At 48.4% G+C, this 272842-nt stretch overlaps 9 protein-coding genes and 4 pseudogenes across 16 annotated transcripts; 7 read left to right on the forward strand and 6 right to left on the reverse strand.

Annotated features, from left to right (window-relative positions):
* Positions 1-6606: 6606 nt before the first annotated feature.
* TFAP4 (transcription factor AP-4) lies at positions 6607-18481 on the reverse strand. 2 transcript variants are annotated; one of them, XM_054589516.1, is made up of 7 exons: positions 18250-18481; positions 10899-11064; positions 10683-10781; positions 10094-10264; positions 9225-9365; positions 8481-8636; positions 6607-7617 (listed from the first exon to the last, which is right to left on the reverse strand). In XM_054589516.1, exons 1-7 carry the CDS (start codon positions 18336-18338, stop codon positions 7423-7425), a joined length of 1017 nt encoding a protein of 338 aa, XP_054445491.1. In that variant the 5' UTR covers positions 18339-18481; the 3' UTR covers positions 6607-7422. The 2 variants fall into 2 exon arrangements, with proteins under 2 accessions (XP_054445491.1, XP_054445492.1); XM_054589517.1 differs by lacking the exon at positions 18250-18481 and adding an exon at positions 13182-13242.
* Positions 18482-56865: 38384 nt separating this feature from the next.
* Positions 56866-61302, forward strand: GLIS2 (GLIS family zinc finger 2). The gene is made up of 6 exons (XM_054589521.1): positions 56866-57188; positions 58272-58444; positions 58952-59128; positions 59209-59342; positions 59427-59545; positions 60503-61302. The coding sequence occupies exons 1-6, from the start codon at positions 57017-57019 to the stop codon at positions 61300-61302; spliced, it is 1575 nt and encodes a 524-aa protein (XP_054445496.1). The 5' UTR covers positions 56866-57016.
* Positions 61303-63980: 2678 nt separating this feature from the next.
* Positions 63981-71527, reverse strand: PAM16 (presequence translocase associated motor 16). Its single transcript, XM_054589522.1, has 5 exons — positions 71438-71527; positions 65963-66047; positions 65067-65203; positions 64589-64654; positions 63981-64158 (listed from the first exon to the last, which is right to left on the reverse strand). Exons 1-5 carry the CDS (start codon positions 71438-71440, stop codon positions 64072-64074), a joined length of 378 nt encoding a protein of 125 aa, XP_054445497.1. The 5' UTR covers positions 71441-71527; the 3' UTR covers positions 63981-64071.
* A 2012-nt stretch (positions 71528-73539) lies between these two features.
* Positions 73540-131752, reverse strand: CORO7 (coronin 7). Of its 2 annotated transcripts, XM_054589518.1 has the most exons (28): positions 131589-131752; positions 129191-129287; positions 128255-128329; positions 124166-124236; positions 123478-123661; positions 121816-121892; positions 110039-110089; positions 104066-104152; positions 103494-103576; positions 82212-82266; positions 81643-81700; positions 81333-81478; positions 81162-81254; positions 80878-81009; positions 80288-80414; positions 79735-79910; positions 79124-79232; positions 78928-79014; positions 78706-78848; positions 78528-78632; positions 78357-78442; positions 77491-77632; positions 77302-77391; positions 76024-76140; positions 75654-75789; positions 75160-75251; positions 74534-74620; positions 73540-74416 (listed from the first exon to the last, which is right to left on the reverse strand). In XM_054589518.1, exons 1-28 carry the CDS (start codon positions 131646-131648, stop codon positions 74411-74413), a joined length of 2772 nt encoding a protein of 923 aa, XP_054445493.1. In that variant the 5' UTR covers positions 131649-131752; the 3' UTR covers positions 73540-74410. The 2 variants fall into 2 exon arrangements, with proteins under 2 accessions (XP_054445493.1, XP_054445494.1); XM_054589519.1 differs by lacking the exon at positions 75160-75251.
* Positions 87297-98235, forward strand: VASN (vasorin). Its single transcript, XM_054589520.1, has 2 exons — positions 87297-87415; positions 95549-98235. The coding sequence occupies exon 2, from the start codon at positions 95559-95561 to the stop codon at positions 97566-97568; it is 2010 nt and encodes a 669-aa protein (XP_054445495.1). The 5' UTR covers positions 87297-87415; positions 95549-95558; the 3' UTR covers positions 97569-98235.
* Positions 131753-135080: 3328 nt separating the features above from the next.
* LOC129083290 (39S ribosomal protein L32, mitochondrial-like) lies at positions 135081-138177 on the forward strand (annotated as a pseudogene).
* A 5386-nt stretch (positions 138178-143563) lies between these two features.
* On the forward strand, positions 143564-173555 carry DNAJA3 (DnaJ heat shock protein family (Hsp40) member A3). Of its 2 annotated transcripts, XM_054589523.1 has the most exons (12): positions 143564-143796; positions 150613-150746; positions 154507-154590; positions 155305-155505; positions 156499-156651; positions 158326-158473; positions 159521-159585; positions 161186-161314; positions 161771-161886; positions 162654-162751; positions 170081-170196; positions 170818-173555. In XM_054589523.1, the coding sequence occupies exons 1-11, from the start codon at positions 143586-143588 to the stop codon at positions 170182-170184; spliced, it is 1443 nt and encodes a 480-aa protein (XP_054445498.1). In that variant the 5' UTR covers positions 143564-143585; the 3' UTR covers positions 170185-170196; positions 170818-173555. The 2 variants fall into 2 exon arrangements, with proteins under 2 accessions (XP_054445498.1, XP_054445499.1); XM_054589524.1 differs by lacking the exon at positions 170081-170196 and having other exon boundaries at positions 170818-173553.
* LOC129083652 (Golgi SNAP receptor complex member 2-like) lies at positions 165007-165731 on the reverse strand (annotated as a pseudogene).
* A 4457-nt stretch (positions 173556-178012) lies between the features above and the next one.
* On the reverse strand, positions 178013-190019 carry NMRAL1 (NmrA like redox sensor 1). Of its 2 annotated transcripts, XM_054589527.1 has the most exons (6): positions 189823-190019; positions 189525-189601; positions 185084-185322; positions 182913-183162; positions 179264-179454; positions 178013-178323 (listed from the first exon to the last, which is right to left on the reverse strand). In XM_054589527.1, the coding sequence occupies exons 2-6, from the start codon at positions 189562-189564 to the stop codon at positions 178141-178143; spliced, it is 903 nt and encodes a 300-aa protein (XP_054445502.1). In that variant the 5' UTR covers positions 189565-189601; positions 189823-190019; the 3' UTR covers positions 178013-178140. The 2 variants fall into 2 exon arrangements, with proteins under 2 accessions (XP_054445502.1, XP_054445500.1); XM_054589525.1 differs by lacking the exon at positions 189525-189601.
* Positions 190020-201612: 11593 nt separating this feature from the next.
* Positions 201613-239526, forward strand: HMOX2 (heme oxygenase 2). Its single transcript, XM_054589528.1, has 6 exons — positions 201613-201739; positions 233936-234062; positions 236389-236506; positions 236911-237402; positions 238383-238509; positions 238600-239526. The coding sequence occupies exons 2-6, from the start codon at positions 233977-233979 to the stop codon at positions 238725-238727; spliced, it is 951 nt and encodes a 316-aa protein (XP_054445503.1). The 5' UTR covers positions 201613-201739; positions 233936-233976; the 3' UTR covers positions 238728-239526.
* LOC129083657 (peptidyl-prolyl cis-trans isomerase A-like) lies at positions 226515-231931 on the forward strand (annotated as a pseudogene).
* A 35-nt stretch (positions 239527-239561) lies between the features above and the next one.
* Positions 239562-272167, reverse strand: CDIP1 (cell death inducing p53 target 1). 4 transcript variants are annotated; one of them, XM_054589532.1, is made up of 7 exons: positions 272058-272167; positions 243600-243681; positions 242922-243023; positions 242628-242783; positions 241510-241783; positions 241256-241386; positions 239570-240423 (listed from the first exon to the last, which is right to left on the reverse strand). In XM_054589532.1, exons 3-6 carry the CDS (start codon positions 243004-243006, stop codon positions 241275-241277), a joined length of 627 nt encoding a protein of 208 aa, XP_054445507.1. In that variant the 5' UTR covers positions 243007-243023; positions 243600-243681; positions 272058-272167; the 3' UTR covers positions 239570-240423; positions 241256-241274. The 4 variants fall into 4 exon arrangements, with proteins under 4 accessions (XP_054445504.1, XP_054445506.1, XP_054445507.1 ...); XM_054589530.1 differs by having other exon boundaries at positions 239570-240474; XM_054589529.1 differs by having other exon boundaries at positions 239562-241386.
* On the forward strand, positions 247232-248358 carry LOC129083656 (integrin beta-1-binding protein 1-like; annotated as a pseudogene).
* Positions 272168-272842: the final 675 nt, after the last annotated feature.

Genomic DNA, 272842 nt, shown 5'->3' on the forward strand with positions numbered 1-272842 from the left:
AGCCTTCTCAAATCACTTTCCTGTTTCCTCTCTATTTTGATTCTGAAGCTGCCCACCTAGACAGGCTGCACAAAAAGGGGGTTCCCGTGACTTGGGCCCCCTAAGTTAAGAAACTCTGAAGCTATATTTCTTAGCTCCTTTTCAACACCAGGGGTGTAAAGGGGACAGCGGGTTTGGAAGCTCATTCCTTTCTACAGCTGTGAGATTTAAGGCTGGTCCTGCTCTGCAGCCCCTAGTCCTACCCCATTCTAGGTCAGCATGCTCTTGTCAATCAACAGAAGAAACTTGCAACTCAGCAGGGCAGGAGAAGAGAGGGAACTAAGGCAGGGGATGGTGCTAATTCCACCCCAGTCCAGGACCTGTAGGGCACAGGAGGGCAACTCAACAGAACTCAAGAGAGTGAAAAAGACAATTGCCACAGGGATTGTAGCATACAGGAATGCAGAAGAGCAGCTGGATAAAGAAGGGACAGTGGGATGGACTTGGGTGGGACAGGGTGGAGCCAGCGCCAACAAAAATATGAGGCTAAGGATTGTGTGGCCAGCCAGCTCCAGGAAGCAGCTGGAGGATTTGCTTGTGTTTTACATTCTGGTCTGGGCCAGTTAACCAACCACTAAAGGACGGCAAGGTCATAGGAAGGCCTCTCATTTCCTATGAAGGACTTAAATGGCCCTTCAAACATCTCAGAGCTGGAGTGACTACACTGCTGCCCCACGTCGTAACACAAGAAACATTTATTTATATTTTTAAAAAACTCTCATTTTAATTCATTTATTTATTTAAATTCTCAACTGAGGACACATTCATTGATTTTTAGAGAGGGGGAAGGGCAGGGAGAAAAAGAGAAAAAAACATGAATCAGCTGCCTCTCAAATATGCCCCAACCAGGGATCGAACCCACAACCTAGGCATGTGCCCTGACCGGGAATCGAACCTGTGACCTATTGGTATACAGAGCAACACTCCAACCAACTGAGCCACACCAGCCAAGGTGGGAGTTTATTTATTATAACCCACTCTTATGTCACAAAAGCATAAAGGTAGCTTTCAAATACTCATAAAATGCAGCAAGAAAGCAAGAATTGGAAGTAACAGTAGAAGAAAACTATGCAAAAGCAAGCACACAAAGTGGAGTCATTCACAAGACTGATACAAGAGCAAAGAGCACTACATACATAAGTCCCTTACATGTGTGTAACTTGACCACTTGCCAATTCACAGTGTCCTTAAAATAAGAACAAGCCAACTGCTGGGGAGGAGTGAAATGATTTCTGCTACTGAGACTCAGGAATTTCTTCTGAGGATCTTCTTAAAGAGGACACAGTAAAACAAAACCATTCTTGAGAACATGAGAGAAGAAAGCCCTGGCCAGTATGGGTCAATTGGTTGGGTGTTGTCCTCTAAAGGGAAAGGTTGCTGATTTGATTCCCAATCAGGGCACATACCTGGGTTTTAGGTTGGGCCCCCAGACAGAGTGCATACGGGAAGCAACCAGTCGATGTTTCTCTCTCACATCAATATTTCTCTCTCCTTCCCTTCCCCTGTCTCTAAAAATAAATAAATTATTTAAAAATAAATATTTTAAAAAACATGGGAGAAGACGGACATTTCTCATGAGTTTTATCTATAACAGAGACCCCTGAAATAGGGCAGGGAGGCCAGCAAGTATCAAGAATGCCCAGCCCCCTCCCAAAGAATCCACCACCAAAGATAATCAATGGCACATGCTTAGGATGTATCTTATCCTCCACTGCTACATTACCACCTTACTTATCGATGGCAGAGGGGAAATTGCCACAATTGATTTAGGGGATAGTATCCACTGAACTACACTCGCAGTAGCTATAAGTTAGAAACAACCTAATGTCTATCACTAGGTGAATGGCTAAACAAATTGTGGAATATTCACATAGTGGAATAAACTTAGCAATAAAAATAAACAAACTACTGATAGACCAAAAAAAACATAAATGACCTTGACTCACATGGCTCAGTGGATTAAGCACCAGCTTGCGAACCAAAAGGTCGCCTATTTGATTCACAGCAAGGGCACATGCCTGGGTTGCAGGCCAGGTCCCCATTTGGGGGTGTGCAAGAGGCAACCTATCAATGTTTCTCTCCTTCTCTTTGTCCCTCTCTTCCCCTCTCTCTAAAAATGAACATTTTTTTTTAAAGCATAAATGAATCTCAGAGACATTATGTTGAACAAAATAAGCCACACAAAAAGAGTATACAGAGTTGACCCTTGAACAACATAGGTTTGAACTGTGCAGGTCCACTTACATGAGGATTTTTTTCAATGAATATACCATAGGCCGTCCATATCCCTGGGATTCGCATCTTTGGATTCAACGAACTGCGGATCAGAAAAACAGTACTCAATCTGGGGTTAGGAGTCAATAGATGCAGCAGGCCAACTGTATGCACTATCCTACACCATTTTATATAAGAGTCTTCGGTATCCTCAGATTTTGATATCCACAGAAGGGGGTGGGGGTGTTCTGCAATCAATTCCCAATAGACACTAAGGGATGACTATAGTTAGGTTTTGGGGAAGAAGTTGTACACAGTTTCTGACTGTGCGGCGGATCAGTGCCACTAACTCCCCCTTTTTGTTAAAGGGTCAACTACATACTGTATGATTTGTATAAACATCTAAAATAGAGACCTCGCTGGTGTGGCTCAGTAAACTGAGGACCGGCCTGACAACTAAAAGGTCACTAGTTCGATTCCCAGTCAGGGCACATGCCTGGGTTGCAGGCCAGGTCCCCAGCTGGGGGCACGGAAGAGGGAACTGATCAATGTTTCTCTCATACATCCAAGTTTCTCTCCCTCTCTGTCTCCCTCCCTTCCCCACTCTCTAAAAATAAGTAAATAAAATCTTTTTTTTAAAAATCTAAAATAGACAAAACTAATGTATGATGATAGAAATTAAAACCACTGTACACCTACCAGAATGACTATTTTAAAAAGACTGTATTAATTTGACAATATCAAGTGTTGGTGATGATGCAGAGCAGCTGGAATTCTCATTCACTGCTGGTGCAATGTATAGTACAGAACTATGTACACAAATACATAAATGAGAGCATGTGAAACTGGTAAAAACTTGAATAAGCCTTGTGGACTGCATCAATAACAATTACCTGGTTTCCACGTTGTTACCTCGGGTATACAAGATATTAACACCGGGGAAAGCTGGGTCAAGGGTGCACACGACCTCTCAGAACATTTCTATAATTATTTAATTTTTTTTAAGTTTTAAAAGAAAGACCACTTCAGGGTTCGGTGGGGTGCTGGATACATGGTTGTGTAGTGTTTGTGAAAATTCGCGGAACTAAACACAAGTTACTCCCTCTTCTGAGTGTACATTATACAGTAAATACTTCTGGAAACGGTTCTCAAAACACGTTTTGTTAATTGTCGGGTTAATAGTGTCTCTCCTAGATCCACATCCTTCCACAAAAAATAAAGTCTGAGCTTCTTAGTATAACTTGGAAGTCCTCTATGATCCATTCATGTTAGACAGGACAAGGGTCTTAAGGTTTGGGCAGTTCTAAATGTTATTTCTTGCTAACTGTTAAAGTACAACACAGTATTTTTGTAGCGGTAGTTGTAAAGTGGATGAGGTGACAGGAAATCAAGGAATGAAAATAGCCAACTATAAAGAAGAAATCAATATGTAACTGACCAAATAGTTATACAAGCAAGGGCTGCACTTCCCTTGGAGGAGGCAGAGCTTTGACTATGAACCCGTCCCCTTTACTTGCCCCAAGTAAATAAAACTACCTTGCTCTCGTTTTTTTGTTTTTTGTGTTTGTTTTTTTTTTACTAGAGGACCCCAAGCAGCCAACCCCATGAGTGTGGTAACATTTCCACACCTCCAGTTCTTCCTCCTCCCAGGCTACCTTCTGCATATTACATCGCATTGTGCATTTTCTAACCACCAGGTCTGGCTCACAAGTGCTACGAAGGCTAGACTGCACCACCCCACGCGTAGCCGTTGACCCGGACCAAGCTCCTAGGCCCCGGACCCATCTCCAAGACTCGGCAAAAGTATTTTTTGTGTGTAGTTCCTTTCATTCCTTATTTTAGCTGAAACGACAATGTTTCTGATACTATGGGCTGAAAGTATTAATATTAATAGCACGAAAAGTATTCGTGTTATTAAAATTGTCACCTTTTATACCTCGGCCTCCAGAACGCCGTTAGTCACGTGTGCCACACGCCGGACTTCCGCCCAACAACGCGGGCTCCAAGGGAGGCCACACAGAGCGTCCTCCAGGTGCGCTGGCAGCTGCGGAAGGAAGTCGGCGAGCGCCTCCGCGCGGAAGACACGCGGAAGCGTCACGTTTGCTGCATTCGATCGCGGGGCGTGCGTGGGCACGCGCTGCCAGGGGCGGGAGCTGTAGCGGAGCCTGACGAGTGCGCGCCAGACTGCCTGGGGTGCCACCGAGCATGCGCGCCGAGGGCGGAGCGGGGCGAGTCCGGGAATAGGCGAGGCCAGGGGGCGGTGCCCCTGACTTCCGCTGCTTGTTGGTGCGACTGCCTGCAGCTCCAGGGTGCGCCACCACTGGTCGGAGGAGGGGGGAATTTCCTTGGCCCCACCCCAAGCCCTGCCTCTGGCCTATAGGAACTGAACAGTCCGCGGGCCACCGGAAGAAGGTGGAGCCTCCACCCTGGCTGGACCAGGAGTAGTGGTACGGAAGCAGTCTCTGTTGACCCTCTAGAGAACCAAGTGCTTTGGAGTCCGTGGGGTGCACCTTCCACCTGGCCAAAAGAGGTTGCTGGACTGGACTTGGGAAGGGGCGTCCCCACCCATATCCTAGCTCAGCCCCTCCCCTCAGACACGTGTTCAACACGTAAATTAGCTAGATATACCCAAAAAGAGAGAAAATGAGTTACAATGATAACAGAAGCCAGATTCAAAAAGCCAAATATTGTGTGATTCCATTTATAACATTTTGGAAATGGCAAACCTGTAGGAATAGATCAATGGTTACCAGGAGCTAGGTGGACCACAAAGGGACGTGGTGGGGACACCCGGGATGAGAGAACTAATTTATGTCATTGTGGTAGTGGTTATACAACTGTACATATTTGTCGAAATTCACACAACCAAAAACTAAAAAGTATGAATTTACCTAATGTAAATTGGTTTTAATTTTTACAAATACTAAAAAAAAGCAGATTGGTGGTTGCTGGGGCTATGAGGAAAAGGAAAATGGGGAGGCTGATGAATGAGTAAGTGGCTCAGTTTGGAGTGATGAAAATGTTTTAGAACTGGAGAGAGATGATGGTTGCGCAACACTGTGAATGGACAAAGTGCCACTGAATCATTCCCTGTAAAATGGTTGATTTTGTTGTGAATTTCACCTTTAAAAGTATATTAAGCTTCTTTTAAAAATGCAGGCTCCTGTCTGCCTTTCTACTCAACAAGTTCATATCTGGAGGTATTTGTGGGCTGAGGAGTTGGTAATTCCACTCTAGCCTCAGTCCCTATGCACCTGCTTAAAAGGATCCCTCCCCCATAAGAAGCATTGCCCTTGTGCAATTATTGTCCCCAATTTATGTTGCTTTTTTTTCATTCCCAACTTTTTTTTTCAATCCTCACTCTAGGATATGTTTATTGATTTTACAGAGAGGGTAGAGAGAGAAACATCACTGTGAAGGAGAAACAGGTCAGTTGCCTCCCATTCATATCCCAAAAAGGGATCAAACCCACAACCTAGTTATATGCCCTGACTTGGAAAGAAACCTGCAACCTTTTGGTGTACGGGGACAATGCTCCAACCAACTGAGCCACACAGCCAGGGCTATTCTCAAGTTTCAAAAAAGGAAACTTAGGCTCAAATGTAAGTGGCTTTCCCAACTGACCACTGCAAAGCAGCTCCAGGAAGTGCATTCCTTTTTTTTTTTTTTTTAATTTTTAAAATGTACTGATTTTAGAGAGAAACATTAGTTTTTTGTTCCACTTACATGTACATTCACTGGTTGCTTCTTGTATGTGCCCTGACCTGAAATTGAACCCACACCCTTGACGTGTCAGGATGACACTCACCAATTGAGCTACCCAGCCACGACCAGGATCTGAGTTAAACACCACACCATGCTCCATTCTCTTCTACCCTCCTCTTCTATTGATGACGAATCTGAGGTTCAGGGAGGTTACACAAGCTAAAAAATTGGTAAAACCTAGAGGTCACCCAGGAGCCCTGAACATCCTGTGTCCTTTCTCCAAGGGATAGAAACCTGTGACTTAGTTGTTTATTCTTGCCATGCCCGGGCCCCCCCAAGGAGTTAGGAGCCACTCCTCCCACCCACCAACACCATCTCCCATCTTTGCAGAATACCCAGTTAATCCCAGGGGATGGGAGGACGGCGATTTCTCATTGCAACACTACATACAAATTAGGGGAGTCATCATGAGCTGACCCACATCCAGTCCCCTCTGATGGGCCCAAATAGCATCCCATACTCTGTAGTCCAAGAAGCCTTCCCCAGCAAGACAGGATAGCATGCACCCAAGAGACACAATCTAAAAAACAAAGTACAAACTTTATTTTGTTTCTTTATAAAGGCATGGTGGCCTCTTGGTTCCCCGCCCCCCACTTTCTTTAACAAAATATAATAGCTCTCCTTGAACACAAAGACCTCAAAATTGTAAAAAAAAAAAACCAAAAAACAAAAAACAAAAAAAATCCAAAAACAAACAAACAAAAACCAAGGAAAAAAAAACCAAACAAACAAAACAAAAAAAGAAAGACAAAAGACATTTTTGAGGGTTGAAGACAGGAAATCTGGAAGGAGAGGTGAGGGCCAGCTGGTGGTGAAGAGTGGCAAATCCTAGTGCTGAGGTGGGGCAGGGAAGGAAGGGCAGGGCAAAAGGGCAGCAGCAAACCCCAAAGAAGAAGCAACTTCCACCCGGGACCCCCAGAGAGTCCTGACCCAGCCAGCCCCCCAACCCATGTAAGTGCTTAGAGAAAGAAGAAAACCAAAAAGTGAAGGGAAGGGGGAATTAAAAACTGACAGTCGTAGGGCTAGCTCTAGGGAAGGCAGAAATCCATTGGGGTTTTGTTTGATTTTCCCTGTTCTTAAAAACATGTTTAAATGAAAAAAAAAAATGCGTTTTGGCAGAGAGAGGCCAGGCACCTCAAGTGTCAGCTCCCCCAGCCTCCCTGTGAGGCCCAGCCCCAGGTGTCCAGGTGCTCCCACACACTCCCACCACCCCAGCCCCCAGGACCTCAGGTTGGGTGGCCTTTGCTCAAAGGTCGATTTACAGTATTGAAAAAGAGGTCATAAAAGAGACCCAAATGACGTTGTAATTTTGTAAAAATTCCTCACTCGCTGGCCTGATGTACTCCCTGTTGCTGCCCCGGCCCCCTCAAGCCCCCAGAAGGGAGAGGAGGGCTGGGGGGGTGGTCAGGGAAGCCCCCCAGTCCCTGCCAACTCCTCCCGGCTCTGGTCCATGGCGTCGCTGTCCGAGGCCTCTGAATCAGAGGCAGTGTCAGAGGCCTGGGCCTCTGGGCAGCTTCGGACTGGCTTCACAATTACGGCTCGACGCTGCTCCTCCTCCTGTTCCTGCCTTTCTTGGGTTCCCTCGATGTGCTGGATTGCCTAGGAGGACAGGCTATGATGAGAATGGCTGGAGGCATGCGGACAGCCACCATCTATACACACCCCAGAAAGGTCCCGAAGCAAGCCTGGCAAAGCAGCAGGGGGCCTGCCAGAGTCAGGAGTAGTAAAATCCTCTCCTTAGCTGAAAAACCCCTTGGAGATGACAGGGCAGGGTTGCTTGGACATCACCAGCATTTAGTTTGTTTATATCCTTTAAAGTTGGTCTGTTTATTAATAGAAGGTCTTTGTTATTAATTTTATTATTCAATTTGCTGGAATTATGTGCAACTACATTTAGGTCCAGGGGTTGATGGGCTTCTTTTGGTTTATGTTTACTTCTTTCTTTGTGGTATCATCAGCGCTCCCCAGGGGTCTCTGCCCCATGATGGGTACAGCAGTGACTTCCGCCTGACCTACAGAGCTCTCACCTTGTTGCTTCCTCCTCTGTAGGAGGCTTAACTGTTACCCTCCCAGTCACTGCCACCTCCATCCCCATCTCAGGTCCTAGAAGATAGAGGCGAGAGGAAGTTCTGGACCAACCAAGAGCTGGATATAGGAACTCTGAAGCTGGGGGCTACGGAAGCAAAGGACCCTCTCAACAAACCTCATGTGGAGGGAAGCAACAAGGTTTTCTAGGCCATCCTCTCCCCCATTTCTGCCCCTCACCTTCCCAACATAGCCCCTGACCCCAAACCCATGCAAACAGAGACTCAGGATGGAGACAGAGACACCCAGCTTCCAGACCTCCCCCCACACTCAAGCCCTATCTCATTTCCCTTCAGTCTCTGCTTTCTGATCTCCCCCAAAGGGTCTGTTCCCAGAGGACAGCCCCCATGTGTTGCCCCTTCCATGAGCCCAGGTACCTGCACAATGGTGTCCAGATTTTGCCGGGACGTAGAAACTGAGTTGATGACTGAGGAGGGGCCCATGGTGACAACGTTGATGTGGTGGGAGGGAGTGGGTGGCGGTGCTGGCACAATCACCGTAGGATGGTGGGTGGGGGCCGGAGGGGGCAGAAGCTATGAAACAAAGGCCCTCAGTCTTTCTCCAAAGGTTCAGGGAGTTTCCCCTTCCCTTCCGGCAGTTACAGAGGGTATAGCATCCTATCTCCAAAACCTCCAAAACCATCTCCCCCTGCCCAGTGCCTCGAGGCAGCCTCTGCCAACCACTCATGCGAGACCAGGCAGTTTGGGACCTCCTACCCTCTTAAGCAACAAAGGAAACAGAGCCTAGAAAGGGGCTTCCAACCATCCAAGAACCTATGGCCCCTTCGTTGTTCAGTGCCAGGCAAGCACCCCAACATGTAATGCAGTGGTAGCCAGGAGTTTAGATTCTGGATTTAGACAGCCAGGGTTCAAATTCCTGCCCCAATCCCTGAGGATCTTGGATGAGTTATTTAGCATTTCTGGGCCTCACCTTCCTGATCAGTAAAACAGCCTCAAAGGGCTGCTACAAAGATTCATGTAATAATGTATGTAAGATAACCCGGAAACCAGGAATGTCTTTATAGGCCCTGGGTCTGCCCTGCAGAGCCCTGAGGCACCAATGCTGAGTCTGAGAGCTCCAGCCTCTGCCCACACAGCCCCTCCCGGGTGCCTCCCACCCACCTGGGTCCGAAGGTGCTGCTGTTCCCGCTCCAGCTTCTCCTGGTGCAGCAGTCGCACCTGCTCCTGCTGCTGCTGCAGCTGCACCTGCTGTGCGATCACTTTGAGCTTTTCCGGGTACATGTGGGCCTCCAGAGAACGAACCTGAGGACAGAGAGGCAGGTTCAGGGGGCAGGGCCTGAACGATACCCTGACTTCTCCTTTAGTGCGGGGCCCTCAGAGCTGCTAAGGTCAGCTTCCCCATACTCTACGCTTTGCAAGGCAGATCATTTACTCCTGCTGCAAACCCTAGCAGGAGCCTGCCACCCTCAAGAAAAGACCTGGGATAGAGACCAAAGTCCTACCATAGCCCGCCAAGCCCTCTCTGACTCATCTTCTCCCCTGCCATGACCTCCCTCATGCCATACTCCCTCATTTCTCCAATCCTTCCTTCCAGCCTCAGGGCCTTTGCTCAAGCTGTTTCCTCTTTCTTAGAGTACCCTTCTCTCTCTGCCTGGTTAACTGTGAGACTTGACCCCCTGGCCCAGTTTCCAACCTCAGCTCAAATCACTTTGACAGAGAAGCGATGGGGCGGCTCCTCCAGAATCAGCCCAAACCCCCCTCCCAATGCCCATGCTTCCTACAGGACCTTTATCACAGCTGCATTTTGACGGTTTAAAATCCTCTGACTAATCCTTCTACCCAACACAGATGGTGACCCCTGAGGACAAAAGGTACCTGTCTGATTTGCTTCCCACTGGACCCCCCTTTCCTAGACCTGGCACAAAGCAGATGCTCCTGTAAATAAGTGCTCAAGAGAAGCAGGGACAGGAGAAAAGGGAGAGAGAGGGACTGGAATTCCCCCACCCCAACCATCTGCTTGCCTGCCTCACCTGCTCCTCCAGCATCATGCGCACTGAGCGCTCCTTGTCCAGCTGCTGCCGTAGCTCAATCATCTCCCGCCGCAGGTCTTCTGCCTTCTCATCCTCCCAGATGTCTGGGGAGCCAATGCCCTCATCCTTGTCCTCTGCCCGCCGCCGCTTGGGGGACGAGCCACTCAGCTCCTGGGGACCCCAAGGGGTTGGTGAGTGTGCCTTGACACCCTCGTACCACCACCACCAATGGGAAGGTTGGAGGGCTCCATCGCAGCCCCCAAAGCTGTCAACCCGGGTGCTCTGGCACTGGGAATCCCATTCTGCAAATCCAACAGTGGCCACAGGCCAGAAACGGAGGGAGAAAGGACCTGCTTGCCAAAAATCATCTAGTTCTTTCCAGAGTCGCTCAACTGCACTTTATGGATGGGTTAACTGAGGCCCAGGCAGGAAGGCAAGTGCCTGAAGTAGGTGTGTCAGTGGGGAAGGTGAGACTTGCAGCCTCATCAGAGTCCCAGGCCAGAGTTTGAGCCCAGACATGCCCATGCCAGGAGGAGCAAGCCAGGAGGAGGACAGGTATTGAGGTGACGGGAGCCTCTGCAGGTGCTACCTGGATGAAGCGCTTGAGCTGTGTGTTCTGCTGCAGGAGCCTGGTCTTCTCCTGCTCCAAGGAGAAGATGTACTCCGCCGTCTGCTGGAGAATGGCTGCCTGAGGGTGGGAAGGACAAGTCAGGGGCCCCAGCTGGCAGCATCTACTGAAGCTGACTTCCTTCTCCCTGCTTGAGCCCACCACCTAGTCCAGGAAGCCCTCCCAGCCCTCACCCACCTTGCTGAGCTTCTCTCCATCTGTGTGGGGGATGAGGGTCTTGAGGGACTGGAAACCCGCATTGATGCTCTGCATGCGCCTCCGCTCATTGCTGTTGGCAATCTCCCTCCGAATCCGACGCTCCTGGTCCCGCTGAGTTTCAGGGGTCAGTGGAATGTTGGCAAGACTGCCAGGGAGGAGAGGACACACTCAGGCTAGGTGTCCTCCATGCCCTGTCCCCAGTGGGCCCCTATCTTTATAGTTTGTCTCCAGAAGACCCTGGTGTAACTTTCCTTTCTCCCCCTGCAAACGATGCCAGATCTGTTTGATGCCTACACCCCAGCAGATCAGGAGGAGGATGGAGCAGCATGCTTCGCAATGCATAGGTATCAAAGTCACCATGCACTCCCCAGGTCCCAGCCCCAGTGTCTGGCAAGCACGTCTGAGTGGGGCCCAAAACCTGCATGCCCTAGCAAGAATCCCTGAGATTCTGATGCAGGTGGGCCCAGGTGACAATAGGAGACACCTGCTCCCAGGACTCCTCTGAGCTCCATGCTATGCACCTGAAGGACTATCACTTTCAGAGTTAGGGTTGAAGCCTAAAGAAGACATCCCTACTCCTTTTGCATCCCCACAGCCACGTCTCCAGCGATAAGCACCCCTAGCCTGGCCCCAGCCACCCTGTGCTAAGACTTCAAAGACAAGACAGATACCACTCGCTTCAGGGAGCAGATACCAAGCCAACCACCCCTAGGGACAGTTCTCACTGGTGCCCACCTACTCCAAGAGGCACACCACCCTGTGCCAGAGAAACAAGGCTCCCAGAATGCAGTGGGCAATGTTATTGCATATTATGTGATTGCTTCTTGCAGGAACAGCAGCCTGTGGGGTGAGAGAGAAGGCAGCCAGTGGAAGGGGGTGAAGTTGCGGGCTGAGAGGTGTTGGCCAGAGGCAGAGATGGTGATAGAGCCTGTGGACCCAAAGCCACTGCTCCCAAGGGGTGGGCCTCTATGTGGCCTCAAGAAGGCATGCCCCCCTTCCTGGTCCTCTCCTGTAACACCCCCTCCCCCGCCCCTGACCTGATGGCTTCCAGATGCGGGGCTTCCAGATGCGGGGCTCCCAGAAGAGGCCACTAGCCCCACCCAAAGCCACAGCCCTGGCTTCATCCTGAGCCCCCCCAACCCGCCCCAGGGTGACTGGTCCAGGCCTGAGCTCACCCTCTTGGGTCTGAGGTAATGGGGAAAGGACTCTGGGCAGTCCTGTTTCCATAGATGGAGGAGCCTGAGCTCAAAAAAGAGCCTGGTCCTACTCCCCTGCTATACCAGACCCCCATGTCCAGCCCAAGACAGAAAGGAATCTGCATAAAAACCACGAAGGGGACACATCTGCAATAGCTAGAGACAGCCAAGGCCTTTTCTGGTCCCCCAGCCCACCCAATCCGTCCCACCTTGGCTCCCTACAGGACACTGCACTTGTCCTTGCCCCTTCCTGCACCTCAGCCTCCTCTCCCAACAGAAGGTAGTCAGCTGGGGAAGGGCCAGGAGTGGGAGCCACATCGGCTGCTGCGGGGGGTCCAGAGACAAGATCTCTCCTCCACCAGTCCCCCCAGGTCCTCCCTGGACCCCCTCTCACAGGGTACAGATCCCTTGCAGGGCCTCGGAATGTCAGCGCTGTAAAGGGAGTTCATGACCCCTGCCTGGCAGATGGGGCTTCAGGCTCATAAAAGGGAGGAACACAGTTTGAAGGTCAGACAGCCAGGTATTTGACTCCACCACTTCTCCCAGTTTCCCTGCCCCTACAGGGGGAGTGATTGGGGTGGTTGAAGATGCAGGTCAGAGATCTGACACAAAGAAGCGTGCCTGCCCTTTAGGGGAGAATAGAGTCCAGCCTCCTGGGCCTGGCAGTCACCCAGAAGCTCTGCCCTCCAGCAGAGCCCTCCAGAAGCTCTGAGGTGGATGGATTAAAATCAGGAGTCTTTGGGGCCATAAAAGATGGGGAGATGCCATAGGAAGCCAAGCCACCAGTGATACTGCCTGGCAGCACCCCTCTCCTTGTCAAGACAGATATAGAGAGAACCCGACTCACCTAGTCCCTGGGTCCCTCCTGGTGATGCCCAAAGGCCAGAGCAGACCATAGTAGTAATGGATCAAAAAAGGAGCCTCACGCCCACCCTTGGGCCACCCTGAGTGCTAGTCCTTACAAAAGGCCAACCTGGAGGGTCTAGCAATAGGGTAATACTATTTTTGTTTGGGGGGGGGGGGTTGAAGTCTTTAAAGTTCTTACTATAATGTGCTAAGGACTCACTTTGCTGAGATTTTCTCATTGAACGGTCAGTCTTCCTGAGTTATGTGGCCTTATGATTCCTGTGTGGGATGAGGACACAAAGGCTTAGAAAGGGAATAGCTCAGCAAGTGGTAGAGCTGGGAGCTGAACCTGGATCCCAGGGCCCTACTCTTACCCCTGAGAGGTCTCGCCACAGAGCAGAATGGGTTCTGCGCTGTCCCAGAGCAGCACATCCCAACAGACAGGTGAGAGTTACCCATGTAGAAAGGACCAAGCACAGCTACGCCCTGCCATCATGTTAACCCCTACTGTCATTCACAGAACTCTTTTACATGTTTCTCTGTCTGACTCTCACAAAAACCCTGCAAGGTGGCTGCATCATCATACTGCAAGGAGGAATCCAGGGTCCTGTAAAGGGAAGTGACAAGCCCAAGGTCAGGCAGCCAGACCAGGGAGCAGCAGGCACCTGCAGGCACCAAAGCTCACGCTCTCCTTCCCCATCAGCTGATGGCACCCTCTACTAAGGGTTCACACATACAGCCCAGTGTTTATCAGAGCCCTATATGTGGCTGCAAGAGGCAGTGCCCCAAATCCCTGACACTTGCCCCTCAAGCCAGCTCACTGCCCACGAAACCTCAGCTATGGGAAGCAAACCCTCTGCATCTCTCTTATCCCCAGGATGCCCAAGAATGGAGGAGACCAAAGAAGACCCCAGGACCCCAGGTCTAAAAGCCTCAGACGAAGTTCCCAGAGGACAGGGGTGGGGAGTGGTATTCAAGGGGCTGTGTTGTCTCCTGCTCATCTGAAGCTGCCAGCCTGACTCTTCTAAATGTTCCATTCTGTCCTCTTCAACATCAAATTCGTAAGCCCCTCAGGCTCTTGGCTCAGGAACCAGCTGCTGGTTAACCTGGTGCAGACCTAAATCCCAGAAAAGAGTTCTGCCCAAAGCTACAGTTCCCTCTTACTCACCTAAACAGCCCTAGAAGTACCAGCTGACAGTTTCTTTAATAGATGCAACTAAGCAGGAGCACAGACTGCTGGATTCATGGGTAATCAGGGATTCTGATCGGTGAAACGCTGTCTAACCAGGGGATCTAACTGGTGAAGTGCTGGCCAACCAGGGACTCCTATGAAGGATGGCGAATTGGAAATTCCAGCCTATAGTGCAAATGCCTTAAAATATTTTTGCATTTCTCTCTCGAGTTTTGTAGAGGTAAACATGATTTACAGTCAAAGCTCTACAACCGCCCCCACCACCACCACCTTCCACATCAACTTCAGGCCCCTCAGGTGAGCAACAAAGGTAGCCTGGGTCCACTGACACCAAGTATATCTTGCTCCTCTCCCTACCGACTGTCCTCCAACAGTCTCTTTGAGCTGGCCAGGGACTGCCTTGCCTTGGGTAGAAGGAAGGGCTCTTGACAAGGAACAATTTGAGTACTAGCCTCAGGTGCCAAGACCAGAGCACCTCCACTACCAGAGTACCTCCAGACAGCCCCCTGGGAACAACACCAGCATCCCAACCAGAGGCTCAGGGCAGGGAGCATGCTCTTCAGGTCTAGATCCTGACCAGTAACTGTCCCTTGCGCCCAGCCCAGCCCAAAGGCAATGGATATCCCCCAACCTCCTTAGACACCCCTGCCCAGCTCTAGCCTCAAATTAGCCACTGACAACTGTCATTTCACACTGTCCCAAAGTCACTCATACACCTGCTGCTCAACAGCTAGAGTCTGAGAGGCACACAGCATTTCTCCTATATTCCAAAGTACAAAAGAACGATGACCTTGACCAAGGATGCCCAAGGTGCTCATCCTTCTCTCTGCAGCAGGTACTAAAGCATTCTGGGGCCCTCGCCCATCCCCGCTGCTTCTATCCATAGATCCCATTCCAAACATCCTGCCACCCCCGCCCTCAGTCCCAGAATGCACCACCTCCCCACAGCTTCTCCAGCACCTCAGAGGGAGCCCTACAGTCCATGGGTTCAAGTGCAAACTCCAGCCCTGCCACTTACTAACTGTGGAACCCCAAGCTTAGCCACTTCATCTCTCAAAGCCTCAGTCTCCCCATCTGTAAAATGGGGGAATACAGCCTCACTTCACAGGGCCATGGTGAAATTTAAAAAAGGAGGGGAGCCCTAGCCAGTGTAGCTCAGTTGGTTAGAGTGTCATCCCTGTAACCAAAGGATTGTGGGTTCAATTTCCAGTCAGGGCACATACTTAGGTTGCAGATCTGATCCCTGGTTTGGGGTGCATATGGGAGGCAACCAATCAACGTTTCTCTCTTTCCCTTCCTCTCTCTCTCTAAAAGCAATGAAAAATGTCCTCGGGTGAAGTTTAAAAAACAGAAAAGAGAAGGAGAAAAGAGAAGAGTGAGGTTGAGGACAATAGGATACCCAGGGTTATTCTCCCAGGATTAGTACCCAGGACTGCAGGGTAACCCATGAATCTCCCTTAAAGGGCTGACAAGACCCTTTAGCACCACCAGACTGTGAACTCTTAGGGCAGGGGCCTGTTCTGGTTCATTGTGATATCCTCAAATCTGGCACAAAGTAGGTGCCTTGTAAATACAAGATCAGGGACCCAACACACATTTAAAAGCCCCTAATTGTTTTCTAAGTCCTGAGAGCAGCTTGTCTCTTTTCCCCCTGAGGGCAGTCCCTAAACTCCTGATTCTAAGAGTTTGAGAGCCATTTTAACAGCTACCAGGCACTTTCCATATGTGTAGCCATACTTCACATGCTCTGTTTTACAGAGGCTAAGAGCAGTTAGGTGACAGGTCCAAAACCACAAGCTTGTGAGGACCCTGCTATGCAGTGCTGGGGTGGGGCTCTGAAGAGGCAGGGACTCCTACTATTCTGAAGTATGGAACAAAGTCCATCAGCCTGAAAAGTCCATCTGTCCAGAAGGTCCTATCCCGCCCACAACCTCCATCTTCTAAAGGTCTCTGACCTCACCCCACGACCCCTTCTAAAAATGAACAAACCCAGAGGCCCCAACTTCACACCCAGTGCACAAACTGACATTGTCTCCCAGCAAGGCAGGCTGAGTATGTACCCATGCCCAGCCCTGTAGGGGGATCCTGCCACTTTGAGCACTTCACCCCTGGGGGACAGATGGACTCCTCTAAAGGGGGGGCTAGGGACAGGGACAGAGTGGAGCCAGGATCCACCGCACCAAGCCTGCCCAGGATTAGGGCCTGCAATGTCCTCTCTGGCATGTGAAGCAGCTCAACACCTCCTCCCCATTGCCCAGCCCTCCTCTGAGCAACCCGCAGCGCTTCTCATTTCGTTTCTCAGGGGCTAAGAATAAGGGGCTAAGAGTTCGGCCCTGGGATCATAGCCCCACCACTTGCTGTAAATGTTCCTTTGCCAAGCCTGTGTCCTCATCCCACATAGGAATCATAAAGCCACTTAACACATGAAGACTGACAATTCAGAGAAAAATCTAGCAAAACAAATCCCTAGAACATAGTAAGAGCGCCAGAATCTTTGTTTTCCTTTAACGTTTTACAGCTAGACCTCCCAGGTGGCCTTTCAGAAGGGCCCGTACTCAGGGCGGCCCTGCTAGTTTAAAAACCCACCAACTGGTTCAACCTCCCTGTACTTCCGAGTATTTTAGGTGAGCGCTAAGTGGGGTGGGGGGTGGGCAATACACGAGCAGCGACTTTCCCCCAACCTGGTTTCTGCATTCCCTGGTGTCCACTAGACTGGGCCACACCACCTGGGGGCTCCACCTCCTTCAATACCCGAGCTTTGCCTTCCCCGGCGCGAGAGCACGTGGCCTCAAACCTGGGGAGCCATTTCACTCTTAAGAGCAGTGCCTCAGGAAAGGGACTGCTAGGACCAAACTTGGGCACCCGGATATCCCCCACGAAGCACTGCCGTGCCGCCGGTGGTGTTTACTATGTACATGCCCAGGCCCTTCTAGCGAGCGGAGTTACAGGCACCGATATTTTAACAAGTGTTCAGGGTGATTCTGGTGGAAGTACAGAGCGAACTCAACACCCTTTGGTGAAGGGTGGATCTGGGGCAACCCAAGTCAAACTTGTAAAGTGGTTCCTGGGGAGAACGGCAGACCTCGGACCACCCATCCACCTACCCAGTTGGGAGACCTGACGCTTTCGGTTTATGACTGGGGGAGGGCCGTGGCATGCGAAAGTTTGCGGTAGAGGCCCAAGAGCAGTGCCTGGTGAGACTCGGGGCGGCTTCTGGTGTCCACTGCCCCAAACGCTCCCCTACCTGGCCTGCCTTGCCTATCCCGCCCGCGGGGGCCAAGCTTTGTGCGGGGAAAGCGTGGCCCGGGCGCGCCTACAGCTCCCACAATGCCGCACCGGAGGGACGGGTAAAACTACAGCTCCCGCGAGGCGGCGCGCCGAGGTCCGCCTACTCCAAGAGGGCTGCAGAGTCACGTCCAGGCCTCGCTAGTAAACAGCGCCCGGGCGCGGGCGGCGAGGAAGCAAGCTAGCGGTCGCAACGTGCCCGTCCGCGGCGCTCCGGACCTGCCGCGCTGGCCCCTAGGGTCCCGCCCACTCCTACACCCCCACGCGAGCACGCCCCCAACCCCGCTGCAGCCCCGCGTCGTGCAAACACGCACACTACCCGGCTCCCCGCCCCCCCCCACGCCCGGAGCTGCGGCGTGGCTGCATTGTAGCCGCCCGCCCGCGGCCCCCCGCTTCCCCCATGGCCCCCCAGACCCCTTCGGGGGATCACCCATAGGCAGCGAGGAGGGAGGGAGAGGAAGGAAGCCAATGCGGGAGGGGGAAGAAGGACGCGCGGGGGAAGCCACCAGCACCAAGCATGGCCGGGACTGCTGCAGAACCACGTGGGTCTGTTTGCAATTACAAACGTCGCGACTCGCCCGCCTGCAGCGGACAAAAGTGACCGGGGCCGCTCAGGGCTCCCACGTTCCGAGGGAGGAGGGTCCCCGGACGGCGCGAGACCAGAGTGCGGGGCTGCAGCCGCCCAGGCATCTAAGAAAGGCGAACGGGGTCGGCGGCGCGGGCCATGCGTGCGCACACGCGCGCCCGCCCGGGCTGGCTGGCCTGGGGCTGCAATTGTAGGAAGGGGATGGGGGGGAGAAGGAGTACACACCTACAAAGCCCTCCTATCACTTCTTTCTCTGTTTTCCTGAAATGTTGCAAAGAGGGCACCTTCTGAGTGGGCACCATGAAATACTCCATAGCGATCGGCCCCCCTTCTCTGCACGAGCCGGGTCCCGCGGTCCGCCGGAGAATGCAAGATGGAAATCCGAATCAAAGGGCAGCGCCGGACGGAGGTGCAGAATCGGCCAGTCCCAGATGCTGGCGGCGGCGGCGGCGGCGGCGGCGAGGGGAGGGAGGGGCGGGAGGGAGGTCTCTCCGGCCTGCCTCCCCGGGCGCGTGTATATGTGTATGTGTGTGTGTGTGTGTGTGTGTGCGCGCGCGCGCGCGTGTGTGTGTGTGTGTGTGTGTGTGTGTTTGCAGCTGATCAGATGTCTGTTTCAAGGCGGGAAACAGCTGGTGAAAACTCAGCACTCCCCCGGCCTCCTTCCGCGGAGTAAGGAATTGCATGTAAACAAAGGACTATTTGCAGCGCCCCCGGGGCGGCGCGAAGCCAGGGCGAGAGGGGCTCGGACCCCCGGGGGCAGAGGGAAGGCTGGGGTCTGTGGGTCTCCCCTGGGCGCTGGGAGCTAGGGGCGGCGGGCTGACTTGGAGGGTGCTGCGTGAATGGAGCGAGCTGCGGCCGAGCTACATGCGCCACTATGGGTGATGAGGTCCATCAGCTGACAGGTTGGCAAGCGTTGAAAAACAAAAAAAAACAACAGCAACAAAAAAAGGCCAGGCACTGCGAGTGAGCCCAGCCGGTGCGGCCAGGGTCCGGCGGGACTGCCCAGTGCAGGGTCTGCGCGCTTTACGGCCCTCGTGGGCCGGGGACGCGCGTCTGGGCCCGGCGAAGGCGGCCTGGAGGCCTGGGGTGCTGCTCGGGGCTCTTCCTTTTTCACGATTGTAATTGCACAGACTGGAGCCACTCTGGCGCGCTCCCTCCGAGCTCAGGGCCCCCTGGAAACTTGCGTCACAGCCACCGCTTCCCATATGCAACTTGGGGCCGACTTAGGAGGCCGGCCAGCCTACCGCCTCCCACCCTCCTCCCCTGCCCGGCCGCCCGGCCCCGGCTCCACAGCCTGGGAATCCCGGAGCCGAGGAGAGGAATGCAAAGGGGGCGCGCCGTTCGCCTCGGATCCTTGGGCAGCTCTAGGAAGCTGGGGCCCTGGCCGGGAGGGAAAGGTGGAGCGAGGCCAGGACGGCAGTGGCCCGGAGGCAGGCTGCCAGCCCGGCTGGGAGGTCTGGTGGCTACTGCCGGGTCCCGTCCTAACCTTCGACACACACGCTTTCCCTCTCCGCGGGACTGCAGGAAGACAGGATTCTTGGCCTGGGTGGACGGAAGGCTGCAGCTACTCATTCATGGCGAAGCCAATGCGAGACTTGCACCTCCGACACCTCCGCCAGGGTGCGCTTTCTACGAGGGGTGATGGCTGGAGCGCGGAAGAGAAGGACACTGGCTAACTACGAACGTCCATCCTCCGCCGCCACCCTCACCAGATCCTTATGTACCTTCCCCAGGCTCTCCTCTGGCTGCTGGAGGGTTGACCCCTGGCTTGGGAAGACCATGCCTGCCTTGGAATGTCCTGCCTCCTGCCTACCACTGTTCCCAATCCCATCTGCCTTTTAAGGTTCTGCCCAAATCGCACCTCCTAAATGAAATATTCCTACTAATAACAAGGATTACTGTTATTATTAGGAAATATCATTATTATTATTATTATTATTAGTGCGAGCACCTTGTAGATGTTGAGCAGTTTTGCATGCATGTTTTCCAATCCCCAAAGCAACCCATTGGACAGTTTCTCGAAGCACAGAGCTGAAGCCACTTAACCCAGAGTCCCTGGAAGGCTTCACTGTAGGAACAGGGAATATGTTCGGGAAACGATGACATTTGGGGAAAACAGGATACAGAGCCCCATAACTATACACTGAACAACATGTACTGTGCCTGGATGAATGAATGAACGAATGAATAACCGCCAGAAGTTTATTTATCCCCATGCTCTTTCTTCTATGGAACTTCCTTGACCCAGCCTCGTCCCTATGAGCCCTACCACTAAGACTGGCCTCTCCATTTCTACAAAGGCGCCTTCTCACAGAGAGCCCTCAGCTGTCTTAGATGTACAAACCCAAAATCCTCTGAGCTGGATCAGCAGCTTCTGCCCTAAGGTCTGACATACCATCACCCCCCCCCCCCCCCCCCGGTCCTATACTCCAACTCTCTATCACTATGGCAGTAGCATAATAAATCCCCCAAATCCAGGCTGTCCCCCATTCCCAGGAGGTTCTATACATCTCTTAATCTGACCCTGTCTCCCTCCCCTTCCCAACTTTAAACTCAAGTTCACTGTGCCTTCTGGAGCCCTCAGAAGGTGTTCAGTAAAATCCCTTAGATGCTTAACACCTGAGTCTACCAGTCACCTTCTTGCTCTAAATTAGGAATCAGCAAATTTCTGTACAGGACATGTAAAAGTTATCTGTATTGGTTTCTTATTGCTACTGTAACAAATTACTATAAATTTAGTATCTTAAAACAACACAAATTTATTCTCTGGAGGTCCGACGTCCAAATGGGTTATATATATTTGGCTAAAATTAAGGTGTCAGAAGGGCTGTGTTCCTTCTGAAAGTTCTGTGGAGGGCTATTTCCTTGCTTTTCCCAGCCTCTGGAAGTGGCCCAGATTTCTTGGCTTGTAGTCTTTTTTTTCCCCCATCTTCAAAGTGTGTTGTTCCAACTTTTGCTTGTCATCACATCCTCCCTGACCCTCCTGACTCCCTTTTATGATGACCTTGGACCGACCCAGATAATCCAGAATAATTTCCCATTCTCAAAATCCTTAACTTAGTCACATGTTCAAAGTCTCTTTTGTAAGGTAACATCCAAGGATTCTGGGGTTTAGAATATAAATATTTGTGGGGGGGCATTAATCTGTCTACCATACCACTCTTAGTTTGTGAGCCATACAAAACAAGGCAGAGGTTACATACGATATGCCACAGTAATTCCATTCCTAGGTATGTATGCAAAGAATGAAACGGAGACTCAAACATATCATTGTACAGTTGTGTTCACAGCAGCATTATTCACAATAGTCAAAAGGTGCAAAGTACCCACTATTCATCAACTGATGACTAGATAAACAAAATGTGGCCTATCCATACAGTGGAATATTATTTAGGCTTAAAAAGGAATGAAGATCTGATACATACGACAACATGGATGAACCTTGAAAACAATGCTAAGTGAAATAAGCCAGATATAAAAGATCACATATTGTATGATTGCACGCATGTGAAATATCTAAAATAGGCAAATTCATTGATAGAGAAAGTAGATTAGAGCTTACCAAGGGTTGGATGGGTGAATGGGAAGTTATTGCTTAATGACTATAGTTTCTGTTTGGGGAGATGGAAAAATTTTGGAAATAGTGGTAATGATTGCACAACATTGTGAATGTAATTAATGCCTCTGACTTGTACACTTTAAAATGGTTAGAATGGCAAATTTAATGTTATATGTATTTTACCACAATAAAAAAAATTAAACCAAAAAAAGGTCAACAGAAAAAGGCCAGTACGCTGGCTTTGGCCTATGGACAGTAGTTTGCCCTACGCTATTAATCCCACCAACATTCCTCCCCTTATCCTCTCACTTCCTTCCTTATCTGGCTTAGAATTCACAGCCCATCAATATAATCATCTTGCATACACTCTTCCTTTCAAGTCTAACCCCACCCGCCCTGCCTCTACCCACCCCCTCAAGCTGAACAGGGCTGAAAAATGAAATCCCACAATCTTGCTGACTGATCTTATTTTTAAATGCCAGACCAAGATCCTGGAGTGGATCCTTTGATGGCTGGCAATCACTTCATATTGCCCAGTCCACTCTCTCTCCACCTTCTCCTCTCCGCAAGACCTCCATCACCTCTTCCAGGTCTTCACACTCAACTCATGACCTCAAGTCCTGTTTCTCTGAGAAAATGGGAGCAATTAGAAGAGAAATCCCACACACTCCATCACCATCTCTGCCTCCTTCCCTGTCCCTGTAATGTGTCTGGATGAATGTCCGTGCAGAGAACCCTCCGGTGTGTTATTCAAAAATGTCTCTCCAGCAGCTGTGCCTCTATTGGATGGTTCCACCACCTTGAACAAGCTGTCCTTATTCCCATTTTATAAAACAAACAAAAAAACCCATGACCCGACATCCTCTTTCAACAACCACTCTTTTCCGGTCTCCCTTACCATGAAAGCCCCTGAAGTGATAATGTTCACTCTTCCCTTCTTTCTTGCTCACTCCACCCAGTCCCCATGACTTCATAAAATTGCTTTTGCTAAAGTCAGTGGTGACCTCCAAAGATCTGTTTTCCATCACCATATCTTTTTATCCTACATGTATCTAGAATACTATTCTGTAGCCATGTAATACATTTCCACAAATTTATCAGCTTAAAACAGCACCTGTTTATCATCCCACAGTTCAGGAGGTCAGAAGGCCAGGCATGACATGGCTGGGTTCTCTGCTCAGGGTCTCACCAGATGAAAGGCGGTATTGGCTGTGGGTTCAATTTCATTTGGGGCTCTGATCCTCTTCCAAGCTCACTGGATGTCGGCACAATTTAGTTCCTTTTAGCTGTAGGGCTGTGGTCACGTTGGCTTGCTAGCTACTGGCTGGGATGCACTCTCAGGTCCTTGTGCTGTGGCCTCCTCCATCTGATCAAGGGAGCGTCGCACACATGGATTCCTCTCTTGATTCAAATCTCTCTAATTTCCTCTTCCAGAAGCAGCTGGAGAAGCCTTTCTACTTTTAAAGGGGTCATGTGATTAGGTCAGGCTAATAGATAATGTTATCCTGAAATTATCAAAATAATGTCTTTATCTCAAGGTCAACTGCACGTGGAGCATAACCTAATCATGAGAGTGATACCCTATTCATAGGTTCTGCCCACTCTCAATGGGAGGGGAATATATGAAGGCAAAAGTCATTGGGGGCCTTAGGAGAATTCTGCTACTACAGATGAGGGAAACGTGAAAGAGGCGCAGAGAAAGTTAAGAGACTTCCCTAAGGACATACAGAGAATTGGAGATGGAACCTAAACAGGAATCTAGGGCCCCAAACCTAATTTGAGGTTTTTCCTATAAGCAAATATGCCAGGAATTGGGGCATGGGGGTTGAGTGGTAGCCTTTTGGGCCCCAGCATGCTCTGATCCATGTGGGGAACCCCAGCCCGTTCAGGAGACAGGGGATGGTGGTGGATACAAGCTCTTCGGTCAGGAATGGAGGCCCCATAGAAGCAAAAATCCCTTCCTGGGAGGGGATCCTGAATACTCCCAGGAAGGCAGAATGGGGATCAGACATGCAGGGGTTTGGAGCAAACCCCAATATCCTCCAATGCCCTGGTCCCTTTTCCTACCCTAGACAGAGATCTCTGCACCAACAAGGCTGGGGTTCCCCAGCCACTAGGGGGTGCATAGTACACATGATGCTTGCTTTCAAGGCGAGCAGAGTGAACGCATTTGGAGAATCCAAGGCAGGGACTGGGGTAGAGTGGCTGACCTCCGGCCTCTTGCACCCACAAGGCCTTGCAAATCTTGGGGCCAGTGGGCTTGTCTAGGAGCCCCAAAAGGCCCTGACCTCTGAGGCCACCTTCCTTTGTCCAGCCCAATCTGGCTCACTTTGCTCATAAGCAAGCCCTTGAAAAGGGGGTTGGAGTCCATCTGTGGCATGTCCCTTGTCCCCCTCCTCTGGTTCTGCTCCGTTTCCAGGCTCGCGGCTACAGCTCACCAGAGTGGGCTACTACTGCACCATGTGCAGCGCTCCCCTCCATGTTCAGCACTCAGCTCCTCTCCTTACACTCCAAGGTCAAGTTTTTACCTCTCTCTGTGAGGGACTTTCCCCCAGGGAAATATCTGCTTTTCACCATGTCAACAAGGAGGAACTAGGTATTCCCTGCTTCAATTAGGTGCATTCCCTTTATAAAAACTCAACATATGACCACCCTGGCTAGCTGTTTCAGTTTTAAATCAAAATGGCTGACCACTTCCTCAGTTGATCTCTGTAAGCACACAGCTTGGCTGTGACTATCCCATCCAGCAGACCAGGGAGGAGCCTGAGGCTGCTGGGCATAGCTGGAAAGCTGGGATCTGATACCCAGTCTGGTTCCTTCCCACGGGATAGTGCAGGGGGAAGGGGAGGACAGAGCTTAGGGCCTCTGGTCAACCTAAAAGGAGAGCGAATCAGCCTAGGGATCAACGGGGAGTGGCAGGAAGGATGAAGGATCTGCAAAGGTGCCACAAGAAACCAGCAGGGAGCATTTGGAGTTCAGGAGAAAGGACAGAGGGACAGAGGAAGAGGGCAGCTAGGGGTGCTGTTGAGCTCAGAAAGGGTGTCCGGTATTTCTCTAGGCAACTGGAGCTTCTCAGAAGAATGGAGAGAGGTGAGGGAGAGAAGGCAGGATGTCCAGTCCCACCTGAGGATGGAAAAGGAAGGGACAAGGGCTGGGACTGGCCAGGCCAGGGGAGGGACTGAGGTTTGCTCTGATGAGAAGGCACACCTGGGTGGCCGTGAGGGGTGAGGCAGCCAGGAAACAGAGTAGCTCTCCCTAGGGAGGGGTACCCAAAGCTCCAGCATGTACAGGGGGGAAGGCACATGTGTATGTGGGCACAAGTGCCACTAAGTGCCAGCTGCTGCTCTGGTGGCTTTACCCAAATCCCCTGTTTTGTCCTCACTGCAGCACCTGAGTCCATTATCATACCCCAAGGGACTAGCCCAAGATCCTTAGTCAGTGCCAGTGCCTGGTTCCCTGCAGGCTCCTCACAATCTCCTATGGCCTCAGGACTCACCTGGGACTAGTGGCCCAGCCCTGATCAAATAAAGCCAGGTGCAAGAGGAGGTCATGAGGAGCCCAGCTGGGTGCACTGAGGAAAACGGAGGGAAAAAATATCGTCTATGTGAAAGGACAAGGTCAAGTACACAGTGACAGAGAATCCACGTTCTGCAGTTGACGGTTAGTGCCCAGACAAGCCCTAAAGAAGGAACAACTCCTAAGGGTCAGGGAGGCTTTGCCTTCAACTTTGGGCAGACAGGCAAGAGACAAGGACAAGCCCAGGAGGCAAGCCTGGCTAGAGCAAAGGGACTGGTTTCAGGATGGCTTTCTCCTCCCTCAGCTCCTGTGGACCTTGAGCCCCTGCTGCTATTTCCAGTAGTGAGCCACTGCCAGCACATGGTGGGGGGGGGGGGGGGGGGGGGGCGGGGGTTAACATCTGTCTGGTGCAATGGCCTCAGCAGCAGCAGCAGCAGCACAAGGTGGTGCCAGTAACTCAGAAGTTGAAATGTGAGAAGGAAGAGAGGGGCAGGGCTGGAAAAGGCTGAGCAACAGCAGCAGAGAGGGTTTCCCTGGCAAAAGCTGGAGGCTCCGCTCTGGTGGCCAGAAGTCATCCTCTCATCCTTGACACACATCCCTTCTGAATGATTGCCCCTCCAGCCTCAGGCTGCGTGCTGTGGGCTGTGGCACACACTCAGAGTGGTCCACGAGGGAGGCAGCAGGCCTGTGCTACAGATCTGGGCAAGCGGTAAGAGGATCAGGCCAAGGCACCAGGAGAGAATGCATCAGGCCCTGCCCAGCTTTGGCAGGAGCACTAGATGGGGAGACGGGCAGAGGGCAGAGTGGGGAGGAGGACAGGGAGGTCCCTTGGGTTCCCTACTTCAGAGGCTTGGCCTTGACCTTCCCTCCTTGGGCAGAACTGAGTCATGGAAGCCCCTCACTGCTCCAGGGGCAGGAAGATACACAAAGCTACTGCCCTGTCCCTGGGCCAGCTGCCAGCCTGCTTTTGCAGTGAGGGCTGCCCAGAGACAGGTGGCTTCCCAAGCGTGTGTGAGGCACCTCATCTCCCTTCTTTTAGTTCCGCAACCACCTAATCAGTGTATCAATAGGTAGTATTATTATCACCCCCCACTACAGATGAGCACATATAGGCTCAAAAAGGTTCAGAAACTTGCCTAAAGCCACACAGCCACAGTGGCAGAGCTGACCTGAACGAGGGCTTGCCTGACAGCAGGACTTGTACACCTATCCACCATGCCATGAGGAAAGGAAGGCAGAAACAAAGTTCACCAGCAGGTAAACACGGGTCTGTGTGCCAAATCCAAGGCAAGAGATGGAAGGCAGCCTTAGGACCTCCAGGGAAGCAAGGTGGTACAGGATGAAAATGTATTCAGAGGCAGCAGGTAAATGCCTCGTCCCAGATCTGCAGGTGAATCTGCAGCAGTAGGGACCTCCCGTAACCCCCTGAGTGCTTCCCTGGGGTCACAGGACCACCACTGATAAAGTGACTGGCACTCACTATGACAGAACATGGAGCACATCTGGGGCCTGAGGCCTGCATGGTCCTTGTTGGAAGAGTCAGCAACACTCATTGTGGGACAGCGCTCAGCAAGACTCTGCTAAAAATGAACAGAAACACCTCAGTAGGCATCACAGAGTCTGGTGGCCAGGAGACAGAGAACCCCAGTGCTTCCAACTGGACCTGGACTCACCTCTGTGTGCCTCAGTTTCCTCATCTGCATGAGGGGGAACATGCCAGCACTAACACAAGGCTGCTGTGAGGATTAAACAAAGCATTTGTCCAAAAGCACTCATATTAAAGGACTCATGGCCATGAACAATGGTGCAGTGATTGTGGGGCAGGGGAAGGGAGTAAAAGGGGGATAAATGGTTATGGAAGAAAATATAATCAAAATTAATTAATTTTAAAAAGCACTTATGTTGAGTCCTGGCCAGGTGGTTCAGTTGGTTGGAACATTGTTCCAGACACCAAAAGGTTGCAGGTTCAATCCCTGGACGCAGCACATACCTAGGTTGCAGGTTCCATTTCAATTTGGGATGTGTACGGGAGGCAACGGATCCAGATCGATGTTTCTCTCTCACATGAATATGTCTTTCTCTTTCTTCCCCCTGCTCCCTCTTTCCCCCTTCCTCTTTCTGTAAAATCAATAAACATATCCTGGGGTAAGGATTTTAATACATAATCTTAAATAACTTTTAAAACGTACTTATACTGAAAACCTTCATCTTCACACATACACAAAAAAACTGTACACACATAGCAGCATTATTCACATTACTCAAAAAAAGGTAGAAACAACACAAACATCCATTGATAGATTGAATGGATACACAAATTCTGATGTAATCACACAATGGAATATTACTTAACCATTAAAAGGAATGAAGTACTGACAAATATTACAACATGAATGGACCTTGAAGATATGATGCTCAGTGAAAGAAGCCAGACACAAAAGGTCACATATCCAGAACAGGCAAATCCACAGAGACAGAAAGCAGATTGGTGATAGCCAGGGGCTGGGGGAAACGGAGGAATGAGGAGTGAGTGTTAATGGGTTCAGGGTTTCTTTTCTGTTTTGTTTTTGTTCTAAATATTTTTAAAAGCAATTTTAAGTTTACAGCAATATTGAGCAGGAGCTATAGAGATTTCCCATCCCCTTGACCCCACGCAAACACAGCCTTCCCCGTTATCAACGCCCGCCCCTATGTGAGTGGTGTTCTGTTACAAGTGAAGAACCTACTAGGATTTCTTTTTGGAGTGATGAAAATGTTCTGGAATTAGATGGTAGTGATGGATGCACAACTCCAATACTAAAATCCACTGAACATGTACTTTATTTAGAAGGGTGAATTTTATGGTATGAGAATTATATCTCAATTTTCATTTTTATTTTTTAATCCCCACCCAAGGACATGCTTATTGCTAGAAAGAGGAGAGAGGGAGAAGGATATACACATCAAGGTGTGCAAGTAATGTAGAAACATCGATCGGTTGCCTCCTCTACGTGCCCCACCCAGGGATCAAACCTGTATGTGCCCTGACTGGGAATTGAGTCCCCCACCTTTTGGTGTATAGGACAACACTCCAATTAACTGACCCATGTAGCCACAGCTATATCTCAATTTTTAAAAAGCACATAGTAAGAGCTCAGAAAATGTAGCTCTCATTACTACATCCTTCAACTTTAAAGAGTCTGTCATAAAATGGAAGGCATCATATGAACACATTTTAAATTGCTCGACACCCAGACAAGAGCCAAGCAGCATGGTCCTGGCATCCTGGGATGACTGTCAGAGTCATGCTCAGTGCACACAGATGTGAACGAGTGGCCGACATGCAGGAACCGCTTCCTGCCACATTGACTGAGGGAGTGTCCCAATTAATCTGCACAGAGGTACTAAACCCACGGCCATGGAGGTGAGAATAACCACAGGTGCACATGGTGGCATTTGGGCTGAGAGTCAGAGGACTTGGGTGGTTGGGTGGGGATGAGCTGGCACCCACAGGCCTGTTGGCACCTCAGAGGACTGGCACCAAGCAAGGTTGCCAGGAGGGGAGGACGCTGAGCCCAGGGGATGGGAGAGCCGTCCTAGCACTCCGTGGCCCAAAGCAGAGTCTGATAGGTGTTTTACCTCAATTGATAAATAGCTGGAAAAAGCTTGCAGGAGGCCTGACCTCTGCCCTCCCAGAAGCCCCGAGTTTTTCTGAGGTGTCCAAGAGGATCAGACTATTTTGGGCACCAGTTTTTTCTTCTGAGAAGCCCCAGGCCTGGGTTCCTTTCTGACCCACCCCCAAGCTCCCAGAGGAGAGAATATATGATGAGATCAGCAAGCCTGGTTCAGGGCTATCCCCCAATGTCAAAAGGCCAGACACACTTATAATGTGGCATGGAACGGAGAGAGGCAGCCAATCCTCAGAGCCTGGGCTCTTTCTCCAGCCCTAAGGGAACAGGGAGGCCACTCCCAGATGCAGGCCTGAGCCTACAGACCTGCAAGTGAGGCCCACACACTTCTCCCTCAACCTCTCCCCTCTCCCTCCTGCCTCCACCCTCTGTCCTGTGTAATTCCTAACCCTCTGGGGAGAAGCCAAACAATAGAGAACTCCTTGGAAAAGAGAAAGGCACCTGCTGTATGCATGTTCACACATGTGCACACATGCACACACATGCCAGCACTGTCACAGATCACATCACATAATACCTAGATACAGGGAAGAAAAAGGGACCTAGACATGTTAGCATCTTGTCTCCTCTGGGTCAAGCAGTTACCAAGGGATTTGCATGCACTAATTTAATCCTTAAAAGACTCCTAGCCCTGACTGGTGTAGCTCAGCAGGTCAGGCATCGGGTATCATCCCATAGACCTCAGACCAAAATGTCCCCAGGTCCAATTCTCAGCTGGGGCACATGCCTGGGTTGCAGGCCAGATCCCTGGTTGGGGCCGTGCGAAAGGGCAATTGATCGATGTTTCTCTCTCACATTGATGTTTCTCTCCCTTTCTAAAAATAAATTTTAAAAATCTTTAAAAAAAAATATTCTATGAGATTTCATAGATGAAGAAAATGAGCTTCTGAGACTTAAGGAACTTAGCCAATGGGACATCCAGAAGTAAGAGTCATGAAGCCAAGCACAGTGCCTGGCAAGGGCCCCAGAAGCCGGTCCTGTGGAGGCAGCTGAGCACAGTGGGGTTGCATGCTGTTTTTGCCCACCCCCTGGCATTGGCTCCCTTGGGGGACCACTTACTCCCACTTTTTTACATGTGGCTCTAGGGGTGCTTGTCCTGGGCTGGGGCAAATTCCTGACTAGTCCAATCAGCGATGGGGATGAACTGGGACCCAACGAGAGGCAACCCCGGGATCCTGCTGGGGCCCTGGGAGAGCCAATCTGGGCAACACAGGGGGTGTTGGGCCAAGAGATGCAAGCCAGTGTCCCAGCACCATTGCCGAGCACTTTAGCAGCCAGGCTCTCAGCCTTTGCAGTTATATGAGTTGTTAAGTAACGGGTTTTTGAACACAGGTCTCACTGCAGAGCTCACTCTGTTTCACATAGAGGATCTGGTAGCTTACGGGTTGGGACACAGCTGGGGATGGGGCCTCACCTCTCTCACAGAATCCTGGGTGGGGGGCCCTCTTGGCCTCCTCTTAAAGCAGCTCCATCACTCAGTTTAACCTTCAAAGTTGGCATCTGCTTGCAAGAATTTGTGTCCTCTGGGAATCCAGCCTCCAGATGTCAGATCCAAGGCAGCAGTGGTGGCTGCACATGGCTCTCCCCAGGGTGAATCAGCCACATTCCAAAGGTGCAAACACAGACACCACGCCCTCGGCAGCCTGGGGCTACAGACTTCCTTCCCAGGCCCGCCCAGCCCCCACTCCAGGTCCCCTCCCCTCTCCCCTCTTCCCAGCCAGACCTGGCTTTGGGCTTCCTTTCCAGAGACATTCTCCTGGAACTAAAATGAGAGAAAAAGAAAGCCATTGGGACCAGGAGACACCCTGACCCATTCTGCTCACTCCCTCCCCTGCAACAAGCACAGACCTCAGGCCAGGCCTCCCCCAGTTATCAGTATATACTGGGTAGGACAAAAGTGGGTTTACAGTTGTTCATATAGAACATAATAGAATAATTAATAAATAACACCAGAAGAAACTGTTTCATGAACTCACTACTCTAAACCTACTTTTGCCCCACCCTGTATGGGTTCATTCACTCAACAGATATTTGTTGAACACCCACTGTGGGGCAAACCAGATATAGACAAACCCCTGACCTCATGGAACTCAGCCCAGTAAGAGTCAAACAAAATCATATCCACGAACAGAAAATAATTCCAAGTGTGTGAAGTGCTGAAGAGGAAAGAAAGAAGGAAGAAGGGGCTGAGACTGACGGTAAGTGACAAAGGGAGAGTTATGGGGGGGCACTCTTAGGGGTAACGCATATGCTGGGGCCTAAATGATTAATCAAAGGCTCCTCTACCGCGAGTCACTTCTCTGCAATTATTTCATGAGAACTTTAGTAATGAAACTGCAAAAAATCTCCCCCAATCACTCAGCAAGTTCTTGAGTCCACTTCCTGATGCCTTCTATCAGCATTAATGCAGGGAAGTCTGGCTAATATTTTTTTTAATAAGAGCTTTATTGAGATATAATTCACATACCATACATTTTACCATTTTAAAGTATACAATTCAATGTTTTCAGGATATTCACCATGTTGTGCAACCATCACCACAATCAATTTTAGAACATTGTCCTTGCTCCCAAAAGAAAACCTGCAGCCAGTAACAGTTATTCTCCAATCCCTGTGCCCCCAGCCCCTGGCAGCCAGTATTCTACTTTCCATCTCTATTGATTTGCTTATTCTGGACATTTCATATAAATGGAACCATACAGTATGTGGCCTTTTCTGTCTGGCTTCTTCACTCAGCATGTTTTCAAGGTTTATCCATGTTGGAGCCTGCATCAGAACTTCATTCCTGCCTGGCCAGGTAGTTCAGGTGGTTAGCGTGTCATCTCAATATTCCATGGTGGTCAATTCCCGGTCAGAGAATTGCTGAATACATAAATAAACCAATGAATACATAAATAAATGGAACAACAAATCAATGTTCCTCTCTCTTCCTAAAATCAATTTTAAAAAAGAAAAAAGAAAAGAACTTCAGTCCTTTTCATGGCTGAATAAACATTCCATTGCATGGCTAGACCAAATTTTATATATCTATTCATCCACTGATAAACATTTGGGTTGTTTCCTCCTTTTGGCTATTATAAATAATGCTGCTATGAACATCCATGTATATGTACAAGTTTTTGCCTGGACACATATTTTCAAATCTCTTAGGTATATATCTAGGAGTGGACATGCTGTGTCAAATGGTGACTCTATGTTGAGGAACTCCTAGACTATATATATATTTTTGAAGATTTTATTTATTTTTTAGAGAGACGGGAGGAAGAGAGGGAAAGAAACATCAATGTGTAGCTGCATCTCGCGCACCCCCTACTGGAGACCTGGCTTGCAACCCATGCGTGTGCCCTGACTGGGAATGGAACTAGCAACCCTTTGGTTCGCAGGCTGGCGCTCAATCCACTGTGTCACACCAGCCAGGGCATGCCAGACTATTTCAAAACGGCTGCACCATTTGACATTGCCACCAGGAGTGTGTGAGGGTTCCAATTCCTGCCTATCCTCCCAATACTTATTACTCTCTTCTTTTGTTATAGTCATCCTGCTGGGTGTAAAGCAGTATTTCAATGTGGTTTTGATTTGTATTTCCCTAGTAAAGCCTGTCCTCAGCCTGGCCTTGAATGGTGGTGCCCATTCCTTCTAAGCCAGCACTGCCAATGCCCCTGTCCCGAGGATTCCAAAGCCTTCAAACCCTATACCAGATCCTGCTGTGATCCACTTCTTCCTTCACCAGGGTCAAAACCACATCCAGTCCAATTTAACCAACGCCCACCATCTGAAGTCTCCTACTACAAGAAACAGTAGGGAGGCTAGATTGGGGGTCCTGCTCTGTGCCCCAAGGACAGATAGTGAGGAAGAGCCTTGGGCAAGTACCTGCAGGACTTCCTATGCATCTCTTCCTGTGTCCTCATCAAAGTAAGCTCCTTGAGAGCAGAGCTTCCTCTGTTCATTCACCGCTATATCCTTAGGTAGTAGGCAAACTATAAATATTTGTTGAATAAAAGAACAGAAGATAAAGAGAACCCAGAGCAGGGGGGTCCAGGGATGGGGTGTTAGTGGTTAGAAGCTTAGACTTTGGAGTGAAATGATTTGCACTAGAATGATTTCCACCTCTGCTACTTCATAGCTGTGTGGTTTTGGGTGAATCACTTAGCTTCCCTAAGCCTCCCTCTCATCACCTACAAAATGGACCTGACAGCAACAATCTACCTGATAGGGTAGTTCTGAGGATCAAATAACATAATACAAATCAGGCAATGTTGTGTGCCACGGACCCTTAGAGATGAAGTTACATAATGTCAATCTTCACAAGTACCTTGTGAGACAGGCTATCATTACCAGCTTCAACATTATAGAGGAGGAAACAGGAACTCTGAAGACTTCAAGGAATCTGTTGGGTCATTAGGCTGGTTAGGGCAAAAACCAGGATCTGAACCAAGACCCTTAATTCCAGGTAGGGGCTCTGTGACCCAATGCTATGTAGCCCCAAACACAGATGGAGGAGAGCTGGGCAGTCTCTGAGCAGACAACAAACTAGTCCAAAGTGCTCAGCATACACCCCTGCGCTCAGTGTCTAGGTCTGAGCAGGATGTTGGTAAATTTCAGAGATCAAACTAGGGACTGGAGGCCTAAGGGTGAGGGGGGTGTTCAAAGAGATCCTGGGGCTACAAGCCTGGGGCACGAGAACAGACACCAATGGGGGTGGAGGCTCAGGTGTCAGATGGTAAGTTGGTACTCTAATAGTTTTATCAGGGAAAGCAAGAGGCCAGAAGTTTCCAATAGGGAAGACTGGCTACTAAAAAGGGCTTCCTTAAAGATGGCAGGCACTCTTTTCTCTCTCAGGGTGTACAGCTTCAGGAAGAAGCCAGCCTGCTGGACCACCTTAAGTGACAGGTGTGGCTAGATTCCCCTCAAATCAGAGAGCCCATTTGGAAGAGCTCCAGTAGACTGGCCTAAGAGAAACCTCAAGCCAGTGCCTAAAAAAGTGGGCCTGGTGCCCCCTGTATTTGGGTATAAATATTGGGAACTCTCTTGAGATGGAGATTCCCCTCATTTTTGCTCTTCCATTGAGGAAATCTGTCAAGCAAAAGAGGTCCAAAGATGGAACCTTAGGCAACACCTGTTTCAGGGGCCATAGGCAGACCCTGGGGGGCTTTAGAACTTAAGCAGAACCTGGCATGAAGTGCTATGTGAGAGGAGAGCTCAGGACAGAGCAAGGAGCTCAGAAGTGAGTTGGTAATTTAGGGCAGGCTGATCCTTGCCAAAACTTGGCAGGAGAGATGGAGACAGGACTATTGCTTGAGACTCCATCATTTATTTTAAACAGGGGAGAAGCTGAGCTGATGACAGTGCTCCAACGGAGAATGTGTTTAAATTGTTGTGGAAAACCACTGGGCACACCAGTCTCTTATCTGCCAGAAGGCTTGGAAGGGGTTCCTCGCAGCTGCCTGGCTGGGAAACCTGGGACTCTGTGGTTTTTCAGGCCTAGTCAGAGGACCACATGCATCACAAGTCTCTGGAGTTAGTTAAGAATACAGATCCCTTGGCCTTTCCCCAGACTTACTGGTCAGCACATTGAGTCTGAGAATGCATTGGGGCTTTACGACTCAAAATATCTCCAGGGAGACAAGTTCAGAGGGAGGGAGGGACCAGACCAACAGGAAACAATATGCAGAATGACTGTTCACAAGCCTTGGCCCATAGGGGTCATTTTTTTTTAAGACTTTATTTATTTATATTATTATTTTTGAATAAAGATTTTATTTATTTATTTTCAGAGAGCAGACGGAAGAGAGGGAGAGAAACATCAAAGTATGGTTGCCTCTTGTGCACCCCCAGCTGGGGATCTGGTCCACAACCTAGGCATGTGCCCCGACTGGGAATCGAACCAACGACCCCCCAGTTCGCAGGCTGGCACTCAATTCCCTGAGCCACACCAGCCACGGCTATTTATTTACTTTTAGAGAAAGGGGAAGAGAGGGAGAAACAGAGAGAAAGAAATATCAATCAGTTGCCTCTTGGCCCACAACCCAGGCATGTGCCCCGACCTGAAATCTAACCAGCAGCCCCTACCTTTGTGGAACAATGCCCAACCAACTAAGCTTTGATCACGGCCCACAGGGGTCCTTTGAGGGGACCAGCTCCCATCTCCTTCTGGCATTCTATTCACAAGAGTCTCATGACTCACATGTGTCACCTCAAACCTCTCTCCCTCCATCCTGGCACCTCCACACTCATGGCCACCCAGTCAGCGGCCATAGCTTCAGCTGCACCCTTAGTTCAAGGCCAGGACATGAACTAAGGACTTGATTCTGGGTGCCCAAGGGGAATCATTCACCCCTTGGGCCCAGGGCCCAAGACTAAAGCCCGAGACTTCAAGAAGAGGAAGCCCCTGGCTGAAGGGACTGGTAGGTGGTCCTGAAAGTGCCTCTGGCCCCTCTTACACCAGTCTCATCCTGAGGAGGGACTGACTGATTCAGCTGAGATGCCAATGCCGGGGGATGAAGCCCAGGGACTGCATGGCTGAAAAGACTAGAAAGTGTCTATTCCCCTCTAACTGCAAAGGGGAGCCTTTGGTCATCATCCCCTCCCCATCCCTATGCCCCTTAGAGTGTGTATGTTTCTGCGGGGTGGGGCAGGTGGGGTTTCCAAGGCACCCAAATTAGCAAACATGTGGCCACACAAAAAGTAAATCCCTTCTGCTGGGGTGAATATGCTCCCTGAGGAGCAGGGCTTGGGCTCTGGACTCCAAAGGTTTGCACTTGAATCCTATCTTTCCTACTTCATAGCTGTGGGCTCTCAGGTGAACCACGTAACTTCTCTGAGCCTCTCCTGTCTACCCAATGGCCCAACACTAAGTTCCCCTGTGGTCCTATATCTTTACGACCTCAGATTGACTGGTGTCCTGAGGCTCAAAAAGAGGGCTAGTTCCTACTCCTAACCCTCTCAGGTTATCGTATCACATGTCGTATCACAGCCCAAAGACCAAGACTGGAAGCTGTGCCAGGCTGGAAAAAGAGGTGTCTGTGAGAAACCTACAGGCCTTCAGTGCCTTAGGACCAGATCACAGGCAGATCTTCACACGAGCATAAAAAGATCTCCCCGCTTCCACAACAGAGAAGTGATGGGCACAGCCAGCAGAGCTCTCATCAGCAACTCTGAGGTCCTTCCCACCACATCTGGTTGGTGGTCAAAGAACCTGCTTGCCAGGGCAGATTTGGGTCGGTTTTGTGGGTGTACTTTAATCTCTCCAGGTTCACAAGGATGTTTGGATGATTCTTGCTTGTCCTGCGGTTGCTGCTGGTGAGGTACACAGAGCCGGCCTGGCTGACGTCTTTGTTACTGTTCCAGAGCACTCAGCCATACCAGGCTTTCCCCGTAACCCACTACCAGAAGCAGCCTCTTCCCAGCTCCAGTTCCCAAAGCCATTTGTACCTGCTCCTGAGCCTGGAGGGGTGACAAGTGTTTCCCAGACAACAAAAGCCTGTCCCAGGAGAACAGAGAGAAGACTTCCGTCCAGGAAAACTGCTACACCCTTGTTCTGTACACTAATTTTAGGGTTTCAGGGCCCCAATTGCTGGGTGTGCTTTACAGTAAACTGTTTTTTAGGAAGACTGTCAGCAAAAGGGGCCCTGATAGGCCATCCTTCCCTTCAAGTCACTTGCCTCCCCTTCTCTCTAGTACTTTGGGAGGAAACTAAGGAGGAAAGTGGAGAGCCTATCTTGGTCAAGGTCACCCCACCCTGGGCCTCTTGGGCATGTTTCAGGGAGTGACGTCAGTCTCCTTAGGCTGCAATGCTGTGTGACCTTGGTCAAGTTATTTAACCTCCCTGAGCCCGATTTCCTCTCAGCTAACAGTAGCTCCCAGGTCCAGGTTGTCCTGATGATTAAAAGAAATAATATGCATAAAGCACCTAGCACTTGATCTGGCTCAGTACGTGAGCCACTGTCATTATTCCATCTTTTTCATTCTCCCCTCTCCACTCCAGCCACAGGGGCCTCAGTGCCCCGCCGCTCCTCGAATACCCCAGGCGCCAGGTTGTTCCCTGGCTTCCTCCAGGTCTTGACTCAAAAGTCACCTTCCAGAAAGCCTTCCCGGCTTTTGTCCTCAGCCTGACACTCATTTGACATACTGGACATTCCACTGATACACCTTGCAGGTCTCTCTCGCTCTGGCCCATAAGCCCTCTAATGGGAAGGGCTTCTGCTACAATCCCTACCCTGTGCCCGCGCCCATCCGATTGAGTGAAGGATTCCTATCGTCTCCTGGACTGCGGGCGCGCTTAGGAGCCTGACTCTGGGTCCAAACGCCCACCCTGGCCCGCAGCAAGAGGGGCACAGGTGCTGCAGGTACCGAGTTTCGGGGGGCGGCACCGGGGACAAAGGACTGCCCTACCTGTGCTGGGGGCTCAGGCACCTCCCCACGGGCGGCTCCGGGGCGCACCCCCCGAGGTCACGTCCGGGGCGTGCCAGCCGGAAGGAGGCCCCGCGCGGGGCGGGAGCAGCGGGACGTACGCTACCAGGCCACACCCCTTAGGCCGCGGGCCAACGGCGGAGGCGGGGCCAGCCTGTCCCACCTCCCACTTCCGCTCGCCGGGTCGGCTCATTCATATTCATATGAGGGTGAGGGGCGGGACCCAGGACCCCCGCGGCGCCCCGCCCCCGGACCACTGGTCCCGCCCCAGGGGAGGCTCTGGCTCCAGTGGGGCGCCCCCGGCTTCCGCCTCGGGGAGGGAGTTTCCACTTGGTCACGACTCAGAAATGTGTCGCTCCCTATCCTCCGCCCCCTCGTCTGTTGTCTTGGGCGGAGGGGAGTGTGGGGGGGTCTCTTCCATGGGAAGGCAGGAGGGGCGGCTTCTCCTTCCTGGGGCAGGTCCGTGGGGATCCGGGGCTGACCACTCCCTTCTTCCCTCCCTCCAAGATAGCGCCTGTAATGATCCTCATTTTTAAAACATAATAGTTTAATTTATTGAGCGCATATTCTGTGCCAGTCACCGTGTCCTTTATGTGAACTTTTAACCATCCCAACAGTCCAACTGAAGTAAATATAAGTAATATTGTCATCCAGAAGCTCAGGAAAGTTGTAGACATACCCATCATTTACACAGCAGGCCTTGGGCTTTTCCAGAGGTGCTTGCCCCCCACCATCTTTCCCGAAATGGGCTTACCTGGGCACTCCTGGCCGGCTAGGTGTGGCCGAGGGTTGGGTCTGAATGCCCCACTGGAGGAAGGGCATACATACTGGGGGAAACCAAAGCATGAAGGTAGGACAGGCTGTACTACTGGATGGACCCAGTGCAAAAGGAAAACAGCAGGGCCCTGTGTTCAAAAATAATAATTTCAAGATGGTGATGGGAGAAATTGAGCCCCAAAGCATGAGCCCTTCTAGGTGCCAGGCTTGTGGGACTGCATGGGTGATATCATGAAGCTGACCCTGATGAAAGCACTCAAGAGATTCTTCTAAGGGAAGGGAAACCACAACCCTATCTCCAGTGTCACCACCCCACCCCTCAGCGCAGGAGCCTCACCTACATGCTGACACCCAAGGCTGGCCTCCAGAACTCCAAAAGTGAAATACTTCAGGACCTCTAGGACCAGTTTTCCTGAGGGTCCGATGAGTCCCACTGGGAGTGTGTGTCCCAAACCTGAAAGACCCAGCTGGCCCTCGAGGCTGTGCATCCTGGGCATTCTCACCCCTGGGCCCTTCAGGCAGGTGGGCACAATCTTAAGAGCCAGGCCAGACCCAGAAGGGGCCTCAGTTCTGACTTGAAGCCTCCTTTCTCACTGGTGAAGGGTGTGAGGAGCAGCCAGGGCTGCTTCCCAGAATAAACACCCCACCCATAGTCTGCCCCAGCCCTGCAGGCACAGTAAGCCAGCAGGGAGGGCAAGCCAGCGCCAAGTGGAGAGACGCTCACCAGGCCGCCAGCTCAAGGTTAGTAAGTCATCCTGATCTCACTCCCTCCATCACTCCATCCTTGTGACTGGCCCTACTCACAGTGGGTTGCAGGCTTTCTTAATAACAATAGCTATCATTTTTTGCACTGTTCTTTTTCCCCACCAGGCCTTGGTGGAAGTCCTTGGAGTACCCTCTTGGTGGAAGTCTTGGAGTAGCCTCACACAGCCCCATAACAGGCACAAGGATCACCATTTCACAGACAGAAAACGGGAAACTAAGGTTCGGAGAGATCTGATCCCTGGGCTAAATTTAAGGGCCAGAGTTCAGAGTTTGCCACTATTCATCTACCTTGGTTCCTGTCATCTCTCCTATGTCTACAATGTAGATTTGAAGGCTCACTTCTTCATATTCACTCTCAGCTCCTTGGATAGAGTAAAGGCTCTGTGGTTATACTGCTGAGTTTCCTGCTGGAGCTAGCATTGTGCATTAAAGAATTATGTGTGTGAATGAGTGAGCTACTTCCCCTCTGGATACTGACAGGCAGCAGGTCCCCACTAGACTGATACATCTTCTTAAAGATATGGATGGGGTTGCCTAACTCTGGGGACACAGCAGACTCTCAGTAAATGTTGTTCAATGAACACAAAAGAACAGCTTAATAAACATCTGTTCAATCAATGAATGGGAACCTAGAAGATGTTTGATAAATATTTATTGATGAAAGATTAGGGGACACCCCTGGCTGGTGTGGCTCAGTGGACTGAGCCCCAGCCTGCCAACTAAAGGGTTGTCAGTTCAATTCCCAGTCAGGGCACATGCCTGGGTTGCAGGCCAGGTCCCCTGTAGGGGGCGCACAAGAGACAACCACATACTGCTGTTTCTCTCCTTCTCTTTCTCCCTCCCTTCCTCCTGTCTAAAAATAAATTTAAAACATATTTTTAAAAAAAGATTAGGGGACAAGATTCAGTCCCCCAAATATATCTATCAGCCATGTTCTTAGCTCAAGCTGCTGTAAAAGAATACCATAGACTATGGGGCTTAACCAATATATATTTACTTCTCACAGTTCCAGAGGAAATCGAAGATAAAATTCCTGGCAGATTCACTTCCTGGTGAGGGCTCTCTTCCTTGCTTGCAGATGGCCACCTTGCTGTGCTCTCACATGGGAGAGAGAAAAATCCTTTCTTGCTTCCTCTTATAAGGGCACTGACCCCACCTTCATGCCCTCATTTAATCCTAATTACCTCCTAAAGGCTCCACAGGCAAATATAGCGACATTGGGGATTAGAGCTTCAACCTATGAATTTGGAGAGGACACAAACATTCAATTCATAACAGTAGTATTTATGAAGCATATACTGTATTCCAGATCCTGGGCAGAACTCTGCAGGGGGAATAACAAAGTACATAATGCCCTTGTATCATACTCTTTGGAGAATTTAGGATCTAATAGGGAAGACAGTCCATAATACATGGGAGGGAGCAGGTAGCAAAGAATGGGTGCTCAGGATTCTGGAGAGAGGAAATTCAGCATGATGGTGGGGAGGGAGACATTTCTCCTCACCCACCTTTCATTAAGAAGGAGGAAGCTAGGCTTGGACTGACTGCTATAGTAGGTGTTGCCTCCTGGAAAAGCCAACCTCTCTAAAATCCTCTCAGAGCCTGGTCCTCTTAGAGGTCCCACAACCCCACCCTGCCAGTTATCTGATGCCCCAACACACAGCAGATTATAACACAGGTTTTGGAATCAGATCGACTGAGATTGCAACCTGGACCATGCCTCGCCTCACCTTGTACCAGCTTCTAAGAACTTGACCAAATTACTTAACCTCTTGTGCTTCAGTTTCCTCCTCTGTAAAATAGCAATAATAATAGGACCCACTCTCAGGGTTGTGAATATAATGAAAGTAAAGCATCTGGTGCAGAGAAAGAACTGGTCTGGCTGAGAATTGGGGGTTTGTGGTTGGGTCAACTCCACCAAGATTACTGCATTCTTCACTCTTATTGGATTTGCAGGCGCCAATTTAGGGGCTTATTTGCCACTAAGGGGACACTAGCTGGGATCAGGCTTGACACCTGGTAGCGATTGCTAATATGTATTGGGAATGTACCTCATTTACTTTTCACAATAACCTCAGGAAGAAGATGCTGTTATTCACCATCCCAATGTGGGAATGTCAAGTCAGATTCCTTACAGCAAGCAACCTGCTAGTTCATGAAAACAAGTGTATGTAGAAAACTATTAGAAAGGCCCTCAGCAGCGAAGGTCCCTTATGGTCAAGTCCCCTTTATAGGTCATAGATCATTGGATTTCCCTGGTCACCAGATGCAGTTCCTGCTGGACTGTAAGCCCCAGGAGAGCAAGGGCAACTGAAGTTGTCCCTCTTTGTTGCACCGTGGCACAGTGCCTGGCATCCTGCAAACACTCGGCAAGCATTTTTAACGGATGTAAAACTAGCCCCTTGGGTACCTTTTTCATACACCTGGATTTCCCCAGGGCTGGAGCCTAGCCTCGTAGAAATTGGACTTTGTGACACCGCAGGCTTCAGGGCCATGCTTCAGCTGAATCGCCACGATCCCGGACGCCGGGAGGGGGCGCTCTGCGTCTCTCAGCTTCTGCCCCACCCCACGCATCCGCTGGTCAGTGGACTGGGAGAGTTGGCCCTGAACAGCCCCCTCCTGGAAGGTGCTAGGTCGAGAAGCTGGCCTTCCCGCGAGGCCCATCTGCCGGCTAATGTTTAACCCGACCTCACTCCACATAATCCACAGGAGGGAAACCCAGGTGGGGGTGGGGTCACTTCCAAATCACCACGTTCCGGGCCTACTGGCTTTTCACGTATCACCCAACAGTTCATGAGCACCTACTCTGTGCCCCTTCACACAAAGTGTCCATTCATGCAACAGGCCACAATCACCTACTATGTGTCCCTTTTCTTAAAATGGAATGAACACATGTTGTGTCCGTCCATTCACGCAACAGTCATGAACACCTACTATGAATCCATTTGCCCAAAATATAATGAGCATCTACTGTATGTCCATGTAACACCTATTATGTGCCAAGCATTATGCCAGGCGCTGGGGATGCTGTGAGCTCGGGCTAGGGCACTCCATCAAATACAGGAATAAAGGTGGAATTACGCCCGGAGGCAGATGCTCACCTATAGTGGATGCTTTTTGTCTGCTGGAGTTTTCAAGGCCAACTGCGTAGCGACAGGGTTGGCTAACAGCAGCAGGGCTCCTTTTAAACCAACGTTTGCCACCACGCAGCAGAGCAGCAAGAAGATAACTGGGCGGGGGCTCCAGATTGGCCCAAACAAAACACATTCAAGAACGCCAGTCGGGTTTCAGCATCGGGAGGTAAAAACAACTTAGCGGGTGCAGGTTCGGGGCTTACTCACTTCTATCCACTCATTCCACTTCGTAAACCGCACTGCGCTGGGTGCTAAAGGGCCGGGAACAATCAAGGGCCCCGCGCACTCCAGCTGCGGACGCAGGCTGCCCCAACTGCTGGGACGAAGACGGGGCCCGAGGGGAAGGCGGGACTTTGAAGGAAACTGAGGCCGAGGGAACGGTGGTGGGGGAGGGGTGCAAGCCGGGCGTCGGACGTCGGACGGGTGGAAGGCACTAAGCCCGGCCTCGAACCCCGGCGTGCGCCGCCCCGACCCCGGAGCTGGGGCCTCTGCCCGCGGGTGCTGCCCGCGCGTTCCTGGAACTGGGCTGGGCGGAGAAATCAGGGCCAGCGGAGAGGCATTCTTGCCGCCCGGGGTTGCGGGGGGCCTAGCCAAGGTGACCCTGCAGGAGGGAGGCGATGGGCCCCGCCTCCTTCTTCATCTTACCGGTTTTCGGGGCTTTTCCTCTGGGCCGCACGCCCTCCCTCGGTCCACAGCGAGCCCACCCCCTCCCCGGGCTTCCCCGAGGGTGGAACGTCTCCCCCGCCCGCCCCCCGCCACCCCGGGCCACCTCCAGGCCGTGTCCTAGCGCTGCCCTCGGGCTGGGGGCGGGGCCGCAGGGGGGGACCTAAGGATGGGGCCGAGGAGGGCGCCCGCGGCCCTGCAGCTGCCCCGGGCCCCCTCCCTGCCTGCCTCCTTCCCTCCCTCCCTCCGGGTGCCGGCTCCCCACAGCCTCGCTGCCCTCCGTCCTCCCCTCCCCTGGCCCGGCGCCCGCGCGCGGCCGCCCCCCGCCCCCCCGACGCTCACGCCCCGCCTGGCAGCTGGCGCCCCGGGCCTGGGGCCGCCGCGGCGAGAGGGGTTTGCTGGGAGGGCTGGAGGGAAGCAGCGGGGGAGGGAGGAGGGAGGGCGGCTGCCCCCCGCGCCCCTCCTCCTCCCCCTCCTCCTCAGCCCGCCGGTCCCTCCTCTCGCCGCCTCCCTCCGCCCTCTCCCTCCCTCTGTAAGACATCCCGGCCCGGCCCGGCCGCCGCGGCCACCTTCCCCGCCGGAGCTGCAGATGTGGCGGAGCGGCCGGGTGCCGGGCGGCCGTGCCAGGGGAGCCCGCGCCCTGTGAGCCTCACGCCCCGGCCCCCGCCCGCCCCGGCCCCTCCCCCGCTCACTCCCCGCAGCCCCCCGACCGCCGGAGCCCGCAGTCGGGAGCCCACCCGCCCCCGCCGCCGAGGTAGGAAGCCCCCGGGCGTCGCGTCGTGGGGACGGGGACTGGGCAGGGGGGTCGGCCTGTCGTGCGGGAGCTGCGGGGCTCGAGGGTCGCCTATCCCTACCGCGTCCGCGCCTCGCCCCGGGCCATTGTGAGCCCTCGCCGGGCCCCCTGCGCGCTCGCTCCCTCGCTCGCTGGCTTGCGCGCTCCCTCCCTCGCCGGCTCCCCGGCCCCTTCCCTCCGTCTCTGTGTCTTTCTCCTCCCTCCTGCCCTCCCTCCGTCCCGAGGCCGGGCCCTGCCGCGGCCGGACCCGGGGCGGGAGCAAACTTCGGCGGGGAAGTTGGGCTGCTGCAGTGGGGGCGCGCTGCGGGGTGAGAGGGGGTCCCCGGAGCCTGGGCAAGAAGTTGTCTGGGGCTGCCGGGCAGCTTCCCCCTCTCACGGCTGAGCCCGGGCTGTTTCTAAAACGAGGTTTGAAAGGTGTCTTCTCCCTTGTCCCCGAAAGTCTTCCCCCTCCCCCGCCCCGGCTGTCCCTGGTTAGAAAGGCCGGGGAGGGAGGCGTCCTGAAGCTCAGGACGGGGGTGCTGTCGCGTTTGGATTGGAAGCCAGAGTCCTGTCCAGCACTTGTTCCTCCTCTGCTGTGTGCAAGCAGAGGGCCTGGCAGAGTGGGGAGGGCAAGGGTACCCAACGCGCCTGAGGAAAGGTCTGGAGGGGGCGAGGCAGGTGCATCTGGAGGGAGGGAAATGCCTATGCCTTGCTTCCCCTCTGTCCCTCTGGGATGGGGCTGGAATCCAGGCTGGCACCTGGAGACCTTGGCACACTGCCCTACCCAGCCGGGTACTCGGGCCACAGCAGGGCAGCATGCTGCCTGTCGCCTGTCCAGGAGAGCCTGCCTAGCCTAGCTGCCCGAGACAGCTACGGTTGCAGGGAGCTACCCGGCCCTGCCCTGGGGCCTGGGAAGTGGGAAGGGATCCTGGGAGGAGCCCTGGGCCCCCAGCCATCTCAGCCCAGTATCTTGGCTCTGAAGGGAATGCTTGACACTGAAGGGGCAGCCAGGCCAGCCCCGGACCTGGCCGAGGCTTGGGCTTCCGTGGTTCTTGGTCTGGGCCAGGGATAGGACCAGAGCTGTGGTCAAGGGAGACAGCCATCCTGAGGGCCCTACATGCCTGGCCCTGGCATCCTGGAGGGAAGGTGGGGCTTAGCAGGGAGCTCAGGAAGAAGACACACTACTCCCCGGGGTCTCCTCCAGGGCTTTCCTCAGCCCCCAGGCTCAGGGAAGGGGAAACTACTCTTTCAGTCTGCCCACTCGCCTGGCTCTCCCCCAGAGTCACACCGTCACACCGGTGCCACAGTGCCACAGCTGTTCCAGCCCAGCCCATGCATCCTTCCCCATGACCTCGAAGTCTTTCCCCTCACTGCTCCTTCTCCCCCCTGGGCCACAGCTGGGCCTCCCAGCTGGCCCTGGCCAGTACTGGGGGAGGGGCTGCACCTGGGGGCTCCTTCCAGGACACCCCTTTCTAAGCTTCAGCCCAGCCAATTTCACAGCCCACAACCAACTCCACTTGGCCCTCCCTGTAGTCCACTAGGCAGGAGGCAGTGCAGAGGTTTGGGGCACCATTTATAGGGGTTGGAGACCCTTTGGAAACAGCTCTTTTCGTCAGCCACTTCCCCTCCCCCTCCTTTCCGGAGCTGCCATTAGTGCTGACCCTCTGACCCCCCCAAGCCTACCCACCATTCCCTGTCTGTGACCTTTGACCTTTGGTGTTAAATCCCTCCAGCTGGGGATCTTCGGCCCCTGAGTGACCCTGATGCAGGCCCCCTGGGGGGGGCCTCTCCCTGCTCCTGGCTTTCTACATAGGAACACCTGCCAGTCCCGCCCTCACGGATGGGGAGGGGGTGCGCCAGAAAGCCAAACAGTGAGTCACCCCACTTGTAGGCAGCACTACTTTTGGGTTCAGTGGTTTGGGGGATATGCTGGAGTTGGGCCACAACCCAGAGAGTGAGTGGGAAAAGCCCCCACCTAGGAGTCTGACATCCTGGAATTGAGTCCCCGGTGGCTACCAACTCCCAGGGGTCCTTGGGCCAGGCTCCTCCCCTTTCTGGGTCTCAGTTTCTTCATCCGTCAAACCAAGGGGTCAGACAAGGTGAGATTCCTGAGCTCCAGAGTCCACGAGTAGACTTGGGGTGGGGGTGTTGGGAGGGGGTAAGGCCAACAAAAGCCAACTCTCAATTGTCCATGGGTGGAGCCAGTATGAATAACTGGATGCCACAGACATCCAAAAACCTCATTTTAAACAATCGTGTTAACCACGTCCCCCCCCAAAGCTTTTGTTGTTTCTGAAAGCCCAGCTGCAAGTGGGTAGCCGAGCCATGTCTCCTCTGCGTGAGCTCCCCTGGCTGCCCCACTGGGAGCGCCCATGGAGGGTGAGAGGGCGAACTGATCCCAAGGAGATAAGGTTCTCCAGGGCCCCTCCTGGGGCCTGTAGGGAGGCCTCGACCCCTCTCAGCCCCACCTTGGGGCCCCCAGTTTTCTCTCCCCTCCTTCCGTGGCCTGGCCTTGGCCCTGGCCCTCGGCGGTGGGAGTGTCTTCTGCCACCTAATCCTCCCAGGGTCTGAGCTGGGGTGTAGAGGGAAGAATGTGTTTCCCTGATATTTTCCCATGTGGGTTTCCATCTACCCCAACTGGCCCAGAATCCTAATTTCCCACTTGGGTGGGGACGAGTGCTAGGCAGTTTGGGGCACTCCTAGGATGAGGGAGGGTGCTGAAAGCTGTGTCTAGGTGACCAGGTATGGGGAGTGGGGCTTACCGTTGAGCTCTTTGGGAGGTGTTTGAGGTAGGCCCCTGAAGCTGGCGGTGGGGTGGGGCGGGGAAGACGATTTCTCCCGCCTCTCCCCTCCAGTGGGGGTTGCCTTCCAGGATCCTGCATCCCAGGGGAGACAAGCTGAAGAGGCTCCTTACCCAAGTGGGAAATTCAGAATGTAGTAGAAAGGCCTGAGCTAGTGGAATGGGAGGGTGGGGTGTGGGGGCTGCCTTTTCTGAGGATATGAGAAGCCATTCTCTGTTAAGGGTTATTATTATCATTGTGTATTTCACACAGACGGCTAAGACCAGAAGGGTGAACCCTGGAAGGTGCTCGGTGATCCTTTCTTCACCCAGACAAGTGCCTTTCTCAGAGGTGGGGAGCATCACTAGCCGGTCAGGGGCTCACTGGGGCCAGCCAGAAAGATGTGGATTCTCGCCTACCACCCTGCTCCCTGAGTTGCTCCCCGCTCCAGGGCCTATGAAAGGGTCCTCAGAGAGACGCTGAGACCCAGACATGTATCTGAGGGTTCACCTTTCTGAAAACACCAGGACACCCAGTCTTGCCCCAGCCTGCTACCAGTCCTGAGTGTGGGGGACCACAGCTCCTTCAAGGCCCTTGGGACACATCTACCCCGGGGTTTCATAGGGGGATGCCTCAGCCTCGTCCTGGAGAATTGTAATTCAGGTATGACCATACAGGGACTCCCACTGTCAGTCAGGACCTCTAGTGCTTTGCTGAACAGCCAGGGTTGGAGCAACTGCTTTGATGCTGGGACATAGAAGGACTTGCTGGGGGAGTGGGGGAGGGTCTCATGCAGGGGCACAGGCTGGAGTAGACCCAGGTTTCTCTCCTGGCTCCCAAGTAGCCCCTGTAAGCCTCTGCTGTCTCTAACAAATAAAAATGCCATCCTAGGTCATCACAGAGAGGGTTGGGGTGAAGTGGGTCGGGGACTAGAGGAGCATGGGAGGAAACGCCTGGTAACACCTCCTGGGACAAAAAATCAACGATAACTTCCAATGGCCTCATGAACTCTGTAGGCATTGACATCTGTCACTTGAAATTATTACCTTAACCTCGTGAGAGAGATCCATTGATCCCTATTAGATGAGGAAGTTGAAGCTCAGGACGGAAAAGAGCCAGTGGGCATTTGGGGGTCTGCTATGGCCCGGGTGGTGGGGTTTGATGGCCCATTTCCCAGCCTGGGATGAGAAGGGACCCTGCTCTTGAGGGGAGCCTGAGCTGGCCCCAGCAGCTGTGCACACCAGGCCCCAAATATCCATCCTTTCCCTGGCCCTTCTGTCCCTTATAGCTCTGGGACCCTTCCAGGGAACCTCTGGGAGCCCAGAAGTCTGACTGTCCTGCCTGGGATATCTCTCCAAGCTCCTTCAGGCTGGGCAGCGTAGAGGCCCTAGATCTGGACATCTTGAAGGGGAGAGCTCTGGCCTTCTGTGCCCCCTCCCAGATGGGATGGATGGTTCTGGTTAACTAGTGGCCAGGCTGGGAGGAGTATGGGGGAACACAAAGATGGGAAATTATTCTCATGGGGGAGCTTCCTGTCTTTTCCAGATGCCCCTGGTGGGGGGTAGGAAGGGGCTGAGAATCTTCCAGGCCATGACTGTGGTTGGCCAGGGTCTCTTCAGGCCTTTTGTCTGCACTGCTTAAGAAGCCAGGCAGTACCTGCCACAGGGAGGGGGCCTGACTTTCAAGTATGACTTTTACATATGTACTCCAGCCTTGGCAGAAGGGAACTGAAACTCAGCCCCTGGCCCCCTCCTCCAGAAATGGCCAAGGGAGGGTGGGGAGACTTCGGAGGCCCCCGGGGATTGCTGAGCTACCTGAATCAGCCCTGGGCACCTCCAGGACAACAATCCTACCAGCTGACAGAGGGTCTCTACCATTGGCTCACTGGCCAGTGCTCCACTGGGACCCTAGGAGTGAGGAAGCTGCCTGTGAGCTCTAGTGACGGGGAAGCTGAGGCTCAGAGATTTGAGGGGTTTGCCCCAGGGTCACTTAGGGTAAGGGAGGGAGGGGTACTGGAGCCTAGAGCTATCAGGCCCTGGCCCTGGAAATGTCAATTCAGTCTGGGAGTCCCCCCAGCTCCACTCCTCCCCACAAACCCCCCATCCCATAATCCACTGTATGGGCTTCGAATGGGGGACAACTGTGTCTGGATAAAGCCTCCTTCCCTTACCCACATGTCCACCTAGGTCTGGCTGGGGTCTTCTGGACCACTTCCTCCTGCATCCAAAGCCCCCCAACCCCCTTTCCAGCTTACTGGTCCCAGCTGTGATGTCCTACCCCAAGGCTGTGGGGCCCTCCATTGTTCTCCCTGCCAGCCCCACCCTCCTTCTGTCCAAGCCCCCAGCACCACCTCTGGACACTAGTGGTTACCATGCATGGTCATATGAACCCAAGGGCCTGAAGCATGCAGGCCTGGCATGGTGTTTCCTTTTGGGTTTGGAGGCTACCCCTGGCTTCTGGACTTGCTTTGCTGCCTAGAATGGACAAGCAGGGGAGGGTGGGATGGCTGGTAAGAAGGGCATGGGGTAGAGCCCAGAGTTTATGAGGGAGCCCCTGCCGAGCCTGGTCTTGTCCTGCTGTTCTTGGTGTAGGCTCTGTGCCACTGCTGGGCAGGAGTGGCAGGAGATGAAGCCAGGGGAACTGGGCCCTTCTGGTCATCCCAACTAACCAGGGCAATTCTGGCTGCCCCACCCTTGGTCCCTTGCCCTGGAGAGGTAGGAGGAAGCATCTGTGTCAGGACCCAGGCCCTGCCTTTAACCTTAACCTTGGGCAAGCCACTTACTTCTTTGGGCTGTAAGCCCTTCTGTACCTGCCCACCCCACCTGGCTGGTAGCACCACAGAGAGATTCGTTCACTCAGCAAACATTCACTGAGGTCCCAGTGTCAGGGAAAAGCAAAAGGCAGTGGTGCTGTTAGGGGCGTAGTCATGCTTGAGCTCCAGTCCCATTTTAGGCCAGCCCCCTCCTTTCATGGGTGGGGAAACTGATGCCCAGAGCCTGGCCCACATCACATTGGGGCAGGCCTGGTTTCTGGCTCTGAGCCCCAGCACTTTGCATCACTGCCCAGTTCATGCTGGTGGGAGGAGTGAGCTGTGTGGGGGCTGTGGGAGAGGGGGGCAGTTGTCTGCTCTGTGAGGCCCTCTCCTTTTCAGTACACCCTGAAGGCTCAGAACTGCCCGGGACCCCAGAGACATCCCTGCCTGCCCTGGGTCTCTCTTCTTGGAAAGAGGCTCAGAATGTCAGAGACAGGAAGCGAATACCTGGGGCTGAAGGTCGGGGGCAATGAATATGACACTATGTAGGGCTGGACACTCAGGGCATGCTCAAGTGCTGGTGACATTGTGGTGGTAGTGATATATTAGAGGGGACCCGGACCCAGGATGAGTGTGGCTGGTAGCATAGAGCCGTTGCAGGGCTAGGGATGCTGCCCTTGGCAGTGTGGGGACAGAGCCAGGTCCTCTGCTCAGCTCTTAGGCACCTGAAGAACTGCTCAGGTACAGCTGCAAGAGGTGAATCAGGAAGATTTGCTGGAGGGGGAGTAGGAGGGAAGTGGCAGCTGGAGGAGATTATGGGGGCATGGAAGGTTGTAAAGCAGGAGATAACACCTACCAGGTAAGCCCCAGGCTTATGGGAGCCAGGAAATCTTGAGAAAGGAGGTGCTGCAGAGCAAAGTCTGGGCTGGAAAGGATGGTGGCACTTTCTGTGCAGAGCTCTCCATGCTTCCCCAGTGCCCTGAGGTCTTGGTTCAGCCTCCCCCTTGGGCCTCCTCTGCTGAATGACAGGCAGGTTAGCTGTGGATTAATTGGAGCCACACCCCCAAGCCTCTGCAAGCCGTTGGGCCTAGAAAGAGTGTGGGATTTGGACCTGGAAGTGCATCCCAACTGTGCTACTTAAAGTAGCTGTCACCTTGGCTCTGCTCTGAGCTGCACTGTCCTCATCTGGAAGATGGGGAGAATCACACCTCATTGTCAGGGTGGTGAGGATGAATGGAGATGGTGAGCAGGAGTCATGCGCAGCCTGCAGAACTTGTTAGGACCCAATGCTCCCTCTTGCTTCACCTGACGTCCATATGGCCAACTCCGATCTGCCCCCCACACTTGGCAGGAGCACCTCACCCCTAAATGCCGTTTCTCTGTTGCCAGTGGTTTCCCCACTGAAGCCTGGATGCCCTTCATTCTCACTCATCTGTGAGCCCCCCCAAGAACTGAGTGGAGGGCCTGGCGTTGGAATACATAACTGAGTAAGGGGATAAATGAGGTGGGAGAGAAAGGCCAGTCCAGAGCCTGCCTTGCCCTCCAGCCTTCCCGCTGGGACTTGGCAAATGCCGTTCATTGGGCCTGGTGCCTGTGCTGTGGTGATATGAGGGGTGGGCCACAGGCCTCATCCTCCCCACAATAGGCTAAGATGCCTGGGTCCTGGGTTCCCGACTTTGATGCTACTTACCTGCCATGTCCTGTGAGTCCCACATATGTACACAGGTGTAACACATATGCATGTGCCTGTATGTCTGGGGGCACTGTGAGTGCCCATCCCTGTCCTGTGGGACACAGGCCAATACCTCTGCTGGCCCCAGAGAGCTCTGGAGGAGTGCCCAGCCCTGCTGCCCACCGAGAGTGGCAGTGCTGCCTGGCAGGTCCTGGGCTGCCTGTCTAGGCCTTGCTGGGTGTGTGTCCTGTCTGGCTCCCCACTGCGGGCCCCTCCCAGGGATTTGGGCAGCCCGGGCCCAGCCCTTCCCTCCCAGCTCGCTGGCTGGTGGGTGGGTAGGTGGGCGGGCTGCCTGGCGTGGGGGCTGCTTGGCGGGCTCCCCTCTGGCTGAGGCCCAGGTGCAGGCAGTGCTCACAGCACCTCCCCCCCAAGCTGGGCAGACAGGAAAATACCAGACATAGTTGTGCAAAGGTGGCTGCAGGCGGCCAGGCAGCAAAGGGTGGGGGCTGCACTAGGCGCCTAGAGCCACCAGGCCTAGGGGAGACCTCTGTGCCAGGCTGGGCCCTACAGCTGGATGGGCACACACATCTATGTGAGTGTGCATCTGCAGGCTAGGGCCCATGTGTGAGCTGCTGCCCCGAGCCTGGTGTCACCCTGCTGGTGTTGGGGAAGGAAGTACGTCTTGGGGGCCAGGGCTGGTGAGGGGTATGGGGGAAGCCAGCAACATGTCTTCCACCTTCAGTGCTGTCTGAACTATCTGGGTGACTTTGGCAAGGCAAATTACTGTGGGGCACCCCCAGCCTGGGGCCAGGAACAAGAATCCTCAGTTGCTGGCGCCTCCTGTGTGCCAGGCTCCTGGACAGGCAAGTCTTGCAGGATGTCCCGAATCCCTACTGTGTCTGGTGATCCAGCATCTTATTGTGGTCTTACTGTGGACTGCTATGGTCTAGGAAACGAAGTCTCAGGGCGGGCAACAGGGACCTATCTGAGGCCCCACAGCCAGGGTCTGGGGGGAAGGGGCGGGGCAGGGGGGGAGTGGCCACCAGGTAGCCTGGCTCTGGGTAGCACTCTCTAAACATGCCTGCGCAGTTGCTGCCCAGCTGGGAACTTTCTGAAGCCCCCAGAGCCCAAGAGCTAAGCCCTGGCTGGGTCACCTGGGGGTATTTGCACTTCCACCAGGGTAAGGTCTGCCTTCCCAGAGGATCTGGGAAGGCCCAGGGTGCTGGCCGACCACCCATCTGTGATGGGGGAGGGGCCAATCTTCAGAGCAAGAGGTTCCCAGGGAAGGCAAACCCCATACTCTTCCAGGAAGTGCTGCCTGCCCTGGCTCCTCTCCTGGGACCTGCTGGGCAGAGGCCTCAGGATAAGCCCCGCCCTTTCATCCTGGGAGGAGGTTTGCTCCTTCCAGGACTGTTCAGAGCCTCTCCAGGGCCTCCTGGCATTCTTTCCTTGATGCAGTCAGACTCTGGAAGGTGACTGTGGTCAGCAGCTTTGGTCATTCCACAGGACAGCAGAGGCCTGAGGCTCTTGAGGGGCACACACTTGTTTAGTTACCCTAAACTGAAGCCCACGAACTCCCAGATGTGTGTGAAACTAGTGTCTGTGGGTACAGTGGGAAGGACCAGTCTCCCATTTAGTTTCCTTCACTTTCTAGACTGGCCAAATACTGTAGAACTCAGCAATGGTGACATCTTAATCAAGAAGTTTGATTAAGTACCTACTATGCACCCAGTACTGTTCTAGGTGCTGAATATTGCATATCAACGGGAAACACTAAGTAACCATTGGATGTGCATGATTACATTGATTTCTCCCCAAAACCCAATGGGAGTAACTTATTACTATTATCATCATCCCATTTTTGAGATGAGGACCCTGAGGTGACTTGCCTTAAGTCACATGGGCAGGAAGTGGCAGAACCACTTTGGAGACCCAGGTATTTTACCCCATACTTAGAGCCCGAAGTATGCTCTGCTGCCTGATCAGGAAGGAGGGCCAGGAGAGGATAAGGCCTGCCCCTGCCCCTCTAGCCCCTGCTGCTTGGCTGCCCTGGAGGGTGGAGCTCTTAGGCAGAGCAGGGCGGAGTTGCAGTGGTTCCCAGGAATGCAGGACTGTGGGCCCTACCTTTGGCAGCATAACTGCCTGCAGTTTTCCAAGCTTCCCTGTGGCTACCCGCCTAGTGGGCCTCTCGACTGCCCACCCACTGCCTGTGCCCCTTTTAGGCTCTGCACCTAGTTCCAGCAAACCCCTGGGCAGGGAGGGGAGCCCTTTTGCCTGTCCCTTCCCATATCCACTGGCACAGGAGGGACTAATGGTGGACACAGCTTCTGGACTCACCCCACCTTGAAACCCAGCTCTGCCACAGACAAGCTGTGTGACCCTGGACAGTTCATTTAATCTCCCCAAGCCTTAGTTTTTACATCTGTAAAATAGGGATGAAAGAGCACTTGCCTTAACAGGTGCTAGACTGTTCCCCAATTACCAACAACTGGCTGTTGGTACTGTTATTCTGTAATATTCACCCATGGCTTCCAATCCTGGGCTTGCTAACCCTTTGTGCAACCTGAGGCAGAGGTCTCCCTCTCTGGGCCAGTTTCCCTGTATGTAAGATCAGCCTGTTGACAGTCATCAAACAATGGGGCACCCATGAAATGCAGGAGAGGACAGGGACTTGCTTCCCCTTTACAGTCTATATCAAAGCCACATGGACTTTTGAGAGTTGCATCTTGGGCCCTTGTCCCTAAGTCCTAAGCTGAATGAGCTATGGCTGATCAAAGGGTAGTTTCAGGTTTACTCAGAGTGGATGTGCGGAGCCCCTCTCTACCTACACAGGGCTACTCCAGACTTAGGGTTAGCTCACTGCCCTCCTCCAGGCAGGGAGGGAGAGGCTTTATCCAGAGCAGATTCTGGCCTGCTCCTATTAGCCTGGTGATCTCTAGCTTCAGTTTCCCTACCTGTACAACAGGGGGAATGACTTTCTACTCACAGTCGGGTTTTGCAGGGTTCAGAAAACTCATGGACAGTGTAAAACGGTAGGTGTTTAATGGATGTCAACCACCTTCTCCCCTTTCTATATGCTTGCCACAAAGCCCTGGCAGAGAATGTGCCTTTTTGGGGCTTCAGTTTCTCCCTGTGTAGGCCCGCATGGTACTCCCCTGCCTACAGTGGGCTGGGAGGGCGGGAGATGCGGGGAGGAGGAGCGGCCAGGTAGGGCGGGCCACAGCAGGGTGGGGGGGGTGGGGGAGGCTTGGTGGGCCCTGCAGCTGGGGGCCGCTGCTCGCCCACAGGCAGCACACAATAGCAGCCATTATCTAGGCCCAGCCCACAGGGAGGATGCAGGGGGCGGGGGCAGCCTGAGGGCAAGCATGGCCCACCCCCCAGGGTGACCCCCACCCGGCCCCGCCACCTCACGACCTCGGTGGTCCCTGCAGGGCTCTCGCTCCTTCCATTCTAATTAGTTCCTTTCGCATCTGGAGCACGACCACCTTGGCGTTGCCTCCCCACCCATCCGGAGCCCCACAACGATCACCTCGGAAGAGCCAGCTAGCGGGAAACTGAGCCAGGGATTCTGCGGCCTGGTTCCCAGGGGAAGGGACTCCACGTTCCCCCTGGGGGTACTAGGGTACAGGAGATTCTGTGGCCCCTGCCTATTGCGGGCATTACCACTGGTTAAGAAAATTGCCTGCACACTCAGAGCACAACAGCCGACCTTCCCAGCGTCTCCGTCTTCCCTACCTTTCTCGTTGTCCTGAGCCATAAATTGGGCACTGGCCTCCGATGGTTATCGTAGAGCCAGAGCCAGGGTTCAAGACCCTGCTGTCCCCTCAGCCTCTGGAGAGCATAACTCTGGCTCTCACCCAGCTCTCTTCACCCAGCCCAGGAACAAAGAGCAGAGCCAGAGCCCAGAATGGCCGCTGGCTGGGGGAAGGGGGGTGGGGCGGGGGTGAAAGAAGACACTGAGGTTGGCTAAGGAGTGGGGTCACAATTGGGAGGGAAATCAGGGTGAGGCCAGCCTGGGGGTGGGGATGCTGGGAGCTGTTGACTTTGGGGGTAGCTCCTTCCTCCTTCCCCAGGAATTGGGTGGCTGGGCCTCTAGGCTGGGCTCTGGTTTCCATCAGAATGAACCCCTGGGCAAAATCCAAGGGCAGGAAGTGAGGGGCAGTCCTTCGGGGGTGGGGTGCTGGAGTGTCCTCTCTCATCATGGGCCCTGAGCTCAGCCCCACCCTGGGAGACAGGTTTCTCTTGGAGCCCTCCCTGATTCTGAATTGAAGCAGTATCTCCTTCGGGTCTCCAGAACAAGGTGACCCAGGGTCCCCCTCTGGCCTGGGGGCAGGGCAGTGGGGCAGCTTCCAAGAGTGTGTTGCCTGGTCAACAACACCAATGACAATCAGTGACACTTTGAATTCTCCATTTCAAACTCTGCTGCCTTCATGGTCCCCTTCTCTGGACAGTTGGGTGAGGGGTGGGGGTGTGGAAGCTGTGGGGAGGCCTGTGGCCCTAGGCCAGCCAAGGACCAGGCCACCAGCCCTTCCTGGCTCCTGAATTCTTAATCAGCATAAATATTTACTTCCTTCCTCTCCTTCCAGGCTCCTAGCACAGAGGAGCTTCAGGGAGGTTGGAAGGGGCCAGTGTCTAAAAATAAACAGGTGGAGGGACAGGCAGACACACAGACAGACAGACATAACTGGGGGTGGGTCAGGCAGAGGGCAGCTCCTCCCCCAAGCCAGAAGGAGAGTGAAGGGGGCCCACATGTATCCATCACTGTTTTTCACTCACCTGCCTGCCTGGATCTGGAGCTCCTGGACGGGGTAGCAGTCTGGTCCCAGCCCCCCTTGCATCACTGGGAGCTCCTAGCCCATGCATGGTCTGGGAGGCAAATCCAAACAAATCTGCAGGCTCCCACCTGATGGAGTTTAACAGGGACAAGTCAAATAACAAAACCTGGGTCCCATGGCCAAATGCAGCCAACTATGCTCTGATAATGCGCTTCTCCTCCCTAGGCTCAGAGACTGACAATTAGCCATGTGCTGGTGGAGTCTTGGGATGTTTCCCCAGAAGCCAAGGGTCCTGAGAGAGGGAAGGGATTGCCTTATTTCCTGTGTGCTTGGAGGGTTCTTGGCAGAAGTGGAACTTGTCTGGGGAGACAGATGAGCCATGGCTTGGAACTGGGTGAAGACTGTTTAAAAGTAGCTGAGGGGCTTGACCTGGAAAAAACCTGAGTGGGGACATGGGGGCTGTCTTCCCCTGTTCTGCTCTGTGGAGAGAGCTCCAGGCTGCTCTGTATGCATCTGGGCAACACCGGCCCACAAGGAAACACACAAGTGAAATACACAGTTTTTTACTTCCTAGTGGTTGGTGTGTATTAAGTTGTGAAAACATGGATTTGGTGAAGGATGGGCAGTATCGCAGTGTTGGCGTGTTTAGCAGATAGATTTTTCAGGGTGTAATAATCTACTTAACAAATGCGAGGACACACATTGACTTTTTCTCCACATATGAAAACACTACTGCTGTAAAAAAAAAAAACAACAAACAACTGACTTTGGAATGAATTGTTGATCTTGCTCTTGGGTTATTTTTATGTGAAGAAAATTATACCATTGATACATTCTAAGAAAATGGTGAAAATTCTAGCATGAAAACTCAAAGTATTATCACCAGTAAAAAATGATATATTCATATATTTTACTAACCCCTATACAGCTGGTCCACTTCCCTCCAACCTTGCCTGCCATCCCTGGCTGGCCTGGCTGGGCCACAGCCCCCAGCTGCCCCCTGGTGGCAGCCCAGAGCCCTCTGGCTCCTCCTTCCTGTGGGCACCTCCCCTCCTGATCTCACTCGGGAGGCAAGGCCACCTGTCTGCACACCCATCCTTTGGGGTCAGGCTTTGCTCTGCTTTGCCCAGCAGACTCTCAGCCTTATTCCCTCAGAGGAGACCTCAGATCCCTATGGGGCTCAGCACAAGGAGTGCTCAGCAGTCAGTAGCTGAGGACCACTCATGGCCACCTTGGAGAACACACTGCTTCTCTGGCCTGGTTTTGGGTCTTGTAGCTCAAACCAGGCATGTATCCCAGGCATGACTTGCTGCTCAGTCAGAAATGACCTTTGGAACTTGGCTGGTTATTTCCAGGGAGATCTGGCCTTAAATCTGTTAGCTCTACCACTTCCTAGCTCTGTGACCTGAGGCAGAATCTGTAAAACTCATTTCATGGACTGTTTAAGCTTTGTCTTCCAGAAAAGACTTGTGGGAAGTGGACGTGGAAGCTCTTGAGTAGGTGGTTGGCTCTCTTCATGATACCTGCTGATCACGCCACTCAGAGGGTCTCCTTGCCTAGGGAGATGGCCTTCATACTGCTACACACCCACTGCCTCCCACTCCTGTGGGCTTTAATAAGTGCAGCCCGAGGAGGGCCTGCAGTCACAGTGTCACAACACAGCTCTCCTGTCCTCCCCTAGGTTCTTGCCTGAATACCAGCTTGGGAGCTCCCCACTACCTGCTGCCACCTCCAACCCCAGCCCATCACTATGCACTCCTTGGACGAGCCGCTTGACCTGAAGCTGAGCATCACCAAGCTCCGGGCGGCGAGAGAAAAGCGGGAGAGGACGCTGAATGTGGTCCAGCACCGAGCTCTGCACAGGGAGCTTGGTCTGGTGGACAGTAGCCCCACCCCATGCTCTCCAGGCTCCCCACCCTCAGGTACTGCACCAGGGCAGGGCAACAGTCTCTGCCCTGGGCAGATGGAGCTGTGGCGGTAGAATGTCCAAGGTGTGTCCGCCTGGACATAACCATAGCCCCTCACAGCTTCCAACTTAGCGTGCTCCCCATACTCTGGCCATTCATCCTCCCAGCAGTTTATCTTTGGAAGTTACATTGTCCCCAGTAGGAGGGAAATGGCCTGCCTGGTTTATAAAGCTGGAACGGCAGAGCCAGGATACAAATGGGACCTCTGGGAGGATTTGAAATGGCTGATAAGGGGGGAGTGGGATTTACATGTAATAACTAAAGGCCCTGAGAACCAACTCTTGGGCTTTGAGGCAGTGTGGGTAGCTAGCCAGGTCAGTAGAGATTGGGGACCTAGCCCAGCAAGTGTTTTTCAGGATGCTTAGGGCTCGGGCCCTCTGCTCTGCCTCTGATGCCCCTGAAAATCAGATCTGCCACTTCTGAGCTAGAAGGCTCTAGAAGTAGTCCAGACCAAATGTCTTGGTTTCTTTTCTTTTTAAAGATTTTATTTATTTATTTTTAGAGAGGGGAAGAGAAGGAGAAAGAGAAAAACATCAGTGTGTGGTTGCATTTCACACAACCCCTGGTGGGGACCTGGCTGGGGACCATGTGCCCTGACTGGGAATTGAACCGGCAACCCTTTGGTTTGCAGGCCAGCACACTGTCCACTGAGCCATACCAGCCAGGGCCCAAACCTCTTTTCTTACAGAAGGGGTCTGGGGAAAGTTAAAAAGGCATCTACCTGCCAATGTGATGGGAAACTAGGAGCTCTGGCTTCCAGTTCCTAGTCAGTTACTCGCCCTATGTACCAGATCATTCCATCTGTAAAATGGGTACTTCCCACTTCTCATGTCAATTGATATCTGAGCTCTCATGATAGCAAAGTTCACATTTATCACTTGTACAGGCTGTTGGCTCAGTTACCTGAGGTCCCAGGGTGGTCAGGGAGTATGGCATCAATGGGATCTCTTTCCAGGGTCATGGCTTAGGATTCAGAGGTAGGAAGGTGTGGCCCACCAGGACTCCTGGCTCTGCCCCTGAATTATGCCTCTCTTTTAGGCTTCCTGCTGAACCCCAAGTTTCCTGAGAAGGTAGAGGGACGCTTTTCAGCAGCCCCTCTGGTAGACCTTAGCCTGTCGCCATCATCAGGGCTAGACTCCCCCAATGGCAGCAGCTCACTGTCCCCTGAGCGCCAGAGCAATGGTGACCTGTCTACAGTCCACACGACCCCGGTAAGGATGGGATATGGGTTTTGGAGAGAAGGTGTATTAGTTTTCTGAAGCTACTGTAACAAAGGATCACAAATTGGGTGGCTTAAAACAATAGAAATGTATTATTTTCTCACCATTCCGGAAGCTGAAGACCCTAGAGAAGAATCCTTCCTTGCCTCTTACAGCTTCTGGTGACTCCAGGCAATCCTTGCATTGTAACTGTATCACGCCAAGCTCTGCCTGTTGTCACATGGCTTCCTTCCCTCTACGAGTGTCCCTGTGTCCAAATGTCCTTCCCCTTATGAAGATTGGTCACAGGCTTTAGGACTCCCCTATCAAGACCCCCCTCCTAACTTGATCATATCTGCAAAGACCTTATTTTCAAGTAAGGTCATGTGCACAGGTGCTGGGTGTTAGGACCGAGACATATCATTGTGGGGGACACAACTCAACCTGATACAGAAGTAAACAGAAAGGGTGGGGGTCTGCTGGACCCACAGGGTTCTGCCCCTCACCCTCTCCTACCAGGATTTCCGGCCACTGCGCTATCTGGACAATGTCCCCAGCTCCTTCCAGTTTTTCCTGCCTCTGGGTTCTGGGGGAGCCCTGCACCTGCCTGCTTCCTCCTTCCTCACCACCCCCAAGGACAAGTGCCTCTCACCAGAGCTACCCCTGCCAAAACAACTGGTTTGCCGCTGGGCCAAGGTGAGTGAGGGCCAGGAAGAGTGGGGCAAGGCAGGGGCAGGTAGCCCCACGTGGGCTTAGAACCCTTCCTGGTCCTGCAGTGTAACCAGCTCTTCGAGCTCCTGCAAGATTTGGTGGATCATGTCAATGACTACCACGTCAAGCCGGAGAAGGATGCGGGGTACTGTTGCCACTGGGAGGGCTGCGCCCGTCACGGCCGAGGTTTCAATGCCAGGTGAGGGAGGGTGAGAGCCAGCAGGAGGGAGGGGGCATGGGTGACCATCGAGCTGAGCTGTGCCCCATGCCCTCCCTGGAGCAGGTACAAGATGCTCATCCATATCCGCACGCATACCAACGAGAAGCCGCACCGCTGCCCAACCTGTAGCAAGAGCTTCTCCCGCCTGGAGAACCTGAAGATCCACAACAGGTCACACACAGGTAACAGGTGGGGCTGCGGGGTGGTAGCTGGACAGGCTGGCCATCCCCAGGCATCCAAGAGAGAAGGGACGTGTCCCATTGTTCACTGGTCCCTTTTCAGGTGCCACTTGCTGAGGGAATCCTCTTCTGTGGGTCAGACCTATAACATCCGGGAACAGACAGGTCTTCCCGCCACACTTGGCATTGTTATGTTTGTAAGACTGACTAATGCCATCTGTGACTGAAGCCAGTGTCTGCTTTACTCCTCACCATAACCATACCCCACCACACAGTAAGGCCAGCACTAGCCAACAGAACCACATACCTCATTTTAAATTTCCCAATTGCTCCATTAAAGTACAAAGTGAAATGAACTGTAATCATGTTTTCTTGAACCCAGTATGTCCAAAGTGTTGTCATTTCAAAATTAAAAAGATATCAATGAGACACTGAAGTTCTTCATTTCATATGAAGTCTGCAGAATCTGGTGTGTAATTTACACTCCCAGCACAACTCCGTTTGGATTGGCCACACTTCAAAGGCCTGTAGTTTTACATGGCTCTGATCGGGTTAGCACAGGAGCAGACATTTAGTAAATCTGGAGCCATTTTGCCAAATAAGGGCTGCTCAAAGGGCAGTCTGCATTCATGCAGTGCTCACTGTGGGCTTCCCCTAGTAGGGGCTTTAAAGTCTGTAATTATAAAGTGGTTGCTGTCATCTGCAATTTGAAGCATAGCACTAAGGTCAAGGGCACACTGTCATGACACAGGGGTTCTGGAGGTAACCAGGCTGGCTTCTCAGTGACTGTGTTCCACTGCCCCCACCTAGGATCAGATCTTATGCCGGGTGCTAAGGACACCTCCCCCTAAGTGGGACAGTCTGTTCTCACAGAGATCTTGGTCTGGGGGCTGCCAAGTAGATGGCAGGGAGGGGCAGGACACTGGGTTGAGAGACCCCTGACACCACCCCTGCCCACAGGTGAGAAGCCCTATGTCTGTCCGTATGAGGGCTGCAACAAGCGCTACTCCAACTCAAGTGACCGCTTCAAGCACACTCGAACCCACTACGTGGACAAGCCCTACTACTGCAAGATGCCCGGCTGCCACAAGCGCTACACGGACCCCAGCTCACTACGCAAGCACATCAAGGCCCATGGCCACTTCGTGTCCCATGAGCAGCAGGAACTCCTACAACTGCGCCCACCCCCCAAACCACCACTGCCTGCCCCCGATGGCAGCCCCTATGTCAGTGGGGCCCAGATCATCATCCCCAACCCAGCTGCCCTTTTTGGAGGCCCCAGCCTGCCTGGTTTGCCCCTGCCCCTGGCCCCTGGCCCCCTTGACCTCAGTGCCCTGGCCTGTGGCAATGGTGGGGGCAGTGGGAGTGGGGTGGGCATGGGCCCTGGGCTGCCAGGCCCTGTCCTGCCCCTCAATCTGGCCAAGAACCCACTGTTGCCCTCACCCTTTGGTGCTAGTGGACTGGGCCTGCCTGTAGTCTCCCTCCTGGCTGGATCCATGGGTGGCAAGGCTGATGGGGAGAAGGGATGTGGGGCAGTGCCAGCCAGGGCCTTGGCCCTGGAGGGCCGCAAGACCCCCCTGGAGAGGACTGAGAGTAGTCGTTCCCGGCCCAGCCCTGAAGGACTCTCCCTGCTGCCAGGTACCGTGCTGGACCTGTCCACAGGCGTCAATTCGGTGGCCAGCAGCCCAGAGGCACTGGCCCCTGGTTGGGTGGTCATCCCTCCGGGCTCTGTGCTGCTCAAACCAGCCGTGGTGAACTGAACCCAACCGAGGGACGGCTACCCAAAGCTCCTGGCCCTGCCCCGACGAACAGAAACTCTTCTGCGAAATAGCAATAATGTCCTCCTGCTCCCAAGGCCTGGTTGGCTGTATACCCCTGGCAGCTCCAACCCCAGACAAGCTGGGCAGCAAGGATGGTGCTAGGTCATTGCTGGTGTCCCAGGCTCCCAGGGGAGGAACTGCCTGCAGGACAAAGACACCTGAGCTCTTGCTGAGGCCTTGCTCACCTCTGGCCCTCAGTCTCCCTGCTCTGTCCTCTACCCTGGTGTCTTCCTCACCTAGTGGCCAACCTGGGCAGGTCCCCCCTCCCTCCCTGCCTTGTTTACTTGCTAGCCACGTCCCAGCAGTGGGGACAGGTGGGGTGGCATCTGCCCTCTGCTGGTCCAGTGCTCCTGCACCCATGTGTGTGTGTGTGGTGAGCTGTGACAAGGAGCCCCAGAATTAAGGCCCCACCTCTCCTGCCTCGACTCTCCAGACCCCTTTCCCTCTGGCCCACCTGCCAGAGGGAGAGCAAGACAGATGAAGGCCCCTGCAAAGCCACAGGAAGAACCACCTTATCCTTATGACAAGGTGCCTCCTACTCAGAGGGAGGCCTGCTCTGCCCACTGCCCCATAGCACCTACCTACCCATCTGAAACAGCCAGCACTGCCTGAGGGTCAGCCCCTTCTCTAGGTTGGATGATACTCTCCAAGGTGAGGGGACAGCTTACCACTCAGCTGCCCCTTAACCACTGGCCGCCTCTTGGCTCCTTTTGGGGAGCCCTGAAGTGTGGGAAGGGGAGGTGCTAGGACCTCGGGCCCACCTGGCTCAGGGAACAGGTGGGGTGGGCTTGGCCTGGGCCAGTGTCCCCCACTACCCTGCACTTGGGGCTACAGGAAGCCAGCAGCCTGGTAGGAGGCAGAAGGCTGGCTGGGGATGGCCCCAGGTTGGGATGCAGCTCTCATTCTGAGGCTGCCAAAACACAGGTAAGGGAGGGCTACAGGCCAGTGCTTGCCAGAGGCTATGAGCAGAGGCTCTGGGCTTGGGGGATGGTGAAGCAGTCAAGGATGGCCATGGGAGGCCTACCCCCTCCACCTGGGTAGGGGAAGTTGGTGGAAGGAGCCTAGACTTGTGACATTATGTTCCCTCTGGCTTTTTCCAGCTGAGCCCCTGTCCTAGAGAGGCTTTTGTTTTTACTCCCAGGGTCCAGAATAAGCCAAGGATGCTGATGCTCCGTATGCCTACTGCCCAACCCTGGGGAGTGGTCTTTTCCCCCCAGGTCCTGGGGATGCGACATGTGCTTCCCCCCACCCTGAGCCCTTGCTGTGCCCTGAGAGGTGGCCTGGTGCCATGTGGGAGGCACTGGCCTAGCCATCAGGAGCTTTGGCTCCTAGGCCTGCCCTGTCCTTGGCCTCAGTGAGCAAGCCTTCCCTTTCCCTGGCAGTAGAACAAGTGAGCTGCAGGACCATGGTAGGGTCCTTAGCAGCCCTGCAATTCCAGATTCCCCCGGCTGTTCCTCTGAGCAGCTCTGCTGACCCCTGCCCTTTCCTGGACTGCCCTTCTATCCCAGAGGGGTCACCCTGACCTAGCCTGCCCTAACAGGGCCCCGTAGTGCTTGCTCTGCCTCTCGAAGGGGTTGTGAGCAAAGCAGGAAGGAGCTGGTCTCCTTTCTTCGGGACCCACCCAGGACCCAGGCCTTTTAAGTCCCCTGTTGGGGGGTAAGGGGTTTGAGATTCAAGCTCAAGGAGCAGAGGAACAGGGCACTGGAAGGTGACATTAGCTCAGCATGTGACTCAGTGATAGACCAGGCTCAAGAGGGCTGGTGTATGTGTTGTTGGTTTCTTGTTGCACATTCCAGGATATCAGTATTTTAACAGGTTCTAAGTGCCTTTCTATCATAGCATATGTTTTTCCTCCTCTTGGCTCCACTGCTGTTAGCATAGAGTTAAAAAAAAAAAAAAGAGATAAGCTAATGACTATAACAATATATTCCTCCATGTGAGAGGAAGTTTATAAAGAAACAATAAAAGTGAGTTGCAAAGATGGTTTCTGCCTTGGACATGCCAGAAGCTGGCCACCCAACAAGAAACCACTTCTGACTGCCCTGTGTTTCGCTCTGGGGTCACCCACCCCAAACTGTAGCACTCAGAGACACTCTTGGGGCTTCTTCCCAGCCCTGTAGGTGCCACCACCTCTCAACCTGCCACTGGGAGTGGGAAGAGAAGGGAATGGTGGGAGGGGGCAGGTAGTAAAGGAACAGGAGTGAAGCTCATAGACAGGTCCTTGTCCTGCCATTGCCTATTGTGACTTGGGTGAGTGGTTTACCTCTTGGGAAGACCTAGCTTCCTGGCCTTGGTGCAATGAGAAGCTTCTCTTCCCCAGCCATCTAAGGAGCATTTTACCTAAATTACTGAGATGTTAAGAGTCAAACCCAGCTGTAAGAGGCAGTCTGTGACAGAGTAAGAGGTCCCAGGGCTGTGTCCCCCAGCTGGAAGGGAAGGGGTTGACCAGAGGATGGTGATGTTATAGGAGAGGCTATGTCCAGGCAGAAGGGGCCATGGGTGGGCAGGGCCAGGAGGGCTGGCGCGCTTCTCGCCAAACTTACCCACCTTGACCCCCCTACCCTACCCCTCATCAGACCACGGCTGGCAGGAAGAGCAGTGTGCCTTCTGGGATCTGGATGTGCACACTTGAGAAATGTGGAAAAGACATTTATTACCGAACTATAAATTAGAGGTGGCGGGCAGAGTGGGGTGGGAAGAGCCAAGTGGTCACGTTTGGGGCCTCTGATCTTTCTCTCTGTCCTCCTGGGCCTGGATTCGGAGTTCTTCCTCAAGGCGCTCCTTCGCTCGGACCACCTGGGGAAGGAGTTACAAACAGCTAGGTAGAGCGGCCTGCAAAAGATGGTCCAATTCCAACTGGGAGTCCTGGATGGCAGTGGGCAGGTCTAATGCCCGGGGTGAGAAGGCTGCTCTGGGAGCTTCCCCTTGAGGCAAATAGAGCCCAGGGCACATGTGGACTTTCATCTGGGATCTGAGCTGCTTCTAGCAACCCACCAGCCGTGGTCCTTTTTCCTCAAAGCCATGGCTGTTGGGAGGTTTGCTTTTTAAGATGATACAGGGCCTAGGCTGACAGAGCCTGACAGCTGAGAAAGCCAGGAGGAGTGACAGTTTTAAGGGTCCTCCCTGAGGTTGGGGCACGAGGAAAAGGCCCACACACCTTTCTACCTACCAAGTTCCAGTGCCAGGAACATAGCTTGCTGTCCTCCCTGCAGCAAAAACCACTCACCTTTGACTGCAGGTAGAAGGAGCCGCCCACAGATTTATCGTTCACCTTGAATAGGTGTTCGTAGTTCTGCAGAGGAGGGGAGATGGTGAGAGGTGTGCAGTCTCTGAGTTACAGAGGCAGGGGAAGCTAGGAGATGACAAAGAAGGAAAACAAAAGGGCTCGACCCCTCCACCCTGTGTGCCTGAAACTCTACACAGGAAGCTGCTGCAACTTCTAAGGGGCAGAGAGGGGGACAGATACCCACGGAGGGAGGGGTTTGGCTGCTATCACCAACCGCCCTATGCCTCTGCTACTGCCTGCCTTGGGCCTACAAACTAACAAGGGACACTGGCTCCCAAAAGTTGGAGTCCCAGCTGGCTGCAGCCAAATCCTCTACCCCTGTCCTCCTTCCTGCCAGACCTCCTTTACTCTTCCCTATACTGCTGACCCGCCCCCTACTTCTGGTCTGCTTGTCTCAGAGCCAGCCCAGTAGCCTCACCTTCTGGATTTCCTTGGGGTTCAGCTTGGAGACATTGAGGATCTGCTGTGCCTCCTGGAGACTGAGGCCAGAGAGGTTAGAGGCAGCTGCAGACTGGTGTCCAGCACGTCCCCGGGCATCAGCTGCGGCCCGGCTGGCTGTGTGAATGTGCAGGTTAGTGCTCGGCCCTCGGCAGCCCTGAGCTCCCCTGGCCTTCCATGTGGGTAGCTCACCCCTGCCAGGTGGCATGCCAAAAGAGACACGCGGAGGCAACAAATGGCCAGAGGGTATTTCTCCAGGAATGGTTTTTCTGGAGGGGGAGTCTGGGGGGCATAGTGAAGGACAGATTTGCTACACTAGTGGGCAGGGTCTGGTCACCAAACCTGGAGCCCAGTCCCTAGCCTAGACCACAATATTACCCTGTCCCTCTTATCTCCACTGCCCCCTCATCAACAGAGAAAGCTGGGGATCTTCAGGCTACTAAGGGAAGCAGAGTGAAGTTGTGGGCCAGGGAAGACAGCAATAGCTCTGTCAAGACTTGCTGCCCACCAGTTACCTGGGCCACAAAAGCAGGCTGCCTTGGGTGATCATTTCCCTTTCAATGGCCCTAGATTCAGAAGCCAGTACACTTTTTCTTACAGAGCCAGAGAATAAGTATTTTAGGTTTTGCAGGCCAATTAGTCTGTGCTATAACTACTGGACTCTGCCTTAAAAGCAGCCAGCTCCTGCCTAGGACTCTCTTCTACGTGAATGTCCCAGGGTCCAGTACTGCTCCCACACCACGGGAAGTGCCCCAGGCCACCCAAGCCACCAGAACCTCAGCTCACAGAGAGTTACTACATTCACAACTGGCCCAGCATGAGGGGCCCACAGCAATGGGAGCTTCCTCCCCAGGGGGAAACAGGGGCCAAGCTTACCTGCAAACTCCTGGCGCAGGGCCCGGGCAAAGGCCCTGCCCACCACCTGTACCCCCATCACAATGATCTGGGCCAGGTACTTGGCCTGTGGGCAAAGCAGGCACCTGGTTAGCAGGCTGAAGCCCCTAGAGACGGTACCCTGGAAATGGCTGCAGAGTGGTAAGGCCTCTGGAGAGCTGAGGTAATAAAGCACAGAGTAGCAGCCACAGGCCACCTATTCTAATGAAAAGCTGTTTTGGGTGGCTTCAGGTGCTCATGAGATAACAGGTAAGTGCATAAACCTGACTGAGTCCGCAGAAACAGACAGGAGTCAAGGCTAATGGCTGCAGGACACTGGCTTCAGGAGTAATACTGTGGCCTGGAGCCAGAACCAGGGGCCAGTCCCAGATTCACCACTCAGTTTGCCATCAGGGCCAACAAGGGCGCTTTCTGTGCTGCTGAGATGGGCTGGTCCAACCTTCTTTTTACTGGTGAGGAAACTCAGAGACACTCTAATTCTCCCAACACTAAAGTGTGCTCCATTCAACACGACAAAATAGCAAAACACTTTGTACTGTCCAAGAATGAAACGCCCACAAGGCAGGCATTTAGACAAACACATCGAGGACCAAATGGTGAGGAAGAGCAGGACTGGTCACCTGTTCCGCCACTGGCTCATTCATTCATGCACTTGCTGAGAGGCAGCACTCAGACTACAAAGATACACTGGCCCCTGCCCTTAAGCTCCCGCACCCACCAGGCCTCACAGGGAAATCATCCACGCACAGCAGCACCACACAGCAGCTTCCTACTCCAAGACTACATGGTTCCATGCACCAGAGTCAAGCAGGAAGTCTCATTAAGTGTGTGACCAGAGGCATGGAGAGGCGATGGACAGAAATCCAGGAATGAGATGGATGCACTGGAAGACAATAGCATTTTTACTGGGATGGGTTTTGAAGGGCTGGTAGAATTATGACAGGAACACTAGGCAGAGGGGCCAGAGGGAGTCAAAACTGGGAGAAAGCATAAGAAATGTCTGAGTAGCAGCCAGGACCTGCTTAGGGAACTTTCAGTTAGAGACCAGGAAGGAGGTTGAGGTGGGCAATGTGCAGATCTTACTGTGAAGAGATCACATATAGCCAGCACATGTGAAAATGACCATGTGTATGAGATGGTACAAACTTGGGTACAAAAAGGACGAATGGAGCACATCCAAGTGGTTTCCCTTGTTCTTTGTACTTTTCTATCATTAGATTTCCTATCAGTCAACAAGTATCAACTGAACCAGGATGCTAGCAAGTATGCCAAAAAAACATTTACTGTGCTATTTAATCCCAACAACTCAAGACACTGAGGCACAAAAAAAAATACAAAAAAAAAAAAGGCACTGAGGTACAGAGCTGTTCAGCGACCAGCCCAAGGACACACAACTAGTACTCAGGGGAAGGTGGGTAGGAATCCCCAAGCCAATGCTATAAGCCATGGCATCCCTAGGCTGCCCACTTCACACAGGGGCCTAGGTCTGCAGGGAGGGCAACAAAATAACCTGACAAGGAGCAAGAACCCAACCTAGAGGCCAAACAGGGTCTTTTCAGATTCCAGTGGAATCCACACTACAGAACTGGCTTTGTTTGCCCTCCAACAAACCCGGCCTTCTCTAATGGTTGGGGCAGGACATGATTCTGGGCCATTGTCAGGAATTACTGTAATAAATGGAACAGGGTTTGGACTTCACAAGTGGGTAGGAATTTCCTAAGTCCAGTATTTCACACCAGAAACCAAAGCTCAAAGAAGAGAAGCAGGGCTGTCTTGCAGGCGTAAGGACAAATAATGGACACACTGCTGATTGGGAAGCGTCACCTGACTCTCAGCCTCACCTAAAGCCACTCTCAAATGGGACAGGAGCCTTTGAGATAAACTGCTGGTCCTGTGTGAGTGACAGAGACTGACAGGCCACTAGGTGACTTCAGAGGGTTCTGTTGGCCTGGAATGCCCTCAAACTTCAGAACTCACCTTCCTCTGCCGCCACACAACTGAGTGCAAACCCATTGTACCACTTTGTACTCATCGGTTTACCTCTTTGTCCAGCATGGTAACTGTTGCTAAATAATAAATGTTAAGAACAAAGCTGTGACTGGACAACACCCTCAACCATCCCCTGTAGGCTTAAAACCAAAGTGGCATGGTGGGCCCATGGTTCCCGTTGCCAGAGCTCCGTGGCTACGGGGAAGGCTGGGCTGGCCTGCAAAATTTTAGAGGCCACCCGCTGGCCAAGGGAGCTGCCCATTGAGGTTACCAAGGTTCCTGTGAGAGTCATCTCCCAGGGGAGGCAGTATGGTGTAGTGGTTATATACGCAAGCTTTGGGATCACCTGTATGCAAATCCCAGCTGTGTGCCCTGGACAAGTTCTCAACCTCCCTGAGCTGTGGGTTCCTCCCTCACCAACAATGGGGCTGCCATAAGGATTAAATGAGGTAATATTTGCAAAGTGCCTGGCACAGAGCCTGGTGACCCAGTATGTGCTCAATAAATGTTGGTTTTCATTTATTACTATTCTTTGTTCCACAAGACTTGACAGTGGCTAGTCACTATAGAATAACAAAGCTTCTCCTAATAAAGCAGCTCATTTGATAGATCCTCTGATTACTGAAGGGAGGAGGCTGCAAAAAGCTGGGCCACATTCCCAGGGATCTCAGAAGCAGTGTAAAAGAGAATGCTGCTTTAGAACTGGGCTGACATAATCTGGAATCCCAGCTTTGCTTCTTGTTAGCTGTGTAGTCTTGGGCAAATTACTTAACCTCTTTGAATTTCAGTTTTCTTATTTGCAAAGTGGGGAGGACAATATCCTGCTCACAGGAGAGCTATAAGGCCCTCAGAAGGCAATGCACTTAAGACCAAGAGGACAGACAGAGAGTGGCAGGTCCAGAGCAGCTCAACAGCAGCCTCTGCTTCCTGACCAGATCCTATTTGATGTTGAATGGCCTCGAGGTCAGCGGTGCGGCCAAGCCTGTCATCCATCTATTCAGTACCCAGATACCTGCTGAGCATCAGTTGTGAGTCAACTATGCTCAGAGCTGAGGATCCATGGGGCGCAGAGCTCTGCCAGCTGTACCCGGCACAGATGATGAACACAGCCACTGGCTAAGGCCTCTCCTAGAAAGCTCTAAAACATCTCATCGTCCACAGAGTGACACTTGGGCCAGAAGACCCTGGGCTGGAGCAACTGGCTGACACAGTATCCAACTTCAGCCCAAGGTGACAGTCAAGGAGCAGAGGTCAGAGCCACAGGACTCCGAGCCAGGGACCCACTGTGGACAGCACACATGCTTTCTCATATGGGGAGTACTGTGGCCTAAAGTAAGATCACAGCCCCACAGCTAGTTGAAAGGAGGACAGTAGCATGGAGGTTGGGGAGCACTCAGGAATGTGGTTTATCCTACCTCAATTGCATCAAGAAAGGAGCCTGGCTTTCAGACAAACCAATGCGCAATGCTTCCTTCAAGGCACAGTTCCAAGCCCTCTGGCTGGTGGGCATAGACAGCCACTGGGATTCAACCCCTTCTCTCAGGGGCTCACGGAGATACGAAGGGGACTCTGTTCATGCAGGAGCCCTGCAAACAGCTGCTGGTATCAAAACTAGGCAGGAGAGAGGTCAGGACAACTGTCATAGCTGCCATGGTATGTGCAGGCCCAACCTGTGGTTCATGTAGCAGGTGCCTAATATCTATTTGAATGAATATGACACTTAACCAAATTGCCATCAGCTCTGCATTGGCCAAACTGAAGTCTCATAATACCTAAGCACCCAGACAAGATTTCCAAATGCTTCCCACTCCCTCTGCTGAAGGAGAGTTCTGGCCATTCCCCCAAAATACACACAATTCTCCACCACCACAGCCTGCAAATTCAGTCCACTCTCCAGCTCTGTCCAGCTACAAATGGCTTATCTGGTTTCTTCTTCCCCCACCTCTCTCCACCATCTGTTTACACCTAGATCAGCTGCCCTACTTCTTTTTCTTTTCTAAGCTTTTATTTACTTTTAGAGAGCAGGGAAGGGAAGGAGAAAGGGAGAGAAACACAGAAACATCAATGTGTGAGAGAAACATCGATCCCTTGCCTCTTGCACACCTCCAACTAGGAACTTGGCCCACAATCCAGGCATGTGCCCTGACTGGGAATCAAACCAGCAACCTTTTGCTTCGCCACACCAGCCAGGGCTTCCCTACCTCTTTACCTGAAATCTCTGCAGCTCTGAATTCACACACCATACAGGTCACTTTTCAAAAGCATGCAATTCAGCGCTTTTTAGTGTATTCACAGAGCTGTTCAACTATCACCACTACTTTCAGAACATTTTCATCACCCACATCCCAAAAAAACTCCATACCCCTTAACCCTGAATATCCTCCCTTCTACTTTGATACTGTCAAAACCCAACATCCCCCAAGACTTAGTCATGTCACCCCATTCCCCAGTGAAATCTTCCTAGACTCCTCATATTTCTACCTTCTCATAGCACTTTATTTTCCTATCAATGTATTGTCATCTTGTCTTATTTACGGACTGACCTGTCTTCTCCTATAGAGTACAAACTCCTCCACAGCCACATCTTAACTCAACCTTCAGGGCAGTTCAGAGTTACTTGTGGGAGTGGGTGTGAAGGATCCACTCAATGAGGGCTTATTATAAGACCTCAACAAATGGCAGTGACTACTACAAGGCAGAAATAGCGTGGTGGGAAACGTGGAGTCAAGGCGCAGAAGGAGCTGGACTCAACACGTCGCTGACACTTGCGACTTTGGAAGAGTCTAACTCAGAGCTTCAGGTTCCTTCTCTGTGAAATGGGGACAGCGAGAACACTGACTTCATAAGAATTAAGTAAATATCTTCATAAAGCCGAAGCTCTTTTGTTATCCTTATCACTGTCGGTTAAGAAGTGGCTGCTCAAACCCCGAAGCAATCACTTGGGGAATTTATATATACAGAACCTCCAGGCGTAGAGCTAAGGACACTGCATTTTTAGTGACCTGATGCAGCCAGCGTGGCCCAGGTCTGTGGACTGGCTCTAGGTGTCAACGGTACCGCAGAAACCCTCAGTTCTCAGTGTCGCACAGCCTGTCAGCCAGTTCTGACATTTTACTGGTAAAGTCTCTGAGCCCGTTACTCCAGCTTTAAAATGGGGACAATAATAGGGCGACACCATCAACCAGCCCCGGGACAGAGCTGGGGCTCGTGTGCCGGGCTAGGCTTCACCTCAGGCAGCTCGCACATGGGCTGCTGCACGTGGCAATCGCATCTGCTGGGCATTTTCCTTCCAGCCGGCTCTCCCCGACTCCGAGGCCGCCAGGGCCCGCCTAGGTACGTCCTCGGCCCCTCTTCCCGCCGGGAACCTAAGTGGAACGCGACGCCCACAGCCCGGCTGGAACTAGACGCCCCCGCCCAGGGCCCGAAATGGCCTCCCCTTTCCCAGGCAGCCCCAGACTCAGGCCTCACCATGGCGGCCGCTCTGCCTCGGGAGCACGGGCTTTGGCTTCCAGGCCCCCAGCCCGAGCTCAAGGGCGGCCGGAGGGTCAAAGGTCAAGGGAAGCTGCCGAAGCGCGTGCGCGACGCCGCGCTGGGCATGCGCAAGGCCTCGACCCACGGGAGGCGGAGTGTCGATGGTTACGTAAAAACGTAGGCGGAGTTGGAGGCGAGTCCTGTCTCAGGCTCTGGCTCTGAAGACAAGCAGGGGCGGGTGATGGGCGGTTCCAGGAACCACGCTGGCCCTTGTGCTTAACCTGCTGCGCTTCGTGCCGCTGAAGAAATCTGTCAGATGAGGGGCAATTTCTTCTCTTGATTTTGCCAAAATGTGTAGAACTAAAACATATGCAGTAAGCATACAACACACCACGAACATAAGCAGTGTGGTAACAAATTCTCACAAATATTTAAAAAAACTTCAAAATAGGCTTCATTCCAGGTTCCTACTTTCTAGGAAGGAGGACTCATTCGCTTCTCCAAGTCTTTGCTCAAACGTCACCCTCTCAATGAGGCCCACCCTGACTCCTCCCAACTTAAAAAAAAAAAGTTTTAAATATTTTATTATATCTTTTCTATTACCACTTAGTCCCCTTATAACCTCCTCCCCCTACTTCCCAACATTTTTAATACTGGATATATTGGGATATAATCCACACACCATACAATTCATTCTTTTTAAGTGTACAATTCAGTGCTTTTGCTAGGGAAGCTCAAGAGTTAAAGATTTTAGCTTCAGTTATAGTCAATAGGCTTAAGTGATTAATGCATGTGGAAAGTTATTATCCCAGGAACTGGAATGCATGAACCTACGTGATTCCAGGAGGTCCAGGAGGTCGACAAACAATTCAACCCTTGTGCCCCAGTATCTGAGACATTGTTTTCCAAGGAGGGAACTTCCCTGATGAAGATTAAAAACTGTTGATGAGCAGATAAAGAAATGCTAGAAAACCACCTCTGGACTGTAACTCTTACTTCACGAACCTTTTCCCAAACCCCTTACCAACCTTTTCCTTCTCCCCATAAAAAGGTTGGCTTGGGATGAGATGTTATGACAGTTTTTAGGGTACATAACCAGCCCTCTTGTCAGACTGCCGATACCTGAATAAAGCACCCTTAAAGATTCAATCATTGTCTCTACTTATTGGTTCTGGTAGTGACAGATAGCATGAATGCTGACTTTTCCAGTTTCATTTTTTAGTATATTCACAGAGTTGCTACCAGAATATTTCATGACTTCTCCCCCACCAAAGCTCACTACCCATTAGTAGTCACTGCCCATTTTCCTGTCATGACCTCGTGACCAAGAATCCATTCTGTCTCTATGGATTTGTCTGTTTCGGAAGTCTCAGGTAAATGGGATAATAATATATGTGGCCTTTTGTATCTGGCTTAAACCTCCATTCTTTAAAAATGTATTGATTTTAGAAACAGAGGGAAAAAAACATCGGTATGTTGTTTCACTTATTTATGCATTCATTGGTTGATTCTTGTATGTGCCCTGACCAGGTATAGAACCTACAATCTTGGCATATTGGGATGACGCTTTAATCAAGTGAGATACCCAGCCCGGGCTAAACCTCCATTCTTAATCCCCGTTTTTTCCAAGGCTGTTATCATCTTCTACCATATGTCACTCACTTATTTTTAAATTTATTGTTTATAATCTCTTCCCTCACACTAGAATATGGATTCCTGGTGGATACATTTTATCTCTTTTCTCCATCCTTGGAGGTCAGCACCTGAACAGTGGCTGACACATGAAAGGCAACTGCCAAATGTTTGTTGAATGAATGTAAGTCAGGCTGCTTTGTGCTATGTTAAGGACCACTGCCCTTCTTTCCTTTCCTCCAGCTCTCCAAATTCTTTCTTCCCTCTGCACCCAGGCCATCCCTCCCTTTGTCTGAAACGTTCTCAGGGCTCTCTCTGTGGCTTCTCGGCTTTCAGGTCTTAGCTCTCAGCTTAAATGTCACCCTCTCAGACCCTGAACACCCTGTTTCCCCCTGCATCCCAGTCACTCCCGTGCATGTAATTTATTTTCTTCACAGCCTTATTTACTTACTTGCAAAGTCTGGCTCCCCTGCATAATAAGACTATAATAAGTATCTTGAGAGGTTCATGTCACCCCCATCTGTTTAACAGTATCTACTGTATATAGCACTGCTAAACACCCCTGTATTGAATGAATGAATGAACTCTGAAGAGGATGTAGCTGAAATGGCCTCAGGAGCAAAGTGGAGCCCACGATCAGGGGGAACTCTCACCTATACTCCTGTCCCCTTCCCCTCCCAGCCAGCCCAGAGACCACAGCAGCACAAGAGGTGGCCAGCTTAGAAAAGTTTAATTGCTGAAAATATCCCAGGCATATGCAGGCCAGCCCCTGTGGGGTTCACACCCCCTTAACCGGGCCACCAGCCTATGATGCCCCCTTCTCCTGGCTTCAAGTCTGGGGAACAGGGTGACTGGTCCCAGAACCCTGATGCTGATGTTGCTCCAAATGGCCTGGCAGGGGACCAGCCCCCAAGGCCTTTGGCCAGAATTGGGACAGCAGGCAAGACGAGGTGGCATGTAATAACTGAAGGTGCTGGGTGAAGGCAGCTTAGGTCGGAGTAGGGAGACAGGGAGTCCAGGGCCTGCCCAGGGACATGCTACTGGCCCCCCAACCTCATCCCACCCCCATGCTTCTGGCTCCACATGCTAGCAGGCAGCTGAGGAAAGCGGGCAGTACCAGAGAAAGCAGAGGTGTAGATAATCCACGGGCGTTTTAGCAGGGCCCAAAGGGCATGGAAGTGCCCAAGGCCCAAGAAAAGCCAGGGCCTCTGGGATGTGTTTTGCCAGAGCCAAGACGTGCCTTCCAGTTTGAGGGTAAGATAGGAGGTGTGCAGGGGCACTAGGTGGTTCTAGGAGGTGGCAACGGCAGGTGAGGCCAGAGGTGGCTTAGTGGGCAGACTAGTCCTGGGAAGATAAACCAAGAAGTGGGAGGGAGTTGAGAGGTAATTGGGAAGGGAGGTGGTACATGCTGCAGGGGTGAATAGGAAAGAGATGGGATGCTAGGCCCATTCATTCACTCACCCACTCAGCCTCGTCCACACCTTCGAAGGAGTCCTGGGGGAGCGGGTCCTCCCGATTCCCTAGCTTTGCCACCATAGCACTGAGCAGCTGGGAGAGTAGACAGGAGAAGAGGTGGGAAGGGAATAGGACCTTTGACCCCAAAAATGTCATACCCCACTTTGAACCCTGCTGAGGTTGTAAAAGAGCCATTTTCATGAAAGCCCCAACAAAGTTGATGGTTTTCATTAAAAAACAAAATAAAACAGCTCTGTAGAGATGGGGGAGCCAGAGACGGACAGATTGTGACATGCAGCACTGGAGTCACAAGGCAGCTGTCCCTGAACATTGCCCCAGAGGCTCAAGTGTGCACCAGGGTCCCAAATGCACTTGGGTCCAAAACCTCTAGTTCTGGTTAGGTTGGGACAGGCCAAGGCAGGGACTCTCTCTGCCATTCCATGGCTTCCTGAGTCCCATGTCTCATGGGTGGCAGCAGTCAACTTCAGAGCTCTGAAAGGCCTCCCCAGCAAGCTCTTCGACTGAGACGGGTATGACACCGGCTCCTATCCCAGTCTGGGTTGGGCTAGAGAACTGAAGAACAACTGAGGGGCCCTGTGCCCTTCCCATGGCCAGCCCTGTCCCATGCCTACCTCTTCCTTCTTTTGCTGGTCTGACTTTTCCTCCAGGTAGAGTGCTGAGGATGGGGCCCTCCGGGCAGGGGCTTCACGGGGGGCCTGGCTCACTGGGGCAGGGCAAGGATGAATACCAGGCATAAGAGTCCCTTTGTGGGGAGCTCTCCACCCAATCCTTTGGAACCAGCCACCTAGGGGATTCTGTGGCAGAGACTCCCAGAAGTAGCATTAATAGCTCTCAACCCTCTGTTCACCAGGCTTGCCCCGAACACCAGGCTGCATGTGTGCGTGAGTGAGTGAGTGTGTGAGTACATGTGTATTTAGGTGGGGACTTGAGATGGTAACACAGACCCTGAACCCTATTCTCCCGTGCCTTAGAGACTGAGCCTGCAGGTACAGCCACCCCATCCTTAGGAGCCCAGAAGTGTCTGCATACCAGCAGGGACAGAGGATCTGTCTTCTGCCCCTTTCTCTAACCCCCATCCACTTCCTGCTTTCTACCCTCTTCCTACCTGGGGTCATGCCAGGGGGCTGCAGGCTGAGAAGACGGGGCTGTCCGTTAGCACCTCCCAGCCAGGCTTTGGCATTGAGCACTGGCTCCCAGCTCACTGCTGTGTCTGGGAACACATCATCCTGGAAGAACTCTTTCTGCAGGGAGGGAGAAAGGGGCCGCCCTCAGGCAATGACCAGAAGCCCAGGGCATACTCGCATGCATTGGGAGGGGGAAATGGCAAGACCTGAAGCCCAGTCTGGAGTTTCCATGAGTTCATAATCTCAGCAAAGTAAGAGAACAGGTGATCCCCCAAACAGTGAGAGGGCAGTCTTGAAACAGGGCCGGTGGGGCCTCAAAGTCCCGGAGAGGGGCTGGGCCCCCATCCTCACCCTGACTCGGGGCAACCGGAAGGCAACAGGCTCCAGGGAGGTCTGGCGAAGCCGCAGGCATCGGGCAAACTCCACTTCACACACGTCACACTCTGTCTTGGGCAGGAGGATGAAGCCCTGAGGGAGTAAGGGAGTCATGCAGGGGCTGGAGCCCAGAGCTCACAGCTGGGCACCTGGGCCCCAAGGGTGCCCGCATGCCAGCACCCCTCACTTAGGACCCCAAGGACCAAAGTTCACCCTGGACAGTAGTGTATTGGCTCATGTTTAACAACTGGCTCTCTGGAGGAAAAACATCTTGATTTGCAGTATTTGCCTATTTCTACGGTTTGAAAACTACTGCCATGGCTGATTTCACTGACTTGTTGCATAGAGATGTGGGAAGGAACATGCAGTAGCATGTCATCGTATATTGGGTTGGCCAAAAATTTCGTTTGGTTTTTTATGTAAGATGGCTCCAGCAGCCCTTCGCTGTCTTTAACTTCATTTGAAACAATTTTGTTAGATTGTTTTGTGACAGCTGTTATATCAGTGTGCATTAAAAAATAACATCAAAATTGGCTAATTTTTCTGTAGTCATGTTACTATTGAAGATGGAAGAAAATGTGCAACATTTTTGGCATATTATGCTTTATTATTTCTAGAAAGGTAAAAATGCAACTGAAATGTGAAAAAAAGACTTATGCAGTGTATAGAGAAGTTGCTGTGACTGATAGAACGTGTCAAAAGTGGTTTGTGAAGTTTCTTGGTACTACTGACATTTTGGTCAAAACATTCTGTGCTGTGGGGCTGCCTCATGTATTGGAAGATGTTTAGCAGCACCCCTGGCCTCTACCCACTAGAAGCCAATAGTAGGAGATAGGTGACGTACTCAAAATATCCAAACGAATAAAACTATTGGTGAAAAAGAAAAATGTGTCTTTCATTTTACAGTAAAAATTAAACAGACTTTTTGGCCAACCCAATAGTATTTTCAATTGGACAGATCCAACACATGTAATAATCTCAATGGAACAAAAGAAAATAAGGTAAAATAATTAGAAAATGATGAACTGAGTATCTATGGCCTTCACTTTAAAAACAATTTATTTGCAGGTTTATATACCTTAACCTTATACAGTTTAACTTTTAGTAATGGTTGAGTTTAACAACCAGCTCCTGGGAACTGCTGAACACACCCCACACACCCCTATACTTCCGCATATGGCCACGAGAGGGCAGGGGAGCCATGTAGTGCCACCTAGGGAAGGAGGATGAAGGGGACAGGATTTGACCTCTCACCTTGTGGGGGTCAGGTGAAGTGAAGCTGTTGCACTCCAGGAAGAAAGGAGCCTCAGGGAGCAGCTCGTATAGGAACACGCGGGTGTCGCCCTGGCAGGGTGGGTAAGTGGGAGAGACAGCCAGCTAAAGCTGCCTTCACCTAACCTTGTCTCACCTGCCCACCTCTCCCACTTGCGCATCCCAGCCTACCTTGCCCGTGAGTAGCACCAGTCTAGTGTCCGGGTCATAGCTGGGCAACAGGGTGGAAGGAGCCACGTCCAGCCCCAGCACTGCCAAGGGGCCAACATCCAGAGCTTTGGCTGAGTACAGGAGCAACTGGCGTTCACTTTGGCTGTGGAGGGGACATGGGATGTGCAAAAACAGGTCCATAGTGCTGGAGGGGCATGAGGCAGGGCAAGGACTCCAGCAAGGATCTTGATCTTGTTGAGTTGGGGGCTTGAAGGCCTCAGGGCCAAAGGAGAGGCCTCTGCCCATCTTCTTTCATGATTCAGCCCTCAGAACTACTAGCCTGGCCTAATGCAACAGTGTTCTAAACTGCCACCCAGCCTCAACTTCTCCGCGCTAACTACTGCCCTGCTCTGATATCCTCCAACCTTCGTCAGCCCAGTCCCGGCCCTGGCACCTGTCCTGTGGCCACTGTGGCCTACTAAGTCTGGACTTTTCTCCTCAGGGTCTGCTTTCTGCCCTCTGTTCCAGCCAGACTGGTTAGCTTCCTGGCCTTTTCACTCACAACTGATACCCTCTGGTTACTAGCCCCTGTGTGACCCAGTTCAGATGAAATCTCCCCTTAGGAGGCCATCTCTGATTCTTTCTCCAAAGGGACAAATCCTTGGCCCTCTCCAGTAGGCTTGCTTCCGTGTTTCGTGCACTACTCCTGGTCCCCTCCAGGCAAGGGTTCCTTGCAGCAGGCCTTGCTTTCATCCCTCTGGGCCCTCAGGTGACTCCCTCCCTCCCATCCATCCATCCATCCATCCCTGAGAGTTGTGTATGTGTATCTGCAGAAGGGGGACACAAGTGGCTCCTGAAGTGTGGGATGGCGGTTCCCGAATTCTCACCTGTCAAAGCCAGATACCAGCAGACAGTGACCATCACACACCCAGACAATGCGGGCTCCCCGGGTCCCCTCTGGCCCTGGGCCTTCCTGTTGGAATAAGCACTCGAAGTCCAGCCAGGCCTCCCACTGGGCTGGAGGACTGTCCCCAGTCCATTGTGCCCACCTTGCTTACCTGCAGGGGCTCAGGGCTACTCCGGGGCTCATAGACCCGCAAGCGTCCATCCTTGCAGACAGTGGCCAGCTGCTGCCCATTGGGACTCCAGGCCAAGCCAAATATCTGGGGGCAGGTGGGGAGGTGAGAAGTGGACTCTTGCCCTGTGGCTGGGCACTTGCCCCTAAAGCTGTCCTACCTGGTCCCGGTGGCCCAGCAGCCTCAACCGTTCGACTCTAGCCTGGAGGTCCCAGATTCGAATGGTAAGGTCATAGGAAGAGGAGGCCAGCAGGTCAGCTGCCAGGGGGTGGAAGCGCAGAGAGTAGATCTTTTCTGTGTGGCCTGGGGACAACGCATGGGGTGAAGCTGTAAGCTCCTCAGAAGCCACTACCTGCCCCTCCCTTACCAGGGCCCACCTGACCTGTGAGTACGGCCTCTGGTGTGGTGAGCACCTCCTCCAGGCCATCTGGGGGCACCCGCCACAGACGAATTCTGGCGTCCTCCCCAGCTGCAGAGAGCAAAGACTCATCACTTCTGGGCACAAGACACCTGGGCTCCCCCTGCTCCCATTCACAACTCAGGGGCCTTCCCTCAAGTCTAGTGCCCAGCTCTCTTACCCACAGCAAGGCGGTGGGGGTCAAAGGGGTCCCAGGCCAGATCTGTCACAGCTGTCCCATTCTGAAGCGTGGGCAGCGCTGTGTCAGGCAGGCGGCCGGGCTTCTGCAGCTGTGGGAGGTTCCCCCACCCCAAGTAACATCCATTAGTAACAGGCAGAGCTGCAAGGCAAGCAGCATGCTTGCCCTGCCACTCACCCCCGTAGCTGATGCCCCCTGCTGGATGGCCCAAGCTTTCTGCCTCAGCCAACTCGTGTTCTGGGCCTTAAATGCCAACTGTGAGGCCCCAGAAAATGAAGAGGTATAAATATGGAGTGGTGAAAGGAGCTCTGGCTTGAGGCTCAGGTGGCCTGGGTTCAAACTGCCAACTCCACCACTTATACAGCTGTGTGATCCTACAGGTCACTATACCTCTCTGTGCCTCAATGCTCTCATCTGTAATATGGGGATAAGAGTGGCACCCCTACATAGGGAAGCTGGGAGGATTAAATGAGATGATGGGTGGAGGCCTAGCACATGGTTTGTGCTCAAAGAATGTGGGCTGGTGTGGGTACCCAATGCCTTTAGTGTCCTGCAGGAGCTTGGGGGAAGCTGTAGTAGGATGAGGCCCTTACCTCAAGCACAGCCACCTGCCCACCGCTGCTGAGCAGGGGTACGGCCACACGCAGATGGTTGGCACAGAAGCCGTCGCTCTCACCAGGCGTGGTGAGGTTGAGCCCCTTGAGGTTGGTGATATGGCTGTCTCGGTGTAGGACAGTGCCCTGAGCATGGCGGAATTTGGAACTGGGGCCTGGCAGGCAGCAGGGACACAGCCTTGTGAGGATGCCCTGCCTAACCATCCTGTGTTGCCCTGCAGGAGGATCCTAGGCCAGGCCTGTGTCCTGGCTGCCTGCTCCCCTCACTGCAGGGCCATGCAGGGAGCAAGCCCAGGCCCAGACCTCTGCTGGCCCAGCCAACACAGCTTGCCCAGGATGATGCCTGGGAATGAAACTTGAGGTATCTCAATGGAAGCTGAGGGCTCCAGGGAACTTCCAGGCTGCCCTCTTCCAGATGAGACTGACTTTATGCCACAGAATATGTGGCTCCACCAGGAGGGGAGACAGGGCTGGGGTACAGAGGATGGGCTGGGTATGAAAGAGTTAGCTCACCCACTAACTACCCACTTACCCAGAAGGCTCTGTAGTGACCTCTGGCTGGGGCTGGTGCCGATGCCACTGGTGCTAGAGAGCGAGGGCCCCAGGCTAGATGGTGTGGAGGGTGAGATCAAAGAGCTGGGAGGGGAGGAGAAGCCCTCCTGGGGGAAAAGCACCTGGGGTCAGCCACAGGCCCCTGGGTGTGTTGGCCAGAGAGAGGATGCTGGGATCCTAACTTTGGGCCCCTTCTGGGTTGTGGGAAACTGAGCTGGGCATCACACCCCTCTCTGGGATGTGGAGAAGGAGCATAATCGCAGATGCTGATAGGGGCTGGGGTAATATGGGGGCGAAATGACTGTCAGACCACGGGGACAGCAGATGGCAACGGCTGGCTCCCAGCATTTGTGGGTAGGTGAGCCAAAGGTGGTTAAGATCTGCCAGTATTTCAAGAAAAGCCAGAAATCTAGATTTTATGTGACAGTCTCACTTTCTACTAAATGTTTGTTCAACTTAGAGAACTCTGTGAGGTTCCTTCTGTCTTTTATGCCTGACAGCTAGAAAAGATTCAAAAGACCATCAGGGCTCCCACTGTGGTGCTGAGAAGCAGGCAGCCCTGCCACTCACACTGAGGTCCTTGTCACGTGTGGGCAGCTCCGCAGACTGGGCTGCATCAGGGGAGGGCTCTGCAGGGGGCACCAGGCTGGAAGTGAAGCTGGGGTGGGGCTGCTGAGCTGGGTTGAGGCTGACCCTCTGCACCTGCGGGGAGAGGCAGCAGTTAAGGTGTGGGAAGGTATGCGGGACACAGCGTAGCTGAGTTAGTGTATGGCTGGACTGTGGGGCCATGCACGGGGCTGCTGTTAGGAGGGTCTGGTAGAGACCAAGGGCAGCCAGCCAGGCCTTGGCCCTACCTGCCGGTTGCTCCCAGCCCACCAGGTGTGGGGTTCAGAGGCAGGCACACAGCCTGCAGCATCAGGGAACAGGTCCTCGTAGAACTCTACAGCCTGGTGACAGACAGGTATGTGGCCAGTGAGGCACAAATCCCCCAGGCCTTCCCAGCCCCTCACCCAGACCCCCTTCACCTTGCGGGGCACATGGTAGCTAATGGGCATGATGGCTGTGTCACTCAGCTGAAGGACTCGGAGCACCTCACAGCCCATGACAGCCAGCACCCTCCGGGGCACAAGGGTGGCGCCCCGAAGCACACTCTCCAGGAGGCACTGGGTCACTGTTGGGGACAGCAGGGGAGAAGAGTCGGGGTAGTTGGGGGATGGGAGGGGAGGAGGGGAAACAGGAGAAAAGGGAGGAAGAACAGGGAAGGAGAACCCCCCCCAAAACAAAAACCAAAAAAATAAAACCCAGAAAGAGTAGGGGAGGGAAGGAAGAGCTTACCTGGGCTCAGTGCCAGCTGCTGGGGGGCTACCTCGTAGCAGTGCAGCTGACTCTCACCCTGAAATGAGCCCAGCCTGAGCACCTTCTCTGGCTGAACCCTGCTGTCCCAGGTCCAACACCAGCTCTCCCATTTCCTTTCCAAGGACCTGAGCTACTGAAGCATGGCAGACATCAATGAGCTGAGCCCTTGGTAGACCTTACCTTACCGGTTCGTCATTAGAGCATATGGAGTAAGCACCAGGAGCATATATTTAATATTCACAGTGTGCCTACTGTGTGCTAACACTGCTCTATTTTCAGCCTGTGCTCACGAAGCTGACATTTATGGACGGAGACTCGGAGGCCCGGATGCTAGCAGGAGGCCACTCAGTCTGGCACCGGTGGAGCCTGGGCAGCACTGTTCTAGTTTCTGCTTTCTGCAGGCTGTAGCATCCTGCACTCCCCACTCTCCCAGTTGTCTGCTTAGGTCAAAGGTCAGGGACAGGCCTGGCAAGTGAAGGCATCAGCCCCAGGGGGCCTGATGTGGGTGAATGTGGGTAGGTGGTGGTTGGTTCCAGCTTCTCCCTCACCTTTCCTGCCAGAACCAGGAGCCCGGAGTCTGGGTCCAGCAGGGGCATCAGAGACCTGGGGGAGAGAGAGCTGGTCAGTGGGTGGAGCCAGCCACCAGTGGGTAAAGGGCAGTAAGAGGTCTGTGAGCCTTGTGACCCCAGATAAGAGATCAGGCCAAGCATCACAGTGGCTAGGAGTGATGTGGCCCCTCCAGCTGCATCCAGCTGGTCCCCCAGGATCTTCTTTCTTTTCCCAGATCCCCCATTTTCCTACCTTCTTCATTCAGGACCGGTGCTGGCCCTGGGCACAGGGAATCTATCCCTTCTTTTTGCACCTCAGCCCCAATCTCACCCCAGGAAGACCCCCACATACAGTCTGTCCCTGGTCCCACCTTAGCCATCTTAGATATCAACCAGCCTTATTGGGGTAGGTGAGAAGGTGCTAGATGAGGGGATCCCCTCAATCCCCATCCAGTGCAGTCAGGTGGGTGCTACAGATCTGCACTAAGGTTTCGGGGCCATCTTAATCACCCCAAGCTCCTGGGGCCTGGATGATATCTTGGAGACTCAGACCCCACCCCCAGCACTGACCTTGGGTCCCCTACACCCAGCCTGAGCCATGGGCTCCAGAGTAGGGCCTCCTTTGCTGCCAAACTTCCCTGCCTCCTCATTTTCCATCTCTGCCCCCCTTCCCAAAGCAGGCGTGGGGAGAGGCGGCAGCCAGGAACACGGAGGGCAGGCTGGAGGCCCCCAGCACCCCTGCTGCTCTGTGCCCACCTGTTCTTGGCCAAGTGCCTGTTGCTGCCGAGGGAGTTATGATGCCCTCCCCAGGCCCTGTAGAGGTTCCTTTGCAACCTCTAACCTTGTGAGCACTGTCTTCTAGCTCATAGTCTCAGGGGGAAGGGGCCCAGGAGAACTCTGGCAGGTGCCTTCATCCATTTGCTTCTTTTAAAGATTTTTATTTATTTTTAGAGAGAGGGGAAGGGAGGGAGAAAGAGAGAGGAAGAGAAACATCAATGTACAAGAGAAACACTGATTGGCTGCCTCTTGCACACTCCCAATTGGGGACCCAGCTCGCAATCGAGGCGTGTGCTCTGACCAGCAATCAAACCTAAGACCCCTTGGTCTGCAGGACAACGTTCAACTCACTGGGCCACACCAGTCAGAACCATCCATTTGTTTCTTGCTTCTGGTCTTGTCCCTAGGGACCCACAGGCCTGGGTCACTACCTCGACACTTGTTCCCACACAGAACCCTGTCCTCACTGTGGTCCAAGTGGTCAGAGGTCATCCAGCTGTGGCAGCTGCCTCTATCCCTCACCCAGGCAACAAAAGGCCCAGCTCTCTCCTCCCCTGCCTGTCTACCCCTCCCAGCCAGCTTCCCAAAGTTTGCCTGCTACCTACTTCCCCCTATCCCGCTGGGAGACACAGAGCGAGCTGAGAAGCCGGATGGGGCCCTGGGCTGGTCATCTCTGAGTAACACAGCCTCTACTTACTTCAGGCCAGGCAGGGTAAGCTGGGCTCAGAACTGCCTTGCTTGACCTGGTCTGACTACTGCCTGCCTTGGGGGAGGGAGAAGGCAGGAGAGACAAAGTGATTGTGTGGCCTCGGGTGCCCCCCCACTGCAACACTGATGCTGGCTCCAGAGGGGCTGGACACAGATCCCTTCAGCAACTGTAATAGGGCTTTCACTAAATTCCATCATTCATTCCTTAGGCAAGCTGGTCTGTGCCTGGCCCTTGACTCAGACTACAGGTATGACTGGAGGTGGATGCAAAAGACCCTACCTCTGACCTCAAGGAGCTCCCAACCTGGAGAGGTAGACACAATTAAACATGTGAAGGAAAAGTTCTCTGAGGACACAGGACATAGGGCAGAGGGTATGGTCCCACGTGCAGGGGAGAGAATTCCAGGCAGAAAGGGCAGCATGAGCAGAGGGCCTGTGGTAGGTTGGTGTGTGGCCTGGGCAATGAGGGTAAGGGGCTGAGGCTTGGGACAGGGAGGATAGAGGCAAGACCAGATTGGGCCTGGTACATCAGGAGGAGTATCCTGCTTCCATTGGACAAGAAATGAAAAGGTGATGGCACATCTTAAGTGAAGAGGGATAAGAGCAGATATGCACTGAGCAGAGATCACCATGTAGAGATGGGTGCAAGGAGTGTAAAGAAAAGGTGATAGGTTCAGGGCAGAGTCTGAGGGCAAGTGGGCTTGGGGCTCCTGCTGCCTTGGTGAGAACTGGTGGGACTGTGTGTTCCACCACAGAATCAGTGGCTCACCTGTGCTTTAAACTACCCTCCTTAAGAGGTTTGACCTGGCCTCTCTGCACCCCCATCCCATCAGTCCTAGCTGGCTGGCCTACTGACTCAGGTGCTGGGGATACAGGGGCAGGAAGTCACAGAGGGCAGGGCTGGCTCCTCTGACAGGTCAAGCCTGTCTTCTTCGCCTCAGGCAGAGCTATCTGGGTAGTTCAGTCAGGCAGGAGCACCTGCCTGCCAAAGCAGTGGCACAGGAAATGGGGTCATGGCACCAGCCCCATGGGCTGGCCAACAACTAGCACAGGCCTGACCCCAGGCCTTATAAAGAGAGCCAAGCTGGGTCTGGGTCTGGAATGTAGAACATGGCCCCAGCTTGGCAGATGGCCAGAGGTGGTGAGAGCTGGTATAGGCACCTCTCCGGCTGCCATGGCACAAGGGGAGGGTTAACATCTGGGCCTGCTGCTGATAAGGGCTCTGACCCGGATTCAGTCTAGGGCCCAGATGTGACCCCCAGCCCTGGGCCCAGGTTCCAGGAGATGCAGAATGATGGTGGTGCAGAGTGGATCACATAGGGGAGGGGTCAGCCTCTGATAATTCCATCAGCTCTCCCAATATTCCTGCAATTAGCACAGAAGTACTGGAATATGCCAGCTAGGAAAAGGGAATCCTCAATAGTCCTTCTCTGGTTCTCCCCACGAACCCACCAATCTAGACATCCAGGCAATCAGGCCAGGTCTCTTGGATCTGCCTCTGTCACCCAAGCTGGACAGTAGATATTCCCTTGGACCAAGCTGTGCTTCACACTCCTTAGCTCCCTCCCTCAAAGAGGCTCCAGGTAACCAGGGAGGCTCTAAAGGGAGGTGGTGTTAAAACCATATGAGGAAAGGATGGACAAACTGGGGAGTGGTCCGGAAGATTCCCTTGAACCTCTGAATGGATGAAAGTATGACCTGAGTCCGAGGTGCAAGATCAGGGCAGGGGATGGACCATTTAGGCAGGTGGGGGTCTCTCCATCACGGAGAACTGGCCGCAGAAGTGAGAGGCTTTGGAGCCTGTCAGGAAGACCTATTCTTTAGTGGAAATCAGGCTGGTCTTCAGAGCACCTCCTCCCTCCTACAGCATCTGTGGACACTCCTGAGGGCATTAGGACCCAAAGGCAGAGGCATAGAGACAGTCTGACCAGAGCCACATGGTGCTGACTGCAAACTCAAATGCTTCAGGAAACCAAGTGAGTGAAGCTGCCTCCTGTGAGACGACTGAAGTGGTGGGGAGTGGGGTGACCTGTGAACTCGAGGCTTGGTCAGAGGGGCACTTGGCTCCAGCTGAGAGTTCCTGTTCAAGGCAGGCTGGGAAGTCCCATTTTAATGTGAAACCACCAGATTTTTAATGTTTGCAATGGCATCAAAGTTTTAAAAAGTCCCATACAAGCCAAATGAAACACACCTAAGGGCCAGCTCTGGACCAGGAGCAGAGATTTGCAAGTTATGCTACACATCCACAAATACCAAGGTAAGCAAGGGGTGCAGGTGTGGGGTCCAGACCTCTATCCTGGAAAGGGGCCCTGTCGGGAAGAGGCCATGAGAAGGCTTGGAGCTGAGAGGGCTGAGAAGGTAAGTCTGGAGGTGAGTATTGCACTGAACCCTGCTTAGCTCATTAGCAACTGGACACGGAGGCTGTCCTGCCTTCTGGAGGTTATCAAGTCCTCCAAAGAATACCCCCCGCCCCACTGGTGTGGCCTAGCCTCATGGGACACACCCTTGGGCCCACTGAGACTCAAGCTGGCCCAGGCAAAGGCCCTGGCTGCAGGCCAGGCTAGAAGAGGAGGCGGGCGTCCCGGGCCCTCTGGAACTCAGGAGCTGAGCTGGGTCCCAAAGCTCTGAGGCATGCCTTTGACCACAAACATGGAGGGGGAGGAGGGCAGAGCCTTTTCCTGGAATCCTTAAAGCAGGGGATTTTTGTGGACTAGTCCAGCCCCTGGCACTCGTCCCTCTGGCCCTTTCAAGGGCCACTGTCAGCTGCACCCAGGCCCCACCCACTGACAGTGAGGCCCAACTTCACACCTCATCCCAGTCCCTGACCTCCCCGCCCCACCTCCTCAACACTCAGGCTTTGGAGCTGTCTGTAACTGTGAGGCCTTCATCAACATGGGAAAGGTGGTCCAGGGATGCTCACAGGCCTGAAAGCTGTCATGGCTAAAAGGACTCCAGAATTCAGATTTGGCGTTAAGAGTTTGTATCTAGGAGGCCCTCAGAAGGGCTTGGTAGAGCCTGTCCAGGAGTTTTTGAAATTGGGATTAGTTACCAACAATAGCACATTGAGAGAGTTCACCTTAAAAAAAAAAAATCCGGATTTTCAGTTTCTCTTGAAAAATCCAAAGCTCTGACAGGCTGAGGCAGATCATGGGGGCTGAGTCCTTACACGAGCCCCCACTCCCCTCCTCCCCTGCTTTTCCAGGTTTGCACAAGCTCTGGGGTCTGCTCCGTAAATTTACGTCACCTGTCTCGTGTGTCACAAGCATCCGGGTGAGAGTCCGTCTCACTCAAATTCGCTTGATTTCTCCATGAAAATCAGGGACCTGCCCAGGTTCATAAGGCAAACAAGTGGTAGGTCCACCTGAAGCGTCGGGACTCCTGATTCCGGACGGCGGGGAACAAGGTCTCTCCTGCCCCCCAGGTCGGGGAGGACCAGGACGCCCAGCCAAAAGACCAAACAGTAAAGAGGTGAGGCGAGTGTCCCTTGGCCTCGTTCTGCCCCGACCAATGGGGAGCGACCCCGCCCCGCCGGCGGCCGCAGCCCCTCCCCGCTGCCTTAAAGGAACGACCCGCCTCCCGTAGGCAGACTGCAGCCCGAGCCAGCGGTGGGGATTCGAGGACTCGGCTGCTTCAGGAACCAGCGACCCTCTGGTCTGGCCGGCGGGGAAAGACTGACGCTGCGGCCCGCCCCGCCCAGCTCCCGCAGCCGCCACTGTCCGGTGAGTGTCTGCTAAGCTGGGGGGCTGCGGACGGGAATGGGGGCGCCAAGGCGAAGAGCTATGCACATGCGCCAATCACGCGCGCTGAGCCCCCCGCCGCGCGCACTGGCACTCAGAGCAGGCATGCGCCCTCAGCCCCGCACCATCACCTGGGCCGACCCGGGCGCGGGCAGCCCTGTGGCGGGGTGCGCGAGCTGGTGTGTGTACATGGCTCACGGCAGGCAGGCCGGCCGGCGGGGCAGCAAGCAGACAAAATAAACACCCCCTCCCTCGCTTCCTCCTCCCACGGCCGGGCCCTCCGGCATGACCAGTTTTATGAATTAAACCCCTTTGAGGGAATGGCCACGCCATAATCTTGGGTTGCTTTTACCTCCTCAAGTGGGAATAGTCTGGTTCTGGGCCTGGATGCTCCCATGCCCCTATGCCTTGGGATCCTGAGGGCCTTTGTCACTCAGGACAGAACTGGAGTAGGGGATGCATAGGCATGCAGCCTTGGGGAGGTGTAATCAGATGGCTGGAAGGTACTAAGGCACCATTCCACGCCCCCATCCCTAACCACCCCCCACTCCTGTGCCTGTCTACTCAGGTTGACACTTTAGACCTTGGCTGACTGGGGCCCAGGTGTTTGTGTGCTTCATCTCTGTCTCTGCCAGGTGAAGGGGCTTTGCTTGGGCTATGAACCCAATGGCCTTGAGCCAGCCTAGTCCTTTGTGTCCCAGGGCTGGCAGGGCTGGCAGCGCTGGGGCCTGAGGGCTGCCTAGGTCCCTCTGTGGTCACTAGCAGATGAGCAGATTGGTGCCAACCATTCCTTAATCATTACTACCCCAGCTTCACCAACCGCTTCACCCCTTGGGGTCTAGGGATGGAGTCTGCAAGGTCGGAAGGACGAAGAGAAGAGACAACTGTCCCAGTGTCCCCCTGCTTACCTTTTTCACCAAGGGCAGATGAGGCTTTGGAGAGAGACACCAAGGCCCAGTGCTCGCCTCCCCAGGCCAAGAGTTCTGTGGCTGGGGTACTGGACTGAATCTCAAAGGTCCTTTCCCAGGCACAAAGGGGTGGCTGGGTGGGTACCCTCCAAGTAGGGTCCATTCAGGCTGGTCCCATAGGCAGTGAAAGTCCAGCTAGTGCCCAGCTGTTGGCAAGGCCCGACAGCACTAAGGCAAGTGGGTGGCGGGAGGATGGGAGAGCAGTCCCCTGAGTTTGCTGTCTTCTCCCAGGGGAATCAGGCCCCAGAGCTTCTGTAAACAGAGTGTCAGAGGCAGGAAGAGGGCTCTGGTAATGAGCAGCCCAGCTGGATTCTCTCCAGACCATTATTTGGCCTCTCCTGGGCCCAGGGAGGGACAATGATGCTCATGCCAGGCTGGGGGCCTGGCATAGCCTGTCCCCACCTCCTTGGCTTCATGCAGCTGCACACTGAAACAACTACCCTGGAACCTGTGGGTCCACAGAGTCGGATGGGACCAGTAGGGGCTGGTGTTCCAGGGTATTTGCTGGGATGGCACTACTCTCTTAGACTCTGGAAATGGGGGAGGGGGCTCAACACAAGAAGACCCTTAGACATTGTCCAGACCTCTGCTTTCACCAGGAAGGCCCTTCTGGCAGGCAGCCCCGGGACCAGGGAGATGCCCTGGGCAGAAAATGGGTCTAGTTTCTGGCTCCCATTCCCCCACTACAGCCCTGGGGGAGCGGTGACAAGTCCTAGGTAAAGAGAGTTGAGTCCTATGAAGGCTTATATGTGGACCTCACCCCTGGGGTAGGGAAAGGCCCTGGGGACAGGAAAGTGGGATCCAGCTGGGCCCAGAAGGCAGCTCCCACCTAGTGGGCTAGCTAGCCAGTCCCCTCTGATGACCAGAGAGAAGGTTGGGTGAGCCTCTGCTCACAGAAGCATCCCTGGCCATTGGCAAGCCCTGAGTTCATGGAAAGGGTAGCAATGCCACCTAAATGGGTTAGGCCTCTTCCAGAGCCCCCCTCAACCCTCCTTAGAGTCTCCTCCCTGGGCTGGGGAGCCCAAGGCTCTGTGTGCACTGCCAAGAAACCCAGCTCCCCTCACTGCTGTGGAATTTGTGAGAGTTCTTGGAGAAGGGGGAGGGTATGTATGAGAACACAGCCCACTGGGCGTGTTTCTGGCGTGGGCGTGTGTCTGTGTGCGCGTGACTGGAGCAGGGCTATGTTTGGGGGCGGGTAGGGGTGCTGCGGGAGTCTGTATGCACTACGGGCGGGCGGGCGGGCGGGCGCAGGCTCAGCCTTCTTCCTTTTATCGGTTTCCACATTCCAGAGCCAGCCGGATTGCTTTCCTTTAGCTGGCTGGGCCGCCTGGCTGGCCAGGCCTGTAGGCCTCCCCCGCTTTTCCTCATTCCAGCTTTCCTGGGTATGAGGAGACTGGAGCAGGCTCCCTTAGACCACCTCGGGTTTGGGGAGGGGGGCAGGCAAGGAGCCAGTTCTTCTCCAAGGTTGGGGCAGGCCCCCCACACCAGTCTCCTCCAGGGAAATGCAATAAGGCTCTGACATTCCTCCGAGGCTGCCTGAGAGATTTAATTAAGGAGGGAGGAGAGAGCTGGCTAGCATTGAGAAGGGGCTGGGGCTGGGGCTGAGGCAGGGGCTGGGGCTTGGGTGGTCACTGGGGCCTGGATAGACAGGAGTAAGAGGTGAGAGAGGGGGAGGGCAGGGGCAGGGTGGTGCCTCCCCATGTCAACCTCACCTGCCCACTGATCGGCTCACAGATCCCAGGAAGGGCCACTTCTTCCATAGGGTCACCTAGATCCCTGGCCATGGTGAGCATGAGAAGCGGAAGACCTCCTCTGGGGCTACTTCCTTCTCAGACCCTGTGTAGGCCCCAGACAGCCTGGGCCCAGCTGACTTGGGGCTGGTGGCCTCCCTTGGTGACTAAGACCTTCCCCTGGCAAATTCAGGGTTAATTGCAGGGTTAGGACCTTACTTGATGGGTGGTTGGCCCTGGGTGGAAACCAAGCAGTGAGGAGGCCATGTCTGAGCCCAGCCCTGGTGGCATCACACCTGCACGCGCCAGACAGTGGCATCTGGACTGGCCCATTTCTATTTGGGCCACAGCTACCACAGAGCTCCCGGGGAAGCAGGTGTCCTCTCCCAACAGAGTGGCACCACTCCTAACTGAAATGGCACATTCCACTGCCCCGGGGGCCCACTTGAGCCATAGATTGGCCTTAGTCACTGATCTTCCTGCCCTGGGCTGACAGGTCTGGTGGCTACCAAGTCACCCACGGTTCCACAGTAGGTCCCCACCTGGGGCCTGGAAGACTCCTGCTCGTCTCCTACATGGCTCAGGGACATTCCCCCAATTGGGAGAAACAAGCTGATGTCCAGACTGTCCCCTTTGCAGCCTCCTGTCCCAGGGTCTGAGACCTATCTGGAGGGGAGACTCATCCAAGGAGCTTCTTCAAAACACGGCTCTGCCAGGCCTCAGGAACTTCCCAAAACTGCCAGGGTGATTCTGATATGCAGCTGGGGTTGAGAAGCCTCTGGGGTTCCAGGAGGGAGATCGAAGCCCAGAAAGGGAAGGAAACTGGATGAGGTCACAAATTGAGTGTTGGGGTCTTATCTGTAGAATGAGCAGAGCCAGGTGGAGTGGTGGATGGAGTAAGGCAGAGACACCAAGATGGGCAGGGACCTCTACCTTAAACATGGGGCAGGGTTCTAGCCCCCACCTGGAGAGAGGGCCATCTCTGAGGAACCTGAGGCTTTACCACCTTGGCCTCTTCCATCAGGACCCAGGAGGAAGAACCCAACCTCTCTGCTCCGCTGGGCCAGGGGCTGCTTTGTCCTGGGGATGGGGAGACGGGCGGACCCGACCTGGGCCCTGAGCCTCCTCAGACACGTCAGCGAAACTGGAGCCAGCTGTCCTGGCTGCCGGCACAGTCCCGCCTGCCTGAGGGGTTGGCAGACTCCTGGGCTGGGCTACTGCCAGGCCTGGCCGGCAGTGCTTAGCCCAGGCGGGCCAACAATGGGAGCCAGAGGCCCAGGGCCCCAGGGTCAGGCCTGCAGTACCAGACCCCTGCACCCACTCTGGCGTTGGGCACAGGAGAAGGGTATGCTGGTCTGTCCCACCCCCAGGAACATGGAGATGCTCCAGCCTCAGATGTGATTTGGTCACCCAAATGCCCAAGTTCCACCCACTTGCTAGCCCTGGCTTGACCCAGGGCTTTTGTGTGAGCAGGTGCCTGTATGTGTGTCCCACACTTGGAGTGGGTGGGGGCCCTCTGGGTCCCCCCGAGAGCTGAGATGATGGACGTCTTTATTCACAGAGCCCTCCCTGTGCTCTTGCCCCACCCTGAGGTCATGTGCTGAAGGTGGCTGGCCAAAGGACAGCTCACCCACTACCCCCCCCAAAACTAAAGGCATCCCCCATCAGGCTGCTCTCCCACACCCACACCCAAGGGTGCATGGAGGCCTCACTCTCAGCCCAGGGGGCCTCCTCTCCTATCTGTGCTTAGAGGGGTGCAAAGCCCCTTGCACACTATGGTGCCCTCCCTGAGTGTAGGGAAGGCAGTAGTCAGGTTTTAAGGGTAACACCCTCCCTCAGGTAGCCAATATTGACTGGCCACTCAGAATGTGCTCCAAGTACAAACTGAATGGCCCTGAAAACCAGGCACTATTACTAGCCCCCTAACTTCACAGATGGGAATGAGATGAAGGCCCATAGCCAGGCTGCCACAAAGCCAGGCAGCAAACACAGGCAGTCAGACCCTAAAGAACCATCCCAACAACTGTTCCTTGGAGTTCGGCAAGGCCAGCAGCAGAGCCCAAGCCTCTCCGCTTGCCGCCTCTTTCCAGACCACAGCAGGGCCAGGCTAAGGCGAGGTTGTGTTGAATCCAGGTGGTGAACAGATGCCCTGGACCCTGTTGCCCTCTTTCACACTATCCCCTCCCCAAATGTCAGCGCTGCCTCCAGAAGTCTCCCCACACTCTTTGCAGAGGGAGAGGTCCCACCTCCCTGCCTTGGGTCAGTGGATCAGATATCAAAGCCGGGCCCCTGGTCCTTCAGAGCTGCTGAAATTGTAACTGGCTGGGCAAGGGCAGCCATGACCCACCCCCCACCACTACCAAGAGACACCTCTATCCCCAGTGCGCACGCGCCCACATGCACCCCCCCCTCCACCCCCAGCATGCACCCAGACCAGCAGAATCGCTTCCAGAACTTGTTAGGAGAACTTGCCCACTTGAAAACAAACAGAACACTGGGTACTCAGAACACCTCCGGAGGGTGAGACAAGGCTGCTGAGAAACTGAGGCCCACAGGTAGGAAGTGACTTGGGAAGCTATTTAGGGGTAGAACTTGGGTCCAAATTCAGACTTCATCTCCAACTACCAGATGGCTGTCGCCTGCCCCTCCACTGTCAGTCTTGGCCCCCTAGGGTCCCCTCTAGGGGCTGCCTGATGTCTGATCTGCTCTTGGTGCCAGCCAGCCACCTTGTGGAGGAGCCACCAGCCCCCACTTGCTGTTTTCCAAAGCCCTACCAGCTCTTTCCTGGGTGGTGGACCCAGGCTCAGGCCGAGGCACTCACCCTTGCCTCGTAGGGAGTGGGAAACAGATTAGCTGCTGGAATCTCCCCAGCCCAGAAGGCTAGTCACTCTTCCTGATGCAGCCTCTGTTCCCAGCTGCTCAGCCAGATTGCCACTCTGGGTCCAGACAGACCCATAGCAGTTGCTGCCTCCGTCCCCAGTGATGACTTTGCTGATTAAAGGAAGGAAAGGCCAGAGCCCTTGCTGCTCCCCTCCTCTATGAAGAACAGGGAGCACTCCCAGCAGCCCCCTAGTCTTGGGAGGTGTCTACTCTGAAACACCCTGGGGAACAGATGAAAAAAACCTAGGCGCTGAGAGAGCTGAGAAACCGTTGTCTATACCTTACAGCTCTAAAACCCCTGGCCCAGGGTTGCCTGACTGAAGCATGAGCTCTTAACCATGAGCTTATACAAGTCCCATGGGAAGCCAACGTCATAGGGGTGGTCAGGCTGGCCACGTGTAGGGTCCCCTCCCACTCCAAGCCTGGCTGCTCCCTTCCTGACCCCAGCCTGTTCCACCAGGAGAGCTGATTCAGGGGGAGGTGGCTCACCCCCCACGTGGATGTGGGGGGTGGGGGACACTCATAGCCCACATCTGGCGGCCAGGCCAAACCCGCTGACTTCTGAGTCAGTGAGGGTGGAGCAAGTCCTTGCAGGGGAGGAAGCTGGGTGGGGTGCATGGAGCCCCCTTGAGATGGCACTGGCAGGGCTGGGGTGAATGAGGCAGCCAGGAGCCTAGAGAGCAGGGGAGGGGGTGCTGGTTATGGGTCAGGAAAGGTCTCCCTGGCTAGCCTCTGAAAGGTGGTCATCAGTGTTAACTAATGAGGGGCAGAGGCCAATGGCCCCACTTCCCAGGCAGTGGGGACCCTGCAAGTGGGCAGGGCATAGGTGAGCCCAGACCGGGTGGCAGGCCTTTACCTAGAACTGGCCTAAGACTACAAATGGCCTCCCCGGTGACTTCTCTAATCCATCCCGGGACTGCGTGCCCTTTTCCCACCTCATATTCCAGGAGCCCACTTCTCTGGGGGAGGGACTGCCCAATGGATGGCAGTCGGGGCAGAAGGCACTCTGTGGGGAGGGACGTGTTACCTGCGTTGGCCTGACAGCTGGCTAGTGTGGGGGAAGGGGAGGCTGAGCCCCAGCACAAAAGGCTCTTGTGTGAGTAGAGGTGCCTGGAAGCAGTGGGGGGGTTCTAACCTCTCTGGGACTGTAACAGCCCTGAGTGCGGGGACTGCTGCTGGGAGTGTCTCCGGTTTTCCCCTAGGAGCCTGAATGAAGCAGGGCCTGTGCTGTGGCCCCATCCTATCTTGAGCAGGCCAGGCTACAAGATGGAGCCTGGAGCAGCTGGGGGAGCCACCCCCACCCTGGTAGGACTGGGCCCCACATCAGGCAGCAGGCCCAGCTACACCTGGACCTGCTTAAGGATCTGGGCTCCGGGTCAGATTTCGCGGCAGTGCAATGGCAGCAAGTCACTTCACCTCCAGAAGCCCCTCTTTTTCTTTCTTCTGGGAGTGATGAGAATAGTTTCCACCTGGAATGGCTTCTGGAGGGACTCTAAGAGGTGGCTGTGAGTGCTCAGTGGTGCTGGCATGTGGGAAAGGCGGTGGCTCTGCTTCACTGCCCAGCCCAGTAGAGAACCCAAGAAATGGTATATGAAAGAATCTGGGGAGTGTTTCCAGGCTTGGCACTGCCTCTGGGGCCACCATGCAACCAGTGTCCCCACTTAAGCCCTGGTTCAGCCCAAGGAGGCTTGGACCCCCTTACCTCTAGTTCTATTACTGCACCTGCGGAGGACTATGAAGACCATGGTTCCCTCTACACTCCAGCTCCCGGGGGACACCTGACAATTGCTCCAGTTTCTCTGCTCTCTTTCCTAGGAGCTTTACCACTGGCCACAGCCTGGCCAACCTACAGCTCCCATCCTGGGCAGGTCTGACTTCACAAGTGGAAAAACACTGATCCCATAGTTTCCATGTGAAGTCTTCCTGCTGCGGTCTCTCCTCACTTGGAGGATGTAGAGCGTGGCAGCAGGGGCCGGAGGCCTGGGGCAGCCAGCTTCTCTGCTTACGCTCTGGGCTGGCTGCCCACCAATCTCTCCCAGAAGCTGTGAGGAGGGGCTGCTACTCCAGGAGCCACCATTCTCCCCGCTTCCCTATCCACCTCAACAGAGATTTAGGGGTGGAGGGCTGGGGCAAGGGCACAAAGCCTGATGCTTTTTGACCACATGTTCTCTCTGAGCCAGAGAGGTGGGAAGGCTGGGGTAAGGTAAAGGTGTCCTTTGTGGTCATTGAATGTTTGGGGGCTGGACCCAGTTCTGCATGCATTAACCCACTGAAACCTGGTGACAGTGCAGGAAATAGCAACTGATAGCATAACGAGGTCATATGGCTGTTCCAAGTCACATAGGAAGGAAGTGATGGTGCTGGGAGAGGAACAGGGCCCAGGCACTGGAGACCTGACCCATAACTACAATGTACCATTGGGTTTGGGGGCAGGGAGTAGTTAAGGGGGCTTGGAGTTCCCTTCTTCCATCCTTCCTGGCATGACTGTCTCCTGGGCCCCTGACTCATGGTCTCCTGTGTTTCCCCTTTGCTCCCAGGGACCAAAAGATGCACTCCAGGGTCCCCCTGCTCCTGTTGCTGCTGTTAGCCCCAGGGCCTGGGGTGCAGGGCTGCCCATCTGGCTGCCAGTGCAACCAACCACAGACAGTCTTCTGCACTGCCCGCCATGGGACCACAGTACCCCGAGATGTGCCACCTGACACAGCAGGCCTGTATGTCTTTGACAACGGCATCACCACGCTGGACGCAGGCACCTTTGCCAGGCTGCCAGGACTGCAGCTCCTGGACCTGTCACAGAATCAGATCACCAGTCTGCCCAGTGGGGTGTTCTGGCCACTTGCCAACCTCAGCAACCTGGACCTCACTGCTAACAGGCTGCGTGAGATCACCAATGAGACCTTCCGTGGCCTGCGGCGCCTGGAGCGCCTCTACCTGGGCAAGAACCGCATCTACCACATCCAGCCTGGTGCCTTTGATGCACTTGACCGCCTCCTGGAGCTCAAACTGCAAGACAATGAGCTTAGGGTACTACCCCCGCTGCACCTGCCGAGCCTGCTGCTGTTGGACCTCAGCTATAATAGCCTCCTTGCCATGGAGCCTGGTGCCCTGGATACCGCCAATGTGGAGGCACTGCGGCTAGCTGGCCTGGGTCTGCAGCAACTGGATGAGGGGCTTTTTGGCCGCCTGCGCAACCTACACGACCTGGATGTGTCAGACAACCAGCTGGAGCATGTGCCGCCAGCCATCCGGGGTCTACAGGGACTGACGCGCCTACGGCTGGCTGGCAATACCCACATTGCCCAGCTGCGGCCTGAGGACCTGGCTGGCCTGGCAGCCCTGCAGGAGCTGGACCTGAGTAACTTGAGCCTGCAGGCCTTGCCACACGAGCTTTCGGGCCTCTTCCCGCGCCTGCGGCTCCTGGCAGCTGCCCGCAACCCTTTCAACTGTGTGTGTTCCCTGAGCTGGTTCAGCCCTTGGGTGAGGGAGAACCGTGTGGCACTGGCCAGCCCGGAGGAGACACGCTGCCACTTTCCACCCAAGAATGCTGGTCAAATGCTCCTGGACCTTGACTATGCCGACTTTGGCTGCCCAGCCACCACCACTACGGCTACAGTGCCCACCACAAGGTCTTCGGCATGGGAACCCCCACCCTCGTCTTCCAGCCCAGCCCCCACCTGGCGAAACCCTACAGAGCCTGCTGCCAAGGCCCCAAGCCTGCCACCTGCCACCCCACCCACCATGGGACCTGACCCCCAGACCCAGGACTGCCCAGCGTCCATCTGCCTCAATGGGGGCACCTGCCACCTGGGGGCTCGGGGCCACCTAGCCTGCCTGTGTCCTGAAGGCTTTACCGGCCTGAACTGTGAGAGCCTGGTAAGGCAGGGGCCATGGTCCACCCCCACCCCAGCCACTCTGAGGCCTCCTGGGCCCCTGCCCCTCAGAATCGAGCCAGTAAGCCCTACCTCTCTGAGAGTAGGGCTGCAGCGCTATCTTCAGGGCAGCACTGTGCAGCTCAGGAGCCTCCGCCTCACCTACCGCAACCTGTCAGGCCCCGACAAGAGGCCAGTGACACTGAGGTTGCCTGCCTCACTTGCTGAGTACACGGTCACCCAGCTTCGGCCCAATGCCACCTACTCAATCTGTGTCAGGCCCCTGGATGCTGGGTGGGTTCCTGGGGGTGAAGAGGCTTGTGGAGAGGCCCGCACACCCCTAGCTGTCCGCTCCAACCATGCCCCTGTAACACAGGCCCGAGAGGGCAACCTGCCGCTTCTCATTGCGCCTGCCCTGGCTGCCGTGCTCCTGGCTGCACTAGCTGTTGTAGGGGCAGCCTACTTTGTGCGACGGGGACGGGCCGCAGCAGGTGCAGCTCAGGGCAAAGGGCAGGTGGGGCCTGGGCCCCTGGAGCTGGAAGGGGTGAAGGCCCCCTTAGAGCCAGGCCCCAAGGCAAGTGAGGGTGTTGGTGAGGCCCCTCCTGGTGGGCCTGAGTGTGAGGTGCCACTCATGGGCTACCCAGGGCCTGGGCTCCAAGGGCCCCTTCCCACTAAGCCCTACATCTAAGCGGGAATGATGGACGACTGGGCTGGGTTCTCAGAGACTGGCCAGCACCCTCTTGCTGCAGGACCAAGAAGTTCTCAGATCCACATGATGAGGACAACACGTCAGGGCAGGGGCTGTGTGACTATAGCCCAGTCCCTGCCCCTCTCTGGACCTTGGTCTCCTCATCTAAGATGCTGGGACCCAGATGAAGACCTCTAAGGACACCCAGAGCCCGAGTGCTTCTGAGGATGGTATATGCCCTGTCCTTTGCAATGTGCAACTTCTGGGGTGGGGTGGGGCAGGGCAGGCAAGCTCTGCCGTGTGCTGGTAACACAGGCCTAGGGCTGCCAGGCTCCGAACCCCAGGAGACTCTGGGGGCCAGTGAAGGAAGCCCCCAGAAAGAAGGCGGAGGGAGAGCAGGGGTAAGGACGGGTGTGTATCCCAGCCTTGGCCCCAAGGAGTGAAGCAACAAAAGAAACTGGAAAGAAAGACGCTTTAGGAACAAGCTTTGCTTTTGTTTTTTAAAATATATTTATAAGAGATCCTTTCCCATTTATTCTGGGAAAATGTTTTTCAAACTCAGAGACAAAGACTTTGGTTTTTGTAAGACAAATGATGATATGAAGGCCTTTTATAAGAAAAATAAAAGATAAAATAAAATGAGTGTTTTTCTGGCATGGCCCCAGCACTCTGGGAGGGTGGGGGTACAGGGTGGATATAAAGGGATAGCCCTCTATGTGGGGAGCTGAGGGCTCAGGATCCTGCTCTCCAGAGGACACGAGGCCCTGGCCAGCATCCCCTGGGTTTGGGTGGGCTACTGCTGAGGGCCATGGTGAGAAGGAGGGGCATCCCCACAGTCCGGCCCTGGGGATTTGTCTACACCCAGCCTCCACTGAGGTGCCCAGTCCAGCCTCCCACTGCAGGAACAAGGACAGAGGCTGGGCAGCTTCCCACCTCATGGAGGAATAGGATAGCCTTAACCTACCCAGGCCCAGGAGCTGCAGTCCTCCTTTAAGAGGCTCGTGACAGATGCATACGAAGAGGGTCCCCAAGGATCCATTCTCAGGGATGGGTTTGACAGGCAGTCCATGCCTGCCTTCCTCTGCGGAGGGGTGCCTTGACCTATGTCCTGCCAGGCCCTCATGGATAATGCAGGACCAGGTGGCACACACAGCCCACCCTCCCTGCAGTCTCATTGCCCCTCTGCATGGGCTTCCTGCTCCAGCTGCAGAGAAAGGGCCTTAGTTAAGGGCAGCACAGATCCTGAATGGCTGGAGCCCTCTGGTAAGTGGAGAGGCTGTTAGAGACTTAGGGGCAGGTGGCCCAGGAGCAGGATCAGAGATCTGAGTCTGGCCTGCGGAGACCTGGTAGCCCTGTGATGCACCTTTACTCTAGTAGAGATTTGTTTGGTTTTCCATAACTGCAGAAGCGGGAGTGTTTTCCGTGAAGGCCACGGGCAGCAGCAGGGGGCCAGGGATGGTGCTGAGAGCTTGGGGACAGTGATAGATACAGAGTTCCTTTACCTAGTACCTTTTAGATGGAAGGGGAGGTAGGCCCTGGGGCTATAAAGAGGCACTGCATTTGTTGGCGTGCCCGAGGCCCCATCCCTGTATCCTTCTGCGGGGCTTAGCCACTGGCCCCTTGCCTCACCCTGGTGAAAAGGAGGCAGCCCAGTCAGGCCTGGGGAACAGGCCCTACAGCTTGGGGCGTTGATGTCAGCGCCAAGTCAGGCCCCGCCACACAAGGCTCTGGATTCAATTAGCGGCTGCTGAGGGTTGTGGCATGAGAAGGGAGGAGGCAAGCAGAGGGTTGTGGGGGCAGAAGGTGGTTTCAGTGGGCCTGGGTGGGGCCCCATCTTCCTGAGCCAGCAGCGGTGGCCCAGGTGGATTTCCTGTGGGCCTGGGTCTCATTACTGGAGCGGCCACACTGAGCCAGCACTGCCCCCACCGTCCCCCAACCTCCGCAGCCCAGTCAAAGGGGCTATTGTGGGCTCATGGGCTGCTGCTGAACACGGTGGCTGCTGAATAAATGTTTTCCTTGCAAAGCCAAACCTGGCCTCATTGGCCAGCAGAGTGTGGGTGGGACCTAAATAAAGGAGGCTGGTGTGACCCCTCCCAGAAAAGGCACTTGGAGTGTCCCACCAGATCCGGGGCTGGGGGATGGAGGCAAGGCCAGGGGCTGAGTCAGGGAGCCAAGCCAAGGTGCAGCCCCTACCCAGGGTGATCCGATGGCGCCAGGCCAGGACCAGGGATGGATGTGGAGAAATGCCAGCCCCCCATTGCTGGGTCCTTGCCGCTACAGGTCCTGTGCCACATTAGCTTACACACCTTCCCTTTTCATACCCAACAACCTGTTTACAGGGAGACAGGCGGGGAGAGATGAGATAGAAGCTTGCTCAGAGCAGGCAGGGATGGGTCCCAACACCCAACACCCACTCCCTGGCCCAGGAGGGCATTTGAGCCATAGGAGGAAGGCTTCGGTCTCTAGGAGAGGGGTGGGGCTACTGTATGCAAAAGCTACTCAGGCGAGGAGGGGGCACCCAATCTCCAAGGAACATGCTAGATGTGGGACTTGTGGACAAAAAAAGGGCCACATACTAAAACCGACAAACTCAGAGGAGGCCTGCATGGTGGGCCCTGCAAACTCAGAAACCGAAAGTAACCACATAGGATGGTCTCAACATAAAAATTCCTAGCCAAAAGCCAAGCATGACAATTACATCCTGTCTTTTTGCATCTTAGATAACATACTTTTGAAATGTCAGAGTACTCTCCTTTTCCAGATCCCTCAAGGTGTACCCATGGCACCAGAGCAGAGACCACAGAACCCCTCATTGTTATCTTGTTCCCTGAATACCATCTCTATGTGCTGTAAATGTTAACTATCCTACCCACCAATGTAAAAGAAGTGTGGCTTTCCATTTACTCTTTATCCAGTCTCAGAGATATCCCTGCTTTGCTTTCTCCAGCCTCCCTAGTTTACCACCAATTGAATCCATGTAATCCCTTACTTCTCCCTTGATTGTAATGTATAAAATAAGCTGTAAAACTGCCATTCTCCACAGCATTTTCTCAATCTGTTGAGATTTTGCTTCCCAGCAGTTGTCAGTTTAGCTCAAAAAACTCATAAAAATTCTCTACAGGTTTGGAGGTTTCTTAGCCAACAGAACTCATGCCTCTGGCCAATGTCTGGGCTATGAGTTGGGGGTCTGGCCAAAAGTGGACACATCGCAAGAAGCAAACCCAATCCCAGCCTCCACCATGTACAGGCTTGCTGCTAGAGTGATCTCTACAGAGGACCCACCTCTCTGGCTTCAGATGCCTCTTCAGCAATGTGGGGGAAAAATTCCCTACCCACCTGTGGCTCATTCAGCTGACCATTCACCTACCCTAGAAGCACCAAAACTGAGATAGGTTGTGTTTCTGTGTCTCCTGGATAGAGCACAAGCTGCTCCTTCAGCACCAGGCCCTATTAGAGCCCCGGCCCCCCTCCATCCTCCACTGAGCAGGGGCCTGGCACCCAGGAAGTGTGAGATATCTATCTGTGGAACTGCCGCCTGAGTCTGGCTTTGCAGATAGGTCCTCAGTGTCCTGCTTTTCCCACCATGACACATCTCCTCTTAGTGAGTGCATTCCACAAATGACAGGGATGACATAGAGGAAGGCATAGGTGGGGGCTGAAATAGAGATCCCTGGGAGGGTGGGGCCCTGGGTTTCCCCTGAGAGAGGCAGGGGAGGGCTGTGTGCTTGACCCCGGGTCCCCTCTAGCTCTTATAAGAACACACACTGTTCTGCCTAAATTAAGATGGAAAATATGTAAACACAGAAGAAATCGAGGGGTTGCAGTGGAGGTCTATGGCTGTGCCCACCGGTATACTTCTCTTCTTTAATCTAGTTCATTCAGCATCTCCCACACCCCAGGGGGCCAGTGCAGGGCTCTGGCTTCCAGGGAGCCTGGGGGCAGGGGACCTGCCACCTCTCTGGCCAGCCTGGAGGCTGGCATTCATCCCTGTCATCCACCAAATTTGTAGAGGACTGGAGAGTCCCCACTCCTCTGCCAAGGGTGTAGGCCCTGTGTCGAGACAGGGGCCACGACTGGGGGATGGAGGAGGGAGGACCCTGGCCTGGCTGGCCCATCTGGGAGTGATTTGAGAAATTCCAGGCCTCACTGGCCCTACAAGGCTATTCTTAACTGCTGTAATTACAGGGTCAGCTTTGGCCAGTGGTACTGTGGGGTCTGGGCATCAGTTAACTCCTCCAGGAGCCATGCTGGGGCTGGGTGGGTGGAGAACCCATCGCAGGCCACGGATGGAGTCTGAAAGGCAGGAAGCAGTAGGTGGGGAGCATTTGATGGTTAGTGCTGGGTCCCTTTTCCAGGTTGACCAGCTCCTTCCCTCTGCAGAAGGGCCCTGTAGGGAAGGAGCTGTCTGGCCTGGGGAGGCATAAAGGACAATATACCAGCACAGCATCTGCGCCTGGGAAGGGAGTGCTGGATGTGGAGCCAGGAGGCCAGAGAGCTCCAATTCCTCCAATGCAGGGAGTTCCTAGTGACTACCCTGAATTCCCAGGGCCCAGAGCAGGCAGAAGCCTCATACTTCATTGTAATTCTGAGGAAGGCACTAGAGCTCCCCCGGCCTCACCTTCTTCATTTGCAAAATGTACCTCGCCAGCTCCCCAGCCTCTCCCTGAGCTGTGAGAGAGAATGGGAGTGGAAGGTCATTGCGACCCAGACCTTTTCATCTTCTCTGGGCACTCAGACGGGGGACAGCCTGGCAGTTCTTATGGCACTTAAGCTTTCCCCACCCCAAGTCTTTGCTGCTCCTAGGACTTGGAGAGGTCATAGCTCCCTATGTGCCTCAGTTTCTCCAGTTATGAAACAGAAGAGGACGTGGCTGAAAGGATATCCAAGGACCAAGGCCCTTTCCTTGCTCTGACCTTTGTAGGCCCTTGCCTGGTGGTGCTGAGGGTCCCAGCAATTCTCTCTGAAGAGTCATACCTGAGCAGGGCTAAGGCTATGAAATGGGGGCCAGGTCCCCGCCTCCTCCTGTCCCAGCTAGGCCAGTCCCCCACTCTCCCAAGCCTCTTTCCCTCAGCTGGGACATGGCGTCCACATGGACCGAAGGGACAGGTCACTTCTCAGCACTTACTATGTGCCTCCTAATGCCCGAGCAGCAGGATCCTGGGTCATCTCTGCACAGAGCTGGCTTAGCCCAGAAACCCATGGGCCCTGTCACAAATCCTCCTACACACTTCCATATAGGATGGAAAGATGACATGCATTTGCATACCATGCTGCCTGGGCACCCCCAAGGACAAGCAGGGATGGGCATGTGGCCAGGGCTGAGGAGGCCTCATAGAGCCCATAAGTTCAAGGCCTGCACCTCCCCCTGCTACTTGCACCTCCGAACCTGCCAGCCCATTTGTCCCCATATCACCCCACATCCACCCTGAGTGCACCTTGCTATCATAGCTTCAGTTCTCCTCAGCCCTCAGCCCCACCAAAACACCCACAGCAAAATTAAGTGCATTCTCGAGCTGGCCACCCATACACCCGCCGGGTCACAGTCCCCTCCTCAAATGCCAAAATACACCAACCTGCCCCATGACCAAATGGCCACATGGGAGGGTTCAGCTGGGCTAATCCACCTACTCTGGGCTGCTTCACACCCCCTACTGGTGAAGCTCCAGGGGGCTCCTCAAGCAGAGGCAGGTCTGTTCAGCTCTAGCACTCCAGACCGCTCCAGTGAGGAGCCACCTCTCTGACAGGATCTGAGCCAGGAAAAGCCCTTCTGGCTCGATTGGGTCCCTGTATTCTGCAGATGGCCCTGCCACGGCGCATCAGGGGTACTTAGCAGTGGTGCCCGTTCACAAGTCTGGAATCAAGACATCATCTGAGCCCTTGTCCCATTTCACCCCCAGACCATCCCAACATGCTAGTTGCTCCTACCCAGGTGAGGTGTCCAGGGTGAGGGAGGTGAGGGCGCTGGAGAAGTGCCGAGTGTCCCACAGCTTCACTTCATGTTCACGCATCTATGAGGAGGGGGCAGAGAGAGGCTCAGGGGGTTCAGAGGGCCCGTCTGTCAGCCCCCCAGGCTCCCCAGGAACCTAGTGCCCAAAGGCACAGCCTGGCACAGGGGCACTTGTCCCAGAACAGAGCTTAGAAAGCACTGTGGTGGGGAAGCATGCCAGGAAGGGAGATTTTGGGTTTTCATGTCCTGCCCCTTTGAGAACCCTAGGTGACAAGGGACAAGGGGCGTTTCCCTCCATGGACTCTGATCCCTGGGTGGGAGGGGGGTGTACTACAGTTCCCAAGGTCAGGCTTAGCTATTGCAAATGGAATCTGCCAGTTTTCAGCAGCAGTTGATCCCCTGGGGCTCTGAGACCCGGCTGCACTCAGGGCCGGCTGCACTCAGAGCCGTATATGGACAGGCCTGGAGCTAGCCTGCAGCCCCCACCTCCCAGAGGGCCTCATCCCTACTCTTTTGGTATGGGTCCCTGCTCACCTTCAAAGAGCCCTACCTGGTTGAATCCAGTGGACACAAGGTGCTCCTGGGTGCCTGTCCACGCCAGCCGGCCATCCTTGCTATTCTCGTGGGCCTGTGTGCTCTGTAGGAGGCAGGGGACATAGCTAAGACACCTCAGGGCCACTTGCCTGGGAGCTGGCTGCAGATGGGGAGGCCTCATGTTACTACAAGATGGACCTCAGCTGAAGGCAGTGCTGTACCCAGAGGGCTGACCTAGATGCCCAGCTTGGGCTCAGTCTCCTTCCTTGTAAGGAAATTGTCAGACTCTCTTGCTCACTACCAGGCCGCCCTTCCTACAGTGACTGAGGGTGGTAGCATGTCATTACCCCTGTAGGTGTCCTGGAGGCAACACTCAGCTGCTGGTCACCATCCCCTGGCTCTGAGGATCTGTGTGCTCTCTCAGAATTTCATTTTTCTCACTTGTGCATGGGGCTCATATTGCCCCGACTGCCTACTTCCCAGGGCTGTTGAAAGGATCAACTGAGCCTATATGTGAGAGAAATGGGCCTGCTGCAAAGAGCTGTGCAAATCAAGGGATTACTAGAATTACTGCTGCCTCCTGATGTTGCCAGAGGGCTGGGGAGAAGGCCTGATGCCAAGCTCTGGGGAACGTCCTTGGAGAGGGCAGAGCTTGCCCTCTCTTGGCCCTCCCATGGTGCTGGAACTGCCAGCTGGAAGGCTTCCTGGGACCCAGGGAGGAGAGGCAAGTTCATACCACAGGCGACCATGTCCCCTGGGCCCAGGCAGGGGGAGTCCAGGCGGCCAGAGGAAATGCAAACAGCTCCCTCCCAGTCACCCTGGCCTCTAGAGCCTGAGACAAAAGACCCTGTTACCAAAAATAGTTCACCCTAAACTGTGGCCAGCTTCCTCCAAGCTTCCCACGATCTCCTTGGGAATGAATGAGGGAGGGAGGCAGCCTGTGAAGAGCTGGCCCAGCGCCCCCTCCCCAGCCCACAGAGGCAGACCCCTGCGTGGGAGACCATCAGAAAGAGTTCAATGTCGTTCAGGGGGCTTTTCTCATTGCTTACTTCCCATCCAGCCACAGCCAACACAGGAAGTCAGGACTAGAGCCTGAGAACTAGGAACCCGCACCCCTCTCTCCACTCAAGAGGGGCTGTGGGGTCAGGGTGAGGGTCAGCCCCACCCCCAACATCCCAGAGTAGGTCAGAAGTGTCACATGGGCTCTCACCCTCTCAACAGTGTGTAAATACCCACTATGTAAGCAGCAAACCAGATGGCTCATAAGGCAGCTGAGCACCATTCGTTCATTCAAGACATTTGAGGCCTCCCAAGGGCCAGGCATTGTGCTAGGAGCTGATGGTGGGGCTAAACAGATCTCAGATGGAGGGTCACATACTAGGGTGAAGCAGGGCTGCTCATTCATTTGTTTTTTTCAATACAGGCATTTGAGCTGCACACTATGCTAGGTGCTGGGGACACAGTGAACAGAAAAGGTTTCCAAACTGATAGAATATACAAGCCAGGACGCAGATGCCAACCAAATAGAAATAACTATGTCATCACATGTTATTACAAATGCCATAAAGGGGTAAAGTGGAGGTTAAGGGCACAAGCTTTGGAGTCAGACCGCCTGAGTGAAAACCCTGCTCTGCCACTGAAGACTTCATCTCAGTATGAGATACTCAGCATCTTGGTGCCTCAGTTTCCTTATCTGTAAAAAGAGCACCAAGGTGGGACCTACTCTGGAGGGCAGTTTAGAGGAAATGTTAACAGTGGTAAAATGTGTTCAGGGTCTAATGTGCTTTTTTTTAAAGCACAATAATAGAATAAAATAAGAGTATAATTGAAAGAAGTAGATATAATGTAACTTTTGACTTAAGATGTGAAGGATCAGCAGGTATGAGCCAGGCCAGGAGTGTGGGATGGAGGAAGGCCTAGGAGAGCAAAGGGTCGGGGCTGGGGGGGTGGCGGGAGGTGAGGGAGAAGAGGGAACATCAAGCCTACAGGGCAAGTGAGCAGCAATGTAGTTTTTTATTAAGGGGCACAGGTTGGGGTTAGAACATACCTCTGCCTATATCTCCCACCAGAGGCCCAGAGATGGGAAGCCATCTGCCCCAAGTCACCCAACAAGGCAGCTGTTGGCTATCTGGGCCTCCTGCCTGCTGTGGGCTGAGCCCATGGTTATTGTTCTATCTGTGCAAGAGGAACCTGATGTGAGGACAGGTGAGGAGACAGAGCTACAGCTAGAAGGAGGTAGCAGAGCCGGGGCCAGAAGAAGCCCAGGGTCCAGATGCGCCCTGAACACCTCAGGTTTCCAATAAATGTCCTTGAACGAGCTCACATTGGGGGAAACACGTCTCTGAGCCCAGGCAGTTGGGACAGGGTGGGTGGTGTGGGCTGGTTGAGTCCTGCTTGCCCTGCATCTCTACTTGCACCTTCTGGTCTCCAGACCAAGAAAAAAAGGCAGGTAAGAGCTTAGGCTGAGCCCAGTGTGCCCATTGGGTGCATACCCAGCTCAGTCTTCCCTGGGCCCAGAGGAAGCCCCACAGATGGAAAAGAGATGGCCACTGACCCCCTCCCCTCTCCTGTATCTCCAGATCAAAGGAGTGACTTTCATTTTCAGAAATGGCCAGTTCTTCTTTGCTGACCTCAGTGGGACTCAGGGAGGAGGTACCCTCTCTCTAGAACCCCAGATTCTCCTTTTTCTGGGGCAGCAGAGAAGCTGCAGCTGGGACTCAGGCATCCTGCTAATCCTGCTAACCCAAACCAGCCCTGTCAAAGGAAGCAGCTGGTGGTAATCCCAAATCCACAGGCCAGGCCTTGGGGGTTTCCCTCTTACAACAGCCTCTGACACAGTCCTCCTTGTAGAGAAGCCCTCCAGTACCTCCTACGTCTCACCAACATCTGACACCGTAAAAGAACAGGAGGAGCTGAGACCAGGCAGTGCCTGTCCAATACACGGGCACCAGGAGCAGGTATATAGCATTCCAGCTGCAGTGCAACCAAATCCCCCTCTGTTGCCATAGCAACACTTCCTGTGTCGGGCAGGGTAGCTAGAGGAGCTGACCTGAGCTCTTTCCTCAGATGAGGGGAGCTTCTCCAGTGGAAAGATACCCAACCTATCCACCCATGCTCCTCCTAGGTTAGGCTCAGTGCTGGGCTCCAAATGCTTGCCCTCATCCCCAGGCCTGTCCAACACATGGCGGTGGTCAGAAGGGAGATCCATCTGCCCACACCAGAGGTCAGAGGGCTCGTCCCAGGCCCTCTCCTACCCGACAGGGTACTGAAACCTCACAACTCCCTGGACACCCCCCTCAGCTGTGGGCTGATACTTCCCTGGGTGTCAGGGCCTTGGACACCCCCACCTGGAATCTGGCACAGGGAAGGGGCAGCAGAGGGGCCTATGGGCTCTCAGACCAAGGCTGCCTCTGCTACTCAGCTGTGTGACCTTGGGGCAGAAACGATCAAAGGGCAGATTTTATAGATAATAATAATAAATGATCATAAATGCAATGTGAAAACAAAATAGAGGGCATGAATAGGAGGGAGCTGCCCAAGCATCCCCTGCTCCGGGCTCAGGTCATCAGAGACAGGGTCCAAAAAAGCTGGCAGAGGGAGGACTCCCCAGGCCTCCCCACCCAGCCTCCAGGCTGTGGGGACGGCCACTCCAGCACGGAGGGCAGAGGCGGGACTGAAGGCAACACCTCCTTCCTTGATCTCTCTTCCCCGAACAATGCTCCTCTCAAGTGGGGAAGGAGGATCTCAGGAGAAGGTGCACCCAGAAGGCCTATCCCTGGAGCTGGCCCCTCGGCTCACACCAACCCTGGCCGCCAGCGGCGGTTTTCCTAATAGAAGCCAGGTGTGGGCCAGATGCCCAGGGCGGAAGTGGGGGGGCAGGGCCATTCACAAGCTGCATTCCAGGCCCACTGCCCCCACATCAGCACAGGCACTGTCCTAGCAGCAGGGAAGGGGTGGGAGCCACCCACGCTCTTCCCAGGTCTCTTCACCCAGAATCCCCTTTAGGGGGGTCTCCCACCAAAACCAGATCTTCTCCCTCCCTCTTCTAGAAACTCAGAGCCCCTTGGATGACAGCCACTGCATCTCTACTTCAGCACCATTACCATCCCCTCCTTGCTGGAGAAGGATGAGGAGGAGACGAAGAGGAAGAGAAGGGAGAGGGGAAGGGAAAGGGAGAAAACAGGCCAGGGGAGATGGCAATGCCTAGTTGGGCAGAAATGGCAATGCCCTGCACTGACACCCAAGACCTTGGGTAGAAGAGGGCAACCTGAGAAAGCTGAGGGAACAGGGCCTCAGTCTCCCTCCTTCAAGCTGAGCCTAGGACCCTCTTTCCAGGCAAAGCCTTGGAAATTAGCCACAGAAAGCTACAGTGAAGCTCACTGCTCACACTCACACTGATCTAAGACTCACACTTAGCTATTCCCACCAGCCTTGGGAAGCACGGCCTGGTGGTGGGAAGTGCTAAAACCACTTCTGCCCAGCTTGGTTCGCCTGTCAGAATGGGGCCTCATTTTTGTCTTCCCCCAAACTGGCCTGTCTGGGGCAAAAAGTTACAATTGGCCGTGAGGAGGACTGCGAGGGCACATGTATGCAATGTGGGAAGTGGGGTGGGGCGACAGGGCCCCAATTACTGCTGGTTGGGTTTAAGCTGATGGATTAACCTTGACTACTCCAGGAGGGAAAAAATTCTAGAAATGGAGATGAGGGCATCTATGATGGGACTGGGGTTTTGCTGGGGAGCTCCCCCCCTGAGCTGGCCGCAGGGCCATGAATTTCACCTTCCTCAGGGAAAGAGACTCCTCAGCTTCTAGAAAAATCTTTTTTTTAATGTTTATCTGTTCATCTCTAAAAAATCTTTTTATAAAAAGATTTTATTTATTCATTTTTAGAGAGAGGGGAAGGGAGGGAGAAAGAGAGGGAGAGAAACATCAATGTGTGGTTGCCTCTCACACACCCCCTACTGGCGACTTGGCCTGCAACCCAGGCATGTGATCTAACTGGGAATTGAACTGGTGACCCTTTGGTTTGCAGGCTGGTGCTCAGTCCACTGAGCCACACCAGCCAGGGCTAAAAAATCTTTTTTAAAATGTAAATCTGCCCGTTTCTGCTTAAAACTCTCCAATGGCTCCCCATAGCACAGGTGACAGGCCCACCACCATGGGCCCTGCCTCTCCTCTGTGGCCCTCACTCCTAGAACAAGCTCGTCCCACCTCTGGCTGGCTGTGTTTGTCCCCTCTGCACCACTCAGGCCTCAGCTCCAAGCCATTTCCTCAGGGAAGTACTAAACTGCTCCAGCAAGAGAAGCCTCCAGCAAGTACCCTATGTGTGCCTCATTCACCACAGAACATTCCATGCCTGGAACCAAGCTGCTGTCAGATGAATAAATGACTCCAAAGTGGCTCAATGCCAGAGCATGAACCCAGGGCCCAGCCTTCCTACTTGGAACTCATAGGGCCACATGCACCCTATGAGTGCATGACCACAGACAAAACCAAACATGCTCAGTGTCTATGTCCTGCAGATCTGGCAGGCCCCGAACACAGCCCACACCCTGGGCCCAGACTAGGGGTCTGACAGCTGTGAGACTGGAGGGGTGCAAAAGGTGGGACTGTGTCTTTTGGTTCCTCTGCGGCTAGCCTCTGCTGACCATGCCAGGAAAGGTGGGTGGGGATGGGGGGGTCTCAAAAAAGGAGAGGAAGTTGGAATCTCAAATTAGCTTCCTAAAGCCACGGGACGCCTCCATTGAAGGCCTGTGGGCAGCCTGGCTGTGCCCTATCCTGTGATCAAAGTGGGACCCTCCCAGGACCCAGAATATGCTTCCCAGAAAGAGCTGTAGCCCACCCTTAGGTGACCTCCACACACCCACTGGGCCTTTGCCAGGGGCACAGGGTGTGGCAGAATCTGTCTGCCAGGAGGTTGAGCCTGCCCCTGCCTGCACCTGTTGGAGCCACTGGGGCCTCAACTGAGCCTGGCTGCCCACACAACTCACCTGGGAGGCCTCAGGCTTCGCTCTGGGGTCGAAGATCCTCAGCTGCTTATCCTGTAAAAGCAGAGAGGATGCAAGAAGAGTGAAATTAGAGTGGGCTAGGTCCCTGGGAGCCAGTCTGTCTCCCCAAACCCACGGTTTCGATGGTTCTACCTCTCACTATACAGGGCTGGTATCCAGCATCAGGAGACCCCCCTCCCCAGACTGGTTCCTCCTTCTCACCACAGGGGGAAGACCCCTTTTCCTGCCCTCGTCACTCACAAAAGAGAACTCACTGACAAGAGTTCACATTTCCTAAGTACCTACAATGTATCAGGCATGTTATATACAGAATCTCTTCCCATCTTTCCAGCCACCTTATGAAGCAGTACTATCACCATGACCCCATCTCAGATGGCGAAACTGAAGCCCAGAACCAAACTCTAGGCTACCGGCTGCTACATGTGTTCAACCATGTGCTTGGCCCAGCCCAGAGGGGCTCACAGGACAATGTCATCTCTATACTTAAAAAACCTGGTGGTGTGCCCTGGCTGGTGTGGCTCAATGGACTGGGTGCTGGCCTGCAAACCAAAAGTCGCTGGTTCGATTCCCAGTCAGGGCATGTGCCTGTGTTGCAGGCCAGGTCCCCAGTTGGGGGTATATGAGAGGCAGCAGATCAATGTATCTCTCATACATCAATGTTTCTCTCCCTCTCTTTCCCCCTCCCTTCCCCTCTCTCTAAAATTGAATAAATCTTTAAAAAAAACCAAACACCTAATGTCTAACTAGGATGATGAGTTTACACATCTTAGCCATCGCTCGGCACAACTCCTGAGGTGGCAATGGGAAGACACGAAAAAGAAAAACATGAGATGCCTATACCTTTACAAGGCCTTTATATCTGTATGTGTGTGAGTACACAAACTTACGTGCATAAAGAACTGAGAGAGAGGGAGGACAGAATCTGCATCCACTATTAACAGGCTTGGCCATGATAAATTCTTTCTTTATCCTCCCTCCCTCCCTTCCTATAATCCTTATTAAATTTTTCCCCTCCCTTCCTATAATCCTTATTGTATTTTTTTTCCATTGCCACTTAGTCTCCTTATAATCCCCTTGGCCATAATAAATTCTTAAGTGTTAAAAGAAAAATGCAGGACAACATGGCATAGAGCAATCCTACTGTGGTAAAAAATAAACAAAAAATCCATTATTTTTCTAACCATGTTTTTGTACGTTTTGCAAGTCTGCTGAGCAAGGAAAAAGGTGCTGACCAGCACAAGCCATGTGTTGAAGCTGGGTACCAGGGCTGGGGGAAGTTGGGGTTGGTTAGCTTTTCCTTTTCACATCTTAGAATGCCTCTACTTTGTTTTAATCAGTCATGGATTTCTATTTTCATAATTTGAAAAACAATAAACCTGCAGTGAACAACTGAAATTTGAAATTAAAAACATAATACTATTTACAATAGCACCAAAAATTTTTAAATACTTAGCTATCAATTTAACAAAATATGTACAGGATCTATATGAGGAATACTACAAAACTCTCATGAAAGAAACCAAAGAATTAAATAAATGGAGAGAGAGGCAATCCATCCATGCTCACAGACAGGAAGACTCACTATTATCAAGCTGTCAGTACTTCCCAACTTGACTACACATTCAATGACCTCCCAATGAAAAAATCTAGCAAGTTATTTTGTGAATATTGAGGAACTGATTCTAAATTTTATATTGACAGGCAAAAGACTCACAGTAGTCAACTCAATATTAAAGGAGAAGAGCAAAGTTGGAGAACTAATGTTACCTGAATTTACTCTAAAACAACAGTCATCAAGACAATGTGGTGCTGGCATAAGAATACATGAATAGACCTCCCCATACAGTCAAATGATTTTTGACAAAGGAGCAAAGGCAATGCAATGCAGGAAAGAAAAACTTTTCAACAAATAGTACTAGAACAACTGGACATACACATGGAAAAAAAAATAAATCTAGACACAGACTTTATACCTTTCACAAAAATTAACTTAAAATAGATCACAGACCTAAATGTAAAGGCAAACTTATAAAACCTCTACAAGATAAGATAGGAGGAAATCTAAATGACGCTGAGTTTGGCAATGACTGTTTACTACAATGCCAAAAGTATAATCTATGAAAGAAAAATCAGTAAGTTGGATTTCATTAAAATCAAACACTTGGGTCAGGATGGCAGCACAGGTAAACACGGCTTGCTTCCTCACACAACCACATCAATATTACAACTAAAATATAGAACAGCCATCACCTAGAACCGTCAGAAATCAAGTTGAATGGAAGTCTGACAACTACGGAATTAAAGAAAACACATCCATCCAGATGGTAGGAGTGACAGAGATGCAGAATGGGCTGGTCCCATGTCCACGTGTGGTGGGTCAAAATTTGGGAGGGATACCTCGAGAACAAGCAGTCCCAGCCCCACACTAGACTCCCAGCCCAGGGTTCCAGTGCCAGGAAGGTAAGCCCCCATAACTTCTGGCTGGCTGCAATAAACCAGCAAAGATTGAGTCAGTGGAAGAAACTTCTGGAATTCCAAGCAGTTCCTCTTAGAGAACCTACACATGGACTTACTTAGACTTACTCCCGCTGGGCTCCAGCAGCAGGGAAGCAGCTTGCAAGGCACCAGTGGCATATAGGGAGAAAGTGAAGTGTCCGGTATCAAGGTCAGCCTTCTCCCAGACAGAAAGGAGGACCATTGTCCCCTTTCTGAACCCTCCCCTCACAGAGCCAGAGAGCCCACAGGCAGGTGCCATATCTGAGACTCCATCAACCTATCTAACACTGTTTGCCCCACTCTGGAGATCCCCAGAGACTCCATCCCACCCAACTTAAGGGGCCCCCCCAAGCTGCTTTTTTATATGAATGGCTGGCCTTGGCTCATGCTTCACAACTTCCTAAATCCTCTCAAACAAGCAACAGCTGGCCTCAGTGAGCCACCCCTCCGCCCCCCGCCAGCCCAGCCTAGATTCATAGCTTGGCTTAACCTGGGAATCTCCTAGCCCAGCACAAGTAGCACCCATCTCAGATTGCTCTATAGATCAGGCAGGGTGCCCCAGCAAAACACAGGTGGGGGCTGACTTTGGCCTAACCTTCCCGGGGAAACTCCAGGGCCAGCACACCCAGTGGAGTTTAAGGCCATGTAGGCCATGTAGGAGCGCCATCACCCTGCCCTTGCACAGCTGAACATCCACAGGGGGTGGCAGTTGGTGGTCAGCTAACTGGCCTGGGTAAATCCCTCCCATTGACCTGCCAACAGAAAGTGAGGATCAACTACAAGAGAAGGGTGTACTTTGAGTATCCAGCTAAGTGATAGAAGACCCAACAGGACACCTACTATATTAGGCCATGCTACCAAGACAGGGAATAGCAGCAGCTCTATCTAATACATTGAAACAAATACAGGAAAGCTAACAAAATGAAGAGACAAAGGAACATGCCCAAATGAAAGAACAGATCAAAACTCCAGAAAAAGAACTAAACAAAATGGAGATAAGCAATCTATCAGATGCTGAGCTCAAAACATTGGCTATAAAGATGCTCAAGGAACTTAGTGAGTATCTCAACATCATAAAAAAGATCCAGTCAGAAGCAAAGGATACACTTAAAATAGAAAAAAATTTATAGGGAAATAACAGTAGAGTGGATGACAAGAATCAAATCAGTGATTTGGAACATAAGGAAGCAAAAAACAACCCATCACAACAATAAGAAGAGAAGAGAATCCAAAAAAACAAGGATAATGTAAGCAGCCTGTGGGACAACTTTAAGCAATCCAACATTTGCATCACAGGAGTGCAGAAGAAGAAGAGAAAGAGCAAGAAATTGGAAATCTATTTGAAAAACTAGTGAAAGAAAACTGTCCTAATTTGGTGAAGGAAACAGACATGCAGTCCAGGAAGCGTAGAGTGTCCCAAACAAGATAGATGCAAAGAGGCCCATTCCAAGACACATCGTAATTAAAACGCCAAAGGTTAAAGATAAAGAGAGAATCTTAAAAGCAGCAAGAGAAAAGCAGTTAGTTACGTACAGAGGAATTCCCATAAGACTATCAGTTGATTTATCAAAAGAAACTCTGCAGCCTAGTAGGGGCTGGTAAGAAATATTCAAAGTCATGAAAAGCAAGGACCTACATCCAAGATTGTTCTACCCAGCAAAGATATCATTTAGAATCAAAAGGCAGATAAAGAGCTTCCCAGACAAGAAAAACTAAAGGAGTTCATCATCACCAAACCATTATTATATGGAAAGTTAAAGAGACTTATTTAATCCCTGGCTGGTCTGACTCAGTGGATTGAGTGCCTGGCCTGCGAGGCGAATGGTTGCCAGTTCGATTCCCAGCCAGCGCACATGCCTGGGTTGAAGGCCGGGTCCCTAGTTGGGGAGGTGGAAAAGGCAACCAATGCATATCTCTCGTACATTGCTGCTTCTCTCCCTCTCTTTCTCCCTCTTGTCCCTCCTCTATAAAACTAAATAGATAAGAGAATCTCTTAAAAAGAAGAGACTTTTTTAAGAAAAAGATCAAAACTATGCACAATTAAATGACAACAAATACATATCTATAAACAGTTGAATCTAAAATACAAACTAAGCAAACAAAAAGAACAGAAATAGAAACATGGGAGCACTGGAGAAATGAGAGAACATTTTGATGCTTGCCAGATGGGAGGGGCTCATGGGAAAATGGGCCAAGAGATCAGAGGATTAAGAAGTACAAATAGGTAGTTACAGAATAGCCATGGGGATGTAAAATACAGTATAGGAAATGGAGTAGCCAAAGAACCTATGCACGACCCATGGACAAGAACAATGGTGTGGGGATTGCCAAAGGGAGTGGGGAGTGCTGGGTGAAGGGGGACAAGAGGGGAAAAATTAGGACAACTGTAATAGCATAATCAATAAAATGTAATTTAAAAAATTAAATTAAATTAAAAGAATCTTCTGCTCTGCAGAAGATACTGTTAAGAAAATGGCCCTGGCTGGTGTGGCTCGGTGGACTGAGTGCCAGCCTGTGAACCAAGGGGTCACCAGTTCAATTCCCAGGCAGGGCACATGCCTGGGTTGCGAGCCAGGTCCCCAGTGGGGTGGCTTGAAAGAGTAAACCACACATTGATGTATCTTTCCTTCTCTTTCTCTCTCCTTTCCCCTCTGTCTAAAAATAAATAAATAAGTAAATCTTTTTTAAAAATTAAAAAAAAAAAAAAGAAAGAAAGACAAGCCACAGACTGGGAGAAAATATTTGCAAAGCACATATCTGAGACAGGACTTGAATGCAAAATATACAAAAAATATTAAAATTCAAAAATAAGACAACAAATAACCCAGATTTTAAAAAAAGGCAAAGCAAAAAATAACAAAAAGGGCAAGGACTTGAACAGGAGACACCTCACCAGAGGAGTTACACAGATGAAAAATGAACATATGAAAAAATGCTTAACACAACATCCCATTAGAGAACTGTAAATTAAAACAATAATGAGCTACCACTACACGCCTACGAGAATGGCTAACATTTAAAAAACTGAAGATACCAAATGCTAACAAAGATGTGGAGCAACGGAAACTCTCATTCATTACTGATGGGAATGCAAAATGGTACAGCCACTTTGGAAGACAGTTAGTTTCTTACAAAGCAAAAAATACTCATGCCATATAATCTAGCAATTGTGCTCTTCAAGTATTTACACAGATGAGTTAAAGTTAAGTCCACATAAATATTTACAGCACTTGAATCATAACTGCAAACTGAAAGCCACCAAGATGTCCCCCAATAGGTGAATGAATAAATACACTGTGGTACATTCACACAATGGATTGTTATTCAGTGATAAAAAGAAATAGCTAAGATCCCCAAACCATAAAACTCCTAGAAGAAAACGGGAAAAGCTTCATGATGTCGGATTTGGTAATGATTTCTTGGATATAACTGCAAAGCACAAGGAATAAAAGCAAATATGGACAAGTGAGACTACATCAGGCTTAACTTTTGTTATTCAAAGAACAGAGCACCATCCCGATATGTCTAGGTTGCAGGTTCAATTCAGGGTCAGGGAACATACAAGAATCAACCAAGAAATCATACAAGAAAATGAATGTGGAAATAAGTGGAACAAATTGATGCTTCTCTCTTCCTCCCTTCCTCTCTCTCTCTTTCTCTCCCCCTCTCCCTCCCTCAGAAAGAAAGAAGAAAAATATAACTTATGGAAAAAAACTTTTGCAATCACATATCTGATAAGGGATTAACATCCAGAATATATAAAAACTCATACAACTCCACAAAAACAAACAAAAAACAATCAAATGACCTTATAAAAAATAAACAAAGGAATTAAACAGATATTTCTTGAAAGATATACAAATAGGCAAGAAGCATATGAAAAGATATTCAACATTCACTAATCTTCAAAGAAATGCTTATCAACACCACAATGAGGTATTACCTCACACCCATTAGGATAACTACTATCAAAAACCCAGAAAACAGTCCTGACCAGTGTGGCTCAGCTGGCTGGGCACTGGCCTGCAAAGTGAAAGGTTAGGGGTCAATTCCCCATGAGGGTGCATACAAGAGGCAACCAACCAATCGATGTTTCCCTCCCTCTTTTTCTCCTTCCCTTTCCCTCTCTCTAAAAATAAATTGTAAAAATCTTAAGAAGATAAGTGTAGGTTGGAATGTGGATAAATTGGCACCTTTGTTTACTGTTGGTGGTAATGTAAAATAGTAAAGCTGCTAGGAAAACAGTGTGGTAGTTCCTCAAAAAATTAAAAATAGCTAAAACATGAAAGCAACCCAAGTACATTGTGGATGGATGGATAAGCAAAATGTGGTATATACAATGAAATATTATTCAGGCTCAAAAAGGAAGAAAATCCAGTCACATGCTACATGGATGAACCTTGAGAACATTATGCTACATAAAATAAGCCAGTAGCAAAAAGGCAACTACTGTGTAATTCCACTCATATGCAGTATCTAAAGTAGTCAAATTCATAGAGACAGAAAATAGAATGGTGGTTGCCAGGGGCTGGGGGAAGGGACAAAAGAAAGTTGTTTAATGGATAGGGTTTCAGTTCTACAGATGAAAAAGTTCTAGAAACCTGTTTCACAACTATGAAAATATACTTAACATTACTGAACTGTATACTAAAAAATGGTTGATAGTAATTTTTTGATATGTGTTTTTTTACCACAATTTTAAAAAATAGCTATCAGTCCACAAAAAGACATGGCAGAACTAAAAGTGCATATTACCAAGTGAAAGAAGCCAATCTATCCCTGGTTGGTATGGCTCAGTGGACTAAGCACCGGACTGTGAAGCAGAGTCACCGGTTCAATTCCTAGTCAGGGCACATGCCTGGGTTGCAGGACAGGTCTCCAGTGGGGCGCACGTGTGAGGCAACCACACATGGATGTTTCTCTCCCTCTCTTTCTCCCTCCCTTCCCCTCTCTCTAAAAATAAATAAATAAAATTTTAAAAGAAAAAAAAAAAAAGGAAGTCAATCTAGAAAGGCTGCACATTGGCTACAACTCTAAGGCATTTAGGAAAAGACAAATCTTACAGAAATAGCAAAAAGATCAGTGGTTGCCAGTGGTTTGGGCACAGGGAGGGAAGGCTATATAGGTGAAGCACAGGGTACTTTTAAGGGTGGTAAAACTAGTCTATATGATGCTGTAATTATGACATCATGCATTTGTCAAAACCCATAAGACATGTATCAGGAATGAACCCTACTGGCTTTAGTTAGGAATAATGTAGCAATATCGGTTTAATTGAAACAAACACACTACACCAGTGCAAGATGGGAAGGGAGTGGGGATGTGGGAACTCTTGGTACTATGTGTGCAATGTTTCTGCGTGCCCCCTGCCTGAATGCCTGGGATGCAGAGAAAGCAAACAGTCTTCACCAAGTGTTGGACTCTGAGATACTTTAGGTGGTCATGGGGAGCTTTGGGGAGGAACTTGGACCTAAGCTGAACCCCAAAGGACAAGTAGAGCTTGCACTAGGAAGGGAAAGGCATTTGAGGAGGCAGAAAAACATGAGCAAAGATGTGGAGACATGAGCTTGCTGGCCTGTGATTCCTTTTGTGGAGATGGCCACAAAAGGAAAGTGGATGGCAGGAGCAGAGCGGCAGCAGGGGAGCACACAGGTGGACGAAGGAGGGGGCCTGCCAGAGACGGCCTCGAAAGCCAGACCTCCCTTGGCAGACCCATCCCAGGCTTTCTTGACACACCTCAGCGGGTTCCCAGGGTTCTTGGGTCACTCCTGGAAAAGCCTCGCCTGCTATAGTTTAGTGAGCACTTGTTATGTGTCCGGGGGACAGGAGGCACAGTCCAATGGTTAGCTCTGAAGCACCACTCCGCTCCACAGCCTTGGGTTCAAGATGCTGTTTTGAGACAGAGATCAGACAGCCAAGAACAGTAAGGGGCAGAGAGGCAGAAAGAATAGTGAGAGAGAGAAAGAGGGAGAGGACAGAGAGAGACAAAGAGAAACACAGAGATAGGAAGGGGATGGAGAGAAAAAGCAGGGACAAAGAGAGAGAAGACAGAGACACAGAGGGGTCAGAGAGAGAGAGAGAGAGGAACAGAGAGGGGACAACTATAGATAGGAAAGACAATAAGGGACAGAGACAGGGCAGGAAGAGATAGAGGATAGTAAGAGACAAAGAGATGCTGGGCAAGAGAGACCCGCTACTGGCAGCAAGGACATAACTCACATCTGAGTGGCAGAGCCACAGTGGAGAGTCAATGGCCTGGATTCAAGCACTAAATCCACCACTCAGGTACTCTGTGACCCGGGCAAATCCAGAGCCCTTGGTAGGATGAGGATGGTGGCAGTGCCTCTCATGGGTCTGAGTAACAGTCTCAGCATGTGACCAGACCCTAAAGGCAGCTTGGTCATCTAACCAGGACTCAGACTGGGCATTAGAGGCTGGTCTGGCATTCATGGGGGTCTACAGGGACGAGACAGAAGAGGTGGTATAGGCTGCAAGGCATGAACTGCTGGGCCTGCAGGAACACGGAGAGCGTGCTTAGTGGAACACAGCAATCTGTGGTGCCAGCGCGCCCCCTAGTGGCCTCCTGGAAGGGCTGGGAGGAGAGTAGGAGCGGACTTTGGTGGGGTTAAATGGAAGCCTTGCAGGGGAATCCTGGGCCCTGGGAGAAAGAACTGCTCCAAGGCAGAATGGGAGTCAGGTCAGGCACCAGGGAGGTTTTCCCCACCATCTGGGAGATGGTGCTGAGAGCAGGGAGGTTTTAATGGGAAGCATCTTCTAGTTTACCCTCCCTCTCTCCCTCCCTCTCTTCCTCCCTCCCTCCCTCCCTCCTTCCCTCTCTTCCTCCCTCCCTCCCTCCCTCCTTCCCTCTATCATTCTTTGCCTGTCTCTCACACTCACCAAGGAAATGCAGGACAGAGAGGGTTTCTCATTGGAGAGGGAGGTCACAGTCCAAAGGATTCTGACAGGCTGGCCCCCCTTCCTGAGATACCTGTTCCCTCCACCTCAGCAAGGGCTCATACCTAAGGACAAGCCCTGACCTCACCGTCCCTTGGAAGTCATGCTCCTCAGCCTTTAGCCTGAGCAATGGCCACTTGACCACCTTGCCCTCAAACAGCAGCTTCCTGGGGGCCAGCAGCCCAGTCTTATTTACCTCTTGATCCCCAAAACTCAAGTGAATGTCTGGAAACTACTGTTTAATGAACCAAGTAGGGGAAAAAAATGAAAAGAGTTGATAAAGACTAGGAAATGGCTAAGTGAAATAAGCCAGTCAGAGAAAGACAAGTACCATATGATTTCACTTATATGTAAAATCTAATGAACAAAATAAATTAACAAACAAAATAGAAACAGATTTAGATACAGAGAACAGACTGACAGCTGTCAGAGCAGAAGGGAGCATGGGGGGCTGGGTGAAAAGATGAAGGGATTAAGCAACAGTATGGTGATTACCAGAGTGAAAGGGAGGTGGGGGAAGGTAGAAGAGGATAAAGGGGGTATAAATGGTGACAGAAGAAGCGACTGACTTATGGTGGTGAACACACAAAATACACAGATGATGTATTATAGAATTGTACATCTGAAACCTATGTGATTTTATTAACCAATGTCACCCAGATAAATTCAATTTTTTAAAAATTTTTTTAAAAAAGACCAGGAAATGGGTCTTCCTAGAAGGTGGAAAGATAAAGAGTTGGACATAGGATCCCACCAAATATGCAGACACCACATTTTCTCCTTCAGAGGCGTCCTCACCTCCTCCGGACCAGCTCCTATCCTCCATCCCCTCCCCCAGCCATACTTGCCAGAAGAATCCTTGCAGGCTCCTTTCTTGCCTTCCACTCACTCTTCACATGCAGCTTCAGTCTACAGTATACCCCAAAAGGTCCTGAAGGTCGCCTACTTCCCCAAATCCAAGATGTGTGTGTCCTTTGCCTCTTCAGTCTCTTCCCAGTGTTCCCTGCCACCTCCCTGGGGTAGAGAGCCAGCCCTGTTTCGCTTCCTTCCTCCCACCGGGCAGCTCATTCTGTCTCCCTTGCAGGTTCTGATCCTTCCTCCCAGTTTACTTTGTCACCTTCTTCTCATTTCATTCTCTCCCACTTACAGGCACTCCAGTCACTCTCCAGGTACCACATAAACACAGACAATGTCCATCCTTCCACCACACCTGCTGTCCAGAGCTCCAGTCCATGGACTCAAATGATACTCCCACTTGGATGTCCTAGGTACCTCCAACTCAAAAGGCTTACAGCCATTCCTGGGAGCACCCCATCTCGGTGGCAGGCCTTTCCTCCAGCCTGTAACCAGAAGCCAGCCTCACAATCCCCCTATTCCTCACATCTTGCCCACCACCAACCCGCAGCTCTCATCCCCAAGTCTGCTCATATCCTCCCCTAGAAGTTGCCTCACCTTCATTTTTGGATATGGGCACGCTGCAATGCTCTGCCCACAAGACAGCCAAGGAGCTTTCAAAATGCAAATCTGCTCACCTCACACCACAGCCCACCCCTCTCTGGCTTTAAACACTCCATTGCTTTCTCCAGTAACAAGCACAACCCTTGTATACTCAACTCTGCTCTCTGCACCCAAATCTGCAGCTCCCAAGTTCCTCTCTCTCTGCTCCACGCCATGAACCCTTCCTTCAGAGCCCCTACCAGAGGCCACTGCCTGAGGCCAAGCCTCCCCAGCTCCTCTGACCAGCTCAAGGCACTTCAACTCTCTCTCACAGGTCATAATTATTGCTCCATCTGTATGGTTTCCTGATCCACACTGGCCTCCCCCACCTAGAGGACTGGGTGAGCATGGGACCTGGGGTCAGCGAGGACCATGAGGTCTGCTGACTGGGTATGGTTATTAGCACAGTACCCTGAGTCTGGATCCTCCTAACAGTTTGAACAAAGCATATAGGCAGGCAGGTGAGGCTTCCTGAAGTTGGCGATGGGAGGTAAACGGCACAAATCAGGGCACAGCAGGGCCAAAGTGGGGCTTTTCTTGTGCCCTCATCTGATAGAGACCTTAGGCCCTAGTACCAAGGAAGGGCAGGGGCTTGCAGATGCAGGTGTGAGCCAGAAGGTGGGAAGGAAGCTGAGGTGGGGGAAGGCCTCAAGAATGCCCACCCTTGGTGTTCTTCTGTCCCATACAAACCACCCAGCCTAACCAGTACAGCCTAAGATGTGTGCTTTGTGACACCATGGCCCTGAGAAAAGCACAGCACTCCTCAAGCCCTCCACAGGCACCTACTTGAGCCTCACCGCCCACCTGCTTACCTTGCATATTGTGCTCACCAGGACTCCGTCCCGGCTCCACACAGCACCCTGCACCAGGTCCCCGTGGGTCACCAGCTCTGCAGAGAAGCAACCAAAGTCAAGAGGGGCACCGGGGCCCCACACCCTGCCCTGGACAATGAGAACACAGTGGGACTGGTGGGCCTGGTTAGGGGTAACTCCCCAGGGCAGACGCAGCAGCTATCAGGGACCCTTCCCAGGTAGGAGAAGCAAGGGGAGCAGCTCCTTCCAGATATGCTGTATTATACCCTGGGGATCCTTTCTCAGCCCTGCCATTGTCAGGCCATGCTCCTACTCTAAAACCTGCCAAGGATCCCTGCTCCTCACTGCTGTAGAACTGCTTTGCTGTGTGGGCTGTCATGAAGACCTCAGCACAGTGCTGGGCACACAATAACGGCTTGAGATGATAGTTACAGCTGGGGTGATTCCCTAATGATGACTGCCTGATGACCTTCACCTCTGCTTCAGGGGTCAGGCTGGTCTCCTCGACTGGCCAGGAGCTCTTTGGGAGCAAGCCCTACACCTTGTACTTCCCATCCATGTGGCACAACATGCCTCCATGGTAGGCACTGTCTGATGCTGTCAGGAGGGGACCCAGAAGACAGTTATGCTATTAATGGCCCTTGGCCCCAGCCCCAAAGGAGGAGACATCACCACCGTGAGCTTGGCCTACCCTGGATGCTGCATAGCCCTGGGGTGCCAGTCTATCCTTCAACTCTCTGAGCCTCGTGTCTTTACCCTAAAGAAGGGATGAGCATGTCAAGGAAGACTGCAAAAAGGACTCAGTTTTTGACACTACCACAGAAAACACCTGGGCACAGCTGTCATTCACACTACAGGGTTATAATCAGTCAAATACTGAGGAGTCTGGCCCAAAGTTACCATTATCTATGCATGCTTTGGATGTCTGTGTCCCCCTAAGTCTCACATATTGAAACTTAACCCCCACTGTGGTAGAATTTGGAGGTGGGGCCTTTGGGAGGTGATTAGCTCATGAGGGGGGAGCACTGCTAAATGGGATTAGTGGCCCTATGAAAGAGGCCCCAGAGAGCTCCCTTGCCTCTTCCCCCTTGGGAAGACACAGTGAGAAGATGGTTGGTTATGAATCAGGAAGCAGGTTCTCGTCAGACACCAAAATGTCTGCAACCTTGATCTTGGACTTCCAGCTTCCAGAACTGTGAGAAATAAATTTCTATTGTTTATAAGCCACCCAGTCTATGGGATTTTGTTATAGCAGCCCAAAAAGACTAGGACAAGCTATACTGGGAAATGAAGAGGAGGAGGAGCATGGCGAGGAGGGGATGCAGCTGGGCTGTAAGAGAGCAAATCGTCGTCTCCCAGGTAGAAGTCAACAGTTTGTTTTCAAAACTTAAACAACATACAATCCAAGAAATAACAGTAGAAGAAAGTTATTTAGACGTGTGGAGGAAAAAGCAGAAAAAAACAGCTAAGTGAGATGAAAACGGATGCTATGGGAAATGAAGGTAGTGGGATGTTTATAATTAAGACTTGATTTTATACTATGTACACCTGAGTTTTTGATACTTACTTTACGACTCATAATATCAAACACATAAACAAAGAAATGGAACACTGTCCAGGAGTGGAGTGCCCAGAAAGCGATACGGCTAATGTGGCCTGTACCTGTTAGGGGCTTCTGCTTGGCCACATCCCAGACCTTCACAGCCGTGCCTGCTGTGCTCACCAGGATGCCATCCACAGTGGGGTGGAACTGCAGCACCTCTATCCGGGTGTCCTCAGGGCCCAGCACCAGCCCAGGCCCTGAGGGTAGCATATGGCCAGGGGCTGGCAGTCGCCATAGTTTCATCTGTGGGAAAGAGCAAGTCTGTGAGCCCAGGACAAGGAGGGGCCTCACTGCATCCAGCCTGTCTTGCCTGGGGTGCCCCTATCTCCACGGCCATGATTAGGCACAAGACTGTGTGTCCATGTTGGGGAAAGGAGGGAGACCTGGCTCAGGATCATGGGTGTGGTTGAAGGCTAGGGGGAAATGGGAGTGGAGAAACCAGGGGCTCTGATCCATCTCTTCCAGGCCTCCCACACCACCCCAGACCTGCTGTCCTTGGGCAGTCAAGCAGCAGGATAGCAGGTCACAGGCAGGGCTCTGGCAAGTACACAGGAATACATGGGAGTCAGTGTGTGTTGAGGAACTAAGAAAAGTCTAGACTAGCCCAGCAATTCTGTGGAGAAGGTGAAGGGGTAGTGGGAGGGGCTGGACTGGGACAAAGCAGAGCCCTATAGGCTCAGAGGGCTCAGAAGGCCCCAACTAAGAGGGGGTAAGGCATCGAGCAGCTCTTCCAGTGGCTCCGCTCACCGTCTTATCAGCTGATCCTGTGGCCAGGAGGAAGTCATCAAAGGGAGAGAAGTCCAAGTCCGTGACCAGGTCTGCGGGAGAGGAAGGGCTGCCTCAGTCAGGCCCGACCAGAACTGGCCAGAATGTCCTCCTTCCAGCCCAATGTGCCCTTTTCCCAAGGCTGAGAACCAGAGCCCAGGGTTTCAGAGGCAACACCTCTGTGCACACACAGCAGCAGGCTCCAAGTCCCAGAATGAGGGCACCTCTGCAAACTATGGGCAAATGCCAAAGACCTGCAACACGTTTCCCTAAGAGCCCAGGAGACCCAGAGTGGCCAAGGGCCGGCATAAAGAGGTCAGCTGGATAATGGGCAGGAAACTCCTCAGATTACCATACCAGCACTTGCTATCACCCCAAATCCAGGGCCAAGCACAGGGCCTGGCTTGAGAATATGTGAATGAGCAGTGCTGGCCCTGCTCTGGTCACAAGGGATACACAAACCACCCAGGTCAACTGGCCCTCAGCACTTCCCAGGGGAGACATATACATCGGTGCAGGTGCAACTAGGGGTGAGCTGTGCATACAGGGGTGACCCCAGGGTCAGAGGCAGGAAAGGCTTCAATGAGGGGCATGATGGGCCATGGAGAAGGCAGCAGGGAAAAGGGAGGAAGGTGGTTGTCACACGCCTGACCCATTACTCCCCCCTAAGCCAGGGCTAACCAGTCCAAGTGTGAGAGTGTACCTGATCATCACCCCCACAGCCAGATTCTCTCTTAGGGGAATTAAACCTGGAATGGGAAGGCCTAGCAACAGGGTGTTTTAGGGTCTGGCCTGAATGGAAGGCCACCAGGTCGAAAGAGACTAGCAGGTACCATGCCAGGACCCTCCTAAGACCTGAGCATTCGGCTGCTCCTTTGGTTCTGGAAGCGCCCCAGGATTCTCCCAATAGACCTTTTTTTTTTTGGCTTAAGTAAGCTAGAATTGATTTCTGCTCTTTGAAACCAAAGAGCCTGAACCTCCCAGCTCTGGGGGTGCCAGGAGCGGAGGTGGGGACACAAAGTGAGCCCAGAGGGGAGATCCCAGAGGGCTGAAGGGGGCTGATCCCAGAGGGAGAGCCCAGAGGGGAGATGAGACCAGAGCTTGGGTGTTGTGGGGGATGTGAGCAGGACAGCCAGGCCTGCAGCACCAGAGCAAAGAATGGAGCCGCCACCCTACTGCCTGCCTCTCCACAGGGCCAAGTATTACATTTTCCTCTCGGCCAGAGGAAAAGTAGGAAGGAAAAGTAGGTAGGAAAAAAAGGAAGAAAAGTAGGTGTAACAAGAACATGTACCCCTTGAGACAGCCTCAGCCTGGACTCCTGGCCACAAACCCCGGCTGCCTTACCCTACAGGCTCCACATTGGACAGGGCAGGGCCAAGGCCCAGAGCAGCAGCCAATGTAGGCAGCCTGGCATACTGAGAAAATGAGAAATAGTAATGTGGCCAATCTGGGTGCCTGGCTATGCCAGAATCCTGAGTCCTGCCTGTGCATTTACCTCACCAAATCCTCATTGACCCACCAGGATGGCACTGTGCCATCTTCACCCAAGTGGAGGACAAGGACACAAGCAGAGAGAGGTTAGGTAACTTGCCCAGAGATATACAACTAAGAAAAGACAAAGCTGAGGTTGAGGCCAGGCAGTCCAGCTTCAGAACCTATATCCTCAGCACATCATCACACTGCCTTCCCCAAATTGGAGAACAGACCCCAGCCCACCCCACAGCCTAGATATGCAGCAAGGCCCTCTAGATGCCTCCCTGCCCTCTGCTCTGCTGGGCAGCTGGGTTGAAGGGCTGCTTGGCACTGAGGCAAAACATGGAAGGTGCCCCAAAGCCCGGGCATCCTGAAGCCAGGGCAGTAGCCAGAGCCTAGCCCACCACAGTCTCCCACCACCACTGGCACCTAAGAGGGCAAAGAGTGCCTGGTGCCTTGAGGGTAGGTTCTGAAGGAGCTGAAGCTCACTTACTCCAAGAACAGCTTCCCAGAAAGCCTGCTCCTGCAGAGAGAGGTTCTGAATAGTTGGAACTACAGTGAGGCCTCAACCTGCCAACAAGGCGCCTGGTCCAGCTTCTATTTGGAGCCCTCAAAGTCATAGGGCACTCTCCACCTCACACACATCACCAGCTCGGGGCAACTCCCTTGCGAGTAAAAAGCATCTAGAAGCAAGCAGCACAGTGTCCAAGAACACAGGGTCAGGTAGACCTGGGTTCCAATTCTGGCTCTGCCAGCAGCAGTACCAACATTGCCAAGTTCCTCTCTGAGCCTCAGTTTTCCTAGCTGAAAATAGGTTATTTTAAAATATACCTAAAAATATGTAAGAGTATATGAGAAAGCAGACTTCTTACATACACTACAACACAGTTGGATCTCAAAGCATTATGCTAAGTAAAAGAGACCAGACTCGGAAAGGCTATGTATGCTATTCCCCATTTATGTGAAATGTTCGGAAAAGGTCAGTCTATAGAGCAGAGGCCAGCAAACATTTTCTGAAAAGTGTGAGGTACTAAATATTTCAGGCTTAAAGGACCATACTGTCTCTGCTCAATGCTGCAGTTACTGGGAGAAAGTGGCTACAGACTGACCATCGATAAAAAGGCCTGGCAGTGTTCCAATACAGCAGTTTACAAAGACAGGGAGCAGGCCAAATATGCCATACCAGGAGCCTTTCAGACCCGCCAGCGCAGAAGCAGAAAGTACATCAATGGTTGCCTGAGGCTGCAGTGCCTGAGGTAGAAATGGTTTAAGCACAAAGGGGCAGGAGGGATCTTCTGGGGAAATGTTTTAAAACTGCATGGTGGTATACTCAAACCTTTAACTTTAATAAACGTCATCAAATTCTTCACTTAAAACAGGTAATGTTGAACTGGCTAGTGTGGCTCAGTGGACTGAGCGCCAGCCTGTGAACCAAAAGGTAGCTGGTTCAATTCCCAGGCAGGGCACATGCCTGGGTTAAGGGCCAGGTCCCCAGTTGCAGGAGTGCAAGAGGCAACCAATCCATCTATCTCTCACACATCAGTTTCTCTCCCTCGCTCCACCTCCCTTTCCCTCTCTCTAAAAATAAATAAATAAAACATTTAAAAAAAACAAAACAGCTAATGTTAATGATACGTAAATGATATCTTGATAAAGTTGTAAAAAGCTGCCCCGGTTGGTGTGGCTCAGTGGATTGAGTGCCGGCCTAAGAAAAGGCTCACCAGTTAGATTCCCAGTCTAGGGCCCATGCCTTGTCCCTGGTAAGGGGCACACTAGAGGCAACCACACACTGATGTTTCTCTCTTTTCCTCCCTCCATTTTCCTCTCTAAAAATAAATACATAAAATCTTCTAAAAAAAAGAAAGAAAAAGTTGTAAAAACTTTACAAAAGGATTAGATGAGAATCAATCTTATCATTATTTTATTAACTGCCATCGTCATCATCATCAGGATTCCGACACTGAGCTGCGCACCCAGAACAGTGATCAGCCCCCTTCTCTCACCCAAGGCCACCCTATAGACTGCCAGGAATGCAGGTTAGAGGAGCTGGGCCCACAGCTGCCAAAGCTGGACAGAGAAAGAAGAGGTACTTGGGTGTCATCCTAGGAGAGCAAATTGTTTACTGAAAGCTGGTTGGCTGCCAAGCAGGTTGCTGGGAGCCCCTAGAAGTAGCGGTGGCAGACAAAGTTCTCTTTGTAAGGGTCTATCTCTAACTGTGCAGGCCAGCCCACCCCCTCCTTGGAGGATCCTGAACAACCTGGCTGGGGAGAAGGTCTGGTGGCAGGGGGTGGTCCCTAAGGCTCCAGGAGAGGACAAAGGCCTTAGATCCACATAGGTTCTCTGCAGTAACAGGGAGCCAGCATCCACCTGGAGCCCGGTATGTGTTGATACATATTCCTCTTCCTCCCAGACTAACCACCTAGAGCACCCAGCTTCCCTCCTCTCTACCAGGACTTAGCCTACCAATCTGGAACCCACCTGTCTGAAGGCACAGTGAGGGCAACAAAAGAGACAGGCCTGTGAGACCAGGTGAGTATGAATCCCTAGCCCCAGAGGAGGGGCAAGTTCCAGATTTCCTGGGTCAAATCTTCCACTCACCAGAATGGCAGCCCAGGTGGGTCACATGTCTCCTCTCCGCTCCCTGGCTTTCCAAAGGCACGATGCCCAGCACACCTGGCAAATAAACACAGGGACTCTGACTTCTGGCCTAATGGGGATCATCTACTTCCCAGCCTAGGACTCCTAAGGGACACAAGACCCAAAAGCTCAGGCTTGGACCTTCCCAGAGCCTCCACCCATCATAAGATTACATCCTTCTGGACAGACATTGGCCCAGGGTTAGATCCTTGCTCCACACAAGAACCTTCTGTGACACTAGAGGTACAGAAGACACTAGGGAAAGAGGCTCTTTCTGGGACTGTGGGTCATAAGAGGTAAGGTGCCAGCACCCAAGACTTTCCCCAGCTTTACCTGAAAAAGTAGCCATTACCTGAGTGCAGCAGAACTGGAGGGCAAGAGAAAAGCTGGGGCCAATGGCATGTGTGAGCCTCTGGATACAGCTCTGCCTGCCTGAAGCCCCTGGACTTACTAGCTATATGAACCAAAAAGGTATTTTTGCTGAAATCAGTTTGAGGTTTGAGTTAGTATCAGCAACCAAAAGAGTCCTAACTAATGCAAGGAGCTTTACAAATCTTAGTATTCCTATTGATCACAGCCACCCCCAGGCCCCCAGACAAGGCATGAATGTCCCATGGGGAAAACTGGAAACAAAAGTGCAACAGCCCCCTCCCCACCCTCCGGGCCACACTCTTGAAGACAACAGCCCATGCAGTTTATACAAAATATACACACACATTCTAACCAAAATTGCTATTACTGCACATTGACCAGTTTGTAGGGCACTAAGACCCTGCATGGTACTGACCTCTGAGCCCCAAGAAGAGCCTCAAAGCCTCCATCCTGCAAAGAGTCTACCCTTCTACCCCACCCTATTTGGATGACAATGCCTGAATCTCCACATGTCCACCCCCTTACCTGGATGGTCAGAGTTGAAGGCAATCAAGCTGCAGCTGGATTTGATATGGTTCCCACAAGAGGGAGTAGTTCCTGCTCGAATATCACTGATCCAGGCCTGGAAATAAAGAATAAGAACACTGAAGGCCAGGGCTCTGCCAGTGCCTAAAATAAAGGATGAGGTGTGATTCAGGGAACCTTAAAGCGGCACCATTAGAGATGCATTCCTTTGGATCAAACCCTATCCCCACTCACATGATCTCTCAGAAAATGCAAAATGTTTCTTGAAATAATAACCTAAGTCATAAAGGGGCTGGATTTGCTTATTAAATCAGTTTTCCAATAAGGGAGGGGGGAGCTGAAAAAAAGGAAGCTCAGGCTGAATGAAGTCAAGGAGCTAACTGGGTAGTGTTCACTCACGTGTGTGTTGTTTCTGTTAAAAGGGGTAGAGAGAAGCAGAGAACGGAGAACTGAGCACCTAGACAGAAGACAGACTCAACTTGCTCAACTGTATTGCTGAAGACCTCCACCTGAGTCCAGAGGTCTCCTCCAAACATCAAGAGAAAACACCCAAACCCAGAGAAGAGTAAAATCAAGGCCTTTTCATGAAATGCCATAGATGAGTGAACAACACAACACCAAGAAAAGGTGATAATGTTAACACCCCACACCCGGAGGGGCAGAGAAGCACTTTTTCTGAAACTAAGATCAGCGAGGTCCACATGTTTTTTGTTGATATTAAAGCATCATTCAACACTCTTTCCTGCTACTCAAAAATCAAGCACTCTTATTTCCCAGCCCACCACCCAGCGTCCTGGAAACCACTTCAACCACCCAAGTTTCATTTTCAATACTTACCTGCCTTGGATAGAGCATTGTTGTCTTGTGTTATTTTTCCCTTCTGCTTCATGTTTATGGTACAAATACAGTGACATAAAATATCTTTAAAAAGAACAGGTCACCTGTTCTCCCATTTCCCTAACATAAACTGTTGTAAATTCTCTCTGTAATCCGTGTTTTCATGCCTGTCTATTTACCTTGCAGGTCTGAGGACCACCAAGGAACAAGCCCCAGGGCCCCTCAAGGACACTCCAGACCTTTCCAAGCAATACTTACTGCACTGAGGGATGATCTCAATGCAAATCTGAGCACCACTCCCCACTCCACTTAGAATAAAAGCCAACTTCCTGTGGTCTTTGGATTCTGCAGGATCACTCTTGACTCACCGACACCATGCTGCCCCATCACTACCTTCCATCCACCACGGCCACTTTCCATTCATCCATCAGGCACTTTCTGACCCCACATTTCCTTTAGCTGGCTGCTTCTCACCCTTCTGGCCTCAGCTTAAATGTAACTTCCTCCCACCAGCCTGCCCCCACCACCCTGATGAAATTAACTTCCACTTCGTTGTCCATCTCCATCCCAATACCCTACCCTTGTTATTCAAGGCATTTATTACAACTTGAAATGTCCTCGCATGCCTGTCTGCTTGTTGGCTGTCTCCTTCATGAGGCTGTAGGCACCAGAGAAAGGAAAGTGCTGTCCCATTCACTGTTGTGGCTCCAGCAGCTAGGCACTGCACATGAGAGGTTCAGAGAAAATACTGTCCATTGGACGAAAACCGGGCTTCTGGCCTGGGCTGCGTGCTGGCAGCCCTGGCGTGCGTTGGCTTCTGAGAGTCACTAGACAGGGTCATTTGCTAGGCCCACTTATTGGAATACACTGCCAGGCCTTCCAAATACCAGGGGGAGCGGCTGACCAGGGGTAGCATCATCTCTGAGGGTCACTCCTCATCAGGCCAGCTGCGCTTCAGGGGCCCGAGCAGCCCCTCCGTACTCCTGGACTCCACCTCCTCGGGCTTCCTCAAGCCCCACCCAGCCCCTGGCAGTATCACCCCAAGTAAGGGAACAGCTAGCTGCGAGAGGAGGAAGCGCCGGCGGAAACGCGAGAAAGAGGGGCCCCTCTGGCCGAGCAGCTCACCCCCTCCCGTTGACAAGAGCCGGGCTCGCCAAGATCAGGGCAGAAAGGGGCGTCTTTCTCAGACGCCAGCCCCGGGCAGCGACGATCGGGGCGGCAGGGAGAAGGAGCCGGCGCCAGCATCTGCCGAGCCGCGGCTCCCGGCGAGGCCGACCGGAAGCCGGGAAGCCCTTGCGGGCCTCAGGCCTTGGCTCGGCCGAGCGGGCTGCGCGGCCTCGGGGGTCCTGGGGCCAGGGGGGCGTCCCGACCGACAGCGGGGCTCACGGAGCGGCCATAGAGCCTCCCAGGAGCTGCAGGCACTGCCTGCTGGGCAGTGACGGGGAGGCCCGGGCGCCAGTCCCGGGCCTGAAGGGAGAGACTCCGAACAGGCTGGCTCGGGGATCGACGCGCAGGGTCCCGGGAGGAAACGGGGGGCGCAGGGCCCGCGGGCCAGGCTCACCTCACGGCGAGGCAGCCGGGCTTCCGTGTGCCGGAACTTGGATACTTTGAAGCGGCTCATGGCGACTGGGACCCCGGAAACGCAGCTTTCAGGACCGAAGCGTCGGCCCTCAGGTGCACAGCCAACAGCCACGACTCCCCCGGCCTCCAGCTCCACCCGAGGCCCATCCTAGCCACGCCCTGACATACCCCAGCCAATCACAGCCCTCTCCGGCCCGCTGGGCTCCGCCCCCGGCTACTCTACCTCCGCGTGTGCCGACTGCCCCACCCAATCGCTACTGGAGTGCCCGGGGAAACCAGGCCGACTTGGTGAAGGGGCCTACATAACAAGTGGGAGAATCGCGTGCAGTGCGTCCTCAGCCAGATGCCGAACGGTGCCGGCGTAGGAGCTAGGGGCAAAGGCCGCGACTTTGTGTGCAGGGATTTGCCCCAAGAGGCTTCCGGAGGGGCGGGGCGGGGCGGGGCGGGGCTTAGCGTGTTCTGCTTGAGGAGGAGAGACGGCAGGAATGAACTAACTCCATCCATTTCAAGTACAGAAGTCATGGTGAGGAGCCACTGGTCCTAGTCGCACAGGTAGTGAGTGTTAGCGGGGAACGCGAGCTCGGGTCTGACTCAAACCCTTGTCCATGGGGTCTACCCTAAAGCCTCTGCATCACACCCACCCTTCTATGGCCAGGTGGTCTCTGCGGGAGGGGTGGGGCCTTCAGCATCCCTTTTTTAGGGCCTGTCTTGACTGCAGGCCTTGGGTGCAGTGAGACATAACTCCTCTAAGGAAATCAATGTATCATTTACAAGTAAGCTGAAAGGGTGAAAGATAAGGGCAACGCAGAATCCATTAAACAGCAAATGTGCTCAAGGCCGTTGTTTGCTTGGTCTAGGGGTGACTCAGGAGGAAAAAAAGACTATTTGTTTTACCTGGGGCCATTAATTGCAGAAGCATTTCTCTAAAAATTGACTCGGTGGTTCCAGAATATGCTTTTGAGTCTGAAGTAAGAAGCTAGGAACATTCCTTGGCAAGTGGAATAGGGAAACTGAGACCGATAGCTGAACATAATGGCAGAGCAATTTATAGCCAGGTGCAGATGTTCACCAGGGCAGAAGGCCCCTGAGTGCTTGGTGGGGCCTGGCTGGGTGGGGCAAGGAGGGGGGCAAAACTGGGAAAACAAGGACCTCACCCCCAGGGTAAACTTTCCTGCCTGGAGATAACATCTAAGACTCACTTGTATTTCAGTTCCAGGCCCAGAAAAGCAGCAAAACCAGGTGGGCAAGGCCAGAACCAAATGCAACAACTAAACACCTCCTGCTCTGTCACTGACCAATCAAGGAAGACCATGACCCTGAGAGGGCACAACTGGAGAGCTGATGAATAGCCTATTAAAACCCTCTCCTGAGACTGTTACCCAATAGGCACTACCCAGAATGGGTCTGTAGTGTGTAGGCCAGCCTGTAGTGTGTAGGTTCTTGACTTTGTGTAGGAAAGATTTCACAGCATGAGTGCAGGTAATTTTGAGAATACATTTATTAAGGCTGTGGATAGTGAAACAAAGGAAAAACTTAGGGTGGAAGAAATAACAGGAGAGAGCCTAGGAGAGGCTGCTTTGGCTCTCTGGAAAAGTTATAGGAAAGGAGTGAGCTAAGGCAGGGCTGCTGTTAGTTCACCTGGAAGTCAGAGAAAAAGGGGGTCAGAGATCAGGAGGTAAGCCCAGGTCAAGCTGCTGGTGCCCACTGCACCCCTGGCTGCAAGTCTTGAGACCCTTACACTTTAGGAAAAAATAAAAAGTTCATGCCTCATAAGGGGCATGGGCATGCTCTAGAGTGAGCCTGCACTGTGTTTTTGTTCTGAGGGCTTTTTATCTTTTTTTTTTTTTTTTTTTTTTTTTTGTGGGTGAGAATCTTAGGAGAGGGTTTCAGCAGAATATTCATTAGCTTTCCAGGTGCATTTTTTGATATGCTGATGCATCAAAATGAGCACATGGGGGTTTGGGGAATATTTTTTGGTCTATTGCTTTACTTTTATCTTGAGTTTGTCTGGCTTTTTTAAAAAAGATTTTTTTTTTATATATTTTTTAGAGATAAGCGAAGGGGGAGAGAGAGGGAGAGAAACTTCAATGTGCAAGAAGAGACAATCACTTGGCTGCCTCCCAGACACCCCCAACTGGGAACCTAGCCCAAAACTCAGGGTAACCTCTTCATGGGCCCTGACCAGGAATTGAACCACCAACCTTTTGGTTCAAAAGCTGGCACTCAGTCCAATAAGCCACACCAGCCAGGATAAGTCTGTCTGGCTTTTAATGGTTTTTTTGTTATTTGTCCCTCTGACTTCATTTGTCCTTGGGTTTAGCTGGCATGAATGACATAACTGGGTCTCTGTTCTTCATTTCCCAGATCAGGGAGATTTAAGCTACGTATTTTTTGATTAGGGAGGACAGGTATAAACCATTCACTCTCAAGTGTCCTTGGCTAGGGGAGATAAGCTTGCAATTCACCAGTCGACTACAAGTTCCTCAAAGTGTTTGGCCACGTTTAATTTTCTTGTCTCAGTTTCCCCATTCCACCTGCCCAGGAATTTTCCTAGCTTCTTACCATCCTTCCTCAAGACCTCCCCTAAGATTCCCACCCGCAAGAAACAGATAAATGCCTCAAGACAAAGGACGCAGGGCATGCATGCTCTCCCTCTGGGGACAAGCCAGTACCATTCCCTTTCCTTTCTTCCCCTCACCCACTTGTTTCTTCATGGGCATGCATCTCCTAAACTCTAAGGCAATGGGCATCTGGCAGCTTGTCTATGACTTATCCCCTGAACCTGTCCCTAAGGCCTCCTTGTCTCTGGCTTTCCAATGAGCTTAGGTAACCCAGCCTGGGCTCTTCTGTTGCGTCTTCTATCTAAGCCCTTCCTTGCTTCACTGTCCCTAGCTTTAATAAACATAACCTCATAGTCACCTGTGAGACAGGATAGTAAGAACCTAGGAAATTCCACGGCAAGTGGCATTGGGAAACTGGGGCAGATGGCTGAACACAAGATCTGAGCAATTACAGCCAGGTGCAGATGTCCACCAGGGTGGAAGGCCCCTGAGTGCCTGGTAGGGGGCAAAACTGGGGAAACAAGGACCTCACCCCCAGAGTAACCTCTTCTCCCCAGGCCTTTCTTCCCTGGAGATAACATCTAAGAGATAATATCTAGGCCTCAGTTGTGTTTCAGCTCCAGGCCCAAAAAAGCAGCAAAAACCAGCTGGGCGATATCAGAACCAACTGCAATGACTGAAGACCCTGCCACTGACCAATCAGGGGAGACCATGACACTGAAAGGACACACCTGGAGAACAGAGGACTATTCTGCTGAAACCCTCCAAGACCTTCCCTAAGATTCCTTCCTGCCAGAGAGATAAAAGCCTCAAGACAAAGGACCGAGCACATGAGCTCTCCCGTTCCATTCCCTTTCCCTTCTTCCCCAACTTCATTCTTAACAGACACGGGTCTCCTAAACTCTAAAGCAATGGGCATCAGACAGCTTGTCCCTAGCCTAGCCCCTGAATTTGTCCCCAAAGCCTCCTTGTCTCTGACTTCCCAGTGAGTGTAGGGAACCCAGACTGGGCTCTCCTGTTGCTTCCTCTATGCTAAGCTCTTCCTTGTTCTCCTGTCTCCAGCTTTAATAAATGTACTTTCATAGTCACCTGGACTTCTGTTGTAAAATCTCCATGAAGAACCCACACACTGCAGATGGCCCTAAGGAGACCCACTTGGGGCCAGGTCCCCTCCTCCCTTTTATTTTTTTTAAGGTTAATCAAGTGAAGCAGTGGGAGTGTACGTCACCTTTTAAGAAAAAAATTTTTTTAAATATTAATCAACTATACAACTATTGCAAAGTTCATGTAAACCTACAAAATTTGCTGTATTTCACTTCATTGTTATCACTGAATTCATTTTTTTAAAAATCTACCATTATGTCAGATAGACCTAAATGGGCACAACAAGTGAGAAAGCCTTTAAACGCCAGAAGTAACAGAGGGACATGCCATGGGCTAAATCTGGTCCACAGATGTTTTAGTTGGTTCACAAAGTGTCTTAAAAATTGGGACATTTCCTAAAAGTTTGGATTTCAGCCTTTCTTGAAAGACAAAGATTTGGCAATGTTGGGTCCACAGCCCGACATAGCTAAAATGGGCTGGAGCTGAGAAGCACTCAACACCTTTAAAGCATGCTTTTTCATTTACCGCAGCCTCACTGCTTCCTGTCATCTTACACTTGGCCCCTATATCCTTGTGGAAGAAAAGGGGCGACACACTAAACCTGACAAACTCAGGGGAGGCCTACATGAGAGCCTTACAAACTCAGTGACCTAAAGTACCCACAAAGGGTAAGCTGAAATTACCACTTATTAACTAAAAGCAGTTCATGGCCCTGTCCTAGGCCGATATCTTTCTCTAACAAAGGTCATTCTTTACTGTAACTGAGCCCGTCTGTTTTTGCATCTAAGTTAATAAACCTTTGGAATGTCAAGATACTCCATTTTTCCAGACCCCTCAGGGCACAATCTCCCACGAGAGCAGAGACCACTAGAACCCCTCATTGCTATCTTGTTCTCTCACAAACTATCTCTATATGCTGTAAATGTTCATTGTTAACTATGATATACCCACCAATATACAAGTGTGTGTTTATCATTTTACTTTTTATCCAATCCCAGAGATTTCCCCAATTTGCTTTCTCCCGCCTCCCTAAGCTATCACCAGTAGATTTCCTGTAACCCCCTTACGTCTCCTCCTTTGATTGTAATGTATAAAACAAAGTGTTAAACTGCCATTCTTAGAACATTTCTCAAACCATTGAGATTTTGCTTCCCAGCAATTGTCATCAGTTTGGCGCAAATAAGCTCACAAATATTCTTACAAATGTGAATGTTTCTTATGTTGACACACTTTATCTCCCTGGCCATGGTTCCTGGGTCTGTGACCCCTAATCTCTCCCAGGAGAGAGAAGCTATGACCTGGCTGTGCTATATCATGTGACTGTATTTCTATAAACTGAGGACTGGTAGAAGGAGAGTTGCAGAGTGTCATCTTTCCCATTTCAACAGTGACCAACCTGAGCTCCACAGCAGGGGAGAAGGAAGGGCCAGAAATATTACCAAACAGCAAATGGGGTCCTGCTCCCCATCGTTACCTTCTAGACCAAATTCTGGAGGTAGAGCTTTGGTAAAAAAGGAAAGGAGTCATTACTCAAAAGCTACACAATTTTGAAATAACCGCTTTCCACATGCATTAGTCACTTAAGCCTATCAATCAAGGATAAAATCTTTTAACTCTTGAGTTCCCCTATCATTCCGCCTGTTAGTTTTTAATTATCTTATTTCTATAAGGTTAGTTTACAAACTAAAACAACTTAAGATACAAAAGCTACATAATTTTGGAAGAATTGCAGGCTTCTGCCTCAGATCCTGTCCCCTTTGGAACACCCAAAGAAAAATAACCCTGCCACCCCCTGCCAGGACAGACCAATTCTAGACTGTACTCAGTTCCTTCTCCCATTTAAAAAACCATCTTTGGGAAATGCAGGCAGCTACAGCACAGTCATCCAGGCATCCTTAAGGAAGAGCGAGAGAGACAGTCTCTGCCTTCCTTCTGTTTAAATCTTCTGGCCCATAATTCCATGCCCACCAGAGGCCTTCAGCTTCTCAGCCAATTCTGCCCTAGGCTGTTTATCATTGCCTCAGGCAACTTTTTCCTATGTCCCCTTCCTGTGCCTCCCCAGTAATCTTACCAGGTCTCTTGTATCAAAAGGAGAGTGAAGACCCAGAAAGTGACCATCTCACATGTTCCCTAATCTATTCTGGCTTGAGAGAATGATTGTTTTTAATACAGACTTCAGAGCTCTAAGGCTGCTGCAAACTTGAGCAGAATAAATTATTTCATGAATTGCAAAGCTGAACTGACATCCTCTAAGATTCCTTCCAGTCCCATGAGCCTATGAATTACCAGCTTTGTTCCTTTAGGCTTCTAGTAATTTCACTTCATTGTCTCTAAGGACCCTGGAAGATACAACTCAGTTGGCTGTCATGCTGGTGGTTCCCCCATGGCCGATAGCCCAACTCCTCCAGGCCTGTCGGGGGCTACTGCAGCAGAAACTTCAGGAGTGCAGGCCAGGCCTTTCCAGCCCTCCATGGGGACCAGCATTAGCGGTCCAAGGTCCAACTACATTTACAGAACCAGCAAATGATATTAATGGAAGTGAGGAGACTTCCAGCCTTTTTAGATAGTATCTTTTGAATGCTGGTGCCCCAAAACAGACACAGCATTGAAGTTAACTGAAGAAATCCTCAGAAGCTTATTAAAGGTAAGAACAACATAGACATTTGTCCTGAACGTGGTCACCTGAAAGAGAAACGTGTCCTTTGTGGATATTGCTATGAGAAGGTGTGCAAGGAGACTGCAGAAATAAGAAGACAGATAGGGAAACAAAAAGGGGGCCCCTTGAAGGCTCCTACAATAGAGGCCATGGTGCTGTACATGAGAGAGAGATCCTCTGAACAAGATCAGGGCAAGAGTATCATTGAACAAGACAGGAAGTGACCATCCTGGTTCACCCAGAATTGACACCAGAGATATTTAAACGGTATAACAACACAAAACATTCCTCCTGGAAAAGAGAGAGATTCTTTGTCTTTAATGTTTTGTGCCTATTTTAAAATCATCAATGTAACTAAAAGCATTCTTCATAAGCAGTTTTGTACGAATAATTTGAAGATATATCAGGAATAAAGTCTGAAAATGTTTATGTAGAGGGAAAAAAAGAAAAAAAGAAGATAACTCTCATTCTTAAAAGGCAGTCTCTTAAAAGGTGGATGCTAGCAATATGAGGGTGTCTGGTTAGCTTGGTGCATGGCAGGATGATTTAGATTTCACAGGGCCTGTTTCCAAGAATAATTAATAACAAACAAATATTTAAGAGGCCATTGTTCTGAAGTACTCATTCTAAAAAATTCAAAGCACTTTATGTAACTGAAGGAAGAAACATTGACAAAAACATTGACCATCAAGGAAGGAGGGCAAAAAACTCACACAAAAGCATCAAAAGCCTTAAGTTGTGTTCTTATTTTAAGCTAACACCAAAGAAAATACATTTTTTAAATAGAATATTCCCTTAATCTTCTCTAAGTCAGTGGTTTCTATAAATCAGAATTTTTGCAAGCACAGAATGGATGAAGCCAGCTTCAGGAACAACAACAAATTCCTTAGCTTTAGTTATATGCCCCTGAAATGTTTCTTCATTATGATGCACATTGAAAACATTTAGGTAAGCCCTGCCTTGTTTATTTCAGGAGCTGGAGCAGAAAGGCATGTGCAGTTATCTCTGCATAGGAAATGAACAATTATGCAACAAAATATATTTCAAAAATTGGTAAAACCCTCAGAATTCTCCCTTGCCAGCATGACAGTGCACTGTCCATTATTATTTTGTTGTTTTTCAAATGGAGGTGTACCCGTGTGTTATTGGGGCTCTGAAGTTTTACTATACCTAATAATTTTTTTTGCAGTAACTTGCACAATATTTTAACAGAAACACAAAATGATAACTCACAACTAAAGGACAGTTTCATAAAAAAAAACCTGTCCCTTTTCTAAAGTGATGTTTTTCACACTGTAGTCTACTGATTGCCAGAGGATCCAGAGCTTTATTTTCAGCGTCTGTGATTTGTTTTTTCCTTGAAAAAAAAGTTTCTTTCATTTTTCAGGTTTGCAAAACATTGCTTAAGTTTAAGCTAGTTTGGGCAGAAGAATATTTTGCTTCGAGCTGGAGTCACCTATAGTTTATTTAAAAGGGCTTTTAGGAAATCATTAGCACAGAAAACCCAGGCAACTGAGGGGAGGTCACAGTTCATTTGCTCTTTCTGTAGGGAACTGCACACACTGCAGATGTCGTGTCTGGGAACATCTGGGCTACACATTTCATACCTCCTTGCAATCATCCCATAGTCCTTCAGGAAGGAACGGAAATGCTACAACTAGAGAAATCGTGAATTAGCTTTTATTACCTCTGGAGAAACTGGCTGAGGACCTTCTGCCCTCCCTGGAAGGGCTCCTCACATGGGGAGGGGAGCAGCCATCCTATGGGTTGGCCATGGACTTGGCCAGTCCCATTGTACCTTGGATGGTCAGTATCTGTAGGATATTACAGAGTAGAGCATACTTAAAAGTTACTACTAGCTCCCCCAGATCTCACTACCGCAGGAGAGCAGGAAGGGTCCAGTGGAACATTAAAAGGAAAAATGAAGAGGGAGGATGTTTAAGAAACCTGTATGACCTTTGCATGTAACATTTGTTTTTCCTTAAAGCTCAAGTTTTTGGCTTTAGCCTGGAGAAGAGGACAGGGGAAGGGGAGAGACACACATGTTCAGTCTGGGAGTGTGGGTAGGTGTGGCCTGTGTACTCGTTTGTTCCAACAAGCCTGGGATGGGTCCATTAGTAGTCACCCATTCCATTCCCTTGGGGTTCTCTCCTTCCTAAAAGGAAAGAATAATCAGTCTTCTGGCTATTCCCTAAAACAAGAACGCACACCCCCTTTCAATTGGAGGATTTTTACTGTTAATCATAATGGAACTGTACACCTGAAACTAATATAAAATAATATCGAATGTCAACTGTAATTGCAAATATTTTTAAATAATTTTTTTAAATCACCCTGCAGAAACAGATGGGGGAGGGAGAAACTAAAATACAAAAAAATGAGGAAGTTACAAAACTGAAAAAGTTTGCATATTAGTGAGTACTCCTCCAGTTCCTAACTCACCCTGAGGTGGTAAATTCAAGTCCCTTTGCCCCTTTTCCTCAGCTTTTATTCCTGAAAGTTGTACTTCTCAACCAGCACCCTCCCATATGCTTTCCCCCTAGGCTTTGGGCTCCCTGTGGGCAGTAACTGTGTCTGAGCTCTGCTTGGTATTCTCAGTGTTCAGCAGTCTGGCACATCGGATTAACATATATTGAGCATTTACTATGGGTAAATTCTATATGAAGCTTTTACATGGATTAACTCACTCTTCAGATGATCCTTTGAGGTATTTACTGTTATGTCCCCATTTTATTTTTTTAATTAAAAAATTTTCTTTAATTCTCACCTGAGGATTTTTTTTAATTGCTCTTTTTAGAGAGAGAGAAAGGGAGAGAAAGAAAGAAACATTGATGTGAGAAGGAAACATCTAGTTAGGAGGTGGAGGGATTGAGCAAAAAGGAAAAAGGACTAAAAAAAAAAAAAAAGAAAAGAAACATTGATCGGTTGCCTCCCATACATGTCCAACAACCTGGGTTCGAACCTGCAACCTAGGTACGTGTCCTGACTGGAAATTGAATTCCCTATCTTTTGGTGTATGGGATGATGCTCCACTGAACTGAGTCATCCAGCCAGAGCATTATGTCCCAATTTTAGAGAAAGGAAACTGAAGCAGAGGGGTCAAATGAGTTGCCCACAGACATATGGCTGGTATAAATGGCAGAGCTGGGATTCAGTCCCAGGCAATCTGATTCCAAAGCTCATACTCTTAACCATTATGCTAGAAACATTTAAATATTGGTTAAGTATATTAAAAGAGCTCTTTTCCCCATTTCCAACCCCATTACACCTTTTTCATTTTTTCTCTAAAATGTCCCTTGCTCACATCAGTGCTCTATGTTCTCTAGCCCAAACTTCCTTTCTTTTTTTAAATTAATTAATTTTTTCAAATACATATCTCTGCCTACCCCCCACAATTTTCCCTCGCCCCCTCCCTCCCTCCCTCCCTCCCTCCCTCAACTCTTCCCCTCTAGCCCAAACTTTCAATATTCCTTGCATTTTACAATAACCTCGTAACTGTTCTTCACTGAGCTAGTGTTTGTTGTTTTTTTTAATTGATTGATTTGAGAGAGAGAGAAGCATCAATTTGTTGTTCCACTTATTTATGCATTCATTGGTTGATTCTTACATGTGCCCTGACTGGAGATCAAAACCGCAACCATAGGGTATGTGGGCACCCCTCTAAGCAACTGAGCTACCAGGGCCTGGGCCAGTGGTTTTTAAACTCCTTTGAGTCTCAGAACCTGTGGAGAAGTTTATTGATGGAAGCTATGGATTAACATGCACATACACAAAAATATGTACAATGGGGAGAGGGAAAAAGAGAATAGATCATCTTAAAGCCATCCATGAACCCTCAGGTTCCCTTTCTATGTGGTGGTAGAGGTGAAATGTGATAAGATGGCATTTGTGCTGCCTGCCATTACCAGAACCAGTAAGTAGAGACAAGGATTGAGTCTTTATGGGCGCTTTATTCAGATGCTGACAAGCTAAGAAGACTGCGGGTTATGTACCCTCAAAACCTATCTTAACATTTCATCTCAAGTCGACCTTTTTATAACAAGAGAGGGTAGGTAAGGGGTTTGGAAAAAAAGATTCATGAGATGAGTTGCAATCCATCGGTAATTTTCCTAGTACTTCTTATCTGTTGATCAACAATTCTTTTTTTTAAAGATTTTATTTATTTATTTTCAGAGAGAGGGGAAGAGAGAAAGAGAGAAACATCGACGTAGAGAGAGAAACATCAGCTGGTTGCCTCTCACACACCCCCAACCAGGGACCTGGTGCAATCCAGGCATGTGCCCTGTCTGGGAATGGACACATGACCTTTCAGTTTCCCAGGCTGGTCCTCAATCCACTGAGCCACAACAACGAGGGCTGTTGATCAACAATTTATCTGCTTCCCTACCTGAAACACAATGGCCCAGATGCCATCTTCATCCACTTGCTTGCAGACTCCATGGGGCACAAAGGTAGAATTGCTTGTCAACCTACTGGAATCAAGCAGGCTATGCATTCCAGTTTCTGAAGTAACAGCTTTCCACAGGCTTTAATTACTTAAGCCTATCAACTATATAGCTAAGGCTAAAATCTTTAACTCTTGAGTTCCCCCATCAATGGGAGGTGTGAAAGTTGAAACTCCTTTACAAGATTTAACCAGACCGGGTTTACTTTTCTGACTTCATCACACACCCTAAGTTTAGGGCTTAAGCAAACAGGGCAAGCACTTTCCATCTCTAGACATCTGCTTTTGAACATCTTGGTACTTGGAATATTTTCCCCCTCCACACTTGACCCATTTTTCATTACAGGAATGTTACCTCTCATATGTCTTTGCTGACACCCCAGTGAGAAACCTCTTCACCCGTATTCCTGTAACCTACCGCATACCTACTACATTGCTGTGATCTCCTTGTTACTTGCTGAGGAGTCCCCCCGCCCCTTCATCTTTCTTCTCCTCCACAGCAGGTGTGGTATGTCTTTCATCACTGTATCCCCAATATCCTAGTACGTGCGTGGCACGTAGTAGATTCTCACAACGTTTATTAAATGCGTTTTGAGGAAACTCGGCTCTTACTCCACTATCGGCAAGTTCACTACAGGTTTGGAGGCTAACATGCTTAGGAGAAATCTGAGCGATCAAAGTCCGCCGCGTGGGACACCAGCCAGAGAAAGTGAGCTTGAGGTCAGACTTTGGGAGTAGAGAAGAGACACCGGCCCCTTGTGCGGACACTTGGTGAGTAACACGCAATTAGTTTAAAGGGTCAAGTGGAAGGAAGCTGCACACCGCATGTTGGAACCTGGGCCACAGACGGCCGCGATGCACGCCAGGATTTGTAGTTCCTCCCCTTGCCGAGAACCTCAGTTACATTAAGCTACATTCGACCACGTCCTTATACAGATAAGGTGCGGTCCTGGTCAACCAGCACTTAAGTACGAGGTCCTCCAGGTCAACTACACCTCGCAGCTGCCTTCAGAGCAAACCTCACTTCGGATAGTGCGTACTAAGAAAGCGTATTAGGTACCCGTGCGCGTGCGCAACGCTTGGGTTTCTGCGCGCGCAGCGGCCTCCCTCCCCAGCCTCCGGCCTTTCCAAGGCGCCGACGCACTCTGCGCGAATTGTCCTCGCGAGGCCTCCTGGAGTCGGGTGGCGCAGGCGCAGTGTCCCCCGGCCAAGATGGCGGCGTGGTGCTCCACACGCTGGTTGCTGGTGGCTGTGGGAACCTCTCGGCTGCCAGCTGCAGCGGGGAGAGGGGCTCGGCCGCCCACGGGGGGCGTGGTGGGGGCGTCGCTGGGCCGCAAGCTGAGCGTTACCACCTTCGCGCCTTCCCTTGGAGCTCGCGGCCCTGGGGCGCTACTGACATTGAGACCCGGTGTCAGCCTCACAGGTGAGGGCAGGCTCCAGCGCCAGAGTCGGGGCTCCAAGGCCTGGAAGGGATTGATTCACCTCGCTCCCGTTACTGGGGTAGCCTGGTGAAGGGCGTTTTCCGACGTATATTGCGGAATTGCTTAGGGAGGCCGGCAAGCAGCAGGCACAGGGGCCCTAGTGGCTACTCAGGAGCTGCATGGAGTCCCCGGTGGCTGGGGTAAAATGCCTCGTAGGCCATGAACCTTCACCTCTATGTCAACATTTCTGGAGGCCTTTTTCTGAGCTACCGCTGCTCCTTATCCCTATTCTTTTCTCTTCCCTGCATCTTCTAGCCAGTAGCGGAAGGGAAGAGGTAGCTGCCGTTCGGTGAGCATCTGCTCTTGTGCTAGGCACTTTGTGCCTCATCTCACTTGGCGGTAACAACCACCCTGCAAGGTGGGAATTGTCATCCCTGTTATAGAGAGTGGGAAATTGAGGTCTAGACTAAGGTCGTAAGGTTACATTAAGAAGAGTTGTCCCAAATCCAGAGCTGTATTTTCATAGCTTTCACTCTTTCTACCACATGGTGTAAATTGAAGGTTACACTGAAGAGTCTCTTTTAGAAGCTCTTAAGTTGATAACTAATAAAAATGCAAACATTTATTCAGCACTTACTATGTACCAGGCATGGACATTTCCATATAGTAGGCACTGTTGTTATTCCATTTTGTAGATAAAAAAAACGGAGGCTTAGTCCTGGTTTGTGTGGCTCAGTGGATTGAGTGTTGGCCTGCCACGTAGCAGGTTGCCAGTTCGATTCCCAGTCAGGGCACATGCCTGGGTTGTGGGCCAGGTCCCCAGTGCGGGGTGCTCAAGAGGCAACCACACATTGAATTGTTTCCTTCCCTTCCCCTCTCTCTGAAAATAAACACGTAAATACACTTTAAAAAATTAAAAAAAAAAAACCAAACCTGAAGCTTAGATGTTAAACAATTTGTAGAATGTCACAAAGCTAAAAAGTGGCAAAGCCTTAATTCAAAACCTGCTTACTTAATAGCGTGGGTGATAGTGAATTAATATTTATTAAGCCTTTAGATGCTTAGCCATGATAGTTTTTCATGTGTGTTCAATGGCTTCTATTGTCGTGAGGGGAGGAAGGAGGAATCATCATTGAACAACCATGTGCGTAAATTGTGCTAGTTGGTTCTGTCCCTTGGAATTTGTGCAAATGGTATTTACTCTCTGTAACCTTAGAAAGATGATTAATTAAAAGGCCCCGACAAGGTAATTTCCTATTGGGTTCCAGCTTTGCAGTATCATTAGAGTTAGTATTGTGATTGCTTCGTGGAGTGAACAAACTCACCTCCACCAGTGTGTGTTTGAGCGTGGGTGAATTACCCATATTTTGCCGTGTTTAATGCACACACATTTTTGGCCCAGACTTTCAGGACAAAAATCTTTTGTTTTAATTTTTTAATTCAGTTTTTAAATTTATTTACATTTAGATATTTGTTTTTTGTATTATAAGGAAATGTTAGCATTTATTTTTGAACATATGGTATATTTTATGTAACAAATAATTACAAAACACAGCTGGTACAAGGTATTTCAGGCATTACCCATGCTTAATGCACATCCTTAATTTTTCCTCAAAAATTTGGGCAGAAAATGTGCATTACACACAGCAAAATAGGATATTTAATCCCTTTGAGTCTCTTAACTGTGAAAATTTATTCATTTGCAGATATGTATTGAGGGCCTGTCATATGCCAGCCACTGTTTTAGGTACTGGGTGGGGATATGAGATTGGCTGTGATGTCAGTCAAGTGATCCCATTTTTTAAAAAAATTTATTTTTTTATTGTTCAAATACATTTGTCTCTACCTTCCCATCACCACTTTCCCCTGCCTCCCAAGTGATCCCATTTTTAAATTCTCTTTCTGCCATCTGTATTTCCTCATGGATGAAGCAGTAGCCTGCCCAGGTTTCCTCAGGATTATTTGAAGTGATGTCATTCTCTATTTCTCAGTATGAGTACAAGCAGTCATTTTTGGATTTTCTTAACATTTTCTAATGTTTAGCTAAATTTGTTCATATTACATTCGTACACGTTTGGAGATGATTTTTGATAATTGTGTAAGAGACACACACACACAGACAAGCATTAAATACTGAGTCTTGTATCTAGCCATTACTAAGGAACTGCAGTCAACTATCCTTTTCTCCCAAGAGAGTCCATAGCTTAAGATGGTCATGTTTTGTATCAGGTGAGAGGTGGCATCCTTCAAGGTGCACTCTGATACCACATCTAAAGTCATCAATGTAGCTCCCAACTGTTGGTCTGTGATCTCATCTCAAATCAGGTAATACAACTAGGTGACATAAAAACAACACTTTAAACTCAACTTTTCTCCCAAGCACAGAAAGAAGGCAGTTGTTTGGCCATTCTTGGAGTGACTTGGGGGCTCATCCTATTCTGGATTATTCTAAAAAGGACAAGACATTTATTTATTGGTCATATCAGAAAATTTGCCTAATGAACTCTTTCTAATCATTGCTAATCATTGATGTTTTGGATGCTGTCAAAAGTCATCAAACGTGCCCTGGCTGGTGTGACTCAGTGGATTGAGCACTGGCCTGTGAACCAAAACATCACCTGTTTGATTCCCTGTCAGGGCATATGCCTGGGTTGTGGGCCAGGTCCTTGGTTGGTGGTGTGCTAGAGGCAACCAATCTATTTATCTCTTGTACATCGATGTTTCTCTCCTTTTTCTCCCTCCATTCCACTCTCTCCAAGGAATAAAATCTTAAAAAGTCATCAAACTTGTAATAGTTAAAAGTGATTTCCTTTTAATCCCATGCAGCTTTACACCATTCTAACTCAAGTTCAAATTCTCTGCTTATGATGTTGAAGCTACAGCTGCCAGAGCCTTTGCCACCACCAGCCTCCTCCTGGATTGGAAGGGATGGGAAGGAGAGTCTGGAACAGGACAGGGTAACTGCTCATTCCTGAGTAAAGAGGGAGATGATTACTGGAGCTTTCTTAGCTCTAGCGTTTTCCTCAAATCTGACCAAAGAAAGACAGCAGTGGTCTCTTAGCCCCTACTGCTTCCACACTATCTGCTTTTCACATTCCCGGAAGTCTAGGGTGCAGCAACAGAAAACAATTGTCAGGGATACTGCAGGTATAGATTTTCTTCTGGTTCTGATTTTAACTGTTCTGACCATTGCTACTCATTTTACTGTCTGATTATCCCTTATATTTCCCTCTTCCTCCATGTGCTTTATAATGTTTGTCTTTTGTGCTCAGATTAACACTACTTAGTGTTTCAGTCCTCCTTTTTTGTTTTTTTGAGATCTCTTTCACATGGAAACCTGATCATATACCTGTTTAATACTTGCAGTGGCTACGTATTGCCCTCAGGATAAAATTCAGGCTCTTAGCATAGCTCAAAGGCCTCTCAGTTTATTCCTAGGCCCCATTAATCATCATCATCTCTAACCACCCCTCTGCCATCACCACAACCACCACACACAGACTTGTGTGCACATATGTATGCACACACATGCGCTCACACACACACACAGTTCCTAGTTTAGTACCTGCAGTTCCGAAATGCATGGGAATGAATCACTCCCTCTAAACCAAAGGTGATTTTATGATTTAGCCACCAAACAGGGTAGTTTTGAAAGTGAAAGGGTGTGCTTTTATGAATAATGCCAGGACAACTGCATAGATCTGAATGGGTTTAAACCCCTCCTTAGTCTAGCTAATTTCTACAGTTTAACAGCAAAAGCCCTAGCAGACCTTCCCTGAACTTCTTAGATTGGGTTGCCAGTGGGGTGACTTTTACCCTCCAAGGGATGTTTGATAATGTCTGGAGGGGTTTTTAGCTGTCACCTTGGGGGTGGGAGAAGGGGTAGGTAATGCTACTGGTAACTAGTTGGCCAGGGGTGCTGCAAGACATCCTGCAATACATACTAGCTATATTGGTTTGCTAAGGCTGCCATAACAAAGTACCATAAACTGAGTGGCTTAAGCAACAAAACTTTCTTTTTATTCTAGTTCTGGAGGCTAGAAGTCCAAGGTCAGTGTTTTGTCAGGATTGTTTCAAAGATCCTATCACCAAATATAGTCACCTTCTGAGGTGCTGGAGGTTAGGACTTCAACTTACAAATTTAGACATGGGGGACACAATTCAGCCCATAACAATAGGACAGCTCCCACTCCCCTGCCCTGCAGAAACTGATCCCATCTCCTCACTGTGGGGAGGTTGGTGATCCTTTAACATGTTAGTGTCACTCTGCATATACGGATGTGCTAATACTTCTTTTCACACACTGCCTTCCAGACTCCCCTGTGGGACTGCTGAACTTGAGGGCATTGGCTTTGACTCTTATTTATCTTGTATCGTCAGTGCCTAGTACAGTGTTAAGATCTTGAATAAATGTTACGTTCCAGCAGGGCAGTGCCATTGAATGGTTCACGGTCATATTACCAGCATGAAGCCTAGTGCCTGGTAGGTGCTCAATGAATATTTGCTGAATGAATGAATAGTGAATACGGAAGTTTCTCTACAGGCAAACATTTGATTTAGGAACCAGTAGCTGTCTCATGATCCTCATTCTTTTTTTATTTTTTTTAAAGATTTTATTTATTTACTTGTAGAGAGAGGGGAAGGGAGAGAGAAAGAGAGCGAGAGAAACAACAATGTCTGGCTGCCCCTCATGCGCTGCCCACCTGGGGCCCGGCCCGCAACCCAGGCATGCATCGTGACTGGGAATTGAACCAGTGACCTTCTGGTTCGCATGCCCACGCTCAATCCACTGATCTACACCAGCCAGTGCTCTTTCTGTTTTTTAAAAAAATTTATGTATTTTTTTAGAGAGGGATGGAGGGAGGGGGAAAACAGGAGAAAAAAGAGGGAGAGAAACATCGATTGGTTGCCTCTTGCGGACCCCCAACCAGGGATCTGGCCCACAACCCCCTCTAATGTGCCCTAACCTGGAATCCAAGCAGTGACCTTTTAGTTTTTGGGACAGTTCTTTTTCTTTTTCTTGACCCACCTTTTCCTTCTGCCTTAACTTGGCTTAACCTCTCCCCCCAACTTTACCCCCTCTTTCTTCCAGTTGTCACAGGATGGGTTAGGGGTTATGAGGCAGCACTTGAGATTGTAAAGCAGCTCCCTCAGCTTCACTTTTTGACAGAGTGAAGTTAGCAGTCTGCTTCATGCACAAAGAGCAGTTGAGTAGATGTGTCTGTTGGCCTTTCCTCCTAGCTGCTGATGCAAGAGGCCTGAAAGCAGGCAGGATATATGGCCACCTGCCATGTACTTTGATTCCTTTCAGGTTGTCTGCTCTCTGGTGAACAGAGGTTCTGGTACGGGGCCTTTTAATCTTGTATGTCTATATATGTGTATTATTTTTAGGAGAGAGGGACAGTGCTTCTATACTTCTGATACTGAGAGATGTGTGACTCAAAAGACTGAGAACCATTTTGTTAACACAGTGGTTCTCAAACTTGAGCAGTGGATGTAACCATCACATGGAAGGATTGTTACACCAAAGTTTCTGATTCAGGTCTGAGGTGGGGCCTGAAAATTTGCATTCCAACAAGCTGATGCTGTTCTTCCAGGGAACATACTGAGTGCCACCCTACCCTGTTAGCAGACATTCAAGGTTGCTTGGTAGAGGGAAAGAACCTGGAGAGCATTAAAAGGGACAGTGTATGAAAATACCTGCCCTGTGATGAGTCCTCAAACAGTGTTATGGGAGCTAAGTCCCTTTTATTTTTATTTACTTTTTTTATTTTTGATTTTGAGAGTATGTTTATGAAAGCTGGGGACAGTGAAACAAAGGAAGGGCTTTAAGGCTGAAGAAGCAACAGGAGGGAGAAAGTCAGAGAACAGGCCTTGGAGACAGGTTCAGGTGGGTAAGGCCAGGATGACCTGCTGCTGCCCGCTGCTTCCCTGGTTTCAGGTGAAGGAGGAAGATGGGTAGAGGCATGGGCATGCTCTAGGGAGAGGAAAGTGTGGGTTCTTTGTTTTGAGGCTTTTTATCTTCTTTGGCCAGCTGGAATCCTAGGGGAGGTCTCAGGGAAGGGTCTTAACAGACTATTAGCTTTTTTGGTGTGTCCTTCTATATGCTGATTCATCAAAATGTGCATATAGAGGGGGCCAGGAGTTATTTTCTGGTTATTTTCTTTTTTGTTTATAGTGTAAGTTTTTATTGTTTTCTTCCCATTAACATTTATCCCCCAGTACACCCTTTCCCACCTCCACCTTCCCCCACCCCTGCACCACAGAGCTAAGTCCCTTTTTATTATTTTTTTAAAGGTTTCATTTATTTACTTTAAGTGAGAAGGGGAAGGGAGGGAGAAAGAGAGAGAGAGAAACATTTATGGGTTGCCTTTCACTTGTGCCCTGACCAGGGAATGAACCTGCCACCCAGACATGTGCCCTGACCAGTAATTGAACCGGCAACTTTTCACTTTGCAGGACAATGCCCAGCCAACTGAGCCACACTGGTCACGGCACTAAGTCCCTTTTTAATTATCTTCAGGTGCAGCCCCCACTGTTTGTTTGGTGGTTTAATGAGGCTACAGAGGTAGTGTAACCTAGCAGGATCAGCCCCACCAAGTTTAATATTGACATTGTCTTACATTCTTTTTATACAGTGGCCTTAGCTGTTTTTGAAGTATAGTGAGTTTGGTCTCCATTGGGCTTGGAGGAGAATAGGCCCTAAAGTTGTGACTGTTTGCTCATTCACAGGTATAACCTGGCTGGTTGTTTATTCACAGTCGCCATTTGTTGAACATGTTCCCAGAATGATTTTCTTTCCTTTTTTTCTTTTTTAGGAGTAAAAAGTTACCCCTTTGTTTGTACTGCCTCTTTCCACATGAGTACCCCTTTGGCCAAAGAGGATTATTACCAGATATTAGGAGTGCCCCGAAATGCCAGCCAGAAAGAGATCAAGAAAGCCTATTACCAGGTCTGTATGGAAGCCAGATTTTAGAGACAAGATTGTAGAAGGAATACTACTGATCTAATCTGATCCTGATCAGTGCAGTGTGTATGCCTATACATGTAGGACACAGGCAGCTGACAGTATGGAATGATATGTGAAAGATGGGTTTTGTTGGATTGTGTTTTTCAGTGCATGATACCGTACCCACTAATGCTTCAGAAAAGAGGAGGGAGTTGGAACCAGAGATTAAAAAAATATTTTTCCACAACTGTTTTTGTATTTAGACTTATTCTGCACTGTCTGAATTAGTAGGCATGCTGGTTTAAGTTTTAGGTAGTTATTCTTTGCATTCAGGTAAAAGTTTATGGACTTAGAATTATTTCTTCTCTTAACTCAGAAAGTGTGAAGTTCCCATCATTATATCCCAGAATGTAGTCAGGCTAGATATTTAGACCAGTGGATCCCAGATTTTTGCTCTGATCACCAAAATAAAAATTAAAATAAAAAGTGAGGGCACCAGTGTAGGATTGGCAGCTTTTGTATATTGCCTAAAATAGATGTTAAAAATAACAAGTACAATATATTAATGTCATTGGTAAAAGAAACAACATTTAAACACCATAAAAATAGGGAAGCCATACTGTCAGAATAAAGGAGATCTTTTAAATCAAACATGAATTAAATACAAAAATTACCTTTATGAAAAATTTACTGTAAGATTTTTGAATTTAAAAATAATTTTTTTTGTGGATTAGCAAAACCTTTGTCCAAGGCCAATATTTGTGAACCAAGTACTGGTCAAGACCAGACCTGACAGCTTATGCCGTAGGCATCTACTCTTTCCTCCTACTTTTTAAAAAAAAGTATACTGTTCACTGGTTTTTAGTATATTTAGAGTTGTAAAATTATCACCATCAATTTTAGAACGTTTCAACAACCAAAAAGAAACCCCATACCATGAGCATGTAGACCCCATTCTCTCTCTGCCCTTGCAGTTGTGAACCTGCTTTCTGTCTCTATGGATTTGTCGATTGTAGACACTTCATAGAAATGAAATCACACAATATATGGTCTTTAGTGACTGTCTTCTTTCACTTTAGCATGTTTTTGAAGTTCATGTTGTAGCATGTGTCAGTATTTCATTTCTTTTCTGGTCAAATAATATTGCATTGCATAGATATGCTTCATTTTATTTATCCATTCATCAGTTGGTGGATATTTGGATTGTTTCCTTATTTCCACTTTTTTGCTATTTTAACTAGTGATGCTGTGAACATCCATGTGTAAGTTGTGTAGACCTATGTTTTCATTTCTCTTGGGTGTATGTACGTACACATAGGAATAGAATTGTTGGGTCAAATGAAACTCTGTGTTTAACCTTTTGAGGAACTACTAGACTGTTTTCCATAACAGCTGCACCATTTTACATTTCTACCAGCAGAGTATGAGGCTTCCAATTTCTCCACATCCTGGCCAATACTATTACGCCTTTTTGATTCTAGCCACCCTAATGAGTGTGAAGTGGTGTCCCAGTATGGTTTTCGATTTGCTTTTCCCTGGTGGCTAATGGTGTTGAGTAGCTTTTCATATGATTATCAGCCATTTGTTGTAAATGTATTCAGATCCTTTGCTTTTTATTTATTTAAGTTAATCTTTTTATCACTGGGTTGTAATGGAATGGGCAAAGGCAAGGGGGAAGAAAGCAGAGATCCTGGCTTGGGAAGAGTGAATAGCATGTCCCTTTTGAGCTGGAGGTTAAGGTACCTGATGCAAGGGTGAAGGTAGCTTGAAAAGGTGGAGGCTGCAGCCAAATTACTGGGGCATTTGAGGCCCTTAGCAAGTGGTAGAGAATTACAAAGTCTGTTCAGAGGGTATCCAGCCATGTAACATGAAAAATAGAGACATTTTTTAAGGAAGATACAAAATACAAGAAACATTGTACATAGAACAATGATGTCTCAGTCCCTTTCAAAGTAGACACCTTGGGACTTCACACAATTCTCCCAGTCGCTATCAGCTGCCCCGTCATATTTTCCTGAATCTCACTGACAGCCTGAAATCTCTTTCCTTTCAAAAGTGATTTTAGTTTTGGGAAAAGCCAGAAGTCTCAGGGTGCCAAATCTGGGCTGTAGGGGGACTGAGTCACCTGGGTGATTTGATGTTTCGCCAAAAAACTCTGCATGAGACGTGATGCATGAGTGCGCACATTGTCATGATGAAGCTGCCAATCACCAGTTGCCCATTGCTGCAGCTTTCTGAATCATCTGAATAGTTTCCATAGAGGAATGTTCAAACAATGCAAAATTTGATGCACATTTGTTCTTCTACTCATTCAGTCATCTCAAATATGAGGGCCACGCAGTACACAAGCTCACTCAACACCATCTACTGCCCCCACTGACTAGTACAGTGAAGTCATCATTGTTCACGCATGCACATTTCAGTCCACTTTCCTTGGCTGCCAGGTTACATCATGTCACGCAAACCGTTCTTGCTGTATTAACAATGGCTGGACTTTTTCCGAACAGACCTTGTAATTTAAAAGAAAGTAGGCAACCATTCAAGCTTTTAGATATGTAAATAAAAAGATCAGGTAAAGCTGTGCAATTTAAAACTGGAAATTTTTAAAGTTGCCTTTGTGGAACAACTACTGGAGTCAGATCTTGATGAAGCTTTATGGGTGTTACGTCATTTAATTCTCGTGGCAAGAGGCTTTGGAAGGTTATGACACACATCCTAAGCCACACAGCTATTGTGTGGCATATATAAGACTAAAAGTACAGGTCTTTCAGACTGCAAAACACCTGTCTTCTCCTTGTGCTGATCTCATGTTTCAGCATATCTTGTCTTAGAGTTGGGGATCAGCCAATAGACAGACATAGCTTGCCTTGGCTTGGAACCAGCCTTGCCTTGTATCTCACTGTGATCTACTGGCCATGCTTGAGATGACTGCCCCCCGCCCTGTCACCCTCATCCCCACTTCAGTGCTTAGCTTGCAGCCTCTCGTGTGAGGACCAGCATCTCCAGAAGTAGACTAAGCAGCCAACTCCTGGCAATGCTGGAGCCAAAGGGCCTATCAAGTCTCTGTCAGCTTTAGGAGTCTGTTTCTGTGCACCTCCTTGCCCTCACATAAAGGACTTGTGGTAATTCAGACTTAGAAGCCCCAGGAATTGCAGCAAACAGTGGTGAACACCTGCAAAGCACACAATACTCCTCAGACAGAAGGTAGCCTTCATTTTAGAGCTGCTTAGCACACCTGTGTGCTCTGAACAGCCAAGTGAGATTTAGTTTTGTTTTTAATATTTAAATCTGTTTTGAATGATAATATATTTCCCTTGTTCAGAATTCAAAAAGTACAAGTTAATGTCATTGTACAAAAAGTGCAACGACAAGTATTCCTCTTTCCCATTCATCCATATCCCTCCTGTAGCACAGTGTTACCAGTTTATTGTATATTCTTCAAAAATAATTTAAATCTGTCCAGTTATTTTCCTCTTTTTCTACATAGATTAAAGTGTACCAGATACACTATTTTGCATCTTTCACAAAGGTGCCCACGTTCTAAAGAATTAGTTATTTTTGGTAGAGATTTGTTGTGGTTGAAAAATGTGTACATACCTCAGATTTGAAGAGATGGTTTATTAATGTCTTAAACCTTTTTTTAGGAATTTCTATTGTTTGTAAAGTCTTAGCTTCTATAAAGAAGGCGAAATTGTGACTGGTATTTGGGGTTCAGTTTTGTAATCCTTTTGTGCTCATAGTAAATTACCATTTCCTCCCATAGCTTGCCAAGAAATATCACCCAGACACGAATAAGGATGATCCCAAAGCCAAGGAGAAGTTCTCCCAGCTGGCAGAAGCCTATGAGGTAACATGACCCACTGGTGTGTGCACTCACTGTCATTCAGCTGTATGCATGTATCAGAGTATGCTGCACAGGGCAACCTGACATGTCATGAGGTCCAGTACAAAGGCTGTGTCTGCACAGCCCTCATTAAAGAAAAAAGATTCCCAGGTCTTAGGCTAGATCTTACTTCTTGGAATCTCAATGAAAAACAGGATTCAATCTTTGTTAACAGAGCTTGGACTTGTGGCCAGGTCTGGGAATATCTTGTTGGATTAATTCCACATCTATTTGATTACCCCCTCCTACTTAGGGTATTGCTGTCTTGTGGGGATGGTAGTCCTGTAAAAGTAGACTACCACCACTGCCCTGAAGAAACTTAAAATGGTAATCAGAAGGAGGAAACATACATGAAACAGCGACTGAACAATTGGAACTTCTTCCCAGACTTTGACCATTCCAAAGGGGTTCAGGATATATAGGGTATCATATATATGCTCTTTGTGTGTGTACATTCCCCCATGAGTACTTGACAGTAAGTCACAGACTTTGTATCTCTTTATTCTTAAGTATTTCTGTATTTTCTAAGAGCAAGGACATTCTTTTCTATAACTACAGTACAGTTGTCAAAATCAGAACATGTAATGTTGGTGCAGTACCATTTTTTGGCACTTGGTGTCTGTGTCCCTGGGCCTCGGGAGCCCCAGGACCACCTGACTGCTATGCCTTTTGTGTAAGGTGCTGAGCGATGAAGTGAAGAGGAAGCAATATGATACCTATGGCTCTACTGGCTTTGATCCTGGGGCTGGTGGCTCCGGGCAGAGCTACTGGAAAGGAGGCCCCACTGTTGACCCAGAGGAGCTCTTCAGGAAGATCTTTGGGGAATTCTCATCGTCATCTTTTGGAGATTTCCAGAGTGTATTCAGTCAGCCTCAGGAGGTGAGCTTATTTTAAAGAACCATTCAAATTGTAGCTGCTAAGCATGATGCAGTCAGATTTTATCAACTTCTTTTTCTCAAAGAAAAAGGCAAAACAGCTTACATGGAATCATCTTGTGGCAGCCATTTTGGTAAAAAATCATTGCAAAATTTGAAAAAGTATATAGGTAATAATGTATACATCCATTTTGACTGGAGTCTTATAGTTGCTTAACCAGGCAGAACATAAAGCTTTCAGAGTTCATCATTAGGGTGTAATTTATCGAGAGCTGCTACATTATTCCAGGAGAGCTCAATCTAGTAGGGAGACATCCCAATCCTACTTCTTCCATATTTATATCATAATAAGATCTTAACAGATTTGAAGAGAGAGGAGGAATATTTATGATTTAAGTTATGATTGTGGATCATTTGACCTGTTCGTAAGAACTGTATACAAGTATTATCTGTGAACAGTTTGTTGAAATGTACATTTTTACTTAAACATTACTGTCAAAAATCCTAACAAGTAGGGCATAAATAATTAAGTGAGTCCTATCTATTCTTACTTGTCAAAGTAGAAGAAAGTAAATCAGTTAAAAAGTAACTAGGGAGGAGGTGAATAGGCAGCAGAGAGGATTTTTAGGGCAGTCAAAATACTCTGTATGCTTATATAATGATGTATACATGTCATTATGCATTTGTGTAGACTCATAAAATGTACAACAACAAGAGTGAACCCTAATGTAAACTGTGGGCTTTGAGTGATTATGATGTGTCAACGTAGGTTTATCTTTGATTTAAAAAAATGTACCACTCTGGTGAGTGATGACGGGAGAAGCTGTACATGAGTGGGGGTAGGAGATATGTCGGAAATTTCTGTAACTCCCTCTCAATTTTGTCATAAACCAGAACTCTAAAAAATAAAGTCTTTAAAAGTAAAGTAACTACAAACTGCTGGCTAGTTCCTCCCCTACTTTAAGAAAGATAACAGGCCATCCCTTGATTTCTTTAGTACATCATGGATTTGACATTCAATCAAGCTGCCAAGGGTGTCAACAAGGAGTTCACTGTGAATATCACTGACACCTGTGAGCGGTGTGATGGCAAGGGGAATGAGCCTGGCACCAAGGTGCAGCACTGCCACTACTGCGGTGGCTCCGGCATGGTAAGAGCAAGTTAAAGCCGCCTCCCCCCACACCCCCCTCCCTTCCTGCTTTCCCAGAGGACTCCCACCTCATGCCCACTCCTCCCCACCATTCCTTATTTCTGTGCTTCTGCAGATATTTTTTGAGCAGTACCTAGGACTTTGAGAATCCATAACTAGGTGGGACTATTTTACCTAGAACATTTTGTATTGTTCCAGGATTTCTCTGTCTTGGTCAACAAGACAGACAAAGGAAACTTAGCTTCCTTCTCTAAAAATACACTTTGGGATATATTGATAATTTGAAACCAACCAGGGATTGTCAGGGGACACTTAACTTTGTTTGAAGTGTAATCATTTTTTCTTTTGTTAACTCGGTGAATTAATTCAACGTTATAGAACAGTGTGAAGAACCAGTCCCTTAGTCCTTTTACCCAGGTTCATCAGTTAATATTTTTTGTTAAAAAAAGTCCTATTTTCTTTGTCATTTGAAAAAAATTTTTAATAGTTCATTTTTTATTGTATTTTTTCCATTACCATTTATCCCCCCTAAACCCTCTTCTGCTTTGTCATTTTTCGTGTGCTCAATCTCGGCCCCTCCCCCTCCCTGTGTACGTTTTCTGTTTGTGTCTGCATGCACATGCACACACATTTTCCCAACCATTTGAGAGTAAGTTGCAAACATTCTATTTCTTTATTCCTTTATACTTCAGTGTGTGTTTTCTAAGAACAAGAACATTTTCCACATAACCACAGGACAGTTGTCGAAATCAAAAAATTTAATGTGGATACAATACCGTTATCTATACTGAATTAGTTCTTTTCTTCCCTGATATAGGATCCAAACTGGGATCTTGTGTAGCCTTTGTTTATTGATCTTTTGTCTCCTTTAATCTGGAACAGTTCCCCAATCTTTCTTTTTCTTTTATGTCCTTGACATTTTTCTTAGGATTACAAGCAAGCTATTTTGTTCAATTTCCCTCATTTTGGTTTCATACCTCAAAGGTATAGTGCCCTTTCCAGAGGATCATGTCAAGAGTTTTAAAGTGTAAGTTTGTCCGTTTAGTGATGATCTTACATTTGATTGCCATCAATTAGTTAAGGTAGTATCTGCCTGGATTTCTCCATGTAAAGTTATTTTCCCTTTGAAATTAATAACAATGTTGCAGTGAGCCTGCATTCCTCTGAGAGAGGACTGTCTTGGAGAGGATGAGGATTCTGTAGCTACAGTTCTGTGAGTCCAGTTACTCCTACTTGTCACAGATATTTAGGTATTTTTTATTGATTGTTCCTAGTTCCCTCCAACTTCTAAGGTCCTTTCTCTGAGGCTTTGAATTGATGTGAATTTTTTCCTAACATTTCTGAAGCGAACATTGAGGTAAGATAATAAAGCTAAAGTGTAGTTCTCTCAAAATGCAATGTTTAAGACTAGGAAAAATATTTGCAACTCATTTGCTAAAGGATTAGTATTCCTAGTATATAAGGGGCTCCTTCAGAAAAGTGAGAGAAAGACCAACAGCTCATGAGAAAAATTGGTCAAGATGAACAGAAGAGGAAATGCAAGTGGCCAGTAAACATTTCCCACTCTCAATCAGGGAAACAGTTACATTGTGCACATTGTGGTCCCAAAGCCTTGGCTGTCAGAATTTACCTGAGTACTTAAGGGTTCCATTTTTTTTTTCTCCTTTTGATCAGGAAACTATAAATACAGGCCCTTTTGTGATGCGTTCCACGTGTCGGAGATGTGGTGGCCGAGGCACCATCATTACATCTCCCTGTGTGGTATGCAGAGGAGCAGGACAAGCCAAGCAGAAGAAGAAAGTGGTTATCCCTGTGCCTGCAGGTGGGTTCTGGGCTCCTCCACACACAGGAGACTGAGAGCTGAGACTTTGTTTCCTTGTGATTTAGCCAAAGCAAATGTTAAGGCCCTGGAGCCCCAGACTAGAGGAGGAACTAGAATCTCCTTGTAGGTTTCTCTTTGCACTAGTTATCCTTAAAATCTACACTTACACATCACTTTGGAGAGAAGGGACCTGACATGTCCACTCTTTCCCATGCATGGTGAAGGAGCTCCTCCATCATTTCTATCTTCAGTTCCCAAGGCCAGCATTGTCCCCACTGCCAGCCCAGTCTGTATCCCCACCCTCCTCCTAGATGCCAGGGAAGCCTGTGACGGCTCGCTCCAACTGGCTTTTGTTCCCAGAGTTCTCTTTCCACAGGGCAGTCTGATCACCTCACTCACCCTGTTGAAAGCTCAGCAGTGACTCTCAGGGGACAAGAAAAGGCCTCTTCTCTGGGCTCCTGCTGGCCTCTTCAGCCTTCCCTCTTATTAGCCTTCCCCCTTATGAGCCTTCCCCTTGCAACCTTCATTACTTTCCTGTAGCTCCTTGAGTGGGACAGAATGCCTCCCAGAAGAGAGCCTTTTCGTATGCTGTTTCCTGTGTCTAAAACATGTTTTCTTTTGTCTTAGCAGTTAACTTTGTTTTTATGGGCTTCCTCAGGGAAGCCACCTGGAATCCTTCCTGTCCCTTAGATGTATCTTAGTTTGAGTTGTGATTTCTTCCTTCTGAGAACATGGCTCTGTTTGTAATGACATATTATTAGTGTTGTTATTTGATTACTATTTGTTTCCACTACTGGACTGGATACTCCCTGAGGTACTACTTGGACCTGGCAAGAGGTAGGTGTTCAGCAAACTTGAATTAATTAGTAGAAGGTGCTCTTGTTTGGTTATTGTATGGTGCACCTTTGAAAATTTATACTTGTTGCCATATTGGGTAGTTGTGTTGTTCCTCATTATCAAGAAACAGGAATGAGTAAGGATCCAGAGTAGAAAATGCCTTGGGAGATATCCAAATGACTGTTTTCCTTTGAATCTTTGTTTTCACAGGAGTCGAGGATGGCCAGACTGTAAGGATGCCTGTAGGAAAAAGAGAAATTTTCATCACGTTCAGGGTAGGTACTCTGCCTTCACAGCCTCTATTGGAGCCTTTCTCTCCTGGAGAAAGGGCAGCCAAGACTCGTCATGGAGAGAGGTGTAATCTTCGTGGGGCACATCCTGCTCTCCACATTTCCAAGGGGAACAATGGTCATCTTGGTGGGGTTATTAAATATGTCACCATCAAGTTTGTGTGCTAGGTGTGGAGAGAACAAAGTTGCTTCAAGATGTTTCCAAGTTGGAAACAAAAACACATAAAAATACAGAAAACATCTACCTGTGGGTTTTTTTTTAAATTTATTTTCTTTATTTTTTCAAATACATTTGTCTCTGCCTTCCCCCCACCACCTTCCCCTGCCTCCTCTCTCCTCCCTTCCTCAATCCTTCTCCCTATGTTTTTATTTATGTATTAAATTTTTAGTAGGCGTAATAAGTGCCAGGGATAGAGTTTTACCGACTATATACAAGGGGAAACCTTAAAGAAGGTAACAGCTTCTATTGGCAATTCCACTAGATAAATACCTCAGAACAGCCTACACAGGTGCAGCAGGCAGAGGCACAAGTTGTTTGTGACAGCCTCATTCATAGTAGCAAGACATTGATAACAACCTGCTGCCCTTGGACAAGAGAATGGTGGGGTGAACTGCACTATGGTCACAGAGGACCACAGAGTAGTCAGAAGAGAGAAACTGGACCACATGTGTAATGAGACTTGTCAGTTACAAGGAGGAGAGAAAGAAAGGTTGCAAGAGGATGCAGGGAAGATCATTTACATAAACTTTTAAGCGATGTTATATATATTGCTTAAGGACATGTAAATATGTAGTAAAAGTTCAAAGATGCCTGTAGGAATGATAAATACTAGGTCCAGCAATGTAGTTATCTCTGAGGGGGTGAGGAGGAAGCAAGGAGATTTCACCTGAATTCATAACATCTTATTTGTAGCTTTATATATTTACTTTGCAATTTATGTACATGTGAAATATTTCATAATTAAAAAAAGATGAAAATCTAAAGGATGAACCTTCTAAACTGAGAAATCAAAGACAAAGATAGCAAGCTGGAAGCCAATCAATGAGAATAGTTTGGTAGAGAATTCGGATTCTATCTCCATCTAATAGAGAAGAAAAAATAGAAATCACTGGAAGGCAAGGAATGTCTTTGAGATACAACAAATAGTGCTTATTAAAAAAATCAAAATAATTCTAGTGTTTTCAGTCTGTCTTAAAGGTAGTTTGTGCTAAATAATCATTTGGAAAACCATTTTGACTGTAGATGTGTTAGTCTGTATTCCTCTTTACTTTCTAGTAAGATTTTTTTTTAATGTTGAAGGAGCCAGTTTTACTCTATTTTTGTTTAGAATTGAGTGGCTGGATTTGAACCTGAGGAAATCTAGACACTCTTGCATTGCAGTATAGAAATGAATCTGACATGTAACCTGGCATAGCGTTTCAGTTTGGTGAAAGTACACTCTATCCCTCACTGCGATGTTCCAAGCATAGAAATAGGGCAACGTGTGTCAGGCCCAAAGCTCAGGCTGCTGAGATGTGGCGCTGATGTCCAGTCTCCAGAAAGACCTCTTTGTGCATAATGCCTATCTCTTATGTTTGGCCCTAGGTGCAGAAAAGCCCCGTGTTCCGGAGGGATGGCGCAGACATCCACTCTGACCTCTTTATTTCTGTAGCTCAGGCTGTCCTCGGGGGGACAGCCAGAGCCCAGGGCCTGTATGAGACAATCAATGTGACGGTAAGAGGGCAAGATTATCTTTGCCACCTTCACACCTAATTGCTTTTTTCCCCCTCCACTGAAATGGAAAATTGCTTACAAGTGGCTACAACCTGTAAATAACCAATGTGTTGGGGATTCAGGGAAAACGAGATTTAGGGGAGGCAGGAAGAGTATCTGGCCATTCCTTGGGTTTGAGTTGCAGCAATCCCTGAGTTTCATCCCCTCTTTTGCTGAGCCAGGGAGCAGCCTCAGCAGTGCACTCCTGTGCTGGCGTTGCCACTTTTCAGGTCTGGCTCTCCATGCTCCCATGTTGGCTTACCTTACCAAACCACCTGCCCCTAAATCCTTGTTAGAGCTCTGCTCAGGGTGAACCCCAGCTTAGCCAGCCTCCATGTGGTTGTTGGCGGGTTCTGTCTAGAAATCCAAATGAGTAACTGGAGATCAAGGAAATCCATAGGTTTTCTCTCCTTATAGATCCCCCCTGGGATCCAGACAGACCAGAAGATTCGGATGAGTGGGAAAGGCATCCCCCGGATTAACAGTTATGGCTATGGAGATCACTACATTCACATCAAGATCAGAGTTCCAAAGTAAGCACCCACATAGCCATGGCAAGGCCTGCTGGATCCTTTCACACTTTCACCATCAAGCAGGGACCAGTTGAGGGCTTTTTACTTTCCAGTTCCTGTGCTAAGTGTGGCAGGGTTTAGCACCACCAGACCACCTAGTCCCACTGTGGCTCTACCACTTGAAGTGCTGAGGCTCAGTCAGGCTACCTTTAAGTCAGTGTGTCCTGCCCAAGTTCTCCATATGCAAAGTGGACATAATGAAAAAAAGGTTGACTTCCTTGAGTTGGAGAATTAAGTAATACATAGAGAATGCTTAGCTGTTACTGCAATTGATTTGATTATTATTGCTCTCAGGGTGCTCAGCCTGGTGGGAGGGGCAGATTTATAACCAGGTCATGGCACAGGATATCTGCGTCCAGTGGTAGAAAGATCTGAAGTGAGTGCTGTGGGCATCTAGAATAGACATGCTGACTCTGTTTGGGAGACCTAGGTTTCCAGAATTCCTTTTAATTTCCTGCACACACACATATACACTTACAAAATCTTCCTTCCCACCCCCTCCTCTGCTCCCAGTAAATTATTTCGCACAGCCATAGTAGCAGTTGTTTAAAACAACTTAGAGTATTTTAGGAGATTTTCTTTACAGAAGTTTTAAGAGTGTGGCTCTGAGGGTCAGGTTGTGCACTCTGCCAGTGTCAGGGTCCCATATTTCCTACACTGACTCAGGCCTCATCATTTAAAGAGCTGCCCAAAGGAAACACTTTACACTGACTGTGCTTGCTCCACAGGAGACTGACAAGTCGGCAACACAGCCTGATGCTGAGCTATGCTGAGGATGAGACGGATGTGGAGGGGACCGTGAATGGCGTCACCAATACAAGCACTGGTAAGGTGGCATGGTGGCACATGGGCATCCTCAGTCCCTTGGAAGCATGTTGGGGTTTCCACTTGAGGATCTCCATGGAACCTTCAGAGAGCACAGTAGAAAGAGAGAAGGTGAGGGCTCAAACAGCCAAGTATAAAGTGTAGCTGCGCTCCAGAGCACAGCTGCTTCTCCTTCCTCTGTGTTGAGAGTGCTAGATTGCTTCTCTATGTGTCAGAGAGCTGCCCTTCTGAGTTCTATCCTTGGTTCTGCCACTTGCTTAGGCACATCATCATGTGAGAGTTCCTTCTAACAGCTTAAGAAAATGAATTGGAAGGCTTTATGCATTCCTGACTTAGAACACTTCTCCAAGATTTCAGAGTGTCTCATAAATAACATCTACAATAATTAAAAAAAAAAAAAAGGCATGGTCATATGACTCCATATCTGTTTATTCCCAGGAGGTCTAATTTTTAATTCTTCTGGCAATAAACAGATGCCTTATTTACCCTGAGCTCAAACGTCATGCTCTATCTACAGTGTATAGTTAAATATAGTGATATTTGATACCAAAATGCTTGCAGGCAGAAGCTTTGGTGATGAGAAACCTCAGCTACAGCCCTCTTCCCATGGGAGGGTGTTGCTCTGCTGTGGGGATGCTAGTTCTCTGTCAGCTGGATGACTGTTGGGTCAGGACAGGCTATACCGAGAGTATAATTGGCTTCAGCAGCACAGCATGTTTCCTCTTTGTTATATCATTTTGTTTTTGTCTGGGTCCTAGATGCTCTTCTTATATTTTTCAGAACTTGAATAGTAGTAAGTTCTACTATCTGTAGTAAGTAGTAAGTATATGGTCATTTAGAGCAGGTGATCAGAGGAGGGGTGGATTTCTCAGTGAAGGGGCTTAGTCTTGGATTCTCACACCCCAACCCACCCGGCAGGGAGCGGTGTCCCAAAAGCAGCAGGCTTTGCATGAACTTTTCTGAACTTCTATTGAGTTTAGGGGACCAAGTCCTTTGTGAAAAAATAGCCATGCCCTGGCTGAGTGGCCCAGTTGGTTGGAGCCTCATCCCATGTACTAAAAGATTGTGGGTTCCTTTTTTTTTTTCTTTTTTTAAAAATAATTTATTTGTTTATTTTTGGAGGGGTTAGGGAGAGAGAAAAAGAGGGAGAGAAACATCAGTGTGAGACATATATTCATCAGTTGCATCTTGCACGCCCCCAGGTGGGGACCTGGTCCACAGCCCAGGCATGTGCCCTGACTGGAATTCGAACTGGTGACCTATAGGTTCATGGGCTGGCCCTCAGTCCACTGAGCCACACCAGCCAGGGCAGATTGTGGTTTCTATTCCTAGTCAGGGCACATAGCTAGCTTGTGAGTTTAATCCCCAGTTGGGGTATGTATGGGAGGCACCAACTGGTGTTTCTCTCTCTTTCTCCCTTTCTCTCGATCTCTAAAATCAATAAACATGTTCTTGGGTGAGGAATTAAAAAAAAAAGTAGCCATCACAAATCCTGTCTGTAGCCTGACCAAGCATGTACTTGTATTAAATGGTTTGGTACGTAGACTTCTCCCTTACTTTCTTGTTATATCCTTGAACAAAAAAGAAGTGGAAATTGTGAGAATAGTCCATGTAACTCTACTGTTCACTTTCAGCTTTTCCTTCCTGAATCCTAAACGTAGCGTGTGAGATTTGTTCTGCAGGCATGTTCAGCTCTCCTTCTCTCCCTACCCACCTGGAACTTGGGGGTTTCCTCAGCTGAGCCCTGTGCAAGGATGTGGGCCTTGTTCACTATACTGGAATGCTGGGTATTGGTATTCATGAGTTGTTTTTTTAAACCCCTTTCTGATAGCTTAAATTGAGAGTCGATCATACAGGAGCTTGAGTGTCCTTAGAACCCTTATTATTTTCATGTTTTTTTGTCCTCATAGCTAATTCCCTCTTCCCTCATTTAGCCAGGATTATATTGGAAGCTTCCTGTGTGCCTGATACTTTGCCAGTTCTTCCTTTACATTTTTTTTTCTTTTCCCTTCCTTCTTCATCCCTTACCCTTATATCACTTCCTTCCCCAGGGAGAGTGAGAGGGAAAAGGTACATAAATTTTAATTTCCTATGCACCATAAATCTTGGTAGCACTAGCTTCCCCTCTAAGATGCCACAGAAAACAGACCAGGCTTGAAACTTTCGTAGGTTACAGATCACAATTACTTCTGAGTGGTTTTCACACTTAAGACAAACATACATTTCAAAACGTGTCCTCTGGGCCTGCCTCCCTCACGTGGGCACACACACATATGCAGTGGGAATGTTGTTCAGTTTTCTGAGTTTAGCTGGTTCATGTCAGGTACGGTACCACGAGGAACATGACGGCACTGGTGAGAAGCATCTCACTGATCATAAAGTACTTGTCCTGGAAATCCCGCTTTTTGATGAGCTGCATCATTGGGTTGGACAAGCCCAGGATGCTGGCATTGTCAGGGATCCTCTTCTGAGTCCCCTTCAAGGTCATTCTCTTGGCCCTCAGTCCCTCCAGAATACTGTTCCTGCCTCCAATGAAGTCATTCATGCCGTGGTGAATTTTCTGGAGGGAGGAGCTAAACTCTAGTGATTAATCCATTGGTGTTATGATATCAGAGTTGTTGGTAGTGAAGGTGCAAGACAGAAGCTCCTCTTGCTGTCTCTCCTGCTGCTCCCTTGTGTATTGCCAATGCTGGAAGTTTCTGAGACCGGTCTGCAGGTGCTGGACATCATACTTTAATTGATGAACACGAAGTTTGGCATTCTGGCTTTTGTTAGGGAGCTCCTTTCCGGACAAAATCTCCAGACATTCTAGATGGCTGAATATCTGGTCTGTGCTTGCTTGGATTTCATTTTCTACTACTGCATGAAAGAGAAAAAAGAATAATTGAGTGCATAGATTGCTTATGTGCTGCCTTCAGTCGTCCCATGTGAGACTGGATCTAGTGGACCTGCCTCTGCATTTGCTGGTCCAGCTGTTCCATGTTGCCAGCCCAGCTGGGTTTAAAATTTTTGACATAGGTTTACTGCATATAGCTTAACTTTAATATATGCATTTCTGAAAAGTTGTTTATAAAGTGAAATGGGTATGCCAAATTATATATCTTTTCTATTCCCATTGTCATTTCAGAGTTGTAGTCCAGTGGGAAATTTGGCTCCCAGACATAATGTTTTATTTTATTTTTATTGATTGATTGATTGATTGATTGGAGAGAGAGAGAGAGAAACATCAATTTGTTGTTCCACTTACTGACGCAATTCACTGGTTGATTCTCTTGTGTTCCCTGACCAGGGATTAAACCTGCAACCTTGGCATATCAGAACAGTGCTCTAGCGAACTAAGCTACCCAGCTAGGGCATAAATTACGTTTAAGAGTCTTAGAATTGGCTTCAAAGAATGCACTATCATTCTGCTGCCTGGGTATAGTTAAGCCTCCCATTACACTGTGAAGAGAATTATTTTTGCAATCCGCACAGGAAAATATGATGGTACTTATAATTCCCATTTTCTGACAACTTCCTAAGTATGGGTCCTGTTATTTAAGTAGAGCCTCAACCTCTTTTATTTCAAACATTTAACAAACCATATTAACTAAAGTCATACTGGAAGCAGTTGCATTCAGTTATCAGTGATTCTTGGGATAAAGTGTGTACCTTTTTCAATAGCCTCTAAGCACAGCCTCATTAGAGAGTCAGTAGAGACCCAGGAGAGACATTGCAGATACAGATTAGATTCCTGAATGTCTTTGCCTTTATTATGGGAAAGAGTTCCCGGAAGGCATTTGGAATAGATACAATTATGTAATAGGAAATTAACCTCAAGTTTTTGGTGGGTTTAGTATCCTTTATTCTTTGTTTCCTAATGCAGCTGCTGAAAACCTTAAGGGCTGATCCTAGCTTCTTTCCCAGTATGAACCACAAAGACTGTAATGTGCTTAGGGACTCTTAACACTGAAGCAAAAAGACACAGGGAACTGGGGCACTCAGAGATTATTGTGTGACTTTTTGAGTTAGAGACATATTATGGTTCATTGTTTGTTACTGGGTTGTCATTAATTCTTGCAACAACACGCACATGTACATTAGCTGTAACTGTAGAAACTTGTCCCTGAGCTCATTATTTGGGAATTCCATCTGCTGTTTCTCTTCTCTGATATGGCTAATAGTGTTGACCATAGACCCCCTTTATACAGGGAGGAGGCAAGAGGAAGGTGAAGGAAAAGACATGTTAGTAGAATGAGACGTGTTTTGCTGGCTCAATCTGTGTGTGTTAGATGTCTCAGGGAGTCAAGCTGGGAATGTAGACCTGTACCTCCACCTGTAGGGTGGGTGGGTCTGTCCTCAGAAGTCAGATCCTGGAGTACTGTTGGCCTCTGTTTCTTCACACAGGTGTTCATTTAGCTTTTACTGTATGCTAAGAAGTGATATACAGACAGACAGGATCTTTGCCCTCATCCAACAACAGTATAATAGGGGAAGACAGAGCAAGCACTGAACCCTCAAATAAATGCTAGACCTTTCTTAAAACACTAGTAGTTTGACCCAGAAAGGTGGTACAGATTCACAGAATGAATATTATCTGGTTATTCTTCTCCTGGCATCACGTCGCCAACAGCCATCAGACAGTTTTGACTTGGAATCCCTACCTGTAATAACTACAATGCTTCTTCTTTGAGTCCGCAGCACTTTGAACAGCACCTGGCCCAAGGCTTATTCATGGTAAATGTTGGCTGAATTGGTTTGAATTTATTACCATCGGCAGGGAAACACTCTCACAGAGAGAGAAAAATGTAATCCTTCTCGGGAAAGCCACACGTGGTCTGATAGAGGAGTCATTTGGCCTCAGGTTTGACCTCTGACTGTGGCAGGCTGTACAGCCGCACCTTCGGAAAGTGCAGACTAGAAATGCCTATTTGGCTGGGGTGAACTTCCACCGTAGGGCATTTTCTATTCTAAAATGCAAAGATCATATATCAGCTTTATTGAAAGCAATTTTGGAAGTATAGTACTTGTATTTGTATCTTGTAATGATACCTGAAGGCACCTAAGTACCCAGGATATCCTGTAAGGACATGTGACTCCTTCTACCCCAGGCTAGTCTTCAGAGAAATCAGAACTCAGAATGAGAGAGAAGAGCCACTTTGTTATCTCTGTGCAGAGGCTCACAATTTATTCCTGTTTGGCTTAAAATTTTAAGTTCAGTGCTTATATTCTTTTGATGTCCTGGCTAGTAAATATTCCTGAAGACTCCCATACCCCTTTTAGCTAGGTTTAATATAGAAAGAGAGAGGTAAGACTATGTTCCTGCTAGTATGAAATGAGGAGAATTTCTGGGTGCGTGTCTGTGTTGGTGATGGGTTTTTGTTGTTGTTGTTGTGAATTATTAACCAGCTAACCAGGTGCTTTTTATGGCTCTCCCAGATTGACCACCATGGCTCAAATACCTACATAACCATGGAACACAATTACTCTGTACCCTTCCTCAGGTGATAAGAGCAGCAGAATTGGGGGTGGGTATCAGCAGTCACTGAGTGTTTTTGTGCCCTGTTGTGACAAGTAATTAAGAGCTTGAGTTCTGATGTCAGAAGATCACAACCCAGCTCAGCCATTATTAGCAGTGAAGCCTTAGGCAAATTATTTCACTTCTCTGAGACTCAGTTACCTCATCAGTAAATCGTGGATAATAGTTGCACCTGCTTCTTACCTAGGTGAGATCACCTAGGTAAAGTGTTTGGCATGGCACATGGCACATGTTAAAAGGTCCATCAGTGGTAACTCTAGTGTGATACATGCAAATTCTCATAAACTGACACACAGGAACACATGAAGATTTGCCATCTTTTTACCAAGGGCATAACGAAATTCAGTACTCTTGCTCTCCCTTGTTCTAGGAGACCCAGGAGTAAGGGAAATTTCTGGTTTGTGGATCTCTGTGTGAGAAAAATCCTTTTTGTTACTTAAGTCTTTATGTAAGAAAAGAAGATGTGTAGGACTGAGGGAGGACACATGTGGCAGTGGGTACCTCTTACAAGGACTTGCTCTGCCGACTATGCAGTGCCCAGGTCCCCAGCTGGGGAGCCCTGGGACTCAGGAGTCACCCAGATGCCTTGCCTTTGGTGATTACTTAGACCTCTGTTAGCACATCCTTGTTCAGGGCCACCACTGTCTCTCTGAGGAAATTCTTGAGCTGTGAGAGCTGGCCAGTCCAAAGGAATGCCTGGGGGGCTAGACCTAGGACAGCCTTGTCCCACTTCTGCTAGGGGCCTGTTGCCCTGGGCCTCTTATTGAGGAAGGTGTCTCAGTCTGTGATCTTGGGGACCATGACCATTTTTCCTCTGCTATGCACTGTGCATGGCATAGATTTCCTAGCGTATTGAGTACAGGTCTATAGTCTAACTCAAAACAAAAGTTTGCCCTCCCTGCCTAGTAGTTGATAGATCTTTAAAATGATGCAGTTGTACAGCAGAGTTGCTCTTATTAGTTTCAGACTGGGCCCAAAAGAAACAAGAAACACTCCCCCGCCTCTTTTCTGGAGCATATAGGCTTAGATGCCCTGAGATGGGGGAATCTTGCCCAGTGCCATACACGGTTCTTCACTGTCATTACAGATAAGTGCACATGTCCTGGGATTCCAAAAGGCCCCGAGTCCTTCCCTGAGTGTCCCAGAGATGTGCACATGTACAGAGCATGGAAGCTGGTCAGTTGGTCTTGCCATAGTTGTGTTTTGTTTTGTTTTAATGTTTTTAAGGCATCATCACAGCACCTGTCTTGGCATTGTTATTCACCTTTTAGAGCCAGTGGCATGGTGGTTAAGAGTCCGAACTTCAGTGTCCGACTGCTTGGATTTGAACTTAGTCCTCCCTCCCACTTTGTGACCTTGAGCAAACCACTTAACCTCTCTGTGCCTCTTTTTTTTGTTTTTTCATCTGAAATTTATTCGTAAGGTTATCATAAGGATTGAAAGAGCTGATGTGGAAGTTTTGTGGCCCGGCCTGGAAGGCATCTGGCAATGGGCTCTATTTTTGTTAAAGTTGTTAAAATGGAGACAGCTGGTAATTGTCTGGCCCTGTTTCATATTTCCCTCTCACAGCTCAGTGACTCAGGGGGCAGCTGGGATACAGTGAAGCACTGAGTGTCCTGTTTGCTTCAGTCATCTGAAAAGGCGAGGCAGCTTTGGCCAACGTGGGGGATGCCCCCTCTCCTCTCAGGGTGGCGCTTGGTGGCTCGTTGAGTGTAGAGTCTTTGGGTGGCCAGGCGGGGGTAGGTGGGGCCTGGGATGGGATGCCTGGAGGTGTGTGCCCTTGACCCCAGTTTTTTTGCTGTTTGTGCCCAGGTGGCAGCACCATGGATAGCTCCGCAGGAGGCAAGGCTAGGCCTGAGGCTGGGGAGGACAAGGAGGGATTCCTTTCCAAACTTAAGAAAATGTTTACCTCCTGATACCCAGCCGAGGTAGGAAAACCCTTGAGGTTTCTCCCCTTTGTCTCCTTCTGTGCACTAATCCGTATTTGCCCTTACTTTAACCGATGTCATACTCCCCACCACCCGGAGTCGGAAGCGGTACCAGTCTCAGGCATGGTGTATTTGCCTCCCGCTTTGGAGCCAAGACTTTTGGCCCATGGAGACACCTGCATTAGCTAACATGGCTGAGTCAGTGGCAGTCCAGGGCTGAACCAGACCGCAGGGAAAGGCTGCACTGGGGGCAGGCATGCCTCCCAGCCCTCCCTCCACCAGCTCCCAGAGGCATTGCATCCCACAGTGGTGGGCACCAGGTTGCCAACAGTCACAGAGGGCGAGTCACAGGAGAGCCAGACTTAGAACTCAGATCTCTCCAACTTGCCACCTGTTTTATAGCACCTGTTCTACCTGGGGTGTAGAACCATATAACCTCTGGGGGGCTGCCAGGAGTTGCGCTTGGTCACTGTGGGCTCTTGGGACCAACTTTTTATTTGTGCGGGTTCCTGGTGGCTGGGGCTCCTGGCATAGCTCCTTCCCAGGGATGATAAAAGCTCACCCACAGGGATGTGTCTTGCATTCCCAGTAAACTGTAACCACTTGTGTGTCTTGGCTCAGGAAAACGGTCCACTGGAAACTAGGCCGGGAGCAGCAGCCCCTCCTTGTGGCCAGGGCACCTTGGAGACAGGAGGATTCCAGAACAGCAGTATCAAGCCCTGCCTGCAGAGGCCCTCTGGAACCTTGGCAACCGCAAAATCATGTGACAACACACCTCTCCACAGAATGGTCATGGTGGACAGCTCCTGGGCAGAAAGGCGTGGCACGCCCAGGGGCTGGTAGATTTCTCGTCCACGGGTTGGTAACTAGGCCTCTTCTGGCTCAGAGTAAGATATCGGGACACTTCTTGAAATTAGAGCCAAAACTTTTATTTGGAATCAAATGTGGTGGAAATCAGTAAAGAATTAAAGGCCATGCTTACAGCTTAAAAATGAAGCCTAAAACTGCACCAAGTTGTGAAGTGATTAATTTCCCTCTCATTAAACTTCTGGGAGGTTCTGGAATGAGTCTTTTCTGACATGTTGTCTTTTCCAGGAACTTGGGGCCTGTAAGCCCCACCAGCACTGCCCACCCTTCAGTATAGAGGCGGCCATTGCTTTTCTTGGAGTTTGTTTTAATGCCCAAGGGTACCAAGCAGCTGAAACGTGGGGGCCGTGATCTTTGTCAGGACAGACAGTCCTCCCTCCCACCCCAGCTGTGTGGCCTCTTGTCCATGGCTGTGGAGCTCTGGTGTTTGAAGCCAGGCCTGAGTGGAACTCTGCCTGTCCGCTGGTCCATGGGCCTCCCTGGCCACATCCTGGCTGACGGCCTCCTTATCCTAGAGCCTTACCCCCACTGCCTGCCACAGCTTGGTTCTCACCACTTACACTGTTGACACCTGTTTTCAGAAATGTGTTTAAATTATTTAATGCTAAGAATCATTGTCTTCCTGTATAAATGTTTGTTCAGAAAAGGAAAGTGTAGTCTAAGCAATGGAAAGCTCTCCACCATCCAGCCAGAGCGAAACAGTTTCCCCAACCTCAGCTTCTAGGAAGTTCAGATTCCGTGTTTCCAGACCTTCCTGTTGGTAAGACAGGCTAATGGCGAACACTTCTGAATAGTTTTCTTTTTGTTTCCTTCATAATTTACTAAAATAAAGCATCTATTAGTGTCTTATCTATGAATGTAAAGTGATTCTGTATCCATGTAAAAGATTATCTACTGCAAAGAGATATTTAAAACTTACATTGTGGTTACGTCTTCTTTGAAAGAGCTCAAGCAGCTTTCTACAGGTGGCTTAGCAGGGGCTTATATGGTGTTCATGTGCAGGTCAGGCCACCCCATGTTTCCGCTCGCCTTCCTGGAGCTGGCTGCAGAGGTGGCTGACCTCACCCACAGAGTCATGCCTCCCTAAGAGCATACTCACACTGATGGATCGGTGGTATTTCGACAAGTGCTGACCCTCTTAAACCCAAATCCCAGAGAAGGGAGCTTCCCATGCAACGAGCTAATTTGAATGAATGTTCTAGAATTTTGTGGGTAGCTTCTTTTTTGGGAGCCTGTGTCATGAGAGATGTGCATTGTGGCCTCCTACATCAGTTTCCTTTGCTACATTTATTTTTCCCCCCAGATTATTGTCAGAGGAATATTAATGTATTTTTTTGTGTTAAAATTTTTGCTCATTGTAGTTTGACCAGTCTGGGCTCCTGGCAGAGTCTGTCTCACAAAATCCTCAACGCTGGCACCACTGGAGTGGGCCCTGAGCACATTTCTGACCAACCCCTATGTTCTGAGTTGAGCAGCTTGAGGTGTGAGTGCACTTGCTGGGTTGGGTGAAGAGGATGGGCAAGAAAGGGGCGGTGACCTCCCAACAGTTGCAGATACTTGTCCTTCATTCAGCAAATTTTTATTGAGTGCCTGTTGTGGACTCTCAGCATGGGCCCCTTCACAATCCTAGACCCAGGTACAGCAACAGGAAGCTAGGTGGGGCATCTTTTGACAGCTTAGTTTTCCTCTGGAGAAGTCAGCTGAGTCCCACTCATACATGTCTTTTGAAAGCAGAAGTCTGGAGGAAGACTTTGAAAGACGTGGATTTTCTTGCTACCAATAAATACCATTATTGCTATTCTGAGGGTCCTTCCCACAGATGTAGGAAGGTGGCAGTACAAATCTAGCATCCAGTTTCCTTCAGTGCTTGGAGTGGGCTTATCCCCAAAGCTAGCTTCTCAGGCATATTTCACCAGATAACTTGGCAGCCTGAGTTGGGGCTGGAGTGGAAGATGAGGCATTTAAAAAATACAAAGAAGTATCTCTAGGCCCCCAAGCCTTTGGGGATTGAGAGGAGGGGGAAGGTAGATGGGTATTGAGCATTTCCTGAAATGTTAAGAGGATGAATGAGGGAAGGCCTGGTCACATAGGGATGAGACAGACTTGGACACTGGACTTTGTCTCCATCCCTATCTGCAGGCTTCTGTTCTAATTTGTTTACCCACCTGAGCCATCCTCTTCCTCCTCTGTGGGCCTTTGGATTCTGATGGACTTGAATGCAACATTCCTTCCCTGTCATGAAACACCCCCTCAATGTACAAGGATTTCTCCAGTCCCACAAGCCTCTTGGCTGCTTATATGTCCAGGGACTGTCCCTGACCTTTACTCTGTTCTGTAACAATGGAGGCCATCACTGAATACTAAATTATATGAATTGTCATGGCTTTTGCAGAAGGCACGTAGCACTCTTGTTAATAAAGCACTCGTGTTTATTAACATGACTTTGTATCATTTAACCAAAGTTCTGCTTATTTGGCATGATCCTTGCGAAGGATCACACATGGGCCAGTCAGGAACTTAACATAAATAACAACGTGGGTCTTGACCTATAGCTTCAGTGCCCGGAGACAGTAGAGAGTGGTGGAGTCTGTGGCTGCCACTGTTCAGCTCCACCCAAGGAGGGCAGGGGGCTATGCAGGGATTCAGACCAAATGCTGCCAGATCTTCTGGCGCTTTCCAAGAGAAGCTGGGCATCCAGATTTTTATATGGAGATTTTAGTTACCTCATTTTAGAGGTAACATTATTGAGATTAATTTACAAACTATTCAACTCACCTTTCAAGTGTAGTTTTGTGGATTTTAGTTCAAGGTTATACAACCATCACCACAATCAATTCTAGAACATTTTCATCACCTCAAAGATAAATTCCGTATCTTTTAGCAGTTACTCTCCATTTTCTCCCAAGTCTTTCAGTCTCTGACAACCACATATCTACTCCCTGTCTTATGAATTTTCCTGTTCTGTATATTTCATCTAAATGGTGTCATACAGCTCTGGCTGGTGTGGCTCAGTGGATTGAGCACCATCCTGCAAATCAAAGGGTCACTGGTTTGATTCCCAGTCAGGGCACATGCCTGGGTTGCAGGCCAGGTCCCCAGTTGGGGGTGCATGATAGGCAACCACACATTGATGTTTCTCTCCCTCTCTTTCTCCCTTCCTTCCCCCCCGTCTGAAAATAAAATCTTTAAAAAAAAAATGGTGTCATACAATATGTGAACTTTTGTGGTTCTTTTCTGGTTTCATTTAGCATGTTTGAAGGTTTATTCATGTTATAGCATAAGTTAGTACTTAAGTTCTTTTTATGGCTGAATAATATTCCACTATATGAATAGACCACCTTTTTTTTTTTTTTTTCCTTATTCATCCTTTAGACATTTGGGTTATTTCCATTGTTTTGCTATTATCAATAATATTTCTATAAATGTCTCATTTTAATACATTGGCAGCTATTTATATGAGGTGCTTGGAGTAGTTAAGCTCATAGAGACAGAAAATAGAAGGGTGGTTGCCAGGGGCCAGAGGAGGGTTGGGGAGCTAAAGTTTAATGGGCACAGAGTTTCAGTATGGAATGACAAAAAAGTTCTGGAGACGGATGGTGGTGGTGGTGGTTGTACAACAATGAATGTATTTAATGCATTGAACTGTACATTTAAAAATGACTAAAGTAGTACATTTTGTTACATTTTATCACAGCTAAGAAAATGAAAAATAAATGATGGCAGCTAACTGGTGTATTTCAGGGACCACATTTCAGAAGACCAGGTACACATGGCAGTCCACCTGATTAGGTCTTGTGCTGGGAACCCCTCAGCCAGTAGGGCAGCATGGTGGCAATAGTCCCCTCCATGTGATGCTCTGTGTGGTATGACCCCCATGTGGTTTCTTTTTGATTTGAAGTCGGGGCAGGATCACCCTGGGTCAGGCAGGGCATCTGATTTCAACATTCAGGGTGGGCAAAGGGTTTTCCTTTCCAGTCACATTTGGTTATTGCCGAGAGACAAGGTAGGTAATCAGTGAACACAAATGTCTCCTGCAGGTCCAATGGTTTAAAATACTAGGATTTTTGCTTTTTAATAGACTATAATTTTTAGAACAGTTTTTAGGTCCACAGCAAAATTGAGAGGAAGGTACAGATTTCCTATCTACCCCCTACCCTGTCACATTAGCAACAGAGTGGTATATTTGTTGTAACTGTTGCACCTACATTGATACGTTATAATCACCTGAGTCCCTGGTTACATTTGAATTCATGCTTGGTGTTGTATGTTCTGTGGGTTTGGACAAATGTATAATGACATTCATCTACCACTGTGGTATCACAGAGTACTTTCACTGCCTAGGATTTGGGCTTTATATGTGGTATGGATAGTTCATAGCACATGGGGCATCCTGAATTGTGCTCGGTTTTGGGACATGGACTGTGCACACCTCAGTTGGCTGGTTTTGGCCATACCTCAGATGCGGGCAGGTAGATGCCACCTATTAGAGGAACAGGAGGCTGAAGGGCACTGGAGGCTAGCAGGGTTTAACCATATGTTAAGAGGGAGAAGGTGACTGGGGGTGTCAGGCATTCCTTTGCACAAATGAGCTCACAGTGCCCTCACAACAGCCCAGCCAGGCAGCACTAGGTAAGCAAACAGACAAGAGGGACTCAGTGATGCACCCAGGTCCTGCCACTTGTGGGTGAGGAGTGCTCGAAGCCCAATGTCAGCTCACTGAAGTTCACTTCGGGTTCACCCTGGACCTGCACACAGCGTCTCTTCCCAGGCTCTCTACTGACTGCTTCCACTCCAGGATCTCAGCACAATGAATCAGCCCCCAGCAGGTGAGTTTTCCCACCTGGGGGCCTGGAGGGGTTGGGCATCACACAGGGCTGGATGCAAATTGCCTCTCGTGTTCTTTTGCTGGCCCAGGTGTTATGGAATCCCAAGCTCTTAGGGTCTTTGTCTTCCTACTCTGCCTCAAAGGCTCACTGTCCTCTTAGACCTCAGAGGATGTCCCCATTCCCATTAAAGTAGGCTCCTCCAGTTGTTACCCTCTGTTCTCTGCCTCTCTGTCAGTCTGTAATTATTCATTGCATATTTATATCTGGCTCTCCTACGAATCTCCTCAAGGCAAGGAGCATAATTTTTTTGGTTACTACTGTATTTTGGACCTAGCACATTGGTAACTTGTCAAAGAAGTACTTGTTAAATTAATAAACAGATGGTATGAATTGGGTAGAACTGCCACCCCCTTCCATGAGTCTCTGGGTACCAAGGGTAGTTAAAAGCGTCATGATGGAGGTTACACAAATCCACAGAACATAAGCCTGCCATGGAAACTCAGGCCATTGAACTTTGGGTTGGTGGCCTGAGCTCTGTGGGTCTTGGTTCCTTTTCTCTCCAGTGAGCAGGAGATGGAAGGTTGAACCACCCCACCATCCAAATGCCTGGTGGACACTATAAACAAAGCAAGGTTGTTACTTCTTGGTTTTACTCCTAGTCTTTCCTGCAAGCAGTGTCACCTTTTCTCAGCAGTGTCCAATTATGGTGACCGTGGGGTTTTTCTTCCAGTCTGTTTTGAAGATCACACAATCTTAAGGCTGTACCCCAGGGCAGGCCCTGCCTAGGAGGGGGAGGAAAAAGGGAGAGGGGCTCACTCCTGCCACCCTCAATTTGAAGGAAGAATATACCCCTGCCACTGACCTCACCAACTTTCTGGAGCTGAAGGGTGTGTGTGCAGGGAAGTCAAAAGGTGCGGCTCCTGACTGGCATGGGGAGTTCTCTGTGTCCTGGATTCTGTTCATGCTTTGAGTGAATTTCAAATGTGGAACAGGGTGGTCAGAGTCACGCCCTGGCTGTGGTCACAGTGCTGTTTCATACCTGTTTGACCAAACTTAAAACTGCACTTTAAGTCCTGTGTGTTTTTACCAAATGCCTATTCTGCCCTCACACCCCCTCCCTGCAGGGTGAGGGCACTGGGCTGTTGGGAACTGCCCTGTCTGGCTTCAGGGATTGTAGCCTCACCGACAGGCAAGAGGGCCCCAAGGCTGGAGCTGAGCAAGGAGGCCTTGGGAAAACAGGACACACTGAGGAGACAAAACCTGTCCCCCTGGCAGGGGTGCAGCCCCTGCCTCCCTCACATCACCCTGCTCGGCCCTGGAGGATGGCTGGTTGGTCAATGATGGGTAAGACCCCTCGATGGCAGGGGCAACCTAAGAGAGGCACAGTCGCATAGCGACTACCAGGGAAGGACTTCGGGGACATGGAGAAGGGGCAAAAGACCCTTACCCCTCGGCTTTGTCTGGCTGGAGTCCTCATTCTATTTGCAGTAAGTCTCCTTATCTCCAGACTGCTCTGCTCTACCTGCCTGGCGCAGGCTTGAGACAGTACTAAAGGCAGGTACAGCCCTAAACTGGATCAGGCAGTTCCAGGGACAATTAGGCCTGAAAAAGAAATGCATTAAATCCTATGAAACTTACGTTGCTAAGAATGCCCTTGAGTTAATGAGTACTGATATCTGGGGTCGGGCACAGATTTCAAAAAAATCAGTTTCCCAGGTTTTAGGGCCGAATGGGTGCCACTCTGTCTACCAGACCCTGACCTGAGGCAAACCTCTGTGTTCCTTCAATTGTTATCTATGATCTCTATTTTCTGTAAACATAGCCTTTTGACATTGATTGATGAGCTTTGCATGCATTCTGTATAACCCTGGGCATATGGTTCTCAATAAGAGCCACTTCAAGAGAAGGATTTGGGGCATTCTCCACTAGAGGGAATTGCCACCCCTTTTTCCTGGCAGACCGAGAGTGTCTGGAACGACTTATTTTCTTCCATCCATGGAGACCCAGGGGGACTCTGTGGGAACCGGGTACCCCCATCACTGGACCCACCACAACTCGATGCCTCCTGTTGGAGTCAGTGCCCAACAGCTGCCACCTCAGCCAAACTCCCAGAAACAAGGCCCTTTTCTTTTGGAAGCCATCTGTGAGAACAATGGCCTTTATTTTTAAAATAAAATTTTTTGTAACACAAGAAAGGATCACTGTGGCTTTACCTCCCCTCCCCCTAGATGGTGTCAAGAAGTAGGCAGGGTCACAACAACCTGGAAAAGTCCCCTTTGTGCTGCTCCAGCCACTGATCCAGCGTCTTGGCCTTGGGGTTGAGCCTCAGGGTCAGTTCAATGTCCCGGTTGGGTTTCAAGGCATAGAAACGGAACATGTTGGCCAGGTCCTGAGCCCCAGGGAAGCCAAGCTTCTCATACTCCTCCGGGGTAGTCTGGAAGCAGAGAGGTATCTATGAGGACCCATCGACATCTCAGTGCCCTGCTGAGGTGGTGGGGGCTGGGGGCACCTCCATCTCTACCAAGGTCCTTGCTAAGTCCATCTGAAACCCACTGTCCTAAGTCAACTTGGATCTCAACTCAGCTCCTCAAACCCTCCATGATCTGCCTCAGGCTTTTCTTTTTTTTTAGATAGTAACAGTTGGCCACTCAGTGCCTGTTTTCTACTGCACATGACTGTGCTAAGGAAGCTTCAGTTCTATTCCATTCAATCCTCACAACCACCAGAGCAGAGGACACTATTCACACACCCATTTCAAGGGTAAGGAAACTGAAACTGAGGGGTCAGGGCCCATGCCGCAGGTGTTAAGGGCAGGGACTAGGATTGAGTCTGGAGCTCTGTCCAGCCTCAAACCCCTCATCATTACTGTTTGGGTCTGGGGGCTCTGTGCATAGTTTGTCTTTTGACACCTAGGAGTTTCCCACATTTTCATTAATGAAAAGGTCTTACTTTCATAATCAGAATGACAAGAACCAAGAAACCTGGGGGTCTGGACCAGAAGAATGAGGGTCAATGGGGAGAGAAGGGGACTGGGCCTCCTGCCCACCCAGCCAGGCCAAGATGGGCGGGGGCTATCTCTCTGGCCTCCTCCCCCTCCCCTTCCCTCAAGTCACATCCCAGAGGAGCACAGCAGCCCTGCATTTTCACTCCTGGCCTTGGCACTACTGTCCCCTCTTCCTGAAAATCTTCTAACTTGGTCAACCACCTAAGTCAGAAATCGCACTCAGCAGACATACTTGGCTCCCAAGAAGAGCACAATGTGAACATTCACATTTGTGATTAATTCAGATTTACTTTGCCCTAGATTTCTCTTCCTACCACCCACAAAGCCCTCCTAGGTGTTTGAAATGACATGTAGGGGTTGAGGGGCCTACCTTGGCATCATGCACTGCCTTCCCAGTGTGCTTAGAGAGCAGGACAGCATATTCCTCTGCTGTGTGCCTGCAAGTACTAAGCCCAAGGTTCTGGCCAATGTATTCTTCTGGCATCTTCAGCAGGCTGAGCACCACAGGGCCCAGGTCATTGACGGACATACCATCCATGGGTATGTCACCCATGGGCAAGCCTGGGAGGGGAAAACATGTTGGCATGTGACATGTTCTAGAGTTGACACTGAGCCCTTTGCCAAGGGGTAGAAATTGGTATTCCCAACAGTCAACTGGACATCTGCAGAGATCAGCACCTGACATGACTTAAACAACTCGTGGTCTCTAGGTCAGAGCAGAAGTAATAGTGGAATTGAGTTGGGAAATGGGATTCAAGCCAAGCTCTGCCCCCTTGGCATGTTGTTTAAACCCTCTAAGCCCAGGTTACTCCATTCAGATTGTGGTGAAGAACTCAGGACCTGCCCACCCCTCCCAGGGCTGAGATCGGGGACAAGGGACAAGAAAGGGTTCCTAAAGGTCCCGAAAACTGGTGGGTATCCCCGGACCCCATTGCTCCCAAGACACTGGCCTGGGTGTAATTGGTCATATCCTGAATTCCTGATGTGGAAATCTGTGGGTAGCTATTCCAAATACCAACTCTACTGACAGGAATGTTTGACTAGCTGAGGCCAGGGCCTGGCCCAGAACAGTGTGTGACAGGTGCTCATTCATGTCTGTTGAATGAATGACTACCTGCCAAGGCGTGGTTTTGTAGATGCAGAGGGACAGCAGTGTCTAGATGTGGTGCCCAGTGCACTTGGGCCATGCCATTTTCTTTACTATAAAAAGGGGCCGCCACAGCTGCCCATTCAGATCACCCAGGGACCTTGTGGGAGGTCCAGTTCAGATACAGAACACAAGGGGTATCCCTGACTACAGCTTTGCAAAATAAAAAGGGCAATACCCACTGCCAACACCAGGACCAGACTGCTCACTGGTGGGTAGAGCTTGAGCAAGGGTGAGCCAGTATCTGTGCACAGCACGGGGGGTGCCCAGTGACAGCACTCACCCCTCCCATTCTGGCCTCCTGAGCGTCCTGCTCCGATCCACTGGCTGACTGGCAAGACACAAGTTGTATAAGGTTCCCTCCAAGCCAGTGTCCAGTGTACCAGCCATTTAGAGATTTGCAAATGGGTGATGAGAAGAAAATGCTTTCCACTTTTGTGAAATCTACAACTGGGTGTCTTCTTCCAAATCCTCTCCTTATTTTTTAAAATTACATTTTATTGGTTATGCTATTACAGTTGTCCTAATTTTTTACCCTTTGCCCCCTCCACCCAGCACTCCCCACTCTTTCAGACAATCCCCCTACCCTTGTTCATGTCCATGGCTCGTAAGTTCTTTGACTACTACTCCCTTTCCTATACTGTACTGTATATTCCCATGGCTTTTCTGTAACTACCTACTTGTACTTCTTAACCCCCTCATCTCTCACCCATTCTCCCACATCCACCCTCCCATCTCTTTAACCTGTGGCATTTTAATTACGATGTGTCTTGGGGTGGGCCTCTTTGGGTCCATCTTGTTTGGGACTCTGTGCTCCCTGGACTTGCATGTCTGTCCTCAGCAAAATTCCTTCAAAAATTAGGGAAGTTTTCTTTCATTATTTTTTCAGATAGATTTCCAATTTCTTGCTCTTTCTCTTCGGCACCTCTATGAAGCGAATGTTGGATTGCTTATAGTTGTCCCACAGGCTGCTTACACTATCCTCATTTTTTTTGGATTTGCTTCTCTTCTTGTTGTGATTGTTTTTTGCTTATGTTCCAAATCATTGTTTTGATTCTCAGCTTCATCCGCTCTACTTGTTGTTTCCCTGTAAATTGTTCTTATTTCAGTGTGTCCTGTTTATGACTGGATCTTTTTTATGCTGTTAATTAAGATTCTCACTAAGTTCACTGAACATCCTTATAACCAGTATTTTGAACTCCACATCTGACAGATCACTTATCTCCATTTTATTTAGCTTTTTTTGGAGTTTTGATCTGTTCTATCATTTGGGTCAGGTTTCTTTGTCTCCTCGTTTTGGCAGCTCCCCTGTGTTTATTTCTATGTCTTAGGTACAGCTGCTTTTGACTCCGTGTATTGGTAGCCTAATGCAGGTGTCCTATAGGGTCTAGTGGCACAGCCTCCCTTACCATCCAAGCTGGGTACTCAAGGTGCGCCCTTCATGTGGACTGAGTACACCCTCCTCTTGTAGTTGAGCCTTAGTTGCTGTTGGCAGATCAGTGGGGAGAATTTACCCAGGCCAGTCATCTGCAAGTATTGGCTGTGACCACTTACTATCAACCTCTATCCTCCATGGAGGATCAGCTGTGCAGGGGCAGGGTGGTGGTCCAACGTGGTCTGTAGCTGTCCATTGGGTGAGCTGGCCCCTGGTGTTTCCCGGGTAGTGCAGGCCAAGATCAGCCCCGACCTGTGTTTTCCTGGGGCCACCCTGTCCGTGTTACAAATCAATCTGAGATGGCTGCTGCTTGAGCTGGGTTTGGAGATTTCCAGGTGAAGCCAAGCTGTGAACCTAGTTTGCTAGTTCTGGACCTGGGGCTCACTGAGGCCAGCTGCTGATTGTTTGAGAGGATTTAGGAAGTTGTGAAGCAAGAGCCAAGACCATTCACATGGAGAAACAGCTTAGGTGGGCCTGTAAATTGGGTGGAGTGCAATCTCTGGGGATCTCCAAAGCGAGTCAAACCATGTTAGCCAGGTTGATGGAATCTTAGACATGGTGCCAATCTGCCAGCTCTGTGTGGGGAGGGCCCAGAAAAGGGACAATGGCCTCTGCTCACCTTGATGCCAGGCACCTCATGCCTCCCCCTGCACGCCACTGGTGTCCCTCAAGCCGCCACCGCGTTACCAGAGCCCAGAGGAAGTGAGTCTGAGTAGGTGAGTCTGTTTTTGGGTTCTCTAAGAGGAACTGCTTGGGGTTCCAGCAGTTTCTTATATCAACTCAGTCCCCATAGGTTTTGCAGCCAGAATTGTGGGGACTTACCTTCCTGGCACTGGAACCCTGGGCTGGAGATCTGGTGTGAGGCTGGGACTCCTTGCTCCCGAGATATCCCTCCCTAATTTTTATCCACCACACAAGGATGGAAGAGCAGCCCGTTCTGCATCTGCACCCCTCCTACCAGTCTGGATGAATGTGGTTTCTTTAACTCTGTAGCTGTCAGACTTCCATTCAACTCAGTATCTGTCAGTTCTGAGCGATGGTTGCTCTATACCATAGTTGTAATTTTGTTGTGGTTGGCAAAGAGGCGAGCCATGTCTGCCTACACTGCCATCTTGACAGGAAGTCAAAATGCTCCTCTCCTTATTTTTGAAGGAAAAGTAGTAATAACTACACTCGTCTTTATAAAGCTTTCCACCTGACAAAGACTGTTATCAACACATCTCAGATTTTTCTCATTGCCCCTGCAAAAATCAGTTTTATGCCCATTTCAAAAGCATGAAGCAGAGGTCCAGCAAGGTTTTATGTCTTGCTCAGTCACAGGCCTAATTTGAGAGCCAGGACTCATATCCAGAATCATCTGAGGACAAGCCCAAAGCTTTCTGTGACACTCAATTTCCACACACTGAGAACAGATGCTCAAGGAGGAAGGACACTCACTCAGCAAGTAGCTCTTTCCATCTGGGGCCTTCTGGGGCAGGAAGTAGGAGAGGAGGTTCTCAAAATAGTAGGGCAACCGCACACTGATCATGGGAACACCAATGTTCCGGAAATATTCCTCTACCTCCCCTTTTCCATCAAAGTGGCCTGCTGTCAGTCTCCCTGCTGTCAGCTTCTTGATATTCTCCAGGCCACTGTAGACCACATAGCGAAGGCCAAGGCACTTGGCCAAATTGGCCAGCAGCTTTCCCTGGAGGGCAGGAAAGCAGAAACCACAAAGCTAGAAGGGAGGAAGTGTCCCCAGTTACAGCCCAGTTCTCCCACCCGAGTTGCCACTGTGCCTCATGCTAGGAGCCCACCTCTTATCCCTCAGATAAGGGCGCTCTTCCAGAATGATGCTCACATACAGTAATCATACCCTTTAACATGGGATTATAAGCCTATACTGCCCACAGAAACTTCGCATCACTTCTTTAGATCATCTAGGTTGTTACTACTTTCTGATGTGCTTGACTGAAGTCCACCTATGTGCAATCTGCTGCTAAGTCATCTTCCTTGGAGACCCCAGGATTCCACAAGGGAGGTACTACAGCTCAGCTGTTAAGCACACAGGCCACTTGGTTTCCAGTCCTGGTTCCGCACCACACTCTTCAGTTAAATGGGGACCACAATATTACCTGCTGCATAAGGTAGGGCAGGGGGTTGGAGAATGGCCTCCAAAAAGATATGTCTACATTCTAATCCCAGAACCTGTGAATGTGACCTCATTCAGAAAAGGTCTCTGCAAGTATAATTAATTTAAGAAACCTGAGACAAAATTATCCTGGATTACCCATTTAACCCAATGACAAGTATCCTTATAAGAGAGAAGTCACAGAGAAGTCCATGTGAAGACAGAGGCAGAGACTGAAAAGATGTGGCCACAATGAGAAGTAGCAGCCACCAGAAGCTGGAAGTGACAAGGAGCAGAATCTCCCTTAGAGCCTTCGGAGGGACGATGGCCCGCCAACACTTTGATTTTGGACTTCTGGCCTCCAGAATCAAGAAAGTAAGTTCCTGTTGTTTTAAGCCATCTGGCTTGTGATCATTGGTTATGACAGCCACGGGGCACTAATACTGGCTGTCAGGATGCGAGAAGTTGTTTTTGTCCTCTCTATGGAATGGACTTCCATGTAAGATGTACTCAAAGAAAGAGTCAAGACTGAAAACAAGTTTGAAGACCAGTGATCCAGTCCAAACTCCCTTTACAGAGAAAGAAAACAAAGACCAGGGCAGGGAAGTTACATGTCCAAAGCCATAGTTGTGGGAGGTTGTAAATGAAGCAGGGCTGAAAACTGAAGTGCATAATTTTTAGCCTGGTGCCTCTCCTTCGTCACCAATTATACACAAAAACCTGAGTGCCTTCTGTGTGTAAGACACTGCAAGTGTCTCAATCTTCAGTGAGACAAAAAGATGACGATGTCTCGTGGTTCCTCTCATAGCTCTCCCACCACCACCTATGCTCAATAACCACCTAACTAGAGAATCCAGGTGGAAAACAGAATAAAGTGAAACATAAAATATGTGAAAAGGGACATGGCGACTTTCTAGATTGATGGAAATATATTTTGATCAGAAGGCAGTTATATGGTTTTCTTTATTTTCAAATTTTATCAAAGTGTACAATTAAAATGTGTGCATTTTATTATAAAAAATTATGGGTCAATAAGAGTTAGAGTTTTAGAAAGTATAAAAAGGCACTGGATGACAAAGGAGGTTAATAATTGCCTGGGACTGAGGGTAGGGCAGGCATGGGGAGTGACTGCTAACAGGAACAGAGTTTCTTTTGGGGGTGATAAAAATGTTCTGACATTAGGTTTGGTGATGGCTGCACAATTTTGTGAACAGGTTAAAAATCAATGAAATGCGTACTTTAAAAAGATGAATTGTATGGTACATGAATATAAAAAAAGTCACTGGATGAGAAAGCAGCCTCCTCTTGCTCTCATCAAAATCTAGGAGGGCTGCAAGGAGGAGGAGGGAAAGGCCTACAGAGATCAGTGGTGCTGGGTAGGATAGGTTCCACTGGCAAGTTAGAGCCACCCCCCATGAACCAACAGGGACCTGGGAGCTCTTTTTAAGATGTCTTGCAACTAGCCCCAGCCTCCCTCCATCCTTCCGCCTGCCCTCACCTGTTTGACCTCCTGTTCCTGACTGCAGTTCTCCCAGTAGTTGGTCACAATGAAGGTGGCGTAAGCCCCAGTCAGGGCCAGTTCCATGCTGGCCTCATCATTCTGGTCTCCCTGCACTATTTCCGCACCTTGTAGCCTCAGCTCCTTTGCTGCCTTCTGCCCAGGGTCCCGAGTCACAGCTCGAACCCTGAACGTTCCATCTTCCATGAGCGTCCGGGCCACTGAGCCCCCTTGGGCACCTGCAAAGAGTCAAAAGGACCTGAAGGGTTGAATATGCCTGGGAGTCCTGCTAAGGGTGAGACCCCAAAGGGAATGCTCCATCACAGCAAGACACCCAAGACACTTTTCACCTATCATTTTCATTAAACTGCCTTACAGCAATTTTAAATAACAGATTTACTGAGGAAGAATTCACTTACCATAATATCCACTCTTTAAAAATGTATAGAGTATTCAGAGTTGTGCAATCATCATTGCAGTCAATTTTAGAGTATTTTCATCTCCTCAATAAGAAAGTACGCATCGCCCTGGCTGGTGTGGCTCTGTGGAATGAGTGATAGCCTACGAACCAAGGGGTCACAGATTTGATTCCCAGTGAGGACACATGCCGCAGTTGTGGGCCAGGTCCCCAGTAGTGGAGACATGCAAGAGGCAACCACACATAAATGTTTCTCTCCCTCTCTTTCTCCCTCCCTTCCCCTCTCTCTAAAAATAAATAAATAAAATATTTAAAAACAAAAAAAGAAAGGAAGTACATATCCATCAGCAGTCACTCCCAATTCTCTCCTCCTCCAGTCCCTGGCAACCACTCGTCTGCTTTCTGTCTCTACAGATTTGCAAGGCATCCTACAATATGTGGCTTTCTGTTTCTGACTGTTTTCATTCAGCATGTTTTCAAGGTTCATCCATGTTTTACCAGGCATCACACTTACACCTTTTATAAAAATTTTAAAATGTATTATGAAATATTTAGCAGATACAAAAAGGGATAGGAACACCCATGTACCCACCCTTTAGCCTAAGGAATAAAATATTACCTATACCTTTTCCAAAAAGAAAGATTGAGAAGATTACAAAAATTAAAATAATAAAAAGAAAATAAAAGATCCATAAATATAGGGTGGAGCAAAAGTACATTTACAGTTGTGAGCACATGAAAGTTTATTCTTGTATTATTATTTATTAATTATTGTATTACTGTGCCACTGTGACACTTTTTGAGTTAATAAAGATATTGTAATATTCATAACCTGCATGTCTTTTTCCATACAAACAAGTGTAAACCTACTTTTGCCCACCCTTGTATGTATAAGAACATTGGCTGCAGCATGATTTGCAATGGTAGAAATTTATAGACAACCTAAATGTCCTTTAGTAGGAATCTGGTTAAAAAAGTGGTAAGTCCAGGACTTCCAGCCAAGATGGAGGCGTAGGTAGATACACTTTGCCTCCCCACACAACCAAAAGGAGGACAACAACAAATTTAAAAACAAAAACAACCAGAACTGCCAGAAAATCTAACTGTATGGAAGTCCTACAACCAAGGAGTTAAAGAAGAAACATTCGTCCAGACTGGTGTGCCAAGACAAAGAAATACGGCCCAAATGAAAGAACAGAACAAAACTCCAAAAAAAGGACTAAGCAACAAAGAGATAGCCAACCTATCAGATGCACAGTTCAGAACACTAGTAATCTGGATATTCACAGAAATGGTTGAATATGGTTGCAAAATGGAGGAAAAAGTGAAGGTTATGCAAAGTGAAATAAAGAAAAATATACAGGGAATGAACAGCAAAGGGAAGGGAACTGGGACTCAAATCACTGACTGGGAGCAGAAAAAAGAAATAAACATTCAACCAGAACAGAATGAAGAAACAAGAAATCAAAAAAAAAATGAGGAGAGGCTTAGGAGCCTCAGGGACAACTTGAAACTTTCCAACATCCAAATCATAGGAGTGTCAGGAGGAAGAGAGGAAAAGCAAGAAATCGAAAACTTCTTTGAAAAAATTCCCCAATCTGGCATAGGAAATAGACTTCCGGGAAGTCCAGGAAGCTCAGTGAGTCCCAAAGAAGTTGGACCCAAGGAAGCACACACCAAGGCACATCATAATTACATTACCCAAGAGTAAAGAGGAGAGAACCTTCAAAGCAGCAGGAGGAAAGGAGACAGTTACCTACAAAGGAGTTCCCGTAAGACTATCAGCTGATTTCTCAAAAGAAACCTTGCAGGCAAGAAGTATTCGAAGTCATGAAAGGCAAGGACCTACATCCAAGATCACGCTATCCAGCAAAGCTATCATTTAGAATGGAAGGGCAGATAAAGTGCTTCCCGGATAAGGTCAAGTTAAAGGAGTTCATCATCACCAAGCCATTACTGTATGAAATGTTAAAGGGACTTATCTAAGAGAAAGAAGGTAAAAAACTATGAACCGTAAAACAGAGGGGAAAATGGGGAGAAAGGTACACGGAATAAGCAGCATAAATAGTACACACAAAATAGACAGGGGAAGGTTAAGAACAGTATAGGAAATGGAGAAGCCAAAAAACTTACAAGTATGACCCATGGATATTAACTAAAGGAGGGGTGGGTGCTGGTGGGAGGGGTGGTGCAGGGCAGAGAGGAATAAATGCGAGGGAAAAAATGAGACAACTATAATAGCATACTCAATAAAATATACTTTAAAAAAGTGATAAATCCATACAAAGTCATTAAAAAGAATGTGGCAGATCTGCACAAATGATTTGGATAGGTGACCATGATATGTCCTGGAGCGAAAAAGGCAAATTGGAGAAGTGCTACTACCTTCATACAGTTCAGATGGGAATGTAAAATGGTGCAGTTGCTGTGTAAAACAGTCTGGCAGTTCCCGAAATTCTAAATACATCGCGTTACCAAGTGATCCAGAAATTACACTCTGTACCCAAGAAAACTGAAAATATATGTGCACACCAAAAATTGTACATGAATATTAATAGAAGCATTATTGACAGTGGCCTAAAAGTGGAAACAAATCATATGTCTAGAATGAAATCTATACACCAAAAGATGTGTGGCAGGCTGCCAGGGGCTGAGGACAATTGGGGGAAATGGGGAGTGACTGCTGGTAGCTGTTCATGTAAGAAATGTCCAAACCTGTAGAGAATTTTGATTAAGTTTATTTGAGCCAAACTGACACCATATGCACCAGGAAGCGAAATTTCAATGAACTGAGAAAATGCTCTGAAGAATGGCAGTTTTGCAACTTATTCTTAATTTACTGATTTGAGAGAGAGAGATTTGTTGTTCCACTTACTTATGCATTCACTGGTTGATTTATGAATCTGCCCTGACCGAGGATCAAATTTAGAACCTTGGAGTATCAGGGTGATGCTTTAACCAATGAAGCTGCCCAGCCAGGGCCTGCAGTTTATTTTATAGGTTAAAATCAGAAGAGGAGATGTAATGAAATTCACTGGTGGTAAATTAACCAATTCAGGGAAAATCTCTGGGATTGATAAATGGGCAAACAGAGAGACATTTCTTTTACGTTGGTGGCTACTGGATAGTAACATTTACAGTACGCAGAGATGTTACGTGGGCAAAAAGGTAACAATAGGGGATGTGCTCTGGTGCCAGAAGTTGTGCTTTGAAGAGTCTGGAAAAGATTACTCTGACATTTCAAAAGTATGTTCTTATCTTAGATGTAAAAAGATAATGGATAGGTTTGCTTAAGGTAAATTACGTCAAGGAAGCCAAAGTCCTAGGACTGTGACTACCTGCATTAACCCACTTTTAGTTAGGAATCTGTACATCAGATCATTCTGTGTGGCTATTTTTGGTCTTCGAGTTTGTAAGGCCTGCCATGCATACCTCTCCTGAGCTTGTCAGGTTTAATATGTGGACCCTTTTTCACCCACATAAGCATGGGGTTTCTTTTGGAGGTGATGAGATCTTCTAAAATTGATTGTGGTGAGGGTCACAGAACTCTGTAAATATACTAGAAACCAGAGAACTGCACATTTAAATGAGTAAATGGTATGTGAATTATACCTCAATAAAGCTGTTATATATTTTTAAATATATATAGAAAAAAATGAAAACCCAGGGGAGGGGCAAAATAAAACACTGTCGTCTAAAAATAGTATCTATTTAGATATTTCTAATTTGGTGAGATACTCCAACACCTCGGTAACAGTGATAGATGGGTTGGGGAGGGGTACAGAAGTTGGAGAGATTTAATTTCGGTAAAATGTGAGATGACTACTTACTCAAAGTTAAAGTAATTATTTAGATTCAAGTGGCCTCTGTGCTCACTTCCTGTCCCCACTGCCCCAACTGGGTACAGGGATCCCAACTATCTTACCCCTCCCTCTTGACTTCTGGGGACGCCTCCCAGGGCTGGGCGGCTCACGGGCTCAGCGAGAGGTCCTGTGCTTTAAAGTGTTTGAGTGTTCTGCTTACCTGTGGCTCCAAACACCACCACTATTTTCTTGTCAGCCATGAGAGTGGGAGCAGCAGAAAACGAGGTCTGGAAAAGCCTGGGGAGCAGGGGAGGCGCTGTATACACTACGGAGCCGGGGGACTTCCACCCAGAACAACTCCGAGCGTGCACCGCTTAGGCCAGTGGGGCGGCCAACCCGGAGAGGTTGGGACTTCGTGACCCCCAGCGCCACTCTCGGGCCTTATACGCCCTCCCTGATCCATTTCTTGGACCCTTGCCCCCTTCCCACCTCTCAACACCCCCCTCAGCCAGCGTTACCTTCTCCCCGAGGCCTGTTCGCAAACGCTCCAGGACCCGATATTTGTAGCTGAGCCCACCGCATAGGAGGGGATGGAATCATACAAGGAGAACCGACACCGCTCCCGCAGCTTCAAAGCCTGCCCTGGCAAAGCCACCCCTTCCTGACCACCCTGCGTGAAGGGGCTCCAGGCTGCGCTGCTTCTGAACCCCAGATATCCGGGCCTTAAATCCGAGTGGAGTTGACCCACCACCCCCGCCCACGAACACAGATGGTTCGTCCCAATTCACAAGGGACTCCCCTGTGTTCTGGACTCCTCCCCTCCTACGGCACCACCATTTTATCTTGCGTGAACATCTGAACATGTAGATATGGGGTGCAACCTAAAGATAATTAAATCTATATCTTTGAGTCTTAATACCCTAGGGCCCTGCGTTCTTTCTTATATGCCTGACTCAAGTTTGAGGTTGCTGCTACTTGCACAATTCCAATTCTTTTTAACAGAAAAGCGAGATTTCTTTTTGTTCATCTAAAACTCAAAAGTGACCCTCTCCTTTTCTGAACAGTTATTCAGACTAGATGAGAACATTTGTTTTTTTCATTCATTTCAAAATATGTACCGGTGTCGCTGTGAGTGAGTGGTCAAGGTGGGGGGACAGGAGATCTTTGGGGTAATTCTGGACGGATTGAAGTCCCGCTGTTTAGGGTTCTGATGACCTGATACTATCACAAGAGCTTGATACTCATCTAACTGTCAGACTAAGAAACGCTGATAACAAAATACGTATGGACTCATCTGGGAATGTCAGCTTTGGGACAGCAAGCATTTGCCTGTGTTCATTGCTGAATTTCCAGCCCCTAAAATAGTACCTAACACAAAATAGGCTGGCTGACTGGTTGTCTAACCATCTGCTAGGCACTGGACTTACAGCCAACTCAAAATAAAGCTGACATTGTTTTCCTGAATCTAGTGGTGCAGATACCCCGTGAGGAAATGTGTGTGTTTTGTAAAAATTTTTAATTAATTAATTTATTTTAGAGAGGAAAAATACATCGACTTGTTGTTCCACTTATGCATTCATTGGTTGCTTCTTGTATGTACCCTGACAGGAGATCGAACCCACAACCTTGGCTTATCAGGATCATGCTCTAACCCACAGTGTACCTGGCCAGGATTGGGATGTGTATTTTATTTATGTAAAATCTTGGTTTTTATAATAATATATATATATTTTAATAAATACACTTTTGTTTACTTCATTTACAAATGAAGATATCATCTATATGTTTATCTTGCATAAATATCTTGAGGTCTCCTCCACGCCCCGTTATGCTATGCCTCTGCTCAGACTGTAAAGTTTGCCTGGAATACCTTCCTCCCACTTCCTTAATAGGGCTAACTCCTACTCATTTATTAACACTCTACATAAAGGGAAGGGGAGTGGGTGGAGGTAGAAGAGGGTATAAGGGGGATAAATGGTAATGGAAAAAAATGCAATAAAAAGAAAAAAAAGCCCTGGCTGATGTGGCTCAGTGGATCGAGCGCCAGCCTACAAACCAAAGGGTCACCGGTTCAATTCCCAGTAAGGGCACATGCCTGGGTTGCAGGCCAGGTCCCCAGTAGGGGGCACTCAAGATACAACTGCACATTAATGTTTCTCTCCCTCTCTTTCTCCCTTCCCCTCTCTAAAAATAAAAAAAAAATAAAAATTTATAAAAGAAAAAAAGACTCTACATAACCATTACTTCCTCCAGGAAGCCATTCCTGAGCCCTAGGCTAGGCACTACTCCTATTCCACTCTTACCTCTAACCCACTGTCAAAACTGTCTATATCATATTGACCGAGGGCTTCCTGAGAGCTGGGCCCATGTCTTACTTGTCATTATCTCTCTCCCTCCAGACACAATGTCCAGCACTTAACAGGAACTCAATAAATACCTAGTAAATGAAACCCAAGTGCATATTATTCTGACAAAAGTCAAGCTTTTTCTTCAATTGCATGGGGTTAAACCACAAAACCCAATGTTCTGAGGTCTCTACATTAAGAAAATAAATCCAAACAAGAAGGATCCCAGGGGACCAGCTGCATAATTTGCAAGGCCTGGTGCAAAATGAAAATGTGGGTCTCCTTGTTAAAAAATTATCAAGCATGTCAAGACAATGACAGCTGAACATTAAACCAAGTTGGGGTTCTAATGAGTGTGGGACCCCACATAAATGCTTGAGTCACAAGCCCATAACACTGGCCCTGGTGCCCAGGTTTAATTGAGAGGAGCATCCCAGCCCTTGCTGGGGAGCTTAGTTGGGTAGAGCATCATCTTCATACACCAAGGTTGTGTATTTGATCCTCAGTCAAGGTACATAAAAGAATCAATCAATGAATGCAGAAATAAGTAGAACAACAAATCAATGTTTTTCTCTCTCCCTATCTCTAAAATCCATAAGTAAAAGTTTTAAAAAAGAGAAAGAAACCAGTACAGGCAATAAGTGGCAGGGAATAGCATCTCTTCCCCTGGGCTTCTGGTTGGTGATGCTGGTGCCAGAGTGTAACTGAAAACTCAGTTCGGCTGCCTACCCCAGTGAAAGCCAAACTCATGAGACAGGTGCTAGTGCAAAAGGAAAGAGGTTTATTCAAGCATGGAAATCTGGGAGAATGGTGGACCCCATCTCAAAGACTCTCTCCCTCTTTCTGAGCAAGTCCTTTGGGGACAGGGAGGGGAAGGCTTTTTTCCTATACAATTATTTTGCTAGCTTTTGGTGTGCTCAGGCCCAGCCCATTCACCTTTCTAGTTTTTGTAAGCTTGGGCTCTACCCATTCATCTTTCTAGCTTTCGGTGCTTAGTGAAAAAACCTCCACTTGCCACCATTTTGGCCAATGGGAGAGACTTCCTGGAGGTCCAACTGTCTACGATAACAGTTCCCCCTTCACAACTCAGGACCCCTTGCCCTGGCTGGTGTGGCTCAGTGGACTGAGCGCCAGTCTGCAAACCAGAGGGTTGCTGATTTGATTCCCAGTCAGGGCACATGCCTGGGTTGCAGGCCAGGTCCCCAGTGGGGGCTGCGTGAGAGGCAACCATACATTGATGTTTCTCTCCCTCTCTTTCTCACTCCTATCTCCTCTAAAAATAAGTAAATAAAATGTTTAAAAACAGAAAACTCTGGACCCCTGTAATCTTACAAGGTTTAGTAGAGGGAGGTATCATCTTTTGCAGTGTCTTCCTGCTGTCAAGGGACATAGTCTTATTTATCCCTGGGTCCAGAGGTTCTTGTTATTTACTAAAGGAAGGAGGTCAAGAATAGAGGCAAGTTTTTACTCAAGGGAAAAGGATTGCTGTCTTTGGAAGGTGGCATATGCAGTGTCTAGAGGATGGCACTGCTAACAAGTAAAGCTGGTAGACTCCTTCATATTTCAAGAGGTGGTGTAGCAGAAGGGCTTCCAAAGTGAGAGCTATTCTGTAGACAAATAATCAAATATTTAGTGAGGGGTATGCCTAGTAACCCTCACTAAATTATGAAACCAGAAATTGGACAGATTAAAGAATTCCCATGATCTAATCCTGAGTGGGGTTTTAGGTGGGACACCCAAGAGCAGGATAAGTTTGCTCAGAAAGCCACTGCCTGGCAAATGTGGATGAAGGCATTATCAGTCCAAGCATGGGCGTAAAGTATAGTAATTGTCAAAAATAATAATAAAATAAAAGTAACATTGTCACTTAGCTTTCGGAAGTGCTGGTCCTTTTCAAAGGAAGAATTTTAAATCTCTCTCAGGAGTGCAGGTCCAGCTTTCCCTTGCAGTATTGACAGCAGCAACAAGATCCAAGTCCTCCTCAGGTGGCACTCACTTTATCTTTGTGTGGTGGGTCCAAGCCTTAATTCCTGTCAGCTTTAGGGAAGAGTGCATTGTCAGCAGGACATCATAGTGACTGAACTGTTACTTGGCTACCTGCTGTTCAGGACCTTGAGTCTTCCAGGTCTTTAGGGAAGACTCAGTCTCCTGGCTGGAATGGGTATAAGGGATTGTCAGACAGGTATACATCTCCAATGAACAAACTTGTGCAAAGTTATGTGTCTGCCTTAAATGTTGTATATATTGTTGGATTTTTGATTCATGTGCTAAATCTAGTGGCAGCATTCCAAAAACAGAAACTTGGAAGGGTCTTCCACAAACTATTTCAAAAGAGCTTCATTTAAGCCCACTTTGAGGCGCTACCCTAATCTGGAGCAAGGCAATAGGGAGTACCTAGTCCCATTTCAAATGTGTTTCCTAGTATATTTTTACCAGGGTCTTTATTGTGCAGTTCATTTTCTCGGTCTTCCTTGTAGACTGGGGTCTCCAAAATGCATGTAGTTTTCATTAAATTTATAGCACCTGTCCTATCTTCTGGGAGATTTCTGAAGTGAACAATAACAGTCCATTGTCACTTCGAATGCATTGTCACTTTCCATCAGCTGTAAAGACTCAACTGATCTGCTTGAAGGTCTTGGGTGGAAAGAGTTCACCTCCAGGTCCCTTCAGGCAAGTAAGGAGAACCTGGAGCTAGAGAGCATGTTCTGGTGGGACTTCTAAACATAATTGCTGGTTCTCAGTGAAAAAGTTATTTGTGCATGCAAATTACAAAGTAAATCCTGGCCCAACAAAGGAATGCATCAGCCTGGCATATAGAGAAAACTATATGTAAGTTTTTGATCTCCAAATTAGCATTCTAGAGATTGAAGAAAAACACCCATTTTCATAATTGTCCAGTCACTCTAGTAACTGACACCAGAGCTGAACTTTTCTTGCTTAGTTTTGTATTTAGCACTGAGTGTGTAGCTGTGAGGAAGTCAATTAGCTTGTCCCCTACTCTCAGTTGTACTTGGGGCTCTTGTGGGAAAATAGTAATAGGCTAAGAGATGTCTAGGGGAATCCCTGGGACTCCTCATTTGTTATCCGATTAGCCATTCCTTTCTAACACTTCTCTGTGAGGGTTTCTATTCTTTAAAAAATATAGTTTATTAATAAAAAAGAAAATAAGATAATAAAATAAAATGTTTATTGATTATGCTATTACAGTTATCCCATTTTTTCTCCCCTTTATTTCCCCCTGCTCTACACACCCCTCCCACCAGCATCACCTCCCTTAGTTCATGTCCATGGGTCATACATACAAGGTCTTCGGCTTCTCCATCTCCTATACTATTCTTAATCTCCCCTCGTCTGTTTTGTACCTGCTACTTATGCTTCTTATTCCCTGTACCTTTTCCCCCATTCTGCCCCTCCCCCTCCCCTTTGACCTCCATTTCTGTGATTCTGTTCCTGTTGTAGTTGTTTGCTTAGTCTGTTCTTGGTTTTTTGTTTTTTTTTTGTTTTGTTTTGTTTTTTAGGTTCGGTTGTTGATAATTGTGAGTTTGTTGTCATTTTACTGTTCATAGTTTTTGATCTTCTTTTTCTTAAATAAGTCCCTTTAACATTTCATATACTAAGTGCTTGGTGATGATGAACTCCTTTAACTGGACCTTATCTGGGAAGCACTTTATCTGCCCTTCCATTCTAAATGAGAGCTTTGCTGGATAGAGTAATTTGGGATGTAGGTCCTTGCCTTTCATGACTTTCAATACTTCTTTCCAGCCCCTTCTTCTTGAAAGGTTTCTTTTGAGAAATCAGCTGATAGTCTTACGGGAACTCCTTTGTAGGTAACTGTCTCCTTTCCTCTTGCTGCTTTTAAGATTCTCTCCTTCTCTTTAATCTTGGGTAATGTAATGATGATGTGCCTTTGTACGTACTTCCTTGGGTCCAACTTCTTTGGGACCCTCTGAGCTTCCTGGATCTCCTGGAAATCTAGTTCCTTGGCCAGATTGGGGAAGTTCTCCTTCCTTATTTTTTCAAATAAGTTTTCAGTTTCTTGCTTTTCCTCTTTTCCTTCTGGCACCCAAGACACTCAGGTGTTGGACTGTTTCAAGTTGTCTCAGAGGTTTCTAAGCCTCTCCTCATTTTTCTGAATTCTTTTTTTTTCATTCTGTTCAGGTTGAATGTTTCTCTGTTCCTTCTGCTCCAAATTGTTGATTTGCATCCTGGTTTCCTTTTCTTTACTGTTGGTTCCCTGTATATTTTCCTTTATTTCACTTTGCATAGCCTTCACTTTTTCCTTCATTTTGCAACCATACTCAATCATTTCTGTGAGTATCCTGATTACCAATGTTTTCAACTGTGCATCTGACAGGTTGGCTCTCTGTTCATCGTTTAGTTCTGTTTTTGGATCTTTGATCTGTTCTTTCATTTGGGTCATATTTCTTTGTCTCAGCACACCTGTTACATTGGAAGGGGCTGAACCTTCAGTATTCACCAGGGTGGGGCAACCAAGGTCACTGCGTTTTGACACCATATGTGGGGGAGGGGTCTGAGAGGGAACAACTGCTTGCTCAGCTCTTGGCAGGCTTTCCGCCACTTCCCCCACAACCTAAAAGCAAATTGGGCCCTTCCTGTGCTGATTCCCAGGTGGCTGAGTTTGTGTATGTTCTAAGACCTTGTGGGTCTCTCCAACAGACTCTCCTGTGAGGCTGGGAGTTTCTCCCGCCTCTGCAGCCCTCACAGGTTTTTACAGCCAGAGGCTTTATTTTCCCATGCTGGAACCCTGGATTGAGTGGGTCTGTCTCTCTTCCCAGCTGTTCCTTCCGGTTTTTCCGCATTGAAATGTGGGACCACCCAGTCCACCTGATGCCATCTCATCCACCTGGTCCTCTAGCCGCCACCTTGCCATGAGTCCTCTTCACTCTGGCTACCCATCTCTGCCCCTCTTACTGGTCTGGATGAATATTTCTTCTTTAACTCCTTGATTTTGGACTTCCATACATTTCAATATTCTGGCAGTTCTGGTTATTTTTTGTTTTTATATTTGTTGTTGTCCTTCTTTTGTTTGTGCGAGGAGGCAAAGTGTATCTACTTACACCTCCATCTTGGCCGGAAGTCAGAGCTGATTTTTCTGATGAATCTAGGTGATATTTATTTTGTTGTCTAGTTATAATTTTTGCTGTAGTTGTGTCAGGAGATGCAGCGTGTTTGCCTATGCCACCATCTTGACTTGAAGTCTTCTATTCTTTTTGAGTTCTGGGTAGTCATTTCTCCAATGGCCTTCCTTTTTGCAATAGGTTCATTGATTGGTGCCTAACGTATCTCCTTTTTCCATTCAGGTCCCACCTCTGCTTCTGGTTTCCCCATACTATTTCTAAGAAAACAGTGGCCTTCTTTAGTTACCCCCTTTTCCAGCCATGGTAAACTTTAAAGGCTATGTCCACCAGCTGGGAGAGATTCATTCCCCATGTGCTGTGTAAACACTGGAGCTTCCTTCTGATATCTGGGGCACTTTGCCCAATAAAAGTCATGTTTATCATCCAGACATTTTCTGGCCTTTGTGTCAGCACCAGTGTGCTTTTGAGAGGCCTGACAGAACCTTTCTAAAAATTCAGAAGGTCCTCATTTAATTTCTGTTGAATGGCCTGTATCATATTCAGGCTCTTGTTTAAGGATCCCTTTTAAAATCCGTTCCCATTTGTACCTTTTGTAATGCTCTAGGGCTCTGCTCTTCGAGGCCCAGTTGGGCTCTGTCAAGGGAATTGTCATGGCTATATTGGGAGTCCCACTGAAATTCTCCTGATGGAGGGGATGAGCCTCTTCATTAGCGTTATCTATAACTAGCTGCCTTTCATCAACCATTAGCAGGATGTTAAGGAGAGCTTGTATGTCTGCCCAGTTTTGATGATGAGTGGCAAAAATGGAGGTGATAAGATCTGCCATTTTTTGAGGATCCTCCTTATATGAAGGGTTGGAGTCTTTCCAATTCAGTAAATCTGAAGTGGAAAATGGAATATTGGCCCAGTAGTGGCCAGCAGCCTGGCTTCCCTGGTTTACTGCACCTATAGGGTATTGCCTCAAAGAAAACTGTCCTGCTCTAGATAGGGATGATCCCTGGTCAAATTGGGTACCCTACCTTGTCTTCAAGGGTGAAACCATTCCTTAAATCATACAGGGGTGTGGCTGTTTCCCCTTTGGGCCCTATTTCAGGAGTATCTAGCAGCAGGGGTGATGGCAGCAGAAACCCTTTTGCTGCTAATCCTGGGTTCTCTGGGCTCAGGGCATTAAAGAGACTCATCTTCCTATTTTCCTTTTCTTTCTGTATAATACTATCAGGGAGGGAGTTTAAAGCCAATTCTCTACTTTGTAGCTTTAGTTTGTTCCCCTTATTTGCCAAATCCTTACTGTGTAAAGACATAAATGCCTGGAAAAGGGGATTTTGTCCAATTTCCCTGACCATTGGTAAAAAAAAAATTCCAGCTGTATGATGGTGCAGTAATTTAGGGAATCACTTATGGGCCATTTCCCCCCACAGTCTAAAGTATACATAGGCCAAGCACTGTTACAATATAAAACAAATTCCTTCTTAGTCACTGGATCATAGTTGTCCATGGACCAATCTGCTAAAATTTGACCCAGTGGGATTCAGGAGGTGAAAGAGAACAGCCCTGGATGGCATGGAAATACAAACCCAAAACCATAACCATAGAAAGACTGTTGACAAAGTGGAAACATATAACCAAAACTTGGGTCCATACTTCCATTAGTCCAAATAAGTTCCCACAAGCAAGTCCTAGCATTTTATCTCCTGCTAACTGATACCACCAGCAGTCCTGACCAGATCCAAATGGCACAAAGCCCAAGTGGAATGAAGCCCAAATGACATAAAGCCCAAGGAGCAGGGCTAGCCTAGTATAGCCTGACAACCAGTACTGCAAATGGCCCTAACCAGACCCAAGTGGCACAAAGCCCAAGTGGCAGGAACAAAGAACCACCCAGTGTACATGCTGGTTTGACTTACCCAGTCTTGGAGTTCATTTGCTCCGAGAAACCCATTTCCTTTCACCAGCCTAGTGTTTCAGGTGGCTGACACTGAAGTCCATGCTATCCCAAGTGGAGTTGCCAAAAACTGTAAAGGAAAATGCAGGTTTGGCTGCCTGCTGCAACGAAAGCCAAACTTGTGAGGCAGGTGCTGGTACAAAAGGAAAGAGGTTTTATTCAGATGGATGCCATGTGATCTGGGAGAATGGTGGACTTCCATCTCAAAGGCCATTTCTCCTTCCTGCTCAAGCCCAAGGTTCTAATAAGGATTGGGAAGAGAGAACTTTTTTCCTATTCAATTATCTTGCTAGCTTTCAGCATGCTGGTGTCCTGTCCATTCATCTTTCCAGCATTTGGCAGGCTTGCGTCCTACCCATTTATCTTTCTCGCTTTGGGTTCAATCTGGCCTTATCTACACACCTTCTTAGCTTTTGGCACACTTAGCGTAAGGACCTCACTCTGCTGCCATTTTGGCCAATGGGGAAGAATCCCCCATGCAATGACTGACGGTCTATGGTAACATGTATCCATCAGCTATCTTATTTTTTAATACATTTTAAGAAAGTTGCAGATATCAGTACTCTTCTCCTCTAAAGACTTCAGCATGCACATTATTCAATATTTCTAAATATTGAAAATATTTAGTGTTCAAAATTTGTTTTCTAGGTTGTTTATTACATACAATAGATTTCTTTTTCTAAAACTTGCTTCCCCCCCTTCTACATGATATCCTTTCTCTAGCAGTGTCTACCCTTTTTTAAAAAATTTACTTTTATTTTTAGAGAGAGGGGAAGGGAGGGAGAAAGAAAGGGACAGAAACATTGATGTGAGAGAGAAACATTGATTAGTTGTCTCTCACAAGCACCCAACCAGGCACTGAATCTGCAATCCAGGCATTTGCCCTGATGTGCTTTGCTGGCCAATGCCCAACCAACTGAGCCACACTTGTCAGGGTTACTCTTCCTTTTTAATTGAGCAGAACTCTATTGAATTTATGTGCCCCTGTGAAACACTACTACATCTTCTTCTGATGGACCTAAAGGTTGCTTCAAGGTTTTCACCAAAATGGAGTGTCATGGTATGTGTTGGAATGACCTTCCTTGTCTATGTTTTTTTGAGTTCTTTGCAAGTGTTAGATAGGACAAAAGTCTCAAGATCTGGGCAAACCTAAATATTATTTCTTGATAAATGATAAAGTTTAACATAGTATTTTGCAGATGCAGTAGTAAACAGGATAAGCTGAAAGAAACTCAGCCTGATAAAAGTAGCCAACTGCAAAGAAGAAATCAACATGTACTTGATCAAATTGTGTGCGTATGTGTGTGTGTGTGTGTGTAAGTAAAGTCTTCTTCCTTGGGGCAGAGATTTTGAAATGGATAGGAATGCTCTTCAGTCATTTTTTAAAAGACTCTCCTAGATAAGTTTCAAGTTTTTCTTCAGGCACTCCCCAAAGAGCTCTGCTCTGTGCACCTGGATAGCAAAGAGTTCTTTGCCAGAAGAGACGCCAGCTGCTGGAACCTGAAAAGTAAAGAAATCTACTCTGCACCTATGTGATGAACCAGCCCTATATAAGCCAGACCCCTGGCAGAGGTCTGGAGCTAAACTATGGTTAGGTGCATCAAGCTCTCTTCCTTTCTCCTTCTCTTCCACTTTGATTTCAGAAAACCTCTAATTTTGAATATTTCACCTCCTCTCCTGATTTCTATCTTGGGGTAGGGTGACAAGAACCCTTTTGTCAGTGACAAATTCTGTTTCCCTTATTTGCTGCAGGTAACTAAAACTTGCAGCAACCACACCTCATTTTTGAATAGAGTACCCCAAGCAGTGAACCCTTTGAGTAAGGTAATGCAAGTGTCCCTACCCAGAATTGTTGGGTCAAAGAGAATGCCCATTCTAAATTTTCACATATCTCACCAAATTGTCCTTCCTTCCCCATGTGAACAAAAAAGGGGCTACCTTAGCAAGCCTTACAAACTCACTAACTGAAAGTAACCATGCAGGATGTTTTGATCATAAAAACATTCCTAACTTAGCAGGTTATGATGGGCAGTCTTAAGGCCCATATGATAGACCACCTCTTCCTTGAACAAACCCTGTTCATTATTTATGTGCATCTAGAATAAGATATTTAAAATGTCATAATGATTTCTTCTCAAGGCTGCCAAAGATAAACATCCCAGTGCACTGGAGTGAGGGGGGGGGGGATCAACCCCAACAGTCCTCATTATTATCTTTCACCTGAATACATTTGTAAACTATGTTAAATGTTAACTATCCTGCACCAACTAAGGTAAAAGAAACATGAATCTATTTTACCTTTTATCCAATCCTAGAAATTTTCCCACTTTACCTTCCCCCACCTCTTTAATCTACCAGTGGATTTCATGTAACCTTTCTTAGGTCTTCTCCTTTGATTCTAACTAATAAAATAAACTACAAAATTGCTCTTTCCTGGAGCATTATCTCTATCCTTTGGACTTTTGCTTCCAGCACGAGCCCACAATCCTTGTTTCTAATAAACTCTTTAAACGTTTCTTTAGGTTTGAGATTTCTTTCGTGGACACATAATAACTCCAACAAACACTGTAAACTTTCCACACCTTTGCCGACAGTGGACATTACCAGACAGTCATTTAATCTCCAGCCAGTCCAATGCTTCAGGAAATGACTGGAAGCCAGTGCGGCTGGGAACAGAAAGGGCAGCTGGAGCCTAGCACGAGATGAGCCTGAAGAGCTGGTGACCTCGGTTAAGAAAAGTGTGGTTAAGAAAAGCGCAGTTAAGAAAAGCACCTCGCCCAGAGGGAGCCTCCTAAACACCTATTCTTACTAGTCAACTCAGAAGCACCCCGGCTTCCGGGACCAACCCAGGTACCAAGAGAGGAACCACGTGCCCGCCGCAAAGGCGTGTCCTTCGCAAGCCCCGCCTCCCGCTGCGTGCCTACGTCGGGCCCCCCTTGCGCCCTCCCGCTAGACTAGGGTGGTTGCGACTCCGAGGGCTTTCCTGACTGACGTGCGGAAGCGGTCACAGACAGGACGACCGAGAGAAGGCTGAAAGGATCCGTGGCTGGTGAGTGGCCCGCGTCCTCCCGGGTTTACTTCAAGCTCCTCGGTGGGCCGTGACCGACCCAGGTCTTTCGGAACTAGCTTTCGCTGGCTGCGGCTCTCTGTGTCCCCAGCACCGGCCTGAGGGAGACCCGGCGGGCCCGGGCGGGGTGGTGGGGGGCCCTGCGGAAGCGGGGTGAGCCCCGCTTCTTAGAGGACGTTTACAACGGCCTCGGAAGCCTGAATGGCCAGTTTGCGTTGGACCCCGTTGGGTCCACCTTTCTGGCTTCGCGAGTGCACTTGGTGAGGTGTCCCTGGGGTCGCAGCTGGTGGATTTGGCGTTTCCGGGGCGGGGGGTGGGGGTGGGGGTTGCAGCTACTAACCTCCCAGCCCGCACGTCCATCCACCTGAGGTCCGCGAGGACCCGGACCTGCCCCAGAGTCGGAGATGGGTGCCCGGCGTGGTGGCTTGTCTTGGGCCTTGGCTCTTCTCTTCCTCCATCTGACTCACCTTAGTCCGAAGGGCCCTTTGAGTCACTGTTTTGACTTCATGAGTGACCAGCGGCCGCCATGGTGCAGAGCGCCAAATTGGGAGAGATCAACACCAGGGACAGATGGTTAGTTTGGGCAGGGGAGCTTACCTATCGCTTCATAAGCACAGTTCTCTAGATGCATTATTAATTGCCCTATAAGAGCTGCCAGGACCGCCTTGCACAATCTCTGCAAAAGGCCTGTCTGTCATGCCATTTAAATTGGTCTGATAAACTGGTTATTGTGGCCTGTGGCTGTCATCCATTATTGTTATGTTTATGATTCTATGAAGCAGAAAATAAACATTGTATATAGTTCAGGAAGCCCTCTCATTGTCAGCCATTTCCAGAGCCCTGTGAGTTGATCATTTCCCACTTGTAAATGGGATTAGTGATGAGACTCTGGTTAAGTGAATTGACTTGCATCCCACAACCAAGCTGGTGGAACATGGTCGACTGCCTCCAGATGCTATGCTCTTTCCTAAACAGAGTTGTAGAGATTGGAAATAGGTTGTTATTTAAACTGTCTTCCCTACCTCCTAAACTGTCCTCCCGAGTAGAAGGAAACCGAAACTTGCTGGGTTTTATATTTGAATTTCTGGTATGGCATTAACCAGTGTGTTTTTATTTACATTTTAGCTCTCCTATTAAAAGTGTTAGTTTTTCTTCTGGGAGGAGGGGGATAAGGAATACACAGTAAATCTGTGCTTTATTCTTTAGTTCTTTTCAAGAAAAATCACAAGACAAAAAAAATCACAAGCTTATAGAAGCTTAACAGTTCAATTGGGCTTTTACACGTTTACTTGGTGAAGTTGGGAAGAAGTTTTCAAACACAGTTCCTAAACCAGAACACTGGTGAGGATGTGGGAATTTGAGGGGCCTTGGAAACACACACTCATTGAGTGACCTCATCTAACTGGGAATTTGAAGAGGAAACTTTGTGATTCCCCCATTGTCTGACTTGCTTTTTTCCATTGCTTTAGCCAATAAAGTGCGATGCTCTGAGTACTAGAGTTAGGAGTATGAGCTCTACAAATGACAATGCCAATGAAAAGATGAGTTATGAAGTAAAGTGTAATTATTGTGTGTGGCTCACCCCTCATCAAGACAGTAAAAAAGCAAAACTGGACAGCTGGAGCCTTTGCGCTACCTTGATTTTTTTGGTTTTCTTTTAAAAGCGGACTCTTTTCAGAGTTCAGCTGGGCTCTGATCAGGATTGCACCAAAAACTGTAATATTGCTCCTCCAGGAGGAAGATATTTTTGATAATGAGAATTGTATATTTTAGTGTAAAACTTTAAAATTTAGCTTGGAACTCCTTGGAGAGAAAAGAGATGAAAAACTATAAATTACCTCCTAGTACATTATTGGCCACAGATAATCAAAAAGCTATCAATAGACATTTAATGCAGCAGTTTTCAACTGGTGTGCCACAAGAATTTTAAAAACATTCAGTACTCGACTATTTAGTCAGGGACACTGATCTCTTTTCTCTTAGACTGTCAAATGAAAAATGACAACAGCCAATACAATAACTGTCTGGTGTGAACAAATTAAAATTATACCTATTTTTTGTCAGAGCAGCAAAAAATAGAATATATTTTTTGGTGTGCTGCAGAATTTTAGTAATTAGTTTATGTGTTCCATGAAGTAAAAAAGATTGAAAATAACTGATTTAATGCAGTTTATTTTTCTGATAATGGTCATTGGGAAAATTAAAAGATCTGGATTACATCTCCTTTTGTGTTAGGTGTGTGAATATTACCTGCTCTTAATTTATTATATTTGTTAGGTTTGTTTATGCAAAAACATTGGCAAAAATCTCTGTCTTGTTGTAATCTGAACAATTTCTCAGAATATTTTTGCATTGCTGAAAAGCAGTGCCATTGTTGGAACAGTTAATATAACTGCTAATACCAAGGTCGGTTGGTCTCTCTCTCTCATTCTCACTCTGTGTGTGTGTGTGTGTGTGTATGAAGATAACTCATTCTGATGACAACTCAGGTGCTGAGTAATATTCACTGTTTGGGCATTTTTCCTTATCAACTCCATTTATTCGATGCTTTCTGCCATTGTATTACACATTTTAAAGAACTAATGAAGGCAGCTGAATCAGAAATTTTCTTTTTAAACTTCTAATAAATTTTACATAGTGCTGAACAACAGAAGCCCATGATGATCTGGTTTAGACACATTACATATATTAAAGAATATGCAGTTACATTTATTTATATATTTTGCAAGAAATCTTTTTTGGATGACCAGCGTCTTTCCATTTAAGAATAACAATGGTTGCCCTGGCTGGGCAGCTTGGTTGGAGCATTGGCCCCATATATCAAGGTTGCATATTTGATCCCCATCGCCCAGTCAGGGCACATAGAAGCTTCAACCAATGAATGATGCATAAATAAGTGGAACAAATGGATGTTTCTCTCCCTCTTTCTCTCTCCCTCGCCTCTCTCCTTACTTCCTTCTTCCCCTCTCTCTAAGAATCAGTGTAAAAAAATAAAGAATAACCATGGTTAATAGAATTTACTATAGATAATTTAAAGATGTATAGATATTGTAAAGGGAAGCCATTTACAAACAGTCCATCAGAGGATTGCATCTAAATTGCAATCATGGCCAGCTGAAATGGAGCCAGGCACTCTTTCTGGGTTGTCATATCAACCACATCTATATTCAAGACTTTACAAGGCAATATTCTGAGCCCTTAACTAGACATTTCAAAACAGCAATTAAATTTATGAGGCTCTTATTGGTGAATAGCTTTTAATGTTTGATATAATTTTAGCAAATGCATTTTTCTATGTGATATATAGGGTGGTATAAAAGTAGGTTTAGTTGTGAGTACATGAAACAGTTTATTCTTGTATTATTTTTTATTATTGTATTATTTTCCATGTGAACAGCTGTAAAACTACTTTTGCTGCATCCTGTGTTTCTTTTAAGCAAGTATTTTTATAGTAATCCAAGGGCTTTTAGTCCGCTTATGGAATAGGAATTACATCAAGTGTGTGTATTCTTACTGTTCAACGGTGTGATGCTGAGGATTGTTCACTTTTCAAGTATGTGCTTGAGTATCTCAACCTGTATAAAGTCTACAGATATACTGTCTTTTCGTTTGTATTTCAAAATGATTTAATCAGTTAATTCAATCAACGTGTAACCATTTTAACTAATCAATTGTAACCATTTTTATTCAAACAGCTATTCAACACTGGATAGTTTTGTTTCACATGTGTATATATGTATCCAAATACATACATATTCATTTATATTAGAATGAAAAGTAAATGGTTTGTTTCTCCCAAAAAAAGGAAGTTTTGGTAGTATATTTTTGACCATGAGAAAACATTTAAACCCTCTGAGCTGCATTTTCTGTATGAAAAATGAAGTCAATACTTGATGAGTCTTAAAAACTTTGGTGCCTTGAATTCTGTTATTGATCTAATATGGGTTTCCAAATCTTTTTATTTTGGTAAATTTGGGCCTGGGAATCTGTTTTTAATTTCCCATGTGATTCTTGTTTGGGGCTCCACTGTCTAAAGTAAAGGCTGAACAGAAGAGGGAATGGACTGGCAAGAGATAAGAGGAGTGAGTGGGATACATGAGGAGGACAGCAAAAGAAGAAAGAGAGGGGTGATTGTTGCATGGCAGTAATTGCTGTCAACTGATATGCAAGAGACCAAGCTAGTGCATATTTTCTTCCTTCTGCTTGGGGCGGGGGGGGGGATTAATTTTTGTCACACAAATAAACTTGTTTCCTTCCCAAGAGTATCATAGACAATTATTGTTACAATTCTCAACCATTTTAAAAGGCCATTGTGGAAGAATGGCCTAACAGAAACAGGTGTCTTACAGTTCATCTGCCTGACTTTTTTGAAACACTCCTAGCTTCCTTTGCCGTTCTCCTGATGAGCTCTCTCTCAGCCTCAGAAAACTCAAGTTATATTGTATAATGTTCAATCCCACAATTATTTGATGGCTCTGGGAAGGTCCTAGTATGATTAAACAATCTGCTCTCATGCTTTCAGCTAACCTAGTTGGCTGGTCTGCCTCATTAGTCACTGTAGTGATCCTATTTTTTATGTCAAACACTGAAACCCAAAGTTTCCACACAGGTGTACTGTAGGAATTGACTGCTGGGATGAGATTTTTGAATCAGAACTGTCCTGGTAAATCTAGAACATAAGGTTCTGTCTTTAGCACCATTGTCTGTATTGCACAATTAGTATTTCTACTGTGCTACACCTTGTTGTGTTTTCTCTCTCCCTGTCTCTCTTAGAAAGCTACTCGAAGCTATAAGGTCTTAGGCCTCATTGTAGTCACAGAGCCCATGAACAATATAAATGTTGACAATAATATGACATATCAAATGCCAAGTGTAGCCACGCCCTTCCTTAGATTCTGGTTCTGCTGTTCTCTTTGGCAAGACCACTACTGCTACAGAGGGACTACAATCACCTAGAACTATTTGGAGGACAGTCTGAAGGAGGGCAGCCAGGTGAAGGGAAGGAATCTGTAAGCAAAATTGAGTGGTTTAGGAGAGGGCTCTAAGTAGTATTTGAAGGCTGTTGAGAAAAGCAGATGTAGTGAGATGGTGTTAAACCTTCACTCCCTTGAGTTTTTTTCCCTACAGGAAGGCAAGGGAGAGTCAGGTCTTCTTTTCGCTTAGTAATTAGAAAATAACTTAAAGCACCATTCCTCTAACACTCACTGGGGTTTCTGTCAACCTCAGCAAAATTTCCAAGTGTTTAATGTCATGTTTGTCCTGCTTTGTAAGATATTTTGTGTTTGCAAAGTCAAAAGTGGAGTGAATAGCTACTGCAGGTTATGTTTTTTTGCCCTTTGCGATTTGGCTTTTCCAGAGCATATGCCCAGATTTTAAAGAAGTTAATTTTCAAGTGCAAATGGTTAAAGGTTGAGGGACAAAGCAGCAGTGGTATCTGCTCCTTTGGCAAGCATGTATTGCTTCTATAGTGTGCAGAGTATGGGCACTGAGGGGGTGTGCAAAAACAACAATGAACCCAGCATAATCCTTGTTCACTAAGAGCTGGCAGTCACTTTGGGGACATGAACCAGTAAAATCACTTTGTAAGGTATGTGATTGTTTTGACATGCAGTATTCTGAGAGGTCAAGAAAATGAAGAGCTGAGAATCGGAAAAGAGCTGAGAATTTGAACTGAACCTGCTGAGGTTATGTAAAAGAGCAGGAAGAGAACAGAAGGAAGGAGGCCAAAGAAACGGGATACCTCTTTTCAGAAAGCACTCAGGGATCTCACTGAAAACATATTACTCACAAAGAGAATATCTTTCATAAAAGGACTTTTTAAAAATTAGGACTTTTTAACATTAATTATGGGTTCATGGGTGAATTGTAGGGGCCTATGGTTGCTCTGGAATGGCATAGGCAACATTTTTTATTATGTGATTGTCCTGGAGAAAGATTCTGAAGCCTTCATCTGATTTTCAAAGGGATTTGCAACCAAAAAATGGTTAATGATTATTCTATTCTGGCCCTTCCTACCCATCTCTAGAAATATACTTCTCTGAATTTGTGCTTTTAGATGAGGAGGTATTTGGGTAGAAGGTGAGAAGACAGAAATCCTAGGATTCTTTTGTAAACAGTCTTTCACTGAAAACCATCTGTCATAGGACATGCATGAGTCCTTGTGCAAAGTACAGCATGTTCTCATATACACATGGTATTTGAATCTGTTTTCCAGGAACGGAGCAACCTCACTGGCTAGTGTGGGTGAGGCTCCAGGTATGTACTCAGAGACCTTACTGTCAGTTGTGGCTGATAAAGACACAGAGTTAAGTAGAAGTGTTGGGGATGGGGTGAGTTGAAGACACAGAAACTGCAGGCTTTTCAGAAGGACATGATGTGTTTCAGGAAGCTGCTGGAGTACTGGAAATAAGGTGTGAAAGAGTGTATGAAGCCTGGCCTGGCAGCCACAAAACCCTGGGGAGGTCTGGGAACAGTGGCTAATTCCAGGATGAACTTGCCTCTGTTGCTTTAGACATAGAGGCCTAAGACTGTCTTAGAGCTATTGTCACTTAGCACATGCATCAGGAAATGGGAGCTATCTGTTTCAAAGCTATTGTCCTAGCTCCCCACCTAACCCATAGCCATTGAACTAGGCTGAGCTCAGAGTTCCTAAGCGTGCTCAAGGAGCTGAGCTTCTGAGCCCCCGGCCATCCCCCACCAGTTTAACTATGGACACTCCACTCACTGCACTTGCTTTATTCATTGGCCTTATGTGTAGGGTTAGGTGGAACATACCTCTCAGAGCCCTGGAGCATATGATTCTCTATCTTTCTTGGCCTGTAAGCTGTTTAACTCTTCCCTTTCCCCGTCTGGTCTTATCTTCTTTTTTCCTAAAGTTATTCATTCATTCCTGCCTAATTATGACCTTAGTTGACAGTAGATGTTTTGTACTATTTGAATTTCTTCTCAATAGTGATTAACAGAGACAATGATGTTTGATGACTTTTGTGCACCTCTTGGGAATTATAAGCACCTGCTTCATGCATCTTTAATTCATGTAGTTTGTGGGGGCCACCTCAGGTAATCGACATTACTTAATTTTACAGTAATAAACTGCTGTTTTTTGGTTTTTTTTCCAGTAAATTGTGATCACTGTAGCATTTTGCTTTTTTCCCCTTGAGAGAATGATAACTTAATGCCTTGGTATATTTCCTCCAAAATGTGCTTAGACGGGATGTGGGCTTTTTAGGAGATTGTACAGCCATTGCCTTCTTCAGGGTGACCCCTTCCCTAGGGTAGTAACAAATGAGAGGAGAATGCTGTTGTTAATCCCTTTTATAAAGCCAACTAGGGGAAAAGGTTTTTCAGAGGCAGGCATCAGGAAGTATGAGGTGGCAAGTGTATTATGAAGGAGAGCAGTCAAACATTTGGTAGTTTGGTGTTAAATTTTGCCTATCCATTTCTTAAGAAGTGCAGTAGGGTAAGGAAGTAGGAATGTTCTGCTCCTAATCAGGCTTTCAAAGTCCTTAAAATAAAATCTAAACGGCGTGTTCTCAGTAGCTGTATCTGTGGAATGTAAAGAAGCCAGTTTAACACCAGTGCAATGTGCCCTGGCTGGAATGGCTCAGTGGATTGAGGGCAGGCCTGTGAACCAAAGGGTCACCTGTTCCGTTCCCAGTCAGGGCACATGCCTGGGTTGTGGGCCAGATCAGGTCCCTAGTAGGTGGTGCATGAGAAGCAACCACACATTGATGTTTCTCTCCCTGTCTTTCTCCCTCCCTTCCCCTCTGTCTAAAACAAACAAACAAACAAAATCTTTAAAAAATAAAATAAATAAAATAAAAACCAGTGCAATGCTATAGGTGAACATAGCTTGCCTCCTCACATAACCACATCAAAATAACAACTAAACTATAGAACAGCCGTCATTCAGAACCATCAGAAATTGAACTGAATGCAAATACTACAACTGCGGAATTAAAGAAGAAACTATATCATAATTGGTAGGAGGGGCAGAGATGAAGAATGGGCTGGTCCCACATCCACACGTGGAAGATAAAAATAAGGAAGGATATCTTGGGGGTGAGGGGTCCCAGCCCAACCAGGCCCCCTAGTCCAGGGTTCCAGTGTCAGGAAGGTAATACTCCATAACTTCTGGCTATAAAAACCAGCAGGAATTGAGGCTGTGGGAGACAAACTGCTAGAGTCTCAGGCAGCTTCTCTTAAAGGGCCCACACACAGACTTACTTGAACTCACTCCCTCTGAGCAGCTTGAAAGGCATCAAAGACATATGGGGAGGAACTGAATTACGCAGCATCATGGCAGGAGCTGGGGGGCAGCTTTCTTCCCAACAGAAGTGCTGGCAGAGGGTATTGTTCCTTTTCTGAGCCCTCCCCACATGGAGCCATAAAGCCAGCAGGCGGGCACCATACCAGAGACTCCATTACCCTGGCTTACACTATTTGCCCCAACCCGGTGATTCTCTGAGGCTCCGCTCCACCCACCCTTTTGGCCCACCCAGACTCTTTCCAGTTGCTTTTTCATAGAAATGGCTTGTCTTGGCTCGTGCTTCAGATTTTCCTAAATTCTCTCAAACAGCATCTGGCCTCAGTGTGCTCCATGTCTATTGCTAAGTGGCCCAAGGCCCAGCACAAGCAGCAAAGCAACTGTCCTTGGTTCACAGCTTGGGCTTGCTTGGGCACCTCTAAGCCCAGCATAAGTAGCAGCCAACTGCAGATTGCCTTGTAGCTCATTATAGTGGCTTTGGACAGAATGTAGGTGGTGGCTGATCTTGGCCTGTACCTCCTGATAGTCCCCAGAGCTTGTGCACCCACCATACAGACCATGTTGGAGCACAACCACCCAACCACTTCCGCAGGAGACACACTCAAAGGATGGACTCATCAGGCACCAGAGCCCTGCTGAACTAAGTCCTGCTCTGTCGAGTGGGCCCATGCACAGTTGATTCTCCACAGTGGTCAGAGGTTGGTAGTCTGTGGTCACTGCCAGTCCTTGCTGCTGATTGGCCTAGGTAAATCACTCCCAGTGACCTGGCAACAGCAATCAAGGCTCAGCTGCAGGAGGCGGGTATACACAGCCCACACAGTGGGCACACCTGGAGTGCCCAGCTTGGGTATTTGGGGAGGCTGTGTATTGGATATTTGGACCCTATGGGACACTTATTAGGCCACTGTACCAGGCCAGGGAGTTGTAGCAGCTCTGCCTATATATGGAAACAAACACAGGGAGGCCAAAATGAAGAGACAAAGAAGCATGGCCCAAATGAAGTAACAGAGCAAAACCCCAGAGGGGAAACTAAACAAAACGGAGACAGATGGTCTGCTAGATACAGAGTACAAAACACTGATTATGAGGATGCTCAGTGAACTTAGTGAGAACTTCAGCAGCATTAAAAAAAGGACATGGAAACCATGAAAAAAAAACAAAACAAAACAGAAATGGAGGATACATTAAAATTAAGAACAGTTTACAGGGAATCAACAGTAGAGGGATCCAAGAATCAAACGAGTGATTTAGAATATAAGGAAGCAAGAAACACCCAATCAGAAAAACAAGAAGGAAAATGAATACAAAAAAAAAAAATGAGGATAGTATAAGGAATCTCTGGGACAACTTCAAGTGTACCAACATTTGCATCGTAGGGTTTCCAGGAGAAGAGAGAGAGCAAGAAATTGGGAACCTATTTGAAAAAGCAGTGACAAAAAACTTCCCTAACTTGGTGAAGGAGGTAGACGTACAAATCCAGGAAGTGCAGTGAGTCCCAAACAAGATGAACCCAAAGAGGCATACACCAAGACACATCATTATTAAAATGCAAAATGTTAAAGACAGAGAGACTCTTAAAAGCAGCAAGAGAAAAGTTTAGTTATCTAAAAGGGAGTTTCCATAAAACTGTAAGATGATTTCTCTAAAGAAACTTAGCAGGCTAGAAGAGATTGACAAGAAATATTCAAAGTCATGAAAAGCAAGGACCTACCACCAAGATTACTTTCCAGCAAAGCTATCGTTTAGAACTGAAGGACAGATAAAGAGCTTCCCGGACAAAAAAAATCTAAAGAAGTTCTTCATCACCAAACCATTATTATATTATATTACTAAGAAGAAGATAAAAAATATGAACAATAAAATGGTCATAAATACATATCTATCATTAATTGAACCTACAAAACAAAATAGGCAAGCAGAACCAAACCAGAATTGTAGATAAAGAGAATGTTTTGGTGGTTGCAAGATGTGAGGAGGGGTGGGCAAAAAGGTGCAGGGATTAAGAAATGCAAATTGGTTGTTAAGTCATGGGGATCAAAGTACAGCATAGTGAATAGAGTAGCCAAAGAACATAGATGCAGGACCCGTGGACATAGACAATGGTGTGGGGATTGCCTGAGGGAGTAGGGGGGGTAGGTGTAGGGGGGCAAAGGAGGGAAAATTGGAATAACTGTAATAGCATAAACAATAAAATATAATTTAAATTAAAAACATCAATGCAATGCAACATTTGTGATTATTGATCACAAAGCAGCACATGCGTGGCCCCCTACAAGGCCAGCTTCACCTCCCAGTCCCAATCAGCAGCAATTTTTGTAGAAAAAATTCTGCTCAAAAATGCTTACTCACTAGCCAGCCATTTTTCTTATTTCTGGGATTCACTTTTGTTATCTCCTCTTTGAGAATACCTTTATTTTGAGAATACCTTGAACTCTGGAAATCATTCAGTCACTTAGCAAACCTCAATTAGCTGAGTACTCTATGTTGGGCAGTAGGAGATGCAGATAAATCAGCTGTAATCTGGAAAACAGACGTTAATAAGACACAAGTGCTATAACAGATCATAAAAGTCTTGATTAGATTGTATTAGCCTCTCAGGGATAAGAAACCAAGCCACATAGTTGACATGAGCATTTGCCTATAAAAAAAGACCCAGTCAGAAATAGAGGATATATTAAAATGAAGAACAGTTTACAGGGAATCAACAGTAGAGGGAGCAAAGAATCAAGTCAGTGATTTGATTGGTTTGTGTGGATTCCTCTGGTTTTTAAAGCTCCCCAAAATGTCATGAGGTTCTACCCTGGCTGGCGTGGCTCAGTGGATTGAGTGCCAGCCTGCAAACCAAAGGGTCTCAGGTTCAATTCCCAGTTGGGTCACATGCGTGGGTTGCAGGCCCGATCCCCAGTAGGGGCATGAGAGAGGCAACTACACATTGATGTTTGTCTCCCTGTCTTTCTCCCTCCTTTCCCCTCACTCTAAAAATAAATAAAATCTTAAAAAAAAGAAGAAACTGCCATTATAAACATTTATTAAAAAAAAAAAAGTCTTGAGTTTCTTCTTTTTCCATCTCCTAGGAAAGCAACCTTTGTTACTTACCTGGAAAGACTGCTGAGAACCATGTGAGGTACCAGGCTGTTTTTCGAAGGGGCTTTTCTTGGCCTCCCAAGTCAGTCTTAATTTCTCTAGAGCCTTCTGGGGACATTCATAGTCTATGCATGTGTCTCTTAAATATGGTGTTCCAGTTCCAATGAAAGCCTCATCAAGAGTTTTCAATTTTATCCCATTACCAAAGGAGCATATTCTTGAATTTATCATAACAAACACATTGCCATGAAAATAATACTCGTTAAGAGTTTCCAAAGTCAGGAGGGATCAGAGGAAAAAAAGAACAAACACCTCAGTGCCGCGTATAGAGGTGTAAATAAGGAAAAATCCTTATATTTGGAAAACAAAAGATTGTAAAAATTAGCAATATTTTAAAAAGTCATAATATTGTAACCCTCCTTGTCAGTTTATTCAGTCCTGTGTAATTCAATTTGTTCTGCTTGAATTTTGTTTCTCCGTTAGTTCTTTAGACCTTGCCTGATAACCGAGGATGACAGGGTCAGTCATAATTTGAAGAGGTTTGCAAGTCTGTCCATTAAGTTTCATATTATTTGCTCAGTGAACTGGGTGCCCGAACAACTAGAGGTTTTGGAAGGCATATCCCAAGTGTGAAATACATTTTCTAACAATTTGTCATTTTGAGGGCCTCAGCCTTGTGGCAGAGTAAAACTTCAACTTATCCAGGAAAACATACACACAACAGGAACATAATGATAACCCATACTAAGTGGCAGTTGAATGAAGTCCAGCTTCCATGTACTATGGTGGATGAAAGAATGCAAAAACTGAAAAATACCAGGGAGCCATGAGGAACCAAGTGGCCATCTTGGTTTCCCATAGCCCTTACTACTCGTTTAATTTATAGCCATTGTACACTCATCTTAATTTCCGATTCAGGAGAAGATTGTTGACATGTTGCAGAGACATCAGGATAGCAAAAGTCTGCAATGAAGGGTCATTTTTGCAAAAACATAATGAACTCATACAGTAGTACTACAGTCTGATACTCAGGTCCAGTTATTTTAAATGTGTCCCTCAATTTTGGTAACAGCATCTTAGGCAAGGACATCTCAGATTACCACAATTTCATATATATTTCTGGAACATTTATAACATATAAATAAAGCATAAAGATGGCTCGGTGTTATTTTTTTAAGTATATTTTATTTTTTAAAATATATATTTTATTGATTATGCTATTACAGTTCCATTTTTTCTCCTCTTTATTCCCCTCCACCTTACCCTGCCCCCCCTCTTAGTTCCTGTCATTGGGTTGTACATATATAAGTTCTTTGGCTTCTCCATTTCCTATACTGTTCTTAACCTCCCCCTGCCTATTTTGTAGGTACTATTTATGCTGCTTATTCCCTGTACCTTTTCCCCCATTCTCTCCTCTGTTTTACTGTTAATAGTTTTTTTTATTCTTCTTTCTCTTGGATAAGTCCCTTTAACATTTCATACAATAAGGGCTTGATGATGATGAACTCCTTTAACTTGACCTCATCTGGGAAGCACTTTATCTGCCCTTCCATTCTAACTGAGAGCTTTGCTGGATAGTAATCTGGGATGTAGGTCCTTGCCTTTCATCACTTAGAATACTTCTTTCCAGCTCTTTCTTGCCTTTAAGATTTCTTTTGAGAAATCAGCTGATAGTCTTATGGGAACTCTTTTGTAGGTAACTGTCTCCTTTCCTCTTGCTGCTTTTAAGATTCTCTCCTTATCTTTAATCTTGGGTAATGTAATGATGATGTGCCTTGATGTGTGCTTCCTTGGGTCCAACTTCTTTGGGACTCTCTGAGCTCCCTGGATCTCCTGGGAGTCTATTTCCTTCACCAGATTGGGAAAGTTCTCCTTCATTGTTTTTTCAAAGAAGTTTTCAATTTCTTGCTCTTCCTCTCTTCCTCCTGATACCCCTATGATTCAGGTGTTGGATTGTTTCAAGTTGTCCCAGAGGTTCCTAAGCCTCTCCTCATTTTTCTGAATTCTTGTTTCTCCGTTCTGTTCTGGTTGAATGTTTCTCTGTTCCTTCCACTCCAAGTCATTGATTTGAGTCCTAGTTTCTTTCCCTTCACTGTTTGTTCCCTGTTATTTTCCTTTATTTCACTTTGCATAACCTTCACTTCTTTCTCTATTTTGCGACCATACTCAGTCATTTTTGTGAGCATCCTGATTACCAGTGTTTTGAACTGCAGGTCTGATAGGTTGTCTGTCTCCTCATCACTTAGTTCTTTCTCTGGAGTTTTGTTCTGTTCTTTTATTTGGGCCATATTTCTTTGTCTCAGTGCTCCTTTACATTGTAAGGGGTGGAGTCTTAGGTATTTGTCAGGACAGGGCAACCCACTTTGCTGCATTGTGGTTCTGTTCGTGGGAGAGGGGTCAGAGAGGGAACAGTGCCACTTGCTCGCTTGGTTCTCGCCCCACTTTTTGTCACTTCCCTCGCTTCCTGTAAGTGGATTGTGTCCTTTCAGATGTGATTCCCAGATAGGTGGCTTTGTGTATGTTCTAGGACCCCATGGGTCTCTAACAAACTCTCCTGTGAGACTGGGAGTTTCTCCTGCAGCCAAACCCCCCACAGGTTTTTATAGCCAGAGGTTTTGAGGGTTTATTTCCCCATACTGGAACCCTGGGTTACACACTCTGTCTTGTTCCCAAGTCATTTTTCCCAGTTTATACACACATGAATGTCGGACCACCCAATCCACCAGATGCAGCTTGGCCCATCCAGTCCACAACAGTCACCCTGCCTCTCTTCCACTCCACCTCAGCTTCCTGCCTCTGCCCCTCCTACCTGTCTGGATGAATGTTTCTTCTTTAACTCCTTGGTTATCAGATTTCCATGCAGTTTGATTTTCAGGCAGACCTGGTTGTTTTTTTGTTTTTATATTGGTTGTTATCCATTTTTTGGTTGTGTGAGGAAGCAAAGCATTTCTACCTACGCCTCTATCTTGGCAGGAACCCTCTGCTGTCTCAATGTTTTTGTTGGTGGTGTTTTAAATTTGACAATGCTTCCCATGTAATTTCAACACACAAAATAAGCCTAATTAATTTAATATTGGGTTGGTCAAAAAGTTTGTTTAGTTTTTTTTCTGTAAAATGAAAGACACAATTTTCATTTTCACCAATAATTTTATTGATCCAGACATTTTGAACATGTTGGCTCTCCCCCATGTGATATAACGTTGATTGTTCTCAATTAATGTCTTGATTTTGATCACAATCAACTTCAACTGGTCTATCCAACTGTGGAGCATTGTCCAGCAAGAAATCTCTGGCACAAAACTTTGCAAACCACTTTTGACACATTTGATCAGTTACAACACCTTTTCCATACACTGCACAAATCTTTTTTTGCATTTCAGTTATGTTTTTACCTTTCTTGACATAATAAAGCATATGCCAAAATGTTGCCTATTTTCTTCCATCTTCAATATCAAAATGGCTACACAAAAATTTGATTTTGATAAGTTTTTTTTTAATGCATGCTGATATGGCGGCTGTCACAATCTAACAAAATTGTTTCTAACGAAGTAAAAGACAATTAGCGCTGCTAGAGCCACATTACAAAAAAAAAAAAAGAAAAACCAAATGAACTTTTTTCTTTTGTAAGGAGAGAAAACTAATCTTTTGAGGTGTTCTAGGTGCCCTTCTGATATACCCCAAAGTTATTTCCAGGTCAAACCTCTATAACTTAAATTTTGGGAAGTTTGTCAAAATATGTCAAGAATTTTAGACACTTGACTAAATAGGATTATATATCATTATGAAACAATATTAAGTTATTTGTATACTTAAAGTAACAATAAAAAGGTATGAAATAAAAAAAGCATAGATTAACAAAACTTGAGTTTTTAGGATTCAGAAGGTTGTTTTAAGTAATCAAGAACCTGATCACAACAATGAAAAACTATTTTAATAAAACATCAAATCTTTCTGGGTAGAAAACCTCCTATTAGTATCTGGAATAGAATAAATACAAAGAAAGCCTTTTTTTTTTAAAGAGTGAAAAAGAAACTTATACTGCATTAGCTTACTTTTTTCCTAATTGTTTTTCTATTTCAGTTGTCCCAATTTTGTTACTTTTGATACTTAAATTCATTTAGTTAATTAAATTTCTATTTTAATTCATCTTAACCATATAGAAAATCTCTTCAAGATCTTTCTTTACAAACTTTCTACCACTTCCTCAGTCCCTCTGAGTTTGTCTCTTCTTAACTCAGTTAGAAATAACGAACTTTATTTTAGGACAAACCTTGTTCTTTTAATTCCTTCAAAAAATATATATTTCTATACCTTATACCTTCTATTACTAAAAGCATACAGTTTTTTTCCATCTTAATTAGAAATCTTAACCCTAAGGAACCTCAGTTTCTAGTGACAACTAAACGGTAAGCAATTAGTAATCTTTAGATTGATATCTTTATGGACACATTGTATAATTTCTAAAAATATATTTCTTCATAGCACAATTTTAAAAAAGATTTTATTTATTTATTTTTAGAGAAAGGGAAAGGGAAGGAGAAAGAGAGGCAGAGAAACATTGATGTGAGAGAAACATCAACTGGTTGCTTCTCACCTGTGCCCTGACTAGCGACTGAACCCACAACCTAGGCATGTATTCTGACTGGGAATTGAACTGGTGGCCTTTCACTTTGCAGAATAACTCCCAACCAAGTTAGTTACACCAGTCAGGGCTCCTAGCACAATTTTCAGTGTGATACAAAACATGTTTAGTAATGGGCCCAAATATCTTTAAGTTCTCTATAATAAGCAGAAAGTAGATAAAACTATGTTTATTATTAATGGTTCATTATTTTATCTTATCTGGAAGTAGTCTAGACATTCAATGACTATTTATTATTTAATATAGCTAGCAAAACTTTAAAGTTTCAAGTTACCAAAGAGATTTACAAAACTATTTAACTACAATATAATTATTGCTAAAAAGTTAGCCTAGAGGAAACTTTTTATCTCATTTACATTTACTTAATTTACTTGCTCCTAACAATTAAGTTTAGATTACTTATGAAAATCTTTTTTTAAAGATTTTATTTATTTATTTTAGAGAGAAGGGAAGGGAGGGAGAGGGAGAGAGCGAAACATCAATGTGTGGTTGCCTCTTGCACACCCCCTACTGGGGACCTGGCCCAAAACCCAGGCATGTGCCCTGACTGTGAATCGAACCAGCAACCCTTTTGGTTGGCAGGTCGGCACTCAGTCCATTAAGTCATACCAGCCAGGGCTACTTATGAATATCTTAATCATACCAAGTTATTTTTCTTGCTGACAAACTTTGTAATAGAATCGTAATAAATGAACTTATTTAACTAATAAACCCCAGGTAGAAAAAAAGTATTGAATGCTATTGATTTTAAAGATATGTGTATTAAACCAAACCTAAACCAGCCCAACTGTATGATCCTGAAAAGTGTTTGGGTTAGCCTGTTTACTAATTTAAGATTTTGCTTAGATGGCTAAAGTTTTGTATGCTATAAGAATTTTTAAAGCCGTTTTAAAATTTTATCAATCATAGAATGCATTCCAGTGCCTTTGAGAGGTCTGACAAACACAAACAACAGAAAATGGAAAGCAAGTGTACACAGTAAAGTTGAAAAGTTCAGAAGACAAGAAAAGTGGCTTCAGAATGCCTGAATTTAAGGTGGCAGATTTTTGTAGAGGAGGGTGGTGTTGGGATGGAACATGAGCACAATATATCTGGAAATGAAGAAGACTGGGAGGGGAAGGAGCCTCGGACACTGTTTTACCCCAAAAAGGAGGCTAACTACAAAAAGGAGATGGTTTCTTTCCCTTGACTGTGGCTACAGCAAACAAATCATGGGACAGACTCTGACTGGGAATTGAACTCTGGATGCTACAATCAAATTATTTAAAACAAATAACATCACTAAACCACATAACTCACATAGAGTGATGCATTCCGAACATATAATACTTTCAGATTTAATTTGCTAGCTCTAGACCAAATTCAAAACCAGTTTCAAATTAAAAACAAAATTCCATAGCCCAGGTTGAGGCACAGGCTCAACGAATAACAAATACAGTTCCAGTAATAAGTTACCTATGCATGGTCATTGGTGAGCACTGCAGGTTAATCCCTGGAATAATCAGTCCAGGTAGCTGCTGAGACAGAACCCCAAGAGACTGCCAGAAGTCAGGTAGAAAGCTGGCTCAGGGCTGATAAGTCCCTTAAACCATAGAAATCATGTCCCCATGTAGAATTTAAAGTGGTGATCCTTCTGGAGGGAGGCGAGGTAGAAGGGGGAACAAGAACAGGAATGCTGTGTGAGGCAGACGAAGGTGACTTCCCTGTCCAAAGTCAGAAATGGAAGTGGGAAGAAACGGAAAGAAGGGACCAACTGAGTCTCAGACAAACAAGAAGTTTTGAGGCAACAAGATGATCTACAGTGCAAATGTGATAGCTCCAAAAAAAGTTGAAGCACTGCTGCTGAGGTGTGAGCAGGATTTCTCAACCTTGGTGCTATTGACATTTTAGTCTGGATAACTGGTGGTGACGGTGGTGGGTGCGTGCACTTGTGTTTGTGTTTGTTCTTTGTGCATTGTGGAATGTTGAGCAGTATCCCTGACCTCTGTCCACACTTGATGCCAGTAGCATGACGTAAGCCTCTCTTACCACCCAACCCCAGCATGTGACAGCCAGACATGTCTCAGCCTGTGTGTGGCCAGTGGATTCTCTCTCAGCTGGGCTTAGTTCAGGTAACATTTGTTGGGTGCCTATCACAGGTTGGCTCTAGAAATCATCATACAATTCAGTCATTGCCTCAACTCCTTTGATGTCATATTAGTACATGGGCTGTGCAGAAGGGATCTCTGTGCATATGCCTGATATTAGACTTATTGAATCCATCTTCTAGAAACTTTTAGATGGATTATATTGAAATATAAAGACTTACACATGTCTATATTAATGGTCACTTATGACACTTACACAGACACTGAGTTACTGTCAGCAACTGTTATGGGGAGTCTGTGTCCTGGTAATTTCATACTGGTGAAGAAAGTAAAACACATGACTAGAAATGTCAAACAGACCAGGCAGATTCACAAAATACAATCTGTTATTTCTTCCTTTCAATCTTAGAAGGCTTCATTGAAGAGCCAGAGTATTTAAAAAGAGAGCTTAAGGGCATTTTGTTAAATAATCATCATGCCACTTTTTTTTCTGCTTCTTTGGGGGCACTTTTAATATATATATTTTATTGATTATGCTATTATAGTTGTCCATTTTTTTTCTCCTCTCTATCCCCGTCTGGCCTGCATCCCGCCTCTATCCAGCCTTAGTTCATGTCCATGGGTCATACATAGAAGTTCTTTGGCTTCTCCATCTCCTATACTATTCTTAACTTCCACCTGACTAATTTATACCTATTATTTATGCTTCTTATTCCTTGTACCTTTTTGCCCCATTCTCCCCCCTCCGCCTCCCCACTTTTTTTAGGTTCAGTTGTTGATGGTTGTGAGTTTGTTGTCATTTTACTGTTCATGGTTTTTGATCATCTTCTTTTTCTTAGATAAGTCCTTTTAACATTTCATATACTAAGGGCTTGGTGATGATGAACTCCTTTAACTTGACCTCATCTGGGAAGCACTTTATCTGCCCTTCCATTCTAAATGAGAGCTTTGCTGGGTAGAGTAATCTGGGATGTAGGTCTTTTCCTTTCGTGACTTTGAATACTTCTTGCCAGCTTCTTCTTGCCTTTAAGATTTCTTTTGAGAAATCAGCTGATATTTGTGCAGGAACTCCTTTGTAGGTAACTGTCTCCTTTCCTCTTGCTGCTTTTAAGATTCTCTCCTTATCTTTAATCTTGGGTAATGTAATTATGATGTGCTTTGGTGTGTACTTCCTTGGGTCCAACTTCTTCAGGACTCTCTGAGCTCCCTGGATCTCCTGGGAGTCTGTTTCCTTTGCCAGATTGGGGAAGTTCTCCATTATTTTTTCAAATAAGTTTTCAATTTCTGGCTTCTGGCTTCTTGTATTCCTCTCCTCCTTCTGGCACCCCTATGATTCAGGTATTGGATTGTTTCAAGTTGTCCCAGAGGTTCCTAAACCTCTCCTCCTTTTTTTTTTTTTTTTTGAATTCTTGTTTCTTTGTTCTGTTGTGGTTGAATGTTTCTCTCTTCCTTCTCCAAATCATTGATTAGAGTCCCGGTTTCCTTCCCTTTACCGTCGGTACCCTGTTATTTTCCTTTATTTCACTTTGCGTAGCCTTCACTTTTTCCTCCATTTTGCGACCATACTCAATCATTTTTGTAAGCAATTTGATTATCAGCGTTTTGAACTGTACATCTGATAGGTTGGCTGTCTGTTCATTGCTTAGTTCTATTTTTGGAGTTTTGATCTGTTCTTTCATTTGGGCCACATATCTTTGTCTCAGCACACCTGTTACATTGGGAGGGGCGGATCCTTTGGTATTTACACAGCGGGGCAATCTAGGTCGCTGTGTTTTGACATTGTATGTCGGGTAGGGGTCTGAGAGGGAACAACTGCTTGCTCAGCTCTTGGCAGGCTTTCCCGCTACCCACAAGCAAATTGGGCCCTTCTTGTGCTGATTCCCTGGGCAGCCAGGTTTGTGTACATTCTAGGACCATGTGGGTCTCTCCAACTGACTCTTCTGTGAGGCTGGGAGTTTCTCCTGCTTCTGCAGCCCCCACAGATTTTTACAGCCATAGGTTTTGAGGCTTTCTTTTTCCACTCTGGAACCATGGATTGCATGGGTCTGTCTCTCTCCCTAGCTGTTCTTCCTAGTTTATCTGCATGCAAATATGGGGCCGCCTGGTGTGCCAGCCACCACCTTGCCATGTGTCCTCTCCACCCCAGCTGCCCATCTCTGTCCCTTCTACTGTACTGGTCTAGATGAATGTTTCCTCTTTAACACCTTGGTTGTCAGACTTCCATACAGTTTGATTTTCTGGGAGATCTGGTTATTTTTTGTTTTTAAATTTGTTGTTCTTCTTTTGGTTGTGCAAGGAGGCAGTGTATCTACCTATGCCTCCGTCTTGGCCTGCAGTCCTATTTTCTGCTTTTTAAGTGTAGTTTGAGGAGTGTTGCAGGTATGTGATTTGTTACTAAAAATTTTTTAAAGAGCTGAGCCTCTTACTCTGAGGAAGTCCAATAGCTGCTGCTGCCATGAACATAGCCTATGCAGGATGGGGTCAGCCTCTTGTGAGTTACCAGTTCTTGTTCTGGGCTTGTTTTCTTGCTTCCTCTCCACAGGCTGCTACCCCTTTGCTGCTAGAATCTAGGCAGTCATTGCGAAAAAGCCTGAGAATAATACTCACTTGATATTTTAGGCCTATGGAAGCACGTTAAGATTCCTTATGGGTCCTAAGTGAGAGCATAGGAGCTCCCTTGTTAGATTGACCAATGTCTTGGCTCATGGAGTTGCTAATCTTATAAAAAAATTTGTGTTGAACTCTTGAATGGACATGTGCTCCCTGCAGAGGACTGATTTTGTGTTGTTTTTGTCAAACACTATTATCCCGTATCAACCAGTCTGCAGCTTGCTTTTCTAGCTCAACATTGTGTCTTAAAGGTCTTTCTTCGTCAATAAATACAGACTACTCTGACTCAGTTTAAATGCTACTTAGTTATCCAGAGAAAGTTTCTATTATAAATTTTACTTAGTGGTTTATAAAAGAGTCTACACACATTTGAGTTATTTACAGGTTTTTACCATTATGAACTTGGAGTGAACCATCTGATTTGCTGTTCAGGCACTCTTCTGGAGTAGATGATGAAAATAATAAGAATATATTTTTGAAAAGTAACCAAATTGTCTTTCCCCAATCCTCCATTGAAGCAGTTGGACAGCTCTGGGAGTAGGGGGAAGAACTGCTGAGAAGAAAACAGACAACTTGAATGAAGATGCTTCAAATATTTCACTATTAAATACAAATATTTCTGGTAGATTTTCTTTTTTTTTTAAAGACTGTATTTATTTTTAGAGAGAGGGGAAAGGAGGGAGAAAGAGAGAGAAATATCAATGTGTGGTTGCCTCTCATGTGCCCCCTACTGGGGACCAGGCCTACAAACCAGGCATGTGCCCTGACTGGGAATTCAACCGGTGACCCTTTGGTTCGCAGTCTGGCACTCAGTCTACTGAGCCACACCAGCCAGGGCTGGTAGATTGTTTTTATCAAGGGATTTTATCCTAATGTTTCTTTTATTTCTGTTTGCTTTAATTTTTTAAAAAAGAAGTTTGTGTTGACATACGTCCTGTCTATCACACTACTGTTTCCAAAGACAGACTATGTATTTTCAATAAACAGAAAGATAGGGCTGAAGAGATTTTAAACTCTCAGCACATAAAGGACACACTTTCAGATTCTTGAAACTAGATCTTCTATTTCTCCATAGTTACTATGGCAGTGGGTACTATAGAGATGTGCAAACCTAATTGTGACCTTCCCTGGTGTAGGGATTCCCTTAAGCCTCTGGCTTCATTGTCCACCAAGGTCTGGCAGGTCTGGCTGCTTCTGTTTAGGCACCTAGTGGTGGTGGGTGCCATCCCCCGACTTGGGACTAACTGTCTCCAGCCTTCACCTGCCCTGCTAGTCAACAAAAGCAGGGCTGTCAGAGAACAGTCTTCTGTGGTTGCCATGTAATCTGAAGGAGCCAAGGTGAGTGTTTTGGGGACAGGGAACAGCAGCTTCTCAACCTTCAAATGGGAGGCAAACACCAACTTCTCAGCAATCATAGGATTGAGCTCAGTTTTCATACTAAAAAAAAAAAAGCAAAATGCACTCTGTGGTTTAGAAGACCTGTCTACTGTACATATAAATGTAACACAGTGTGACGTTACTTTCCATGTTGCTAGTAGTCTGGTGACATCATACTCATCTCACATGCATGTTAGCTGAGGACATGAGAGGCATTGCCTTGCATTCAGAAGGCCTCAAGTTTGCTCCTAACTAGACTGTTAACTCTGAATGACCTTGGCCATATTACTTAACTCTCTTGATCTTAATTTCTTGATAGTCAATGGGTCCCTGCTCAAAAGTGGCTTATCCTGGTGTGCTCAGGTCTGTTAGTCATTAGTCTGGTTCTCTTCCTCTGCACCACCCTCTCCTGGTTGAACTTGAGGGCCTTTCACCTCTTTAATGATGCTGCTAAGACTCCATCAAGCCTGTCTGGACTTGTTTGTAGAGAGGAAAGTGCCTGGAAGTAGGTAATACTTCTAGGTTTTCCAAAATGGAAATTGAGCAGAAGCATCTTAATCACCCACTCTCTCCCTCCACCCTCAAATGCTATTCATACTCATTTTTTGTGAAATAAGCTGAACCATAAATGACAATTGTTCGCACCCAAGTAAAAGGAAATACGACTGACTCAACTTAGTTCACAGGAAATGTGCTTTTAAGATTGTTCAAAAGTTGGAATAATGTTTGCTTGTTGGTACCTCAGGTTTTTCAGTATTTCCTCTGTTATAACCAACCTTGTGGGATGTGTTGTGCCTAGGCTTTGTTCTTATAAAATCCTGGCCTGACCGTTTCAGAATTCATTCAAGGCTTCAGCATCCAGAGCCCAGATGCTTCTCAGGGGACTAAAGTGTCTTTATCTTCTTAGCCCTGAGCCCTCATGCCCTTATATAAGGTGGGGTGGCACTCAGGGAACAGGAAAGGTCTGAAAATTTATTTCATTCATAGCAGGAATTGCTCTTTACCAGGACTCATCTTTAGCACTAGCAACAGTAGACTGCTGGCCCCTTCTCTGAGCTCTTTTCCATATTTCAGGTTTTGTCCTGGTCTCTGCTTTTGAATGTTCAGTTATATTTGAGCATGCTAGAGAGTAGCACGCCACCTTCCCAGTAAGAAAAGCCTGCCAGAGAAGTCTTGGACTTCTGGAGTCATGTCAGTTTTAGAGGTTACTAAGAGGCTAGTGCCCTTAGACTAGTTAGTTGTTTTGCAATTGTGTGTTTAGTAATCTGATGCAAGAGCTTGGTGTCCCTAATTCCCCACATTTCCAAGACTCATGTCTGAACTTGCCCTTTATCAAGAAGTTAATAGTCATTTGTTCAGTGAACTGTGGAATTGAATTCACCCTGTGATTAAAATGAAAGGGATGAAGCTTGTGGGTAAGATTTCCTGAGGAGTGGTAGCACCAGAGTTTAGAGACCTCAGCCTGTTTATTCTATAAAGTTAGGAGCTGTTGACATAGCTGCTGTGGTTTCATCAGAGTTTTGGGAGGCCTTTCTCATCAAGTGCCTTGTTGGGTAAGAGCTGATTCACCCTATCCACTGTTCCCAACATCTGTCCCAGTGAGCATCGAGCAGCAATGTGGATTTTCTAGCTGCAGTGGTCACATGTCTCCCCTTGGAAAGAACAGGTATTCCTATTTCCTGATGCCACCAGGTGATGAGGGCTGAGTCAGAAGTCCTCTGGTATGACCTATTCAGAATTATCTATGGAGTCACAGGATTTTACATTCTTCCTCAGTGTTTCATAATCACCCAGCTACCAACTCTTTTTTTTTTTCTTTTTAAAAAATCCTCACCTGAGGATGTGTTTATTGATTTGTGTGTGTGTGTGTGTGTGTGTGTGTGTGTGTGTGTGTGTGTTTGTGTTAGAGAGAGAGAGAGAGAGAGAGAGAGAGGTTGGTTGCCGCCCATACATGCCCTGACCAGGGACTGAGGATCACATTGGCAACCTAGGTATGTGCCCTGGTGGGGAATAGAACCCACAACCTTTTGGGTATGGGATGACACTCTAACTAACTGAGCCACCTGGCCAGAGCACAACTTTCTAAATTATCAGCAGTTGAGGCAGTGTTACATTTCATGAGATACTTATTATACACCTAGCTCATTTAAGTCTTCATAGCATACTTGAGAAAGTGGAGTAGAGAGAGTTTTGTTACCCTGTTTTATAGATGATGAAACACAGCCTTTCATAGGTTATGACTTACCTACAGCCACGAGCTACTAAGCGTTGGGAATCTGAATCCCAAACCTTTCTAGCTCTAGACCATTTCCTCTGTGCAGGACCCAGCTGCCTTTCCATTTCTGAAGGTGAGCTGGGTCTATAGCATTAATCAACAGTAAGCTGAAGCTCAGGAGTGTCCCTAGTAAACTGACAGGTCTTCTCCTATCCCTGCATTCCAGCCTGCCTGAGGTCTGCCTGTTTACCTAAGGCAGAAAACAAGTTGTTCCTCCTCAGCACATCAGTTTGCTGGAAGGATGAAGAACTGGCCCTTGGGGATGGGGGGGTACCCTTAAAAGTGCTAGATTTTAAACAGTGCGAAAGAGAACAAGTACATCTTCCACTGCACCAAGAACAGAGCTTCTTTCCCCTGTTGAGAGTTTCATGATGTCCTAGCAAGGTCTGAAAAGCTCACCAGGAGTGTCTCCTAGGATGGGTACACCAGCTGGTAAACAGATCTGGGTTCATTCTTAATTCCCTTTGTAACATTTGAATAACAACATTTGTTATAAAGGGATTTCACGGTTATTGTCTTATTTGACTTTCCCAGTAGTCTTGTGGTGTCTGAACACTGGGCAGGTATTCATTCCATTTTACAGATGAAAAATGGAGAGAACCGGACAGGTATGGAAGCTCTAAAGAGATGCGCCTTCCTGCCCCGGCTTTCTCCCTTCTGCTCCTGCTCCCTCCACAGTAGCCCCAGCATTTTTTTGTTCCCCAGATAACATATAGGTGTATAAGTAGACTGTTAAAATTTACTCTTTCTGTGTAGACAGATATTCAGAACAGACCTTTAGTGATGGGGAAACAACCTGTTTGTTTATATCTGCTACAGCCTGATGGGAATAAGTGGGACCATTAAGAATTGACTTAGCCTTGTTATGGTATTGTTAAATAGAAACAGGTATTCTCACTTAAAGGTGAAAAGCCTTTAGGGGATCTAAAGAGAGAAGAAACAGATCCGGTAATCCAAATGGATTATAGGGAAGAGTCTGGCATTCTTGTATTCTGTGTTTTACCACCAAAAACATTTATGGGGCACATACTATATATACATGGTTTCTGTGGGAGGTAATACATTGTTTTTGAACTGTGACTCTCCTGAGTATCACAATATAAGTGGATTGGGTGAGATCATAGACAAAGATGTATACAATTGAGAGGTATTTGTTCAGCCTGAAGAGTGGAGAGAACACATACCCACACATACGCACACACCCCTAGGCTGTGGGAAGGAAGCTGTGTCAATTACCATAGGCCAACCTTCAGACGAAAGAAAGCTAGAGGCCTCATTAACTCCAACACTGGCTAAGAAAAGGAGCCAGAGGCTGATGGATTGCCTGCCCTCACTGGTGTGGTGAGGAGCAGCCTGCTAGGCCAGGGTTGGTGGATGTGAAACTGGACCTGTATGAAGGATTCAGAGAGGCACCAGCGAGCCAGTGTGCACCTCTGATGTATAGAAAGCATCTGAGAGCAGGGACTGCAGGGGAGTGAGCCTTCCAGGAGCACAGAGAAAACACAGCATAGATAGGTAAATGCAGGAGCTAGCCCAGCTGGGCCCTAAGGTGTGAGAATAGCCTGGGCCAGCTCAGAGGCTTGAGAAATACACATAAGTCATTAGAAAATCCAGACCATAAGAAAGCAGGGGTGAGAGGGAGAAAGTTAGAAGGAAAGAAGGGAGTGAGTCAGTCAGATCTGAAGAAAGACAAAACTAGTTTTGTACCAGTTAATTTAGAGCTATATTAACCAAATAACATTTTCGGGTAGTATTTTAGAATTTAATCTATTTTCTTATCCACACACCCTCTCCTTTCATGTAGCATGCTTCCTCAGTAGGCATCTGCACTCATCATAACTTAGGTTGGTGACTCCCCAGGGTGCTGGTGCTGGGTTCTAAGTGATTTGGAACATGGTATTGGATTGCAAGAAAACTGAGTCTGAGGAAATCTTGATGCTCTGCCCCTTAGAAAACTTCTGGTTTAACTGGGGAAACAGCACAAGGGCACTGTGGAAGCCAAAGAATAATCACTTCTTTTTTAAAAAAGTCATATTTTATTAATGTGATACCAGTACAGGAGCGCATTCTGAGCCACTAACAGCTCTGTAGGAGGTATGTAAGGTCTCTTGATGCCCAACCACAAGCTGTTCAGTGGGGAGAGAGCTGCAGGGGACCCAGTGCAGGAGTCTAAGCAGCCACTTAATTTTCTCTGGCTGTTTCCTCCTCTGCACATGTGGAATAACCACACTAGCTCACATTGTGGGCATCTGATGAGGCACAATTAGATGGTCACTATAGAGTGTCACAATTGCAGTCAGGGAGAATTATTCTAATGCTTGGGAGCTGGTTGCCCTGTCTTTCCTTCCCCCTTCCCCCACCTTCCCCTCAGTAGCTTGTTTCCTTTCTTCAGTTTTCCAGGGCAAAGAAAAAGAACAAGAATAAAAAATGAGGATTGTAATAGCTGAAGTCTTTATTGTGCCTTTTTGTATGAGCGGATGCGGAATGAGTGATAACGTAGTCCTTAAATGGTTTCCCCTGGCAACAGTGCACTAAGTTAACTGACCTGAGTTTTTCTATGAGTCTCCATGGAGGAGGATTGAATATCTTTGAACATGACTGTTTCAGCAGTCCTTGCGCATTTGGCCTGTAATTTTATCAGAGGAAAAGTCTTTGAAAAGAGTGTCCCAGATCTGCTAGAATGAACATTGGTGATAGGGATGCTGTTGACATTTCTATCAGATCAGGTGTAGGAGTGAAAACCAATAATGATTAGGTGAACAGCTAGGAGTACAGGAATTACAGAGTTGTGGAGGTAGATTTTATAAATAGAGAGCCACAGTTTTTTGGAAGTAGGAGAGAGAGGGTGCAGATCAAACTTTTTAGAATTTGTAAGAGCAAAGTATGGGGCCCAGGGAATTTCCTGTTGACTTGCTAGTGCGGTGCCAGGGTCTTAACTGGTTTGCTTGGTCTGATTCCTCTCCATCTCTGCCCTTCTTCCCTGCCTTTCCCTCCCCTTTTTCAAGAGAATTGAGTCACTTTATACAAAAGGAGCCACCAAATGGCTAAAAAGTAACAAATAACATTTATACTTTTCCACATTCCCTTCCTGTCACACTGTCAGTAAATTTTTAAATGTTTGCATATAGTTGTAGTCAGTATTTTTTGTCCTTTTTCAAACAAATAAGTTTGTCAACTTTTCCTTGTGTGGATACAGGATTCTGTTCACTATCATTTGAATAGTCCTACCCTGTATTGTTTCTAATGTTGTGTATGGCTACTTACCATTTTGGTGTTGGTTACTATTAATACTTCTGAAAGTATTACCAGCAGTGGAATCTTCTGGGATCATCTGGTTGTGTTTGTTGGGGGTAGGGTGGGGTGGGGCAGCTTCTTGTTGATAGAGATTAAAGTCTAGAAAGTTTCTACATGTGATTTGCCCTCTAACCAGTTAGCTAGGGATTCCAGTGGTTCCTGCAAAGAAAAAAGGGATTCCATTGTGGAGGTCAGACTAAGTGAGGACACATCACTTCTCAGAGAATGAAGTGAACTGTCTCTGACGTTGCAAGGTGGCTTCTGAATGCCACGCTGCATGGTCATTCTTTTGAGGAATAGTGACCAGATCATAGGGATGGACAGAGGCCACCTTTCCTGGCTTGGTAGCCAGTATGGTTTGTGCTGATACGGAGTCTTTCCAAGAATGTTCTCTACCACCTGCTCCAGCCGATGGTGCTTTTAGCCCAAGTTAAAGTCTTAGTATTCTTTTTTCCTCCCCTTTAAAAAAAAGATTTTTATGTGTTTATTCTTAGGGGGAAGGGAGGGAGAAAGGTAGAGACATGAGAGACATCAATCAGTTACCTCTTGGGCTCCCCAACTGGAGGCCTGGCCCACAGCCCAGGCATGTCCCCTGTCTGGGAATTGATCAAGTGACCTTTTGGTTCACAAGCCAACGCTCAGTCCACTAAGCCACACCAACCAGAGCAAGACTTAATATTCTTGCTGCTGGGTGGGGGTAATAAGCCAGTATCTATCTTTCCCTCAAAGCAAAATCATTAAATCATGTTTTGAGTTTAGAAAATTGTTAAAGTAGTGGATGGCAGACTACTTTTCAGTGTGGTTTAAAAAAAAATGTTTTATTTATTTTTAGGGCGAGGGGAAGGGAGAGAGAAAGGGAGAGAAACATCAAAGTGTGAGAGACACATTGATCAGTTGCTTCTCGCACCCCCCAGCTGGGGACCTGGCTGGCAACCGAGCCATGTTCCCTGATTGGGAATTGAACCAGCAGCCCTTCAGTTCACAGGCCAGCACTCAATCCACTGAGCCACACCAGCCAGGGATTCAGCATGGTTTTTAAAAACTGCATTTCGTCAGCAGTATGCATGAGCTATTGTATGCCTGTCCTTTTCCTTTGGATTTTTTCACTCACCAAGTATTTGTTGAGAATCTCTTATTTTTAGGGCCCTGCAGCTACAGCAGTGAGACAGATAGCTGTGGCCCTGCCCCCGGGGCCAGAGTTGGGACCTCTGCAAACTGGGAGGATGGAATTAGGAGTTCTTAGGTGGGATAGAGGTTAAAGAGGGTGGGTGGAGGATGTGCCTGAGGGGACACTAGCAGGAAGTGCTTCTGAGAAAAAGAAGATGCCAATGTGGCACCTGTGGAAGCCACCTGTGGAAGCTGCTTTCCTTTTTCCTTGTATTTTTAACCCTGCGGAGGTCACAGCTGATCTGCGAGATACAAACAAACTCTTTTCTTAATTATTGTTACAAATATTGGTGCATAAATTTAAGGTCATGACTAGCTGTGCATTTGTATGTGACTAATGTTAAGCTGTAACATTTAAGCTGTTGGTTATAACGTGTGTTTCGTAAGGGTGTGTAATATTCAGTAGCAAATTATATCTCATACCGCAAGCTCTGAAGTCAGTGTTGCTGTAGTTATGTTGTTTTGTTTTTCGCAAACTCTGAAGCCAGTGGTATGTTTTTTAAAATTTACCATTGAAAATGGCTGGAAAAATGTATTGATTCGGTAATCCAAGAGATGTTGAAGAACTTCAGTGAATGTTACTCGACTCCAACAATGGGAATGATAGAGTTGAATGTGAAACTGAAAGTGATTTAGAAGATGAAGATTATGTGGAAGTCTGTTCAGAAGATTCAGATACCGAGTAAAATATTTCTAGTGTAGAAAGTGAAGGTGAATTAGACATGAATAAAAAGTATTTTTGGGGGGAAAAGATAAAGAATCAAAATTAGGAAAAAATCCGATAGGAAGACAAATTAGAAAACAGCTACACCCCGCCTTGCAGCCGTTGCTGCCTCCCCAGATCTCATGCCCAGCCATCGTCAACTGCATAGTGTTCTTTGACATCGCTGTGATGGTGAGCCCTTGGGCCCCTTCGTCTTTGAGGTGCTTGCTGACAAAGTTCTAAAGAGAGCAGAAAACTTTTATGCTCTGAGCACTGGGGAGAAGGGATTTGGTTATAAAGTTTCCTGCTTTCACAGAATTATTCTGGGATTTATGTGTCAGGGCAGTGGCTTCACATGCCACAGTGGCAAGTCCATCTATGGGGAGAAATTTGATGATAAGAATTTCATCGTGAAGCACACAGGTCCTGGCATCTTGTCCATGGCAAATGCTGGACCCGACACAAATGGTTCCCAGTTTTTCATCTGTATTGCCAAGACTGAGTGGCCGGATGGCAAGCATGTGGTCTTTGGCCACATGAAAGACAGCATGGATGTTGTGACAGCCATGGAGCACTATGGGTCCAGGAATTGCAAGACCAACAAGATGATCACCATTAGTGACTGTGGACAACTCTAATAAATTTGACTCGTGTTTTATCTTAACTACCAGCCCATTCCTTCTATAGCTTAGGAGCACCCCTTCACCCCCATCTACTTGGAATGTTCTGTGATCTTTGTCCTCTCACTGCAGTTTACTGGGTTCCATATTTTCCTTATCCTTTCCAAGTCTAGCTGGATTGCACAGTTAAGTTTATGATTATGAAATAACTAAACAACAGTAAAAAAAGAAAGAAAAAGAAAACAGCCACAGAATATTTTGTATCAACTTCTAATAGTTTGGCCGAATGCAAAATATGCCAAGGCAGAACTTGAAACTTAAGAACTGCTTTATCACAAATGATATTTTAGATCTAATGTTATTATTTACAAATAAATACACCAGTTCTATCTTGAGCCAGTTTTCACAAGAAAGAGATGCTAAACGAATAAACAAAACCAAATTGAAAGTATTTTTAAGTCTCTTCTATCTAGCTGGTATACATCACAGCAGTCAGCTAAATTTGCAGGACTTATGGGGCATCAGTGTTGATAATTCTGATTTTGTGAGCTACTTTATTAATTATTAGTGCAACTGTGCTGTTCATCCCCACATGGGCTCTTTGTACTGGAAGAGTGGAGGCCTCCAGGGTGGAAGATGAGCTTGTCACATAGTGGGACTGTGTTTCCCTGGCTGACGGAGGTCCAGTCCTGGCAGCAGGCAGTGGGACTGATTGGCTAACTAGTGTTATTTCCTTCTGCCTAGCAGAGTCTGGAGTATGCTGGGGAAAGTCTGCTTGCTTGGTGAATCAGTGTAGCTGATGCAGGTTGTTGGGTACCTTTTGATCTGCTCTGGTTCAAAGTGGAGCTGCTTTGAACAGCCTGGCTTAATGGTCTAGTTAGTGTCCTGCTCTACAGTTTTCTGCATGAGGCCACCCCACCTTTCCCCCCAACCCCAGATTTTATTTATTTTTAGAGAGAGGGGGAAGGGGGGAGAGGGCGGGAAACATCGATGGGCCAGAGAAACATTGATTGGTTGAACATTGATTGGTTGCCTATCCCATGCCTCCAATGGGGGACCTGGCTCACAGCCCAGGTATATGCCCTGACCCGGAACTGAACTGGCAACCTTCAGTCTTCAGGCCAGTGCTTAATCTACTGAGCCACACCAGACAAGGCCCTTCTGACAGATAGGACGGGCTGGCTGCAAATCTGCTTGCTGCCACATGAGAGCTGTTATGCTTTATTTTAAGCTTTATCTATGATTTTTCCTGTATTTTATGTTTCAAGTAACATTTAATTTCATATAATTTCAAACATACAGAAAACTTATAATAGTACAAAGAATTCTCGTGTACCTTTTATATAGGTTCACTGTAAGTATTTTGCCTCATTTGGTTTACTTGCATATATTCTACCTCCCTCTCCCCCTGTATGTATATGCATGTTCACACACAGATGACACACACACATATATTCTTTAAACCACTGGACAATAAATTACAGATGGCTTGCCCCTTTACTTTTGACTACCTCAGTATGTACTTCCTTAAAACAAGGACATTCTCACCATGGTTGGTGTGGCTCAGTTGGGCATTGTCCTGGAAACAGAAAGGTTGCTGGTTTGAGTCCCTGTGAGGGCACATGCCTGGGTTGGGGGTTTGGTCTCTGGTTGGGGCACATACAAAAGGCAGCGTATCAATGTTTCTCACTTTGATGTTTCTCTCCCTCTCTTTCTCCCTCCCTTCCCCTCTCTAGAATCAATAAAAAAACAAACAAGCAAACAAAAAAACAAGGACATTTCCCCTACATAATCAAAGTACAAAACAAAAAAACAGCAAGTACAACATTGATACAGTGCTATTACCTCATCACCATCCATAATCAAATTCTGTCCATATTTAGATAATATTTAGGTACAGTTCCAGCAACAGTAGAGCTTTATTTAGAAAGAAAACACTCCTAGGGCATGTTGGTGACTCCTTGCTTACATGGCCCTGAGGGCAGAGCCAGCAGGTACTTGGGGGCAGTGAGTGCTGTAGGTGTCACATCATCTACTCCTTTTGTCTCTACAGGGCCAGAGGAGTAAGGGCAGCAAGAACCACATTTGGCAACAATGTCAGTGGAACTGGAGACCTCAGAGGGAGTAGAGGAGTCAGAGAAAGAGAGCCCTGGGGCCCCAGAAAGAGAGAACCATGCCAGGTAAGTGATGCGGACTGGCTGTGTTGAGCCAGGGCCTTCCATGCCCAGTGTACTTGGCTGTGTGTGCTGGAGGCACTGGGGTATGGTAGGTGCCATGCTACTGTGTCCCCTGAAATGCCTGGCTGCAGGAGTAGACAGAACCCTGGGCTGTTCAGCACTCTCCCTAGCCCCTGTGTCCCAGGGAGACAGGGCAGGCACTGCTAGGGGTGCTGAGTAACAGAATCTGATGGTGTTCCTGGTTCTTTTTTTCTTTGAAAATCCTAAGTGTTTTGCCATCTGGGGTGAGAAAGAGAAATAGTTAATTAGGAGCAAAGCTGGCATCTTTTCCAGGGTCTTCCAGACCCTTAGAACGTGGGAACAACTGCAAGTGTTTTGTAGTTTTTTTATAAATTGGGTAGGGCCAGTTCCTCTAAGCCTCAAGTTACTGAGGACTGTTATTCATCATTCTTTTTTTTTAGTCCTCACCCGAGGACATTTTTTCATTGCTTCGAGAGAGAGAGAGAGGGGAACATTAATGCAAGAGAGGACCATCAGTTGGTCCCCTCCTGTATGTGCCTGGACCTGGACCAGGGATTGGGAGTCAAACCCTCAACCCTTCAGTTACAGGACAACCCTCTAACCAACCAAGCCACACCGGCCAGGGCTTCTTCATTATTCTTATCTTCTTGTTACAACCCTGTCATTGTTAAAGATCTTTTTATATCTTGAAATAATTGCTAATATTAACTGTCAGCATGAGCCAATCTCCTAAAGAAGCCAGCAAAGGCCAGGTCATGAAAGACCAAGTTTTTCTCACTCTAGTAGATGGATTATATGTATAAATAAGCTCCTGCCCAGTGCCACCATCTTTAGGGTCATGTATTCTCTGCCTTGTCTGGTACTGGCATCTGTCAGCATAACTCCATTCTGTGTAATTTTGTTTAGCAGCACACATGTAAGTCCTGCCTGGCTCCATCCTTCCCAGCATTTATCTCATTCTCATCCAACACCTGGACCCAGCCACACATAGTCCTGAAGTAGCTGTGGGTCCAAGGTGAAAGGAAGGCAGTGAAGCTGTGCCAGGAGATCCACAGTTAGTCCTTCACAATGGCGTGCATTCTGGGAGACACGTTCCCATAGGCTGGCTATTCCCTGAAGTCAGCAAATGCTTGCTTGGATAAGAGGTATATTTCTTTCTTTCAGGTGGCCACAGAAACAAAGCATTGTTCATTTGGGTGGTTCAGAGAGGCAGGGACACCATTGAGAAGGAGGCTACCATCATCCCACATTTCACCCAAGCTCATGGAAGCAGACATATCTGTCTGCCCTGTGCTTCCTACCAAAACCCTGCATCTATGCTGGAGTTGAGTTTCTTAGCAGCCCCTGCCTACCAGGTTAGCAAGCAAGCACTCTGGCGCTGGGAAGAACTGGTTTACACACACATACGATGCACATGTACATGCACACATGTACCTGGTCTTTCTATAGCAGCGATTTTCAACTGCTATGCCACAGAATTTTTAAAACATGTAATACCTGATTAATCAGGGGCACTGACCTCTTTTTCCTTAGGTTGTCAAACAAAAAAATGACAACGGTCAACACAATAATAGCTATCTCATGTGAGTGCTGTGTCTTGAACCATAAATATATATAGGTCATATAACTGAGTTGCATTTTATTGGTCATGTTATATAATAAGACTGCATCTGACTGATTAATTCTTGTTACCAGGAATCCTTATATACAAATACAGGCATCTTATTATTATTATTATTATTTTTAAAGTCACTTTACAGCGCCCTAAGTGGCTTGGTTGGAGCACTGTCCTGTAAAAGGTTGTAGGTTTGGTCCCTGGTCAGGGCACATACCTAGGTTGTGGATTCGATCCCCAGTTGGGGTGTGTACAGGAGGCAACTGATTGGTGTTTCTCTTACATCAATGTCTGTCTGTCTCTCTCAAATCAGTAAACATATCCTCGGGTGTTAAAAAAAAAAAGTCACTTTGGAGCAAAGAATGTAGGTAATTATTACTACGGTCATTTTTTGTAAATCAAAATTATACCCGTCTTTTGTTAGATCAGCAAAAAAATGTCTATTTTTGGTGTGCAGAATTTTAGTACCGTATTTTGCCATATATAATGTACACTGTTTTGTCTAAATTTTTGAGGGGAAAATAAGGATCACATTATACATGGGTATAATGATTATATACCATGGTTATATTGCCATAATAATCCCATGTGTAATGCATACAAAAACATGGGTGCACATTATACAGAGCAAAATATGGTAATTAGTAGTGTGTGTGCCACAAGATGAAAGTTTGAAAAATCACTTCTCTACAGGATGGCTGACCTCTCTGAGCTCCTGAAGGAAGGGACTAAGGAAGCACATGACCGGGCAGAAAATACCCAGTTTGTCAAGGACTTCTTGAAAGGCAACATCAAGAAAGAGCTGTTTAAGGTTTGTGCCTCAGTCATGGATGAGATCAGGTTCGGGGGCCTTAGTACCACAAGAAAGGTCCTCCTGGAGTTGCTCCAAGGAGAAAGTGAGGCCTTCCTTACACTCCACTCTTCTGATGCCAGGCTGTAGTTTTCGTGGCTTAAGTGGGTAACATAGTGATGTAAGGAAAGCAAAAGTATCCATGTTCCAAAGAATTGACCGTGTCATTCCTTTTAGAAACATGAGTTTCCTGGGTGTGCAAAATAATTCACTGTATAAAAATGGGCCTTTGGGGATTAGAAGGGGGGTTGCTGCTCAAGCCTATGTCTCTAGCTGCTCAGATGCAGTGGGTGGTAGGCTCAGGAGCTACATACAAGCCAAGACCCACAGCCCTTTCCACGGTTTGTCCCCATCACCCTCAATAGCTGGCCACTACTGCACTTTACTTCACATACTCAGCCCTTGAGGAGGAAATGGACCGCAACAAGGACCATCCAGCCTTTGCCCCCTTGTACTTCCCCATGGAGCTGCACCGGAAGGAGGCACTGACCAAGGACATGAAGTATTTCTTTGGTGAGGACTGGCAGGAGCAGGTGCAGTGCTCTGAGGCCACCCAAAAATATGTGGAGCGGATCCACTATGTGGGGCAGAATGAGCCAGAGCTGCTGGTGGCCCATGCCTATACCCGCTACATGGGGGACCTCTCAGGGGGCCAGGTGCTCAAGAAGGTGGCCCAGCGGGCCCTGAAGCTCCCCAGCACAGGGGAGGGAACCCAGTTCTACCTGTTTGAGAATGTGGACAATGCGCAGCAGTTCAAGCAGTTATATAGGGCCAGGATGAATGCTCTGGACCTGAACCTGAAAACCAAAGAGAAGATTGTGGAGGAGGCCAACAAGGCCTTCGAGTACAACATGCAGGTACTGCTGGGGGCCGGGTGGGAAGGGGCCCCAGTGTGAGCCGATCAGAGCTGCCCAACACACATTTGTGCATTAGGACAGATGTGCTGCAGCTGGCTTGAGAGAAAGTCGAAGGAGCAAATAGGCTGCAGAGGGCATGAGCCCAGTGATGGCTCCGCCTTATTTGATAGTATTTTGGGAAGATTGAGGCCTTACCATGAAGTGGGTTTGGAGAGAATGGAGTTGTCTCCTTCCCTCGTACTGCAGGATTCTGGTTTTGAGGAATTGAGTTCTTTTATTTTAGCATGGGTTGCTATGAAAAATCTTGCTTGGTATGTTCAGGGAGAAAACGAAGGAGAGTGAGGAGCACAAATTTGTTTACAAGTACCCTTTAGATGGTCCCAAGGTTAGGAAGGCTGATTTTCCCCCCAGAACCCAGGCCAGCCCTCAACACCAGAAAAGTGGCCCTGCAGCAGGGGTAGGGGAGTAAATTGCCAGCCTGACCAGAGGGCCACCAGGCCTCTTAATCTGACATCAGCGGGTCTCCAGGATCCACTCAGGATGGATCAGTGCTGCTGGGGCCTCATTCTTTCACATTCCTTTTTCTATTGTTTCTTGCTAAGAAATACCCAGTGGCTGGAAGTGGGGAAGTACCAGTGCTCACAGAGTATTTTGGGGCAGGACTTTTGCTCTTATGTCTATATCCTGATAGTTTCACTCATGAGCTGTGTGTGGTCAGTGCCCGGGGATGATCCACCATGGTCAGCAGCCAAGGGATGCTGGACAGCACAGATATGGACATAATTCCCAGAGTTTGTGCTAGGGAGAGGTGCCAGGTCAGTGTGGCTGTCCCTGAGTGGAGCTGCTGCTTTGCTGGTTTACACTCCTGAGCAAGCCTTACCTGCTGTAGCTCCCTCTGAGCAGAAGAAGAGGTTTTTGTTTTTTTTTTCTGAAAGCAGTGTATGCAGTCCAGTAATGGTGTTGATTCTCTGCTCCTGCAGATATTCAATGAACTGGACCAGGCTGGCTCCTTGCTCGCCAAAGAGACCTTGGAGGATGGGCTCCCCGTGCACAATGGGAAAGGAGATGTGCGTAAATGCCCCTATTATGCTGCTAACCAAGACAGAGGTAGGTCTTATTTGCCACAAGCTCCCCTCTCAGCATGGGTATGTCAGAGTTCCTACTGATGCCATGTTCCCTGTTGGTGCTGCCACGCAGGTGCCCTGGAGGGTAGCAGCTGTCCCTTCCGAACAGCCCTGGCTGTGCTGAGCAAGCCCAGCCTCCAGCTCATTCTGGCCACTAGTGTGGCTCTGGCTGCTGGCCTCTTGGCCTGGTACTACATGTGAAAGACCCATCACTTCATGTTGGCGCCCTCCTCCTGACAGACTGCTGGCCTCTTCCCACCTCCACGTATGACAAAACTACCATCTCAGGTGATTAAAAAAAAAAAAATGCTGGGTTTGAGAAAAGCGTCCAATAAAGGCCAGACACTAAAGCTTCTGCCTGTTAGTGTCCTCTACGGGCCAGATGCTGAGCTGGGTGTAGGCCCACCCTCCTTGTAGCCCCTAGGCACTGGGAACAGTTAGTGCAGATCAGTGGACTGGCCTGGACCTATGGAACCAGCTTTGCTTCTGGGCGCCCACACCTCTCACCTGAGGTTTGTTCCTTTTGTTTTTTCTGTTGTGTCAGCATTTAGGTGGGTATCTTTCCCTCGCTGGGAGCATAAAAGCCAGCCGGGCCCAGGCCAGTCTGCTATAGCTCTTTGGGAGGGAGAGAGGCCCCCAGATGCTCCTGCTCTACTGCAGGACTCCCCTGGGGATGAAGTGGGGGGCAGAAGTGGAGTGCCAGGGCTGGCATTCCACCATGCAGCTCCGCCAAGGCCCTGGGAGCTCTGTCCTGGAAGGCAGTCCTCATCCCTCTTCAGCAGAAACCCCCAACAAGGATGTGTCCAGCCATGGCCTTGCTCCTCTTCTGACTTGTGTCATGCTACAGCACTTAATAAAAAGTGGACTCTTGACAGCTGCTTCCTCCTTGCTGGCATGGATATTGTCCTCGCGGGTACCTGACCGCCCCCTCCTACAGTCCTCCCAAGACTGCTGGTTGGTTACCTTATATCATTAAAAACCATGTACTTGCATTATATAACAGTTGATTGTCTTAAATAGAAATACAAGCTTAAATATTTTTATTAATAGGAATCTATTACTTGTTTTATATATTGAGGATTTGCAAACGTTTTATTCACAAAAGGGTTAAATGGTGGGGAAACTTTCTTTTTAAACTTCTGACCAAGTCTACGTACCTCCACAGTTAAGGGTAGGGGCAGAGCTGGTGTAGAACCTGGGGCCCAGGTTTTTCACATCCTGACCCCTCAGAAGCCTTAGCCCTAGTGCCTCTGTCTTACCTAAGGGAACTGCTTCCTAGGCAGGATGACCCTGAGCTCGGGCTGGGGTGCTCCGGCCTCCAGATCTCATGGGTGGATGTTGTGGTGTGGAAATGGGTAAAACCACTATCAGAGATAGTAAGGTAGCCACACATGCCCTGGCCCAGTCATAGCTGGAATGCCAGGCTTTGTCCACACTTACTCTGTCTTGGTTTAATAAGGTACTTAAATGCCAGTATTATCCACAGGCAGTCGGTACAGCATAAGCACTGAGACCCTGAAGACTCAACCCCTGACCCCCCTGCTGTTAAGACTACCTGTGACCCCATCCTCTTTCCGTTGCAAAAGGAAGCCAGGCAAGAAAGCAGAGGCCAGGGAAGGGGAGTGAAAGGACTGATTTAATGAGAATCTACAAACAGGCTGGCCACAATTCACAGTGACAGAAGGCCATGCAGTGGCAGTGTGAGACCAGGAGAGAGGGGTGGCAACAGGGTACAGCGGTCCACAGGAGCAAGTTCATAGACAAACCATTCAGAAAATAAAGAGCATGGCCTCAGGCCCAGGGCAGGACTAGCATCCACCAGGGTACTTCCGCCACTTGTGGTTGCTGCTCCTTCCTGGTCCCCCATCCAGCGCTACGGTTGTTCCTGCTGTAGTTCCTGGAGCAAGAACAGCAACTGAATCAGCCAGGGTGAAGGGCCCAGTGTTCACTAGAAAGAGGATCCACAGAGAGCATTGTAAATCTTCAGCGTGCCCACAGGGAGGGGCCCTATCTGCCATCTCTGGTCCCAGTTGGGCATTCCTTCTGGCTCCCGTAAAGACACAATCACAGAGGCATGGCTGGAAAGGGAGCTAGGCAGGGGCCAGAGGCAAGTCCGTTGGTGACTTATCCCATGAACTTTCAGTTGTGCCGGCCTCTCTTATTCCAGGTGGCTGCCGGGCACTCAGACAAGGTTTTGAGTTCCTGAGAATTCTGAGGGCCCAAGTCATTCCTTCTGACCATCATGCCTACCTCTAGCAACCCAGAAACAAACCCTGGCCTTATGACCCTGCCTATTTGGGCTCACATCCCCACTCTCAGCCTAGTAGGTCAGAAACTAGCTATAGGCACAGTCCTACTGTAGGCCCAGGTCTGGAAAATCAGCCACTGCTCTGGCTGCTTCTGGTCCCAGGGATAATCAGGACCAAACCTATACCTCATACAAAAATGGAGGAGTGAGACCCAGCAGGGAGACCCTTCCCAGTTTATCCCCCTAATCACAAACACCAAGCAAACCAGCAGTACAGATGCTCAGTGCCAACTCCCTGCCACTCGCTGACCCTTGGCCTTCAGTCCAGCCAGCTGTTGCTGTAAGAGTCAGATGCTCAGGGAAGGGCAAGGCAAAGAGGACAAGATTTCAAGAGGAGTGGTGGAACAGCTTCCACCCCTAAGTGGGACTGGGGACATGAGCCACTGAGCATAGGGAGCAAAGCACAGGGGGCCAAACTGACAGTGAGGAGTCCAGTTCCGTTAGCACAGGCGCTTGTACGTGTAGATGTAGGCTTTGCAACTGGGGCATGTGTGTGTCACATCCTTGAAGTCGTTGATGAGGCACGGGATCAAGCAGCAGCCCAGGTCACACCTGAATCAGAGATTGGGAGGCCTGAAGAGAAGGCACCAAGGGCACCGGGCCTACTCCAGCTGGGTGTTGGGCAGGTGTGGCTCCCCCACCGCCCGCCCTGCTATAAGCACCCACACCACCTACCCCATGAAGCAGCAAAAGAAGCCCAGCACGAAGTTCATCAGGCCAATCTCATATGAGATCTTGGTGGTGATGGCCTGCTGGCAGTGGGGACACACTGTCTGCACAGGTGCACCCTCAAAGATCTCTCCCTGCAGCACTGTCACCGTGGTGGCAGCCCCTGAAGGGACCAGGACTGTGGCTGTGTGACCCCCTGGGCCAGGGTAGGGCCCTGGTGGGTAGGGCCCCGGCTGGTAGTAGCCCATGGGTGGATGGGGGCCTGGAGGAGGGTAGAAACCTGGAACGGCACAGAAGACAGAGTAGACAGGTCACTGGCTTGTCACCTGCTCCATGTGAGAGGTGAGCACAAAGCCCCAACGCTCCCAGCATCCAGGACATAGTTGAGGCCTTGGGGACCAGGCCCTGAGCCATGGTGGCCATCTACATTCCCTTAGCCCTTCTTGGCCCCTGCCCCATGGGGACCAAAACAGAGAAGATAACTGCACCCAGCCAGACATGGCAGAGAGCTGAGAACAAGGTCCCCACTTCCCCTCTGTCACAGCTTCATACATTTACTCCCTTGCCTCTGAGGACCAGGCACTATGCTCAAGGACCTCAACCACAGCAAGGAGAGCCTCACTGCTCACCAGCCCTTCATGCACACGGGGTTTCCTTCCCACCAGTGTCAGGTCCTGCACTGCTGTGCCTCCTGGCCCTTCTGGCTTGGGGGCACCTGTGCAGGAGCTCTGGGACATTCACTGGCCTAAGCAGTCCCTCTGAGGAGTTTCTGGGTGAGCAGGAAAGCAGGCCTTCACCATGGACTGAGGTCTCTAGCAGGGAGTGGCCTCTGTAGCACCAATGAGTCCATAGCACCGGCCATGGTTCCCCAAGGAGTCTCCCATGAGTCAACCCTACTCTTGACAGGTTCCTGGGCTCCTTTGACTTGTCCACAGTGCTTTCACAGTAGCACCTGGCTCTGTGATACCTTCCCATGTGCCCCTTACATGCTCAAAATCAGTCCCCCTGCCCAACAGTAAACCACGTCACAGAACACCAGCCTGCCTGCAGCAAGGCTGGACAGCAGCCCTGCTGGGCTGGGCAGACCCCTGCACTCCCCCACTATGAATCCCTTCCCAACTTACCTGGAGGCATGTAGGCGCCATCTGCATTCACATGCGGGGGGATAAAGCCAGATTGCGGCCCTGGGTGACCCGGTGGCTCATAGGGTGGGGGTCCAATGTCTGCAGGGGGCAGTGACATGCTTGGTGGGGGCTGCATCACAGCCGGGGGGGTTCGGCCTGGACAGAGAGAAGCAAAGAGGAAACTCAGAAGGTGCCAGCCACGCTGTCAGTAGAAGGGGCTGCTCTAGGAACAACTTCACCAGCGGGCACATGCAAGGGACAGGGCCAGGATCAGATAGGAGCACTGAACCCTACCTGGGGTTTGCGGGGCTCCGCTTTTCTCCTCCAGAAGGGGTGCTGTGGGGCCTCCAGGATAAGGAGGAGGTGGGTCATTCGACATCTTCCAGGCTTCTGAACCTGGAGGAAAAACCCGGAAATGAACTATGCTCCCAGCTCCCTACTGCCAGGTGTCACGCACTGATAGGTGACAAGGGGCTGCTGCACAAGGTGTGGCACTCCTCAGAGAGCCATGCTCACTAAGCCTAAGCGCACAAGACCTCCTGTGGCTACTGCAGGTGTCCCCTGTGTCTCCCTTCCATATAAATCTTCACAGCAGGGCAAAGCAGGGCAAAGCAGGGCTGATAGGCTGGGACCAATTTCCCTCAGGACAGCTGTCACCAGGCTACCTCTAATCCTGGAGATGGCCCATGTCACCAGGGTGACCAGCCAAGAGCCACCGTCCTCCACATCTCTCAAGAAGCTACTAACCTCAGTGGTCACCTGCACTTCCCGTGTGAAAGCCAGAGGGTGAGTGAGGGCAGCCAGGCAAGGAGGACAGAACTGTCAAGGACAGAGCTAGGGAGGTGAGCCCTGCCCCCATCAGGAACCTAATTTAGGGCTCCCCAGTGAAGTTGAGGCAACTGGTCCTCCCCTCCCCTAACACTCAGTGCTGTGCCAGCCTCCTTGTGGGAGGGGATCTGGGAGACTTTTTACCTCAAATCCCAGGTACTCAAGAATTGGTAGACAGATGAGGTTCCTTCCAGTGCTGGCCTGGGTGGACTGAGGCTCTGGGGAGCTGTTTGTGGAGAGAACAGAGGACAACTTCCTCAGCAACAGGGCTGAACTGGACCTGGACACCTGGCTTCCACAAAGCCAGGTTCCTTCCCTCATTGGTCTGTTCTCCCCTTCCTGCTCAGCATCGCACCGTCCCTCATCCCCTCATCCTCTCATCGCCTTGTTCCTTGTGTACCCGCTCCTCAGGTCCCCCTTCCCCTTCTCACAGCTGCCCTCTCCTGGGCCATTGCTGGTCGGAAAGACTCAGGAGCACTGAGTCTGCATTCTCTCCCCATCAGGCCCGGACCAGCGCCCCCGGCAGCAGCTCTCAGAGCCAGCTGTACACAGCTACTCTGCCCTTCTTTGTTTTGTTAGGTGAGTAGGGTGGGAAGGAAGATGGTGTCAGTTAAGTGAAACACTTTTCCTCATTTCCGTCACAATGTTTGTTCACTGAGCACCTGTTTAGATTCTAAACAGTACAGAAGATCCAGTGAAAGCAACTCCCCTAGTGTATATAGCTCCCTCCTGGAGCCCACCAGTGTTCAGTTCAGAACCATACAGTGCTGGGGGGCCCCAAATAATCCTGACAGGGAAGAGGGAGCCTGACGTCAATAAGTTTAAGTATTAAATTTAATGAATCAGTGTCAGGGCCAGAAGGGACCAAGTCCAAGCAACAAAAATTCAATTTCATTAAAATTAAAAAAAACTGCTTCAAAGAACACCATAAAAAAAAGTGGAAAGATAATCCACAGAATGGAGGGAAATTTTTACAAATCATGTATTCGCTAAGGGACTTGTATTTAGAATATTTAAAGAACTCTTAGTAACAAAAAGACAGCCCAATTAAAAAATGGGCAAAGGATCTGAGTAGGCATTTCTCTAAAGATAAACAAATGCCCAATAAGCACATGTAAAGAGGCTGAACATTGTTGGCCAAAAGGGAAATGCAAATCAAAACCACAATGAGGCACCACTTCATTTCATACCTACTAGGATAGCTAAAATGAAAAAGACAGTAACAAGTATTATGTGGAGAAAGGAACCCTCACACATTGATGGGGGCAGGGGAATGGCTGTGAAAATGGTGCATTTGCTATAGAGAATGGCATTTCATTAAGAGTTACCATGTTATCCAGTAATCCCACTCCTAGGCATATCCACACAAAAACATGTCTATGAATGTTCATAGCAGCATTATTTATAATAGCTGAAAAATGTAAAATATCATGTCCATCAACTGATAAATGGATAAACAAACTGGGTATATCCATACAGTGGAGTATTATTCAGCCATGAGAAGGAATGAAGTATTGACACCCATATTACAACACGGATGAACCTTGAAATCATGCTCATTGAAAGCAGACAGACACAAAGGACCATACATTTTGATTCTTTGTGTGAAACATACAGAACAGGCAAATCCATACAGACAGCATATTAATGATTGCCAGGGGGGGGGGGGGATGGGCAGAGAATGGTGAGTGTAGAGTTTCCTTCTGAGGTGATGAAAATGTTCTAAAACTTACTACAATAGTTGCACAATTCTGTGAATATACTAAAAACCACTGAATTACACACTTTAAATGGGGAGACTGTAGTACGTGACTTTATGTCAATAAAACATTTAAAAACTGAAGGAAAACAAAATTGCCCAATTTTATCATCCTAATGTAGGCAATCTCTGCATGTCCCTGCTGATCAAATGCACAGGCATTTTATATATTTTTATATAGTGACTGTCATGACAAGTTTAAACCCTTTTAATGTCATATGTCCTCCATCTTGCAAGACCCCAATGACTATCAATTTTAATATTCCCTAACATGGGCCCATCACTGTTTACTTGACTGACCCCCAAGGCATTTATAATACTACTTGTTATTTTCATTAAAAAAAAAAAAAAAGGACAGGGAACACCTTTGGCCAATGCTCTTTCCATTTCTTGGATTATTTCCTTGGGCTAAACTTCACAGAAGTGAGATTATCAGGTCAAAGAGTATCAACATTTTATGATTTTTATGAAGGATGACGCCAATTTACATTACAAACTTTGGATATTGCTATCATGATCTCTAATGTTAAGATGACATTCGGTTACTTTTATTTCTTTGACCACCATGAAGCAGAACATCTTCCCAGGTGTTTATAAAGTATATGCCTGATCTTGTGAGTTGCTGGTTGTAATTATCCTTTGAGGACATGGAGGCCAAGAAAGGACAGGACCTCATATTAGAGACAGAGCAAGTTTAGAACCTTGAGTGACCCTCCCACCCCCCACACCCAGTGGCAAGTGAATTCCAACAGCACAGGATCAAGAACAGGGAGTAGCAGAGCCTCTAGAGAACATCACTAAAGGTGCCCCCTTCCAGGTGGAGAGCCACTCAGGAATTCTAATGGGAGAAAAAGGAGTCTCTAAGAGGCTTGACTCATGTTTGCAGAAAACTGTAATACACTGAGTCTGTTGATACACTGAGTCTGTTGGAACAAGAGCCAACACCCACCACTAACTCCCCATCCCTATGTCCATCTGGGATTCCTCTAGAGTGCTACCACTGTCCACCATGCAGCCCCTGCTCACTGGGATGCTCTGAGCAGGCTAGGAAGAAGAGCTGTACTGCACCAAGTGAGCGCCTGGCACCCCTGTAGATTATAGGATGGAGGAAGTAGCCTGGATCCTCCAATCCCCTCTACATCCAGGGAGTACATGCATGAACACACACATATACACACACACCAGGCATCACCTCTGAGAATGCAGGAATGGTCTTCCTTTTCATCAAAATCATTAGGTCTAATTATTATCTTTCAGAGCACAAGAATTCTGCTTCTGGAATTCCATCATAATGATGGTACATACAGGGCAAATTCAACCCTGAGCCGTCCTCTGCACATACAGCAGGCACTGCTACAGGCCGCAGTGATGCTCAGCACACACACAGAGACGCTTCCACTCCAGGCACTGACCACATGCATGAGAACACTTTCTCCTGCCCCTTCCCTTGGGGAGCAGGACCCTGCTGCTCCTCTCTCTTCTCCCGTCCCTTCCCCTCCACATCCATACTCCTCCCTAGCTACCTTCCTGAACTGGAGCAGAGATTAGGGGTGGGCCCCGTAAGTATGAAGGAGAGAGGTTTCTGAAAAATGGCTTGTAAAGATTTCCAGAATTCAAACCCCGGTACCCCCACCGCCTGCCTCCCAATATAAAACCAAAAGCTCAGTCGGTTAGGCGTTGTCCCACAAAGTGGAAGGCTGCCAGTTTGATTCCTGGTTCAGGAAAGGTTGCCTGGGTTGTGGATCCGGTCCCTAGTTGGGGTGCGTACAAGAGGCAACTGATCGATGTTTCTCTTCCTCTTTCTCCCTCCCTCCTCCCCTCTAAAAATAAATAAAATCTTAAAAAACAAAAAAGCAAACCTCTATTGTCTTAAGGTGCAATAAAAACTTCATAAATGCAGTATTTTAAAAAAATCACATGTCTAAAAGCCAGTTCCAGGAGAAATACACACTGCACAAATTAAGCTACAGACACATATGTGGCATTGAGATCTCAGCCCCTGCAACTTCACTGTTGGGCCAGGTGGGTTATGAGAGGCTAAGGAAGGGGCCATGAGACCCATGGGTTTGCAGTTCCCAGCAGAGGAGAGTAAGGTCTGGGGTCCTAGAAGTTCAATGAAGTCAACTTATAGCCCCTGAAATCTAAGGCAGGCCTTTCAGCCTCCCATTTAGATCTTGTAGCTCTGAATTGTGAAGGAATAAGAGAACTGTCTGAAAACCTTCACAAGTTTATTATTAAACAGGACAGGAGCTCCTCTGCGGGCCCAAAGGACTTTACACAGTACACCCCTTTGCACCCTCTGGATTTTGTAGATGCAAAGGTACTACCCAGTCAAAATAATAAAATACAGAATTAGAACGGGAGTGGCTGCCCTGGCGTGGGCCACTGGAGATAGGTGTGTGACCTGCAGACGACCCCAGGCATGGGCTGGTGGCTGTGAGGAGAGCTCCTCTGGATCAAGCCACAGTGAAAAATGTTTCAGAAAGGCAAAAAACACCACAGTAGTAGCAGTTCCCAAAGTAGTGAAATCAGTACTAAAAGCAAGTCTGTAGACTCTAGCCTCTGGGGCCTTTCTCAATCCAGCACTGTTGCCAGCCTCAATACAGATTCCACCAAAAGCTCAGGACAGAGTGCCTCAGACACCTGTGCAGAATTTTGAATAAAATATGTCGGTGTCATCGAGAAGCTGATAGCCTCTGAGGGCAAAAGCCTCGAAGGGCCACTAGACCTGATCAATTACAGAGATGTTGCCCAGCAAGATGGAAAGTTGCCCTTTGTTCCTATAGAGGAAGAATTTATTATGGGAGTTTCCAAGTATGGTATAAAAGTATCGACATCAGATCAGTATGACATTCTGCACAGGCGTGCCCTGTACTTAATCATCCGGATGGTGTGCTATGAAGATGGTTTGGGGGTGGGCCGGAGCCTGCTGGCTCTGAAGACCACTAATGTGAGCAACAAAGAATACAGCCTGTGGGTTTATCAGTGCAACATCCTGAAGCAAGCACAAGCAGTCTGCAAAGTGTTATCCACCGCCTTTGCCTTTGTACTGACATCTGAGAAGCCTTGAATTCTGCCATGAGTGGAAGTCGACTGTGTGTGAACGAAAGTTCAGTTGTTTCTTGATAGTCCTGTTTCCAGTCTGCCATGCTGAAATAGCATGAAAATGTGAAGTGATTCCTTGCTCTAGACTTTCTGGGGGGAAATGCTATGTATAAATTATCGATCATTTGTTTTTCCATTAAAACATCTTACTAACAATGAAAAAAAATAATAAAATACAAAAAATTCTCTCAAAACAGAGCTAGAGATCCAGACTGCTCAGCAGCTGACCAGCCAACACAGTGCTGACCCGCAGCAGTGCACAGGTGTGAGGGCACAGAGAAGGGACACTGGGGCTCAGACTCCACCCCGTCTCAGGTTTTATGAGCACCTAGTTCTTCCGGACTCACCCATGAGCATTGGGACATAGGTGTTCTCAGTGAGCCAAAGCACACTAAATGAGGAAGAAAAGTCTGAAATGAAGCCCCTGCATAACAGCACTGGCACACCTGTCTGAGGCCCCCAGAAGCACAGCAACAGTCACACTCAGTACAGGCTGAGAGGGTAGCATATTCGAAGAACACACTTCTCTTCCACGCCTTGTGAGATTACAGAAGTCCCAGAGACATCACTAAGGAAATACCTAGAGGATAATCCTCACACCACCATCAGAATGTTAACATTCCCTGAGCACTAGCTACGGGCGTGACACTGCACAAGTATGAACTCAGCGCTCAGAACAGCCTACAGGCAGCTCTTCGGTATCTCCATTTTAGAGAAAGTCAACCCAGCTCAGTTACGTGTCCAGGGTCACATGGCCTTGCAAGTCAAAATTTTAGCTATTTTCAAGGAATTCCTCTGAGCACTCAATTTCTATTTACCTGTTTTCAGCCACAGTTCTGGGGGTGCTGGGAAATTTCCACTTAACACACTGGAAAAAAGCAATATGCTGCTGCCACAGCCTCAGTGCCTCCTACTTTAGCAGCCCCTGGTCCTCGGCAAACAGAGTCACTCCAGAAATGTGCGTAGGGCAGAGGCTGGGTTACAGGGGCTTTGAGGACCTAACTGACAAAGACGATTGATGTCCCCTCGACTGCATTTTCAGGTTGAGCCCCACTAGAAGGAACAGTCTAGAGCAGGGAGGCAGCCTGGGGTGAGTGGCTGATGAGTTAGAAGGCACTGCAGGGACCCAAGTGTGTGCTTTGAGCCTGTAGCTTTCCCATGCTGTTCACTCATTCATATCACAGCTCTGTCCTCGAAGGGATCAGCAAGATAACTATTAGGATGAAGAGGGCCATGGGCTGATGCCCAGAGGAGCTGAAGACAGACTTAGGCAAGCCCCGAGGGACAAGGGGGTGGTGTGTCTAGGAGAGGGAGTCCATGAGTGGTCTCTGGGCCCCTTATAGAGGAAGGAGGAGAGGGTGGGCTTGCATGTGCGCCTTGGTCCACTGGGGAATGGATGGGGGCAACCTGAGGCCTAATATGTTCTGTGTGACCACAACCAAACATGAGCCTACCATCCATTGTGCTTTTACATAGGAGGGAATTAATTCTAGTCACACTAAAATTAGGTGAAGCCTGTCTCCATATCTGTCTGTGCACCCACCACCTGCCCCACTCCCCAATGCAATCTCACCTCACCTTCCCAAAGGCACAGGCACTGGGTGCTGCAGGGATGGAGGTGGGGGATGGCAGGACAGTTCGGCCAGGCACTTTCTGCAAATTCACCCCCACCCCACCCCAGCAGCCACTGCAGGGCTGGGGCCTGCTCAGTGCCAGTCCATTCCAGCTGCACTGCATCTGTTGGAAGCCCAGCTTTAGGCCTTCCCTCTCTAGAATCTTCATACAGCTCCCCCATTAGCCATGTCGTACAGACTAATCAGTCCTCATACACACAGAGCAGCTATTGAGTTTCTTCCAGGTGAGCTGGGAGAGACCTGGTACAGGTTTTCCAAGGTGTGAGGATAAAAATGATGATCTGAGACTCCTGCTGTGGTTTTTAGGGTATGGGGCCATGAAACCAAGCAAAACTGTTTGATTAGCCCCCACGTCAACCCCTATCCTGGGCCCTGTCTTTATCCAACACAACGCTCTAAGCAGTCACTGAGGAAAGTGACAGCTTCAAGGAAAGGATGCAGTCTTCCAATGAGGGTCCAGGATGGCAAGAACCCAAGACCCCACCCCCCTCTCCCATTCAGAGAGGAGCAGAGATCTGTCAGTCCACCAGTTAATGGGAAAACCAGAAGAGCATGGGAAGAGTGGAACTCTGGAGTCAGGTCGCCCTGGCCTTGAATTGGGTGAGTCATGGATCCCCCTTGAGCCTCGGTCTTCCTAGGGACCAGGGACTAGAACCCCCGCCTTCTGGCTAGCTGCATGAGGAGCAATGATGACGACACATGCCCAGCACCTGGCAGACTTGCTGTGTAGGGGAGAAGAATGCTTCAGGGTGAAAACACACAGCTACTAGGGTGATGAAAATTCTCTTGAATTAGGGGTGATGACTGCACAACTCTGTGACATTAAAACCACTGAATTGTGTGCACACTTTGAAATGGTGAATTGTATGGTTGTGAATTATAATTTTATCTCAAAAAATACCAAAACCCACTAAAGTCTAGGTAGTTCTCTTTGTGCATGAATGCATACAAATCAAAGAGATGGTAAAGAAACACTCTGGACTGAAGTCTTCGCCTCTGAGATTGAAGCTTGACAGACACAGTCAAGAGAGGCAGGCTTTTCTTCATGATACTTTTATTTATTTATTTTTAACAAGAAGGTATGTGTGTATTATTTGCACAATTAAAAACAAAAATTTAAAAAGAATACAATTGTAGGATTAGTCAGTGAGAAGCAGCTTTGATTTCTGGTGACAAGAGGGGGAACAAGGTCTCTGCCTCCTGGTGCCTGGTTTTAGCTGCTCTCTCCTCTGGGTCTCCCCGTTTCCCAGCGAGAAGGGCAAAGCACAAGACCTCTGGGCACTGGGAGATACCTCTGGGCCCTGGGAACCACCTCTGGCATTCTGCTCTGCCCCCAACTATGCATTGCTCACTGCAGAGAACACTGTTTTGATCCAGGGCCAAAGCCAGGCCAAATGGCAGCTTAAGGCAGCCCCAGCAGGCTCCTGGTGGGAGGTGGGAGGGCCTGGGCCCTTGCCAGCAGGATATGCTCCTCACTGGCTACAGCCACTGCTGCAAACTCAATTCTGCAGTCTAAACTGTCCTGCACACTGCCGTGGGGGTGCCAACCCTGGCCCTCCATCTCTTTCACCGCAGACAGGACCTGTCATGGAAAGATACCAACACCCCCTTCTGGAGGAAGGCTCAGTCTGATAGGGTGGGGAAAGGCAGTTTGAAGCTGAGACTGATCTACACATGATTGGGTACTCCTGGAGGACTGAGGACCAAGAAGGAGGGCTTCCTACCCTCATCAGTTTCCTTCCAGGTCTGCTAGAGCACTGGTTTTGAAACTGTTTGGTTTCAGGGCCCTCTTCACACTTGATTACTGAGGACTCCAAAAAGAATTTGTTTTCTGGGTTATATCTATCAGTACTTACCATATTAGAAATCAAAAATGAAGAATTTTTGGAAGTGTTTATTAATTAACTAAAAATAATATTTTATTTATTTATGTTATGTTAACATAAGTAACTTTTTAAAATAACTTTTTTTGGCAAAAAATTTAATGAGAAGACTGGCCTTGTTTAACGTTTTTGCAAACCTTTTAAATGTCTAGCATAAGAGAAAAGAGCTGGACTCTCATATCTTCTTCTCTATCCAATCTGTTGTGATATGTGGTTTTGTCTGTAGTACTTGAGGAAAATCCAGCCTCCTACAGATAAGTAGTTAGGAAATGGAGGAGTGCCTGAATAGTCTTTTCAGATAATTGTAGATATTCTTTGACACTATACCCAAATTTGACAAGTGGGTAGTTTCTTAAAGGTTGCAATATGGAACCCAAATCCTTAACGATGAATTTTTCCTACCCTGTTACATTAAAACCCATTGGTCTACCTTGCATTATAATGGATATTTTACACATGCGTGATTCTGTACCAGCATGCATGTGTCACTAGAAAATATGTTCACAATTATGAGCCCAAATTGTGTAGATTTAGCAATGCTGACACACTTTATTATGTAATATCCCCCTCAAAAAACTCACATTGTTAATACTACCACCAATCTCAGAAGAGTCTACCAGGAAGCTGTGAAGCTCACAATGATAGATACAAGTTTTCCAAAATTCTATTTTTATTGGGGAACTCACATTTTATCACTGGCAACAAACAGAAATAACTAATCTATCATTGGCAACATATACAAAAACAAAGGGGAGTTGTTTTCCTTGAAGGAGCAGGTTCACTTTATTCATTTTTAAGAAAATGTCTGCTAAATCCCTCAGTCTGAGTAACCATAGCATATATGTGTCTGTTGTGCAATGAAAAAGCCAGCTCATCAGTTCACAACTCAAACTGTACCTGAGGCTTTTCCTTGAGGCAGTCATCATACTTCACTTGAGTGCTTTCTGTGGGCTTCATGTTTCATCACACAGAATATTAAAAAAAATGTGCACTTGAGGGTCAAGATTTAATAAAGCTAAAGATTTTTACTGCTTTTTCTGAAATGGAACTGGCACATGTGTGCATATGTGTGTGGTGAACAGTTACAACAATGACAAGTAGAGTTTGGTGCCACTGCCTTGCATGGAGCTCAGCCTGGCAGAAGCTTCACTCCTCACCACTTTTGCACATCAATGTGAGCACCAATACAATGAAAAAGGTTAACAGAACTGATAAAAATGTCTTAAGTGTTTATAAAAATACAACAGTTCTGATCTTCAGCACCTGAAAGGTCTCAGGAAGCCTCCAGGAGACTGCATCTCACCTTTAAAGAACTGCAGTACTGGAGGAACCCCCACAGACCGTAAGGGAGTAGCTGCATGCAGAGGAACCGAAAGCCCTGAGACTGAGTGGACTGTCCTGGTGAATCCCTGACCTTGCTGCTGTGCATCAAGGCCCCACCCAGGGATGCTTGTTTCAACGTGCAAGGCTTTAAAGGAAGCATCAGACTAGTTCAGACAAAGCTCCACCACTTACTTTCTAGCCGTGTGGCCTCACTGAGCCTCAGCTTCCTCATTTGTAAATGAGGTAATACAGTTTACCTCTAAGGACTGGAGCAAGGTTTACAATAAACAGTGTATGCAAAATGCCCAGAAGCAGCTCAGGACCTAACACACAAGAATACTGAATAAACAGCACTTGCTATCATCATCCTTCATGGAGAAGGACGTCCAACAGGAAACAAAACAAGTCACTGGGGCCTCTGCCAGGGCAGCTTCTGTTCCTGTAACGGCGGGGATCCTGGTGTGTGCTCCCCACAGGATCCTGGGGGGACTTGTAATCAAACCCAGCCTGCTCAGCTAGCCAAGCAGAGTTCATCTGCAGCACAGCCAAGTGGAGGCTACATGCTCTGGGGCTCCTGAGAGAACCTTTGGAAAGGAACAGACAATAGCAATCCTCCTACAGGGCCATCGCTCCTTTCAGTCAGCTGCCTTGGATCTCCATGATCAATGAGGCACTCTGCTCACAGATCTTGGGCACCCGCCTGAGATGCTGGTTGGCAGCAGCAGCTGCATTTCCCAGGGCTGGACTGGCTTGCTCCTACCTCTCCCCAGAGGGTCTCACTCTCCCTGCAGCCATGGCATCAGGATGCCAGCTGGCCTCAGAGGAGCTCTTCTGTCCCTAGGAGGCAGGTTCCAGGCATCTGGCCAGTAGCAGGGTGTAGGATAAAGGGAAGCAATCTGGCTTCCTCACCCAGCTGCCTGGGGAACTAAGATAAGTAGTGTTCTCATAGTCTTGAGACGGCCCAATATGTACTCCCATAGCCTTGAGGCTGGGCCCGATAAGTATTCCCATAGCCTTGAGGCTGGGCCTGATAAGTACTCCCAAAGCCTTGAGTGGGTTCACAGGCGCAGAATCTTGCTATGCTATACAACCTGTTTTGGCTCTCTGCTGGCTTTGTTTCTTTTTAGTATGTAATGGGTTAGGGGCTTCCCACTACACATGCAGTTTGCAGCATGCATGGCTCACTCACCCTTACATAAAGGCATCTTAAACATCCCCATGGCTCTGCGATTTTTCTTCTGTCTGCGGAGTCTCAAGTGGACCTGCCTGGCATTAACAGGCTGCAAGACAGTTGGTGTAGTCGGCAGGATTCATTGCAGAACAGTATGGAGCCAACGCACCCAGAGGGGCATGGACAGGTGGCTGGGCTCCTGGCGGCTTAGCCTTCCCATCCCAGGATTGGCCCAATGTTAGTGGTGCACCTGATACAATAGAAAAGCTCCGTAGGTGGTGGGGAAGACCCTAGAGAAGCCCGGCACCCATGCAGCCATGGGGGCTGGAAGTTTCTTTCAGCTTTGAGAGCTGAGATGTAGACTGAGCTTTGTGATGCAGCGAAGTTCCAAGAGCCCTGAGAAGGAGCAGAAGCCCTGAAGGCTGAAGGAGAGAAGACTGCACTTTCCAGCGCAGCAAAACTGTGTGAACTCCAAGGACAAGCAGAAGCCCTGGAATCAAGAATTGGCGCCCTGGAGGAAGATCTCCAAGCAGTGTGGAGCAGCAACAATCTCTCGCCCCAATTTCAGTGAACAATTTGGAGGAAGAGGAGAGGAATTGCCACTTCCATACCCCCTTCCCCTCCCCTGTCCCACACAGATGTGGAACACAGTTGCCAAGAGTGACTGGGGCACCAAGACTGCAGCCCGGTTTGGGTGGTCTGGTGGCAGCGGAGTGATGCCTGGAGCCGGCAAGACCCTGGGCTGGCTGCGCCCTTGGTGTGCTGCTGCTGCTAGCCAGCCTGGCGCAGGCGGCACTAGCTGTGCTGCCATGCCCGCTGTGTTGGGCAGCATGGGGCTTGCATTCCTGGTGGCTGAAATGCTGCCAGCTGCTGTGAGCAGACACGGGATGCTGGCTCTGACCCTGTGCACTCTAGCACCCAGCCGCCTGGCCATGCTGCTCACTTTGCCCGTGGCCTTGCCAGAGAGACAGCTGCTGAAGCTGGTAGTGGGACCCAGGTGGCTGCAAGAAAGCATGCTGGAGCTAGCAAGAGAAGGTGAAGCAGGCACCAGCGGAGCAGACGGCAACGGCAAAGGCAGAAGTGGCCAGAGCCACAAAGGTGGTGGTGGCCGTCTAGGAAGCCTTTGGTGGCATGGCTCTTCCGCCTGTGGGATTTAGGGGTGGGCAGCATTATGTGCACTATTCCCTGCTATTCCCTCGAGCAGAGCCTGTGCCTGGTTCGTTTGGCATCCCCCTGTGGGGGGACCCCTGCTGCAGAGGAGGAGGCCAGAGAGCCATGGCAGCGGGCTTCTGGCCCGTGGAGCAGCAAAGGCCACAGTGCTGCCACCACAGTCGTAGGCAAGTGCCGATCCTGTCAACGCGGCCTCAGAAGAAAAAGGCGGCCAAGAAAAAAAACCCAGGGATGTGCCCTAAGAGACCTGTCCTGTGCATCTGAAGGACCACAAGGCCATGCCAACCTCCTGAAAGTAGGGAGGAAATATCCTTTGAAAATTGAAATAGGAAAAAGGGCCAAAAAACCCATCTGCAGGGGATGGGTGGGGACCTAGAAAGGCAAGGCCATGTGGCTTTCCCTGGGTATTGGGCAACAGCCCCCCCACCGTTGAGTATACTGTTTAGGTGTCCCCCATTCCTGAGTGTGTCCTGGGTCCCAAACGGTGGCCTGTAAAGGCTCTTTGCGAGGATATGCTGGGCATCCCCCCATTCCAGTTGCCGTCCCCAGAAAGGGTGATGGCAGTAAAGCAGACACTATCTGATTTAATACCAGAATAGGTCAGAGTAGCCAGTGGACAAAACTACGGGCGGTGTGGCTTGTAGCTGCGAAGGAGGCACCACCCCTATTTGCACAGATAGTTGGGTGGTGTACTTGGGGCTAACATTGTAGATCTCTACGTGGCATGCAAATAAATGGATGGTTATGCATAGGCCATTGTAGAGACAGGCTTTGTGGGAAGACCTATGGGAATTAGGCCACCAGAAACAAATCAGTGTTTATCATGTGACTAGGCATTCCCCTCTTGCTTCCCGCTGGGAATGGTGAGGTTGATACTCTAGCCACGGTGTGGTGGCTCCAAATGGTGCCTACACTGTCACCTCTTACATACTGGACAAAAGACTGTGGTACACTGTAAAGACCTGGGGGTTACCTGTCACCTTAGGAGAAGTACAAGAAGCTTGTGAGACCTGTGTTGTCTGCTTGTGAGAGCATCCCTGGAGGCCTGCAGGAGTTACTGGACAGGTGGTGCAGGGACAGGTACCGCTTACCTGGTGGCAGATGGATGTAATTGGGCCCCCACCTAGTTCATAGGGATATATGTATGCTGTTACATGCGTAGACATGGCTACCTGACTTTTAACTGCTTATCCTTCATGACACCCAGATCGGAAAGCAATAATTGCTGTGCTGGAAAGGTTGTGTGCTGCTTATGGGCAACCCTTAATCATTGAAAGTGATCAGGGGACTCATTGTACTGGGGCCTTGGTACAACAATGGGCTCAAAACTTACAGATTGATTGTAAATTCCATGTGGCCTATCATCCCCAAGCTGCCGGAATGACTGACTGGTGCAATGGTCTCTTAAAGCAGGGCCTGCGAGCTGCAGCTGCCACCCCTATGCCGGGGTGATGGGACGGGGAGTAGGGGTGGGCAGAGGTGAACGAAACGCTTGTGGACTGTCCTCTGGACCCTAAATGAGAGGAGTCTGGGGCAGGGGCCAGCCCCGGTGGAAGCCCTGCTGCATTGGACTACAGCGTCAATTCAGTTACAGGTATAGACTAAGGATACTTTGCTGAAACCAGGCATGGGGAAGCAGGGAAATATTCCCTTGTATGCTCCTAAGGGCCTGGACTGAGGGAAAACAGCCACTTGGACGTGGCCTTGGGAAATAAAAGCCCCCTACATGTATTTGGTGGCTCTTGTAGCCCCCTCGGGACAAGGGGTTGAAAAAAACACGCAAATAGTGCCCTGGGTGATTGGGACATAGCCCCTAGTTTTAAAGGTGACATTTCCAGGGCCAGCAGACCACAAAATGCTTCTTCATTGCACCTTTGTGATTTCTCTATGGCCCATTGTAAGTTCTCCGCTATTGGCTGCAAGTAGATGCTGAGCCCCTAGATGAGGCATGAAAGATTTGGTATTCACACCCAGGAAGGCCCTCTCTGCCAGTCACTGTCTTATTGGCTGACCAGAAGCTTGCTTATAGTGCCTGAGGGTTGTGATTTACCCTTACTGGTACCTATAACTGTTCTGTGTTTTCCAGCCCTTACGGTGTAGTGGACTGGGTACATGCCTCAGTGGCTAACCAATCAGCATGTTGGGTCTGCACTGAAATGTCCCTGAGTAAATCTGCCGGTATCCCATGGCGCATCTCTCCAGCTTCTGTCTCTAGATTGAACAGCGCACATTCCTTGTGGAACTCGACCTGGACCAACATCTGCCCTGGTGCAAAGCAGCAGTGTGACTGGCCCCGGCCATTGGTTGGCTGCACCATGTGGGGTGGCTTGGGGTTGGCTCACGGCTGGGACATGGGGTTGTGTGGGCCAGCCCCCCACTTCTGTTCTGAAAGTCTCAAGAACAAGCCCAGGATTGAACTCCTGTGGGTCTCCGTCAGACCCAAACTCTTGGACATTGCTAGGAGGTAGAGAATTGTGTGTGGGCTGCTGCTGTTCCCACTGGAGCCCTCTGGGTTTGGAGCTCATGTGGGTGGCTGTACTTGCATGGGAATTGGACTGGCTGTTGCACCTAGGGGTGGCCTTATTGGTTGCTTGTTGCTGAAGTCTACAACGCTCTTGTGATTTATGGGTGGAGAACCCTGCCCTCCTCACCAAGGGACTCTTGTGGAAGATATCCTCACATAGACTGTATGGTGAGGAACCCAGAAGGGGTGGATTGTAGGGTAAATGGAGGCAATCTGGCTTCCTCACCTAGATGTCTGAGGAACTAAGGTAAGTAGTGTTCTCATAGCCTTGAGACTGGGCCCAATAAGTACTCCCATAGCCTTGAGTGGGCTCACAAGTGCAGAATCTCACTATGTTACACCTGTTTTGGCTCTCTGCTGGCTTTGTTTCTTTTTAGTATATAAGGGGTTAGGGGCTTCCCCCTACACACGCAGCTTGCGGCATCCGTGGCTTGCCCACCCTTGCCTAAAGGCGTGTCATGCACCCCCAAAGCTCCACAACTTTTCTTCTGTTTGCCCAAATCTTGCTCCAGTGAACCTGCCTGGCCGTAACAGGCTGCAAGACATAGGGCTTTAGGATTTGCTGGGAAAACTGAAAAGCAGTTTCCATCTGCTTAACACAGGAAGCGCCCACTGCTCCAGGAGGAGCAAAGGCCCTGAGGGAAACCAAACACCCTGCTAGGTCCCCTGGTCTCTAAGGCCACCCAGAGGGTAGGGTAAGGAGAGCATACTCAGCCTCTGCCAAGTGTGCAGGTCCAAGTGGGACTTGTCCCTTCCTGGGAGGCCTGATCCAGATGTGACTTCATCATCCACACCCCAAATGACCACCTTGGAGGTGGTGTGAGAATTGATACCTGGGTGTGGATAAGCCATGAGGTACCCTTACAACTACTGACTCCCTGGGCAACGCCACATACTGTCCTATTCCCTCATATCCCCCCAGTCAGGGCTTAAGAACTGTCTGTGTAGTGGCCACTTAACAGAGGCCCTCAGAAGGGGGACGGTGCTTCCTCTGGGAATGACCGTCTGTTCATGATGATAGTTTGTAGCACCCACTTTGCGAAGGGCATAGGCTGGGGAAGAGGCCAATAGTAAGAGGAGCAGTCCCTGCCTTCCAGAAGCTCACGATCAAGTTGGGAGAGACAGGTGTTATAATCACACCAAAAACCCACAACCTAATTACAAAGTTTGACCAATGGTGTACAGGCAAAGTTTAGGGGACTGAAAGTACAGAAAGATCAGATCCAATGCAAGAGTCAGGGAACATCTCTCCAATCAAGCTGTGAGGAGAAGGTGGAGTTAATGAGACCAGCCGGCAAACAAGGGGATGGGAAATAGCGATCTATAAACAAGTGCTTCATAACTGCAAAGCTCCCATTACAGACTTGGCTTTCTCTAGCTCACACCACCTCCCTCAGAGGCCACCAGCTTGCCAAGCAGGCCCTCAGGCTGCCAAGTTCTAGCACCAGCAGGACTGGGAAATCCTGAACACAGCCCATTTTTCTCTGTCCCTCCTGAAGGAAGCAGGATGAGAGAGACTATCCCTCTCTGAGAAAGCACCACTTGTGGCTGTGAACCATTTATTTTTACACTTGAACAGGGTGTATTGATGCCTTGGGAGTTCTTAATACTTCAAAACAAGACACAAAAAGGACCAGGAAGCATATCTTGTTTTTCGATGTCTGTTCTCCTCCCATCCAGCCCTGCACGTTCTTCCCTGATCACTAAGTATCACAACTCAAAGGAGCTAATCCATCAGTCTAAGCCAATGGCCCCAGATGCCATCGTCTGCGTCCTTCCACAGAGAGGCTTGAGCCCTCATGTTACAGGCTAAGCTGGAAGGGCAGAATCCCCCCCACTAGAACTAAGTCCCATGCCAACCATCAGGCTATCTGTATAGAATCTGTTTTCTCATCTGTGAAATGGCAGCAACAGCTCTTACCTGCAGAGTTATGATGAGGCATAAATGAGGTTGTGTATGAAGAGCACATAAAGCATGCCACAGTGTTTAATAAACACAAACAATTGTTTGCCTTGTATATATGGAGACACAAGCAGAGCATGAGAAAGTGGGTACACAACAAAAAAGAACAAACTACATTGATTGCTCTTAATCAGAAGCAAAATCAAAAGTAGACAGGACTCAAAGAATGATTCTAAACTAAAAAGCAGCAAGATTTCTAGGAACTGTGATGATGACAATAATAATTGTACAATTTACATCATGTGGAATTCCTGTCAAAGCTTTGGCAAAACCACCCTGACTCCCCATGACAGAGCATCAACAGCACATGGGCCAGAGCGGACCAAGTTAGTATGACTCTTCTAGAGGACAGTTATGCTACCTGTATATTCTTTTTTGGCTCATTTCCAGGGATTTGTCCTAGAGATAAAAGAACATGTGAGCAAAGATTCACATGGAAAAATGTTTTAAATATCAGTGTTTTGGTATTCAAACAAACAGACTGGTTAGCCATCTGGTTTACCTATATAATGTAATTGTATTCACCCCTGTAAAAAATAATATAGATCTATTTTTATTGACAGAAAGACGGTCTTGACATAGCCGTAAGTGAAGAGGGAATGTAAAAGCAGTATGTGTAGTGTGATTCTACTTTAAAAGTGTGTATTTACATATACAGATGACCCTTGAACAACAGGTTTGAACTGCAAGTGTCCACTTATGCACAGCTTTTTTTCCAATACTATACTATAAAAGTACTATAAATGTATGTTTTCTTCCTTGCGATTTTAAGGTTTTTTTCTAGATTACTTATTGTAAGATTACAATATATAAAACATACAGAATATGTTAATTGACTGTTATCTGTAAAGCTTTTGGTCAACAGTAGACTATTAGTAAAGTTTTGGGGGAGTCAAAAGTTATAGGTGGATTTATGACTGCACGTGGGGGGAGGGGGCCGGTGCCCTTAACTCCTGCATCATACAAGGGTCATCTGTATATTACATGCCAGATGTTAAGTTTTCTCTGGGTAATGGGATTTTAGATGATTTGTTTATATATAAATACATATATAGACACTTTGTATTTATGTGTAGTTTCTAATTTTTCTAGTATAAGCAGTTCCTGATGTCCCTTCCTCAAAATGGTCACTGTAATTGTGCAAGTTTATGTATGAGTATTCTTCCCTCAGTCTAGAAAGGTGACTCTCACTGTAATCTTGTTTTGCCTGTAGGAAGAGAAATGCTCCAAGGAACACTGGGCTGTTTGCTTGTTTTCCTCGCTCATAAGATGGTGTTATGGTCTTTCCATCACTCTCAAAAGAGTTTGGTAGCATGAGTCAGTTCTCTATACCAGGTCACCTCCCAGGGTTCCAGTAAAACTGAGGGCCTAGATCTGTCATTGGAATGTAAAGGCCCAAGGTAGTTCTAGCCTCGGAGACCCTAGCTGGAGAGTTAACAGGTCAACAACTGGTGGACAAGGCCAGGTAAGAAAATCTCAAAAGACACAATCAAACTGATACTGGTTACAGGGCTTGCCAAGGCCACTAGCTGGAGCCAGGGCCAGGAATATAGCCCAGGACTCCCACTTGATATCCAGCCACCTTCTCCAGCCCTCAGGGCTGCCTTCTGGGCAGGACAGGACTCAGACCTTGGTTCTGCACTCTACTGTTGGCGCAGAAGAAAGAAGTACAGAGAGAAGAGAATGAGAAATAAAGGATGGAAAAACAGATGCAGCTGCACCCACCAGTGAATAAACAAGTCACCTGCACCTGTTGGACAGGCAGGAATTGGTAACTAAAAGGTGGACTAATTTTAGAAATGCAGTATATCTAAACAAGCATCACTTAGACCATCAAAATGGAACCCGGAAAAAAGTAATTCCTTACCTCTGCCTTTGTGAAGCTGACACAAAATAGTCTTTGGACTGACTCTATTTTAATCAGTTATCTGAGATCAAGACATACCATCGTAACCCAGGAGAAGGCTCTAGGCCTTTAAGTGAGCCAAGTCACGTGGCCACTACACAGTCCCTACCACCTAGCTGAAAGAGTCTTATTTCAAACACAAATGCCTGCTGGCCTCACTGGCCTTGCTCACCCAGAAGGAGTTCAGCCTGTAGCAGTCTTGCCCAAGTTCCCCTAGTCCTTGAGGGAGAGTAAACCTCTACACTCCCAAGAAAATGGCTTTGCCTTTCTACCTTCATATCATCAGAGTTGCTATATATACCTGAATATCTATGAGAGCCCTCCTCATTTTCCCTCAGAACAGTGAGGGCTGTGTCTCTGCATCATTTTATTTTCTAACATTACAGGACAATCTCAATTCTTTTAAACAAAGTACTGCTGGGTGAAGAACGTTAGTTGTAGTAACCTTAGTGCCAATGTGGCATGCTTCTACAGGTCACCTGGATGGAATCAGTCCAAAGAAAAAAGTCAAAAACCAGCATACATGTCGCAGATAATTACTGTATTTTACCATGTATAATGAGCACTTTATGCCCAAATTTTTTGAGGGAAAAATAAGGATGTGCATTATACATGGGTATAGTGACTACATACCATAGGTATAATAATGGGTATAATAATCCCATGTATAATGCACACAAAAATGTGGATGTGCATTATACATGGCAAAATATTTGGCATGAGATCCCATTATTGCAATGGTTGTACGTTGTCAGAAACACTCTTTTAAATGGCACATTGTAAGAAGTTATGTAACAAGACTGATGGATAAAACCTGAGAAAAATAGAGCAGTCCAGTGGATAGGGCCTGGTGGTGGGGGTGGGAGGGGAGGCGGGGTGCGGCAGGAAGGGGTTCAGCCGACTTGCACTGATGATCACATAGGGCTGCCATCTGTGACACGCACATCAAGTCCCAAAGGTGAGAGGGAAGAGCGGGTAAAGATCTAACCAATATTTTAAATTACATTACATGAAATAGTATTTGAAAGTGGAACTAAATTCACGTCATTCTAAATGGGCTTCTGACCTGAAGAGTTTATTCTCGCCAATTGGGATAGAACTATTTTGGATCTTCTCCTTGGAAAAATGGGGGTTCACATTATATGAGCTGCCTTATTTTTAGCCATGTTTATATTGCTCTCTGACTCATACATCAGAAGACCACCTTTCAGGCTGGAAACTTCATGAGAAATCACAAAGTCTAAAGTCTCAGCTGACATTCATTCAGTCTTCAAACATTTACTAAGTACCCTCCAAAGGTGGGACCAGTTACAGTGCTGGAGATAACAGTGGGTGAGACAACCACCCACCGGCTGTTCCCCGGCTGTAAGAAATGCCCCGACTCACTCCCAAAGTCCCTTCCACTATACCTACCTTTGCCCTCTTTTTTTACACATTCACCAACATGTTTTTCAAGGACTACGCTAGGTAGGACCAACTGACTTTAGAACCTAACCAATGAATGTTCATTTGGGAATTCAGCTCTGTATTCAAAACTCTATTTCCCACACTTGGAGTGATGATGATGCACAGACACACCATGGTCCCTACAACTTGGGACTTCACCAACATCTGCCTTAACAGAGCTTACATTGCTGGGGGTGGGGGGAATGCCATAAAACAGTATGGCAGATAGTGATGCTCACTGTGGAGTAACAAAAAGCAGGAAAAGGAATGCTGAGGCCTTCTGTTTTAAGTAGGGCGGGTTTCTCTGAGCAGGGAACATTGGGGCAAAGACAAGACAGGTGAGGAAAAAGCCATGGGCACAGCTGTGGCAATGTCCAGGCAGAGAGGCTATGTGGGGAGGTCTGGAGTGTGTCCACACAGCCCAGAGGTTGGGCGGAGTGGGTGCTAGGAGAGTGTGAGGAGCTGAAGGCAGAGGGGCTTAGCGGGTGGCATGGCGCAATGGGCCAGGTCCTCAGCTACTGAAGGACATTCACCTTTGCTCCTAGTGAGATGAGGGCCTGAGAAATCAGGTTGTCCCATGGCTCTCCAAATCCTGTACCATGCCTGGTGTCCTACTGTGGGTCCCCAAAAGTCCTGATATGAATAGGTGGCTGCTGGAGGTGGGGAAACCTGCAGTGCTTGGCCCATCTCCAGCAGGCACAGCTTCTTTTCGGCCAGTTTGACTGGGGCTATACTTGGGGGTAACAGTTCACAGCGTAGGCCCCACGCTCTCCAGGCACAGCAGTAACCTGACCTTTGTATGTGGGACAGACACTGTGGCCTGAGTCCTAAGCAACATAGCATAAGGAGGAGGGGGTACAGGGCGGAGTGCTGAGCGATGGTCACATGGTCAAAGGATCACATGAGGCCTTCTGCCTAGAGCAGCACAGAATTCTAGTTCCAAGACGAACAAGTTTTGTTCAGCAGAGCCGTCGTTACGCAAGTTTGTTTCTCCTTTCTTTCAAGTGACTACCTACTTGAAAAAACTTAAGATTCCTCACTCCTTAATTCGGCCATTCCAGCAAGGTCAATCAACCCGTGGTGCTGGCTCTGAGGTTGCCACAAATCCACCTGGGAAGCCAGCTCACACTTTGGAAGAATTTACAAAAGACACTCTGCAAAGCCCAAATAAGAATTCAGAATGGCAGGTGCTCCCGGTGAGACAAAGGGGGGTCTGTGTGTAGGGCACTTGAGGAGGCCTCAGGGACTGGGTGGGCTCTACTTAAGGGCTCTGCAAGAAGGTGGGCAGAGATTCCTTGCCTGGGCCAACAGAGTCACTAAGAACAAGGGGCATAGAGAAAGTTGTGGTCAAGGGCCCAGCCTCCCCAGTCAGACTGGCACTCCTGGAGGGCAGGGACAGTATTTGGAGCCAGTCTTTCCACAGCCCCAGGTAGCACATCATGAAGAACATGGCCTGGCTGGTACTCCTGGGCAGGAGCTCTCTTCCCCATCTTGTGGGCCCTGTTTCAGTTAGCAGTACCCCAGTCACCGAAATGGATGTCTGAGTGGCCTTCCAGAGTTTTCTCTGCATCTTAATCCTTGACCTGTCAGCAAGTATTACTAATGCCATGGCTCAGAAAGCTCTCAAGATCCCCTATCTCATCTACTGGCTGGGATTAAGGAGAAAAACCTGGATTCGGCCCTGTGTTCCAGACCTCTAACACACTGCATTCCAGTCTCCCCAAACTGTAATTTGCCCTTCCCTAAACCGATCCCACCCCCACCAACAGATGCCTCCACAGATCCAGTCTCCAAATACTCTTCCCACCCTCTTTCCAGCAAACCTGACCCTTTCCTGAAATTCCTAGCCAGGGAATCTTTTGTCCCTCAATCTTGTCCCCCATCAGAAAACATTGGGACTCTTCCCACTTGTACCAGCACATGGCACAAGTTTGTTAAATAAGCAAATCCATAAGGTTTGGGGTTAACTTAAATTAACTAGGTTTCCCATCCTATAATTCCTAATTTAAACGCACCCCTCCCACACACACAAAATGCCAGTGGACCAGAGCACAGCCTCATCTGAGACACAGTCCACGCTTCTTGATGAAAGTGCTTGTGGGACTTCCGGCCAAGATGGAGGCGTAGGTAGATACTTTGCCTCCTCACACAACCAAAAGAAGGAAAACAACAAATTTAAAAACAAACAAACAAAAAAACAACCCTGAACTGCCAGAAAATCAAACTGTATGGAATTCGGACAACCAAGCAGCTAAAGAAGAAACAGTCATCCAGACCGGTAGGAAGGGCGGAGAAAGGCAGCAGGTACAGAGGGGACGTGCAACAAGGTGGCGGCTGGAGGACCAGGGGGGCAAGGCAGCAGCTGGCAAACCAGGCGGTCCCACATTTGCGTAAGAATACACCAGAGAGAAAAAGTCACACAAGTCCAGGATGCACAGAGGGTCCCATTCAAGAGGAACCCAATGAGGCCCACTCCAAGACACATCATCATTAAAATGGCAAATATCAAAGACAAACAGAGAAATCCTAAAGGCAGCAGGGGAGAAAGAGGTAGTAACATATAAGGGAGCCCCAATACGGCCAGCAGCTGACTTCTCAACAGAAACACTGCAAGCCAGAAGGGAATTGCAAAAAATATTCCAAGTCATGAAAAGCAAAGGCCTGCAACCAAGACTGCTCTACCCGGCAAGGCTCTCAATTAAAGTGGAAGGCGAAATAAGGAGTTTCCCAGACAAAAGAAGGCTAAAAGAATACACCTCCACCAAACCAGCACTGCAAAATATGCCAAAGGGACTGCTTTAAGAAAATGAAGAAAAAAAGTCTATGAATACCCAGTTCCTTTCACAGTCACCAATACTTGATATCACCAATATTTTTAATATGTATTAATCTGATTGTGACAATGATATGTTATTTTAATTATTCCTTTATTATTTGTTGAAACTAAACCTGTTTTTGTAGATTTCTTGCCTATTTCTATTATTTTAAAAAAGCTTTAAATGACTTTTGGTATTCTTTATCCATTTTTTGATTAATATTTGTAGAATTTTTTTCCTAAAAAAAACCCCCAAAAAACCCCCACTAACCCTTTTTTAAATGTGTTGCAAATACTTTCCTATTCTATTACTTGTCCTTTAACTTCTTTTTTTTTTTACTGTATAATTTAAATATTTAATAGAGTCACATTGTCAGAATTTTACTTTATAGCTTCTGGATTTGAATATTTTACTTCAGGTTAAAAGAAATATCATTTTGTATGTTTTCCTAAAACTCCTTAGATTTTACATATTGATTTTTAACTCACCTGTATATTTTTTGTGTAGTGTGTGAAATAGGGCTCTATATTTGTTTTATTTCCAGTAATAGTAGTCCATGCACCTTATTTGTTGTATAAGACTTATTTTCCACATTGATTTGAAGTACCAATTTAATCATATATTACATTATTAGATATATATGTTTGTTTGTAGAATGCTCATTTTATTTCATTGATGTACTTGATTATTTCTGTGCTGGTGTCATGTTGGTTTAATTGATGAGACTGTATAATGGATTTAAATTTTTTAATATTTTATAATGGATTTTGACATTTAAATAAATAAAATCTGCATAAAAAAATAAGGAAGGAACTCCTACCTTTTGCAACAACATGGATGGAACTGGAGAATATTATGCTAAGTGAAATAGGCCAGTAGGTGAAAGACAAATACCATATGATCTCACCACTAAGTGGAATCTACTCAACAAAATAAACTAACGAACAAAATAAACCACAGGCACGGAAACATGGAGCAGACTGAAAGTGAACAGAGGGGATGGGGAAGGAGGACAATGGTGGAAAGAAGGGGAAGGGACTAAAGAAAGAAAATGTATGAATGACCCATGGACATGGACAACAGAGTGGGAACTGACTGTGGGAGAGGGGGGCGGGGTGGGATGGGTGGAGGAGAGCAAAGGGGGAAAAACTGAGACAACTGTAACAGAATAAACATGATTAAAATTAAAAAAAATAAAAAATAAAAATAATAATATACAGGGAACCAACAGTAAAGGGAAGGAAACCGGGATTCAAATCAATGATTGGGAGCAGAAGGAAAGATAACATTCATCTAGAACAGAATGAAGAAACAAGAATTCGAAAAAATGAGGAGAGGTTTAGGAACCTCTGGGACAACTTGAAACATTCCAACATCTGAATCATAGGGGTTCCAGAAGGAGAAGAGGAATAGCAAGAAATTGAAAACTTCTTTGAAAAAATAAGGAAGGAGAATCTGGCCAAGGAAATAGACTCCCAGGAGATCCAGGGAGCTCAGAGAGTCCCAAAGAAGTTGGACCCAAGGAAGCACACACCAAGGCACATCATAATTACATTACCCAAGATTAAAGAGAAGGAGAGAATCTTAAAAGCAGCAAGAGAAACGGAGACAGTTACCTACAAAGGAGTTCCCATAAGACTATCAGCTGATTTCTCAAAAGAAACCTTGCAGGCAAGAAGGGGCTGGCAAGAAGTATTCAAAGTCATGAAAAGCAAGGACCTACATCCAAGATCACTCTATCCAGCAAAGCTCTCATTTAGAATGGAAGGGCAGATAAAGTGCTTCCCAGATGAGGTCAAGTTAAAGGAGTTCATCATCACCAAGCCCTTATTATATGGAATGTTAAAGGGACTTATTTAAGAGAAAGCAGATCAAAAACTATGAAGGGTAAAACAGAGGAGAGAGGGAAGGGGAGTATTGGGGGGAAAGGTACAGGGAATAAGCAGCATAAATAGTAGGTACAAAATAGGCAGGGGGAGGTTAAGAATAGAATACCCTTCATCAGGGGCAGAGAGCCCACATTTCCCTACCCTTTCAACACTTCCCCAAAGAAGTCCTAGGAAATGGAGAAGCCAAAGCACTTATATGTAGAACCCATGGACATGAAATAAGGTGGGGGGGAACAGTGGGATGAGGGACGGTGCAGGGTGGAGGGGAACAAAGGGGAGAAAAAAACTGGACAACTGTAATAGCATAATCAATAAAATATATATAAAGTGCTTTTGTTTATAGCCAAAAATCCAGACGGGGGGGTGGACAACAAATACCCTCTTGAGTCACAGTCAACTCCAAGGAGTTTTCATCATGGGGCCAGGAGAGCCCACATTTCCCTCAGCCCCTGTTGTTTCAGGAGAGCTGGATCTGGAGCCCTGTTCCCCATTATTGAGCAGCCGTGGGCAAGTCACTTAGTAGCTCTGGCTGCTTCATACCTGTGCTACTTCCTGGGGCTGCTGGGATGACAGCCCAGGGGAGAGCACTGCCAGGTGGGTACACAGCACATACAAAGGGCACACACTGCAAATGAAATCTCATACCCTGCTGTATCCCCAACTTGTGAATTGTAAGGCTACTGCTTCTTCGTGAATTAATCAGGGGTTAGGATTCTCCTCAGACCCCACCCAGGGAAACCCATCCATGCTTTTCTACTGCCTTCCACCTTCCCTGGCCTCTATTTCTCCTTGAAAGAAAAATGCAGACACTGGAATAGATCTGAACTCAGACTGAATCAACACTTATTGAGCATAATATGTATCTAGCACGTTCACAGTTTTTACTGGACCCTCATAACATCCCGTTGTGGTAAAAATAGATGGTACTGGATCACCCAGTAGACAGACCACACAAGGGCTCATGGCACCAATAGACCAGGTGCACCAAAAAGGTGATGAGAAATGTCTTCTGGAAACACATCATAACTGCTTTCATGGAAAGAATCAGAATGTCACGGGACTTCCTTAGCTTGCATTACATGGTTTCGTACTTTGCCTAACATTAGGGAATCCTAGTCTTGGCAGCATATATAGGGGGTCCAGGTCTTCATCTGGCCTGGGTGTTGTTTTTCACCTATCACAGGGGTAGCAAGTGAGGCTCTGAGAAGCCAAATGCCTGTCACACAGCTTGGAGTCACTCGGGCCTCCTGTGTGGCCTGCCAAATCTGGGCATTTCTGGTCCCAGGATCCCACCATGTCAGGGCCTGCTGACTCACAGAGTAGCAGTAAGTGGGGGGAGGTCTGCAGGATCAGGAGTGACCAGACCTGCACATCTCTAGATGGTTGGCCCTCTCAGCGAGAGGTTCTGCCCCAGGCCCCAGCCCAGTAACCCCTGTCTTCCCAGAACTGCATTAAACTGCAATGCAGGGAGCTGTCTTCCCAGAGATTCTCTGGAAGAATCCTGATTGTATAGAGAGGATACAGCAGCCTTTTGTGGGGTCCTAGAAATAAGCCTATTTCCATTCTGTGCATTCCCTCATGGGGGCACAGTAAACCCCATGCCACCACTGCTGACCTGGCTCTCCCATCTCCTCCCACTAAAGACCAGCATTTTCTGCAGGAATTCCCACTGCTTGCTGCCTTCCTACCAGCAAGACTTCCTTCCTCCACGTAAGCACAGAAACATCACTATAAGATGCCATAACTTTAACTGCCATACTTTTCTGTTTCTTCTACGTGTAAAAATATGTATTTCTGAAAATGGAGGTGTATTTTTCACAGGACCTGTCCCTTCTGTTCCTCTCAACTGAAAAGGGTGTAGGGGTGTCTAACTCATGGCCCGCAGGCCAGATGAAGCCCAGGGTGGCTATGAATACAGACCAACACAAAATCATCAGTTTACTTTAAATGTTGTAAGATATTTCTGTGATTATGTATCATAATGTATTTAATGTGTGGCCCAAGACAACTCTTCTTCCAGTGTGGCCCGGCGACGCCAGAAGGTTGGACACCCCTGGTTAGGGGACAGTGTCTGTGGCTAGAGAACAAAGTACTTGGACCCAAGGGACTCAAAGTTCATCAACTAGGCTCCGCAGCCCTGTTCCCCTAGAGCTTTAAAATATATACCAAACCAGCAGGTTCAAATCAGGCAAGCTTCCAGTGTAAAGAGCAGAAACACAGCACGCGTGCTGATGACAGAAATCAATTATTGCCCACTGATCTGCTGGGCAACCTGGCCGTCAGGGCACATTCCCTTAGCTCCCCCTCAAAACAACCTTGGTCCCTGCAGTATTATTCTATGTCACACAATCCATGTTCCTGCTCTTCGTGTGACTTAAAATCACTGTTTTAAGATCTTTGTAGGAGCCAACGTAAAGCTCTTTTCTGGTTCCAGAGGCCTATTCCATGGAAAAACCTCTAGTTCCTCAGGGATGGGAAACAGATTTTCAAATACCCAGAGCTTCTGTTAGTTAAAAAATAATAATAATAAAAAGAATTCTAAGACTCTACTTAATTATAAGCATGATTAACTATTTGGGAGGGAACTCTAGACTGATGCTTGCAACTTTGACACACATAAAAAAAATAAGATGAGCTGTTGGATGGTTAGACTTATGATAAAATCCGGTAAAATGTTATACATTCTAGATGGTGTTCTATAGGTGTTCACTGTAAAATTTCTTTAACTTTTCTATATGTTCGAAATTTTTCATGAGCAGAGAGCAAGGCAGAGCTGGCATATCTCTCCCACCCAACTCTTAGGTCAGCCCTGAGGGAAGAAACAAAATACCAATACACACTTGCCTAGGCACTGCCCTACCCAGCCGCGTGCCCCAGAATACAAACAAAACTGGTATAAATGCTATACCCCACGTCCTCCATCCTCCTCACTCCAGGATAGAGGTTCTCAGCCTCAGGTACGCCTGAGCATTATCTGGGAAGCTTATTAAATAGTGAGTCCTGGACCACAAGCCATAACCTCTAGGAGGAGGCCCCAGGAATTGGCCCTTTTAACAAGGGACTCCGTCATTCTCATGTAGAAGATCTTCGGCCCACTCTTGGAGAAACTTAGGGCTGCTTGCTCCTTACCTGACACCTGTTGAAGGGCCTCCTGGGAACATTTAGAGAAAAAGACAAATACACACACATCCGTAAGAGTCAAGTGCCCAAACCCAGGTTCTCATGACGCTTGAGGTAGCTGTACCAAGACCGTAGATGGCAATGAAGCTGGGCCTAAAGCCAGGCCAAGTCACTGCCTCCTAACCTGGTCCTGGCACTCGCGGCCGACAGTGGGGTCACCAAGGAGCCCAGCAAGAACTTTTTCATCACAGGGACCCTCCTCACAATCTCCTTTCCTTTAGAAAACGGAAAACGGCTACCGCGGAAAACCGGACATGGTGTTTCCCCAGCCTTCCTTACAACAGGATGTAGGTGCTGTGACAAGCGGGGAGCCGGGGCCGGCAGTCCCCCGTGGCACCGAGTCTCTCAGTCCGTCCCGGCCTGGCTGTCACTGCAGCCCCGCGGGTGGCCAGCCGACCCAGCAACAGCACGTCAAAACCCCGAGGACCTCTCTGGATCGCATGAGCGTCCTGGGAGCTAGCGACAGACCCGCTGCGCCGACCCCAGGGTCCCTTTACCTCGAGAGAACGGGCATCCGAGTCCGAGCAAAGCCGACAGTGGCCAGGTCCAACCGCTCAGGGGACTAGACCCTTAGCTCCGTGGGGCTTACGCGCACACCGCCCACCGCCCGCCCAAAGGCCTCTGGGAGATATAGTCCAACCGTGCGCCCCAGGCGCAATCTGCGCACCAAGGGGACTACAGCGTCCACTATGCACCGGGCGAGGGCTGCGGGCGGGGGCGATCAAGGGGGTCCGCGGTCCTAGGTCATCCCCTCCCCAAGAGGGGCACGAGCGCTCAGTCCTGCTCGCGGGGAGCCCCAGCAGAAGCCGACTCGGAGGGCCCAGATGACTCACCGTTTCCCTGGCTCGTGCGGCGGCCGCAGGAGCAGGAACGGCGACCTCCGCAGGTCGTCGCCGCGCGTGTGTCCTCGGGCAGGCAGGCAGGCTTTGGATGAAGGCCGAGGCTTGTGGCGTCACGGAGAGGGGCGGGGCCATGAAGTCAACGAGTGGGCGGGGCTGGGGCGACGAGTGCCAAGCCCTGACGGCGTCAGGAGCGCTTCTCCCGCAATAAACAAGTAGGAGAGACTAATGGGCCTCTTACTCTAGTGAGAGAATGACTGGAATATAGGGGAAAGAACATATTAGCTCGCCCTGTTAACCATGCGAGCACGAGGGCGTTCATCAAAGGAAGCGTACCTTCCTTTCTCCGGGCTGTGTTTGACTTTAGGCGCTATATGTTCTGTAGACATGCGTAGAATGGAAAAGATTTTTGTTGCCTGATGTGCACTTTCCCAGCTGAGATTAATAAGGCAACACTCTTATTGTTTCAGCCCTAATATTGGAAACGAGAGGCTTTCTGTGTATGTTTAGTGCCACATGTTTTTCTCATTCTAATGCTTCTTGGTCGATGATCTTTTTAAATAATTTCTTTTTTATTGTATTTTTTTTTCCCATTACCATTTATCTCCCTTATACTTCTTCAACCTCCACCGACCCCCACCACTACCCCTTATCGGAGCTGCCAGCCTGCTCTCTCTGAGTCAGTCACTATTTTGCTGTTTAAAATAGCTCCCAAGCATATTGCTGAAGTGCTGCCTAGTGTTCTAAGTGCAAGAAGGCTGTGATGTTAGAGAATGGGT

This window comes from Pteronotus mesoamericanus, unplaced genomic scaffold (assembly GCF_021234165.1).
Source record: "Pteronotus mesoamericanus isolate MK-2021 breed Mesoamerican mustached bat unplaced genomic scaffold, CSHL_Meso_final scaffold_167, whole genome shotgun sequence".
In the NCBI taxonomy this organism is placed as follows: domain Eukaryota; kingdom Metazoa; phylum Chordata; class Mammalia; order Chiroptera; family Mormoopidae; genus Pteronotus; species Pteronotus mesoamericanus.

What these genes read in the sequence shown, in the direction of transcription:
- GLIS2 (XM_054589521.1), top strand. Translation starts at nt 57,017, where the DNA reads ATGCACTCCTTGGACGAGCCGCTTGACCTGAAGCTGAGCATCACCAAG. An exon ending in TCCAGGCTCCCCACCCTCAG is followed by an intron (nt 57,189 to 58,271) that starts GTACTGCACCAG and finishes CCTCTCTTTTAG; the next exon opens with GCTTCCTGCTGAACCCCAAG. An exon ending in GGCCGAGGTTTCAATGCCAG is followed by an intron (nt 59,343 to 59,426) that starts GTGAGGGAGGGT and finishes TCCCTGGAGCAG; the next exon opens with GTACAAGATGCTCATCCATA.
- CDIP1 (XM_054589529.1), bottom strand. Translation starts at nt 243,006, where the DNA reads ATGTCGAATGACCCACCTCCTCCTTATCCTGGAGGCCCCACAGCACCC. An exon ending in TGGCGCCTACATGCCTCCAG is followed by an intron (nt 241,784 to 242,627) that starts GTAAGTTGGGAA and finishes GTGCCGTTCCAG; the next exon opens with GTTTCTACCCTCCTCCAGGC. An exon ending in TTCTTTTGCTGCTTCATGGG is followed by an intron (nt 241,387 to 241,509) that starts GTAGGTGGTGTG and finishes TCTCTGATTCAG; the next exon opens with GTGTGACCTGGGCTGCTGCT.
- VASN (XM_054589520.1), top strand. Translation starts at nt 95,559, where the DNA reads ATGCACTCCAGGGTCCCCCTGCTCCTGTTGCTGCTGTTAGCCCCAGGG.
- CORO7 (XM_054589518.1), bottom strand. Translation starts at nt 131,648, where the DNA reads ATGAGCCGCTTCAAAGTATCCAAGTTCCGGCACACGGAAGCCCGGCTG. An exon ending in GCTACCATGTGCCCCGCAAG is followed by an intron (nt 81,255 to 81,332) that starts GTGAAGGGGGTC and finishes GTCTGTCACCAG; the next exon opens with GCTGTAGAGTTCTACGAGGA. An exon ending in GCCCCCTGGCATGACCCCAG is followed by an intron (nt 75,252 to 75,653) that starts GTAGGAAGAGGG and finishes GCCCTGCCCCAG; the next exon opens with TGAGCCAGGCCCCCCGTGAA.
- PAM16 (XM_054589522.1), bottom strand. An exon ending in ACCCCAAGGAAATCCAGAAG is followed by an intron (nt 64,655 to 65,066) that starts GTGAGGCTACTG and finishes CCTCCTCTGCAG; the next exon opens with AACTACGAACACCTATTCAA. An exon ending in CCTTCTACCTGCAGTCAAAG is followed by an intron (nt 64,159 to 64,588) that starts GTGAGTGGTTTT and finishes CTCCTTCCCCAG; the next exon opens with GTGGTCCGAGCGAAGGAGCG.
- DNAJA3 (XM_054589523.1), top strand. Translation starts at nt 143,586, where the DNA reads ATGGCGGCGTGGTGCTCCACACGCTGGTTGCTGGTGGCTGTGGGAACC. An exon ending in ACTGCGGTGGCTCCGGCATG is followed by an intron (nt 156,652 to 158,325) that starts GTAAGAGCAAGT and finishes CCTTTTGATCAG; the next exon opens with GAAACTATAAATACAGGCCC. An exon ending in GGTTATCCCTGTGCCTGCAG is followed by an intron (nt 158,474 to 159,520) that starts GTGGGTTCTGGG and finishes TTGTTTTCACAG; the next exon opens with GAGTCGAGGATGGCCAGACT.
- NMRAL1 (XM_054589525.1), bottom strand. Translation starts at nt 189,904, where the DNA reads ATGATTCCATCCCCTCCTATGCGGTGGGCTCAGCTACAAATATCGGGT. An exon ending in GAACAGGCCTCGGGGAGAAG is followed by an intron (nt 185,323 to 189,822) that starts GTAACGCTGGCT and finishes GACTCTTTGCAG; the next exon opens with GTGCCCAAGGGGGCTCAGTG. An exon ending in AGGCAGTGCATGATGCCAAG is followed by an intron (nt 178,324 to 179,263) that starts GTAGGCCCCTCA and finishes CTCTGCTTCCAG; the next exon opens with ACTACCCCGGAGGAGTATGA.
- TFAP4 (XM_054589516.1), bottom strand. Translation starts at nt 18,338, where the DNA reads ATGGAGTATTTCATGGTGCCCACTCAGAAGGTGCCCTCTTTGCAACAT. An exon ending in ATGGAGAGAAGCTCAGCAAG is followed by an intron (nt 10,782 to 10,898) that starts GTGGGTGAGGGC and finishes TCCCACCCTCAG; the next exon opens with GCAGCCATTCTCCAGCAGAC. An exon ending in ATCTGGACACCATTGTGCAG is followed by an intron (nt 7,618 to 8,480) that starts GTACCTGGGCTC and finishes CTGTCCTCCTAG; the next exon opens with GCAATCCAGCACATCGAGGG.
- HMOX2 (XM_054589528.1), top strand. Translation starts at nt 233,977, where the DNA reads ATGTCAGTGGAACTGGAGACCTCAGAGGGAGTAGAGGAGTCAGAGAAA. An exon ending in GAAAGAGAGAACCATGCCAG is followed by an intron (nt 234,063 to 236,388) that starts GTAAGTGATGCG and finishes ACTTCTCTACAG; the next exon opens with GATGGCTGACCTCTCTGAGC. An exon ending in TGCTGCTAACCAAGACAGAG is followed by an intron (nt 238,510 to 238,599) that starts GTAGGTCTTATT and finishes GCTGCCACGCAG; the next exon opens with GTGCCCTGGAGGGTAGCAGC.